Source organism: Chiloscyllium punctatum, chromosome 44 (genome assembly GCF_047496795.1).
Source record: "Chiloscyllium punctatum isolate Juve2018m chromosome 44, sChiPun1.3, whole genome shotgun sequence".
Classification (NCBI taxonomy): Eukaryota; Metazoa; Chordata; class Chondrichthyes; order Orectolobiformes; family Hemiscylliidae; genus Chiloscyllium; species Chiloscyllium punctatum.
Window position 1 is genome coordinate 24,941,353 of NC_092782.1, and position 267,585 is coordinate 25,208,937.

Consider the following 267,585-nt stretch of genomic DNA (forward strand, 5'->3'; position numbering starts at 1 on the left):
GACACAGAGGGGGAGACACAGAGGGGGAGACACAGAGGGGGAGACACAGAGGGGGAGACACAGAGGGGGAGACACAGAGGGGGAGACACAGAGGGGGAGACACAGATTGGGGGAAGATGAGAGGCTGAAACACAGGGGGAGAAAAAGAGTGTGAGAAACAGAGGGGCTGAAGCAGAGGGGCTCAAACAGAGGGCGAGAAGCAGAGGGGCTGAAACAGAGGGGGAGAAACAGAGGAGCTGAAACGGAGGGGCTGAAACAGAGGGGGAGAAACTGAAGGGCTAAAACAAAAGGGCTGAAACAAAAGGGCTGAAACAGAGGGGGAGAAACAGAGGGGGAGAAACAAAAGGGCTGAAACAGGGGGGCTGAAACAGGGGGGCTGAAACAGGGGGGCTGAAACAGGGGGGCTGAAACAGGGGGGCTGAAACAGAGGGCGAGAAACAGAGGGCGAGAAACAGAGGGCGAGAAACAGAGGGCGAGAAACAGAGGGGCTGTAACAGAGGCGCTTAAACAGAGCTACTGAAACAGAGGGCAAGAAACAGAGGGGGAGACACAGAGGTGGGGAAACTGAGGTGCTGAAACAGTGGCGGAATCCGAAGGGCTGAAACAGAGGGGGAGAAACAGAGGATTTGAAACAGAGGGGCTGAAGCATAGGGCGAGAAAAAGAGTGTGAGGAACAGAGGGCTGAAGCAGAGGGCGAGAAACAAAGGGGCTGAAACAGAAGGCGAGAAACAGAGGGGAGAAACAGAGGGGGAGTGACAGAGGGGGAGAAATAGAGGGGCTGAAACAGAGGGGCTGAAACAGAGGGCGAGAAGCAGAGGGCGAGAAGCAGAGGGCGAGAAGCAGAGGGGCTGAAACAGAGGGGCTGAAACAGAGGGGGAGAAACAGAGGGGGAGAAACAGAGGGGGAGAAACAGAGGGGGAGAAACAGAGGGCGAGAAGCAGAGGGCGAGAAGCAGAGGGCGAGAAGCAGAGGGGGAGAAACAGAGGGGGAGAAACAGAGGGGGAGAAACAGAGGGGGAGAAACAGAGGGGGAGAAACAGAGGGGGAGAAACAGAGGGGGAGAAACAGAGGGGGAGAAACAGAGGGGGAGAAACAGAGGGGCTAGAACAGAGGGGCTAGAACAGAGGGGCTAGAACAGAGGGCTGAAACAGAGGAGCTGAAACAGAGGGGCTGAAACAGAGGGGCTGAAACAGTGGGGCTGAAACAGTGGGGCTGAAACAGTGGGGCTGAAACAGTGGGGCTGAAACAGTGAGGCTGAAACAGTGGGGCTGAAACAGTGGGGCTGAAACACAGGGCCAGAAACAGAGAGAGAGAAACAGAGGAGAGAAACAGAGGAGAGAAACAGAGGGAGAGAAACAGAGGGCGAGAAACAGAGGGGCTGAAACAGAGAGGCAGAAACAGAGAGGCTGAAACAGAGGGCGAGAAACAGAGGCGCTGACACACAGGGGCTGACACACAGGGGCTGACACACAGGGGCTGACACACAGGGGCTGACACACAGGGGCTGAAACCGAGAGGCTGAAACAGAAGGGAAGAAACAGAGGAGCTGAAACAGAGGGGGAGAAACAGACGGAGTGAAACAGACGGAGTGAAACAGACGGAGTGAAACAGACGGAGTGAAACAGACGGAGTGAAACAGACGGAGTGAAACAGACGGAGTGAAACAGACGGAGTGAAACAGACGGAGTGAAACAGAGGGGCTGAAACAGAGGAGCTGAAACAGAGGGGCTGAAACTGCGGGGCTGAAACTGCGGGGCTGAAACTGAGGGGGAGAAACCGAGGGAGAGAAACCGAGGGGGAGTAACCGAGGGGGAGAAACCGAGGGGGAGAAACAGAGGAGGAGACACAGAGGGGGAGACACGGAGGGGGAGACACGGAGGGGGAGACACGGAGGGGGAGACACGGAGGGGGAGACACAGAGGTGGGGAAACTGAGGTGCTGAAACAGGGGCTGAAACCGAAGGGCTGAAACAGAGGGGGAGAAACAGAGTATGAGAAACAGAGGGGCTGATTCAAAGGGGCAGAAACAGAGGGCGAGAAACAGAGGGGCTAAAACAGAAGGCGAGAAACAGAGCCGCAGAAACAGAGGGCAAGAAACAGAGAGGGAGAAACAGGTGCTGAAACAGAGGGGATCAAACAGAGGGTGTCAAACAGAGGGCGAGAAGCAGAGGGGCTGAAACAAAGGGGCTGAAAAAGAGGGGTAGAAACTGAGGGGCTGACACAGAGGGGATGACAGAGAGGGGATGACAGAGAGGGGCAGAAACGGTGGGTGCGAAACAGAGGGACTGACACAGAGGACGAGAAACAGAGGGACTGAAACAAAGGGGCTGAAACAGATGGGGAGACACAGAGAGGGACATACTGAGGGGATGAAACACAAGGGTGAAACAGAGGGGCAGACACAGAGGGCGAGAAACAGAGGGCGAGAAACAGAGGGCGAGAAACAGAGGGCGAGAAACAGAGGGCGAGAAACAGAGGGCGAGAAACAGAGGGCGAGAAACAGAGGGGCTGAAACTGAGGGGCTGAAGCACAGAGCCAGAAACAGAGGGTGAGAAACAGAGGGTGAGAAACAGAGGAGCTGAAACAGAGGGGGAGAAACAGTGGGGCTGAAACAGAGGGAGTGAAACAGACGGAGTGAAACAGACGGAGTGAAACAGACGGAGTGAAACAGACGGAGTGAAACAGACGGAGTGAAACTGAGGGGCTGAAACCGAGGGGGAGAAACCGAGGGGGAGAAACCGAGGGGGAGAAACCGAGGGGGAGAAACCGAGGGGGAGAAACCGAGGGGGAGAAACAGAGGGGGAGAAACAGAGGGGCTGAAACAGAGGGGCTGAAACAGAGGGGCTGAAACAGAGGGTGAGAAACAGAGGGGCTGACACAGATGGGGAGAAACTGAGGGGCTGACACAGAGGGGCTGAAACAGAGGGGGAGACACAGAGGGGGTAAACTGAGGGGCTGAAACAGAGGGGCTGAAACAGAGAACTGACACAGAGGGCCGGAAACAGATGGCAAGAAACAGAGGGGCTGAAAGAGAGGGTGAGCAACAGAGGGACTGAAACAGAGGGGCTGAAAGAGAGGGGTAGAAACTGAGGGGCTAACACAGAGGGGCTGAAATAAAGGGGCTGAAACGGTGGTTAAGAAACAGAGGTGCTCACACAGCGGGCGAGAAACAGAGGGACTGAAACAGAGGGGGAGAAACAGAGGGTCTGAAATGGATGGGCAGAAACAGAGGGGCTGAAACAGAGGGGGAGAAACAGAGGGGGAGAAACAGAGGGGCTGAAACAGAGGGGCTGAAACAGAGGGGGAGAAACAGAGGGGGAGAAACAGAGGGGGAGAAACAGAGGGTCTGAAATGGAGGGGCTGAAACAGAGGGCGAGAAGCAGAGGGGCTGAAAGAGAGGGGGAGAAACAGAGGGGGAGAAACAGAGGGGAAGAAACAGAGGGGGAGAAACAGAGGGCGAGAAACAGCGTTGTAGAAACAAAGGGGGAGAAACAGAGGGGGAGAAACAGAGGGGGAGAAACAGAGGGGGAGAAACAGAGGGGGAGAAACAGAGGGGGAGAAACAGAGGGGGAGAAACAGCGGTGGAGAAACAAAGGGGGAGAAACAGAGGGGCTTAAACATAGGGGCTGAAACAGAGGGGTTGAAACAGAGGGGCTGAAACAGCAGGGGAGACACAGAGGGGGAGACACAGAGGGGGAGACACAGAGGGGGAGACACAGAGGGGGAGACACAGAGGGGGAGACACAGAGGGGGAGACACAGAGGGGGGGAAGATGAGGGGCTGAAACACAGGGGGAGAAAAAGAGTGTGAGAAACAGAGGGGCTGAAGCAGAGGGGCTCAAACAGAGGGCGAGAAGCAGAGGGGCTGAAACAGAGGGGGAGAAACAGAGGAGCTGAAACGGAGGGGCTGAAACAGAGGGGGAGAAACTGAAGGGCTGAAACAAAAGGGCTGAAACAAAAGGGCTGAAACAAAAGGGCTGAAACAGAGGGCGAGAAACAGAGGGGCTGAAATAGAGGGCAAGAAACAGAGGGGGAGAAACAGAGGGGGAGAAACAGAGGGGGAGAAACAGACGGGGAGAAACAGACGGGGAGAAACAGACGGGGAGAAACAGACGGGGAGAAACAGACGGGGAGAAACAGACGGGGAGAAACAGAGGGGGAGAAACAAAAGGGGAGAAACAGGGGGGCTGAAACAGGAGGGCTGCAATAGGGGGGCTGAAACAGGGGGGCTGAAACAGAGGGCGAGAAACAGAGGGCGAGAAACAGAGGGCGAGAAACAGAGGGCGAGAAACAGAGGGGCTGTAACAGAGGCGCTTAAACAGAGCTACTGAAACAGAAGGCAAGAAACAGAGGGGGAGACACAGAGGTGGGGAAACTGAGGTGCTGAAACAGTGGCGGAATCCGAAGGGCTGAAACAGAGGGGGAGAAACAGAGCATTTGAAACAGAGGGGCTGAAGCATAGGGCGAGAAAAAGAGTGTGAGGAACAGAGGGCTGAAGCAGAGGGCGAGAAACAAAGGGGCTGAAACAGAAGGCGAGAAACAGAGGGGAGAAACAGAGGGGGAGAGACAGAGGGGGAGAAATAGAGGGGCTGAAACAGAGGGGCTGAAACAGAGGGCGAGAAGCAGAGGGCGAGAAGCAGAGGGTGAGAAGCAGAGGGGCTCAAACAGAGGGCAAGAAGCAGAGGGGCTCAAACAGAGGGCTGAAACAGAGGGGCTGAAACAGAGGGAGAGAAACAGAGGGGGAGAAACAGAGGGGGAGAAACAGAGGGGGAGAAACAGAGGGGGAGAAACAGAGGGGGAGAAACAGAGGAGCTGAAACAGAGGGGCTAGAACAGAGGGGCTAGAACAGAGGGGCTAGAACAGAGGGGCTAGAACAGAGGGGCTAGAACAGAGGGGCTAGAACAGAGGGCTGAAACAGAGGGGCTGAAACAGAGGGGCTGAAACAGAGGGGCTGAAACAGAGGGGCTGAAACAGAGGGGCTGAAACAGAGGGGCTGAAACAGTGGGGCTGAAACAGTGGGGCTGAAACAGTGAGGCTGAAACAGTGGGGCTGAAACACAGGGCCAGAAACAGAGGGAGAGAAACAGAGGGCCAGAAACAGAGGGCCAGAAACAGAGGGCCAGAAACAGAGGGCCAGAAAGAAAGAGCGAGAAACAGAGGGCGAGAAACAGAGGGCGAGAAACAGAGGGCGAGAAACAGAGGGCGAGAAACAGAGGGGCTGAAACAGAGGGGCTGAAGGACAGAGGCAGAAACAGAGGGTGAGAAACAGAGGAGCTGAAACAGAGGGGGAGAAACAGACGGAGTGAAACAGACGGAGTGAAACAGACGGAGTGAAACAGACGGAGTGAAACAGACGGAGTGAAACAGAGGGGCTGAAACAGAGGAGCTGAAACAGAGGAGCTGAAACAGAGGGGCTGAAACTGCGGGGCTGAAACTGCGGGGCTGAAACTGAGGGGCTGAAACTGAGGGGGAGAAACCGAGGTGGAGAAACCGAGGGGGAGAAACCGAGGGGGAGAAACCGAGGGGGAGAAACAGAGGGGGAGAAACCGAGGGGGAGAAACCGAGGGGGAGACACAGAGGGGGAGACACAGAGGGGGAGACACAGAGGGGGAGACACAGAGGGGGAGACACAGAGGTGGGGAAACTGAGGTGCTGAAACAGGGGCTGAAACCGAAGGGCTGAAACAGAGGGGGAGAAACAGAGTATGAGAAACAGAGGGGCTGATTCAAAGGGGCAGAAACAGAGGGCGAGAAACAGAGGGGCTAAAACAGAAGGCGAGAAACACAGCCGCAGAAACAGAGGGCAAGAAACAGAGAGGGAGAAACAGGTGCTGAAACAGAGGGGATCAAACAGAGGGTGTCAAACAGAGGGCGAGAAGCAGAGGGGCTGAAACAAAGGGGCTGAAAAAGAGGGGTAGAAACTGAGGGGCTGACACAGAGGGGATGACAGAGAGGGGATGACAGAGAGGGACAGAAACGGTGGGCGCGAAACAGAGGGACTGACACAGAGGACGAGAAACAGAGGGACTGAAACAAAGGGGCTGAAACAGATGGGGAGACACAGAGAGGGACATACTGAGGGGATGAAACACAAGAGTGAAACAGAGGGGCAGACACAGAGGGCGAGAAACAGAGGGCGAGAAACAGAGGGCGAGAAACAGAGGGCGAGAAACAGAGGGCGAGAAACAGAGGGGCTGAAACTGAGGGGCTGAAGCACAGAGCCAGAAACAGAGGGTGAGAAACAGAGGGTGAGAAACAGAGGAGCTGAAACAGAGGGGGAGAAACAGTGGGGCTGAAACAGAGGGAGTGAAACAGACGGAGTGAAACAGACGGAGTGAAACAGACGGAGTGAAACAGACGGAGTGAAACAGACGGAGTGAAACAGACGGAGTGAAACTGAGGGGCTGAAACTGAGGGGCTGAAACCGAGGGGAAGAAACCGAGGGGAAGAAACCGAGGGGGAGAAACAGAGGGGGAGAAACAGAGGGGGAGAAACAGAGGGGCTGAAACAGAGGGGCTGAAACAGAGGGTGAGAAACAGAGGGGCTGACACAGATGGGGAGAAACTGAGGGGCTGACACAGAGGGGCTGAAACAGAGGGGGAGACACAGAGGGGGGTAAACTGAGGGGCTGAAACAGAGCTGCTGAAACAGAGAACTGACACAGAGGGCCGGAAACAGATGGTGAGAAACAGAGGGGCTGAAACAGAGAACTGACACAGAGGGCCGGAAACAGATGGCGAGAAACAGAGGGGCTGAAAGAGAGGGTGAGCAACAGAGGGACTGAAACAGAGGGGCTGAAAGAGAGGGGTAGAAACTGAGGGGCTAACACAGAGGGGCTGAAATAAAGGGGCTGAAACGGTGGTTAAGAAACAGAGGTGCTCACACAGCGGGCGAGAAACAGAGGGACTGAAACAGAGGGGGAGAAACAGAGGGTCTGAAATGGATGGGCAGAAACAGAGGGGCTGAAACAGAGGGGGAGAAACAGAGGGGGAGAAACAGAGGGGCTGAAACAGAGGGGGAGAAACAGAGGGGGAGAAACAGAGGGTCTGAAATGGAGGGGCTGAAACAGAGGGCGAGAAGCAGAGGGGCTGAAAGAGAGGGGGAGAAACAGAGGGGGAGAAACAGAGGGGAAGAAACAGAGGGGAAGAAACAGAGGGGGAGAAACAGAGGGGGAGAAACAGAGGGGGAGAAACAGAGGGGGAGAAACAGAGGGGGAGAAACAGCGTTGGAGAAACAAAGGGGGAGAAACAGAGGGGAAGAAACAGAGGGGCTGAAACAGAGGGGGAGAAACAGAGGGGGAGAAACCGAGGGGGAGAAACCGAGGGGGAGAAACAGAGGGGGAGAAACAGAGGGGCTGAAACAGAGGGGCTGAAACAGAGGGTGAGAAACAGAGGGTGAGAAACAGAGGGGCTGACACAGATGGGGAGAAACTGAGGGGCTGACACAGAGGGGCTGAAACAGAGGGGGAGACACAGAGGGGGGTAAACTGAGGGGCTGAAACAGAGCTGCTGAAACAGAGAACTGACACAGAGGGCCGGAAACAGATGGTGAGAAACAGAGGGGCTGATACAGAGAACTGACACAGAGGGCCGGAAACAGATGGCGAGAAACAGAGGGGCTGAAAGAGAGGGTGAGCAACAGAGGGACTGAAACAGAGGGGCTGAAAGAGAGGGGTAGAAACTGAGGGGCTAACACAGAGGGGCTGAAACAGAGGGGCTGAAACAGAGGGGCTGAAACAGAGGGGCTGAAACAGAGGGGCTGAAACAGAGGGGCTGAAACAGAGGGGCTGAAACAGAGGGGCTGAAACAGAGGGGCTGAAACAGTGGGGCTGAAACAGTGGGGCTGAAACAGTGGGGCTGAAACAGTGGGGCTGAAACAGTGAGGCTGAAACAGTGAGGCTGAAACAGTGGGGCTGAAACAGTGGGGCTGAAACAGTGGGGCTGAAACAGTGAGGCTGAAACAGTGAGGCTGAAACAGTGGGGCTGAAACAGTGGGGCTGAAACACAGGGCCAGAAACAGAGGGCGAGAAACAGAGGGCGAGAAACAGAGGGCGAGAAACAGAGGGCGAGAAACAGAGGGCCAGAAACAGAGGGCCAGAAACAGAGGGCCAGAAACAGAGGGCGAGAAACAGAGGGCGAGAAACAGAGGGCGAGAAACAGAGGGCGAGAAACAGAGGGGCTGAAACAGAGGGGCTGAAGGACAGAGGCAGAAACAGAGGGTGAGAAACAGAGGAGCTGAAACAGAGGGGGAGAAACAGACGGAGTGAAACAGACGGAGTGAAACAGACGGAGTGAAACAGAGGGGCTGAAACAGAGGGGCTGAAACTGCGGGGCTGAAACTGAGGGGCTGAAACTGAGGGGGAGAAACCGAGGGGGAGAAACCGAGGGGGAGAAACCGAGGGGGAGAAACCGAGGAGGAGACACAGAGGGGGAGACACAGAGGGGGAGACACAGAGGGGGAGACACAGAGGGGGAGACACAGAGGGGGAGACACAGAGGAGGAGACACAGAAGGGGAGACACAGAGGGGGAGACACAGAGGTGGGGAAACTGAGGTGCTGAAACACGGGCTGAAACCGAAGGGCTGAAACAGAGGGGGAGAAACAGAGTATGAGAAACAGAGGGGCTGATTCAAAGGGGCAGAAACAGAGGGCGAGAAACAGAGGGGCTAAAACAGAAGGCGAGAAACACAGCCGCAGAAACAGAGGGCAAGAAACAGAGAGGGAGAAACAGGTGCTGAAACAGAGGGGATCAAACAGAGGGTGTCAAACAGAGGGCGAGAAGCAGAGGGGCTGAAACAAAGGGGCTGAAAAAGAGGGGTAGAAACTGAGGGGCTGACACAGAGGGGATGACAGAGAGGGGATGACAGAGAGGGACAGAAACGGTGGGCGCGAAACAGAGGGACTGACACAGAGGACGAGAAACAGAGGGACTGAAACAAAGGGGCTGAAACAGATGGGGAGACACAGAGAGGGACATACTGAGGGGATGAAACACAAGGGTGAAACAGAGGGGCAGACACAGAGGGCGAGAAACAGAGGGCGAGAAACAGAGGGCGAGAAACAGAGGGGCTGAAACTGAGGGGCTGAAGCACAGAGCCAGAAACAGAGGGTGAGAAACAGAGGGTGAGAAACAGAGGAGCTGAAACAGAGGGGGAGAAACAGTGGGGCTGAAACAGAGGGAGTGAAACAGACGGAGTGAAACAGACGGAGTGAAACTGAGGGGCTGAAACCGAGGGGAAGAAACCGAGGGGAAGAAACCGAGGGGAAGAAACCGAGGGGGAGAAACAGAGGGGGAGAAACAGAGGGGAAGAAACAGAGGGGGAGAAACAGAGGGGGAGAAACAGAGGTGGAGAAACAGAGGGGCTGAAACAGAGGGTGAGAAACAGAGGGGCTGACACAGATGGGGAGAAACTGAGGGGCTGACACAGAGGGGCTGAAACAGAGGGGGAGACACAGAGGGGGGTAAACTGAGGGGCTGAAACAGAGGGGCTGAAACAGAGAACTGACACAGAGGGCCGGAAACAGATGGCGAGAAACAGAGGGGCTGAAACAGAGAACTGACACAGAGGGCCGGAAACAGATGGCGAGAAACAGAGGGGCTGAAAGAGAGGGTGAGCAACAGAGGGACTGAAACAGAGGGGCTGAAAGAGAGGGGTAGAAACTGAGGGGCTAACACAGAGGGGCTGAAATAAAGGGGCTGAAACGGTGGTTAAGAAACAGAGGTGCTCAAACAGCGGGCGAGAAACAGAGGGTCTGAAATGGATGGGCAGAAACAGAGGGGCTGAAGCAGAGGGGGAGAAACAGAGGGGGAGAAACAGAGGGGCTGAAACAGAGGGGGAGAAACAGAGGGGGAGAAACAGAGGGGGAGAAACAGAGGGGGAGAAACAGAGGGGGAGAAACAGAGGGGGAGAAACAGAGGGGGAGAAACAGAGGGGGAGAAACAGAGGGGGAGAAACAGCGGTGGAGAAACAGCGGTGGAGAAACAGCGGTGGAGAAACAAAGGGGCTTAAACATAGGGGCTGAAACAGAGGGGGAGAAACAGAGGGGAGAAACAGAGGGGCTGAAACAGAGGGGCTGAAACAGCAGGGGAGACACAGAGGGGGAGACACAGAGGGGGAGACACAGAGGGGGAGACACAGAGGGGGAGACACAGAGGGGGAGACACAGAGGGGGAGACACAGAGGGGGAGACACAGAGGGGGAGACACAGAGGGGGGGAAGATGAGGGGCTGAAACACAGGGGGAGAAAAAGAGTGTGAGAAACAGAGGGGCTGAAGCAGAGGGGGAGAAACAGACGGAGTGAAACAGACGGAGTGAAACAGACGGAGTGAAACAGACGGAGTGAAACAGACGGAGTGAAACAGAGGGGCTGAAACAGAGGAGCTGAAACAGAGGGGCTGAAACTGCGGGGCTGAAACTGCGGGGCTGAAACTGAGGGGCTGAAACTGAGGGGGAGAAACCGAGGGGGAGAAACCGAGGGGGAGACACAGAGGGGGAGACACAGAGGGGGAGACACAGAGGGGGAGACACAGAGGGGGAGACACAGAGGGGGAGACACAGAGGGGGAGACACAGAGGGGGGGAAGATGAGGGGCTGAAACACAGGGGGAGAAAAAGAGTGTGAGAAACAGAGGGGCTGAAGCAGAGGGGCTCAAACAGAGGGCGAGAAGCAGAGGGGCTGAAACAGAGGGGGAGAAACAGGAGCTGAAACGGAGGGGCTGAAACAGAGGGGGAGAAACTGAAGGGCTGAAACAAAAGGGCTGAAACAAAAGGGCTGAAACAAAAGGGCTGAAACAAAAGGGCTGAAACAAAAGGGCGAGAAACAGAGGGCGAGAAACAGAGGGGCTGAAATAGAGGGCAAGAAACAGAGGGGGAGAAACAGAGGGGGAGAAACAGAGGGGGAGAAACAGAGGGGGAGAAACAGAGGGGGAGAAACAGAGGGGGAGAAACAAAAGGGGAGAAACAAAAGGGGAGAAACAAAAGGGGAGAAACAGGGGGGCTGCAATAGGGGGGCTGCAATAGGGGGGCTGCAATAGGGGGGCTGAAACAGGGGGGCTGAAACAGAGGGCGAGAAACAGAGGGCGAGAAACAGAGGGCGAGAAACAGAGGGGCTGTAACAGAGGCGCTTAAACAGAGCTACTGAAACAGAAGGCAAGAAACAGAGGGGGAGACACAGAGGTGGGGAAACTGAGGTGCTGAAACAGTGGCGGAATCCGAAGGGCTGAAACAGAGGGGGAGAAACAGAGGATTTGAAACAGAGGGGCTGAAGCATAGGGCGAGAAAAAGAGTGTGAGGAACAGAGGGCTGAAGCAGAGGGCGAGAAACAAAGGGGCAGAAACAGAAGGCGAGAAACAGAGGGGAGAAACAGAGGGGGAGAGACAGAGGGGGAGAAATAGAGGGGCTGAAACAGAGGGGCTGAAACAGAGGGCGAGAAGCAGAGGGCGAGAAGCAGAGGGTGAGAAGCAGAGGGGCTCAAACAGAGGGCAAGAAGCAGAGGGGCTCAAACAGAGGGCTGAAACAGAGGGGCTGAAACAGAGGGAGAGAAGCAGAGGGGGAGAAACAGAGGGGGAGAAACAGAGGGGGAGAAACAGAGGAGCTGAAACAGAGGGGCTAGAACAGAGGGGCTAGAACAGAGGGGCTAGAACAGAGGGGCTAGAACAGAGGGGCTAGAACAGAGGGCTGAAACAGAGGGGCTGAAACAGAGGGGCTGAAACAGAGGGGCTGAAACAGAGGGGCTGAAACAGAGGGGCTGAAACAGTGGGGCTGAAACAGTGAGGCTGAAACAGTGGGGCTGAAACAGTGGGGCTGAAACACAGGGCCAGAAACAGAGGGAGAGGAACAGAGGGCGAGAAACAGAGGGGCTGAAACAGAGAGGCTGAAACAGAGGGCGAGAAACAGAGGCGCTGAAACACAGGGGCTGACACACAGGGGCTGACACACAGGGGCTGACACACAGGGGCTGACACACAGGGGCTGACACACAGGGGCTGACACACAGGGGCTGAAACCGAGAGGCTGAAACAGAAGGGAAGAAACAGAGGAGCTGAAGCAGAGGGCGAGAAACGGAGTGGCTGATCAGAGGGGGAGAAACAGAGTGCAAGAAACAGAGGGCAAGAAACAGCAGGGGAGACACAGAGGGGGAGACACAGAGGGGGAGACACAGAGGGGGAGACACAGAGGGGGAGACACAGAGGGGGAGACACAGAGGGGCTGAAACAGAGGGGGAGAAACAGAGGGGCTGAAACAGAGGGGGAGAAACAGAGGGGGAGAAACAGAGGGGGAGAAACAGAGGGGGAGAAACAGAGGGGGAGAAACAGAGGGTCTGAAATGGATGGGCTGAAACAGAGGCACAGAAACAGAGGGGCTATAACAGAGGGGCTGAAACAGAAGGCGAGAAATAGAGGGGGAGAAACAGAAGGGCTGAAACAGAGGGGGAGACACAGAGGGGGAGACACAGAGGGGGAGACACAGAGGGGGAGACACAGAGGGGGAGACACAGAGGGGGAGACACAGAGGGGGAGAAACAGAGGGGGAGACACAGAGGGGGAGACACAGAGGTGGGGAAACTGAGGTGCTGAAACAGGGGCTGAAACCGAAGGGCTGAAACAGAGGGGGAGAAACAGAGTATGAGAAACAGAGGGGCTGATTCAAAGGGGCTGAAACAGAGGGCGAGAAACAGAGGGGCTAAAACAGAAGGCGAGAAACAGAGCCGCAGAAACAGAGGGCAAGAAACAGAGAGGGAGAAACAGGTGCTGAAAGAGAGGGGATCAAACAGAGGGTGTCAAACAGAGGGCGAGAAGCAGAGGGGCTGAAACAGAGGGGCTGAAAAAGAGGGGTAGAAACTGAGGGGCTGACACAGAGGGGATGACAGAGAGGGGATGACAGAGAGGGGCAGAAACGGTGGGTGCGAAACAGAGGGACTGACACAGAGGACGAGAAACAGAGGGACTGAAACAAAGGGGCTGAAACAGAGGGGCTGAAACTGATGGGGAGACACAGAGAGGGACATACTGAGGGGATGAAACACAGGAGTGAAACAGAGGGGCAGACACAGAGGGCGAGAAACAGAGGGCGAGAAACAGAGGGCGAGAAACAGAGGGCGAGAAACAGAGGGCGAGAAACAGAGGGCGAGAAACAGAGGGGCTGAAACAGAGGGGCTGAAACAGAGGGGCTGAAACAGAGGGGCTGAAACAGAGGGTGAGAAACAGAGGGCGAGAAACAGAGGGGGAGAAACAGTGGGGCTGAAACAGACGGAGTGAAACAGACGGAGTGAAACAGAGGAGCTGAAACAGAGGGGCTGAAACTGAGGGGCTGAAACTGAGGGGCTGAAGCACAGAGCCAGAAACAGAGGATGAGAAACAGAGGGCAAGAAACAGAGGAGCTGAAACAGAGGGGGAGAAACAGTGGGGCTGAAACAGAGGGGGAGAAACAGACAGAGTGAAACAGACGGAGTGAAACAGACGGAGTGAAACAGAGGGGCTGAAACTGATGGGGAGACACAGAGAGGGACATACTGAGGGGATGAAACACACGGGTGAAACAGAGGGGCAGACACAGAGGGCCAGAAACAGAGGGCGAGAAACAGAGGGCCAGAAACAGAGGGCCAGAAACAGAGGGCCAGAAACAGAGGGCCAGAAACAGAGGGCCAGAAACAGAGGGCCAGAAACAGAGGGCGAGAAACAGAGGGCGAGAAACAGAGGGCGAGAAACAGAGGGGCTGAAACAGAGGGGCTGAAGGACAGAGGCAGAAACAGAGGGTGAGAAACAGAGGGCGAGAAACAGAGGAGCTGAAACAGAGGGGGAGAAACAGACGGAGTGAAACAGACGGAGTGAAACAGACGGAGTGAAACAGACGGAGTGAAACAGAGGGGCTGAAACAGAGGGGCTGAAACAGAGGGGCTGAAACAGAGGGGCTGAATCAGAGGGGCTGAAACAGAGGGGCTGAAACTGAGGGGCTGAAACTGAGGGGCTGAAACTGAGGGGGAGAAACCGAGGGGGAGAAACCGAGGGGGAGAAACCGAGGGGGAGAAACCGAGGGGGAGACACAGAGGGGGAGACACAGAGGGGGAGACACAGAGGGGGAGACACAGAGGTGGGGAAACTGAGGTGCTGAAACAGGGGCTGAAACCGAAGGGCTGAAACAGAGGGGGAGAAACAGAGTATGAGAAACAGAGGGGCTGATTCAAAGGGGCAGAAACAGAGGGCGAGAAACAGAGGGGCTAAAACAGAAGGCGAGAAACACAGCCGCAGAAACAGAGGGCAAGAAACAGAGAGGGAGAAACAGGTGCTGAAACAGAGGGGATCAAACAGAGGGTGTCAAACAGAGGGCGAGAAGCAGAGGGGCTGAAACAGAGGGGCTGAAAAAGAGGGGTAGAAACTGAGGGGCTGACACAGAGGGGATGACAGAGAGGGGATGACAGAGAGGGGCAGAAATGGTGGGTGCGAAACAGAGGGACTGACACAGAGGACGAGAAACAGAGGGACTGAAACAAAGGGGCTGAAACAGATGGGGAGACACAGAGAGGGACATACTGAGGGGATGAAACACAGGGGTGAAACAGAGGGCCAGACACAGAGGGCGAGAAACAGAGGGCGAGAAACAGAGGGCGAGAAACAGAAGGGCTGAAGCACAGAGCCAGAAACAGAGGGTGAGAAACAGAGGGTGAGAAACAGAGGAGCTGAAACAGAGGGGGAGAAACAGTGGGGCTGAAACAGAGGGAGTGAAACAGACGGAGTGAAACAGACGGAGTGAAACAGAGGAGCTGAAACTGAGGGGCTGAAACTGAGGGGCTGAAACTGAGGGGCTGAAACTGAGGGGCTGAAACTGAGGGGCTGAAACCGAGGGGGAGAAACCGAGGGGGAGAAACCGAGGGGGAGAAACAGAGGGGGAGAAACAGAGGGGCTGAAACAGAGGGGCTGAAACAGAGGGTGAGAAACAGAGGGGCTGACACAGATGGGGAGAAACTGAGGGGCTGACACAGATGGGGAGAAACTGAGGGGGAGACACAGAGGGGCTGAAACAGAGGGGGAGACACAGAGGGGGGTAAACTGAGGGGCTGAAACAGAGGGGCTGAAACAGAGAACTGACACAGAAGGCCGGAAACAGATGGCGAGAAACAGAAGGGCTGAAACAGAGGGTGAGCAACAGAGGGACTGAAACAGAGGGGCTGAAAGAGAGGGGTAGAAACTGAGGGGCTAACACAGAGGGGCTGAAATAAAGGGGCTGAAACGGTGGTTGAGAAACAGAGGTGCTCACACAGCGGGCGAGAAACAGAGGGACTGAAACAGAGGGGGAGAAACAGAGGGTCTGAAATGGATGGGCAGAAACAGAGGGGCTGAAACAGAGGGGGAGAAACAGAGGGGGAGAAACAGAGGGGGAGAAACAGAGGGGGAGAAACAGAGGGGCTGAAACAGAGGGGCTGAAACAGAGGGGGAGAAACAGAGGGGGAGAAACAGAGGGGGAGAAACAGAGGGTCTGAAATGGAGGGGCTGAAACAGAGGGCGAGAAGCAGAGGGGCTGAAAGAGAGGGGGAGAAACAGAGGGGGAGAAACAGAGGGGAAGAAACAGAGGGGAAGAAACAGAGGGGGAGAAACAGAGGGGGAGAAACAGAGGGGGAGAAACAGAGGGGGAGAAACAGAGGGGGAGAAACAGAGGGGGAGAAACAGCATTGGAGAAACAAGGGGGGAGAAACAGAGGGGAAGAAACAGAGGGGCTGAAACAGAGGGGGAGAAACAGAGGGGGAGAAACAGAGGGGGAGAAACAGAGGGGGAGAAACAGAGGGGGAGAAACAGAGGGGGAGAAACAGAGGGGGAGAAACAGAGGGGGAGAAACAGAGGGGGAGAAACAGCGGTGGAGAAACAAAGGGGGAGAAACAGAGGGGCTTAAACATAGGGGCTGAAACAGAGGGGGAGACACAGAGGGGGGGAAGATGAGGGGCTGACACACAGGGGGAGAAAAAGAGTGTGAGAAACAGAGGGGCTGAAGCAGAGGGGCTCAAACAGAGGGCGAGAAGCAGAGGGGCTGAAACAGAGGGGGAGAAACAGAGGAGCTGAAACGGAGGGGCTGAAATAGAGGGGGAGAAACTGAAGGGCTGAAACAAAAGGGCTGAAACAAAAGGGCTGAAACAGAGGGCGAGAAATAGAGGGCGAGAAATAGAGGGCAAGAAACAGAGGGGGAGAAACAGAGGGGGAGAAACAGAGGGGGAGAAACAGAGGGGGAGAAACAAAAGGGGAGAAACAGGGGGGCTGCAATAGGGGGGCTGAAACAGGGGGGCTGAAACAGGGGGGCTGAAACAGGGGGGCTGAAACAGGGGGCGAGAAACAGAGAGCGAGAAACAGAGGGCGAGAAACAGAGGGGCTGTAACAGAGGCGCTTAAACAGAGCTACTGAAACAGAAGGCAAGAAACAGAGGGGGAGACACAGAGGTGGGGAAACTGAGGTGCTGAAACAGTGGCGGAATCCGAAGGGCTGAAACAGAGGGGGAGAAACAGAGCATTTGAAACAGAGGGGCTGAAGCATAGGGCGAGAAAAAGAGTGTGAGGAACAGAGGGCTGAAGCAGAGGGCGAGAAACAAAGGGGCTGAAACAGAAGGCGAGAAACAGAGGGGAGAAACAGAGGGGGAGAGACAGAGGGGGAGAAATAGAGGGGCTGAAACAGAGGGGCTGAAACAGAGGGCGAGAAGCAGAGGGCGAGAAGCAGAGGGTGAGAAGCAGAGGGGCTCAAACAGAGGGCAAGAAGCAGAGAGGCTCAAACAGAGGGCTGAAACAGAGGGGCTGAAACAGAGGGGGAGAAACAGAGGGGGAGAAACAGAGGGGGAGAAACAGAGGGGGAGAAACAGAGGGGGAGAAACAGAGGGGGAGAAACAGAGGGGGTGAAACAGAGGAGCTGAAACAGAGGGGCTAGAACAGAGGGGCTAGAACAGAGGGGCTAGAACAGAGGGGCTAGAACAGAGGGCTGAAACAGAGGAGCTGAAACAGAGGGGCTGAAACAGAGGGGCTGAAACAGAGGGGCTGAAACAGTGGGGCTGAAACAGTGAGGCTGAAACAGTGGGGCTGAAACACAGGGCCAGAAACAGAGGGAGAGAAACAGAGGGCGAGAAACAGAGGGGCTGAAACAGAGAGGCTGAAACAGAGGGCGAGAAACAGAGGCGCTGAAACACAGGGGCTGAAACACAGGGGCTGACACACAGGGGCTGACACACAGGGGCTGACACACAGGGGCTGACACACAGGGGCTGACACACAGGGGCTGAAACCGAGAGGCTGAAACAGAAGGGAAGAAACAGAGGAGCTGAAGCAGAGGGCGAGAAACGGAGTGGCTGAAACAGAGGGGGAGAAACAGAGTGCAAGAAACAGAGGGCAAGAAACAGCAGGGGAGACACAGAGGGGGAGACACAGAGGGGGAGACACAGAGGGGGAGAAACAGAGGGTCTGAAATGGATGGGCAGAAACAGAGGGGCTGAAACAGAGGGGGAGAAACAGAGGTGGAGAAACAGAGGGTCTGAAATGGATGGGCAGAAACAGAGGGGGAGAAACAGAGGGGGAGAAACAGAGGGGGAGAAACAGAGGGGGAGAAACAGAGGGTCTGAAATGGATGGGCTGAAACAGAGGCACAGAAACAGAGGGGCTATAACAGAGGGGCTGAATCAGAAGGCGAGAAATAGAGGGGGAGAAACAGAAGGGCTGAAACAGAGGGGGAGACACAGAGGGGGAGACACAGAGGGGGAGACACAGAGGGGGAGACACAGAGGGGGAGACACAGAGGGGGAGACACAGAGGGGGAGACACAGAGGGGGAGACACAGAGGGGGAGACACAGAGGGGGAGACACAGAGGTGGGGAAACTGAGGTGCTGAAACAGGGGCTGAAACCGAAGGGCTGAAACAGAGGGGGAGAAACAGAGTATGAGAAACAGAGGGGCTGATTCAAAGGGGCAGAAACAGAGGGCGAGAAACAGAGGGGCTAAAACAGAAGGCGAGAAACAGAGCCGCAGAAACAGAGGGCAAGAAACAGAGAGGGAGAAACAGGTGCTGAAACAGAGGGGATCAAACAGAGGGTGTCAAACAGAGGGCGAGAAGCAGAGGGGCTGAAACAGAGGGGCTGAAAAAGAGGGGTAGAAACTGAGGGGCTGACACAGAGGGGATGACAGAGAGGGGATGACAGAGAGGGGATGACAGAGAGGGGCAGAAACGGTGGGTGCGAAACAGAGGGACTGACACAGAGGACGAGAAACAGAGGGACTGAAACAAAGGGGCTGAAACAGAGGGGCTGAAACTGATGGGGAGACACAGAGAGGGACATACTGAGGGGATGAAACACAAGGGTGAAACAGAGGGGCAGACACAGAGGGCGAGAAACAGAGGGCGAGAAACAGAGGGCGAGAAACAGAGGGCGAGAAACAGAGGGCGAGAAACAGAGGGGCTGAAACAGAGGGGCTGAAACAGAGGGGCTGAAACAGAGGGGCTGAAACAGAGGGGCTGAAACAGAGGGGCTGAAACAGAGGGGCTGAAGCACAGAGCCAGAAACAGAGGGTGAGAAACAGAGGGTGAGAAACAGAGGAGCTGAAACAGAGGGGGAGAAACAGTGGGGCTGAAACAGACGCAGTGAAACAGACGGAGTGAAACAGAGGAGCTGAAACAGAGGAGCTGAAACAGAGGAGCTGAAACTGAGGGGCTCAAACAGAGGGGGAGAAGATGACGGGCTGAAACACAGGGGGAGAAAAAGAGTGTGAGAAACAGAGGGGCTGAAGCAGAGGGGCTCAAACAGAAGGGCTCAAACAGAGGGCGAGAGGCAGTGGGGCTGAAACAGAGGGGGAGAAACTGAAGGGCTGAAACAAAAGGGCTGAAACAGAGGGCGAGAAACAGAGGGGCTGACACACAGGGGCTGACACACAGGGGCTGACACACAGGGGCTGACACACAGGGGCTGACACACAGGGGCTGACACACAGGGGCTGACACACAGGGGCTGAAACAGAAGGGAAGAAACAGAGGAGCTGAAACAGAGGGCGAGATAAAGTGTGAGAAACAGAGGAGCTGAAGCAAAGGGTGAGAAACGGAGGGTCTGAAACAGAGGGGGAGAAACAGAGGGCAAGAAACAGAGGGAAAGAAACAGCAGGGTAGACACAGAGGGGGAGACACAGAGGGGGAGAAAAAGAGTGTGAGAAACAGAGGGGCTGAAGCAGAGGGGCTCAAACAGAAGGGCTGAAACAGAGGGGGAGAAACAGAGGGGGAGAAACAGAGGAGCTGAAACGGAGGGGCTGAAACAGAGGGGGAGAAACTGAAGGGCTGAAACAAAAGGGCTGAAACAGAGGGCGAGAAACAGAGGGGCTGAAATAGAGGGCAAGAAACAGAGGGGGAGAAACAGAGGGGGAGAAACAGAGGGGGAGAAACAGAGGGGGAGAAACAGAGGGGGAGAAACAGAGGGGGAGAAACAGAGGGGGAGAAACAGAGGGGGAGAAACAGAGGGGGAGAAACAAAAGGGGAGAAACAAAAGGGGAGAAACAGGGGGGCTGAAACAGGGGGGCTGAAACAGGGGGGCTGAAACAGGGGGGGCTGAAACAGGGGGGCTGAAACAGGGGGGGAGAAACAGAGGGCGAGAAACAGAGGTGCTGAAACAGAGGGGCTGAAAAAGAGGGGTAGAAACTTAGGGGCTGACACAGAGGGGATGACAGAGAGGGGCAGAAACGGAGGGTGCGAAACAGATGGACTGACACAGAGGACGAGAAACAGAGGGACTGAAACAAAGGGGCTGAAACAGATGGGGAGACACAGAGAGGGACATACTGAGGGGATGAAACACAGGGGTGAAACAGAGGGGCAGACACAGAGGGCCAGAAACAGAGGGCCAGAAACAGAGAGGCTGAAACAGAGAGGCTGAAACAGAGGAAGAGAAACACAGGGCCAGAAACAGAGAGGCTGAAACAGAGGGCCAGAAACAGAGGGCCAGAAACAGAGAGGCTGAAACAAAGAGGCTGAAACAGAGAGGCTGAAACAGAGAGGCTGAAACAGAGGGCGAGAAACAGAGGGGCTGAAACACAGGGGCTGAAACACGGGGGCTGAAACACGGGGGCTGAAACACGGGGGCTGAAACACGGGGGCTGAAACACGGGGGCTGAAACGGAGGGGCTGAAACGGAGGGGCTGAAACGGAAGGGGAGAAACAGAGGAACTGAAACAGAGGACGAGATAAAGTGTGAGAAACAGGGGCTGAAGCAAAGGGCGAGAAACAGAGAGAGAGAAACAGAGGGGCTAAAACAGAGGGGCTAAAACAGAGGGCGAGAAACAGCGGAGGAGACACAGAGGGGGAGACACAGAGGGTCTGAAATGGATGGGCTGAAACAGAGGTGCTAAAACAGAGGGGCTGAAACAGAAGGCGAGAATCAGAGGGGGAGAAACAGAGGAGCTGAAAGAGAGGGGCTGAAGCATAGGGCAAGAAAAAGGGTATGAGAAACAGAGGGGCCGATTCAAAGGGGCAGAAACAGAGGGCGAGAAACAGAGGGCGAGAAACAGAGGGCGAGAAACAGAGGGCAAGAAACAGAGGGTCAGAAACAGAGGGGCTGAAACAGAGGGGCTGAAACAGAGGGGCTGAAGCACAGAGCCAGAAACAGAGGATGAGAAACAGAGGGCGAGAAACAGAGGAGCTGAAACAGAGGGGGAGAAACAGTAGGGCTGAAACAGAGGGAGTGAAACAGACGGAGTGAAACAGAGGGGCTGAAACTGAGGGGCTGAAACTGAGGGGCTGAAACCGAGGGGGAGAAACCGAGGGGGAGAAACCGAGGGGGAGAAACCGAGGGGGAGAAACCGAGGGGGAGAAACAGAGAGGGAGAAACTGAGGGGCTGACACAGAGGGGCTGACACAGAGGGGCTGACACAGAGGGGCTGACACAGAGGGGCAGACACAGAGGGGCAGACACAGAGGGGGAGACACAGAGGGGGAGACACAGAGGGGGGTAAACTGAGGGGCTGAAACAGAGAACTGACACAGAGGGCCGGAAACAGATGGCAAGAAACAGAGGGGCTGAAACAGAGAACTGACACAGAGGGCCGGAAACAGATGGGGAGAAACAGAAGGGCTGAAACAGAGGGTGAGCAACAGAGGGACTGAAACAGAGGGGCTGAAAGAGAGGGGTAGAAACTGAGGGGCTAACACAGAGGGGCTGAAATAAAGGGGCTGAAACGGAGGTTGAGGAACAGAGGTGCTCACACAGCGGGCGAGAAACAGAGGGACTGAAACAGAGGGGGAGAAACAGAGGGGGAGAAACAGAGGGGGAGAAACAGAGGGGCTGAAACAGAGGGGGAGAAACAGAGGGTCTGAAATGGAGGGGCTGAAACAGAGGGCGAGAAGCAGAGGGGCTGAAAGAGAGGGGGAGAAACAGAGGGGGAGAAACAGAGGGGCTGAAAGAGAGGGGCTGAAATAGAGAGGGAGAAACAGAGGGGGAGAAACAGTGGGTCTGAAACAGCGGTGGAGAAACAGAGGGGGAGAAACAGAGGGTCAGAAATGGATGGGCTGAAACAGAGGCGCTGAAACAGAGGGGCTGAAACAGAAGGCGAGAAATAGAGGGGGAGAAACAGAAGGGCTGAAAAAGAGGGGGAGACACAGAGGGGGAGACACAGAGGGGGAGACACAGAGGGGGAGACACAGAGGGGGAGACACAGAGGGGGAGACACAGAGGGGGAGACACAGAGGGGGAGACACAGAGGTGGGGAAACTGAGGTGCTGATACACGGGCTGAAACAGAAGGGCTGAAACAGAGGGGGAGAAACAGAGTATGAGACACAGAGGGGCTGATTCAAAGGGGCAGAAACAGAGGGCGAGAAACAGAGGGGCTAAAACAGAAGGCGAGAAACAGAGCCACAGAAACAGAGGGCAAGAAACAGAGAGGGAGAAACAGGTGCTGAAACAGAGGGGATCAAACAGAGGGTGTCAAACAGAGGGCGAGAAACAGAGGGGCTGAAACAGAGGGGCTGAAGCACAGAGCCAGAAACAGAGGATGAGAAACAGAGGGCGAGAAACAGAGGAGCTGAAACAGAGGGGGAGAAACAGTGGGGCTGAAACAGAGGGAGTGAAACAGACGGAGTGAAACAGACGGAGTGAAACAGACGGAGTGAAACAGACGGAGTGAAACAGACGGAGTGAAACAGAGGAGCTGAAACTGAGGGGCTGAAACCGAGGGGGAGAAACCGAGGGGGAGAAACCGAGGGGGAGAAACCGAGGGGGAGAAACCGAGGGGGAGAAACCGAGGGGCTGAAACAGAGGGGCTGAAACAGAGGGGCTGAAACAGAGGGGGAGAAACAGAGGGGGAGAAACTGAGGGGCTGACACAGAGGGGCTGACACAGAGGGGCTGACACAGAGGGGCTGACACAGAGGGGGGTAAACTGAGGGGCTGAAACAGAGGGGCTGAAACAGAGAACTGACACAGAGGGCCGGAAACAGATGGCGAGAAACAGAAGGGCTGAAACAGAGGGTGAGCAACAGAGGGACTGAAACAGAGGGGCTGAAAGAGAGGGGGAGAAACAGAGGGGGAGAAACAGAGGGGGAGAAACAGAGGGGGAGAAACAGAGGGGCTGAAATGGAGGGGCTGAAACAGAGGGCAAGATGCAGAGGGGCTGAAAGAGAGGGGGAGAAACAGAGGGGGAGAAACAGAGGGGGAGAAACAGCGGGGGAGAAATAGAGGGTCTGAAATGGATGGGCAGAAACAGAGGGGCTGAAACAGAGGAACTGAAACAGAGGGGGAGAAACAGAGGGGGAGAAACAGAGGGGGAGAAACAGAGGGTCTGAAATGGAGGGGCTGAAACAGAGGGCGAGAAGCAGAGGGGCTGAAAGAGAGGGGGAGAAACAGAGGGGGAGAAACAGAGGGGGAGAAACAGAGGGGCTGAAAGAGAGGGGCTGAAATAGAGAGGGAGAAACAGAGGGGGAGAAACAGTGGGTCTGAAACAGCGGTGGAGAAACAAAGGGGGAGAAACAGAGGGGGAGAAACAGAGGGTCAGAAATGGATGGGCTGAAACAGAGGCGCTGAAACAGAGGGGCTGAAACAGAAGGCGAGAAATAGAGGGGGAGAAACAGAAGGGCTGAAAAAGAGGGGGAGACACAGAGGGGGAGACACAGAGGGGGAGACACAGAGGGGGAGACACAGAGGGGGAGACACAGAGGGGGAGACACAGAGGTGGGGAAACTGAGGTGCTGAAACAGAGGGCCAGAAACAGAGGGCGACAAACAGAGGGGCTGAAACAGCGGAGCTGAAACAGAGGGGGAGAAACAGTGGGGCTGAAACAGAGGGAGTGAAACAGACGGAGTGAAACAGAGGGGCTGACACTGAGGAGCTGAAAGCGAGGGGGAGAAACCGAGGGGGAGAAACCGAGGGGGAGAAACAGATGGGGAGAAACAGATGGGGAGAAACAGAGGGGGAGAAACCGAGGGGCTGAAACAGAGGGTGAGAAACAGAGGGTGAGAAACAGAGGGTGAGAAACAGAGGGTGAGAAACAGAGGGTGAGAAACAGAGGGTGAGAAACAGAGGGGCTGACACAGAGGGCGAGAAACAGAGGGGCTGAAACAGAGGGGGAGAAACAGAGGGGCTGAAACAGAGGGGGAGAAACTGAGGGGCTGACACAGAGGGGCTGACACAGAGGGGGACACACAGAGGGGTGTAAGCTGAGTGGCTGAAACAGAGGGGCTGAAACAGAGAACTGACACAGAGGGCCGGAAACAGATGGCGAGAAACAGAAGGTCTGAAACAGAGGGTGAGCAACAGAGGGACTGAAACAGAGGGGCTGAAAGAGAGGGGTAGAAACTGAGGGGCTAACACAGAGGTGCTGAAATAAAGGGGCTGAAACGGAGGTTGAGAAACAGAGTTGCTCACACAGCGGGCGAGAAACAGAGGGACTGAAACAGAGGAGCTGAAACAGAGGGGGAGAAACAGAGGGGGAGAAACAGAGGGGGAGAAACAGAGGGGGAGAAACAGAGGGGCCGAAACAGAGGGGCCGAAACAGAGGGGGAGAAACAAAAGGGGAGAAATAAAAAGGGGAGAAACAAAAGGGGAGAAACAAAAGGGGAGAAACAAAAGGGGAGAAAGAGAGGGTCTGAAATGGAGGGGCTGAAAGAGAGGGGGAGAAACAGAGGGGGAGAAACAGAGGGGCTGAAAGAGAGGGGCTGAAAGAGAGGGGCTGAAAGAGAGGGGCTGAAAGAGAGGGGCTGAAAGAGAGGGGCTGAAAGAGAGGGGCTGAAAGAGAGAGGGAGAAACAGAGGGGGAGAAACAGAGGGGGAGAAACAGTGGGTCTGAAACAGCGGTGGAGAAACAAAGGAGGAGAAACAGAGGGGCTGAAACAGAGGGGGAGAAACAGAGGGTGTGAAACAGAGGGTGTGATACAGAGGGTGTGAAACAGAGGGTGTGAAACAGAGGGCGAGAAACAGGGTCTGAAACAGAAGGGCTGAAACAGAGTGCGAGGAATAAAGGCGCTAAAACAGAGGGGGAGAAACAGAGGGGGAGAAACAGAGGGGGAGAAACAGAGGGGGAAAAACAGAGGGGGAAAAACAGAGGGGGAAAAACAGAGGGGGAAAAACAGAGGGGGAAAAACAGGGGCTGAAACAGAGGAGCTGAAACAGAGGAGAAGAAACAGAGGTCGAAAAGCAGTGGGCGAGAAGCAGAGGGGCTGAAACAGAGGGCAAGAAGCAGAGGGGCTGAAACAGAGGGGCTGAAACAGAGGTCGAGAAGCAGAGGGCGAGAAGCAGAGGGGCTGAAAGAGAGAGGGAGAAACAGAGGGGGAGAAACAGAGGGGGAGAAACAGCAGTGGAGAAACAAAGGGGGAGAAACAGAGGGGCTGAAACAGAGGGGCTGAAACAGAGGGGGAGAAACAGAGGGGGAGAAACAGAGGGGGAGAAACAGAGGGGGAGAAACAGAGGGGCTGAAACAGAGTGCGAGGAAGAAAGGGGCTAAACAGAGGGGGAGAAACAGAGGGGGAAAAACAGAGGGGGAGAAACAGACGGGGAGAAACAGAGGGGGAGAAACAGAGGGGGAGAAACAGAGGGGGAGAAACAGAGGGGGAGAAACAGAGGGACTGACACAGAGGACGAGAAACAGAGGGGCAGAAACGGAGGGTGTGAAACAGAGGGACTGACACATAGGGGCTGAAATAGAGGGGTAGAATCAGCGGGGCTGAAACAGAGGGGCTGAAACAGAGGAGCTGAAACAGAGGAGAAGAAACAGAGGAGAAGAAACAGAGGTCGAAAAGCAGAGGGCGAGAAGCAGAGGGGCTGAAACAGAGGGCAAGAAGCAGAGGGGCTGAAACAGAGGGAGAGAAACAGAGGGGAGAAACAGAGGGGAGAAACAGAGGGGCTGAAACAGAGGGGCTGAAACAAAGGTCGAGAAGCAGAGGGCGAGAAGCAGAGGGGCTGAAACAGAGGGCGAGAAGCAGAGGGCGAGAAGCAGAGGGGCTCAAACAGAGGGCAAGAAGCAGAGGGGCTGAAACAGAGGGCTGAAACAGAGGGGCTGAAACAGAGGGGGAGAAACAGAGGGGGAGAAACAGAGGGGCTGAAACAGAGGGGCTGAAACAGAGGGGCTGAAACAGAGGGGCTGAAACAGAGGGGCTGAAACAGAGGGGCTAGAACAGAGGGGATAGAACAGAGGGGATAGAACAGAGGGGATAGAACAGAGGGGCTAGAACAGAGGGCTGAAACAGAGGGGGAGAAACAGAGGGGGAGAAACAGAGGGAAAGAAACAGCAGGGGAGACACAGAGGGGGAGACACAGAGGGGGAGACACAGAGGGGGAGACACAGAGGGGGAGACACAGAGGGGGAGACACAGAGGGGGAGAAACAGAGGGGCTGAAGCAGAGGGGCTGAAGCAGAGGGGCTCAAACAGATGGGCTCAAACAGAGGGCGAGAAGCAGAGGGGCTGAAACAGAGGGGGAGAAACAGAGGAGCTGAAACGGAGGGGCTGAAACAGAGAGGGAGAAACTGAAGGGCTGAAACAAAAGGGCTGAAACAGAGGGCGAGAAACAGAGGGGCTGAAATAGAGGGGGAGAAACAGAGGGGGAGAAACAGAGGGGGAGAAACAGAGGGGGAGAAACAGAGGGGGAGAAACAGAGGGGGAGAAACAGAGGGGGAGAAACAGAGGGGGAGAAACAGAGGGGGAGAAACAGAGGGGCTGAAACAGAGGGGCTGAAACAGAGGGGCTGAAACAGAGGAGCTGAAACAGAGGGGCTAGAACAGAGGGGCTAGAACAGAGGGGCTAGAACAGAGGGCTGAAACAGAGGAGCTGAAACAGAGGGGCTGAAACAGTGGGGCTGAAACAGTGGGGCTGAAACAGTGAGGCTGAAACAGTGGGGCTGAAACACAGGGCCAGAAACAGAGGGAGAGAAACAGAGGAGAGAAACATAGGGAGAGAAACAGAGGGCGAGAAACAGAGGGGCTGAAACAGAGAGGCAGAAACAGAGAGGCTGAAACAGAGGGCGAGAAACAGAGGCGCTGAAACAGAGGCGCTGAAACACAGGGGCTGACACACAGGGGCTGACACACAGGGGCTGACACACAGGGGCTGACACACAGGGGCTGACACACAGGGGCTGACACACAGGGGCTGAAACCGAGAGGCTGAAACAGAAGGGAAGAAACAGAGGAGCTGAAACAGAGGGCGAGATAAAGTGTGAGAAACAGAGGGGCTGAAGCAAAGGACGAGAAACGGAGTGGCTGAAACAGAGGGGGAGAAACAGAGTGCAAGAAACAGAGGGCAAGAAACAGCAGGGGAGACACAGAGGGGGAGACACAGAGGGGGAGACACAGAGGGGGAGACACAGAGGGGGAGAAACAGAGGGGCTGAAGCAGGGGGGCTCAAACAGATGGGCTCAAACAGAGGGCGAGAAGCAGAGGGGCAGAAACAGAGGGGGAGAAACCGAGGAGCTGAAACGGAGGGGCTGAAACAGAGAGGGAGAAACTGAAGGGCTGAAACAAAAGGGCTGAAACAGAGGGCGAGAAACAGAGGGGCTGAAATAGAGGGCAAGAAACAGAGGGGGAGAAACAGAGGGGGAGAAACAGAGGGGGAGAAACAGAGGGGGAGAAACAGAGGGGGGCTGAAACAGGGGTGGCTGAAACAGGGGGGCTGAAACAGAGGGGGAGAAACCGAGGGCGAGAAACAGAGGGGCTGAAACAGAGGGGCTGAAACAGAGGGGTAGAAACTGAGGGGCTGACACAGAGGGGATGACAGAGAGGGGCAGAAACGGAGGGTGCGAAACAGATGGACTGACACAGAGGACGAGAAACAGAGGGACTGAAACAAAGGGGCTGAAACAGATGGGGAGACACAGAGAGGGACATACTGAGGGGATGAAACACAGGGGTGAAACAGAGGGGCAGACACAGAGGGCCAGAAACAGAGGGCCAGAAACAGAGAGGCTGAAACAGAGAGGCTGAAACAGAGAGGCTGAAACAGAGAGGCTGAAACAGAGAGGCTGAAACAGAGAGGCTGAAACAGAGGGAGAGAAACACAGGGCCAGAAACAGAGAGGCTGAAACAGAGAGGCTGAAACAGAGAGGCTGAAACAGAGAGGCTGAAACAGAGAGGCAGAAACAGAGGGCGAGAAACAGAGAGGCTGAAACAAAGAGGCTGAAACAAAGAGGCTGAAACAAAGAGGCTGAAACAGAGAGGCTGAAACAGAGAGGCAGAAACATTGGGCGCGAAACAGAGGGCGAGAAACAGAGGGCGAGAAACAGAGGGGCTGAAACAGAGGGGCTGAAACAGAGGGGCTGAAACAGAGGGGCTGAAACAGAGGGGCTGAAACAGAGGGGCTGAAACGGAGGGGCTGAAACGGAGGGGCTGAAACGGAGGGGGAGAAACAGAGGAACTGAAACAGAGGGTGAGATAAAGTGTGAGAAACAGGGGCTGAAGCAAAGGGCGAGAAACAGAGGGGCTGAAACAGAGGGGGAGAAACAGAGGGCGAGAAACAGAGGGCAAGAAACAGAGGGCAAGAAACAGAGGGCAAGAAACAGCAGGGGAGACACAGAGGGGGAGACACAGAGGGGGAGACACAGAGGGGGAGACACAGAGGGGGAGACACAGAGGGGGAGACACAGAGGGGGAGAAGATGAGGGGCTGAAACACAGGGGCTGAAACTGAGGGGGAGAAACAGAGGAGCTGAAACAGAGGGCGAGATAAAGTGTGAGAAACAGAGGGGCTGAAGCAAAGGGGGAGAAACAGAGAGAGAGAAACAGAGGGGCTAAAACAGAGGGGCTAAAACAGAGGGCGAGACACAGAGGGGGAGACACAGAGGGTCTGAAATGGATGGGCTGAAACAGAGGTGCTAAAACAGAGGGGCTGAAACAGAAGGCGAGAATCAGAGGGGGAGAAACAGAGGAGCTGAAGCATAGGGCGAGAAAAAGGGTATGAGAAACAGAGGGGCTGATTCAAAGGGGCAGAAACAGAGGGCGGGAAACAGAGGGGCTGAAACAAAGGGTGAGAAACAGAGGGGCTAAAACAGAAGGTGAGAAACAGAGCCGCAGAAACAGAGGGCAAGAAACAGAGAGGGAGAAACACGTGCTGAAACAGAGGGGATCAAACAGAGGGTGTCAAACAGAGGGCGAGAAGCAGAGGGGCTGAAACAGAGGGGCTGAAAAAGATGGGTAGAAACTGAGGGGCTGACACAGAGGAGATGACAGAGAGGGGCAGAAACGGAGGGTGCGAAACAGAGGGACTGACACAGAGGATGAGAAACAGAGGGACTGAAACAAAGGGGCTGAAACAGATGGGGAAACACAGAGAGGGACATACTGAGGGGATGAAATACAGGGGTGAAACAGAGGGGCTAAAACAGAGGAGCTGAAACAGATGTTGAGAAACAGAGGGGCTGGAACAGAGGGGCTGAAACAGATGGGGAGACACAGAGAGGAGCATACTGAGGGGCTGAAACACAGGGGTGAAACAGAGGGGTAGACACAGAGGGCCAGAAACAGAGGGCGAGAAACAGAGAGTGAGAAACAGGGAGCGAGAAACAGAGAGCGAGAAACAGAGAGCGAGAAACAGAGAGCGAGAAACAGAGAGCGAGAAACAGAGAGCGAGAAACAGAGAGCGAGAAACAGAGGGGCTGAAACAGAGGGGCTGAAACAGAGGGGGAGGAACAGAGGGGGAGGAACAGAGGGGGAGGAACAGAGGGGGAGGAACAGAGGAACTGAAACAGAGGGGGAGGAACAGAGGGCCTGAAGCAGAGTGCGAGAAACAGAGTGCGAGAAACAGAGTGCGAGAAACAGAGGGCCAGAAACAGAGGGCCAGAAACAGAGGGCCAGAAACAGAGGGCCAGAAACAGAGAGGCTGAAACAGAGAGGCTGAAACAGAGGGTCTGAAACAGAGGGTCTGAAACAGAGGGTCTGAAACAGAGGGTCTGAAACAGAGGGGGAGACACAGAGGGGGAGACACAGAGGGGGAGACACAGAGGGGGAGACACAGAGGGGGTGACACAGAGGGGGTGACACAGAGGGGGTGACACAGAGGGGGTGACACAGAGGGGCTGAAACAGAGGGGTAGAAACTGAGGGGCTAACACAGTGGGGCTGAAATAAAGGGTGAGAAACAGAGGGGCTCACACAGAGGGCGAGAAACAGAGGGACTGAAACAGAGGAGCTGAAACAGAGGGCAAGAAACCGAGGTGGAGAAACAGTGGGGCTGAAACAGAGGGGCTGAAACAGAAGGCAAGAAACAGAGGGGGAGAAACAAAAGGACTGAAACAGAGTACGAGGAACAAAGGGGCTGAAACAGAGGGGGAGAAACAGATGTGGAGAAACGGAGGGGGAAAAACAGAGGGTCTGAAAGAGAGGGCATGAAACAGAGGTGCGAGAAACAGAGGGGCTAAAACAGAGGGTGAGACACAGAGGGGGGAAACTGAGGGGCTGAAATACAGGGGCTGAAACCGAGGGGCTGAAACAGAGGGGGCGACACAGATGGGGAGAAACTGAAGGGCTGAAGCAAAGGGACTGAAACCCAGGGGGAGAAACATAGGGCGAGAAACAGAGGGGCTGAAACACATGGGCTGAAAGAGGGGATGAAACAGAGGGGGAGAAACAGAGCGGGAGAAACAGAGGGGGAGAAACAGAGGGGGAGAAACAGAGGGGGAGAAACAGAGGGGGAGAAACAGAGGGGGAGAAACAGATGGGCTGAATCAGAGGGCGAAACAACAGAAGGGCTGAAACAGATGGGGAGACACAGAGGGACAGAAACAGAGGGGCTGAAACACAGTGGCTGAAACAGAGGGGCTCAAACAGAGGGGCTGAAACAAAGGGGGAAAAACAGAGGGAGAGAAACAGAGGTGCTGAAACAGATGGGCTGAAACAGAAGGGCTGAAACAGAAGGGCTGAAACAGAAGGGCTGAAACAGAAGGGCTGAAACAGAAGGGCTGAAACAGAGGGAGAAAAACAGAGTGGCTGAAGCAGAGGGTCTCAAACAGAGTGCGAGAAACAGAGTGCGAGAAACAGAGTGCGAGAAACAGAGGGAGAAAAACAGAGGGAGAGAAACAGAGGGAGAGAAACAGAGGGAGAGAAACAGAGGGAGAGAAACAGGGAGAGAAACCGAGGGAGAGAAACCGAGGGAGAGAAACCGAGGGGCTGGAACAGAGGGACTGGAACAGCGGGACTGGAACAGAGGGGCTCAAACAGAGGGCGAGAAGCAGAGGGGCTGAAACAGAGGGGGAGAAACAGAGGAGCTGAAACGGAGGGGCTGAAACAGAGAGGGAGAAACTGAAGGGCTGAAACAAAAGGGCTGAAACAGAGGGCGAGAAACAGAGGGGCTGAAATAGAGGGCGAGAAACAGAGGGGGAGAAACAGAGGGGGAGAAACAGAGGGGGAGAAACAGAGGGGGAGAAACAGAGGGGGAGAAACAGAGGGGGAGAAACAGAGGGGCTGAAACAGAGGGGCTGAAACAGAGGGGCTGAAACAGAGGGGCTGAAACAGAGGGGCTGAAACAGAGGAGCTGAAACAGAGGAGCTGAAACAGAGGGGCTAGAACAGAGGGGCTAGAACAGAGGGGCTAGAACAGAGGGCTGAAACAGAGGAGCTGAAACAGAGGGGCTGAAACAGAGGGGCTGAAACAGTGGGGCTGAAACAGTGGGGCTGAAACAGTGAGGCTGAAACAGTGGGGCTGAAACACAGGGCCAGAAACAGAGGGAGAGAAACAGAGGAGAGAAACATAGGGAGAGAAACAGAGGGCGAGAAACAGAGGGGCTGAAACAGAGAGGCAGAAACAGAGAGGCTGAAACAGAGGGCGAGAAACAGAGGCGCTGAAACAGAGGCGCTGAAACACAGGGGCTGACACACAGGGGCTGACACACAGGGGCTGACACACAGGGGCTGACACACAGGGGCTGACACACAGGGGCTGAAACCGAGAGGCTGAAACAGAAGGGAAGAAACAGAGGAGCTGAAACAGAGGGCGAGATAAAGTGTGAGAAACAGAGGGGCTGAAGCAAAGGACGAGAAACGGAGTGGCTGAAACAGAGGGGGAGAAACAGAGTGCAAGAAACAGAGGGCAAGAAACAGCAGGGGAGACACAGAGGGGGAGACACAGAGGGGGAGACACAGAGGGGGAGACACAGAGGGGGAGAAACAGAGGGGCTGAAGCAGGGGGGCTCAAACAGATGGGCTCAAACAGAGGGCGAGAAGCAGAGGGGCAGAAACAGAGGGGGAGAAACCGAGGAGCTGAAACGGAGGGGCTGAAACAGAGAGGGAGAAACTGAAGGGCTGAAACAAAAGGGCTGAAACAGAGGGCGAGAAACAGAGGGGCTGAAATAGAGGGGGAGAAACAGAGGGGGAGAAACAGAGGGGGAGAAACAGAGGGGGAGAAACAGAGGGGGGCTGAAACAGGGGTGGCTGAAACAGGGGGGCTGAAACAGAGGGGGAGAAACCGAGGGCGAGAAACAGAGGGGCTGAAACAGAGGGGCTGAAACAGAGGGGTAGAAACTGAGGGGCTGACACAGAGGGGATGACAGAGAGGGGCAGAAACGGAGGGTGCGAAACAGATGGACTGACACAGAGGACGAGAAACAGAGGGACTGAAACAAAGGGGCTGAAACAGATGGGGAGACACAGAGAGGGACATACTGAGGGGATGAAACACAGGGGTGAAACAGAGGGGCAGACACAGAGGGCCAGAAACAGAGGGCCAGAAACAGAGAGGCTGAAACAGAGAGGCTGAAACAGAGAGGCTGAAACAGAGAGGCTGAAACAGAGGGAGAGAAACACAGGGCCAGAAACAGAGAGGCTGAAACAGAGAGGCTGAAACAGAGAGGCTGAAACAGAGAGGCAGAAACAGAGGGCGAGAAACAGAGAGGCTGAAACAGAGAGGCTGAAACAAAGAGGCTGAAACAAAGAGGCTGAAACAAAGAGGCTGAAACAGAGAGGCTGAAACAGAGAGGCAGAAACATTGGGCGCGAAACAGAGGGCGAGAAACAGAGGGCGAGAAACAGAGGGGCTGAAACACAGGGGCTGAAACAGAGGGGCTGAAACGGAGGGGCTGAAACGGAGGGGCTGAAACGGAGGGGCTGAAACGGAGGGGGAGAAACAGAGGAACTGAAACAGAGGGTGAGATAAAGTGTGAGAAACAGGGGCTGAAGCAAAGGGCGAGAAACAGAGGGGCTGAAACAGAGGGGGAGAAACAGAGGGCGAGAAACAGAGGGCAAGAAACAGAGGGCAAGAAACAGAGGGCAAGAAACAGAGGGCAAGAAACAGCAGGGGAGACACAGAGGGGGAGACACAGAGGGGGAGACACAGAGGGGGAGACACAGAGGGGGAGAAGATGAGGGGCTGAAACACAGGGGCTGAAACTGAGGGGGAGAAACAGAGGAGCTGAAACAGAGGGCGAGATAAAGTGTGAGAAACAGAGGGGCTGAAGCAAAGGGGGAGAAACAGAGAGAGAGAAACAGAGGGGCTAAAACAGAGGGGCTAAAACAGAGGGCGAGACACAGAGGGGGAGACACAGAGGGTCTGAAATGGATGGGCTGAAACAGAGGTGCTAAAACAGAGGGGCTGAAACAGAAGGCGAGAATCAGAGGGGGAGAAACAGAGGAGCTGAAGCATAGGGCGAGAAAAAGGGTATGAGAAACAGAGGGGCTGATTCAAAGGGGCAGAAACAGAGGGCGGGAAACAGAGGGGCTGAAACAAAGGGTGAGAAACAGAGGGGCTAAAACAGAAGGTGAGAAACAGAGCCGCAGAAACAGAGGGCAAGAAACAGAGAGGGAGAAACACGTGCTGAAACAGAGGGGATCAAACAGAGGGTGTCAAACAGAGGGCGAGAAGCAGAGGGGCTGAAACAGAGGGGCTGAAAAAGATGGGTAGAAACTGAGGGGCTGACACAGAGGAGATGACAGAGAGGGGCAGAAACGGAGGGTGCGAAACAGAGGGACTGACACAGAGGATGAGAAACAGAGGGACTGAAACAAAGGGGCTGAAACAGATGGGGAAACACAGAGAGGGACATACTGAGGGGATGAAATACAGGGGTGAAACAGAGGGGCTAAAACAGAGGAGCTGAAACAGATGTTGAGAAACAGAGGGGCTGGAACAGAGGGGCTGAAACAGATGGGGAGACACAGAGAGGAGCATACTGAGGGGCTGAAACACAGGGGTGAAACAGAGGGGTAGACACAGAGGGCCAGAAACAGAGGGCGAGAAACAGAGAGTGAGAAACAGGGAGCGAGAAACAGAGAGCGAGAAACAGAGAGCGAGAAACAGAGAGCGAGAAACAGAGAGCGAGAAACAGAGGGGCTGAAACAGAGGGGCTGAAACAGAGGGGCTGAAACAGAGGGGCTGAAACAGAGGGGCTGAAACAGAGGGGCTGAAACAGAGGGGGAGGAACAGAGGGGGAGGAACAGAGGAACTGAAACAGAGGGGGAGGAACAGAGGGCCTGAAGCAGAGTGCGAGAAACAGAGTGCGAGAAACAGAGGGCGAGAAACAGAGGGCCAGAAACAGAGGGCCAGAAACAGAGGGCCAGAAACAGAGGGCCAGAAACAGAGAGGCTGAAACAGAGAGGCTGAAACAGAGGGTCTGAAACAGAGGGTCTGAAACAGAGGGTCTGAAACAGAGGGTCTGAAACAGAGGGGGAGACACAGAGGGGGAGACACAGAGGGGGAGACACAGAGGGGGTGACACAGAGGGGGTGACACAGAGGGGGTGACACAGAGGGGCTGAAACAGAGGGGTAGAAACTGAGGGGCTAACACAGTGGGGCTGAAATAAAGGGTGAGAAACAGAGGGGCTCACACAGAGGGCGAGAAACAGAGGGACTGAAACAGAGGAGCTGAAACAGAGGGCAAGAAACCGAGGTGGAGAAACAGTGGGGCTGAAACAGAGGGGCTGAAACAGAAGGCAAGAAACAGAGGGGGAGAAACAAAAGGACTGAAACAGAGTACGAGGAACAAAGGGGCTGAAACAGAGGGGGAGAAACAGATGTGGAGAAACGGAGGGGGAAAAACAGAGGGTCTGAAAGAGAGGGCATGAAACAGAGGTGCGAGAAACAGAGGGGCTAAAACAGAGGGTGAGACACAGAGGGGGGAAACTGAGGGGCTGAAATACAGGGGCTGAAACCGAGGGGCTGAAACAGAGGGGGCGACACAGATGGGGAGAAACTGAAGGGCTGAAGCAAAGGGACTGAAACCCAGGGGGAGAAACATAGGGCGAGAAACAGAGGGGCTGAAACACATGGGCTGAAAGAGGGGATGAAACAGAGGGGGAGAAACAGAGCGGGAGAAACAGAGGGGGAGAAACAGAGGGGGAGAAACAGAGGGGGAGAAACAGAGGGGGAGAAACAGATGGGCTGAATCAGAGGGCGAAACAACAGAAGGGCTGAAACAGATGGGGAGACACAGAGGGACAGAAACAGAGGGGCTGAAACACAGTGGCTGAAACAGAGGGGCTCAAACAGAGGGGCTGAAACAAAGGGGGAAAAACAGAGGGAGAGAAACAGAGGTGCTGAAACAGATGGGCTGAAACAGAAGGGCTGAAACAGAAGGGCTGAAACAGAAGGGCTGAAACAGAAGGGCTGAAACAGAGGGAGAAAAACAGAGTGGCTGAAGCAGAGGGTCTCAAACAGAGTGCGAGAAACAGAGTGCGAGAAACAGAGTGCGAGAAACAGAGTGCGAGAAACAGAGGGAGAGAAACAGAGGGAGAGAAACAGAGGGAGAGAAACAGAGGGAGAGAAACAGAGGGAGAGAAACAGGGAGAGAAACCGAGGGAGAGAAACCGAGGGAGAGAAACCGAGGGGCTGGAACAGAGGGACTGGAACAGCGGGACTGGAACAGAGGGGCTCAAACAGAGGGCGAGAAGCAGAGGGGCTGAAACAGAGGGGGAGAAACTGAGGGGCTGAAACAGGGGGGGAGAAACTGAGGGGCTGAAACAAAGGGGGATAAACAGAGGGAGAGAAACAGAGGAGCTGAAACAGGGGCTGAAGCAGAGGGTCTCAAACAGAGGGGCTGAAGCAGAGAGGCTGAAACAGAGATGGAGAAACAGAGTGCGAGAAACAGTGCGAGAAACAGAGTGCGAGAAACAGAGTGCGAGAAACAGAGTGCGAGAAAAACAGAGGGAGAAAAACAGAGGGAGAAAAACAGGGAGAGAAACCGAGGGGCTGAAACCGAGGGGCTGAAACAGAGTGCGAGCAACAGAGGGCCAGAAACAGAGGGCGAGAAACTGAAGGGCTGAAACAGATGGGCTGAAACAGAGGGGTAGAAACTGAGGAGCTGACACAGAGGGGCTGAAACAAAGGGGCAGAAATGGAGGGTGAGAAACAGAGGGACTGACACAGAGGGCGAGAAACAGAGGGACTGAAACAAAGGGGCTGAAACAGAGGGAGAGACACAGAGAGAGGCAAACTGAGGGGCTGAAACAGAGAGCGAGAAACAGAGGGGCTGAAACAGTGGGGCTGAAATAGTGGGGCTGAAACACAGGGCCAGAAACAGAGGAGCTGAAACAGAGGGGGAGAAACAAAGGGGGAGAAACAGCGGGTCTGAAATGGAGGGGCTGAAACAGAGGGTGAGAAACTTAGGGGCTGAAACAGATGGGGAGAAACAGAGGGCCTGAAACAGAGGGGGAGGCACAGATGTGGGGGGTGGGGGAGAACTGAGCAGCAAACGACGCGATTTGTGGTTTGGAAACCATCAGGGTCACACATGTATCACATAAAGTGATAATGTTCTCATTTGCCAACAGCTGCCTGGATTCATCAAACCAAAGCTGAGCTAGGATCATGAGACTGTAATGTATTTTTTAAATTGTTCATCTGTGGACAAGATCCCCACTTTTCACTGCGATTGTTATATCTGTAAGAGGTAAAAACATTGCATCACTGCAAACACTTGGCTAATTGATGTAAAAGGATTTTAACCCCAGTTTAATAATGTTCCAAGGTCAAGGTTTCTGGAATACACAGGCAGGAGGCTGGAAGAACACAGCAAACCAGGCAGCATCAGGAGATGGAGAAGTCAACGTTTCGGGTGTAACTTGTAATCTCTGTCTGCCTTAGAGCAACTTTAAGTCAACCCTAATCGCTGGGGGGCGTGGAGGGGTATGCACGATTCTCACTGCCCAGCCCTTACCGCGCGGGGGCGTGCTAGCTACGCAGCCCCACCCGCCCGGCGGCGCGTACGCATGCTCCATCCACTCGGCGCGGGATCGTGGGGGACGCGCACGCAGGTTCCACCCTCATGGCGCGAGGTTGAGGGTGGGTGTGTGCGAGTACGCAGGCTCCAGGAAGCAACGGTTGGAGCGGGGTTGAGCGCGTGAAGGCGGCTGACCCCCGGGGAGTATCGGCCCGCTCTCTCGCTTTGAGGGGAGGGTGGGGGAGCGCAGTCGGGTTTCCGATCCCGGCCGGGGAAGGGTATCGCCGTTAGGGGTGAGTGTGAGAGCAGAGCCGGGGTGAGCCTCAGCCTGTGGTGAGGTGATGGGCCCCGGGGGCCTCAACTGATGCAGTCTGACGTTTGACAGCTTCTGGGTGGGTGACAAAGTGACTTTCTGTGGTGGACCACAGGTACCATCAGAGGAGGTGCTCGGCCTGTGAGCCCTCATTATGGGTTTAAATCCCTGGAATAGCACCTTTAAGCCACCCTGTGAATATACACAGTGAGAGGAAAGTTATGGTTGTAATTGATGTAAACCGAGCAGGAGGTCCTAACCACTCCAGGGGTAGTGAATGCCAGTCTGTGCTTGATGACATTGTCATCAGCAGCTCCATTCCCCTGCATGTTTATTACTCTTATCATTCCCCACCATGTCATCCCAACTTTACGGGCATTTAAATAGTCATTGGATAGGCATATGGGTGAGAATAGAATAGTGTAAGTTAGCTGGGCTTCAGATTGGTTCGCACAGATCGGCGCAACATCGAGGGCCGAAGGGCCTGTACTGCGCTGTAATGTTCTATGAAACACCAGGAGGAAGGACTGGAGGTCACAGTCAAAAACGGTGGTGCTGGAAAGGCACAGCAGCTCATGACCTCTGATGCTCTGACTGTTGGGACAGGCTCGTCAGGATTTGTTGGAATAGGTGTTACCTCTCTGCCGAAATTCTGCTCAAAGCAAGCACAGAAGGCATTGAGACGACCTGGGAGGGATATGTCATCTTCTGATATCTTGCACTGTCTCTTTTTAGAACCTGTGATGTCATTCAGTCCTTGCTGTAGTCACCGGGTGTCTGTCTGGGTCTCTAGTTTGGATCAGTATTGGTCCTTGGCTGTCTTAATGGCTCTGAGAAGGTCATTTATAACTAAGTAGCAGCAACACAAAATGCAACTACAGCATTTCCTTTGTGGAAGGCATAGAATCCATGTGGATAGAGTCGAAGAACTGCAAAGACAAAACACCCGGATGGAAGTTATGTGCAGGCCTCCTGAGCAATAGTCAGGATGTGAGACAGAAAATAAATCAGGAGATAGAAAAGTTATGTAAGAAAGGCATTGTTACAATAATCATGGGGGACTTCAATATGCAGGTGAACTGAGAATATCATTTTGTTAATGGATCCCAAGAAAAGGAATTTGTGGTTTTCAGTGAAATGTTTTTTTAAGGAATAGGTTAAGGTAGAGCCCACTAGAGAACAGGCAGTTCACGATTTGGTGATGTGTAATGAAGCAGACTTGATTAGGCAGCGAAGGTGAAGGAACCTGCAGGGGTCAGTAACCGTAGTGATAGAATTCACCCTGCAGTTTGGGAAGCAGAAGTTGAATCAGATGTAGCATTATAACGATTGAGTAAAAATAACTACAAAGGTATGAGGGAGAAGCTGGCCAGATTTGATTGGAAGGGGAGCAATGGGAGGAGTTTATGTGCTAAATTTGGAGGCAGAGCAGAAATTCATCCCGAGGAAGGAGAACGAGGCAACCATGGCTGACGAGGGAAATCATAAAGTAAAAGAAAAAGCATAGAATGTTGTGAAGATTAGTGAGAAGCCAGAGGGTTAGGAAACCTTTAAAAAACAGCAGTAGACAAATAAAAAGCAGGAAGGGTAAGGCGAAGATGAAATAAGAGGATAACTAGCTAGTAAGAAGATTGCAGTAGATATTCTTAGGTATATAAAAGATTAAAAAGAGGCACAAGTGGACACTGGTAGAGAGGTAATAATGAGCAACATGTTACATCAGTCTTCATGGTGGAAGACACCAGCAGCATACCAGAACGTGAAGAGAGTCAGGGGGCAGAGGTGAGTGGAGTGGCTATCGTGAAGGAGAAGCTGCTGGGAAAGTTTAAAAAGTCTGAAGGTGTATATTGTAGAGGCGTTGATAATCTTTCAGGGATCACTGGAGTCAAGGAGGATCCCAGAGGGCAGGAAAATAGCTAATGTTAACACCCCCTTTTAAGAAGGGACAGATACAGTAGACAGGAAATTATAGGCCGATGAGCCTGACCTCAATTGTTGGTAAGATTTTAGAGTCCATTGTTGAGGGATGAGATTGTAGAGTATTTGGATGTACATGGTAAAATGGGACAAGCTTTGTTAAGGAGAGGTCATTCCTGAGAAATCTGTTAGAATTCTTTGAGGAGGTAACTAGCAAATTACACAAAGAAGATAAAGTGGATGTGATCTGTTTGGATTTCCTAAAGGCCTTTGAGAAGGTACCGCACAGGAAGCTGCAAAATAGGGCAAGAGTACATGGTACTAGGGGCAAGGTATTAGCATGGATAGAAGAGTCGCTGACTGGCAGAGATTGGGAACAACGGGATCTTTTTTAGGGTGGCTGTCGGTAACCAGTAGCATTTGCAGGACTCAGTGTTCGGACCACAACTATTCGTGTTATATATTAAAGATCTAGATAAAGGAACTGAGCGGATTATTGCGAAGTTTGTAGATGACACAAAGATAGGTGGAAGGATGGGTGATGAGGAAGTGGAGAGGCTGCAGAATAACCTGAACAGGCTAGGACGGTGGGCAAAGAAGTCAAACTTTGGTCAGAAGAATGGAGAGGGAGACTATTTTCTAAATAGGCAAAGGCTTCGGAAATCTAAAATACAAAGGGACTTAGGATTCCTAGTTCGGGATTCTCTTCAGGTTAACTTGCCGGTTCAGTTGGCGGTTAGGAAGGAAAATGCAATGTTAGCATTCATTTCAAGAAGGCTAGTATACAAGAGTAGAGAGGTATTACTGAAGTTGTATAAGGCATGGTCAGACCATATTTGGAATATTCTAAGCAGTTTTGAGCTCCATACCTAAGGAAGGATGTGCTGGCCTTTGAGGGAATCCAGCGGATGTTTACAAAAATAATCCTGGGGCTAAAAAGCTTCTCAAATGAGAGGCACTTGAGGAAAATAGGTCTGTACTCAGAGTTTGGAACGATGAGGGGGGCTGTCATTAACACTTACAGAAGAATGAGAGGTCTGCACAGATTGGACGTAAAGAAGATTATTTCATTAGTAGGTGAAACTAGGACCTGAGGACTCAGCTTCAGTGTGAAGGGATGACCCTGTAGAACTGAGATGAGGAGGAATTTCTTCAGCTAGAAGGTGGTGAATCTATGGAACTCATTACCATATAAAACTGTGGACACCAAGTTATGGGGTGTAGTTAGGAAAAAGATTCTTACTTAGTAAGGGGATCAAGACTACGGGGAGAAGCAGGAGAATGGGATTGAGAACCATGACCAAATGGTAGAACAGACTCAATGGGACTAATGGCTTAAATCTGCTCCATTTTTATGGTAGAGCAAACTCACAATGGACCACTGAATGGTGACTATTTCAGAAGTTATGCCATTTTTTTTTAAAGGCTCCATGTCTGTCTATAGGCCGTCTACCAATCTGTATACTTCCTTATGACTACTGTATGACAGCTTAGCTCGAAGAGAAAGTGAGGACTGCAGATGCTGGAGATCAGAGCTGAAAAATGTGTTGCTGGAAAAGCACAGCAGGTCAGGCAGCATCCAAAGAGCAGGAGAATCGCAGTGGAGGAGATGCGGTGGAGAGCATCCACTTCCCGCTCCTCTGCCCTTGAACCCCGCCCCTCCAATCGCCACCAGGACAGAACCCTGTGTGGAATGCTCTGCCCTAGGGGGCTGTGGAGGCCCAGTCTCTGGATTCATTTAAGGAAGAGTTGGATAGAGCACTCAAGGATAGTGGAATCAAGGGTTATGGAGATAAGGCAGGAACAGGATACTGATTAAGGATGATCAGCCATGGTCATATTGAATGGTGGCGTAGGCTCGAAGGGCAGAATGGCCTACTCCTGCACCTATTGTCTATTGTCTATAACCCCACTGGTCCTCACCTACCACCCCACCAACCTCCAGATACATCGTATCATCCTTCGTCATTTCCCCCACCTCCAAACAGATCCCACCACCAAGGATATATTTCTCTCCCCTCCCCTATCAGCGTTCCGGAAAGACCACTCCCTCCGCTACTCCCTCATCAGGTCCACACCCTCCACTCCCGGCACCTTGCCCTGCAACCACAAGAAATGCAAAACTTGCGCCCACAGCTCCTGCCTCACTTCCCTCCAAGGTCCTAAGGGATCCTTCCATATCTGTCATAAATTCACCTGCACCTCCACACGCATCATTTACTGCGTCCGCAGCACCCGATGTGGCCTCCTCAAATTGGGGAGACAGGACGCCTACTTGCAGAACGTTTCAGAGAACACCTCTGGGACACCCGCACCAACCAACCCAACCGCCCCGTGACTGAACACTTTAACTCCCCCTCCCACTCCGCCAAGGACATGCAGGTCCTTGGCCACCTCCATCGCCAGACCATGGCAACACGACGCCTGGAGGAAGAGCGCCTCATCTTCCGCCTAGGAACCCTCCAATCACAAGGGATGAATGCAGATTTCTCCAGCTTCCTCATTTCCCCTCCCCCCCCCCCCCCCCCCCCTTATCTCAGTCCCAACCCTTGGACTCAGCACCGCCTTCTTGACCTGCAATCTTCTTCCTGACCTCTCCGCCCCCACCCCCTCTCCGGCCTATCACCCTCACCTTAACCTCCTTCCACCTATCGCATTCCCATTGCCCCTCCCTCAAGTCCCTCCTCCCTACCTTTTATCTTAGCCTGCTTGGCACACCTTCCTCATTCCTGAAGAAGGGCTTATGCCCGAAACGTCGATTCTCCTGCCCCTTGGATGCTGCCTGACCTGCTGTGCTTTTCCAGCAACACATTTTTCAGCTTAGCTCTAAGACCATCTTATTTCACATCCTTCCTACAAACTTTAGCATAAGTTGAACATTGATGTGGCAATCAACCCTAACTTCAACCCATTTTGTGCTTTCTGTTTCCAATGGCTATTCAATTCCAGAAGTCATTATTTTTTTCTGTGGACAAACTTCCAGTCCTTTCTTCGTGTCCTCTGCGAGCATGATCAAAGTTCAAAGCTTAGCTTATAAAAGTATTGTGGCAAAAAGACTACATGCTAGAATTTTGCTATATAGGATAAAAATATTGTATTGAATTGTATCACAATATAAATTTTTACCTGTAAAGTTACCCAAGATATTGTTTTTACCCTGTATGGTTGATCTGAAAACTGTGGTCCAAGGAAGAATTGGCTAGTTTTTGGTGAAGCTTTGGATTTCGTAATTTTTTAAGGGACCAGAGTTTTCTATAAAGAGTGTTACAGGCTGGTTTACAGGTTGTTCTGCTAAAACGCGGCAGCTGTCTTCCTCTGCACCTCATGGCGGCACGGTGGCACAGCGGTTAGCACTGCTGCCTCACCGTGCCAGAGACCCGGGTTCAATTCCTGGCTCAGGCGACACTCTGTGTGGAGTTTGCACATTCTCCCCGTGTCTGCGTGGGTTTCCTCCGGGTGCTCCGGTTTCCTCTCACAATCCAAAAATGTGCAGGTTAGGTGAATTGGCCAGGCTAAATTGTACATAGTGTTAGTTGAAGGAGTAAATGTAGGGGAATGGGTCTGGGTGGGCTGCGCTTCGATGGGTCGGTGTGGACTTGTTGGGCTGAAGGGCCTGTTTCCACACTGTAAGTAATCTAAAACAAAAATCACACGATGGAAAATGGCTATAGAAAATCGCACTGTAAAAGATCGTTAATACAAAATCACTACATCTGTTCAGTAGAAAGTTCAAGTGTCCAAACAACATCCACAATTTGTGAATCGTGTTATTGCTAGTTCTGCGTTATCGTAGAACAACCTGTGTTTCGAATGTTTATTTTAGAATGTTCTGGATTGACTCAGCTACTGGGTGCACTTTGTCCCAGCTGTCAAAATGTGAGCGGTGTTTTCAGCACAGGTTATTGGTTATGGGTTGACTTCAAGTCTCCTTCGTGATATGGAAGGCCTTGATAAAAAGGATATTTTTCAGCTTTGTAGTTAAGTTCCTCAACTAAGGAGAGAAAAGCCTAAGGAAGATCTGTGTAATTGTAATAGCTTTGAGTTACCACGATGTGGCAGAGTTGTGCACAGTATTCAGTGCCCTCTTCACTAGACTTTTAGCATTTTAATATCTGCATTTTATTAGTGATGGCATTGTCATTTAAAGAATCAGAATGTTGTAGATTCACAATTCACTCTGGAGCTTCAAGCATGTCATTTATGTTTCTAGTTTAGCTTAATACTGCTAGGGTATTCCATTGTCAAAGGAGCTATCTTTCAGATGGGATAAGCTGAGCTCCTCCTAGCCTATTCAGCTAAACACAAAAGATCAAAAGGAATTATTTAAAGATGCAAGTTCGTTCTATTGTAGGGAGGATATGGGCTGGGGTGGGATAAGTGTGATCCTTGTGCACAAATTGTTGCACTTTACAGTCTTATACAGTGACTACATTTCAAAAAAATTGTTGTTTGGCTGAAAGGTGCTTTAAAATATCCTAAGGGTTTGAAAGACAAATTTAATGAGCAGACAACAGATTACTTTCTCAGCTATAAAATGGTATGTGGTGCATGAAAGGAGGATGTCTGTATTCCTATCATTGAAGGAAACTGAAATGCCCTCAGAGATGTTTTCAATTTATAACATTTTTAAACTGAGCAATGTCAGTGCAGCAGAACTGAATTTCTTTCAGGGATATAGCATGGAAACAGATTTTTCGGTCCACAAATCCATACCGACTATAATTCCAGATTAAACTAATCCTACCTGCTCCATTCTGTTTAACTGCCTTTGGTCAAAGATAGAGAATCTTACAACAATTAATATTAAAGCATCAAAGTTAATATATCACAGCATAGTTTTAATTAAGTCGGGCAGAGTTGAAAACAGTGAGGAAATGCTAAATTTTATTTTGCTTCCATTATAAATGTAAAAATGAAATGCAGTGATCCAAAGTGGTGATAATTGATAACTTTAAAGGAAAACTTTTCAACTTGAAATATGAATATTAATAGCTGATCAAAACCAGGCGAGTACTGTTAACAGATCATACATTCGTTACTTGAGGGCATTTATCTATGAAGGCAGTTCGATTTCTTTCAGTGAAGACATCCTTTGTTCCTGTACAACACACCACTTTGCAATGGAAAAAGAAGTTTGCTGCCTCCCATCAAAGATTCAAAAATGAGTAACATCCTGGAGATTACCATTGACCATAATCTCTACTGGACTTGCCATATAAATACAGTGGTACAAAAGCAAGTCAGAGGCTAGGAATACATTCACCTTCTGATTCCACAAAGCCAGTCCACAAAGCACAAGTCAGGAGTGTGATGAAATATTCCCCATTTGCCTAAATGACTGAAACTTGAACAATACTCAAGAAGCTTAACATCCAGGACAAAACTGCCCACTTAATTGGCATCACAAGCATCCACTCCATCACCACCGACACTCAGTAACAGCAGTGTGTGCTTTCAGCAAGCTGCACTATAGAAATTCATCAAAGATCCATAGAGAGCTCCAGTAAACACATAAATCCATAAACCCACTTCCATCTAGAAGGACAGGGCAGGAAGTACATGGGAACACCACCACCTGCAATTTCCTGTTCAAGTCACCATCCTTACTTGGAAATATATTGATGTTCCTTCAGTGTCATTGGCTCAAAATATTGGAATTCCCTCCATAACAGCATTGGACTGCAGCAGTTCAAGAAGCAGCTCACCACCCTTATCAAGGGCAACTAGAGATTGGCATTAAATGCTGGCCTTGCTCTCAGCATGCACATTGCAGAGTGAATAAAGAAAAGTCAACTTCATATTGATTTTGATCATTTTGAAATATTTTGTGTGCTACTGCAATATTTCTGCTTTTATGTTTAGGTGTGTAGTAAGGCTCCTTCAGCTAGAAACCTTTGCTATCATGGATGAACGAACGCGCAGTTGTTTATTACAAAATCGCTCTGCACTTGAGCAAGATATCAAGACCTCATATATTATGGATCACCTCATAAGTGAAGAGGTTCTGAGTCTTGAGGATGAACAGAAAGTTAAAGCTCAGGTAACCAACTATAGGAAAGTATGGCAAATTTGTTTATTGGCACATCTAGGATTTATTTACACTTTTTTTACTAATGCTCATTTGTAATCACCGTCAAATTGGTTTTCTCATTGCTTTCTTCCTTTTTTAGCACAAAAACAGACTCCTGTTATCATTAACAAGTCAACATAATAAAGTTGTTTTATCTTCTCGATACTGCTGAATATTAGCACACTATGTCTTAATAGGAATGATATTTGGCTATGATACAACAGTTCTGTTGATCATGAACTGTTTGAACTCTCAGATTAGCTTACAAAATGTTCATTATGTTCAGTTCAGAATTAATTTTCATACATTTAATAGAAAGAAAATGCTCAAGATCTCTTCAAGCATTGAATTTACCTACATTTGTCAGAGGCTGATAGTACTAGTAATTGGCAGCCACCTGCCATTTTGAGCACGTGCTTCTTTCTCCTTCAGTGTATCATGGTGTAAAGTGTATTATGCATTGTAGCAACTCTCTAAGAACAAAACCTCGCACACCTGTCACCCTGACTTCAATGGACAAAAAAAAACTGGTGCATGATAAACAAAAACAGAAATTGCTGGAAAAGCTTGGCAGGTTTGGCGGCATCTGTGGTGAATTATTAGAGTTAACATTTGGATCGAGTGACCCTTCCTCAGGTTTTTATGGTGCATGATAAACACTAACTTTTCAAGGACAATTAGCAAAGCACAATAAAGTAAAGGTCAAATTGCACAAATGAATAAATACGCTCCTTAATACGTGCCAACTGGGACATAAATCATTGTTCATTCATTCATAGCTGGTCTACTTCTTGAAACCCCTTACTATACAGCTTTGTTGAGAATATCATTGTTCTTAAATTGCATATGCCAATCAGGAATCAGCAATTAATGCCCCTTGTCTTGCTAACAGTGCTGACATCCTAAGATGAGCTTTAAAATATGCTTTTTGTTGAACAAGTATTTTGCTGGAAAATGAATCCTCAGTTATGATATTTTTCTGCCTTTTTTCAGTTTACACAGAAAGAACGAGCTGCTTTACTTATAAACTTAATCCTTCAAAAGGATAATTGTGCTGTCATATCTTTCTACAATGCGTTGGTGAATGAAGGGTACAAAGAACTTGCTGCGCTTCTTCAAGATGGCCTTCCATTTGTCTCTAATTCTCCAAATAAAACATCTATAGATGGCCCAACTGCTTATGGTGAGTATATTTAGTACAGAATGATATATTGTTCTGGTTGTCTTATTTACTTAAATTGCTTATATTTCCTTTTATTGTGCTTTATATACATCTAATAATTGTGTGTGCTTAAGTAAGCTAGTAATTTACCTGCGATCTGTATACCACTCTAAAGTTGTTTTATTACTTTTCTGGTGTGATTATGGCGTAGATTTCTTGGAGGGCTTGTAACATTAAATACTGAAGAGCCAACCTCACTGATCTCATATTTATGGGTGTTCTTATTTTGCCAATGGCTTCAACCGTTAAATGGAATTGAAGGCATTATGGAACAGTTGACATGGAAGCGATATTTCCTTGGATTTACATTTACACTACTGGAGTCACTGTGGGTTGAATTGCACAGAATTTCTTTTTTACTTTCAACTTACATACACAGTAAAGATAACTCCCTGCTGGGCAGCTAAGTGAGGTATCTTCTGGAGAAGAGAAAAATAGTTTGATATTGCACATAAAGGCTTATTTGGTTAGGTTATCCAAAAATAGCACTGTTGTTGAAAATTTAATTGAGACCTTGGCGCCTCTTATCTATGTTGCAGGTAGGAGCAGGAATATGAGAAATTGTCGTGCTGTGATTTTTGAGTCAGTGGCAAGAGAGGAGAATGAAACAAATAAAAGGGTGGAGAAATTGCTTGTAAAAACAAAGGAGGTAGAAAGGTGAAATCAAACCTGTCTAAATGTCAAAATCGTTATCTTTTTATGTAGAGGCAAATGGTTTTGGTCAGGTGACAAGGTATATTGTTCTAAAAGGGGAAAAAGAAACTAGCATTATGGGATAAAACCACTTTAACAGCTTATAACCTGAAAGTACAAAAAAATTTTGCAAGTGGTACAAGGTAATTAATTTGACTCATTGAGTTGTGATACCCCAACAGGACAGATTTGAGTGCATTTACCCTCCAGAGCTCTCAGCTACCTTGGTGAGGTGTTCATATAGGAACTGATTCCTTCATGAGAATTGAATTAAGTAGTAATGCAGGTCATGAAAGTTGAAAATATAAATGATGAGTTATTTTGAGCTTTTTATGAGCTATTCTTTTGCATGTGAATTTTCTGTTGAATTATCTTGAGAGTCTTGTTCTGATTGCAGTGTCACTGAATCTCATAATGGTGTAATCTTGATATATGTATAACATGAGAAACGGATAGTAATATGACCAGTAGAAATATGAATACTGAATAAAGGAACTGTCCTCCCTTAACACTTAGAATCACTTTATAGAAGATAGCCCACAGAGTCTGCACCAGTTCTTTCATAGAGCAAACCCACTCTGTTGCTCCTTGCCCATATCACAGAATATTTTAGTTCTTCAAATATTTAACCAATTTCTATTTTAACTCTATAATTAAACTGTTTCAGATCCTAACTACTCACTTAAAAATGTTGTTCCTTATGCCTTTAATTTCTTTGCCTATTGCCATAAATCTGCAACCCCTGATTTCAGTCCTTTTGTGTTCTTTATGATTTTAAACACCTTATTAAAATTCTCCTCTACTCTTAAAAACAAATAGAAGTGTTCTTGTGATGCAATAGTACTGAGCTGACTCCGAACCAGGAGGCCTGGGTTCAAGTCCCACCTGCTCCAGAGGCATAACATCTCAGAACAGGTTGCTTAGAAAATATTAAGAAAATAAATATGGAAGCAGTGGGCTTAGAACAAATATTTGTTGATAGGCGATCCCCAGGAAAGGAGGCAGAAGTCAAAAAGGGAGGACTCTGAGATGCATTGTGCACAGGTGAGTGGAAATTCAAAGTTCAGATCAAGAGCTGGAAAGAGCACCAATGTAGCCATTGATGTACTGAAAGAAAAAGAAGTCCAGTAGGGGCATTGTGCAGAACTGAAGCAGGGAAAGTAACAATCATCACATAAACAACAATATAATGGCAAAAGTTTGCAGAAGAAGAGACACTCTGAGTACGCTTGACTAATTAAGCTACATACATATCAAAGTGGGAACCTTGATCAAGCCAGGCTAAATGGCTTTTAGCTAGATATGCTTCCCTTTTAATAGGAAATAATAACGAGACCAGTCTAAACTATGTGGAAAAAGTCCTGAGGTAAGCTCGTTCAGCTCACATGCCCAGTATCATTGTCCTACAAAATAGTTTTTTCTTTTAAAATCCTCTTAGATTCCCAAAATGCAAATTAAATTTGTAACATTCCCGGATCTGGAGCTCCAGGGAACAACACACAAACATTCAAGCCATGACAAGGAAGTGTGCACTCAGATCAGACCACAAAGAGTTAACCTTTTCACCAACTTCCATTCTCTTTTTCTCTCTCCCTTTCTTTCTTTCTTTCTTTCTGTCTTTCTGTCTTTCTGAATCTGTCTCTCTCACTCACTCACTCCTTTGAACACTTTGGTTAGTGAATATAATTTACAGAAGAATGGTCTCGGTCTCGCTGTCGCACACACACACACACACACACACACACACACACACACACACACACACACACACCTTCCAACTTTCTTACTATGTCAGTTTCAGCCTTTGTGTTTTCCTAACTTGTAAAGGTAATGGGGCATTCACATTCCAGAACAGTTAAGATGAGGGAACTGAGCTTTATAAATTCAAATCTACTCAGTGTGGTACACATGAAAATGTATCAGGATTGCTCTATTATTTGCATATTTCGCTCAGCTTATTAAATTACAAGTTATTTTGCTATTGAATATGAGTTTTGTTAAAACTCTTTAATATAAACCAGAAATTCAGTTATCTAACACCCAACTGTGAAATATGTGCTGCTTCCAACCCCCAGGGTGAGAAGGAAGTACTGCCATACATTCCACAAGTGAGCAAATGTTATCACCTTATTTACACCAATCCAGTGACACTAAAAACAGATGTCCTTAATTCTTCTGAGCAAACGGCCCCTTCCCACACAACCCCCACCCCCTCCCCCTGCCCCCCACCCCTGCCCCTCTGTGGTCAAACGCTTTCCTGCATCTGCTGTAGCAGATGTGTAAGGCTACCAGCTTTTTCAATCCCATCAGGTCCAGAGGACTTCTGAGCCTTTAGCCTCATTTGTTTCCTTAACACATTTCTCTAGTGATAGTTACTGTATTTATTTCCTCGTGTCTTTTTGATTATTTAGTAATTTGGAGCCTGTGCCTCAGTGGTTTTGGCTGTAATGTTTAGAATCCCCTTTGTAATGGCTACTTTTTAAGATGCTTCTAAATTTTTATCTCCTTCACAAAGATTTTGCTACCTTTTTGAATATATTTTTCTGTGCCTTAAAATACACATGTTTACTACCTTTATCATGTAAATTTGAGATTTCTGGCTCATAGGAAATGTAAGCTAATCTTAGGATTTGAAATTGTTCAGGTGAAGAAATGGCTGTACATTAACTGAAAATTGTAAATCATAAGCTAATAAACAAATGGTTACTTTTGAATCTTATTTGAAAGCAGTTAAAATGAATTTTTTTTTTGCAAGTTGTCATTGTACTATTCTGGCAGGTCAGGATGACAAATGCTACAGTGTCTGTGTGCTGTAATTCTGTTTTTTGCATCAATTTGGTATAATTTACCTCTTACATCGATTAACTAAAGGAATAAAAATGTCAGACGGACAAAGGTTCATAATCTAACTGGTGCTGAAGTTACATTCTTTTGCTGCCCTATAATGGTTATTTTGCGTATACTTTTGCTTCTTTTGCTTCTTTAATAGGATTTTTTTTTTGCCTTCCTGCATCTATAATGTCTTTGTTGCCATGTAGGATGCAGGCAGTTGTCTGTCAGGAGGAGGAAGAAAGAGAGAGACTACGTCTCAGCTTGACTAATTACAGATTAGCATTGTTGGAGATGTAGGTGAAATCTAACAAAAGGGAATGAATTGCCTTTTTTTAAAGTTGGAATCTTACCCTAAAATCTGGAATTTATTAGTCTTTATTGTAAAAAGAGCTTAGAACAGTACAGCACAGATTCCGACCCTTCAGCCCACCATGTCTGTGCTGATCATGATACCATTCTAAACTAATTTGTAAAGCTGGATAATTATGCAGTTGAGTACTTTGGAATTCTCAAAAAGTGGGAAGTGTACTTTGCAGCAGGTTCTGATCTGACACTGAAAATGGCAGAATCGTCAAAGCTCATCACTAATGTTGTATATGTAGTATTTCAGTGGTAAGCGCCTCTTCAACATGTTGATCTGAATGACGAATGTTTGAACTGGCCTAGTACAAATGGGTATGACTCCTTTCCACAGCTTCATTCAAAAATGAACATGTAGCTAAACCAATTAATTGCCTACATGTGATGCAGGGCTCTTAAGCCAGTCACTTTGTTGATTTGTGTCCATAAAATTTATCAGATTTTAATAGCCAGATGAAAAAAACCTTTCACCTATTTGGCTTGGCATTCAAGATCAGCAACACACAACATCACACAGTGATCCTACAATAGATTTATTTTTGAAGTCACAATCATTCCTGCAGCTTCTCTTCATGGCCCAGAGTTTGTGATGAAAATAATAAGGTGTCTGTTATTGCTGACTGTTATAATGAAGGGAATTGACAGCAATTTCAGAAGTACTTACCTGCACAGTTAAATGCAGAAATCAGAAATCGTCAGAGCTTGCAATTCCATAGTGTGCATTGTTGCAGTCCTCACATATAGGGACTCAGCATTGAAATGATTGCAAAGGCAGGGCCCTGTTGTACTACTTCAGAGTGGAATTACTGGATAAGTTCAGTCTAGTACATTCAGGAGTAACTGAGTTTTAATATGAGTAGCATAATTATTAATTGTTCTGCTTTCCACAATCTAGCGTGCACCAAACGTTTCCAATGCGACTCCTTACTGATCTGCACTTCTTTTTCATCAGTCAATGATTCGAATTTCAAATTTTAATCATACTACACAAAGCCTAATTTCTTATCTATCATCTTCACGTCAGCTGAGTGAACATTTGCAACTTTCCTGGTCGGTCAGCATCAGGAGTTTCATGATCACTTTGACTTTCTTCACTTCCAGAAGCAGCGCACTCGCCCCACTGCGCTAGACACTTTGAGGGACTTATCTATCAGATGACCTGTAGTATTGAGTCAATACCATATTACAATAAGAAAAAAAGAGAGCTGCAGTAGAAAAAGGAATGAAAATGATAAAACAAGCCCACAACAACATTGAAGGCAAATGTTTCCACACTGTGCTCAGTGCACACCAACAAATCAATGTAGTCATCATCATCATCTTTTGTATGACCTATCTCTGTCCAAGTACAAGTTGGACAGTCCATGTCACTCTGTTGTTAGATTGATTGTCAGAAATCCTGCAGCAAATTTTCAGAAGCCACATTTGTTCAATGTGGTGAACAGTCTGACCCAGTGACCATAGCCACATGCTTCACTGCTCTTTAGTGGAAGAAATGTGATGTTCTTGGATGGAGAGTGAGGATCCTATAGTGAAGGAGGTTTTTTTGTTGAAGGAGGTCAAACTACAGTCTGTCTACCTACCCAATGTCTATTGGTATCAATCCAAAAGTTGCTACATTCATCCTTTGTCCCTCAAACATGTGTGCAACTCAACTTCTATCTGTATTCATTTATATTCACTTTGTCTCAATGATTGGCCGTTAACTGTGTAACAAATCTGTATCTGCAGGAATTTCAACTCTGTAGTTTAGTATGCATTTCTGTGGAAAGTTTATTAAACTTTCTGATGATGGATTATCAAGATGAGATGTTAACTCTCTTTCTGTCTCCACAGATGCTAGCAGACCTGAGTTTTTAAAACCTGAGCAATTTCTGGTTATACAGCAAAATTTTAGTTTGGCTCCTTGAATGAAACTCATTTATTATGAAGGAAAGGCATAGCTAGCTGATTCCTTAATGAATCATGCAATATACTGATTAATCAATTTTTGATCCTAACACCAAATGACCACATAATCATGCCATTAAATTCAGATGCTTGGGCACAATAAAGGAAAAGAACAGCAGAAGATGAAAATTGAACTGGAAGCCAATATATGTTTTGATGTTCCATCATGTAATTGGTACTTAATTTTGCTGTACCAGTAACCTGTATAACAAGAATCTCCATTTTCTTGTTTTTTTTTCCAGTTCAAACTATACTTTGTGAAGGTGGTGTACCACAACGCCCTGTTGTGTTTGTTGATCGTCCAGAACTTGTGCTAACTATCCGAAATGTACTCTACAAACTGGAAAACTATCCTGGGTGGATTACTATATACGGGATGGCAGGTTGTGGAAAGTCAGTATTAGCAGCTGAATCCCTAAGGAATCACAAAGTTATAACCAGTAAGTTTTCTTGTTGAGAAATGTAACTTTTTATTCTTTTCTTCTTTCTTTGTTCAAAACAAAATCTTGGATTTAGAATATTGCATTCAATTCTGGTTTCCCCGAGGTAGGAAAGATATTGTTAAACTTGAAAGGGTGCAGAAAAGATTTACAAGGATATTGCTAGGATTGGATGGTTTGAACTGTAGGGAAATAGGTTGAGGCTGTCCTCCCTGGAGCTTCAGAGGCTGAGGGGTGACCTTATAGAGGTTTATAAAATCATGAGGGGCATGGATATGGTAAATAGACAAGATCTTTTTTTCAGAGTAGGAGAGTCCAAAACCAGAGGGCATAGGTTTAAGGTGAGAGGGAGAAGATTTAAAAGGACCTAAGAGACAATGTTTTTTACAGAAATGATTGTGCTTTTATGGAATGAACTGCCAAAGAAAGTGGTAGAGGCTAGTACAATTTCAACTGTTGAAAGGCATCTGAATGGATGTGTGACTGGGAAGGTTTTAGAGCCAAATGCTGGCAAATGGAACTAGATTAATTTAGGATATCTGGTCTGTATGGACAAGTTGGACCGAAGGTTTCCATGCTGTACAACTCTATGACTTTGTAATACTTTTCATGATCGGGGGTATCCCAAAGCACTTCATGGCTGGCGATTTACAGATGCCTCCCATTTAAATTGTGTTTGAGTAATACTTTTTCATTTAAGCATGGTTTGTAAATTGAATTACTTAACCCAATTGCATTGCTAGTCTTGACCTCTGTTTTCACTTTAGTTTTGTACCTGTTATCCACTGAGTTATGTCATAACTGCACCGGCTGTTTGTTTGTCTTTTAAAATGCTCCTGCCTGACTTGGTGGCTCTTCTCACTCCTCACTCCCTCCTACTTGCTTCCCTCTCCTGAACATGCCGCCGGACTCACCACCTCCATCCCTTCATTAAATCATCTGAGTCAGTATCCCAGATACAACACGGATGCCTAACAAAAGCGTTTTCAGAAACAAGAGAGCTGAACTTGGAAACTGAAAGCTAGACTGAGCTGGATTCTTTACTGCCTAACTGAATACTGCCTGCAAAACGCTGTTCAAAATGAACTGTCATAAAATCCACATAACTGACATGCATGAAGTGAGTCCAAGCAATTAGCTGAAGTCCTGAGATTTCCAATAAGTGCCTTTTAAAATAAAAGTTCCATTATTTAAATGTTGACTCATTTAAAAAAAAGAGTCCATGTATCTCCACAACTTAAAATAAATTCATTTCCACTGTCCTTCAAAACTCAAATCCTCCAAAAAATGAAAATATGAAGTCTTCTGAACACCAGATAATCTGATTTTATGATGTTGATTGAGAATTACATATTCACCAGGACATTGGAAATAATTTCAAAATTGGATTTTAAGCCTACCTGAGAGGGTTGACAGCATCTCATTTTAATGCCTCTTCCAACAGTGTGGTATTTTCTCAAGTGAAAAAGTGTTGCAATATAACTCTAACTTGGAGGCACAAATGCTACTAACTAACCATAGCTAACACCTAGTCCACCTGACTTGAGGTATTTCCTCGGTTAAAGTTGTGGGCAACGTGTCTGAATGTGGTTCTGAGCCTCTCCCAACTTTTATGCTTGAACACATAGGGACTATTAGACCAATGATATCTATCCTACTGGCCAAGTACATTCATTTATTATTGATACTTGCACATGCTCAATATATCAGTGCCTTGGTATTTACATTGTAACTTCTTATTAATACTCTGATGAATATACTGGTATTTGTGCATTGGCACCACAATGCAAATGCATTTCATGTATGTCAGTTGACTTCAAGTTGCAGTGTTTAATTTATCCCCCAAATTACTTATACCACAACTACCACAGTAGTGATTCATTTGTAGCCACCAAATGTAAACTCTTAATTTATTTGTCTCAAAGTAGGTTTCAGCTACATTCTGCAAGAGCAGATTCTGGAATTACACCCTATTGCATAAAGAGTTTACACACCCACCTTTAAACCTCACTGAAATCCTTATGTCAAAACACATTGAGTGGCCGTGCCACAGAATTATATACATACTTCTCATGCAACACTGCAGCATTTTAAATTAATTTGAGTTGATTATTTTGATGCTAAAGATAATTAGCAGCACAGTTTTGGACAGCAATTAGAAAGCATTCCCTGTCGGACTGCTTAATTAGGAATGCATTGTTGCATAAGGCAAATGACTACTGTTTTCTGTGTTGGGGTTGCTCAGTTCATCTCTTTTGGTCATGCCAGGAAGATAAGTGAACCACTTCTTATAAAGTTGGAACATTTTTCAAGTGTATTTCATAGCATAGAAAGGGAATTATGAACACTAAATATGAACTCTTGTCATTTAATTAGTCAAAAGGGATTTTATTTACTAAATATTCAATGAATTTATACTGCAGACAGAACTTTATTCTTAATGCCAGGTGTTCAGGGAGCTGCCATGTCCCTTTTATGCTGTGCCTTCCTAGTGTGGCAAGTTCCTTTTAAGAATCAAAGGTAAATCATAAGATTGCAATTTAGTGGCAAAGGTTAGCTAATATTCACTGTCTCCTGATGTCAGTGCTGCAAAAGAGGTTCATAGGGTCTCTTATTTCACACATGTATTGAATAAGGCATGGAAGAAATATTCAGAGTGGGGTGGGATCAGGTAGATTGCTGCAGTGCAATCACATACTCTGTTCCAGGGATTTTTTTTTTTCTCCCTCTCTCCCTCTCTCCCTCTCTCCGCAAAGAGGCCTGTGCTTTGAGATCCCCAAGGTGGAAGAAGAGGGAAGACATGAAATCCGTAAAGCTGAATATTAATGATGTGAAAAGGATGTAGCAGCATCACAGGCAGGAGTATTTAGGAATTTGTAGGAGAAAGATGCTTATCCATAACACTTTCACGCATGTTTCCATGTTCGATTTTATACTTGCTGACAGACTGTGCATACCCACCCAGGTTACACGTCTGATATTTGCAGGTATCAGGTACTGGAAGAAACAAGGCCACAGAACATTCACAATCACCGTTTTCATTGATTGTATATTCATGTAAATATTACAGGTTAACAGTATACAATTCAAAGGTCCTGGTACGTATCTTTTTTAAAAAAAGCACACTGAGGTTCATTGCTGTGGTTATTCCAATGACTTTTTTTATTTGGCCTCATGTAGAACTTAAAAGAACTATAATAGGCCTGAGTCTGTTTTGTGGGTAGTTCATTTTTACAGCAGGGGTTCCAGGACAGAAGGACTGTTTCTTTTTGATGGACCAGTGAATGACTGCATCTCTGGTTTTAACACCTCAGCAGCCTGGCTGTCCAGACTTACTTCCACTTGTGCAGACATTTCAGGGAATTAACCAGGAAACTCTCTCCTGGGCTATTTTCACAAGGGAGAATGGGCTTATCATAGCACTGTCCGAATATTTTGTTGAAAATTTGACAGGACATAAGTGACCTTTGTTGTAGAAGATACAAAAAAATACTGCAGATGCTGGAATTCAAAATAAACAGGCAGGAGGCTGGAAAAACACAGGAAGCCAGGCAGCATCAGGAGGTGGAAAAGTTGAAGTTTCAAGTGTAACATAAATATTTTGGAAGTTTGGGAGCTGTAAGGAGGGAGAAAGTAGCAGAGCAGTTGTTGCATTTGTTTTGCTAATGACTCTGAGTGAGGTTGTGATAAGCTTTATTGTATTGCTGATGCCACCTTAACTGAAAAATGATGCTGATTCAGGATAGTAGCGGCCTTTCTAGTTGTATTACGGCAAAACTGTTTGAAGAAAGAACGAAGATACTTAGTGCAGCTTATGGGCTGCAGCGCGGCCATGCGTTAAGTAGCATTTATTAAATAGATGAGCACAGTATTGTTATTGTTAACTTTCAGGTATAAAGTTTCAATTGATATGAATTTCTGCAGCATTGTTAGACTATTTCTTTCAAAATTCAGTAATTTGATTCAATCTTTCGGAACTGTAATTTGGCAGCATGTTTCCCTGGAGGAGTACACTGGGTAGCAGTTGGAAAGCAAGACCGTGCAGGTATCCTTGTTAAACTGCAGAATCTCTGCAGTCGACTTAACCAGGAGTCCAATACTTACCCAAGTCCACCTCTTAATATTGAGGAAGCTAGAGACCGACTCCGGTTCTTAATGGCACGCAAATACCCCAGGTAGGTGATATAAAAATCGATTGTGAAGATAGAAGTTAAAATCTCCTTTGTAATGTATTCTAAATAAGCTTGTCTAGTCACTATTATAAAGTTAAGTTCAGATAACTAAAGGGAACAGGTTATCCCAAAGTTGCTTAAAATATTAATACAGCAAATCATTCCCTTTTAATTTGTATTTATTTATTTCAGATTGTCTGAAGATTTGAATTATGAGCATGACATTTGTTATTATTTTGGTTCTTTGTATCAAATAACTGGATAATATAGCAGTTAAATGCTTCAGATGAACTTTGAAATGCTTGTATTTCAACTATACATAGCTTTCAAAGAATAAAGGATTAATTTAAATGCATTGTGTCTGACTACCATGTTGGCTAAATGCATTTTTCAGAAAAAAATGTGTAATCAGTAGGAAAACAATAAAGGCCAGAGTGAAAGGATCCAGAAATCTGCATTTGTTAACTTTTTTTTTACACTGTAGTTAAGAATTGTCACATCTTCAAGCTGTTAATTAGGTATAAAGCGCACTGCACACCCTGAAGTTCTTTTTCAATTTAATGTAGATCCCTTTTGGTTCTGGATGACGTTTGGGACAGCTGGGTGCTAAAGTGTTTTGATGTTCAGTGTCGTGTTCTAATCACCAGCAGAGACAAGAGCATCGCTGATGTAGTTACAGGTAACGAGGTTTTTTGCCTTAAAATAATTGTTTTTCACATACTTTTCATTTTTGGCTTTTCCAAAGTCTTTTACATTTTAAGAAATCAAGTTGTTTATGCGTTTGGTTTATGTATGTGCTTAAGCTATTTAAGTTGCTGTACTATAAAATCAAAAGATATAGGAGCCAAATTAGGCCATTCAGCCTATTGAATCTGCTCCACCATTTGATCTGAGCTGCTATTTTTCTCAACCCCATTCTCCTGCTTTCTTTCTGTAATCATTACTAATTAAGAACATATCTGTGTCTGTTTTAAAGACACTCAATGACTTGGCCTCCACGGCCTTCTGTGCAATGAGTTCCATAGATTCACCACCTTCTGGATGAAGAAATTCCTCCTCATCTCAGTGCTAAAAGATTGTCCTTTCAACTCTGAAGCTATGCCTTTAGGTCCTAGTCTCTCCCACCAGTAGAAGCACCTTCTTCATGTCCATTCTAACCAGGACTGTCAGTATTTTGTATGTCTCAGAGACCAAATCTCCCCTTCCTCCTTCTAAACTCATTTGAGTACAGACCCGGAGTCCTCAACCACTCCTCATATGACAAGCTGTTCATCTCCAGGATCATTCTTGTAAATCTCCTCTGCATCCCTCCAAAGCTAACACTACCTACCCTAGATACAGGTCCCAAACGTGCTCACACTATTCTAAATGCAGTCTGACTAGAGCCTTATGCAGCCTCACCAATATTTCTCCCCTGTTGTATTCTAGCCCTTTTGAAAGGAATAGTTACATTGCATTTTTCTTCCTAACTGCCAACTGAACCTGAATTTAACTTTAATCCTGAACTGACATTCCCAAGCACAGTCCCTTTGGGCTTCAGATTTCTAAAGCCTTCTCCCATTTAGAAAATAGTCTCCCCCTCTACTCTTCCTACCAAACCACACAGCTTCCCATATCATTCCATCTGCTCACTGTCCTAGCCTGTCCAGGTCATTCTGCAGTACTCAACACTATCTGTCCCTCCAACTGTTTTTGTGTCATCTGCAAACTTAGCAACAATGCCATTCCTTTGTCTAGAATGTTAATGTATACCGTGAATAATTGTGGTCCTAAAACTGACCCTGCCAAAATCCACAAGTCATTCTATTTGCCTTCCTATAAAATACCCCTTTATTCTCACTCTCTGCTTCTGCCAGGCAGCCATTCCATGCCAGTACCTTGCCCCTAACACCATGGATTCTGGAAATCCAAATAGATCACGTCCATTGGCACTCCTTTGTCTAACTTGCTCATTACCTCCTCAAAGAATTATAATAGAAATGGCAGACACGACCTCCCCTTGACCAATCCGTGCTGACTCAGTCCTATTTCACCATGCATTTCCAACTACTCCACCCTTAATTATAGTCTTTAAAATCTCACCAATGACTAAGGTCAGGCTAACTAGCCTATAGTTTCCTGTTTTCTGCCTCCCTCTTTCTCCCAAATTAATCTTTAAGCCACATGTTTACCTCTTTACCTGCGATAGAGTCAACATTTAAAGGTTCATCGTTCTGAAGAGTATGTGTCCAACAGATGAATGAGTCCTGTAGGTTAGACCAATTTCTAATGATCCTACATTGAGAATTGTCTCAATGTCAGGGAGTAAGGCATAACCATAATCAGATATGTATGGCAGTGTTGCTGATACTTGTTTCTTCTCGAACGTACTGTCAGAGTGTTGGAAATGTTATTTCTTGCCATGCTTGTTTTGTTTGCCAGCAGACAACTCTTTGCATTTTCTATCAAAATAGAATCAAATTTTACTCACAGGAGGCAGATAAATGGTTGATGATGAGGTGATTAAGCTAGCCAGGCATTTGAGAGTTTGTGTACTCCAGTATGTTCATTTCTTAAATCATGCTTTGGTAGACAAGGCCATTTTCTATGATGTGGAACTTGACAATTTGTTGAATGACTGTGACTGATTCTTGAGGATGCCTTGTAGCAAATATTTCCATATTGAGGAGATGAATACGAATTAACTGCCAAAGTTCTTGCTTCAGACAGGATTGAGTGTGGCTTGCAGTTAAACATGGATTCTGGATTCATGCTTGGTCATAGATCCTGTGGGATAGCCATAAACATTGGGAAGTATTTTGTGCTATACATCTCTATGATTCTATGAATATGACTATTTGAAAAATTACTTTGAATCATACAAAACCAGGACACTTCTCTAAAAGGCAAAGACTCTAGTTACATTGTTGCCCACTGTGGTTAACAAATGTGACAGGGGTCAGAAACGAGCTAAAGGAAAAGATGTGCACAAATGCAAGGAAATGTAGAAATTCAGCAACCTGTGAGAACTTTATATAAAAACAGCAAAAGTCAAATGTGGTACAAAGGGAATTTGGGGAAAAGAAGACTTTCAGATGATGTCAAAGTTAACATTGTTGCTATAGGAGGAGAAAGAAATTAGAAAGTAGAATGTGGATTCATTAAAGTGAGGTGTGGCAAGATCCTAATTGATTAAAAATAGCAGACGTGTTAAATGCCTACTTTGTCCTCTTACACTATAAAATGGATACAAAGTTCCATTAGTACATGAAGTACACTAAAAGTAAGTCAAAGGGTTTAATTTAATGAGTTTAATGTGAGTTTTTAAAATGGTAATGGAGCAAATAATGACAACTAAGATGGGCAAGAAAATCAGGATTTATTATTTTCACCCTAGGCTATGAGAGAAATAGGTGAGGAAATTGCAGGTGCATTAGTCGTAAATTTCCAAAGCTCTCAAAAATCAGCAATTTTGTGTTTGAATTGGAAGATTGTAAATGAATGTGTATAATTTAAGAGATGGAGGGTGAAAGCAGGTACTACGCCTCTTCTGATTCTTCTGCAAATGGTAGTAAACTGTATCACTGTAATCTGTTATCAGAGACAGAGTGGCTTGGACAATTATCAGCTATCAAAGTGAGTCAGCATTAATTTGTGAAAGATATATTGTGACTGATGAATTCAGATGAATATTTTGAAACTATTAGTATGGTGGAACAGGAAAATTGTCTACTGAACTTTAAAAATGTATTTCCGAGGAGATGATGAACAAAAATGAAATCATATATTTTGCCATTAACTTTGTCACATGGTTGGGAGGCAGTGGTTACAGCATGGTTCACCGGTAAGATTTTGGGGAATTGTGATCATCCACTTTAGTTATGGGGAATTGGAATATTTTCTTAACGATAGGAAATGTGGAAAATTTGATGAAGTTTGGTGTCTATGTATACAAATCACTAGACATTAATGTATCCTGACAGAATGTAATCAAAAAGACCAATGGCCCAGAATTTGTGTAGTTGGTCAGTGAACAGTAACTGTTAGTTAGACTTGCCCTGATTTGTTTAATTTTTGACATTTTGCATTATAAATTGCTGCATGTGAGATGGTTAGCCTGTGTCTTGTGAAAAAGATAGTTTAGCTTTTTCTTATTTTTAAAGGCAAGTGTAAGGCCTTATATTCCCGATTAATTCGATTGGTCAAACTACCAGGCTTGATTTTTTTTTACACACAGTAGTTAAGATATAAACAAAAGAAGGAAAACTTAACTGTATTAGAAAACTTAACAAAATAATCAAATATTTAACTATTAAGCAGCAACTGTTTCAATATAGTAGTATCTCAAATGCACCCTTGGCAAAGGCTAGTATATTGAAGTCTGAGAGATATAGATTTTTAGTCAATAGTGGAATCAAGGGTTATTGGAAAAACAATGAATGAATATGAAAAGGTGCTGTGAACTAATAATAAAAAAAATTAGAGTTGAAAGTTTCATTGAAGACCTTGTAGATGTCATGTGAGTCAAATGGTCCTTCGTGTTGAGATTATTGTGATTCTACAACGACACCATAGAGTTCTGGTTAATGACCATATGGATACAGTAGTGTGTGTCTGAACATTTGTTACCAAATTCAGAGGATGCAATTAAAAAATGTATGGAAAATTATAGTTCTTATAATGGAGGGATTGAATGAGGTTTTCAGTGATACTGGAAATGATGAATCACTTTATTAGTTTTTAAGTAATATTGCTTTATTAAATTTATTGGTTTAAGAAGTACAAGCCACAGAAAAATGTTCATTTAATCTTTTTACTATTTTGCAGGTAATAACTTTTCTGTTTCTGTGCAAAGCGGTCTGACGAATGACAAGGGACTAGAAGTACTAGCACGTTTTGTGAACTTAGAGGTATCCTCTCTGCCAGAAGAAGCACATAGCATTGTACAGGAATGCAAGGGTAAGTCTCTTAATGGACTGTTGACATTTGTAGAGTATCCCAGATTACTTTACAGATAAGAAACAAGCAACAAACAGAAATTAACATGAGTGATTGAAACTATGGTCAAAAAGAAAGATTTTGCCTGAGACTTAAGTCAACATGTGTAGACATGTGAGGGGACACCTCCAGGGCAGGTAGGTCATGAGACAAAAAAGCTGCAGATGCTGGAATCCAAAGTAAACAAACAGGAGGCTGAAGGAAAACAGCAAGCCAGGCAGCATCAGGGGGTGGAGAAGTCAACGTTTCTGGTATTAACTATTCTTGAGGACTAGATATGAGGGTAGGGGGCGCTACAGATAAAGAGAGACATGGGTCACGAACCTTCTGGCCTTGAGACAGGGATGTGAGCACTGAAACATAAGACTGTTAACGTGGAACTTTTACATCATGTGGCCAAACTGAAACAGTTAATGCAGCTGTGCTGGATTCCATTATTTATTCAGCTGTAGTATTTACTCTTGCCACTGAATGGCAGCAGATTAAATCTGAATTTCACCATTGAAATACAGTAAACTATATTAATATAGCTGAAGTTAAGTCTAGCTATTGTACTTGAGATGTGGTAGTATTGCAATATGTTTACTTTCTGCATAGTAGTTACATATCTGGAATTTGGTACAATATATGGGGCAATTTGTAAGCTGTTCTGTGAGTTCTTCAAAGGTTTTGTTGATTTAAATCATTCATGAGGTGATGTGTCTTTGAAATATGTGTTTCCCTACGCAGGTTTAGATGTATGCAAATAACAGTCACAGTTTCTTTATAATCTGAGCTCATGATTTTTCCAATGCAAGTCCAATAGATTGGCTCTGATATACTTTGAACTGCATCGTTCGAACTCTAATGTCATTACATGTTTGGGGATTTTTATTTAAAAGTAAATTATTTCCACGCATCCCTGCATTTATCATTTGTTGCACCTTAGATGTCACACTTGTGACGATACTATGGCTTTAAAAGATGTATTTTGTCCTGGTTTCTTCTGTGAAAGGTTGAGGCAGAGGTGGTGAATGGTCTATTTGAAGCCAATAAAGCTTGTGAGTCCTTGGGTTTTTTTAAAATTGGAACAATAAAGGCATCATGAATGGGTAGAGTCAGGGTTTTAGTTTAGCTTTCACTAGTTATTGCGGTTTTGAAGTTTAGTTATGGAAACCTGTTATCCTTTACTCTGTTACAGCTTAAAGCTTGGGTTCGCTTTCAACTACCAAAGTTACATGTTGGACAATCTACTACAATTTGTTTTGCCTTTACCACGGGTGTGTTTATGGGATGTTACTGTATTCGATCAGTTGCTGTTTTGTAGCTAAATAATCTAGTATTCTATTAAGTTTTCCAACAGAGTTAGAGTTAAGCCAATTCTTCTTTCTTTTGTTTGTATTTTAACTATAGAGTAAGAATAAAGTGTGTTTTGCTTGAAGCTGCATAGTATAACCAATCAGGTTACATCTGGAACACAGCACATTGCATTTGCCTTTAAATAAGAATATTTGAAGAGGGTTTGATCTGGTTCATAACATACTCTCTAATACCATTTTATATCCATGCTTGAAAAAAAATAGCAGTAGTAATTTGCATTATTTAGAAAAATCTCCCCAGAACTGTATATAATGATCAGAAAGTAAGTTGTGATGAGGATACAAAGAGTGCACCAGGACCTTGAGGGGTTAAATGAATGGGCCAGAATTCAGCAATTGGAGTACACTGTGTGAAAGTGAAAGGGTGCTTAATTTGGGAGGGAGAATAGAAAGGCAGAATATTATTTAAATGGAAGTACTGCTCAGTGCAGTGCTAGAGTGATCTGGAGACCCTTGTACATCAATCACTGATAGCAGGCAAAATGGGAGGAATATAAAAATAGATCATGGATGGTGAGGAATTTCTTCTTTCAGGGGGCAGGCTGATCATGCAATTTTAAAAAAAAAATTGGGAGTCTGACAGATTTTAATCGACAAGGGAATGGAAAGGTATTGTGAGTAAACGTGAAAGTGGAGTTAAGGCTACAGCCAGATTGTTGGTGTATTGAATAGCAGAGTAAGCTCAATGACTCAAATAATCTCTTCCTGCTGTTATTATGATCTTCTTACCAGAGCCACAAGGCTGTTCATTTACCTTTGAAATTAGGATTCAGCCTGAAAAATTAATTTTTGAATGAGCTCACACTAGGCTTACATAACATTAGTTACATTGATCTTTTTTCTCTGTAAGGTGACAGAAACCTTGTTGGTGATATTTAGATAAAGAAACAAACTAACTCTAAGGCAGCAGCTTCCTAATCGACTTCATTATGAACTTCAGAGTTATCAACTTTAAAGAGATGTAATCCTTTTGTCAGTGGCTGACTAATAAAACATTATTATGATCGGTCCTCAGCTGAGGTTGCCCAATTCCGTATGATTCAGGTAAGATGTCTCCAAATGGTTAAACTGCTCACTAAGGAGGGATTTGTCTCATAGAATCCCTTTAGTGTGGAAACAGGCCATTTGGTCCATCGAATCCACACCGACTCTCCAACGAGCATCTCACCCAGACTCACCACCTACCCTATCCCTGTAACCCTATATTTCTCATTCATCTAACCTACACATCCCTGGACACTATGGGCAATTTTGCGTGGTCACTCAACCTAACCTGCGCGTCGTTGGACTGTGGGAGGAAACTGGAACACCTGGAGGAAACCCCCACAGATACAAGTAGAATGTGCAAACTCCAAGCAGACAATTGCCTGGAATTGAACCTGGGCCCTTGGTGCTGTGAGGCAGCAGTGCCAACCGCTGTGCCAGATTAACTTGCTCTCCTTCCTACCTTGCTCCCTTAACTCAATCCTTCTCATGGTCAGTTAAAACAAAGTTAGTTTTAAAAAACTTCCTTTATGAATACCATTTATTAATCCAATTTTAGTAATGTTTTAAATAGAGCCAAATTAACCAGGTTCCCTTAACTTCAAGAAAAGAGTTCATTTATTAGTTACCAAACATGAGAAAAGGTAATAAGACACAGACACACACACACACACACACACACACACACACACACACACACATTTTAGAAGTGTGTATTGATATATAGGTATCAGTTAAAAACACATTAAAATCAGTCTTTGGGATCTGTGAGGGTGGAATATAGTGTTTGCTAAGTTAGATGATATTGATTTATAGTGATTTCAAGACTCCAGCTTCTCTTAACTTACAGGATTTTGACTTGTTCCTTTCTTGATATTGACTTCACTGGCTGGCCTGGCTTCTACCAATCAGAGTGAGAGAGTATTTCTTTCACCTGCAGAGGTGTCTAATGTCTATCCTCAAACTGAGATCCTTGCAGCACAATAGCCAACTAGCACACACAGACTAAGGATTGCAATTGGCTTTTAACTTCATCTTTTTATAAATTCCTGTGAAGATAAAAGATGAGCTTGTATTTTGTTTGAGCTGTACTTCACAGGAGATGGATAGTCAGTCCCTTGTTGTCTTTTCCTTGCAAGTGTCTCTGAAGTTTCTCTTTTGTTCTACAGATGTGTTTTAAAAAAATATTTACTCCATAGGTTGTAGGCTCCTCTGCCTCGGCCAGCATTTACTGCCTATCCTTAGTTGCCCAGAGAGTGGTAGGAGTCACCACATTGCTCTGGGTCTGGAGTCACATGTAGGCCAGACCAGATAAGGATGGCAGATTTTCTTCCCTAAAGGACATTAGTGAACCAGATGGGTTTTTCAGACAATTGACAGTGGCTAAATGGTCATCATGAGACCCTTAATTCCAGATTCTTTATTAAATTCAAATTCGACCATCTGCCATGGTGGAATTTGAACCTGGGTCCCCCAGAACATTAGCTGAGTTTCTGAATGAGTAGTCTAGCAATAAAACCACTGGGTCTTTGCCTCACCTATAATAGGTCCCATAGATTATACAGGGCTTTGCGAGACCAACACTGAATTTGCTTCCACAATCATCATTTTGTTGTATATCTTCATTTTTTTTTTAGAAAGTGCTGTAATTAAAAATTCACTATGTCTGTAAGTAATCTGGAATGATGATCCTTTGTAATGATAATATCACAAAATGCTTCTGCACCTGTGAGACAGCAATTTGTACCTTCTTACAGAGACTAACACTAATTAAATTTTCTGGTTCTTTGAAGGTATAGTTCTCACATTTTGCATGGTTAAATTTAAGTTTCCATACTCTCTAATGAAAGGCAGATGAACATTAAACATGCATGCAAGGTCTAGGCAGCAGGCCATGTGGGATTTTCACTGCCTACCCTCATGGTTACGTTTATGTGTGGGAATCCTTGGACAAAGAACATGTATCCACTGGCATGATTCAGACCCTTCACATTTGGTGGGTACTGCAGGGGCTGGAGTGAACCAACATCTTTCACAATGCTGTTTGAATTTACCTTGTTAAGTTTCCTTTGAAATTTAGGTTTTCTTTTGCAGTTCCCTTTAAGGGCTCCCAATCCCAAATTTCACTATTTGGTTTATTAAAGTAGTAGAAAGGAGAATTGGGGGATGTGTTACTATAGTGTTAGTGTCGCTGGGCTAATTTTGGGGGAAATCACATGCTAATATTTGAGTGAGGATATTGTGGCACAGTGATAGTGTCCCTGCCTCTTGTGCAAGTCCCACCTGCTTTGAAAGTATGTCATAGCATTCTGAATGATTATATTAAAAATAACTTCAGAAAGGAAGAATGGTGATAGCTTTCAACCTTAATCACAAACCAACAGTTGTTGGTCCTGCAAAACGTGTCAGTGCTATGCTGTTACATACCTGTAAATCCAGTCTGAAAAGTCTGAATCCCAGAAGAAGACATGGACTTGCTGTGTGGTAGGCTGAGAGGTTTTTTTTATGGCTAGAGCAGACGTGATCTGTCAGGTGTTTTTTTTTGTAATGCTTGTTGAAAATAAGCTTTCTATGATTTAATTCTACTATGGGTAAGGCCAGTTGATCCATGGATATCATGCATATATATGTAAAGTGTGTGATGAAAATAATTGTTAGCAAGGTTTTCTTTTAATGTGTCTAATAGTGTGCTTGCTTTTGCTGGCTGACCATCATTTAGTTTCCATCCTTAATTGTCTTTGAGAAGATGATGGCATACTGTCTTTTTGAATCACTATATCCTTTGAAATGTAGAGATATTCTCAGTATTGTTAGGAAGTGAGTTCCAGGACTTTGGCCGAGTGACAGTGAAGGATCAGTGATCTAGAATGATGCATGTCCTGGAGGAGAAATTCTGGTTGGTGCTGTTCCCAATCATCTGTTGCCCTTGTCCTGCTACGTTGTCGAGGTTAAGAATTTGAAAAATGCAGTGGAAGCAGCCCTGATGAGTTGCTGCCATTGTGTGTCAGTGTGTGAGTCGATGTGGAAGTGATAGTTTGACTGCCAAACACGTGAATCTGCTGTATTGTGGATGGTGTTGAGTTCTTTAGGTATTGTTGGATTTGTACATATATAGACAAATGAAGAGTATTTCATCAACTCGTGACTTGTGCTTTGTAGATGATGAGCAAGCTTTGGTCACAGAATTCTTTATCTCTGTTCTGCTCTTGTAGCCATGCTATTTACGTAGCTAGCCCATTTTTTAGTTTCTGGTTTATGGTAACTCCTGGGTCTTGACGGTTGGGGATTAACTAATGCTAATGTTAATGATTACCATGGGCTTTTGGAATTGCAAATTGAACCGCATTTCTTAAACATTATGACCATAAGGTTCTCGTGTATGACTCTTGGCCTGCATTGAGAGATGTTTAGTGTTTTTAGATTAGATTACATTACATTACAGTGTGGAAACAGGCCCTTCAGCCCAACAAGTCCACACCGACCCGCCGAAGTGCAACCCACCCATGCATTTACCCCTTGCCTAACGCTATGGGCAATTTAGCATGGCCAATTCACCTAACCTGCACACCTTTGGACTGTGGGAGGAAACCGGCGTACCCGGAGGAAACCCACGCAGACACGGGGAGAATGTGCAAACTCCACATAGTCAGTCGCCTGAGGCGGGAATTGAACCCGGGTCTCTAGCACTGTGAGGCAGCAGTGCTAACCACTGTACCACCATGCCGCCCAATTGGTTCATGTCATGAGGTTGAATATCATGAATATAAGGTTATCCACTTTGGTGGGAAGAATGTGATAGCAGAGTATTCTTTTTAAATGGAGAGAGACTACAGAATGCAGCATTACAGAGTGATTTGTGACTCCTTATATATGAATCATAAATAGTTAGTACAGCAGATCATCAGGAAAACAAGTGGAATGTTAGCCTTTATTGCAAGGGGAATGGCATACTGAAGTAGGGTAGTCTTGTCTAATCATGCTATTGTTGAGACCACATGTAAAGTACTGTGTACAGCGTTGATGGCCTTTCTTAAGGAAAGATGTACTTGAATTGGATGCAGTCCAGCAAAGATTCATAAGGCTGATTCTTGGGATAATAGGATTGTCTTATGAGGAAACATGAGCAGATTTGACTCTTGCTGATTTTGATGAGTACTCGAAATGTTAACTAAGTTTCTTTCTTTGCAAATGCTGCCTGACCCGTTGAGTTTTTCCAGCTTTTTAAATAGAATTTTGGATCTATACTGATTGGAGTTCAGAAGGATAAGAACTGTTTTTATTGAAACATTAGTTTCCAAGTGGATTTGATTGGGCAGATGTAGACAGGATGTTTTTCATCAAAGAACCCAGAACAAGGAGTTTCCTATTTAAGAGAGAATTGTACATGAAGAAGATTTTTTTTCTTGGAAGGTCATTAGTTTTTGGAATTCTGTCACACAGTGAACAGTGGAAGTTGGGTTATTGAATATATTCAAAGCTTAGGTCGGGAGATTTCTGATTTACATAGAAAACTAAGGTTTCAGGATCAGACAGAAGAGCACAGTTAAGACTACAATCAGATCAGCTATGATCTTCATGAATGATAGAGCAAGCTCAATTAGCTGAAAGGTTTACTCTTGTTTTTATTTCCTATGACCTTGAATCATATGTTCACTGTGTCTTCTTTTCCATCTGCTCCGCTATAATCTGCCAACCCAGAGTCACTACGTCTGTGCTGTTCTGCAACAAGCCCTTCTGTTATTCACTTCTATCACTCACTTCTGCTTTTCGAAAATTTCACCTTTTGCAAATGGACTTGCCTAAAGTAAGATACTTTTTTGTGAGTCATGATGCAAGTTCATTCATCATCTGAATAAATCTTAATTTATTTTGCAGTTCGTTTCAACATTTTCACCATCTTCTCCTGCTTCCACTTTTACAGGACTCTGAAACACCAGCGTATTAAACTTCAAACAATAAAAGTATTAAAGTGAAGGTGCCCATTTTTCTGTTAGTCAGATAAGTTTAGAGTTTTTTTGGTAGTTCCACTACTAAGAACACTTGAGCAGAAAAGAATTACAATTTTGCTGCTTGTTCATAACTTTGCTTCCTTTAAAAGGGACTCTTGTTCTGCACAAATTATATGTTGCAGAGAAGATGGTGTGAGCTTTATATATTATTCATTTCAAACATTGGATTGTTGTCAGTTCCAGTAAATTCCATGCTCCTTGATGTGGCTCGTTTTGAAGTTTGGAAAATTCTGGTTCTGAAAATTACTTATGTGACCTAATTAAATGGCAGGAGTAGTTTTTGTACTTTGTTTTACTGAAATGCTTAAAAATGAATTAAGCTATTTTGCAAGTTTAGAAAATTATCCAGCCATCCTTAAAGAGGGGCTTATAGCTGTCTTGCATTTTTTATAAAAATCAAACTATTCCAAAAAAAACTGGCTTTACTTTCCTTCCTTTTCCAATTTTCTCTTACCCACTTCCATATTCCTGAAGACATTGCAGTTTTTTTGGGGGTTCGGGTTCTGGGGTTATCCAGCAGAGAAATTCAAAGTGACACTTGAATATGGTAGCCACCCAGTACAAATATGAGCAATGAGTGCTGATCAGACTGAGAGATAGGGCAAAGCTAAAGTTGTTGGTTACAAATTCATGAAGGTTTTCAGTGAACAAGCAGGTGCATTGATGATGCTAGATGCTTTGTGTGCATTTGAAGTGGGCAACATAGATATATCTGTTCCTTTTTATACAGTTTCATCTAATGTTATTCTTCCCTCGTCCCAAGTGTGTACTGCAGAATGGTGATTTTTTTTAAAAAATCCACTTGTAGGATATAGGCATTGCTGGCTGGTCAGAATTTATAGCCCATCCTTAGTTGTCTTTGAGAAATTAATGGTGGTGAGCTGCCTTCTTGAATTGTGCAGTCCAGGTGCTGTTGATTGACCTACAATGCCCTTATGGAAGGAATTCAAGGATTTTGATCCAGCAACAGTGAAGGAACACGATATATTTCCAAGTCAACACGGTGAGTGCCTTGGAGGGGAACTTCCAGGTGATGGTGTTCCTATATATTTACTGCCCTTGTTCTTCTAGATGAAAGTGGCCTTGGATTTGGTAGGTGCTGTCTAAGGATCTTTTGAATTTCTTCAGGCATCTGCTGCTACTGAGTGTCAGTGATGGAGAGAGTGAATATTTGTAGTTCTGGTGTTAATCAAGCAAGCTGCTTTGCCTTGAATGGTGTCAAGCTTCTTGAATGTTGTTGAAGCTGCACCCATCCAGGCAAATGTGGAGTATTCCATCATGCTGCTGACTTGTATCTTGTAAATGGTGGCCAGGCTTTGGGGAGTCAGGAAGTGGATTACTCACTGCAGTATTCCTAGCTTCTAAACTGTTGTGTAATCACTGTGTTTATGTGGTGTGACCAATTGAGAGTTAATAGTGAGGATTCAGTGATGGTGACACCATTAAATGTCAATGGGTGGTGGTTAGATTGTCTCTTATTGGAGATGTCATTGCCTGGCATTTTTGTGTCAGTAATATTACTTGCCGCTAGTCTGCCCAAACCTGGATGTTGTCAAGATCTTGTTACATTTTAACATGGACTGCTGACCATTGTGAGATCATTGGTTAACATCCCACTTCTGACCAAATGATGGAGGGAAGGTCATTAATGAAACAGCAAAGATGGTTTGACCTTGGACACTGCCATGAGGAACTCCTGTAGAGATGTCCCGGAGCTAAGATGGCTGACTTCCAACAACCACAACCATTTTGCTACGTGCCAGGTATGACTCCAACCAGCATATAATTTGCCCTGATTTCCATTGATTCCTGTTTTGCTAGAACTCCTAGATGCCACACTTGGTTGAATTCAGCCTTGATGTCAAGAGCTGTCACTCTCACCTCACCTCTGGAATTTAGTTCTTTTCTCAATGTTTGAATCATGGCTGTAATGAAGTCAGGAGCTGAGGAGCTACAACTGTGCGTCACTGAGCAGGTGCTACTTGATAGCACTGTTGATGACATCTTCATCATTTTACTGATAATAGAGAGTAGGTTGATGGGATAGTAATTAGCCAGTTAGATTTCTCCTGCTTTTTGTGTACAGGACATACGTGGGCAATTATCTACATTGTTGGTTAGATGCCAGTGTTGTAATTTTATAGGAATAGCTTGGTTAGGGGAGTGGCAAGTTCTGTACCACAAGTCATCATACAATTGCTGGAATGTTGTCATGGCCCATAGTCATTGCAGTGTCGAGTGCCTCAAACTGTTTCTTGATACCACATGGAGTGAATTGAATTGGCTGAAGACTGGTACCTGTGATGCTGGAACCACTGGATGAAACTGAGATAGATTATCCCCTCGGCACCTCTGGCTGAAGATTGCTGCAAATGCTTCAACCCTATCATTTGCACTGATATGCTGGGCTCTTCCATCATTGAGGATGGGGCTATTTGTGGAGTCACCTCCTCCAGTGAGTTGTTAAATTGTCCACCAACATTCACAACTGGATGTGGCAGGATTCTAGAGCTTAGATCTGATTGTTTGTAGGGTTGCTTAGTTCTGTTTATCGCTTGTAACTTATACTGTTTGGCATGCGAATTGTCCTGTTTGGTTGCTTCACCAGGTTCGCACCTAATTTTTTAAGTGTCATTCCTGATGAAGAGCTTATGCTCAAAACATCGATTCTCCTGCTCTTCAGGTACTGCCGGACTGCCTATGCTTTTCCACGTCACACTTCTTGACTGTCATCTCCACCATTTGCAGTCCTCTCTTTCTCTTACCTAATTTTTAGGTATGCCTGGTGTTGCTCCTGCAATGCTCTCTTCCACTCTCCATTGAACCAGGGTTGAACTGCTGGCTTGATGGTTATGATTGAGTGGGGGATTGTGAGGCCATGGGGTTACAGACTGTGCTAGAGTACATTCTTGAGCTGATGCTGTTTTTGTGAGTTGATGATGCCATTGATTCTTTGAACTTTAGATGAATGTAGTTGAGGAAGGAGGTGGAGGGATCCAAATATCTGAATATAAAGGTGGTCTGTATTCACTCGGGCTAATTAATTCACCCACACCATAAGTCTTAGAAATTTCTTCTAATTGGCCTGTAGGTTCATCTGATAAAGATCAGACCTCACCTTGCTTAAACAAAAAGTGAAAGAAAGTGTGTATAAAGTTTCTCATAGTTCTTTCAGACATGGTTTTGATAATATTATAATGTATTAATTGCCAATATTAAATAACATTAGGAAAAAATCCCTGGCCATGAATTTATGAAGTAAAATGATGTGGTATTTTGTAATAAATTATCTCAACAAAACAAAATGTATTTTATTTTGCAGGTTCTCCTCTTGTTGTCTCCCTCATTGGTGCACTGTTGCGAGAATTTCCAAAGCGCTGGAAATATTATCTCAGCCAGCTACAAAATAAACAGTTCAAAAGAATTCGCAAATCTTCCTCCTATGATTATGAAGCACTTGATGAGGCCATGGCAGGCAGCATTGAGGTGTTGGACGATTATAAAGAATACTACAAGGATCTCTCTATACTTAGAAAAGACGTGAAAGTCCCATCTAAGGTAAAGTTATGGAAACGGGTATCATCAGTTGAATACTACTGATCTGGATTGACTTAAAGCCTACTGACTTATGCGTATGTTTTTATAAATTATTGCAAATGGTTTGATGACTGAGAAGTTAGAAACAAAGACAGAAATTGCTGGAAATTCTCAGCAGGTCTGGCAGCATCTATGGAGAGAAAGCAGAGTTAATGCTTTGGGTTGTGACCCTTCCTCAGAACGAATGGTAGTGAGAAAATGTTTTTTTATGTGGAAGATAGGGGGCAAAGAGTAAAGAGTAGGTCGAGATGGAACCCAAAGAGAGAAGGACAGTTGAACAGACAAATGAGTGAATTCGGAGAATGAAAACCAATAATGGGGTCTATTCGTGACGAACAATAGATAGTGTGTAATAGCAGACCATGAGATAACAAGGCCTAGTGTGTGTGGAGTTGGAATAAGGACATGGGAGAAATTGCCTTAAGTCCTAAAATTGTTGAACATGATATTGAATGCAGAAGGCTATGGAGTTCCAAAGCGGAAAATGAGATGCTATTCTTCAAGCTTTTGTTGAGCTTTGCTGGAGCACTACAGCAAGCATGAAACAGAGATATTGGCCAGGGAACAGGGTGGTGTGTTGCAGTGTCAGGCAACTGGAAGTTTGGGGTCTTTTTGCTGACAGAACGTAGGTGTTCTGCAAAGCTGTCACCCAGTCTTATACTTCATTTCCCCAATATAGAGGAAACCACATTGTGAGCTGCGAATGCAATAGATTAGATTGGGTGAAGTGCAGGTAAAGTGCTACTTCACCTGGAAGGTGTGTTTGGGCCCTTGGATACTGAGGAGGGAGGAAGTAAGTGGGCAGTTACAGTTCCCTTGCAGTTGCAAGGGAAGGTGCCATGGAGCTGTTGTGCGATGGGGGGGGTTGTTGGGAGTGAAGGAGGAGTGGACCAAGATATCCCAGAGGGAACAGTCCTTGCGGAAGGCTGACAAGAGAGGGGAGAGGAGGGGAGGATGTGTCTGGTGATGGCATCCCACTGGAGGAGGCAGAAATGGCAGCTAATGATTCTCTGGATGTTGATGCTGGTTGGACAGGAGATAAGGACAAGGGGGACCCTATTGCTGTTGCAAGAGGGAAGAAAGGGGGGTGAGGGCTGAAGTGCAGGGGATGGGTTGGATATGGTTGAGAACCCTGTCTACAATGGTGCTGAGGAATCCTCGGTTGAGGAAGAAGGTGGATATTGCAGAGGCCCCCTTGTCAGAGTTGGCATGGTAAAGAGGAGGCGACTCGAATCCGTGAACTGCAAGTTCTGAAACTGGCATAAAGCGTCAGAGAAATTGCAGATATAAGCAGGAAGGACTGGACAAAGGGAGAAAAAGCCTGAGTCAAGGTAGGAAGACATGGGTTCTTTGGAGCATGAGCAGGCAAAAACACTGGGTGTACCCAGGTAGTCCTATTTGTGGATTTTGGGAAGCAGCTAGAAGCAAGCTGTACATCCTCCTGGATCATAAACCCACTATGAAGCATCAGACTACCATGTCAACAACAGACACTAGCCTCATTTCAACTGGTGATCTCCCCTCCACTGCCTCTAAGCTCATCATCTCCCAACCATGCACAGCAGGATTTAATCACTTCCCCTTGACATGTAGTGGCAATAACATCATCAAATCTGGCACATCAAAATCCTGCAGATTCCCATTCATCAGAAATTTAATTGGACCAACTACGCAAATATTGTGGCGGGCAAAAGCAAGTCAGAGTTTGGAACTTTGGCTACAAGTCACTAACCACCTGGCTCCCCAAACCTTTCTACCACCTGGAAGCCGTGTCCATGTCAATGATGGAATTTTTTTCCATTTGCTTGGGTCGGTGTAGTTCCAACAACATTTGAAGTTTATCAAGCATAGAGCAACCTACTTGACTTGCATCCCCTTAAACATGTTCTCATTCGACCAGTAGGCAGCGACAGCAGTAAACATGCACTATGATAGCTTGTCAGACAATATTTTAACAGAAGCTCCCAAAACTGTGACCTCTGCCACCCAGAAGTAGCAGGAGAACAGATGCATGGGTAATCTACCTTGTGCAAATCTCCCTCCAGGTCTTTCAACATCCTGAATTAGAAATGCATTACCACTTCTTTATCATCTGTGGATTAAAACTCTGTAACTGTCTACCCAACTGCACTGAGAGAATACATTCACCGCCAGCAGTTCATGAAAGCGGCGCACACCCTTATCAGAAGCAATTTAGGATGAGAACTAAATACCAGCCATGCCAACATCCAGTAAAGGGAAAAAAAAATACGATTACCGTTCATAAGAATTTACTTCTGCACACTAAGCTGCTTATTTGTTAGGGATATTTGAAATTAGAATAAAACTATTGATCTCCCTTGATGCTCATTTACACACAACAGCGTTAGGCTATTGAGCATGCAGCTGTGAGGGGAGATTTCACGCAGTATGTTGTGGGATGAGCAGAAATATCTGTAGAATAGTACCTATTAATATTTATAGAAATATATCACTTTTCTATGCCAAATAATTTTGAAATTTTGTCTTAATGAGCAGTGGGTCTTTGATTGCATCAATGATTTTGACAGTTGTTTGGAAAGTAGTGAATTACAGATGCATCAAAGGAAAGTGTTTTTTAAAAAACATTAGTAAATTATTCAAATAGAAAGTAAGCTGAGCTGAGTTTCCATTTAACCTTGATGGTTTCTATTTTTAAAAAGTCATCATCCTTTCACATAAAGTGAAATGCTAAACATGCTGGAAATTTGAAATAAATTCTCAAATTCCAGAAAAATTCTGGAAACGCTACAGATCTGGCACCATCTGTGAAGAGTTCTTCAGATCGATGAAGCTTATTCAGAACCATTTAATCGAAGGGTTATTGATCTGGAATGTTAATTCTGTTTGACTGTCTGCAGATGCTGCCAAAGTGGCTGAGTGTTTTACCAGTATGTTGTCTGGCAGAACAGCTCTTAGTTAACTATCACTATAGATACAGTGGTCAGCTCATTTGGCTGCACAGCTGGATTGTGATGCAGAGTGACCCCAAAAGAGTAGGTTCAATTCCCACGCTGGCTGAGGTCACAATGAAATTCTCACCTTGTCAACTTCAGCCCTCTCCTGAGAGCTGGTGACTTTCCGGTTAAACATCCCCACCACCTGTTTTCTCTCTCTCTCTCCTCCCCCACCCATCCCTTCTCTATATATAGATAGATATATCTGTGATGAGAGAGCAGCCCTATGGTCCTCTTGGCAGCTTTACTTCACAAAGCTTTACATAATTTATTATACTGAATCAATGAAAATGTTATCTACTAAGGCAGAGTTGCACTGGCTAACATAACTACTATCTAGGTATTGCACTTTGTGTAACTAAAGGGGTCTGGCAAAGCTAAGTGATATGCCCATGCTTTATAAATCAGCATTATACAACACAAAATATATATTATTGTCTTTCAAAAATTCCGTTTCCAGTAGAAATGTAATGACAGTATATCAAATGATTCTTCCACTGGAAATGTGAAGATATTGACATCTCCCTATTGTATGTGCAATACCAGCATGGTATATGAACTCGCAGTTGCTAAGTAAACTGAAAACTGGGGCCATTTTACGTTTCCTATTAAAGAATATATCGATTTTGACTCTAAATATAACCTTAAATATCCTTTATCTATTTCTGCAAGCTTAATTGAACAAAATAACAATGCTAATCTTGCTTGTAGTAACATCAACATGTGTTTGTCCCCCTGCCAAAAGGTGGTTTGGACATTTTGTTATTATCAATTGAAGATATCAACTTTGAACCAAAAGGTTTTTCTAAATTACAAACCAAATAAGTGGCCAGTAATCATTCAAATTCAGTAAAATATATCTTTCACTGTGGTCCTTAACCATTAAAGGTATGGTTTACTTTATTTCTATGCATCAACCTTAAATTTAATCTTGCAGAACTTTCTTTATTAACTACCATTCATCATTGCAGTTGTTGGTCTCAAGAACCACCTAAGACCACTGGTGGCTATCAATCTAATTTTGTTGCCTCAGAGCACACTCTCCAATGTCATTAAGGGCTTGCAGAAAAATTGAAGGCCTTGGTGATTCAGTGTTCGTGCCAGCTTTTTAAAAGGTCACAAAAAAGAACAGAGCATGAGAAATAAGAGCAGAAATAGGCCATTCAGCCTCTCAGGCCTGCCCACCAGTCTGACATTGTCATTGATTTGACCTAAGCCTAAACTCTGTCATGTCAGTCTCTCGTTGTCTTCAATCCCTCAATATTTAAAACTTCTTTTTATCTCCTCCTTAAATAATTTAATGTTCTAGGCTTCACAACTCTCTGATGTAAAGAATACCAGACATTCACAATCCCCTGGGAGAAAAAATGTCATTTGCATTTCTTATTTAAATGAGTGTCACCTAATTCTCTTATTATGTCCTTTAGTTTGAGATTCCCCACTAGTGAAAACACCAATCCAGCCAAACCCTTTAAATCTTGTATGTTTCGATAAGAACACCCCTCATTTTTCTAAACTCTAATGTACAAAGGACTAACCTGTTCAGCTGTGCTTGATAAGTCAACCCCTTCATCCCAGGAATCAGTCCTGTGAGTCTCTTGAACTGTCTCCAACGTCAGTGTGTCCTTACTTAAATTTAGCAACAAAACCTGTACATAGTTCTGCAGGCACAATTGTATAGGTGTAACCTGACTTCCCTATTTTTAAACACCAAACTCCTAGCAATAAAGGCCAATATTCCATTTGCTTTCTTAATTGCTTGCTCCCTTGCATGTTAACTTTTTATGTTTCATGCAAAGAACACCCATATCCTCTCTGCTGCATTTTGATGTTGTTTTGCATTTAAGTAACGGTCTGCCTTTTGCTTCTACCAGCAGAATAGATGCTGACTCACTTTCCTCCATTAAACTCCATTAGCCAAGTCTTTGCCTACCTCAACCTTTCTATACCCACTTGTAGATTCCGTTGGTCCTCATCACAACAAGCCCTCCCACCTATATTTGTATCATCAATAAAGCTGGATAAATAACACTCTGTCCCCTCCTTCACACCATTAACATAGATAGTAAATAATTGAGGCCCAGAACCAATTCTTGTGGCACTCTGCTAGTTACATATTTTCAATCTGAAAAAGACACATTAATCCTGACTGGCAGTCTCTTGTAATCATCATTCGATTCGAATGCATTATCCCCAATAGCGCAAGCTCCTATTTTATGCAACGCTATTTTGTGTGGCAACTCATCAAATGCATTCTAGAAATTCAAATACACCAGATCTACTAGATCACCTCGATCAACTCTGCTTGTTGGATGCTCAAAGGAATCTAGCAAGTTTGTCAAATGTGATTTCTCAGAAGAATTAGACATTATCTATATTCTCCTTGTCTTTTGATATACTTCGGCTAATGTAAGTTTACAGTACACTTACAGTCATAGAGATGTACAGCATGGAAACCAACCCTTCGGTCCAACCCGTCCATGCCGACCAGTTATCCCAACCCAATTTAGTCCCACCTGCCAGCACCCGGCCCAAACCCTTCCTATTCATATACCCATCCAAATGCCTCTTAAATGGTGCAATTTTACCAACCTCCGCCTCTTTCTCTGGCAGCTCATTCCATACACATACCACCCTCTGTGTGAAAAAGTTGCCCCTTAGGTCTCATTTGTATCTTTCCCCCCTCACCCTAAACCTATGTCCTCTAGTTCTGGACCCCCTGACACCAGGGAAAAGACTTTGCTTATTTACCCTATCCATGCCCCTCATAATTTTGTAAACCTCTGTAAGGTCACCCCTCAGCCTCCACTCAGCCCCAGCCTGTTCAGCCTCTCCCTATAGATCAAATCCTCCAACCCTGGCAACATCCTTGTAAATCCTTTCGGAACCCTTTCAAGTTTCACAACATCTTTCCGATAGGAAGGAGACCAGAATTGCACACAATATTCCAACAGTGGCCTAACCAATGTCCTGTACAGCTGCAACATGACTTCCAAATTCCTGTACACAATACTCTGACCAATAAAAGAAAGCACCTCCTTCACTATCCTATCTACCTGCAACTCCACTTTCAAGGAGCTATGAACCTGCACTCCAAGATCTCTTTGTTCAGCAACACTCCCTAGGACCTTACCATTAAGTGCATCAGTCCTGCTAAGATTTACTTTCCCAAAATGCAGCACCTTGTATTTATCTGAATTAAACTCCATCTGCCACTTCTCAGCCCATTGGCCCATCTGGTCAAGATCCTGTTGTAATCTGAGGTAACCCTCTTCGTTCTCCACTACACCTCCAATTTTGGTGTCATCTGCAAACTTACTAACTATGCCTTTTATGCCCACATCCAAATCATTTATGTAAATGACAAAAAGTAGAGGACCCAGCAGCAATCCTTGTGGCACTCCTCTGGTCACAGGCCTCCAGTCTGAAAAACAACCCTCCACCACCACCTTCTGTCTCTTACATTTGAGCCAGTTCTGTATCCATATGGCTAGTTCTTTCTGTATTCCGAGAGATCTAACCTTGCTAATCAGTCTCCCATGGGGAACCTTGTCGAATGCCTTACTGAAGTCCATATAGATCACATCTACTGCTCTGCCCTCATCAGTCCTCTTTGTTACTTCCTCAAAAAACGTCTTTCATCTTTTTGGCTGTTTTACAAGGGCTGATACTCTTTTGTTGTTGGACTCCCTTGGATTCAGCCTATCTTTTGCTCCACATCTCAATGACTAAGCATCCCTGAAGGCTTCCTGAAGCAAAAATAGCAGACCTCTAAACCTTTTATAATTTGCTGGCGAGGCAATAGTAAAATGGTATTCCAGATACTCACGTAATGCTATGGAAACCTAGGCTGGAATCCCAACAAAATCTGGTATTAAAGTCTAATGAAGACCATGAAAACCATTATCAGTTGTTATAAAACACGTTTGGTCAGTTACATTTTTGAGGAAAAAAAATTACCATTCTTTCTTGATTTGGCCTGCATGTGACCACAGACCCACAGTAAAGTAGTTGACTCTTATCTGCTCTCTGAAATGGCATAGCAAGCTGTTCTATTGTATCAAACTGTTAAAAATTCTCAAAAAAAGCAACATAGTAGACTGTTGGCAGAAACCTGTGCACTGAAAAGGGCAATGGCAAATTCAGCCCTGTTGGCTTTGCAGGTGTTCCTTAATAGTATCTGATAGCTTAGTGTTATAGGTTTGGCTCGAACATGGACATAAGAGCTAAACTAGTAGATGAAGTGAGTTTCATTATCTTTGACATCTTGGCTGCATTAAACTGTACCAGGCATTAGGGAGCACTAGCAAAGCATGAGTCATTGATGAATCAATTGATTGGAGTCATACCTATCATAAATGATGGTTGTACTTGTTTAGATTAGATTAGATTACTTAGTGTGGAAACAGGCCCTTCGGCCCAACAAGTCCACACCGACCCGCTGAAGCGCACCCACCCATACCCCTTCCCCTGCATCGAACACTACAGGCAATTTTAGCGTGGCCAATTCACCTGACCTGCACATTTTTGGACTGTGGGAGGAAACCAGAGCACCCGGAGGAAACCCACGCAGACACAGGGAGAATGTACAAACTCCACACAGTTAGTCGCCTGAGGCGGGAAATGAACCCGGGTCTCTGGCGCTGTGAGGCAGCAGTGCTAACCACTGTGCCACCGTGCCGCCCACATTAGATTACTTACAGTGTGGAAACAGGCCCTTCGGCCCAACAAGTCCACACCGCCCCGCCGAAGCGTAACCCACCCATACCCCTACCCCTACATCTATATCTACCCCTTGCCTAACACTACGGGCAATTTAGCATGGCCAATTCACCTGACCTGCACATCTTTGGACTGTCGGAGGAAACCGGAGCACCCAGAGGAAACCCACGCAGACACTGGGAGAACGTGCAAACTCCACACAGTCAGTCGCCTGAGGCGGGAATAGAACTTGTTGGAGGTCAGGTAGGAGAAAGTGAGGACTGCAGATGCTATAGATCAGAATTGAAGAGTGTAGTGCTGGAAAAGCACAGCTGGTCAGGCAGCATCCGAGGAACAGGAGAATCAACATTTCGAGCATGAGGGGCTCATTGCTGATGAAGGGCTTATGGCCAAAACATTAAATCTCCTGCTCCTCAGATGCTGTCTGACTGGCTGTACTTTTCCAGCACCACACTCTTCGTCTCTTGTTGGAGGTCAGTCATTTAAGTTCCAGAACATCACTGCAGGGTAGCGTTCTAGGTCCAGTTATCTTCAGTTGATTCATCAGTGACCATTCCTCCATCCAGAGGTCAGAAGGGGCTGATGTTCGCCAATTGTTACACAATATTCAGCACCATTTATGACTCCTTACATGCACAGGCTGCAAGATCTGGACAGTATTCAGGCTTAGACTGACAAATGGCAATAAACATTCATGCCACACAAGAGCTTGCAATAACCATCTCCAACAAGGGAGAATCTAACCATCACCCCTTGACATTCGATGGTAATTTCATTGATGAATCCCGCCATGGGAATTGGTATTAATCAAAAAGTGAACTGAACTATCCATCCAAATAGTGTGGCTACAAAAGAAGGTCAGAGACTCAATTCTGCAGCAAGTAACTCACCACCAGACCACCGAAAGTCTATACACCATTTATAAGGCACAAGTCAGAAGTGTGAAAGAATACACTTCACTTAGCTGGATTGTTGCAGTTCTAACTTGCAAAAAAACCTGAGACTATCAAAGCAGCCTGATTAATTAGTACCACGTCCACAGACAATTACCCAATCCACCCCTAACGCACAGTGGCAGCAGTGTATACCATTTACAAAATGCACTGTAGAACTTCAACGCTCCTTTCCCAGCATGTTCCAAGTTAAGAACTACCATCTAAAAGGCAAAGAGCAGTAGGTACGTGGTGACTATCATGACTTGGTAATCCATCACCTTTCTTTTATCGATGCTGTGTCAAAATTCCCCAAATGCCCTCCCTAACAACATTATGGACGTACTTACAGCAAATGGACTATAGTTGATCAAGAAGGCAGCTCAGCACCTCCTTCTCAAGGGAAGTTGGAGATGGCTAGAAATACTGTCAGAGCCAGCGAACTGTCATTCTTGAGAATGAGTTTAAAAAAAATTGGAATAAAGATCAATTTATCAATATTGAAAACAGCCATTCTTTGAACCTGAATTAGCTTTGCCATTACTAATGGATTGATGAACTCTTTAGCACTTTAGATAACCTTGGACCTTGACCGTGCTCTCTCATTGACCCTGTAAAACAAAAATCCAGATATCTCCAATCCTTCAAACTCAAGCCCACAAAGATTGTTAAATATGAAGGCAACAAATCCCATTCACCCATCACTTTTGAACTCCCCAACCTACAATAGTTTCCAGTTAAGCAACTTCTTGATTTTAAAATTGTCATTTTTTTTCAAATATCTCTCTAGCCTCATCTCTTTGTACTTCTGTATTCTACTTCAGCATTCAGGGGTATCTGCTCTCCTCCAATTTAAGAAGGGTTAATCCTGAAATGTCAACTTCTGCACCTCCTGATGCTGCCTGGCTTGCTGTGTTCTTCCAGCCTCATGCTGGTCCAGTTTGGATTCCAGCATCTGCAGTTTTTGTTGTCCCTCCTCCAATTCTGAGTGTTTAACTTTCCTGGTTTTAATACCTTTGTTATCCGCAGCTGTACCTTCAAATGCCAAGGCCCTGTGCTCTTGAATTCCCTTCCTAAACCCCTCTACTTCTCTCTCTTTTGAGGCATTTAGCTTGGTCACCTGCCCCATTATTTTCTTGAGTAGTTTGGTTTTATATTTTGTTTGATAATTCCCCTATGACTTGGCTTACAATGTTTTGCTATGTTAAAGGCAAGTAAAAATACAAGTTTTTATTGTTTCTGTGGTAATTCCATATGCAATACTACTGTGAATATTTTTGTTGGAACAGGTTCTGAGTATTCTGTGGGCATTAGAAACAGAAGAAGTGGAAGACATCCTACAAGTATTTGTCAACAAATCTTTACTATTCTGTGACCGCAATGGGAAATCTTTTCATTATTACCTACATGATTTACAGTTGGATTTCCTGACTGAACAATATCGCAATCAGCTTCCGGTAGATTTGTTTTGTTTTCACATGATTCTTCCTCTTGCTCATGTTCTTGCAGCTTCATTTTGTATTTCTGGCTTCTTTGTGGAAGTATAATTTTGGAACTTGGATATTTTCTGGTAAATGTATATTCAGTAATATCAGAGTCACACAAGATAATATAACCTGCTTTGAATATTGTGTATACAATTTTACTTGGTGTTGTGAGTTTCCAATTTCCTTTTTGATCAATTGGGGCACAGTGGGGATGAAATATAATGTCTGGCTGAAATGGGTGGACAGGTTGTGCTTCCCACGAGAGCTAACCCAGAGCTTTATTACTTTCAGTCTCACTTCACTGTTGCCTCACTTGCAGCTCATTGATTGCAAGAAGATCCTGGAGACTATCGTGAGTGAGTATGGGTGGTGCCATAGAACTGGTTTTATGTTCTCCAGTTCCTGCTCCATCTGGATCCACAAAATGAAAAAAAAAATTCTGGAACCTGTTAAGTAGTGCTGGTTAAATTCTTTCAGTATCTGAAAGAAATGGGTGGAGCATGTGTGGTGCATGCTCCATCTACTTCTACCTTAAAATTGTAATTGTGGCACACAGCTGCTGTAGGACACCTATTTGTAAATTTAACGGAGACCTCTGAAAAATAGGTGGCTATGATGCTGGTGTATTTGCAGACTTTATTGCATTTTATTACAATCTTTTGAAATTGTTCATGGAGTTAGCTTCAGTTCATATTTGCTTTTCTCCCAGGACTTGCATGCAAAAATGGTTCAGCAATATCACAAGATATATAAAGGGCAATTTCCATCACCTTCTGATGAAGATTGTATGTATTGGTACAGTTTTCTACCAAACCATATGGCTAAAGCGAATATGGACAAGGTTCGTGCAGACTCAATTACCTTGACTTTTTTTAAAATCAGCAACTTTTGTTCCATTTTGAGACTTGTGTAAGTAACAATTTTTAGTCATTAGAAAATTGTTATACAATCCACCATAATTTGATATGACTAGTATAGGAAACTATCAGCCGACTAGTTGCTCCATGTATTATGGAGGTCTTCCTGTGAATTGAATTAGTATTCTTAGTGTAAAATGGTTTATGTAATTTAAAAAAAACATTATTACCTTGTATCCCATTTCATTTTTCCATACTTGTTCCAATGTTTATCTGTTTCTTCAGAGGTATTCTATATATTACCTCCAAACAACACATCGCAGTTTTGCAGAATCCTTTATGCAGTTGCATATCCCAAGGAATTGTATCAAACAATATTCAGCCTCTTGAGCCTGCTACACCATTCAATAGGATCTTGGCTGACCCAGCAATCCTCACGTCCACTTTCTTGTGTTTTGCCTGGAACTCTTGTTTCCCCTACTGATTAAAAATCTATCTATCTTGACCTTAAATTCAAGCAAGAACTCTTCCTCACAGCTCCCTGTGGCAAGGAGTTCTAAAGATTTGCAACTCTCTGAGAATAGAAATTCCTCCTCATCTCAGTCTTAACTTGATCTCCTTTAATCTGAGACTACATCCTGTCGGGGAAATATCCACTCAACATTTACCTTGTCAAGCCCTTTACGAATCCTGTAGTTTCAATGGCACCAGCTCTCACTCTTCTAAATTCCAACGATTAGTGTCCCAACTTGTTTACCTTTTGTTCATAAGACAATCCCTCCATAACTGTGATCGTTCTAGTGAACTTTCTTTGAACAGTCTCCAATGAACATACCTTTTCTCACATAAGGGGACCAAAACTGCTCACAATTCTCCACATGTGGACTCACCAGCACCTTGTACAGCTGCAGTAAGAGTTCCCGAGCCTTCCCGGAATACATGATGTGGAGGTGCCTCGGTTATACTGGGGTGGACAAAGTTAAAAATCACATAACACAAGGTTATAGTCCAACAGGTTTATTTGCAGGTACCTTGAGTGCCGCTCCTCCTTCAGGTAACTAGAACCAGTCTGACTCAAGATTGGGATACAGACAGACTCTGACCTCACCTTTAATGCTTTGTCTGAGCTGTGATGTCATTTTTCTAATATAAAACCTCTATCTTGAGAATGTGACTTAAAAGAAGTTCTGGGATTTACATCTTAATGAACCAAAACCTGTAACCCATTCTAAAAGATGGAAGACTTAACAGCAGTATAGGTTTGTTCAATATATTGTTTTAATTGCATGACCCTGTGATCTTTTGCAATAAATTCTGTGTCTTATGATCCTGCCCCATTAGTTACTTGATGAAGGAGTAGTACTCTGCAAGCTAGTACTTCCAAATAAACCTGTTGGACTATAACCTGATGTGTGATTTTTAACTTTCTGGAATACTGCATAGAGTTTTCATTTCTTTACTTGAGGAAGGATGTAATTGCATTGGAGGCAGTTCAAGAAGTTTTACTAGATTAATTCCAGAGATGTAAGGCTTGATATATGAAGAGCGATTGACCATTTTACACTGATACTTTCTAAAGTTTTACAGTATAGATGAGAGGAGATCTCAATTAAATATATCAGATACTAAAGGGATTGACAAAGTAAACATGGAGTGGATGTTTTCCCTAATGGGGACATCTTGAATGAGAGGTCATAATTTTAGGATGGTAGATTTAAAATTCAGTTGAGGAGAAATTACTTCTCTGAATGTTGTGATCTATGGAATTCATTATCGCAGAGGACGTTCAATGTTGTGATATTGTAGGCATTTAAGGAGGAGATGGAAGATTTTTAATTAGTGATAAGTTAAAGAATTATGGGAAGTGGTCAGGAAAGTTGAGGCTGAAATGAGGTCAGCCATGATCGCGTTAAATGGTGAAGCAGGTTCGACAGGCTGAATTTCCTACACCTGCTCCTAGTTATGTTCTTGTGAAAGAAAAGTTTTTAGCTAATTTGCTTTGTCGTTGTCCATTTACAAGCTGGCACCCATTTTATTGAAACGGGACGTTGGAATACTGTTCAAGTACTTTTTAGATTTATGATGTAACTCTAATTATTAGCAAAATTGTGCATATCTTGGTATGTATCTATAATTGGAACAAAGGTTGTAGGTACTGAAGTGTTGTTATTTGCCTTGAAAACACTTATTGACAGCTGGAATCTAAATCTTTCAATTGTCTTGGGCAGTGACTGCATTTTCCTGTAGTGAAACAATCAGAATGTAAAGTTTGTAAAGTGATTCTTACATATACCTAGCAACTCAACTCGAAAAGAATAAAATACTTTTCAAAATTAAGAGGTTACTTTTAGATATAGTAAAGTTCTCTGTGATTGGCATTTTAAAGTCAGTTTCCTAATGGGAAAATCTTTCTGTATGCTTCTAATGGAGATGGTAATGAATATCGCATCAAAGGATAAATTTTGCATGAAACTTTTGTTAGAAATTGAATTGGTTACTTAAGTAAGCTGGTGTATTAAAATGTTCTCATTTTATAGATTAATGAATTTGGTGTTTCAGTGTTAGGACCTCAGTAATATGATTTTTTCACTAGGAAATGTTTTTAATGTGAACGTTTCAACTTTCCTTATAACTATTCAAATGTAATGAATGCAGGTGAACCTTTCTAATTTCTCCATAATGCACTGTAGTAATGATAAATAAATCAATTAAAATATCATGCTAATAGTTATTGAAATAGAGCAAGGTGAATAACTTTATTCAGCAGACATATACTCACAAGTCAATCTAGTTAACTAGAATGTTAAAATCATGCATTTTCATTAGGGTAACTTTACATAGTCACTAATTGTATATAATGTAATCCACATATTTGATTGAGGCTTTGTCCTTTTATTCCCTTCCCCAAGTTTCATTCTTCTGCAAAAATAGTTATCAAACTTCATCCTTCAACTGATGTTTTGTGTGCAGTGGACCATGTTATATTTTGACAAAAGTCTGTAGTATTCTGAGATTGTCTGACTGCAGGTCATATATATGCTGGGTCAACTTGTCAATAAATTGGTTCTAACTCCCAAAAGGTGGAATGCAGTATGCAAGGTACTTCATTTAACTTCCCAGCATCAATTAAACTCTTGCAGTTTGGTTGAGCAATTTTAAATGCAATCAGCAGTTTAACCACCAGTTACATGATCTTTTTCGTCATTCTGAACGTTTTCACTTGCAACTTGTACTTAATAGGTTAACTTCTTGGGAACTAAAGATGTTTTTGGTTTCTAAAGCCGGAGTTCTATTTTTTACTTTACTATTTTATCAAAGATAAGCATGCTGAATTTTATACATGTTTTTCACAGGAACTCTATTCACTCATGTTTTCAGTGGATTGGATAAAGGCCAAAACTGAACTGATGGGCCCAGCCCAGTTGATAAATGACTTTGTGGAATATAGGCATATACTCGATAAAGAGGTATGTTTCACAGTGACTTAAAATGTTAAATGCATATGTGAGCATTTGTTAACTGCTTATCAGCAGAAAAACTGGTAAAACTGTTGGCTCAAGACCTGCCAAAATAAAATTCTGTAGAAACTGGAGGCTCTCCTTACAAAAGTGCCTGGAGACTGTCACTCAGTTACTACTTGGTGAAACAAGGATACAGAGCCCTTTGGTAGCTAGGAGTAACTAAGGACTATTTGTTAAAGGAGTGTAATTCTGTGGAGATAGTTGACTGGTGGTTAGTATACAAATAGGAACATACTTTATGGGAATATAGTTTAACTTCATACAGAAAGGAAATAGTGTTTAGCTGATATCTTTTTTAGCCATTGTTTACAATAAAAGTTTGAAACATGGAATGTTGCATTATTCTTTCAACTTACCAAACGGAAGTTCGGAATTTTAATTTTCAAACTTTTATGCCTCACACAGCATTTCCAACATTACAGTTGTGACAACATTTCAAAAGTCTGATTGTGAACGACTTTGAAAAGTTTTGAGGGCAGAGACGATAATAAGCAAGTACAGGTTCTTTCTTAATAAAATCACTTTAAAGGTTATAGAGAAAAAAATTAAATTGGATTATACCTGTGGGAAACCTAGCAACAGCACAGACATCATGTTCCTTTTTGGATCAACGTTACCACGAGAGAGACTCTGATTAGTATTTTAAGGAATTTCATAGGTACATGAGGTACATCTGCAAACTTGTAGATAATAAAACATTTTCTAATATTCAAAAGAAAAGAGTGAGAGTAAATGAAGAAAGTTATAACAGTACCTAGTAGACTTTTTAGAGACTTGGTTTTGATTTGCAGATGTTTGTACTATTCCTATAACTTGTCATTTTTATTATAACAAAAAGTGGTGAGGCAACGTGTGTTGACAAGGGGACAAATTCAAGGAAGACAGCTTAGAATTAAGGCAGATGTGGACGAATTGGGCTACAAATTTGAGACAGATCAACTTCAATGTGAATATGAACCTAGAATTATGCATATGAGACATGCAGCAAGTTGTTCATTGCCAGTGATGGAAAATAAGCTTAACATGATAAATGACTTCACTAAAAGACACCAGTTAATTTAATTATGCACCCTGTAATTCCTACTTGCAGTCCCAACTATTATTCAATATTTGTTTCAATTGCTTTGACATGCTAAGTGTCATGAATTCAGCTGATGTTACTACTAAACAACATGGGTTGAGTCCTGTGACGGCTGAGCTTCTCATGTAGGTTCGTCCTTCTCTACCGCCTCCCCTCACCTAAGGCATGGTGACCCTCGAGTTAAACCACCACCAGTCATGGATGTCTAATGACCGCACAATCCTTTGGGACTGTGGCAACTTAACTATTGAACAAATCAGATCCCATACTGAAATCTGGCTTGATAGATCAGATTTTTAAAAAAATCAATATGGCAGCCTTTCACTGAAACATAAATATATAATGCTGTAAATTTGTTTTTAACAATACATCGAGTTTATTACACAACAGAAATAACAATAAAATTGAACAAACTAAACTGTTTACATATAGTAAAATTTGAACAATTTCAAAACACATGGCAAAATAAGATCCTATCTATTCCGGGAGTCATCACTTTACAATACTCAAAGTCCTTTCTTTCTCATGTGTAGGTTGAACTGTTTATTTCAATTCTCCATCTTGAGAGCTTGATAGCCTTTCCTTCGATTATTTCTCACAACCAAATTTAACATTGATTTTAAATAATCAAATGCTAGGTTTCTAATTAAACATTTACGGTCTGGAATTTTCAAATTAAAATACTGAAGTAACCCATTTCCTAACTGTTCTGAACTAATCCCCTTATCCAGGAGAAGCTGTTCGTACATCTGTCTCTGTGAGCTATCCAAATTAATTTCAAATTCGGTTTTGAAATTTTGCTACAGAAAGGTTAATTGTTAAATTCTTTCATATACACAGAAACCCTGCATGCCACCAATTCAAAATTCAAACTCCAAAGTTTATGAATATATATAGATCACAGAATTAATATCACATGAGAAAGATGTGCAGGTCAGGTGAATTGGTCATGCTAAATTGCCCGTAGTGTTAGGTAAAGGGGTAAATGTAGGGTAATGGGTGGGTTGCGCTTCGGCGGGTCGGTGTGGACTTGTTGGGCTGAAGGGCCTGTTTCCACACTGTAAGTAATCTTAAAAAAAAAAGGACAGTCAGTTCATTTAAAGACCCTTTTCTTGAAATATCTGTAATTGCATGGTTATAAATTGACTTAGATTGTTGTCGAAAGCCGTTTCAAAATATTGTGTGCTTGGTGGTTGGCAGTGTTAATTCAGTAGCAATGGGGAAAACTCTGGAATTGTATTCACAACCATTTGTTACGAAAAAAATGGCAGAAAGTTGTTTCAGCATTTTTAAAAACTGACGAGTGGTGATATAGTGATGTGCAGTGTATTGTAGAAAATATAGGAAATGTACAAACCAGCATTCATGATTGTCAGTGATGACACAGTAGTTCTAAACAGTCGAGTTCAGCCTGAGATAATCTTCAGGGAGAAGGATGGGCATTGGTGATCAACAAAGAGTTTGTGGAGGAGACTGAAGACAGTGACAGGAGTTGGAGGGTTACTGTGATTATGATTGAACAGCTAAGAATGGAACCAGATGCAGGTAGTGCCATCCAGCTGGATGGTCAGGGACATATATTGCTGGACAATGATGTGATCCACCATGCCAGAGCCTGCAGATGGATCAGAGAAAGATGTGATGCATGGTTTACCATGGTTACAATCAAATTCGATATTATTTGAGAATTGATGAGGGCTAAATGTTGTAGCTGGGACAAAATTCTGACTGGAGGAATTCAAACATTGAGTTGTTGGGAATTGAGCATTTCATTGAGTCCCTAAGATGTCAGTTGTTTCGCATCTTCCCTTTCATCACAGAAAATACAGAAGCAAAGTGCGCAGCAACAGATTCAGTGAAAGCTTTGTAGTTTCAGAACTGGGAACTCATGCCACTCAATTCCAGCCTGATGAAACTAATTAACGAAAGCACACGCAGCCACAGTGAAGCCCATTCCCACAGGCAATGTTCAGTTTTTGTTAGCTTTGGTTCTTCATGTCTCTAGGTTGCTGCTGTTTTTTGAGCCTGGAAGAACTATTGTCAGCGTTGCTCTTAAATTGACAGACTTGAACAGTAGTACTCAGCTGCATTGCTGTCTTTAGAAAAAGGCACAGCAAGTCCAATTGAGTGTTGTGCTTCCAGTTAGGGTGGCTGCCCAGCTTGGGGATGTCATTGTTCAATCTGGATTTTCAGTGACCAGAGCACAATGTACTGAGGTTCAAGTTGCACAGAATCTGGCAAGCATACCTCCTTAAAGCTTCTACAAGATCATTATTAACTGATTATTACTCGTACTGATATTTTCAGGATCTTTTAACTTCACAAGATGGATGTTCTATTTGCCTACCTAACTATCCCATTATATGTGAAGCTTTTTTAAGTTCTGTATATGAATGTGAGTTATTAAGTATCCATAGCTTTAAATGGAGTCTTTAGTCCCAGGTTTGGTTGCTACGTTTATGATAAGTAGAATTTACACATGTTGAATATTTTGCATTTTTTGTCAATGTGAATTCTTGAAAATTGAAGCACATGCATTGTAAAATCATTCCCCGTTTTGATTGCAGGCTGTTGATAGCAAAAGTGCATTGATATGTTAGACTCCAGTGTGTTTGCATAAAGAATAGTAGGCATTAGGTGTTCACTAAGTCAAAACGCCTTGTAAAGTTTCTGTTGAATTAGATGAGCATCCTCCTATCATTCTAGTTTTTAAACTGCAACCCCTGGCAGTTATGTTCAAGACAGGGATGGCACAGTAGCTCAGGGGTTAGCACTGTTGTGTAGAGTTTGCTCATTCTCCCGTGTCTGCATGGGTTTCTGCTGGGCGCTCTGGTTTCTTTCCATAGGCCATGGTAAATTGCCTCGTAGTGTCCAGGGATATGTAGGCTAGGTGGATTAGCCATGATAAATACATGTCTGGGTGGGATGCTCTTTGCAGATCGCTGTAGACTCGATTGGCTGAATGGCTTCTTTCTGTATATGAGGGATTCTAACATCTTATCAAGACACTAAATTGATACTAAACTGGATAACAGAAGAAAAATTCTGTTTGTGTCATGTTTAGCGCTTCATTTAAATAACATATTGACTGGAAACCTGAACCTTTATTCTATGGTCTTTTTACTTGTGGTTGCTGTCCTAGAGTATCTTTCTGCGCTACTACAAATTTGCATGAGTGATGGCAAAATGAATGAGCATCGTCAGAGCAACAATTAATAATTGTCAGTTATTAATACCATTCATGTGGAGAGGGCAGAGGGTTTGTTATTTAGGGCAGAGGGTTTGTTATGTGCATTCATAATGAGCTGTGTTTCCCTCCTTTGTGGAGAGAGAGATGAAAGAAAGTAGTTGGACCTGGAAGTAGTGGATCTTTGTTAAATGGAGGCCAGTTGTATATATGGTGGTCAGATGATGCAGATTTGCAGTAGATGGTGAATTGGAAGGTTACTTTCTGTTCTCTCGTTAACCCTTCCTTTTTCAAGAGTGACTCATCTCTTGATCCCAGAGCCCTTTCTGGTTTCTTTTGAAGGAAATGAATACTGAATGGAGCTATATTTGTGCTTGAAGAGGAAACAAACCCTACTATCAGGGCATGTACAGGATTCTGCAAGTTATTACTGAAGATAATGGAAATGATTCTGCTGTTGTGTAAGGTGAGAGGTTACGAGCTACGCCCTGGGAATATTAGGACAGGGGCCGTGGATATTTGGAAACATTTGAATGAGAGATTTAAGGGAAAATATGTCAGTCAGTTTTATTGTAAAATGGCTGGTATGACTTTCAGTTTAATAAATGTCTGCAATAATTCAAAACTCGTTAGCGACAAAGGGATACTAATTACAACAGTTGCCTGAAGTTTCAAATTGTGGTTAACTTTTAAGTTGCTTCAGGATAATACGATGCATTCGAATTTCCATTGTTCACATATGAAGGGTAAGCCTCTGGTCCCAACAGGAATGAAGTTGTATAATGTATTGATAACAAATATGGAATTATTGTCATAATCTCCTTTTCTAATTAGATTTGTCAGACTTATCTATGATTTCCCATTTGGTTGACATACTTGTATCAATTGTACAGTAACTAGAGAGAAGAGTTGACAAATTTCTTATCAGTGAACCGAACCCCTCAAGGCTATGTTGTAATGAAATGTGCCCTTGTACAGTGATAAAGTTAAATGTATATATATATCAAAACATAGTGCAGTAATTATCTGAATATTCAATAAGAAATGAGAAAGCAATGTTAGGCTGCTAAGTATTTCATCTTGTGAATAATGGTTCTGAATATGTTAAACTGCAATAAGTACAAGAAGGCTTACGATCCACATTCACTCTATCCATCACTACATCGTGGCAGACTTGTGTATCATCTACAAGGTGGAAAGGCAGCAACTCAAGAAAGCTCCTTTGACAGTCCCCTCCAAGCCCACTAGCTTACTCAGCTGAAAGGACAGCAAAATAATCAAGGTCTTGAGGTATGAAAATAGGCTGATACGCTGACATCTTTTTCACTGGAATGTAGGAGGTTGAGGGGTAACTTTATTGAGGTTTATAAAATCATGAGGGTTTTTCCTGAGGGTTGGGGGAGTTCAAAACTAGGGGCATATTTTTAAGGTGAGAGGAGAAAGATTTAAAAACCGTGAGGTGCAACTTTTTTTTACACAGAGTGGTTCATGTGTGGAATGAACTGCCAGAGAAAGTGGTGGATCCAAGTAGAATTACAATGTTTAAAAGGTATTTGGATAAGTTCATGAATAAGAAAGCATTGGAGGCGTATCAGCCAAATGCACACAGCAGGACTAGTTCAATTTGGGAACATAGTTGGCTTGGGCTGGATGGACCGAACAGTCTGTTTCTGTGCTGTATGACTACGACCTGCAAATATCCCCTCCATGCTACACACCTGATCCAGATACACATCATTCCCTCATTGGCGCAAAACCCTTGGAACTACATGCCTAATTACACTGTGGATGTAAAATACCTTGCTTAGAAATTGAATAGTGTATTCTACAGATTTAAGTTAATTATTAGTTTGTATTTTCCAAGGTATCTGTAGTTGCCTTTTGTACACGAGTGCATCCTTATGTTTACAAGTTACTTTCACTTGTATAAGAAATAGTTGTACATACAGTAGTATGATCTTCCATTGTTTGAGATGATAGTCAAATATCTTTCGCTACAACACTAATATACAATTATTCTCATAAGGAAGATAGAATAACACAACATGAATAGATATCAATATTAGATAAATAAACCAGATATAGGCAATCAATATTTTGAATTTACTCGTTAGTTGTCTTGCCAGTGACAAAGTATGAAAAGACATCTGTATTCCATTTACCTCTATGTAATATGATTGAGTGTAGATACTCTGTCACTCATGACAAAAGGCAAGGTGATATGCTGCAAAGAATCAAGGTTACCAAGGGAGCATCATAGCCTGATCCCAACATTGACTGGATCTCAGGCAGAGAAAATAACTAATTATGAAAATAATTCTCTCTATATTTGACTGCTGCTGAGAAATATGGGTATCTTTGTTCTTAGGCTGATCCTCTTTACTTTGGGATAACATCGATAGAATCAGGTAGAAACAATAGCTGTGTGATCCTAGCACTATTAGAATTAGAACTGGAATTAGAATTAGATTTTATTGTCACATGTACTCAAGTACAGAGATATAGGAGTACAGTGAAAAGTGTACAATGTCGCAATTCCTGGTGCCATCTTAGGTACGAGGTACCTGTATAAAACGTATTAGGTACAAAATACCTTGGTAAAAAATCTTGGGTACAAAGTAAAATAGTTAAACATACCACCACAGGTCTGACAGTATCACTTAAGCTCCATTTAACCTTAAGGTAGGGATGTTTCTTTCATTGGCGATGTTTTCCTGTTAATTTTTAAATTATTTAAAAAGTCTTAAATTTCTCTCCACATTCTTTACTTGAAACATTATACATTTTAAACACTAACAGTCACCAGTTTTTCCAGTTGTAGTAATATCATCAAAAACTGACAGGTTTTCAAACACAGTTTACTTCTTCCTGATCATAGACAATAAAAATGCTAAATTCCTTCACAAAACCAAAATTGTTGCATAATCTCAACAGGTCTGGTGGCATCTGTGGAGAGAAATAAGAGTGAACATTTCAGATCCAGTGATCCTCCTTCAGCATTGAAGAATTTATTAAGTTTTGGGATGCAGTAAATTATTCCATAGTAAAGATTTGCCCTAAGGGATATCGAGGTTTTTATATCAGGAAGTCAATGTTGATCCTTCAGGTAGAATCAAACACAGCCAGCTTCATGCATTTCTGTGTAACTTGAGAAGAGAAAAGTAAACATAGAGAAATTTGCAAAAATAGAATGATTGAACAGGGAATAGTCTTTCAATTGCATGAATCTCCTGTGTTTTTAAAGTTAACTATCAGGCTGTACAAGGCGACAGTATTGGATAGACCATATTCTAGTATACATATGTGACTGAAGGTGTGCAAACCAAGAAGGAGAAAGGGAATAGTGTTTAAAAAACTTGTGATTGTAAATAAGAGATTCCTGCAAACAATTGAGAATGAAAATTCAAAATGTGGTGGTGAATGCTGACAGTTTCATGGTTTCTATTGCAAAATTCAAACCAATAAGGTTACCATATTTGATTGATATGTAGTTATTTTCTGTTCAATTTGAGATTTAAAGTTTACAATGTAAGTACATTTTAACATCACCTTTTCAGAAAAAATTTTTTTAAAATATAAATTTAAGAAAGGTAATAATTGATATCCTGCTTCTTTTACAGAACAGTACAGTACGGGAAAATTTTCAAGAATTCTTGTCTTTGAAAGGCCATCTTCTTGTGCAGAAACCCTTTCCAGATATTGTGCAATTGGGCCTTTGTCAACCTGATTCCTCTGAAGTGTACCGGCAGGCAAAACTGCAGGCTGTGGAACGAGCCAAAAAAGGGGCTGTATACCTGGATTGGATGTTAGTATCCAAAGGTGGTATAATGGAAACTGAAGCTTAATTGAGCAAATATAATCACTGATATCCCTAATTTTGTCTTCATCCCAGCTATACAAATAATTATTTCTGTACCACCAAATATTATTAGTTTATTCCCTATATTCTTACAGAGATTGAAGTTAATTGCATTGAGAACTTAATTTCCATGTTTTCTAATCTTCTTTGACCTATACACTGGAAGCTTCAATTCTGTCCTGGTTTATTTATCTAATATTGATATCTATTCATGTTGTGTTATTCTATCTTCCTTATGAGAATAATTGTATATTAGTGTTGTAGCGAAAGATATTTGCATCACTTATTTTCCACTTTGAACAGAACATCAGATAGTCTTATCTATGTTCATTGCAAAACATGTCAGCATGTAAAGTACATGCAGTTCCCTGACCCATCCCACAGCATCTCCACACAAGAGATGGAGGTAATGTTTTATTCTACAGATTGAAACATTGATGTCCTATTTACTGCTGTTATTCTTTGTATTCTATTTATTTTAGTTGTTGCAATTATGAGCCTTATAACATTATGTTTTGTGGCTATCTTTAAATTAAGGTAAATCAATTTAATTCAAATAAATTAATTTATTTTAAGATAATTAAAGTTAAGGCAAGATCTGAATTTTATAAAGCAGAGCTACTTGGCCCTTACAACTACTTTTTCTCAACTCTGGAAGGAAGCTTTCCACAATAAATTACATCATTTGAACCAAAGTGATGTTGGGATAAGTGGTTTGAAACCACAAGATTTTTGTTTCCTTTGATTGAATGGAAACAATGTGCTCTTCAGAGCATAGCAAGTTGTTGCTAGTTGAAATAGGGGCCATTTAAGAACAGATTAGATGGGTGATTGAGGAAAAGGGTTTGGGAAAAGAATAGGCATATGAAATTTTATTGAATATGTGGAAGTTAAACACCAACACAAATTGGGTGAGGGAAATGGCCTGATTTCTGAGTTGCAATTTTTATGTCTATATATGTATGAATGTTTATAACATGATTGTGATTGTTAATCCACAAGTGTGACCATGAACTCCTTGGTGCTTGTCACTTTAATTCTGTGCTGTATTCTTATTCTGAAATCCTCAAATTTCTACATGGTTCCACTGAAGCTTTCCCAACTTAAGGAACAGTATCTTTTTAGCTGAAACCTATACAGCTTCCTGGAATTGTTACCGACTTTATTAATTTTACTGCAAAGTTACTGCAACTCTAACTTTCACTTCCACTGAAGTGTTGAGATTACCTCAATCTCCTTTTAGTTTCTTCCTGATATCATCCACCAGCAATTATAATTCTTCAGCTTTCTTAAAATCATACTTTAGCTTCACCATTTTTCTCCTTTCTCTTATTGAATTTTGTTCATGTGATTTCTCTGTGCTATTGATTTTAAATCCCATCTACAAGTTCTAACACTCCTTGTTTCTTAGATCCATGTGTGTACACCCCTCATTGCTAGTTAAGTCCTGTGCTCACCATTTGTGATGCTCTTGGAAATCCTTCCATCCTGCTTGCCGAAGCTGTCTGTCGGAACGACCGCTATTTTTTCCACTGGATCCTCAAACTGTAGTGTGTCCTAAATCTGATTTTGTGCTCTTCCCAATGCATATTTCTTCTCCATAATACTTTTCTCCAAATCGATCATGGATTTTCCCTGTCTAATTTCTTTGACTTCTCATCTCAAAGTCTGCTTTTCCAACTTTTCAGCTTTGAAGCAGAATTAGTTAGCTGATTAGAGATGGTATGATTGTGCATAACGTCACCAGAAAGTCTGTTGCAATTAAGTTTGGGGCAGAAAGGGTCAAATGCAGGGATCCTGTCCATCAGCAGCAGCATGTCAGTTTGGCTCATCAGCGAGCCACGTGACACCTTGGATCCTGAGCCCATCACAATTTCATGGTGATGCAGCAGTTAGTTTGGGAGCTGCGCACCTTTCCTGCCCCTCCCTACGGCAGCTCAGCAATCTCTCAGCAGAATCAGGCCTCCACTTCGGGATTAGCAGGCCCATGCTGAAAGATGTCCCACTGCCCTTGCCTTTGAATGCAATTCCTCCCCCTTTACCAAATATCCTCTGTTTCACATCCTCACTCATCTTTGGTCTGGGGTTCCTCTTTAAACATGGGCTATTGGTGGTTACGCTACCAGCGATTGGCAGCGCACTCAACATTACTGCTGACACCAAGGAGCTGATGACATTTGACCAGTCAGCTCTCGGTGAGTGAGATTTGTACCCCCAGAATTCCAGTCTCAGGAAATACTCAGGAAATGAGTATGAGGAGTGGCACTTAATTTCATTACCCCTGTAGAAACGTTTGAGGTTCTTAACACTTCTTGACCTGGTATCCAAGAATCATGTCAAGCAATTTGGCCCTGACCTCCCCACCCTATCACATCCACCTGGTGTGTCTCAACCTTTCTTTTGTGATCAGATCTTTGAAGGTTTGTCTCCAAAATAAGGTGTTCGGAGTTATTTATTTGATATTTATTTCATTGTTTTGATTGATGATGAATTTGCTTTCCCCACTTATAACTCCTGTAGACCCATTTTCCGTTTCTTGTTCCATTCCTGTCCACTTGTGCCTTTCACCATCACCCCTTGTATCAGTTAATCTCTCCACTTTGTCACAGAAATTATTTTTCTTTTTTATTCCTCTTCCTTTTCCTTTGTACTTGCCCAGAATCCTGTTATAATTTGAGATTCTAAAAAAAACTCCTGTTTTACCACAGCTGAAGTTCCCAACAGATGTGACACAAGAGATAGTAACCAGCTGTTCAACTTGATTTATAAATATGGTTTAGCGAGCAAAAGGAGTCAGCTGTTGTTTTTGCTACATATGAAAGTAGAAACCTTAGGGTGTTCAACTTGCTGACAAGGGTCGCATTAGGATGTAAATCCCTTTCAGTTGTTTTAGAGATTATTCTGCTCCTTAAACTGCAGCACCCTAATATTGTACAGCTAAAGAATGTAGTGGTAGGAAACCACTTACTGATCAAATAAGGGTGTTTTTTTTGGAGCTTCATGACTCCTGAAGCTATGTACATCATAGCTTACCTTAAAGGTTCATTCACATATTCTGAAACTCTGTCTCTACATCTCCCATGTGTTTAGTTTTTAATTTTATTAATGTTGTTAGCTGAAACATTTAAGTAAAAATATTCCCCTTTAACTCAACGTACTTCTCTCACCACCTTCTCCCAAAGTTCCTTGTTTACAGATTCAAGCGCTCGAGAGATCTCACTGTTTGGCCATTCAAAATAATGTAGCTGGAACTGTACTTTAGCAGATGAAAGTAGTGACCGCATGGTGGCGCAGTGATTAGCACTGCTACCTTATGGTGCCAGGGACCCGGGTTCAATTCCACCCTCGGGTGATTGTCTGTGTGGTGTTTACACATTCTCCTCATGTCTGGGTGGGTTTCCTCTGGATGCTCTGGTTTCCTCCTACAGTTCAAAGATGTACAGGCTAGGTCGATTGGCCTTTGGAATTGCAGAATTACAGGGATAGGGTAGGGGTATAGGTCTGGGTGGGATGCTCTTCGGAGGATTGGTGTGGACTCAATGGGCCAAATGGCCCGTTTCCACACCACAGGGAATCTATGATCCTGTGAAAGGAAAACAATAGGATTAATAGCCCAAAGACCACAGTGCCAAAAGTATTGGTGGCTAGCAGGATTTTCATATTAGGATAAAGACAGCTGGATGCTCATTTGGAGGGTACCACTTACACATAACTGGCTTTCTCTTTCACGATGCCCTGTATTGAAATGAGTATCTGATGGTGCAAATCTACTGAATGGTAAAGTTGCATCATCAAAGAGAAGCTGAAGAATATTACCATTCCCTACAATAGCAGGACAATGGCAACTTGAGATTCTTCTGCCATGTTTTCAAGATTAGGATGAACAGAGGCATCAGGAAGGCAACAGATTCATTCCTTGAAAAACATGCAAAGACCATGAGGGATCAACAAAAAGCTGTTCAGAGATTTCTGGCTGTGCAGGAAGATTTGCAGTCAGGATGTCAAAACTTCATCTGAAGGTCCTGCAAATCTGCTGGACCGAAGGATGAGATGAGAGAAACTTCAACATTAACTGCTGTGACTTTATTGTATGTTTGCGAAGCTGGGAAAAATGAGTTCTCTGACCTCTCATTTTAAAGGGCAACTATTGTTCTTGTGCTTTAGCAATGGTGAAGAATTTTCCTATCTATGCAGAGTTTCATGTTCTTGAGTTGTAAAAGGTTATCTCATCTTAGATGGCCACATGCAGTGCTTCCTCAGTAACACTGTTGGGCACATAAACTATGAGTAGGTGTAGTATTCTCCACACTCACATCTGGATGTGTATCACAAGAATCTTGATGGACCCTGAGGAGTTGAAGTCCACACGACTTTCTTTCTGGAAAGGTGAAATGGACCTAACTGTAACATGTTATTAAATTCACTCACTGAATATTGTGTCTCCTAGTCAGAATCTCTGAGTAAGAAGCTCATTCTCTTCAAACATAACTGAAGAAGGATCATAAAGCTGATTAAACTCTTGAAAAACTGAGAAAGCTGTTTACAAAATGTCATCCAATCTTCTTGCCATGACACTTAAGCAGGCAGAGACAACTGTGGATGTCTTCACAAGCTGTTGTTAAAAATCCCACATGTTGTGAAACTTGAAACAATCAGAAAAAGATATTGCCAGCATTGGAGAGCTTGTGCTATAGGGAGTAGCTGAATACGCTGTTTTCCCTGGAGCATCGGGGGCTGAAGGATGATCTTTACAGATGTCTATAAAGTGGCATGATGGCTCAGTGGTCAGCACTGCTGCCTTTATAGCATCAGGGACCTGGTTCAATTCCACCCTTGGGTGACTGTGTGGAGTTTGCAAGTTGTCACTGTGTCTGTGTGGGTTTTTGCCGGGTACTCCGGTTTCCTCCCACAATCCAAAGATGTGCAGGTTAGGTGGGTTTTCCATGCTAAATTGCCCATAGTCCCCAAGGATGTGCAGGTTAGCCATGGGAAAATGGAGGGTTAGAGGGATAGGCTAGAGGGTTGGGTCAGTGTCAACTCGATGGGCTAAATGGCTTGTTTCTACACTGTACATACTCTGTGATTGTATAAACACATTTTCAGGCAATTCATCACCACTTGCAGAACTCATAAACGAAACTAAGACTCAGTCTCCACTTCTGAATGTACTCACCACAGAAATACAAATCAAACCTAAGACTTTCCACTTTAGATCTTAGGTTTCCAAATAATAATATCATGACTCTTCTTCACAGAGCAGATTAATCTGTCCCAAACAACTGCTGGATATTCTCTTATTAACATAAGTAAGATGAGTACCTTAGGTTTTGTCTATATTCATACTGGCCAAAATAGCAGCTGACCCTTTTCCTTATTACACTATATCTATAAATTATATCTTAATTAATTTTTTTGTGGGATTGGGCATCGTTGGCTGGCCAGCATTTATTGCCCATCCCTAGAACTTGCAGTTGTAATCAATGTTTGAAATATTATCTCTCTCTTCTCCCCCCCGCTCTCTCTCTCTCTCTCTCTCTCTCTCTCTCTCTGTCTCTCTCTGTTTGTGGCTCGCTCGCTCTCTTTCCTTCTCCAGTGGTGCCGATGACATGCTGAGTATTTCCATCATTCATGGTATTGTGTTTTTATTTTGGAATTCTCCCTCAACTATTGTTCTTTGCCATCCTATCTTCCTTTGAATGCCTTTTCACTATTTTTTAATCTGAGAATTTGGTAAATCTAACCAAATGAGTCATTCAGAACTTTTTACTGTTCAGAAATAGTTAGAACAACATGTTTTAAGTCAGTTCTTGCTGACTTAATGCTGTTAAATAACAGGAACAAGAAGACCTTGCAGAACTTGTCTCGCCTTGTTGTTCGACCTCATAGTGATGCTGTTTTTCACGCCTGTTTTTCTCATGATGGGTTGAAGATAGCATCTTGTGGAGCAGATAAAACTTTGCAGGTAAATAACAATCAACAAAATTGCATTATCTATTTTTGCGTTATTCTTGTTCTATCCTGGGAAGTGTAAGAAACAGAATACTAATACTCCATTCTTCAATAACCCAATTTTACTAAACATCATGCTATATGCAGAGGAACCTCGATTATCCAGCATTCAATTATCCGAATTTCGGATTATCCAGCAAGATCACAACGTTCAAATGCTTGGCTAAACTGCGTTATTCGGCATTCAATTATCCGAACAAAATACTCCCCGCCCGTGTCGTTCAGATAATCGAGGTTCCTCTGTATTATTTAGTTCTGAGGAAGCGTCACTGGTCCTCAAACATTAACATTGCTTTCTGTGCCAGACCAGCTGAGTTTTTCAAACATTTTCTGTTTTTGCATATTATTTTGTGTAGTTTTGATCGATACTACCTCTTGCAAGTTAGTATTGGATGAAACTGCATGTGTGACCTACACCATGCCTTAACGTTCTTTTGAAAGGGTAGTAAAGTTTTGTAATTTTTTTACTTGAAGGATTTCTTTATTCAAAGTTACAACATTAAGAACAGACTCAGCTGGAAACCTTTTGAGTTCCATGTTTCTTTAACATTCGACTGCACTGGTAACACTAGCGATAAGGAGCTCTCTAAACGTTGCTATGAAGCAAGGTGGTGTCATGACCTTGAAATGGCCTGAAAGCCAATCTGGATTTGTTAATCCAGGGGAAACAGCTTGACATGTGCACATTCCTGCCTAAATCTCCTTAGAAAGGCAGTAATTTCTCACTATTTGGATTTTTCCTCCTCCATATCCGGAATGAAGATTAGAAGCTAAGCTGAAAAAATTGCCAGCTTTCTTTTTGTGTTAAACAGTTCAACCTGACTAATCCACTTGAGAGAAAATTGGGAGTCAACTATAATGGTGAGCGAGTCGAATCACATGCAGGCCACGTTCATGGCGCTAAAGAATTTATGATACAATAGAATAAATCAAGCTATTTACTTATGATACAATTTTGAACATTTGAAAAATAGAAAAAAATACTATCTCATCTTTCCCAACACCATCATGCTACAGAACCCCGACACCAGAGAGATTTTACTTCTCTGTCACTTCCATAGCTTTGACTTGGTTTGATGTTGCAGCTGTACAGGACTTTGGTAAGGCCACATTTGGAGTACTGTGTGCAGTTCTGGTCGCCTCACTTTAGGAAAGATGTGGAAGCTTTGGAGAGGGTGCAGAGAAGATTTACCAGGATGTTGCCTGGAATGGAGAGTAGGTCGTATGAGGATAGGTTGAGAGTTCTCGGCCTTTTCTCGTTGGAACGGCGAAGGATGAGGGGTGACTTGATAGAGGTTTATAAGATGATCAGAGGAATAGATAGAGTAGACAGTCAGAAACTTTTTCCCCGGGTACAACAGAGTGTTACAAGGGGACATAAATTTAAGGTGAAGGGTGGAAGGTATAGGGGAGATGTCAGGGGTGGGTTCTTTACCCAGAGAGTGGTGGGGGCATGGAATGCGCTGCCCGTGGGAGTGGTAGAGTCAGATTCATTGGCGACCTTTAAGCGGCATTTGGATAGGTACATGGATGGGTGCTTAATCTAGGATAGAAGTTCGGCACAACATCGTGGGCCGAAGGGCCTGTTCTGTGCTGTATTGTTCTATGTTCTATGTTCTATGACTTCATTGTTTGTTTTAATTCTCAGCTTTAAAGTTCGATGGCCTTTTTTCCATTAGTCATACAACTGAGCTTAAATTTTCTTAGCTTTTAAAAATCTCTTCATGGTTCTACTCAAATACTTCTGGTCAGGATCTTGCAGCTAAATTCCTTGCACTGAGGTAACCTCTTTCCTAATTTGATTGAAATGACTCCTTTCTCTAGGATAAACTGTTTCATGCATCCAACTTTAAGCTGAAAAAAAGAAACCTTACTGAGCTATAGGTTTTTACCCTAAAAAATGAAAAAAAAGTCCTTATTCTCCTTAACTAAAAACACGCTAATGCTGCTCAATGTTTACTCCGCTGTCATGAAACTTCTCTAATACACACAAATTCCAATATCCCACAGAGGCTCCCTCTTTTTCATCCTGGTTTAAAAATAAAATCATGCCTCCTGAAATACTGACAAGCTAATCATTAAATCCCCACAGACCAAAACCCAAATGATACTAGTTAAAAATGCAAACTCTAAAGAAAATGATATTAATTTATACATTACATATCCTACATCACACTTTGACTGCATGATAATGTTCCCTTTCTACAACGCACTGTTAATAGCTTGCCCCATGTGGATTCATATTGTCTGATTAGGTTCAAGGAAAGTGTTGAAGAAAATTCGAGTCAATGAAATTTAAAATAAATAATTCTGCAAAGTGCCCAAAAATTACATATTGTGTTTCAAAATTCTCTCTTCAAATTATGAAATAGGTTTTTAAAAGTGAAACTGGTGAGAAACTTTTGGAAATCCTTGGACATGATGATGAAGTTCTTTGTTGTGCATTTTCTCCAGACGACAAATTTATAGCCACGTGCTCCTCAGATACAAAAGTTAAGGTATGAAATCAGCAGCAGAAGTCAGTGATTTGTTTTCTAAGTCATGTTTTCATGTTTACAAGCAATTTGTAATGTGTTCTTTGGAAGTATCTTACTTAATAATCTTCCATTAATGGGACAGTCTTCTCCACCTAATAGCTAATGTAAGTTCTTTTGCCTTAGGTTTGGAATTTATTAACTGGGGAGTTGTATCATACATACCATGAACACAGTGAACAAATCAACTATTGTTGTTTTTCACGTTCACCAAATAGGATTCTTTTGGCAACCTGCTCCAATGACACCTATTTGAAAGTGAGTAAGTTGTGCTTTGAGTTTGGTTTGTTTTACATGAAGGTTTCTATTTGTTGTAAATGTTAAATCAGATCTTGTGACTTTGCTTATAGAAAGTGCAATGATGTACTGTTTTGTAATTATATGTGCTTAAAGTGAATGCATAACAGATTACTGTGTTGCTATAGTGTAGAATGATAGAACCCTTTTGTCTGTAACACTTATTTCCTCTTCATAGTGAGGAAATGCTTTCCATAAGTAACCAAGTTTCTTTTTGACATTAAACTTGTGCCTTATTCACTGACATATATTTGATAACTTTTCCCTAATATGCAAGTTTCAAAAGACTCGACTAATCCTAGCCTATTGATAGCAGGGCATGCCTTGATGAGTGGTTTTACTATCATTTATGATAGCATGTACTTATTTGATCTACCAATGGATTTGCAGAATATATTGACCTTCCATCATAGGTCTCTGGTTAGTTAACTGTTTTGTCACCTTTAATCGTAACTATTCCATTAAAATTTCAGAATTGTATGTTTAAAATGCATCGTTTCTGTTACTGCATTAGTTTCTCATTGAACTAGCATCACCAGATATATACTGCTTCATTCTTTGTGATCTGATGCATGTCGATGCGTAATGCATTTGGACATTGCAAGTTATTTTTGGTGGTGAGATGGCTGGATTCTTACCATCATGCAATTCACTTGTAGTCTTTCATAGAGTCTACAGGAAATGTAAGGCAAATTTAGTTTCTAGCAATATTGCATGCATTTTTTTACATTTAAGTTTTCATCTTTGATGCGAGAATTTATTTTACTAGTTACTAAGCATGTTCCAGCTGTCTGTAGATTTAGTCTTGTGAATTTTTAAAGCACGTTTATTACACTTTGTTCATAGTTGTTATTTTAGTGAGACCAATATATTGTGTAGTAGATTTCATGAAATTCAGCTTGAGTTTTCCCCATTTTCGCTATTGGGTTTTTCAGAGGAAAAAAAGAGAATAGATAATGAAATTATTTTAATGTGGTACCACAATACAAATCTATATTTTATTAACTTTTAATCTATTCATGTTACTTCTCTTCTGTATTTCACAGACATGGGACTTGAAAGGGACAAACTGTAGGAACACTTTGTTTGGCCACACAGATTATGTTAACCATTGCAGATTTTCACCTGATGATCAATATCTCGCAAGTTGCTCCAATGATGGGACAGTGAAGGCATGTACCATTTTAGGTGCTTTAACAATTAAAGCTGAATTTTAGACTGTGTATTGGAGAGGTGTTACACGCTTTCATTTAAAGCCTTTGAAATAACTGCATGTAGTGTTCCACTTAAAATGCAAGTGAACCACATAAAATGTTTGTGCTTTCATATTTATTCCATAGGTGTTGTGGATATGCTGATTTCTGATTTGAAATATGGTTATGCTTTGCTATCATTACAATGGAGAAAAAAATGAGCACCATTATTATTAAACAGCATCTTTCCTCAGTATTTATAAGGTTGGATTACAAAATTCCAGGGGTTACAGTGGAGGTGATAACCTAAAAATAACAACTGCTAAAGATTGCACCTTAAAAGCTCTTTGTGTTTCCTTCACCAACTCCTTCATGTCTAAATACAACACCCAGGATTAACTAAACTGTGTGCATTCTAGGCATTAAATTTAATATATAATTCTCCCACCATTCGTTGGTGCTGCTGTATTTCAGATCTCGACTTCCGAGGTAGTTTCACTAGGTGGTGCCATAGCAAAGGTTTATTTAAGTATTTTTTCCCCTTATATGCGTCAGTTTCCTGTTATTACATTTAAATTCAAAGTTTTATTTTAAAACTGTGTTCTGCACCACCCATTTCTGATACCTTGTGCCCTTTGCTTGACCTCATGTCATCTGCTTTCACTTCTTTTTGGTTTTTGTTGCTCCACTTCCCACTTTAGACAGTGCTTTTGCAGCTTACATGTACATTATTTATTCTGTCAAAGGATATGGATGTTGCCGGCCAGACCAGCATTTGTTGCTTATTCCTAATTGCCCTTGAGCAGGTGGTAGAAAGCAGCCTTCTTTAGCCACTGCATTCCTTCAGTGTTTCTACAATTGAAATTCCAGGATTATGACCCAGTGACAGTAAAGGAATAATGATATATTTTCAAGTCAGCATGGTGTGAGACGTGGAGGGGAACTTACAAATAGGAACATAGGAATAGGAGTAAGCCATTCAGCCCCTCAAGCCTGTTCCACCATTCAGTGAGATCATGATTGAGCTGTAGCCTTTTGACCTATATCCCTTAATACCTTTACTTAACAAAAAATAATCTATCTACAGTTATTTAAAGTTAACAACTTGATCCTGCATCTGCTGCCATTTATGGAAGAGTTCCAAGCATCTACCCCTTTGTGTGTAGAAGTGCTTCCTAACATATATACTGAATGGTCAGGCCCTAATTCTCGCATTATGCCACCTAGTTCTAGGACCTCAAACCAGTGGAAATACTTTAAATACCCTGTCTTTCTATTTTAATAGCTTGAAGACTTCCATCAGATCACCTTTTAACCTTCTAAATTCTAGAGATAAGCAGGTATAATCTGTGTAATTTCGCCTCATGATTTAACCTTGAAGTTCAGATATCTGTTGGCCTTGTATTTTCAGGTTAAGGGTTTGAAAGATTCTGTTGAAGAAAGCTTTAGTGAGTTGTTGCAGTGCATCTCGTAAGCTGTACCACTGCTGTCCCACTGTCAGTCTCCCACTTCTAAACATAGAAGGTAGTTGATGTGGTGCCAGTCAAATGGGCTACTCTGTTCTGGATGATGACCAACTTGAGTGTTGTTGGAGCTACACTTGTCCTGACAAGTGGACCAGACTCATTGCTCATAACATATTAGCTGGCTTATTTGGCAGTTTCTTCAGACTGAGCTGCAAATCCTTCCAACTCCCTGCTTTCCGAGCTTTTCTATGCCAGTTTTCTGTCACTGATACAGGAAACCAATGATGGAGCATTTCCCAGAGGAGGGGAGGAAGATATTATTGGAAGAAACCTTTGCTTTGTTGGTGGAAACTTCAGGGGATGGGCAGCCTGCAGATTCTCAGGGAAGTAACTCCACACACAGGTTCGGTGAGGAAAGCAATAGGAACCAGTGAAGCTTGAAAAAGAATAATGTGAGCATGGTGATATGGAATAAAGCGCTGTAAGTGTACAAATCACAGGATAAACGATTGGGATTTTGGGAGGGTACTGAAGACAGGCAACGAACAGATGGACCAGAAGTGGTTGTGTTTGTAGTGTACCACTGGACAATGACTGCAGAGGAAGCAGTTTTTTTTTTTGAGAGAAGAAATGGGAGTACGTGGAATTTACAAGGATGAACAGAAATAAGACAGAAGCCAAGGATAGAAATAATTCACTAAAGAAAACCATTAATACAGATAGTATGTTGGCTATACCTCATAGGCAAGGATGATTGTATTTTGTAAATCTGATGATGGCTTATGAAGTTGAATTGGCAACCTCAGACCTAATGACTTGAAGGGCATTTGTTGCCATTTCTAGTTGTGTTATAGTTCATGTCCTGGCATGATCCTATCACTGCTCCTGCTTTTCTTCTTCTTCTTTTTGCCAAGATTGGGTTTCAAAATGCTGGGATCCTTCTGATAGACTGCCTCTTACTGTTAGCAAGCAAAGTCAGGTTATAGTCCAATCGATATATTTGAAATCACAAGCTTTCAGAGCACTGCTCCTTCATCAGGTGAAGTGAAGAAAAGTATACAGATACAGAATTTTTAAACAGAGCAATCAATGGGTAGGGATATCAAGATATCATACAAATGGTTTAAGTGGATAATCGAATGAGTCTTTGCAGGTGTCAACAGCTGTGAAGAGGATGATCTGTAATCAAATTAATTGAGGCAGAGAGTTAATTGCAAAAAATTTAAAACTAAGTTGGTGTTGGAGACAAACCAAACAGCTGGAATAACGTACCTAACCAAAGCAACAAAAAATCAAAAACTGTACAAGCTAATTAAGGTAGAGCATTCATAACAGGCTACCAAGGTGATGCTGTTAAAACAGAACGCTAAGGAAGTTTGACAAATACAGGACAGTATAGTGGGGTTACATGTAGCACGGCATGAACCTAAGGTCACAGTTGAGGCCATCTCAGGGTACGGATCCTGGTTATCAGTTTCTGCTCAGCGATTCTACGTTGTTGTGTACCTCGAAGGCTGCCTTGGAGCATGCTTACCCAAAGATTGGAAACTGAATGTCCTTGACTGCTGAAGCGTTCCCCTGACTGGGAGGGATTGTTGCATGGTGTCCATTCATCTGTTGCCATAACATCTGTATGGTCTCACCAACATACCATGCCTGGGGGCATATTTGCCTGCAGCATATGAGGCAGACAACATTGGTTGAGTCACATGAGTACCTGAGTACATTGGCAAGATTTACTATTCAGATGTTGGCACTTTGCTCACACTGTCTGACGCTTTCGATCACCTGCAGAGACTTCTTATTCAAGACTCCACTGACACTATCTTTTGATCTCTCTGTATGTAAATTCTGACGAAGGGGCAGCTCTCTGAAAGCTTCTGATTTCAAATATACCTGTTGGACTGTTACCTGGTGTCGTGTGACTTCTGACTTTCTCTACCCAGTCCAACACTGGCACCTCCATCTCATGGTAACAAGCAGTTTCACAATCGTAGTAAGGCTTCTTCAAATGTAGATTATCCAAGTCTGTCAGTTTCGGTCGTTAAAAAGTCTTTAGAAGTTGGTTTGTTCACAGCTGCTATTGCAACACTGCCTTATGTTTTTGCAGCTATGGGATACCTCCTCTGCTAATCAGTGGAAGAGCTTTGATGTACGTGAGCAGTTCCAGAAACCAGATGCTGCTGACTATGATGATGAAGAGGTTGAGATGCTGTTAAAGTGCTGCACATGGTCATCTGATGGCACTCAAATCATGGCAGCTGCAAAAAATGTTATCTTTGTAAGTATTTTCTGAATGTTTGATTTGATAAAATAGTGAGTGATCAGAATTGAAGTGCTTCATGAGTAAATTTTGAATTTACTGCTTGAATAATCAGTTAAACAGTGAAAAATATTCTTGTAAATTTAAACCAATGGGATGGGTGAATTTGCAACGGATATCTCAAGATATCGGCCACAAATTTCAATGGATTAGGTTTTGAGACCTTGTGGTGGTTGGTGCATTGGTGCTCAATAAGTTATGAAGGGAAGTGGAATCCTTTCTCTTTCTCAGTTTTCACTTTAGGCTCCAAAGTATTCCTGTTTTGTTGTTTTTTTTTTAATTTCCCCATTCCCTCTGCTATTATTCTGCTTCGTAATTATAAGTTCATAAGATATAGGGGAAGATGCTCTCTTCCTGAAAATAGCTGTATTTGATTTAATTTGTCATATACTTGCACTTTTAATTTGGTTTCTATGCTGCTCTGCGCTCTGTTTTTTGCTTCAACTATACGGTTCAGAAATGAAAAAGTCAACAGAATTCATCGATTTTGTTTTAATCAACCTGTTCAGACATGACACAACTGTAGAGCAGATGAGATTTGAACCCAAGTAGGACTCCAAGAGATAGGAACGCTGTCACTGCCCCAGAAGAGCCCTTTGTTTGGAATTAGCATTGCACAGATGATCCTGTGATTTACGCCATGGCACAGTTGTCCAGTTGTACGTGAAGTCAATAAGTGACCCCCCTGACACTCCTTGAAACAGGTCAATAAAAATATCGGGCTCTGCCCTATTGTGCCCAACCAAGTCTAGGTTGTAGATACATGGTCCCGTGATAATTTGGCAGGAGAAATCCTCTTTTTTTTTTTTGCCCCTTTCCCTAAAACATAGGAGAAGAAATGTGCCATTCAGCCCATTAAATCAATAAGGTCATGGCTGATCTGATGATCTCAACTCCACTCTCCTGCTTTTTCTCATAACCATTGGTTTCCTTACTGATTAAAAACCTGTCTATCTCAGCTTTGAATACACTTAATGACCCAGCCACAACAGCCTCTGCAGTAAAGAATCACTCCCCTCTGGTGCTAGACTGTTCTGAAAGGGAAAACAACCTTTCTTCTTGAAATCTCATGTCGCCAAAGAACCTTGCATGCTTCAGTAAGGTCACCCCTCATTTTTCTGAACTCCAGTGAACATAGGCCCAACCTACACAACCTCCCCTCAAAAGAAAATCTCTTTATGTCCTGGATAAGCCTGATGTGGAGGTACCGGTGTTGGACTGGGGTGGATAAAGCCAAAGATACATGGCACCAGTTGTAATCCAACAAGTTTATTTGAAATCACAAGCTTTTGGGGCACTGCTCCTTTGTCAGGTGAGGTCAGGTAAACCTAATAAACTTATCCCCTCCATACCACACTGCTGTAATATGTAAAAACTTCACCATGATGTGACAAGGTTAGGGTACGTAGTTATCCCTTTAAATCTAGTCATGACACATAATATGCCCAATTTACTTCTATTGAGTCCAAAATAACTTCTGAGAAATGGATGCAATGCAACGAAAAAGTAATACTATTCCTTTTGCTTTTTTTTCTTGAATACCACTGCATTCAATCTTCAACTTTAGTTGGGCTTGCACCTGACTGCATCTGAATAGGGGGCAGAACGTAAATGAACGTCAAAGTCAGAATGCCTTTGCACTCAAATTTCCTCCTAAAGTAGCCTTTGAAAATCCTGGCGCCACTTCTTTTGGAGTTTAGGTGACATCAGGCTTGTGTTATCAAGATGACTTTTATTTTTGGATTTCTTGAATAAAAAATGACTCTTTCTGCTTCAGGATGTTACGCTTGATAATGCTTATCTTCATTACTGCACCACTTTTGCCTCTTTTGCAATTTAGCTTTGGAGACGACCATGGAATGTAGACATAAATTCCCTTCTCAGCAGCTGACACCATTCACTTAGATCTCCTGAGACACTATTTCCCTATATCAGAGAACAGTCTTCTAATCAGAATGGAGAGTTACAGAGCACGCTGCACACATTATAAACTCCAGTGCTTTAGAGAAGGATAAGTGTGAATTCTGAGGGGATAATGATCAAGCAACCTGCTGTGTCAAGATGGTTCCAAGCTGCTTGAGTTTTTTTTTCCCATGTTGCATCCATTCTAATGAAGGTGGTGAACAAAATACATTCATTGTAAAAGAAAGGCTAGTTGATAAACAAAAACATTAACGTGAAAACTAAAAATGGATTCCTAATGCAGTGGAGCTGCTACATAGATGTGGCCAGTGATTGCTCTTGGCCAAGACAGGAAAGGGCTGGGTTAGGGGCTGCCGGGAGTGGGGGGTGAAGGTGAGGCTGCCGGTCACAGGGGCCCAAACCTTAGGGAAAGACAGGAATAAGACAAGTCCAGTTCATGCTGATCTCACTACATGGCCTCTTCTGGAACCAGGAGGCTATGCTACCAGATACTGCAAACCTGTGAGTGTGACAGTGGATCCGAGAAGGGCAACACAATGGCTGGAGAGAAAAGTCTCCATTTTTTTTTGGAGGAGCAAGTCTTCAGACCCACACAGTCTTCTGCTGTAATCTGACAGCCTTAGCCTCCCTGAGTGCGTTCTTACTTCAGGCTAGCCTCAAGCAGTACCGTCGTGGACACCACCTTGTTTGTCACTCCACAAATGCACAGGTTGCCTCTTCATGCGTGTGCACTTTTGGTGCCACCTGCAAGTGGCATGAACAGCCAACTGAAAAATGAAAAAGACGATGAATTAGGTGGAGGGTGGGAATATAAAAACTAAATGTTTTGCTAAAAAATACAGGTAGTTGAGAAAAGAAAAATGAAATGTTGCAAGAAGGGAAGTGGGGGTGAAGCAATTAAGTGAAGCAGTCAAGTTTTGTTATAGAGATTATGTAAGGAATAACATTCCTCAGTTAGGCTGCTGACAGCTGCCCACACTTTTCATGAGCTGTTGAACAGCAACTGCGAGGTATTCAAGATCCGTTTTAACATAGCACCCTCATCCAAAGGGGATCTGTAGTGTTTTCTTTAACCAGACAAACTGCAGACTCCTTACTGAGGGCCAAAAGAAAAATGAAGTACAAACTTAAATATTCAGTTCTATGTAAAATGTACACAAATCAAAATAGAAAGAGAAAGAAAGATTGGGTTAAGATAGATTAATGACAGAAAGGGAAAATGTAACAAAAAGCTTGCAACAAGGGAAATTATTTGGCCATTATAATATTTATCACACTGTGAAGAATGCATTTACAACTGAATGTGCCAGGCCTTCACACACTCATGATTAGTTATAAATTCTGGCCCTTAAGTCGTCTTGTTCCAAAGTTTGTGGAGAAGCAAGAAAATTTGAACAGAAACTGTCAATTTCTACATTTCATTGTGCCCTCACAGTATCCTTGGCATTAATAGGGGAATAAGGTACAAGAGTAGAAAGATTATGATGAACAATATGCAGCACTGATGATGCCTCAGCTGGAATATTGTGTACAGTTCTTGGAGGCAGGGTGGGTGTGGGGGGGGGTGATGGGGGGAGAGCAGTGGTGGCGGTGCCACACAATACAAAGGATGTGAATGCATTGGAGAGCATGCAGGAGATATTTAAAAGAATGGTACCACAGATGAGACTCTTCAGTTATAAAGAAATGTTGGAAAATTTGGGACTGTTTTATCTTGGGAAGGAGAATGCTTAGATAACTTTTGTTAGAAATTTTCAAAATTGTGAGGGGGTCTGGTCAGAGTGGATAGGAAGAAACTGTTCCCACTTCTAAACGAATTGAGAACGAGAGGCCTCAATTGTAAAATATTTTACAATGGAAGCAAGTAGGAAGTGAGAAAAGTCTTTTTCGGGCTCTGCAGTGCATTGTTTGGAAATGTTGTAGAGGCAGGTTCGACTGAGGCTTTCAGGAAGATGATTATTTAAATAGAAGCAATGTGCAAAGTCACAGGGAAGGGGCAGGATATTGGTACCAAGTTAAAAAGCTCAGACAGCCTGTGCAGACACAATGGACAGAATGGCCACCTGCATCATAACAATTTTGTGATTCTGTGACACCAGCGCTTGCTGTTTGATTTGCTCCAGAGTAACAATGAGCAATGATATCCCACTGTTCCAACTGCAGGATACGAATCAGTGTGTCTTTAATGTATGTTTGTGTTTGAGCGATGATGAGGGAGTGCTGGTGTTGGATGAGGTGGACAGAGTTAAAAATCACATAACATCAGGTTGTAGGCAGTGCTTCCATTCCTGATGAAGGGCTTTTGCCTGAAACGTAGATTTTTCTGCTCCTCGGATGCTGCCTGACCTGCTGTGCTTTTCCAGCACCACTCTGATCTAAACTCTGGTTTCCAGCATCTGCAGTCCTCACTTTTGCCTAGTGCTTCCAAATAAACTACAACCTGGTGTTTAAGAGAGAGAGAAATGCAAAGAAGTATCAATGTACTTACAGTAAGAAAATATTAAACCTTTGTCGATGATACATACACTCAAGTGAACAATTTATAGAAATAGGATCTGAGAAACATACTGGTTTTGAACATTCAAACTATTTCTAGGGGAAATAATCACCCAACGTGGCTCGTGATTGGACAGATAAATGTTTGTAATTAGAATATTTGCTTTGTGCTTATTTTTATCTAATGTGTTGTGATAATGTGATAGTCGTTAGTTTGCATCCAGAGAGGGGGCTAGTATTACTAAAATAATAATTTTAAAAAACAGGTAAATGTAAAAATATCCCTTAATTTTATATTTTCTCCATATCCTAATTTTGACACGTTTGTTCCTCTTGCTGTCTTGTATGAGCCACGTCACTTCAAATAGGTTATGAGGGAAGCCATCACTGTAAGTGCTCTTACTACAGACACAGCAAACTAAATCCAATTTATCCCATTGCTACATTTCATGAATTGCAGGAACAATGCCTAAGGGCTAAACTAGGCGAAAGTGAGGACTGCAGATGTTGGAGATAAAGGGCTAAACTACCCAGTCAAATTCATCTACATACAGTGGCAATCACTCAGTTGGTTATACTGTTATCACTGTTGTAAATAGATACTCTAGAATTAGCTATACAGCCAACTAATTATAGAATATTGAGTTGAGAGTATGGTGCTGGAAAAACACAGCAGGTCAGGCAGCATCCGAGAAGCAGGAAAATTGGTGTTTCGGGCAAAAGCCCGCCCATCAGGAATTCCTGCTGTGCTTTTCCAGCACCACGCTCTCGACTCTAATCTCCAGCATCCGCAGTCCTCACTTTTGCCTAATTATAGAATGTGAGTGTGTGTTGCTGGAAAAGCACAGCAGGTCAGGCAACATCCTGCTCCTCTGATACTGCCTGACTTGCTGTACTTTACCAGCAACACATTCCCAACTCTGATCTGCAGACCCCACTGTCTCCTAATTGTAGAATGTGCCTACCTCAAAGCTACCAGTATTTAACTGGAATTCACAACAAATAAAACTGCCTATTCTAGCACCTGACTAATGCTCTTGGATTGTTGTGTTCATTAAATAGTGATTCCCAATTTTTGAATTGGCCCATTTCTCCAAAAGTATGCTTTGAATAAATTTTGTCTATTTTAGTTGTCATTTCCTATAGGAAGTGAATAAATTGAAGTCTTATTGATTAGTAGCATTAACCAATTTTATAAAATTGTGTAGCTAAGTATAGGCAAATAATTACAAAGTTTAGTCACAACTCTATATTTTTTAAAAAGTATAGTTAATTTTTGTTTATGAATACCACATTGCACAACAGCTTATTACTTCTCCATTTGTAAAATATATGCAACATTCTGACACTGAATTTTACTGCAACCAGCAGTTGATCAATGGCCAGTCTTGAATTTGGGACTCCCATTTACAATTTAAATGTGCACTTTTCTAATGCGCCAAACTTGTAATGATAACTTAAAACCTAAATTGAATGGCACAAATGCTTGACTCTTCTGTATTTGTGATTTTTAAAAAAAAAATTGTACTTTATCTTTCTTTCTTCATTGGTTCATCTGCTGTGGGGAAAAAAAATTAACAAAACGCTTGCTGGCATGCATCCACAAGTGTTATTTTTAAAATGCTTGCTGTGAATGTATAGCTGAGATTGGTAATGTCATATAATGGGTCATGAATTTAAAACCTCACACAAGAAGCAGTGCCGCTTCACCGAGCTTCCTGCACACATTGTATACGTCTGATTTGAAATTGGTATTGAATGAGATTTGGTCCAGTCCCAAAAATATTTTTTGGAAGTATACTGCTTTGTCACACCACTTTTTTGGCTGCATATACATGTATACATGTGCTGAAATAATTTTGATGCTGAGCTTTTTGTGTGTGGTGTCCTTGCAGTTTCTAATTGTTGATACAATTTTCACAACATCAAAAAAAACTACTGTTTCCCAACTTGCTCGGTTGTTTTATCTTTCAGGTTTTTGATGTATTGACTGGTGACATTATAATTGAACTAATAACAAATAGCTCATACACGATTCAGTCTTGTGATGTTTCTCTTACCAGTCCATTACTGGCAGTGGCCTTGTCACACAACTCTGTCGAGGTAAGAGGGTAGAACCAGTTGTTCTGTGGAATCTGCTTTTAAATATTGTCTTAATGTGAAGGACCACTCCAACGACCTTAATCCTAAAAAAAGGGAATGTTTGCAGAATATCTTTGTAAGGTAACTGAAAATTGGTTCAGGATTTAAGGACATCTCTAAGGATAAACACATACATTGAGCAATGGTGTGGTTTAAAGAGGGGTTTCCTGAGGATAAAGCTAAAGTCTTAGGCACCCCATAATAAAATCAGGGATTCACTCGAGAATAATTCCATGACTGTCTCGGAACTGAAAATAAGAAAAGCCATTGGGCACACCAGTTACTTTTTCTAAGAATCATCCTCACCCATTCATCTTCTGTGAGCACCCTGAGCACATTGTCTATAAATTTCTCAAGAAAGGGAGACATCAGGTAGTCACATTGTCTGCTTCAGTAGTTTTGGCTGGGAACGTTCACACTTATTACCTTTTGAGTGTATTATAGACCCCCTAATATTCAGAGGGAAATTGAGAAACAAACTTGAATTGAATGTGATTTTTAACTCTGTCCACCTCAGTCCAACACCAACACTCTCTCATCATCTCTCAAACACAAACATGCACTAGAGAATAATAGGGACATTATGGTAGGGAATTTTAACTTTCCAAACATAGACTGGGACTGCCATAGTGTTAAGGGTTTAGGTGGAGAGGAATTTGTTAAGTGTGTACAAGAAAATTTTCTGATTCAGTATGTGGATGTACCTACTAGAGAAGGTGCAAAACTTGACCTACTCTTGGGAAATAAGGCAGGGCAGGTGACTGAGATGTGAATGGGGGAGCACTTTGGGGCCAGCGACCATAATTCTATTAGATTTAAAATAGTGATGGAAAAGGATAGACCAGATCTAAAAGTTGAAGTTCTAAATTGGAGAAAGGTCAATTTTGACAGTATTAGGCAAGAACTTTCGAAAGCTGATTGGGGGCAGATGTTTGTAGGTAAAGGGACGGCTAGAAAATGAGAAGCCTTCAGAAATGAGATAACAAGAATTCAGAGAAAGTATATTCCTGTTAGGGTGAAAGGAAAGATTGGTAGGTATAGGGAACGCTGGGTGATTAAAGAAATTGAGGGTTTAGTTAAGAAAAAGAAGGAAGCATATGTAAGGTATAGACAGGATCCTTAGAAGAGTATAAAGGCAGTAGGATTATGCTTAAGAGGGAAACCAGGAGATAGCTTTGGCAAATAGAATTAAGGAGAATCCAAAGAGTGTTTCCAAATACGTTAAGGACAAAAGTGTAACTAGGGAGAGATAGGGCCCCTCAAAGATCAGCAAGGTGGCCTTTGTGGAGCTGCAGAAAATGGGGGAGATACTAAATAAGTATTTTGCATCAATATTTACTGTGGAAAAGGATATGGAAGATAAAGACTGTCGGGAAATAGATGGCGACATCTTGCAAAATGTCCATATTAGAGGAGGAAGCGCTGGGTGTCTTGAAACGGGAAAAGCTGGATAAATCCCCAGGACCTGCTTAGGTGTACCCTAGAACTTTGTGGGAAGCTAGAGAAGTGATTGCTGGGCTTCTTGCTGAGATATTTGTATTATCGATAGTCACAGGTGAGGTGCTGGAAGACTGGAGATTGGCTGACGTGGTGCCACTGATCAAGAAAGGTGGTAAGGACAAGCCAGGGAACTATAGACCAGTGAGCCTGACCTCAGGTGAGGGACAGGATGCACATGTATTTGGAAAGGCAAGGACTGATTCCGGATAGTCAACATGGCTATGTGGGTGGGAAATCATGTCTCTCAAACTTGATTGAGTTTTTTGAGGAAGTAACAAAGAGGATTGATGAGGGCAGAGTGGTGGTTGTGATCTGTATGGACTTCAGTAAGGCGTTCAATGAGGTTCCCCATGGGAGACTGGTGAGCAAGGATAGATGTCTCGGAATACAGAGAGAACTAGCCATTTAGATACAGAACTGGCTCAAAGATAGAAGACAGAGGGTGGTGGAGGGTTGTGTTTCAGACTGGAGGCCTGTGACCTGTGGAGTGCCACAAAGATTGGTGCTGGGTCCTCTACTTTTTGTAATTAACATAAATGATTTGGATGCGAGCATAAGAGGTACTGTTAGTAAGTTTGCAGATGACAGCAAAATTGGAGGTGTTGTGGACAGTGAAGAGGGGTACCTCAGATTACAACAGGATCTTGACCAGATGGGTGAATGGGCAGAGAAGTGGCAGATGGAGTTTAATTAGATAAATGTGAAGTGCTGCATTTTAGCAGGACTTATACACTTAATGGTAAGGTCCTAGGGAGTGTTGCTGAACAAAGAGATCTTGGAGTGCAGGTTCATAGCTCCTTGAAAGTGGAGTTGTAGGTAGATAGGATAGTGAAGAAGGTGTTTGGTATGCTTTCCTGTATTGGTCAGAGTATTGAGTACAGGAGTTGGGAGGTCATGTTGCAGCTGTACAGGACATTGGTTAGGCCACTGTTGGAATATTGCGTGCAATTCTGGTCTCCTTCTTATCGGAAAGATGTTGTGAAACTTGAAAGGGTTCAGAAAAGATTTACAAGGATGTTGCTAGGGTTGTAGGATTTGAGCTATAGGGAGAGGCTGAACAGGCTGGGGCTGTTTTCCCTGGAGCATCAGAGGCTGAGGGGTGACCTTATAGAGGTTTGCAAAATTATGAGGGGCATGGATAGGATAAATAGACAAAGTCTTTTCCCTGGTGTCAGGGAGTCCAGAACTAGAGGGCATAGTTTTAAGATGAGAGGGGAAACATATAAAAAGAGACCTAAGCGGCAACCTTTTCACACAGAGGGTGGTACGTGTATGGACTGAGCTGCCAGAGGAAGTGGTGGAGGCTGGTACAATTGCAACATTGTAAAAGGCATTTGGATGGGTATATGAATAGGAAGGGTTTGGAGGGATATGGGCCGGGTGCTGGCAGCTGGGACTAGATTGGGTTGGGATATCTGGTCAGCATGGACGAGTTGGACCGAAGGGTCTGTTTCCATGCTGTACATCTCTATGACTATATAACTGAGTTAGAATATTCTTTCCAATGCTTCTAATTTCTAATTCAGTCATTTTATTTTTAAACTTGCATCCCCTGATATTTGAACATGTTCAATTTCCTTAATGTTTCATTATAACCTAAATTCCCTGAATTAACTTTGATGTTACCTTGTACTTTGACTCCTTATTCAAATTACTAATTACTAGAACTGTCAAAATGATGTCTTTAAGTCCAAGTATGCAATATTAACGACATTTCACAATTCACAAGCTTTGACATATACAGGGAGATGCGGGGTAGTTTGGAGAAGACCTGGCAAGGCTGAAAGTGCAGAGATTCTGCTGAATTTAAAAATAATACCTCATAATTTTGGATAAATCAGAAAGTCCTGGAAAAACCTAACATTTCTTGCAGTATTTGTGGATTGAGCAATAGTTCACCATTCAGATTGGTGACCTGTCATCATAACACCTGAAACATGAATTATGTTTTTCTGTCCACATTCATTCTTGCTGTGGCTCATCATTTTCTGTTTCTGTTTCAAATTTCCACTGTGTTTTACTTTTGTATTAATCCCCTAATAATGCTTTTCTTCTGGTTCCCAGCAGTGCGCTAAATTAACTTTGCTTTTAGATTAATTGTAACATTTATAGCTCTAAGTATGCAAAATAGCATTTGAAGCCCACCTTTATAATCAGAAATGTTTCCTACTAATTTAGAGAGAAGAATTTAGAGTGGCATGATGGCTCAGTGCTTAGCACTGCTGCCTCACAGCACCAGGCACCCAGGTTCAATTCCACCCTCAAGCGACTGTGTAGAGTTTGCACGTTCTCCCGTGTCTGTGTGGGTTTCCACCAGTTTCCTCCCATGGACCAAAGATGTACAGGTTAGGTGGATTGGCCATGCTAAATTGCCCATAATGTCCAGGGATGTGTCAGTTAGGTCAATTAGCCATGGGAAATGCAGAGTTACAGGGATAAGGTAGAGGGGGTGAGTCTGGGTGGGATGCTGTTCTGATGGTCGGTGTGGACTTGATAGGCCGAATAGCCTGCTTCCTCTCTGTAGGGATTCTATGTGTCAAAATCACAGTCAATAATTTGCTCTTTCATCTGTTAGTGTCATGGAAATGATGAAGTAGCATTCAACTGTATTTCTGTTCAATTTCCTCTAGCTATGGAACTTGGATTTGCGTAAGAGAGTAGCTGACTGCAGTGGGCATTTGAGCTGGGTTCATTGTGTCCAATTTTCATCAGATGGCTCAACTTTGCTTTCATCTTCAGATGACCAAACTGTGAGAGTATGTAACATTTTTCTTATTTAATTCAGTAAAGGAATGAGTGCTGTGATAAGCAAGTATGTTTGCAGAGTTGCTTCGAATGGTATTACTACTTATGCAAGCATTCATTGTACAGCACTGGAAGTGATCCATTTAAATGGTTCCAGAGTTTTAGAAGTGCCAAATGCTACCTTCTCTCCATTCTATCAACCACTTTGCTATCTATCTGGTGCAATTTTATATATCAGCACTGTCTCCAGGCTGTTAGATTAATTAGCATTTCACCATTTATAAATATCAAATGTCCAAATTAAGTACAGGAGTAGGCATTTCAACTCTGAGTGTACTCCGCTTACCTGTAATAGCATGGCTAATTTGATTGTGGCCTCAATTCTACTTTCCCCTAATATCTTCTGACTCCCTGGTTAGCCAAAAAATCTATCTTCCTCTGCCTCCCTGGAGAAGAGTTCCTTAGACCCTCCATCTCCATCTTAAATGGGAAACTTCTTTCTTATAAGTTGTGTTGCTTTGTTTTAGTCTCTCCTACAAGGAGTAACGTCCTTTCAGCACACACCCTGTAAAGTCCCTTCACGATCTTACATGTTTCAGTAAGATGACCTCTCATTCTTCTAAACTCCAGTGTACAAAAACAACCATCCAACTATTTTTAGACGATGAACCTTTTGTCCCACAACTCAGTCAAGTGAACTGTCTCTGAGCTGTCACCAATGCAATTAAGTTCATTCTGGAAGAGGAGACTAAAACTGTAAATAGCATTCTAGATATCCTGTCACTAGTTCCTATAGAACTTTTTGTTATTCACTCATGGAACATGGGCATTCCTGGCTGGCAGCAGTTATTGCCTGTCCCTAGTTACCCCTGAGAAGGTGTTGGTGAGCTGCTTTCTTGAACCGTTGCAGATAGTGCTGTAGAATGACCCATAACGCCCTTAAAGAGGAAAGTTCAGGAATTTGACCCAGTGACAGTGAAGGATATATTTCTAAGTCAGGATGGTAAGTAGCTTGGAGGGGAACTTGGCGGTGTTCCCATATATTTGCTGCCCTTGTCCTTCCAGATGGAGTGACCATGGGTTTGGAAAATGCTGTCTAAGGATCGTTGAAGTTCTGTAGTGCATTTTGTGGATAGTACACACTGCTGCTACTGAGAACCGATAGTGGCGGGAGTGAATGCTTGAAAATGTGGTGCCAATCAAGCGGGCTGCTTTGTCCTGGTGTCAAGCTGTTTGAGTGTTGTTGGAGCTGTACCCATCCATCAAGTGGGGAGTACTCCATCATACTCTTGATTTTCCAGCCTGCCCCTGAGACAGTTGCCTAGCAGAATGAATCCCCATAGAGATCCATGCCCAGTACAGCTCCTGGGGCAGTGGGATAGGCTGAATAGCTTTGTTGAACAATTCCAATAAACTGCAGGCCATACGTCTTCCATGTTGCACAAACCTCGGTTTGTCTGAAATTAGCGCCCTATCCTGTGCAGCATCAGATCTTGCTGGCCAACTATCCCTGACTTAGCTGACTGACATAGGCTTATAGCCCCACATTTCTTCAAATATAAGGTTCTTAACTTTATATTTAAACACTTCCATGGCTACAAATACATTGTTTGAAAATTGTGCTCAGTTTCAAAAGGATGATTACAATAGTGAGATGGATAGAAATTTATTTTCCATTGCAAATGTGATAGAAAACTAACAACTGGTTTGAACTTAAATTGCATTTAGTTTTAGAAAGTAGCCATATGATGGTAGCAAGCAATGTGCTCGAGGAGAGATCTTGCCGATGTTGGGAATAACTTTTATTTGTTCATGATTTGGAGATGCCAGTGTTGGACTGGGGTGTACAAAGTTAAAAATCACACAACACCCGGTTATAGTCCAACAGGTTTAATTGGAAGCACACTAGCTTTCGGAGCGACGCTCCTTCATCAGGTGGTAGACTACCACCTGATGAAGGAGTGTCACTCGAAAGCAAGTGTGCTTCCAATTAAACCTGTTGGACTATAACCTGGTGTTATGTGATTTTTAACTTTTTATTTGTTCAGTTGCACAAGAGCTCAATGTCCTCATGTTTCCCCATTTTAACCACAACAATGCAACATAATGACAGGAAACTTGTTGGAGGAGTTCTAAAACTATTGTACTCCTTCCCTTTTTGAAATGGATGCAGTGCAATTGTTTTGTAACGAGAATAAATGCTGCTGTTCTCAAATACTTTTATGCCGTGAGGGAACCTAATTTATACCGTTACCTTCATTTCTTCAAGGCCGAAAATATTAAACAGAGCCTGGAACCTATCTGGGGAATCACTTGTTATAAAAGCTAGTCCTGCCTGAACTAAATATAAATGCCTATCCAAAAAAGTTATTGTTGTATGTGAGTTATTTATTGTGTTCTGTTAACATTTCAAACCTTACCTAGTTGGCAGGTGGTCGAAGGAGTCTCTTGTAAGAAAATAAACTTTAGCATATAAACTGCCTTGTATCTTTGTAAGTGAATGAAGTATGTTGCAGTACACCCATATCTGTCTTCAGTCCCTTTCCATGCTCAGTTCTACACTAGTTGCTGATTAATGGTAGACTCTTCACTAACCTGCAAGACTGATAGTGATTTGTTTTCATATGACGTTCTGTCACTTGTACACTGATGCACATGCATCACTTTCAGTCTGTTACACACTAGTAATTTCCACCTAATAACATAAACCTTTCTATCTGTTTCAAGGTGGTACATGATCTCTTGCGTAGTCACAAAAGTTGCAAAGTTGTTTTCTTTTCCTTTCTTCTGACGTTTTGATGAATTTCATAGAAATTATAAGCCAGAAAAGGTAGTGCTGAACCTTGCAATATTACTTTAATATCTTTGACACTTTTTCATGAAACCTAATGTCATTTTGTTTTAGCAATTTTCCAGTATTTGGAAAGGAGGTTATAGCTGTAAACTACATAAGAAGGACCTTGCTTTGACATCTTTCATTTCATTTTGTTTTGACAGCTATGGAATACCAATAATGTGCATAGTGCCTCTGCTGTGTCCTTGTTTCGAGATATGGATGCGGTCTTCCACGAGGATGAAGTCTTTGTTTTAGTATCTGATAAGAAAAAATGTTTACAGGTAAGCAACCTTCTTTTTACTGGACATGATAGTTCCTGCCATTTCTCATTTAATCTGAGAAGAACAAAACACTAATTTGTCTTTCGAGGTCACGGGTATGTGAGGATGCTTGCCACTGGCCCTAAAACAAAGCTACCCTATTGGTTTCAGGGGAACAATAGTTTCATTGTCATCAGTACAACAACATTCTGGAGAAGTGGCTTCATAAGTATCTGCGTCCTAACTGACTGTGAGTCAAGCACGTCAAGTCGAAATATTTGCAAGCACCTTCAGCTAAAAGTGCTGAGTGCATCCTCCTCCTGAGGTATCCAGTACCAATCTTAAGCCAATTCGATTCACCCTGATAATATCATGGCAGTGGTACTGAAGACTGGTGCTCCAGAATTCATGCATTCAGTCAAGCTGTTTCAATACAGCTACAATACTGGCTGTCAGCTGACAATGTGGAAAATTTCCCAGGTATGTCTATCCATGAACAGTAAGCCAAATTTGTTCAAGCTAGTTTCCGTCCTCTCAAGACTACTTTTGATCAAGAGCAAAGTCAGTCTTGTTAGCAGCATTTGTGCAAAATATCCTGCTCACTGATACCAGTTGGTAGTGTTCTGCCAGGGCCACCTGCTCTTTACTACATTAGGGCCTTGACACACATGTGGACAAAAGAGCTGAACTCATGTGGTGAGGATGACTCCCCTTGACATCAAGGAAATATTCCCCTTTAGTGAAAATAAAGGATCACTGGCTAAGTCAACATCTGAGAGAATCAGGGAAAGCTCTCCACCAGTTGGCGTCAATCCTATCACAATGGAAGATGATTGTGATTGTTTTAGACCAATCATCTCCATCTGTGTACGTCTCTGCAGAATTCCTCATGGTGCTGTCCTAGGCCCAACCCCCTTAGGCTGTTTCATTGATGACCTTTCCCCTCTCAGAATTTCAATAATTGAGGATGTTCAGTGCCATTTGTAAATTCTCAGATCCTGAAGCAGTCCTTGTCCATATGTAGCATGACCTAGACAAGTTGAGATGACAAGTGATAGACAGACAGCACTTCATAGAATGCAAGTGCGAGACAATGACCATTTCCAATCTAATCATCTCCTTTTGTACTCAATGGTGTTATCATTGGTGAGATCTGCGCTATTAGCATTTTAGGGTTATCATCAGCCAGAAACCAAACTGGATCAGTGCTATGAATCCTGTGGCTACAAGAGGAGGTGACAGGCTAGGAATTCTACAAAGCGCAATTCACCTCCTGTCTTACCTTTGCTTGTATACTGTCGATAAGGCAAAAGTCAGAGATTGTGGTAGAATACTCTCTATTAGCCTGCATGAATGCAACTCCAACGGCATTCAACAAGCTTGTCATTATTCAAGGCAGCACTACTTCCTTGATTGGCATCACATCGACTACTTAAACATTAACTCCCTCCACCCAGCTCACAGAGGCAGCGATATGTGCCATCTACAACATGTACTGCAATACCGCTCCATGCTCTTCAACCTGCAATCGCCAACACAGGGTAATTGATCCTTTACAGTGCCACCTCCTGCAAGATCTTCTCCAACCACACACCATCTTGGCTTGGAACTATATTGCTATTCCACCTCTGTTGCTGGGTCCATCAGGCCACAAGGTATATGAGCAGACTTGGGCTATTCAGGCCAACGAGTCTGTTCTGCCATTCAATCATAGCTGAAGTGTTTCTCAACTCCATTCTCTTGCATTTTTCCTGTAAACCTTGATCTCCTTACTAATCAAGAATCTATCTATTTCTGGCTTAAATACACTCAGTGACTTGGCATCCACCACCTTCTATAGCAATTAGTTCCATAGATTCACCACCTTCTGCATGAAGAAATTGCACCTCATCTCAGTTCTGAAGGGTCACTCCTTAATTGTGTCTGTGAACTTGGGTTCTAGTCTTTCTTACTAATAGAGTCACAGAGATATACAGCATGGAAACAGACCCTTCGGTCCAACCTGTCTATGCCGACCAGATATCCCAACCCAATCTCGTCCCACCTGCCAGCACCCGGCCCTTATCCCTCCAAACCCCTCCTATTCATATATCCATCCAAATGCCTCTTAAATGTTGCTATTGTACCAGCCTTCACCACTTCCTCTGGCAGCTCATTCCATATACGCACCACCCTCTATGTGAAAAAGTTGCTCCTTGGGTCTCTTTTATATCTTTCCCCTCTCACCTGACACCTATGCCCTCTAGTTCTGGACTCCCCGACCCCAAGGGTAAGACTTTGTCTATTTATCCTATCCATGCCCCTCATAATTTTATAAACCTCGATAAGGTCACCCCTCAGCCTCTGATGCTCCAGGGAAAACAGCCCCAGCCTGTTCAGCCTCTCCCTATAGCTCAAATCCTCCAACCCTGGCAAAATCCTTGTAAATCTTTTCTGAATCCTTTCAAGTTTCACAACATCTTTCCGATAGGAAGGAGACCAGAATTGCACACAGTATTCCAACGGTTGCCTAACCAATGTCCAGTACAGCCGCAACATGACCTCCCAACTCCTGTACTCAATACTCTAACCATAAAGGAAAGCATACCAAACACCTTCTTCACTATCCTATCTACCTGCGACTTCACATCCAAGGAGTTATGAACCTGCACTCCAAGGTCTCTTTGTTCAGCAACACTCCCAGGACCTTACCATTAAGCATATAAGTCCAGCTAAGATTTGCTTTCCCAAAATGCAGCCACTCGCATTTGTCTGAATTAAACTCCATCTGCCACTTCTCGGCCCATTGGCCCATCTGGTCCAGATCCTGTTGTAATCTGAGGTAACGCTCTTCGCTGTCCACTACACCTCCAATTTTGCTGTCATCTGCAAACTTACTAACTGTACCTCTTATGCTCGCATCCAAATCATTTATGTAAATGACAAAAAGAGGATCCAGCACTGATCCTTGTGGCACTCCACTGGTCACAGGCCTCCAGTCTGAAAAACTACCCTCCACCACCACCCCCTGTCTTCTACCTTTTAGCCAGTTCTGTATCTAAATGGCTAGTTCTCCCTGTATTCCGTGAGATCTAATCTTGCTAATCAATCTCCCATGGGGAACCTTGTCGAACACCTTACTGAAATCCATATAGATCACATCTACCGCTCTGCCCTCATCAATCCTCTTTGTTGCTTCCTCAAAGAACTCAATCAAGTTTGAGAGACATGATTTCCCACGCACAAAGCCATGTTGACTATCTCTAATCAGTCCTTCCCTTTCCAAATACTGTACATCCTGTCCCTCAGGATTCCCTCCAACAACTTGCCCATCATCGATGTCAGGCTCACTGGTCTATAGTTCCCTGGCTTGTCCTTACCACCCTTCTTAAATAGTGGCACCACGTTAGCCAACCTCCAATCTTTCAGCACCTCACCTGTGACTATCGATGATACAAATATCTCAGCAAGAGGCCCCGCAATCACTTCATTAGCTACCCACAGAGTTCTAGGATACACCTGATCAGGTCCTGGGGATGTATCCACCTTTATGCAATTCAAGGCATCCAGCACTTCCTCTTCTGCAATTTGGGCATTTTGTTCAGGTATCACCATCTATTTTCCTACAGTCTATATCTTCCATATCCTTTTCCACAGTAAATACTGATGCAAAATACTCGTTTAGAATCTCCCCCATTTTCTGCAGCTCTGTACAAAGGCCACCTTGCTGATCTTTGAGGGACCCTATTATCTCCCTAGTTACACTTTTGTCCTTAATGTATTTGTAAAAACTCTTTGGATTCTCCTTAATTCTATTTGCCAAAGCTATCTCATGTCCCCTTTTTTCTCTCATGATTTCCCTCTTAAGTATACTCCTACTGCCTTTATACTCTTCTAAGGATTCACTCGATCTATCCTGTCTATACCTTTCAAATGCTTCCTTCTTTTTCTTAACCAAACCCTCAATTTCTTTAGTCATCCAGCATTCCCTATACCTACCAGCCTTCCCTTTCACTCTGACAGGAATATACTTTCTCTGAATTCTTGTTATCTTATTTCTGAAGGCTTTCCATTTTCCAGCTGTCCCTTTACCTGTGAACATCTGCCCCCCAATCAGCTTTCGAACGTTCTTGCCTATTACTGTCAAAATTGACCTTTCTCCAATTTAGAACTTCAGCTCGTAGATCTGTTCTATCCTTTTCCATCACTATTTTAAATCTAATAGAGTAATGGTTGCTGGCCCCAAAGTGCTCTCCCACTCGCACCTCAGTCACCTGCCCTGCCTTATTTCCCAAGATTAGGTTAAGTTTTGCATCTTGTCTAGTAGGCATATCCACATACTGAATCAGAAAATTTTCTTGTACACACTTTACAAATTCCTCTCCATCTAAACCCTTAACACTATGGTAGTCCCAGTCTATGTTTGGAAAGTTAAAATTCCCTACCATAGTCACCCTATTATTCTTACAGATAGCTGAGATCTCCTTACAAATTTGTCTCTCAATTTCCCTCTGACTATTAGGAGGTCTATAATACAATTCCAATAAGGTGATCATCCCTTTCTTATTTCTCAGTTCCATCCAAATAACTTCACTAGATGTATTTCCAGGAATATCCTCCCTCAGCACAGCTGTAATGCTATCACTTATCAAAAAGGCCACTCCCCCTCATCTCTTGCCTCCCTTTCTATCCTTCCTGTAGCATTTGTATCCTGGAACTTTAAGCTGCCAGTCCTGCCCATCGCTGAGCCATGTTTCTGTAATTGCTATGATATCCCAGTCCCATGTTCCTAACCATACCTTGAGTTCATCTGCCTTCCCTGTTAGGCCTCCTTGCATTGAAATAAATGCAGTCTAATTTATTAGTCCTACTTAGTCCCTGCCTGCCCTGACTGTTTGACTCGCTTCTGTTCTCAACTGTATCAGTCTCAGATTGACCTCTTTCCTCACTATTTCCCTGGGTTTCCCATCTCCCACCTTATTAGTTTAAATCCTCCCGAGCAGCTCCAGCAAGTTTCCCTACCAGTATATTAGTCCCCTTCCAATTTAGGTGCAATCTGTCCTTCTTGTACAGGTCACTTCTACCCCAAAAGAGATTCCAATGATCCAAAAAGTGAATCCTCCTTCCATACACCAGCTCCTCAGCCATGCATTCATCTGCTTTATCCTCCTATTCCTGCCCTCACTAGCTCGTAGCACCAGGAGTAATCCAGATATTACTACTCTCTCGAGGACCTCCTTTTTAAATTCCTGCCTAACTCTCTGTAATCTCCCTTCAGACTCTCAACCTTTTCCCTTCCTATGTCCAATGTGGACAATGACCTCTTGCTGGCCCGTGAGAACATTCTGCACCCTCTCTGAGACATCCTTGATCCTGGCACCAGGGAAGCAACACACCAATCTGATTTTTCGCTGCTGGCCACAGAAAAATCTGTCTATACTTCGGACTAGAGAATCCCCTAACACAATTGATCTTTTGGAACCTGACGTACCCCTCATTGCATTAGAGCCGGTCTCAATACCAGAAACTTGGCTGTTCATACTGCGTTCCCCTAAGAATCCACCCCCCCCCACAGTTTCCAAAGCAGTATAGTTGTTTGAAATGGGTATAGCCACAACAGACTCCTGCACTAGCTGCCCACCTCTCTTACCTTTCCTGGAGTTAACCTATCTATGTGACTTTCCCCCATTCCTATAACTGCCATTCATCACATACTGTTGTTGTTGCAAATTCCTCATTACTTCTAACTGTCTCTCCAACCAATCCATTCAATCTGATAAGATTCGCAACCAACAGCATTTATTGCAGATATAATCCACTGTAATCCTTAAACTCTCTTTAAACTCCCACATCTGACAAGAAGCACATTTCACTATACTAAAGGTCATTTGTGCTTCTTCACAATCTACAGACACAGAAAATAACACCGTCTTATTCCTCTACAAACACTGCCCCAGGTTAAATTAATAGTTATCGCTTATATTTTAAGTTTAATCAAGAGACATATCTCCAAAAATATATAATCAAGAAAGAACCCACTTTACTCACTACTACAGACTTTCTGTAGGTCACACTTAAAGCAACAATACACTTATCTGCTTCTGTGCTGTGAACTTCACCCAACAGTTTCTCTATGATCAATTGTGAATTTCACTGTTTGTTAATTTTCTGAGACGCACTCCAATGTCCAGCGATTCATGAATTCAAACAGCAAAAACAGTGTCAGTTTCTTTCTTTGTCTCTCTGGAAACATCTTTTCCAAATCTACTTTATCCAGGCCTCTCAGTATTCTGTAAGTTTCAAACAGATCCCTCTCTCTTCTTTCTAAGCTCTGTTGAGAACAGATCCAGAGTGCTCCTCATATGATGAGCCCTTCATCCCAGGGATCACTCTTGTAAACCTTCTCTGGAGCACCCCCCAATATATATCTCATGTAAATGTTGATCCTAATTCTTCACACATAACAAATCAACGTTTATTAGTCACACCCCACTCCAGGTTTCCAGTCTGCCAGTCGTTCTGTTCCGCTCACTGTCTTCCAGTCTGCTGGCTGTTGTGTTCCACTCCAGGTTTTCAGAATTACTGTAAATCATTTTTTTTCTTTATTCGTGCAGTGATCAGTTAGGCTTCTGCTAATGATACATTATGATTTTTGGCGTGCATGAATTTCAGCTTGTGAAAAGTAGTATCCATGTAATAGTTGACTCCATAAATTTGACCTTAAAAAATTCGTCAAAAAATCTATTACTCGAGTATATACAGTAGACAGGTTAAGTGAGTAGGCAAAACTCTGACAAATGTGATGTAATATGGAAAAATTAGGATTATGTACTTCGTCAGGAAGAATAAAGAAGCAAAATATTAGAGATATAAAGTCATTGAGATATGCAGCAACAAAAAGGGTAATAAAGAGATGATGAATGCAACAAATTTTTAAAAAATCAGGACTGTAAGAGACAAGCCAAGGAACAGACAAAAAAATTGAAGGCACAACGTAGAGAAAATCTGAAAACACAAATAATTGCTGGAAGGAAAGTCTAGCTTCTTCCCAATGATGAAAGCATCTCCTCCCAGCACACTCTGCTGAACAAAGGGGGTCCATTCCCAAGTTTCATACTATTCCTAATCATATCACTCCTTGGAACATACTTCAAATATATTTAATATAAAATTGGGGCTAACGGAAGAGAAACTTTGAATTATAATTGGGCATTGGTGACAGAATTGGGCATGATGCATATCTTAATATGAACCAATTTTTGAACTTATGGAACCAGTTACAATATGATATTGTATGGTAAATTAACCTAGATATAGAATATGATGCACTATGTCCTCTTTTTCTACCCTAACGATTTGTCATTTCCTTTCCTTTCCACCACCACCACCATCTGTTGTTTCTATCTCACAAAAAAAGTGATCTGCACCACCATCTTTTACTTCAGTAGTTTAATTGTCTAGATTTTAATAGGACCAGTAAACACCTGTCTATGGAATCTGTTTCATATTGGTAAAGTCTGGCTAAGAGTAGGCACTTTGATAAGCCCACTGAAGCCTTACCTCTCTTAGGGATTGTTTGTCATCTTCATTTTGCTTTTTCAGAGGGAAAACTGATTTTAGTATTAATTTTTTTTGTATTTGCAACAGCTAATAAACGGGAAAACTGGTGATGTAATGTGTCAGAGTGAGGTCCAGAATTCGCGTATTCATTGTTGCTGCCTTAATCATCAGGTTAATTTAGCTGCAATCGGATGTGGAGATGGAATCTTAAAGGTACTAATGTTTAATTTGATGTTGAAGGCTTTTCCAGGTCTGTTGGAAAATATGACTTATGTATTTATAACATTGTGTCTGTTTTCTTGCTTACAAATAAACGTTGGCTGACCTTGATGGTCCTGCATGAAGCTATTAAGTCTGAGCCAATGGGTTGGCTTGGGTGACATTCAACATCACAATAGGAACCAGTTATAAGTTGAGTATCCACTCAAGGTGGGTTCATAGCTCCACAAGGCGTTCAACCTCTATTCCAGATTTCTGTCTGCAGGAATGTGCTGTTAATTCATTTCACAATATTGTTACAAGCTCATAATTTGTCAATAAGCTATTAACTTCACTTTGTGGTAATGTATTTTTCCTCTTGCTAAGAATACTGCTGCACATTTTGGTATTTTACATTTACTTTGTTTTCTTGATGCACCTCTTACTTCCTCTGTGTCTTCTCCTTCTACATGCTTTTCCCAGTCAACAGGGGAGGCAGACAATCTGCTCCTGTAGTTTTGCCAGCTGCTGGGATGTGTTAAAAAGTAGCCCTGGTTGACTTTGTCCTTCTCTAATGGGAAATGTATTGACCTACCATTCCTCTCCCTCCATGGTGTGCTGTGAATCACAGAAGCAGGTGTGTAAGCCCATATCCAAATTCTGTGTGTCCAGTTTGCTTGCTTGTGTTTAGTGCCAAATAGTCATTAGCAGTCTTGTATAATTAGTAAGAATCGTATAGCTTGCTTGATCATCTGATATTTTGTTAACTCTTGTGTTTGTGGCTGATTCAATTTTACTTTGTTTAAAATTGATGCAAATCTTCCAGGATATTGTGGTCTTAATATTTCTGCCTGAAGCTGTTTTTTTAAAACATCTATCAGCATTATGTCTGTAAGGTTCCATATTGAGTTTTCACAGAAATTTTAATCTAGCTCATTTATTGAGTTTGAAAAAATGTCTTGCCAACTAAGGATATATTTAGTAAGACTTGATATGCAGTTTTTAAAATTATACCAAATTTAGGTTGTCACTGCATCTTGTGAATTGATTTATTTAGCTTACAAACAAATTTGGAAGTAAACATATGTCTAATAGTAGTTATCTTAATTTAAGTCCTTCATGTCAAATCCAATTCTTGGTCATATTATATCTTGCATCTAAGCTAAATTTAGCATTATGTGGATTGCAGTCCTTTGCATTGTTGATCATGTGCTCTGTTTCAACCTGTTGGTCCTGTTTGGTAATTATTCATATTTAAGCAGCTTTTGTATTGGATAGAGCGATGTAGATTTGATCATTTCTACTTGACTATAATTGGCATTGTGTTGAAAGGCTGCTTACTGCTTTTGTGTTAGAGTTGCAGGGAAACTCCCAAGAATGTTCGTTCATAGTTGAGTGCCTGAGCTTTTGCATCAACCAAGTAGAGCCAGTGTAGCTTTGTTAAAACTAAGTCATGTCTGACTGTTACGGACCAGGCCAGACCTCTCAAAACATTTTAAGAAGGTAGCCCAGACCCTAACTTCTGCTAGTGGTTTTAAGCAGGTATAACATGGATATTCCAGGAGAGATGCCACTTAGTTTTAAACATAACAGAATCTATTTACAAGATTACAAAATGAATCACAAACAAAAGAGAACAGAATACTGAATAATTTAACCTATCTGAAAACCCAATAGATCATACCAATTTAATGCTGCCGTTCCAAGTACTTGTAACAATCCTCCTAAACACCTCTTCACACAAAATGTAAAATCAAACACAGGGTCTTACAGGGGAGATGTAAAAGAGGGAGTACCAGCCTGGACCTGCTTCTTTGGGTCCAGAATTTTTTTCACACTGTTAAAAACCAAACCAAACCAAACTAAACCAGAGAAAAGCTGAGCTTGGAGAACTGACCATTCCCCTTTCATTCTACAATTTTTTTAAAATTTGAAAGCCTTTTGCCTGAGGCAGTATCTGTTGGCTATAATCAAGCTGGCTATAAAACCCTTCAACCCCAGACTTTTCTGAGTCTGTGTCTTTTACGACCTCTCTAGAAAGAAAGAGTCAAGACAGCATAACCTTGTTAAAGGAGCAGCATCATCGCACTGACAAGGGGAATTTTTTGAGGCTACTAATCAATTGGAAAATGAATATTTATGGCTACGACATGTATGGACTATGAAGTGTCCAATTTGATTCCACAAAATTATTGGTAATGTATGGTACTATAGGTTGCCTTGACTTGAGTCAGAAATTGTTTGGCAAGTAGGAGACCAAGCATGGGGATGGCAAATACATATTTGGATTAGCAGAATGTGGCAAGTGTTATTCCCGGTGATCTGTTCTGGATCTGCAAATTCATGTTGTTGTTATCAATTATGCTGAAGGGATATTAGGTTCGATATCCAAGGTTGTAGATGACATTAACAGTTTGGAGTAAGTCCAGTTCAAAGTAAGAATCTGAAAAGATACACACACAACTTAAGTGAAACAATGGTAGATGCAATTAATAAAAGTGAAGTATCCTCTTTTGGATAAAGAAAAATGTTTTCTAATTGGTGAGAAGCTGAAAATTATAGAAGAGCAAAGAGCTTGGGAGTCCACTTGTTAAATCTTGTTACATTTGGCCAGGGCATTTCACATTTGTATTACCAAACAAAAGTTGACACTGAAGCACATAAGGATAGTAAGGTAGATAAGGTTTTAAGAAGCATCTCAAAGAAAGATAGAGAAGTTCAGAGAGAGAATTATATAAGTCCTAGGCAACTGAAGCATGACCACTTGTAGCGGATCAGTGAAAGGCAAGAGTAGAGATAAGACCAAACTTGGAGCTGTGCAGCCCTCTTTGAGAATTGTACTGTTGAAGAGATTACAGATTGCTTCCGGATGAAGCTAGGTGAGGATTTAAAAATTAAGGTGTTGCCAGATTGGGTTGACTGAGCTTGTATTTGCTGGAGTTTAGAAAGATAAGAGGTGATTTCATTGGAACGTATCAAATTCTGATAAGGTTGAACAGATTGGATAGACCGATAACATTTCCCCTGACAGGGTCGCAGAACAAGGGGTTGCAGCCTCCAGATATCCAGTAGGCCATTTCAAACTGAGCTAAATAGAAATTTCTTCATTTAAGTTGGTGAACCAGTGGAATTCTCTATTACAAAAGGCAGTGGAAGCTAAATCACTGAAAATATTTAAGAAATAAATAGATACATTTCTAGGGGTTAAAGGCGTCAAAGGTTATGGGCAGAGTATGGAAGTTTGACATTGAGATAGAGGAACATCCATGTTTATAATGTTGAGTGGGTTCAATGGACCAAATAACCACCTTCTGTTTTGAGTTTGCATAGGGTGGAACACTGATCAGGAGGGTGCTGGGACAGCTGAATCTCAAGGTAACAAAAGTATGGATAAAGCTTTCAGCACAGATAAGTTGAGTCATGATGAAGAGATGGGGAATGTTCTGGAAGTGGAAGCAGTCTTGGTGATTTAATTCATTTAAAATGATTAAGCAGGTTTGAAAATTAAATAAAATGCTCAGTAGAATGTTGGCCTTTTACTTAAAGGAGTTAGGTGACAAAGGGAAGGAAGTTATCCTTTGGATGAATCAAGGCACAATTTAATTCATTCTCCTTTGGGCATGACTGTTCAAGGGTAAATCCACGTTTGTCATATGGAAATCTTTTAAATGCCAGTTGATTAGAGTTCAGGATCAATATGTTCCTGTGAAAGTGAAGGTTGAAGATGGCAAGATTTGAGAACCTTAGATGACCAGAGAAATTTTGAGCTTAATCATAAAGTAGAAGGACAGGCAGGAGGCTAGAAGAACAAGCAAGCCAGGGAGCATCAGGAGGTGGAGAAGTTGACGTTTTGAGTATAACCCTTTTTCAGGACTAGGGGTGGATGTGAGGGAGCTGCAGATATAGGGGTGGCAGGGGCAGGGTGGTGAAGTTGGGGATAGGTGAAGATAGTTAGATGGTATGACCTGGTTAGTCAATGGGAGGAATGATTCCAGTTGGTGACAGGGAGCAGTGGAAGGGATGGAGAGGGGCTGGGAAGGGTGTAGGGGGATGAGAAAGAAGGTTATTTGAAATTGGAGAACTCAATATTGTGTCCTCCAGCTTGTAAGCTGCTTAGGCAGAAGTTGAGGTGTTGTTCCTCCAATTTGCAGTGTGGTTCGTTATGGCAATGGAGGAGGCTGAGGATGATCATGTCGGAAAGGGAGTCTCCAGATGGACGTTTACTACAAACCCATAGACTCCCTTAATTACCTGGACTACACCTCCTCCAACCCAGTGTCCTGCAACAACTCCATCCCATTCTCCCAATTCCTCCGCCTCTGCCACACTGCTCCCAATGACCAGCCAGGTCATACCCTCTATCTGTCTTCCCTTATCCCCACTTCACCTCGCCACCCTCTTTATCTGAAGTCCCCTCCAAACCCACCCCCAAACCTGAAGAAGGGTTACACCTGAAACTTCGAGTTCTCCACCTCCTGATGCTGCCTGGCTTGCTGTGTTCTTCCAGCCTCCTGCCTGTCTACTTTGGATTCCAGCAACTGCAGTTCTTGTAAAAGGAAGCATACATAAGGCTTAGGAAACTGAAGACAGAACCCACGATAAATAAAGCAGGAAAGAACTTAAACTTAGGAGGGCTAAAGGAGGCCATGAAATGTCCTTGGCCAACAAGATTGGCCAATCCCAAAACTTTTCATACATATATATTTGGACCAAGAAGGCATCGAGGGAAAAGGTAGGACCACTCAAGGACTAAGGATGATATTTATGCTTGGAGCTGGAGGACGCCCTTAACAAATATTTTGCTTTGGTATTCACAAAGGAGAACGGCATGGGTGCTGGTGAATCTAGACAGGGGTATGTTGATATTCTGGTGCATGTTGATTTAAAATTTAAGGTTGGGTGTTTTGAAAAGTATTGAAGTAAACAAGTCCCCAGGACTTGATGAGATCTATCCCAGAATACTGAGGGAGGTGAAGGAGGAAATTACTAGGGCCTTGTACAAAATCTTTGTATCCTGTTTAGTCACAGACCAGATCCTAGAGAACTGTAGACTGTTGTTCCTTTGTTTAAGAAGGGCAACAAGAATAATCCAAGAAATTACAGGCTGGTGAGTTTTACATCAGGGGTATGGAAATTATTAGGGAAGACTCTTAGGGACAGGATCTATTCACATTTGGAAACATATGGACTTGTTAGCAATAGGAAGCATGGCTTTGTGCAGGAGAAATTATTGATTGAGTTTTTTGAGGAAGTGACAAAGGTAATACTGAAGGCACTGTGGTGGATGTTGTCTATATAGACTTTAGCAAGGTCTTTGACAAGGTCCCTTATGGCAGGCTGATACTGAAAGTGAGGGAACATGGGATCTACAGTGAGCTGGTAAGATAGATACAGAACTGGCAGTGTCATAGATGACCAAGGGTAGCAGTGGAGGGGTGTTTTTCTGACTAGAGATCTGTGACCAGTGGTGTTCCCCAGGGATCAGTGCAGGAACCCCTGTTATTCATAATATGTATATTTTATATATATGTATTTATATATATAAATGATTTAGAGGAGAATGTAAGTGTTCTGATTAGTTTGCAGACAACGAAAAGGGGAGGTACAGGTAGTGACAAGGATTGCTAGAGGATACAGAAGGATATAGATAGGCTGGAGACTTGGGCAGATGAAATTTAATCCAGACAAATGTGAGATGACGCATTTTGGAAGGACTATCACAGGTGGGAAGTATCCAGTAAATGGCAGAGCCCTCAGAAGCATGAACATACAGAAGGATCTAGGTGTACAGGACTACACTTCCCTGTAAGTGGCAATACGAGTGAATAAGGTAGTCAAGAAGGCATATGGCAAGCTTGGCTGCTTTGGTCCGTGCATTGATTTTAAAAATTGACAAATCCTATTGCAACTGTATAGAACTTTTATTAAGGAATATTGTGTGCAATTCTGGTTGTCACACTACCAGAAGGATGTGGAGGCTTTGGATAGGATTCTGAAAATGTTTACCAGGATGTTGCCTGGTTTGGAAGGTATTAAAGAAATTGGATAAACTTGGTTTGTTTTTATTTGAACGTCAGAGGCTGAGGAGCAACCTGATGGAGGTTTACAAAATCATGAGAAGCATGGACAGAATTGAAAGTCAGAATTTTTCATGGTATAAATGTCACTCATAGGGGACATAGGTTGAAGGTAAAAGGGAGTAAGTTTAAAGGAGGCTTTTTATTCGGAGTGTGGTAAGTGCCTGGATTGCACTGCCAGAGGAGGTAGTAAAAACGTATACGGTAGTAACGCTTAAGCGGCGTCTTGACAGATACACGAATAAGCAGGGAATAGAGGGAATGGACTGTGAGGAAGCAAAAGGTTTCTAATTTAGAAAGGAGTCATGTATCTGTGCAGGCTTGGTGATCCAAAGCCTGATCCTTTGCTCTGCTGTTCTTTGTTCTTTATTAGGTGATGTTGTCCCTAGTATAATTACTCTGGGTAAAAGCAAATTACTGCGGATGCTGGAATCTGAAACCAAAAAAGAGAAAATGCTGGAAAATCTCAGCAAGTTTGGCAGCATCTGTAAGGAGAGAAAAGAGCTGACGTTTCGAGTCTAACTGACACTTTGTCAAAGCTGGTCCATTTGACAAACGGCCAGTTAGACTCGAAATGTCAGCTCTTGTCTCTCCTTACAGATGCTGCCAGACTTGCTGAGATTTTCCAGCATTGTCTCTTTTTTGGCTTGCGATAATTACTCTGGGTTTGTGTTGGCGCATAAGGTATTTGATCTTGTAGAATTAGAGACACTCATCAATACTTTCAATAGTTATCAACCCTCTATTAAATCTAAATCCAGAAGACACAGGAAAGCATTAATTTCCTCAACACCACAATATTTAAATTGGCACAAGGCAACGTGCATAAGTTAGGAACAAAATGTTTTTTCTGAAATAACTGATAGACAGTTCAGCACACAAACAGCCATCACACCAAACACACCTTCAGCTCATTTTTTTCTCTCACATATATATAGAGCTAGAATATTTTAACCAGGCAGTTATGACCCTTTTTAGCTGCATTTTCAGACCTTAATCTCAGATTTCAGTTTAATAATTAAAACTTTAATAATTACAATGGCATCAACTCCATTTTTCCTCTCATATATCCTGAATGTATACAACTTTAAACTAGAGATTGCTTGAATGATTTCAAGCCTTCCTAGCTCCTTAATTGCTGAGTGATCCTTTATAACAAGTTTGAAATTGTGATCTCTTCACAGGTGCCCTCCCCTCAGCCCTTTACTGCACTCCTGCACTACCCATCCCCACCCCCCGCACGTGCATCCGGGACCTGACCAACAGGCTGCTGCTTTGATAAAAAGGGTGTTCACACTCCCTAGCTTCTCCGAAACATCAACAAATTCCCGACTAGTCCCTGTTTTCAGCCACCTGCTCTGGCCTTGTCTTCCAGACCCTGACCTTCTCTCCCAATGACTTTCTCGCTACCAATGCTTACTTACCCTGCTCAATGCTCCCCCAGTCACATGTTGTTTCTCTCCCACATTTGTTACTGCTAGGTTTACCACAATAATTCCACAAAGTAAAAAGAATGTATATGTGTTATAGACTAAATCTAATGAAAGTCATGATCTGAATGGATCCCCTCTAACTTCCCATTTAATGTTGATCTCACTCCTTGTGCACCTTCTCTGCATCTGTAACACTGTGTTCTATTACACTTAATGCACTTTGTATGGTATGATCTACCTGTACTGCAAGCAAATCACTGTACCTAGATACTTGTGACAATAATAAATCAAACCAAATAATAAATCCAATCAAAATCCACCTTTTTTTTAATCTATTTGTGAACTCATTGTAACTTGCATTTTGAGCGTTTTCCTTCATTAAAGTTGCAGTTCTCTCTGTTGAGAAACCCCAACACCATGAATTCTCCATTATCTGTTGAAGAGTGTCAGCGTATTTGTCTGATTAGATTAGATTAGATTACTTACAGTGTGGAAACAGGCCCTTCGGCCCAATAAGTCCACACCGCCCCGCCGAAGCGCAACCCACCCTACATTTACCCCTTACCTAACACTACAGGCAATTTAGCATGGCCAATTCACCTGAACTGCACATCTTTGGACTGTGGGAGGAAGCCGGAGCACCTGGAGGAAACCCACGCAGACACTGGGAGAACGTGCAAACTCCACACAGTCAGTCGCCTGAGGCGGGAAATGAACCCGGGTCTCTGGCGCTGTGAGGCAGCAGTGCTAATTACTGTGCCACCGTGCTGCCCACGTCTGAAGTGTATTCATGGCTTCAAAGTCTATATGAAGTTATAATGCTACATTTATAGAGCTTGTTGAAAATGAAGCTACTATTTTAAAAAGTACCATGTTTCCAGTATTGTATTATTTTGTTTCCATCATTTGTTTCAAATGAATGATATATTATCCTGAACAGTGCTGAACTGTTGAGTTGTTGAGCAAAAATCATTTTAAAACTCTTCATTAATAAATTTAATAAGTATATGAAAAATATTGTTGATTTAATGAAATTTTCATTATTAAATTTTTATATTGATGGGAAAATGGTGAGTGAGTGTGCATAGATTGGAGTGTTTTCAGGATGTACAACTTGCTGCAAAGAGCAGAAACATCTCAGCTAGTAGAAAGGCATCAGAAACATGGCAAAATAAATTACTACCACATAAAAAAGCTTGTTTTTGCTTTTCAAAATTAATATCTAGTATAAAACTAGTCTGATCAAAATAGCACTGATATTGAGTAAAAATCTGAATGCAACAATTTCCAATAGCTAAGCTGTGTGTGTATGTTTGTATACACATTTAATGCTTAATATTGAATTTTATGTTAACGGTTTTACTTTTTTTTTATACATTGTAATTGTAGGGAGGCATGAAGTCGGCCAAGTTCATCCTGCAGAGCATTGGGTGGAAGAGACAGCGCTTCCAGCAGAGCCTGTTGGTAGCAGTAGGGCTAGAAAATGGCACACTAAAGGTGCAAGACTAATTTAAGCATATATTACACCTAGTCTAAAGCTACCCCATCCATACCGAGTTTGAGTGTTGCTGAGAATGACACCTCAATGATTTGGGATAAATACATATTATTTTAAATTCTTGCATCTAAATGAAGCTACTGTGTAGAATTTATACTGTTTACTGGGCTTACTCCTAATGTGAATAAGGATGGGTATTTTTTAACAAATAATGAATAACAAACTGGTAAATTTGACATACAAATTCCCACCTATATGTTTCTGAAATGTTTGTATAAAATTTGGGTGTTTTCAGGTAATTGAAGTTGGAAACATGCAGTAATGAAGACTGTTCTACAGCATGCATTGTTTTGCTTTGGAGTGCTGAAAACTACAAATGAGTGCCAGATGCTTCCCTTTGAAGGAAGTTCTTGTTGAATTTGTAGATGTGTTTTTGGGCAAATGTTGATTTTGTTTAGTTCTTATATAACACACTAAGATTCAACATGAGTATATGAAAGCATCTGTCATTTGTTCTTGGCTTCAGTTACCAGAACAGGTGATCATCTGTAAAAGATTTACTCCAAAAACATTAGTGGTAAATAGAATAATGAAAACTGATATGAGTATTTAGGTAGTTAGTAGTATTGAGGTATGGTTTCTAGTAATTAGATGCATGGAAAATAAATCTTATATTAACAATGCAAATTTTGAGCTTTCAGAATTCAAAAACTAGCCATAACATCAGCAAAGCTTTTTGTATTGTAACTGGCATTAGTGTTTAATGAATTTATTGGCAAGGAAATCAATTTATTTTGTTATTCATTTGTTTACAATGGATGTTTGTGCTAACACCAACATCTTGCAAACGGAAAAACATAAAGTGCACTTTATTGCTTAATGTGATTTGATGAGATCCAATTTTCCTTCAAATTAAAGACAGTCCTAGAATGCCTCATTTTCTAAGGTATCTTTGTTGCTTTGTAACTATATCCTTCTTCACAAGGATTTTATTTTACTTTCTGCCAAACTGCCTGAAAATAATTAATGTAACTTTGCAAATTATGAAGTCAGATAATGACTACTTTGTATTGTATAAAGATAAATTTAAAGATAGACATTGCATGTCATGTTTGGTCTCATCTTCAATGATCAATGTATTTTTTTTCTGCATCTTTTCAGATAATTCTGTCAGACTAATGTAAAGATACCTTGTCAGATTTGACTAGTCTTTGAACTTTGACTGCATGCAATGGTAAAAGAAATGTTACTGGTTAACATTTTCTGTACATGATTCATTTCAGTGCTCTAACAGCATTTTGTTTTTAGCTGTAAGCAGGGTTACAATCAGTTTCTCATTCTTTTATTACTTTGATATGTGTACATCTTTAACAGCAGCAAGTTCAATTTGCATAAAGTTGTAATGTAGGAAGTCATCTGGTGTAACCTATAGAGGATTAAAGGAACAGGCATCAACCTTTAAGTAGAAGAAATTAGATTAGAAGTCATACTCCAACTATACAAAGCCCTGGTTATAGCACATCTGTAGTAGTGTATTCTGAGTTCTATAAATTAAGAAGACAATATTAGCTTGAGCAGAGTGCAGAGTTGCTGTATCAGAATAATACTGGGGTTTCACGAGTTAAATTGTAAGGAACGATTAGGGCAGTAATAGATTGGGTTGGATTTCTCCTGCTTACTGTACTGGACGTAGCTGGGCAATTTATTCACATTGTTGAGTACAGGTACACGATCCTTTATCTGAAAAGCTCCAAATCCAAAGTTTTTTTTTTCCATAACTAGGTAGTTTGGCAAGCAAATCGTTAACCCAACTCCGCACCCACTCGACCCAGGTCACTCAGATGTGACTTGGGGGCATGGCCCTGCACTGGCAGGCATCAATTCTGTCTCAGGGCTTGTAGTACTCACGCGTGCGTCTGCTGTTCACTAAGGTTTTTTAAAAAATTTCACTGTTAAACTATCGCTTGTTCCAAAATCCAATAAAATCCAAATTCCGTTAACTAGTTAGTCTCAAGGGTTTCGGATATAGGATTGTGTACCTGTAGATACCATTGTTCTAGCTGTACTGGAACAGCTTGGCTACGGGCGCAGAAAGTTCTGGAGAACAATTCTTTGGTACTGTTGCAATGCTGTCAGGGCCTGTAGTTTTTGCTGTATCAAGTGCCTCAAACTGTTTCTTGATATCATTTAGAGTTGACCAAATTGGCTGAAAACTGGCATCTATGATACTGGGGTCCTATGGAGGAGGCAGAGATGGATCATCCACTAGACACTTCTGACTGAAGATTGTTGCAAATGCTTCAACCTTATCTTTTGCGTTGATGTGCTGGGCTCCCCCATCATTGAGGATAGTTATATTTGTGGAGCTGCCTCCTCCAGTGAGTTGTTGAACTGTCCACCACCAATTGTAACTGGATGTGGCAGGACCGCAGAGCTTAGATCTGATCCATGTGATGTACCTCTAATGATCTATTGATGCTTATGTTGTAGTTTGATTTTGTAGCTTCACCAGATTGACTTCTCATTTTTTGCACATGTTTCTGATTCTGGCAAGCCCTCCTGCACTCTTCATTAAATCAAGATTGTTCCCCTGGCTTGATGGTAATGGTAGAGTGGGGAATATACTGGGTCATGAGGTTATAGCTTGTGTAGAGAGTGCAGTTCTGCTGCTACTGATGGCCTATTGTACTTTGTGGAAGCTCAGTCTAGATCTGTTTGAAGTTGTTCCATTTAACACTGTGTTAGTACCACACACGCATGGAAAGTATTTCCGAAAGGACTGTCCAGTGATCGGTCATACCGATACTGTCATGGATATAGATGTGCAACAGACAGATTGGTGAAGATGAAGTCAAGTATGTTTTTCCCCCTTGTTGTTCCCTCACCTGCCCCAAACCCAGTCTAGCAGCAATGTCCATTAAGACTTGACCAGCTCAATCAGTAGTGGTGCTACTGAGAACTTCTTGGTGATGGACAGTGAAATCGCCCCAGAGTACATTCTGTGCCTCAGCCATCCTCAACATGAGGGGTAAGGAGTCATCACCTGAGTAGAAGGCTGGGTGGGGGTGTAATCAACAGCAGCTTTCCTTGCCATGCTTGACTTGATAATCATGAGACTTCTTGGGGAATAGAGTCGATGTTGAGGTCTCCCAGGCCAGCTCCCTCCTGACTGTATAAAACTGTGCCACTGATGGGTCTGTACTGCCCTTGGGACAGTACATATCCAGGGTTGAAGATGGTGTTGGCTGAGACATTGTGTGTACATTACTGAGGTCATTTAAGAATCAGTAACATTGCTATGGGTCTGGAGTCACATGTAGGTCAGACTAGATAACGATGGCAGTTTTCCTTCCCTGAAGGATGTTAGTGAACATCAATCATCAATGGTTTCATGGTCATCACTGGATTTTTAATTCCATATTTCCTTTGAAATCATATCCCAGCATCTGCCATGGAGTAATGAGGGCTTTGATGATTCTAAATAATGATGACTTTAATTAAAAAATAGCAGGATTATGGACTCAATGTTTGAAACGAGCCTGATGAAATGAGAAACATGCTGGTGCCACAGACTGGTTGAGCATTGTGAGGATTTTATTGCTGGACAGGGATGATTCAATGTCTGGAAAGGAATTATTCTCACAAACTAGTTTTCATTGGCAAATAATTTATCTCTGATAACATAATGACTTTTTAAATAGTATGTTTTGAAACTGTTCTGAGTTTATAATAGTAACATGTATAAGTTTTATCTGTTTAAGAAATAACTCACAAATGAAGTTTGAAGGGATTTGGGCAATACATAGCAATTTAGAACAAGAGAAATTGAGGATTTGGGTTGTAATAAAATGAATAAAGATTCCCCAAATGGTAGGAGACAAGGGTTTTGAATTTTGACTTTTTGTTTTGGACATTGAGTTCATAGAACTGTGTTCACATGCTGCTGCGTAGAATGCAAGAATTTTAGCAGATCATCCAACCAGCCAAGGAGTAGATTAACTGAAGTTTGTGACAGGAATTGTAACCAGAAAAGATGTGGAAACCAAAGGAAAGGGGAGTTGAGGAGCAAGTTACTGCAGATACTGGAATCTGAACTGAAAACAAATAATGCTGGAAAGCACAGTGGGTCAGGCAGCATCCATGTAGAGAATGCTAACATTTCAAGTCTAGATGACTCTTCATAAGGCTGATGAAGTCTGCTCTGATGAAGAGTCATCTAGACTCAATCTGTCTCTCTCTGTATGGATACCGGCTGGCCCATTGTGATTTGCAGCATTTTTTTTGTTTTCAGTTCAGGAATGGGGACTTTGCCTGGAATTAGTCATATCAATCTGAGTGATATTGTGGCTACAGGAAATGGCAAGGTATTGTTGACATTAGCAAGAGAATGATTAGTAAAATTGTTCATACTATAGTTACACTAGCTGTAATATTTCAAAATGGTATCAACTGAAAACTGTGGATTGAAATGTAAATTGCAATCTCCAACGTAAAAGCTAGTAACTATGAAAAATGAGTACCTTTTTTCATATTTTTTAAACTTTGTTTTTATCAAAGCTCCTTAAATACAGTCAGAGCAGACAATTGGAAAATTAAAATAGAAAGCAATCAGGCTCTCAGCAACGCTTAGCCTTTCTTAATTGTAATAAGCAAAGTTTACTTATGAATTAATTTTTGATTTGTATAAACATAGTTTTTACCATGCATCATTTAACTAACACTGCTGCAAAACTTCATTGTTAACCACTACTTTTAAGCACTTTTATTCCATTCCTCTCTTCTCGTGTCTCTTTCTTCTGTTGTGATAATTGGTTATTTTTTTCTTCTAAGGTTCTGGAACTTCCTAGTGGTAAACTTCACAAAACATTAACCGGTCACATGGCATGTGTCCAACAATGTCAGTTTACATCTGAAGGTATGATGCTGATTTCCTGTTCTGATGACTCCACAATAAGGGTAAGAAATGCTTTATTCTAAAAAATTTAAATATAAATTATTCTGTAAACATAATCCTATTTTGACACTTCTGTCTCATTTGAACCTTTTGGAATCACTTTAAGTAAAAAACAAAATTATGTTTACCCTTATGTTATAACCACCTTACTTTTACTGTGGAAACCTTAATGTTGTTATGCTCAACATTTTTGAAAGGTAAGCTGAGATCTGTTGTCAGCATGCTCTTCTTCACACATACTCAGAATAGATTTTTGGGAACTGTAACAGAGTTAAAAACTTGGAACTTTTTCAGCAGACTATTCAACGCTGTGGTGGGGAATTCATAAGATGAGTTAGACAAGCTAAATAATCTTCCTCATCTGTGCTTTGGGAAAATATTGAACAAGAATTTTGGTTTTAATTAACACAATGCATGCAAAAGTCATCCCAGTTGATTGTGAGGAGCTCTTTACAGTTGTCAATTGACAAAACCCTCTGGAGGCCTGCTGTCAGAAATCTTTGGAGAACAAGAACTAAACACGTATCAGACAAATGTCTGTATAGATTCCCTGCGTTATGTGGAAAGTTAAGGATGATATAAACTTTGGTTCCGTATTTTAAAGTACTGTATAGATAATATCAGTAGATCTTCTGTGTCTTTCCCACAGGAAGAATTGACATTATTTTCCTGAGTGCTTTAGAGACTCTAAGTTAGACAGATGATAACGTTGAATTTTAAGTTCCATTGAGAATTAGAAGTGGGGAGATTCAGATATGGTATTGTATATCACCATGGTGATGTCCAAATAGAGCAAGTGTTATATTTATAGAAAAATTAATATGGATCAAGCACTTGACTGAGAAGTAATGCATTTGTTTTTAGGAACGTAGAAAATTAACAGAGCGAGAGGCGATCATTTGAATTATTGCACCTGTACCAGCCCAAAAATAGCAATCCAACGTAATCCCACTTTCTAGCTTTTGGTCCATAACCCTGTAGGTTATGCCATTTCAATTACATATCCAAGAATTTTTAAAAAATGAGATGAGAATTTCTGCCTGCACTGATGTTTCAAGCAGTGTTCCTGGTCTCACTACCCTCTGAGTAGAGACATTTCCCCTCAACTCAAAGACTTTTCCACTTAAAGTCTATATTCTGTTATTATTGACATCTCCACTAAAGGTAAAGGTCCTTTTGGTCCAATCTACCTAGATCCCTCAGAATTTTATACACATCAGTTAAACCCCACCTAATCTTCCTTGGTTCCACAGGAAACAACCCTGACCTAACAAGTCATGCCTCCTGGCTAAAGTTCTCCAATTCTGCCAACTTCCTCTTATGTCTTCTCTGTGTTCTGTCTCATATTCCAGCTGCTCCATAATGGGTATTTTATGCAATTCTATCTTAATGTTCATGCTGTTATATTCTCTACCTTAGCTAATAAAGGATGATTTCTTAATGCATTATCTACCTGTGTTGCATGTGGTACCCTTCTGTACCTCTACACTTCTTACTATTATAATACTGTACTTTTCCAGTCCAGAAATCTATTGTCCAAAAGCACTGATTGTTCAGTGTTTTTTGAGTAGATCCAAGCAAATGATTACATTATTTTGGTTCTGTACGTTTGAAGCAGAAACTTGGAAAGTATGAGATTTGCATCAGTGAAAGTTTATTTGAAAACTCTGTTTATATTAAGTTATCTGTTTTATGCTTCGGATAACTCTTTATATCTGCAGTATTTTCAGTTTACACAATTGTGATTAAACATTTTAACTTTGTTCAAAATCCAGAAATTAATTTGTCCCAAGCATTCTAATTGGAGAGGTTACAGTGCACTTAATGCAAAGATGTGGAAAAATATATTTCACAATCAGGTTGATCCAGTGGTCAAATGTAAACAACGGAAAGTTTGCCTCCTGAATGCCAGGTTATGCACTTAAATTTTGGTTATATGGTAGTCACATCAACTTCCCTTAACTGTGTGATGAGTTGACAAATTGAGCATCTGAATACCATGTTGCTTGTCAGTGTGCAGAAATTTGAAGCTTCAATTGTGTTCTGACTGGAAGGATATGTGATAAGAAAGACAGCAGCCAAATGGAAAGATTGCTTTTCACATGTAAAAAAAATCAATACAAAATTGAGTTCATGGCCCATCCATAAAATATAATTCATTGTCTTCTTGAACAGTAGAAAATGGTCCCACATAAGGACTTGATTTAGCTCTTTGTTAAGAGCAGGTTTCTAACTGTATGTTAGAAGTTCCATGGCCAGAAATATTGGAAAATCACACATCAACTTTCAATTTTTGCAGCATATAAATATTTAATAAGACAGAATTGTTGATGCCAGCTCCATAAAATATCCATATATTCGATCATTGAAACCATTTGAGTGCGTAAACATTTCTATTTTAGATTCTTGCAATTCAGAAAATGGGGCATTTCTTTCATAGTGCTGAACTCAAGATCTCCAATACTGATCAACTTGGTGAACATAAAAACAGATATTTGGGTTCTTAATGATGCCACCCTGGTATGTTAAGGATTCACCCTTCCCTAAGTTCAGAAAATGATGCATCTTCAGTAAAATGTCTGCAAAAGGTCAGCTGCCTCTCCACTTTTGTAAGATACATTATTCATCATATATATATATTGAAGAAAATATTGATTGTAGCTAGGATGCAATATTTACATGTAATTATCCAGGGAAAGAACAAATTATCAGTGCATGATTTTATCAAACTGATATAGTTGTGTAGGTCATGTAATTCTTACCTATTCTACTAAAGCACAGTGGTTGCAAGTTGGACAAAGGGCCATAGGCAGGAAGCACGTTGGCATGTAGTGTTTTGTTTTATGGCATATCAGAGTATAATGAATAATATAGACAGCCTGTTGGAGCCCTAAAAAGATCTTGAATTTTCCAACTTTCCTTCGAGAGAGAAACCTAATCAAAGATTTGATGAAAGTCACATATTTCTAAAGGGAATGCGAGGTGTTGCATTTATTTCTCTGTACGAGCACTGTTTTGAAACATTGAATATATACAGGCTTGCTGTAACTCAATAGAATGTTCAGTATTCAATTCAAATTCTCTTACACTGTATATCAGCCCAGAGCCTTGAACCATTATACGTCAACTAGATTCAGATCATTGAAAACCCACATTTGGGCATTTCTCTTTAAGAGTCATACAGATGTACAGATGGAAACAGACTCTTTGGCCCAACTCATCCGTCCCAACCAAATATCCTAAGTTAATCTAGTCCCATTTGCCAGCACTTGGCCCATTTCTGTCTAAACCCTTCCTATTCATATACCCAAACATATACCTTTTAAATGCTGTAATTGTACTCACCTCTACCATTTCCACTGGCAGCTCATTCCATACACGTACCACCCTTTGCATGAAAAAGTTGCCCTTTAGGTCCCTCTTATTCCTTTCCCCTCTTAATTTAAACCTGTGCCCTCTAGTTCTGGACTCCCCGATCCCCTACCCCAGGGAAAAGACTTTGTCTATTTATCCTGTCCATGCCCCTCATGATTTTATAAACATCTATAAGGTCACCCGTCAGCTCTGAGAAAACAGCCCCAGCCTATTCAGTCTCTCCCTGTAACTCAAATTCTCTAACCCTGGCAACATCCTTGTAAATCTTTTCTGAACCCTTCCAAATTTCACAACATCCTTCTGATAGGAAGGAGACCAGAATAGCACATAATATTTCAAAAGTGGCCTAACCAAAGTCCAGTACAGCCGCAACATAACCTCCCAGCTCCTATACTCAATGCTCTGACCAATAAAGGAAAGCATACCAAATGCCGCCTTCATTATCCTATCTCTCTGTGACTCTATCTTCAAGGAACTATGAACCTGCACTGCAAGGTCTCTTTATTCAGAAACATTCCCCAGGACTTTACCATTAAGTGTATAAGTCCTGCTGTGATTTGCTTTTACAAAATGCAGCACCTCATATATACCTAAATTAAACTCCATCTGCCACTCCTCAGCCCATTCGCCTATCTGATCAAGATCCCATTGTATCCGAAGGTAACCTTCGCTGTCCACTACACCTCTAATTTTGGTGTCAACTGCAAAGTTACTAACATTCCCCCCTATGTCCACAAAAAGTGTATGCTAGAAGACAATTTTTTGGGGTGGGGAAAGTTCCCACAAGCAAAGGTAGGCAATATCTTCATCCCAGGAAGGAAGATTGTGCCATCCTCCTCCACTTCAAAAGATAAAATTTATCAGTTGTTCAAGAATTCAACAGTTGCTCTTAAATTATGCTAATCAAGGACTTACAGCTGTGTGTTGTGACTTTATCTCTAATGCTCATTCTTTTAAGTGCAACACCATCTAACATTGTGGGCTTGGTGTAAGCATGCTTGTAAACATATGTGATTTCCTTTCTAAAATTGAATCCCTATTTACAACATAATTACTGGTTGACAAGTTAAAAATTCTATTCTGATTCCATGCTTCAAGTTTCAGAACAGCAAATTAAGAATATTACATAGTGTTTTTCCCAATAAAAATTGTATTCAGAAGTTGCTGCTAACTGTTACTACTTTTTGTATGGTCACAGTTTCTTTCATTTACAAGTTTAATTTAAAACTGTTAAATTACTGTTTTAATCTGATTTAGTGTTGAATTTTTTCCCCCAATGTGTATAAAATGATTGATTACTTTCTGGCTGTAACTTTGATCTCTTGACTTGTTTGATGTGTTTGAATTATTTGAGATATCCAGCAAACATTTGAATTCTTGGTTTACTTTTCTTCTGTCTAGTCTTTCAAATAAGACTGCATGAGATCTTTTACCTTGAGAACTTTAACCTGAGACCACTAACCTGAGACCACAATTGTTTAATTAATGCTTTGTATCCTGGACATCATTAGTGAATATTGCAGATGGTCTCAAATTCTTGGTAAATGGATGTTCCTTAAATTTGATCTCTCATTGAGAGAAAGCAAGGAGAGACTCTTCCAATTCTGCTGTTACAAAACTCTTTTTCTACTGCTCTGCCAAAGCATGTTCCTGATATACTGTTTGTGTATTCCTATATTTGGCTTTATTGTTTTTCCAAGCTGGATAAGTTGTAGATGGCTACCTATTATCTCCGATACAGCGTGTCTCACTGGGTTAGTGTGCTGGAAATAGAGTTGTCAGAAAAGTTTGTACTTTTTTTTTAAAGTACAAAATATTCCCCAAATTACCTGTCATTTAGAACCAGGTTGACAGAAATCACAACTAGGTTTCTGTACTTGTAATAAATGGTTATTTTGTTAAGTAATTAGACTCGTGCTACAGGTAAGGAGTGATGTAAAGAGTGTTAAACCATTATTTTATAATCTGTTAATTAAAGCTGTAATCCTCTTAAAAACTACTCCTTATAGACACAGATGGGAAAGAAAATCATGGGTGTTACGAATGGAGGGAAAGGCTGGGAAGGCAGTTAAGTGATTCCTGTTCACAAAGTTGCTGAGGTCATTCTTATCATTCTTGTGTTGCAATGTGAGTTTTAATACCCTTTAATAAAGATGTCATTTTTGGCTCATATTTGTTCTGGTATATTGATGGTTATCCTAAGGTGGCTGAATCTATGGTCAGCTGATTCCTGTGGCCATCTTAAGTCATTCTTTTTCCCTTTTTGTTTTGAAAGCCATTTTAGTCAATAAAGGTCCCAAGTATTGAATTCAGATGATTGAAGCAGAAAATTGACGGTCCCTATTTTACCAATATCATAGTAATATATGCTGAGTCATAGAGATGTACAGCACGGGAAACAGACCCATGCTGACCAGATATCCAAAAATAATCTAGTCCCATTTTCCAGCATTTAGCCCTTATCCAAATGCTTCCTATTCATATATCCATCCAGCTGCTTTTAAATGTTGTTATTGTACAGCCTCCACCATTATCTCTGGCAGTTCATTCTATATATACATGCACCATCATCTGCATTACAACATTGCTACTTAGGTCCCATTTAAATCTTTTCCTTCTCACTTAAACCTGTGCCCTCTAGTTTTGGATCCCCCTACCCTGAAAGACCTTGACTATTTACCATATCCATGCCGTATGATTTTATAAACCTCTATGGGGTCACCCCTCAGCCTCCAACACTCCAGGGACAATAACCCCAGCCTATTAAGCCTCTCCCTATAATTCAAACCCTCCAATCCTGGCAATATCCTGATGAGTCTTTTTTGAACACTTTCAGGTTTAACAACAGCCTTCCCATAGCAAGGAGACTAGAATTAAACAGTATTCAAAAAGTGGCCTAACCAATGTCCTGTCCAGCTTTAATATGACCTCCCAACTCCTATACTTAATGCACTGACCAATAAAGGCAAGTATACCAAACACCACCTTCATTATCCAATCTACCTGTGACTCCACTTTCAAGGAACTGTGAGCCTGTATTCCAAAGTCTGTTTGTTTGGCAACACTTCCCAGGAACATTACCATTAGATGTATAAGTATAAGGTGCACAGTAAAAACAATTAGCTTTTAAAGTTAGCTGGGGGAATATTTGGCAGTCAGTGAAGTCCAGGGATGCAATATAGATGTATAATATTTAGATGTCAGGAATCAGTGTTACCAAAGAATGTATCCAGTCAAAGAGTCAATAAGATAGAAAGTTAGATATTCTAGAGTTTTGTTCAATTTTGCGAGCAAGCACTGAGATTTTGAGGGGCCTTTGTTATGGAGTGCATATCCACAAATGGTAAGGAGAAATTCCATCCATCGTTCTCTAGTAACATTACTTCATCTGTCTACTGACATTTTCTTCCTGATTTTCTTTTGCCCCCTCAGTGGTATGACTGTTATCCGAAAATCAGTATTATGTTTTCCAGATTTTAGTCAGCAGGTGTTTTGGTACGATCCCCAGCAAGACACAAACTTTTAAAAAGATTTTGGTCTCCTTGATCAACTTGAATCACACAGAATTTCAGAATTCTGCCACAACAAACTAACATCAATAATAACAATCTGTGAAAAAGATAACTCTTAATGTCTTAATGCAGTCAATAACTCTGCTTGGCATATATAATTTTTTGCATAATTTCTTGAGAATTGCAGTCTTGTCAGCACAATCTAAAGTCACTCCCAGTTTGCACAATGGGCTTGCTTCTCCCATTTTACTAAGTCATAATGCCCATTAATAGGTGAGTCTGATCCCTTGGTCCCCTGTGAACTCCTGAACTGGCTTTCAGTTATAAGGTCTCTAATGACACTTTCTCTTAAGTTTGCCAGAGCCAGTCTTCCAGCATTGTTAAATGAGTGGTAGAAAGCTCTTTTGTTTTTCATTACCTCAGTCTCCATAAAAAATTGGGACAATTGTCAAAAGCACAAAAATGAAAATATATAAGTTAATGGAAGGAAATTCAAACCTTCAAAAACATTCTTCAATGAACTTTAAAATATTTTGGTATTCCTAAAAAAATTATAACGCTGAAATTAATGGCTGACTACATGAACAAACTCTAGAAAACAAACAAACACAAAAGATACAGCATTTATTGCCCATCCTGGTTTCCCTTGTGAAGGTGGTGGTGAGCTGCCTTCCTGTATCTGTTTGGTATAGGTCCACCCACAATGCTGTTCGGGAGGGAGTCCAGGATTTTGACCCAGCAACTCTAAAGAAATGGAGCTAGATTTCAATATCAGGATAATGAATGGCTCACTTGTAGGTAGTAGTTCTCCTGTATCTGCTGCTCTTGTCCTGCGAGATGGTAGTGGTACTGGGTTTGGAGGTGATGTTTAAGGAGCCTTGGAAAATTTCTGCAGTGCATCTTATAATTTGTACTCACTGCTGCCATTGACTCTTAGTGGCAGAGGAAGTAGATGTTTGTGTATGTGATGCCAATCAGATGGGCCATTTTGTCCTGGATCGTATTAAATCTCCTGAGTGTTGTTGGAGCTACACCCAACCAGGCAAATGGGATATATTCCATCAAAGCCCCAACTTGTGCATTGTAGATGGTGAACAGGCTTTGGGGAGTCAAGAGATGAACTACTCACTGCAAGAATTACTAGCCTCTGACCTGCTGTTGTCGCCACTGTATTTATATAGTGAGTCCAGATCAGTTCCTTGTAAGTGGTAACCCCCAGGATGTTGACCATAAGAGTTTCAGCAGTGGTGTTGCCATTAAATGTGAAACTCCTATGATAGACCCAACCAAGCAAATGGGGTTCCCAAAACTATGCAGTAATAAAAAGGTTTAATGCAGTAGTCTAAGATTTTGTACAAAATCAACCATACTTTCTAATTTTTATATTTTATATCTGATTCGTTTAGTTCAGATTCATTCCAGAATCCAGCTGTTGTTTACAGCTAAAAATATTCTGAAGGGCACGTTTGACCTACATTTCCTTTATAATGGTGTTAATGTGAATACAGAGCTGAATAAATTGGCACTGGACTTTCGATCTGCTTTTGTGCAATCACATTTCTTTATCGATATGTAACATCAGAAATTCCCCCTAGCTTGTGTACACTATGACTAATGTAGGCAGCCTCCATGTTTGGACAAATTAAATGGACCATTGACACCCTCAGCAGTTTATTGCGAATATAAATTTGACTGATATGCCTACATACCAAATCTGCATCACAGCAATGTTAAAAGAATACTGATTTTTGAGTAAAGTGCCATATCCCTTTAGGCAGTCTATTTAATTTTTGTTTTAATGCATCCAAATTAGCAATTATGTTCGATTGTAAATTTATGTTAATACTCCAGTTTCACTGTTAAAAAATTATTGCTTTAATCCTTTTGAACAAAACTGTATCTGATATCAGACATGATTCCATAAGCGTCCACTTATCTACCACTAATGCTCAGTAGCAACCATGTGTACTATCTGCAAGTTGCACTGTGGAAATTTGCCAAAGACCCTTAGGCAACACCTTCCAAATCTATAACCACTTTTATCTAGAAGGACGAGGGCAGTAGATACATGGGCACACCACTACCAGCAATTTCCCATCCAGGTCACTCACCATCCTGACTGCTTTCATTGTCACTGGGTCAAAATTCCCAAATTCCCCATCGACAGCAGATGCACTTCAGCGGTTCAATAAAGCAGCCCACCCCCTCCTTCTCAAGGGCAACAAGGGACAGGCAATAAATGCTGGTGCAGCTTGCAACAGCCATGTCCCACAAGTGAGAGACTAAAAAAAACCAAGAACAATTTGAAGACATGTCAAAGCACTGAAGAATAAATTATGCAGACTAGTGCTATATGTCTTAATCATTCAGATTTTTTTCTTTATTGTTTGATTAATTGTTTTTGAATGCAAATAATAATTTAAAACAGGAACCTTTATCTTGGATAATTCAGTGTAAGTTCCTAGTCAGCAATGAAAATAACGACCCTTGCTGCTGACCTTGAAAAAAGCTGTTCACAAACATCCAGCAATCTTTGTGACACCAATGTTTCCTCTCCCCACACCTGTATGGGTCTGACGCCAAGCCAAGGATAAATCCATGTTCCCAGCAACAGTAATGTTATCAAACAAAGTAGCCACTTGAATCAGATTGAAATATTCTGTCAAACAGCAAATGTAGACTTTCTTAATTTTAAAACAAAATGCCTTAAAGAAAATTACTCTCTCCCATTGTGGTAGTTTTAACAATAATTGTTGATTTTACTTGCTGTTATGAACACATCTTTTCAAGGAGCTTTACAATGATTAGCTTTCTAATCAAGTTCAGTACATTTCTAGTTGAATTCTGGGTGAATTCAAAGCTCAACCCAGGAGAAGTGTAGCATCACTGACCGTTTCCACTTTTGGCTGCATCTATGTAAACTCTGGAACTTCCTTACAGTTTTAGTGTAATGACAGTGAGTGCTGATGATTTCACAGTAATTACCATTACAAAATCATGACCATTACCAATTCAGTAAATGCTGATAGTTACATTGCTACACTTAATAGAAGTGGTCAGAAATATCAAAAGTTTGTTTTTTCTCATGAGTAAAATCAATCTGGATCTACTGAGGTACAAATGGAGGAGGAAGAAGCAAATTACATTAATGTAACATCTTTTTGTGTTCTCATCAAACTCTAAGAAATCTACCAACTAAAGTTGATGCTAAGATCACGGATTATCTGTGTATAGCAGTGTTTGTGCATTGGTGCCCTGAAGTGAGATCTCAGTTTCAAATGGGATTCACAGGTACAGAATTTCCTAACAGTAGATTTTGTTATTATTGGCTGTGGAGGGAAAAGTTAGCAAGATTTATTCTCTACACCGTGAACAGCATTAGATGAGAAACAGAGAGAATACAGTTGGAAAAGATTATCAGGATGCACCCAAAAGTAATGATGACTAACTTTAGTTACTCAACAACCATTTGAAAGTGGTCATGAATGTAAAAATTAATTTGGGAAAAAGTCCAAATGTAATCAACTATGAAGACTGTCTATTTCCCACTTGAGTGGAGAACATTGGAAGCCTTGAAATGAAATTATGCTGAAAAGTTTCATGTCTAATATCTATGTTTTAAATGTAGGTATGGAATTGGCGCACAGAAGAGTGCAAAGTCCTCACAGGGCACACTGAACAAGTGAAAAGCTTCAAGCTGTTGAAAGAGCCACAACTTCTGTCCTGGTCCTTTGATGGGACTGTGAAGGTAAGGAATGATTAGTAAAAAAAAAAAGTAATTTTGATTGGACTTCAAATGTATAAAGCCAACATCTGTTGTGTTTTTTTTCATAGAACTGTAAAGGGTGTAGGGAGAAGTAATTTGGTTTTCTATCTGTGGTACTTATTTTGATTTGTTTATGTATAAAATTGACAAAGTCATCTGGGGAATTTTATTCTTTCTAGTTTGTCACCAAGTATGAATATTTCATTACGAGATGCACCTTATCAATGTTCTTTGCACTTGTTATAAACATGTACTGCTCAGAAGACAATCAGTGTTTGCACCAATGTCATTTTTTTTCACATTTCCATAACTTGCATCCTTGAGGCGTATTTAAGCATATGCCAATTGGACTAGAATATTAAATGTTGTGTGGTGACCCAAATGCACTGACTGCTGCCCATTTCATGTAGCACCAGTAGAGAATGCAGTGAAAGAGAGGAAAGACTATAATCCTCTTATATTGAGCTCATATCAAAACTTTCAGATTTCAAAGGGTAGGTTGCCCTAATCATTTGAATTTGAAACATGGTCGAGAATTAAAATATCAACCACTTTGAGTAGGAAGGGTTTAGAGGGTTATGGGCCAAGTGCTGGCAAATGGGACTAGATTAGGTTAGGATATCTAGCCAGCATGGACGAGTTGACCCAAAGAGTCTGTTTTTGTGCTGTACATCTTTATGACTCTAAGTTCCTCGATAGCAAATAGTGGATTAGTGGTGCTGGAAGAGCACAGCAGTTCAGGCAGCATCCAACGAGCAGCGAAATTGACGTTTTGGGCAAAAGCCCTTCATCAGGAATAAAGGCAGTGAGCCTGAAGCATGGAGAGATAAGCTAGAGGAAGTTCCTCTATAGCGTCCATGCAGCTCAAGTAAAAGAATTGTGAAGTGTAAATGTTTCTCTTGATGAAATTAAGGAAATGCTGTAAAACTGAGTTCTGTTGTTATTTGGGGAGGTCATGAATTGGGAACCATTATTTCATTTCAAATCGAGCAGCCTGGATTTTACAAATCTTAACACTAAATGTTTTGTATGTGACCATGCTTTTGGAGCATATGGAATGCCCTATTGTAGATGTTTAACATTCATTGATACAGTTTTTAGGTATGTCTCATAATTTCTTTCATGAGGAATAAAGTTGGCAACCTGCTAGTCCTTGAGAGCCTTTCTCAAATGTAGCAAACTTATTAATTTCAGTTCCCATTTATTTTGAGTAATGAATGTATATTGTTTGGAGCATTACTCCCAGTTTAAAAGCATCTAGCAATGTGTGACCATATCCTTTTCAGCTTACATGTTATCCAGATCCTCTCAGAAATGCCTCCTGGAGCCATTTTCCACTTCTAGTTTCTCATTGAAGTTATTACTTAATTATTCTGTTTCTTTGACACCAACCTGATCATCTTTAGTGGGCCAGTGATTTTTTTTTTGACAGGTTTTGTTTATGGATATATATTCAAAACTTATTTTTTTAGTTTTCTGCCATTTTTTTCACGTTTTAGTTTGCTTTTATCACTCACTTGATTCTCTTAAATGCCAATGTCTTTGTATGTTATGTACACTGCCTTTTTTTTACCAGTAATATTGCTTTGACACCTCGATGATTTGCATTGTTAATCTGGTAAAATGGATTTTGCTTGTCGCCCCAGTAATATTCTTGAATTGCTTCCTGTGTTTATACCGTAGATATCCTAACCATTAACATATTCCAGTTAATAAACATCTATTAATATTTTGGGTCACTCTTTTTCACATTCCTTCATGGTAATGAAGGTCCATTCTGGTAATATGATCTCTTAATCAAAACTACCCTGCTGTCTTGTGTACCACAATAGGATCACTGCTATAGATTGGCTGTTCAAACTGAAAAAAGAAGCAGTTTTACTGTTTTTGAAACATTGCCCTTCTTTTTGCTCTGCTTTTTTCCTACATCTGTTTAAGAAATTTAAAAGCACTCAATAATTCATAATGAATAATATCTTTTCCTCATGGCCTCATTCTTCAGAAAAACACTCCTTGCCTAACCTCTTGCCTCGGCTGTATATAACAGTATCCATTTAGTTTACTCTGTGGAGGTGATATGCACTGTTATCCATATTTTATGTCCTTATTTGTTTTATGGTACCTGCAGACAGTATTTCACAATTGAGAATCTTGGATTAACCTGAATTTTGTTTTATTAAACCACACTTAGATTTAGGATTCTACTTTGTATACTCCAAACACTGGTATAAAATCATGACGATTACTCATTCATGATAATTTTGTGTAGTGCATTTCATGCAGTTGATTGCATTTAGAAGCAATTTTGTCCTGTTGGTAAAGTCCGGTACTGATTGCTGAACAGTTTCTGAAGGCATTAGAGGTTTCTTTTTATTTATTTCTGCATTATTTCTTCTGATCCCCTTCTGTATCTCTGGTTAAGGAAAAAAGATAGATCAGTTTGCTGTGGTCCTTCATTATGGTGCTGTGAGAATCTACATGAAAGAAATCAAGCATTTCTTCAATATTTTCCTTTGGTTGAACTCTACTTGTTGTCAGCCTGAAACAACACAACTAAGATTGGGAATTCCACATTTGGCAAACACTGAATGTAACTTACAGAAGCAAAATAGGTCATTTCTAGCAAAATGTCATGACTACTTAAAATTGCTTCATTTATTAGCAATATCTTTATATCTGTGTTTCTAGATGATTTGAGGCATTGGTTAATGAACTGGAAACTAAATTACCCAGGTCATTTTGGCCCATCTTGTGGTAGCATTCAAAACCTGAGTAAAGGTTGTTTAATGTGTAGGCTGGAGGAACAAGAGGAAGAGAGAAATAAAAGTACTTGTACAAAAGTTATAGTTTAATCTGTTTGTGAATTTCTCGTGTTTGTATTAATATAAGGGTCTGCCTCTTTAATTTTTCAAAATTCGTTCATGGTGAGTGGGCATTGCCAGCTGGGCCAACATTTACTATCCATCCCTGGTTACTCTTCAGAAGGTGATGGTGAACTAATGCCAAAAATATTCTCATTGTTAATTATTGCCTCTGTTTGTTTCATGATAGACAAGGGACTCTATACTAGATCATACAAAGCATACATAATGAGAAGAACTAACTGACAAAAGTATTCTCATTTTTAATTATTGCCTCTGCTTGTTTCATGATAGAGGCAAGGGACTCTATCCTACATCATACAAAGAATAATGAGAAGAACTAACTGACAACACCACTCTAATGTTCTAGACAAGATTTTATTCAGAACCTGCACAGTATGAAACACTAATAGGCTATTAAAAACTTCAGCTTTTTTGATTAATATAATTATTTTTAAAGTAATTAAACCATAATTACGAGCTACTTTGTAAATATGAGATTAAATAAGTTTATGCACTGTTAAAATAAAGTAGCCGGTAAGCAAAATTTATTCAGCACCTAATAAAACATAGCTCAAAAAACATCCAATATTGAAGGTTGTCAGTAAATCTTGAGGCTTTTATAGACAATTATTGATATTATGTGAAATAAATACTCCATGTATGCTAAAGTATTCATTTGAAAAATGCATTGCTTAACTTCAGTAAATTGACATTTAAAACGTCTAACAAATTCAGAGCTGTTCAGAACTTCAGTTGGGTCATTATGATTTCCATATTTTGGAGTAGGCATGAAATTACATTTGCGAACTGAGCTACTTAAAAGCAGTGAATATGATCAAAGAAGGCCAGAGTTAAATGTGAAGATTCACGTATGCCTGTGTTCCTGTGTCCGACATTAGAACCATTGAAAATTTGATTGGCACCCACTAAGTTTAAAGAACATGTCATCTACAGATTGACCTGGATTTTGTGGTCGTTGGCGAATAACTATTCTAGATATTTGTTACACATACAAAATTTCCATGGATTTTGCCACTGCACCTTGCTATAAATAGAAAGCCACAAAGACACAACACTATCATCAGGGAATCTGGAACCATTGTAAACTGTTGATACATCAGATTGAAGAAATCTCACGGAGATATGCAGAGTTCAAAGTAGGAGGCACAACGTACAATATTTAATTCAATGTTGAGTCAGGGACAGAAAGTGAAATCAAGAGGGAAGAATAAGATAGATGAAAATGTAACATGTAAGCATTTAAAGATAATTTAAATCTGAAGCAGTAAGACTCTACACTTGTACATTTTCTGAGTTGAAGAGTTTGACAGTAATGAAAATTTAAACCACTTTTTAAAATTCACATGCATTTGACTCGATAACCTCTAACTTTCCTGCTGAGTTTATTGGATATCTATTATGTAATTGCTGTAACTTCATTCTCTTCCTTGCATGTGAGCACTGAATATCTCCAAGCAACATTCTAGTGTAGCATGGCTTGTGGGAGAGCAGGGCAATATGGACAGAAGCTTCCTAAGTTCTGCCTTTAATTGAGCATTTGTGCACTTCAGATGTTGCTGATTTGTCCTTCTCTTAAGAAAGATGACTCTTGATATGCTATTCATTTTTTATACTGCAAATGCAGGACAGTGTGGATTTTATTTTGGAAAAAATAGAACAAACTGAGTTTTTAAGGTTTGCTCTTATTTAACTTTATTTTGGAATACACTACTATGGCCAAAGATAGAGGTATATTTGCTTGATACAGTGACACTAAGAACTGAATAGTAAAGGTAAAGTCGTCATAGCTTTCCTAGACCAGAGGCTGCTCTCTCAGATTGGTGGTGGTTCAATCTGAGAGTCACCATGCTTTGAGAGGGGAGAAGTTGATAAGGAGAGTCCTTCGTGCCAGTGCAGAAATTGAACCCACACTGTTGGCGACAGTGTGTCACAATGCACACATCCAGCCAACTGAACTAATGAACAACCTCCAACCCCCAACCTTAAAAGTTATATGAAGTTTCAGATTCTCAGTAAGATTTATTTATGACCTGTATCAACTAACCTTCTTTACAAAGATGCTTGAAATAAAGTAACTAATCATATGTTGCTTGTGACCTTTTCACAAGTTAACAAAATCGCAAAATGTTTGTGTATAGAATTGCAAAAACTGTTTATAAACTGTTTATAAATATTATAAACTATTTATATGGAGATGCTGATTTGGGATATGTGAAACATTATTGTTGAGTCACATTGACTTGTAACAGTTTGTTAAGCATTGTTGAGCAGTGCTGAGTCCGACAGAAATCTAGTTTGGGATATCTAACTTAGATGGGAATGTTTATGATGATTCCTATGCAATTCTAAATGACAGTTTGGTTAGTGCAGATCTGGTACAGAATGCTTTCTAATTTTTATTGCAAGATAAAATCTTGTTATAAATCTTACACTTTTTTTCGAAGTTACTGCAACACTAAATTACTTTTAACATTTAGGTATGGGATTACAACTCCGGTAAATTGCTGAAGAACTATAGCTGTCATATGGGAGCAGCAGTTCTGTCATGTGATGCATCACCCAATGGCAGTAGAATTGCTTCTGCTTCTGCTGATAAAAGTGCAAAGGTTAGTGCTTATTCCTATTCTCAAGTCCTAGCTGAAAAGTACCTTTTTAAATGTTATCTAATTTCTGTATGTGAAATTGCTTGTTTGAGACTGGTGCTCCATTGCAAACCATAGCACAGAGATGTAACCCTAATAATTTGAGACTAATGCAGACTGCACTTGACTTAATTCTGTGTGAGATTCCATCTGTGTCATGTACTTGGGTAAAGACCTTTCTCCATAGATATTAAATCTGATAAATTATTGTGGGGTTTGTGTTGATACTTACAGTAATGTTGTGACGTGCAGAAAGAGTCAGGCGCTAGCAATGGAAAAATCATACTGCGCTGAAGACTGAAGTTTTATTGGGATTAAGATCCACTGTATTTGACTATACCATATCTAAGCTGAGACTGACAGATTCTGACAATTAATTTTAAAATTGAAATGATGCTTATTCCATTGTTTGATAAATGCAGAATATATAGAATTCATGGAATTCTTTATATTTCCATAGAAGCCCTACAGTGTAGAAAGAGGCCATTCAGCCCATTGTGTCTGTAACAACCCTCAGAAGAGCATCTCACTACGTCCAACCGTCCCGCCCCGCAACCCCCCCCCCCAACCCGACCATTGTCATGGCTAACTCACCTTGCCTGCACACTATGGGGCAATTTAGTATGGCCAGTCCACCTAACCTGCATATCTTTAGATAATGTGAGATTATCTAAAGCCAATGTTTTCATAAAGGGCAGGAGCAGAAATAACTGTTCAGCAGAGCATCAGCAGGTATCCCACTAAATCTAACTCTGATCATTGAGTGTAGGAAACCTTTCAGGTATTGCCTCAGAACCAATATTGACAATTTAAAGTCAATTTTTTGTTCACCAAATGCAATCAGTAGAAATATACCATGTTCATAAGATAATTTTGAATATTTCCATTACTTCAGACCAGTTGTGTGCAAACTACAACCTGTGGCCCACAGACGATTGAGCATTTCATACAGGCTGATACTGCACATCCTGCATTTCCCAGTCCACTGCTTTAACCTCACCCTGTGCACTCTAAACACAATTAAGACAGGGTCCCCCTTGTCCTCACCTACCACCCAACTAGTCTGCACATCCAACGCATCATCCTTAAACACTGTCGCCAACTCCAACTAGATCCCACCATCAAGAACATCTTCCCTTCCCCACCCTTCTCTACCTTCTGCAACAGGAAAAGATGCAAAACCAGCCAGTACACCATCCCCCTCACCTCCATCCAGGGCCCCAAACAGTCCTTTCAGATGAAAGAGGTTCACCTGCCTCTCCTCCAGCCTAGTTTACTGCATCAGGTTCTCCCAAGGCAGTCTTCTTTACAGTGGGGAGACCAGATGTAAACTAAGGGAATGTTTTGCCAAGCATCTCTGCTGAGCCTGCAGGGGCCGACCTGACCTCCCAGTTGCACCCATTTTAATTCCCATTCCCACTCCATTTCAGACATGACCATCTTTGGCCTCCTCCATTGCCACAATGAATCAAACTGAAAATTGGAGGAACAACACCTCATCTTCTGCCTGGGCAGCCTACAGCCTGGAGGACTCAACATTGAGTTCTCCAATTTCAAATAACCTCCCTTCCATCACTCAACTCCGTTCTCAGCCCTTCCCCCTCCCTTCCATTCCTCTCATTGACCCTTCCTTCTAGCCACCAATCAAATTCATTCCTCCCATCGACCAACCAGGTCATATCCTCTAACTGTGTTGACCTATCTCCCCCCCCCCCACCTCACCACCCTGTCCCCTCCACCCCCTTTATCTACAGCTCCCTTTACACGCATACCCAGTCCAGAAGGAGGGTTGCACCCAAACCGTTGACTTCTCCACCTCTGGATGCTGCCTGGCTTGTGTTTTTTCCAGCCTCATGCTTATCTGCCATTTCCTAACATTGATTCCTGATTGGTGGTGCCCAGTCCCACAATTTGCATCATGTCAAATCAGGGGCTAAAATCAGAACTGCTGCCTGTGGAAGCAGCACAGAGGTGATGTTGGACCCAGAGATGGGGTGTCCTGTTCCTGGACTGACACAAGGCTCATTTCCAGTGCCACATTGGTACCACAGGAAGTAATTGGAGGTCATCACAAATGCTGTAGTTGTTGGCTAAACTGTGAATACAAGGTATCATTGCTGGCTCTGCATTGTTTGCGTATGAATATTGACCTAAAATGAAAAGATCCTCAGTGAGTTCCCAGAAAATTGTTGCTTCCATTTCTGTCCTCATTTATTACCTGCCAGATCTGCTTACCCTTTCTCTGTTCCCCCTTGCCAGAGGCTGCCCTCTGCCAAATGAACATGCAACAGGTCACAGCACAACTCTGTAAATGTGCACAGCAACTCAGCTCAAATGTCACAGCCCCTCACTGCTCCCCTCAACCTGACAGAGGAGGCCAGATACCAAACAATCCCAAAGCTGCTCCCAATTTTAATAATACATTAAATATAAATAAAAGACTTCAAAAGTGATGACTATCTTTATTGGTTTTACAATTGTATGAAATTTTCCAAAATATGTTGTTGAGCCCATGTAAGGTTGTGCTTTGGTTTATCGGTGCAAAGTGTTTGGGCATCCCTGGTTCAGACCTTCTGAATTGTGAGTTGGTGGAGTATTCAAGACGTTTCCTGCAATAACTGAAGCATGACATTATCTTGAGACTTGTTGATCCAGTTTGGATTTGCCCATGCCATTTGATAGGTTTAAGGTTTTATCATTGTAATATTAAAGAAGTAAAATTTCCAGGACCTCTAGATAGTTGATCTACATACAAAGTTCAAAGAATTACATTAATGGACATGGGAATCTTTCTTTGCCTGTACATCTCAAATTACATTCTGCAGTTTAAATTGCTGGGCAGTTTTTAAAATCATAAATCATAGATCGAGGAATTATTTGACCAAATTATGTAGACAATAAACATATTATCTGTCTTACTGTCAGCAGTCAATCATGTTCCATCACCAGATAACAATTGTCCTGGTTGACGAACAACAAAATTCTGTATTACTTGTTGGTAGTAAAACCTAGAATCAGTGGGCATCGGGAGATACCCTCCAACACTGGTTGGAGTCATAACTGGTACATAGAAAGATGGCTGTGGTGGTTGGAGGTCAGTCATCTCAGCTCTAGAACATCTCTGCAGGGGTTCCTCAGGCTCAATTGGCTTCAGCTGCTTCATCAATTACCTTCCCTCCATTATAAGGTCAGAACTGGGGATGTTCACTGATGATTGCACAATGTTCAGCACCATTCACAACAACTCAGATACTGAAGCAGTACATGTTCAAATACAAAAGATCTGGACAAAATAATAAACAAAAGATCTGTGGATGCTGTAAATTAGCATCATCTGTGCAGAGAAATCAGAGTTAACGTTTTGGGTCCAGTGACCTTGCTCAGAACTGTACAATATCCAGGCTTGGCTTGACAGGTGGCAAGTAACATTCATGCCACACAAATACCAGGCTGTGACCAAGACCAAACAAAGACAATCTAACCACCACCCCTTGACATTCAATGGTATTACTGTCACTGAATCACGAGGACAGCAGATACATGGGAACACCACCATCTTCAAGTTCCCCTCCAAGCCACTCACCACACTGACTTGGAAACATATCATTATTCCTTCACTGTCATTGAGTCAGAATCCTGGAATTCCCTCCCTAAAGCTTTAGCATCTCTTTCTATCCATATCTACATGATTAATTTATCAGAGCATACTTAAGGATTGACATTCTTCAGTTGCTTGAGATTTTCAAGGATGCACAGTTATTGGCAAGGAAGAGTAATTCATTGGTGTCCATTAACGGTCAGCTCTGGTATTAAGGGTCAAAATGTTTGGTGCTGGAAAAGCACGGCAGGTCAGGTGGCATCCGAGGAGCAGGAGAGTCAACGTTTCAGGCATAAGCTCTTCATCAAAACCCCTCCTGATGAGGGGCGTATGTCAGAAACATTGACTCTCCTGCTCCTTGGATGCTGTCTGACCTGCTGTGCTTTTCCAGCACCACACTTTTTGATTCTGATCTCCAGTATCTGCAGTCCTCATTTTCTTCTAGCTCTGACATTGTCAACTGAAGTATACTTGTGTAAGTGTAATTGACCGTCATTTTTAATCCAGTCACATACCAATAATGTCTTTGGCTATTTTGGGTGGGAAAGTGTTTAGTCTAACCTTGCTGCCTGCAGAGTGAACACTTGCTTAGTAAAGCTTCTGCTGTTTAACACTTCTGTTCCTGGTACTACTTACAACTTAAAAAGGACATGAGCAAGTTTTGTTTTACACAAAGAGTGGTTCATATGTGGAATGAACTGCTAGAGGAAGTGATGATACAGGTACAGTTACAACATTTAAAAGAAATTTCGATAAATACATGAATAGGAAATATTTAGAGGGATACACGTAAACATGTGACTAAGGGATTGGTGTGGGAAAGAGGGATTCCACTTCATGGGGCATTGGCATCAGTTTTGGAACGGGGGGACGGTCTCCACCTGAACCGATCAGGTACCAATGTTCTAGTGAAGAGGATAAATAGGGTGGTCAGTAGGACTTTAAACTTCTGAGTTGGGGGGAAGGGAAAGTGAAAGCGACAGGGAGTATGGTGTTAAATGGAAAGACAAGCAGCAGGATAGCATGTGTCCAGGTGGATTTAAAATTGAGGCAGACTGGGAATGCAGAAAAAAGCAAGGATAGCTTAGGACATCATATGACTTCCAATTTCTCTAATGATAAGAAAGTTAGCATGAAGGCACTTTACCTGAATGCTCGTAGCATTCTAGCATTCATAACAAAGCAGATGAACTAATGGCACAGATCATAGTGAATGATTATGATGTGGTAGGCATCACAGAGACTTGGTTACAGGGGGGTCAGGACTGGCAGTTAAACCTCCAAGGATTTTCAACTTATCGAAAAGACGGAGGTTGGCAGAGGGGGTGGGGTTGCCTTGTTAGTTAAGAACAAAATTAAATCTATGGCACTGAATGACATAGCGTCAGATGATGTGGAGTCTGTGTGGGTGGAATTGAGGAACCATAAAGGCAAAAAAGCCATAATTGGAGTTGTGTACAGACCTCCTAACAGTGGTCAGGACCAGGGACGCAACATGCACCGGGAAATAGAGAAGGCATGTCAGAAAGGCAAGGCCACAGTGATCATGGGAGACTTCAATATGCAGGTGGACTGGGTAAATAATGTTGCCAGTGGATCCAAAGAAAGGGAATTCATGGAATGCTTACAGGATGGCTTTTTGGAACAGCTTATCATGGAGCCCACAAGGGAGCAGGCTATTCTGGACCTAGTGCTTTGCAATAAACCAGACTTTATAAAAGATCTTAAAGTAAGGGAACCCTTAGGAAGCAGCGATCATAATATGGTAGAGTTCAGTCTGGAGTTTGAAAGAGAGAAGGCAAAATCGGATGTAATGGGTTGCAGTTAAGTAAAGGTAATTATGAGGGCATGAGAGAGGAACTGACAAAAATAGACTGGAAGCAGAGGCTAGCGGGGAAGACAGTAGAGCAAAAATGGCAGGAGTTTGTGGGTATAATTGAGGACACTGTACAGAGGTTCATCCCCAAGAAAAGAAAGATTATCCAGGGAGGGATTAGACAGCCATGGCTGACAAAGGAAGTCAGGAAATGTATTAAAGAAAAAGAGAGACCCTATAAAGTGGCCTTGAGCAGTGGGAAATCAGAAGATTGGGAAGGCTACAAAAACAAACGAGGATAACAAAGAGAGTAATAAGAAAGGAGAGGATCAAATATGAAGGTAGGCTAGCCAGTAATATTAGAAATGGTAGTAAAGGTTTCTTTCAATACATAAGAAACGAACGACAGGCAAAACTAGACATTGGGCCACTTCAAACTGATGCTGGAAGCCTAGTGATGGGAGATAAGGAAATAGCAGGAGAACTTAACAAGTACTTTGCGTCAGTTTTCACAGTGGAAGACATGAGTAATATCCCAACAATTAAAGGGAGTCAGGGGGCTGAGTTGAGCATCATTGCCATTACAAAAGAGATCGTGCTAGAAACGCTAAAAAGTCTTAAAATTGATAAATCTCCTGGCCCCGATGGGATACATAAGACCATAAGACATAGGAGTGGAAGTAAGGCCATTCGGCCCATCGAGTCCACTCCGCCATTCAATCATGGCTGATGGGCACTTCAACTCCACTTACCCGCATTCTCCCCGTAGCCCTTAATTCCTCGAGACAACAAGAATCTATCAATCTCTGCCTTGAAGACATTTAGCGTCCCGGCCTCCACTGCACTCTGCGGCAATGAATTCCACAGGCCCACCACTCTCTGGCTGAAGAAATGTCTCCGCATTTCTGTTCTGAATTGACCCCCTCTAATTCTAAGGCTGTGTCCATGGGTCCTAGTCTTCTCACCTAACGGAAACAATTTCCTAGCATCCACCCTTTCCAAGCCATGTATTATCTTGTAAGTCTCTATTATGTCTCCCCTTAATCTTCTAAACTCCAATGAATACAATCCCAATGAATACATCCTAGAGTTCTGAGAGAGGTGGCCGAGGAAATAGCGGAGGCATTGGTTGAGATCTTCCAAGAGTCACTGGAGTCAGGGAAAGTCCCAGATGATTGGAAGATCGCTGTTGTAACCGCCTTGTTCAAGAAAGGATCAAGACAAAAGATGGAAAATTATAGGCCAATTAGCCTCACCTCGGTTATTGGTAAAATTCTAGAATCCATCATTAAGGATGAGGTTTCTAAATTCTTAGAAGAGCAGAGTCTGATTAGGACAAGTCAACATGGATTTAGTAAGGGGAGGTCATACCTGACAAACCTGTTGGTATTCTTTGAAGAGGTGACAAGTAGGTTAGACCAGGGAAATCCAGGTCTTGCACTGTGGTCTACCTAGACTTCCAAAAGGCCTTTGATAAGGTGCCACACGGGAGGCTGCTGGGTAAGGTGAGGCCCATGGTGTTCGAGGTGAGCTACTGGGATGGATTGAGGATTGGCTGTCTGACAGAAGGCAGAGAGTTGGGATAAAAGGTTCTTTTTCAGAATGGCAGCCAGTGACGAGCGGTGTCCCGCAGGGTTCAGTGTTAGGGCCACAGCTGTTCGCATTATATATTAATGATCTGGATGAAGGGACTGGGGGCATTCTAGTGAAGTTTGCAGATGATACGAAGTTAGGTGGACAGGCAGGTAGTACTGAGGAAGTGGGGAGGCTACAGAAGGGTCTAGACAGTTTGGGAGAGTGGTCCAGGAAATGGCTGATGGAATTCAACATGAACAAATGCGAGGTCTTGCACTTTGGCAAAAAGAATAAAAGCACAGACTACTTTATTAACGGTGAGAAAATTCGTAAAGCCAAAGTACAAAGGGATCTAGGAGTGCTAGTCGAGGATTCTCTAAAGGTCAACATGCAGGTTGAGTCTGTGATTAAGAAAGCAAATGCAATGTTGTCACTTATCTCAAGAGGGTTGGAATATAAAAGCATCGTTGTGCTACTGAGACTTTATAAAGCTCTGGTTAGGCCCCATTTGGAGTACTGTCTCCAGTTTTGGTCCCCACACCTCAGGAAGGACATACGGCACTGGAACTTGTCCAGCGGAGATTCACACGGATGATCCCTGGAATGGTTGGTCTAACATATGAGGAACGGCTGAGGATCCTGGGATTGTATTCATTGGAGTTTAGAAGATTAAGGGGAGACATAATAGACCCGTACAAGATAATACATGGCTTGGAAAGGGCGGACGCTAGGAAATTGTTTCCGTTAGGTGAGGAGACTAGGACCCGTGGACACAGCCTTAGAATTAGAGGGGGTCAATTCAGAACAGAAATGCGGAGACATTTCTTCAGCCAGAGAGTGGTGGGCCTGTGGAATTCATTGCCGCAGAGTGCAGTGGAGGCCGGGATGCTAAATGTCTTCAAAGCAGAGATTGATAGATTCTTGTTGTCTCGAGGAATTAAGGGCTACGGGGAGAATGCGGGTAAGTGGAGTTGAAGTGCCCATCATCCATGATTGAATGGCGGAGTGGACTCAATGGGCCGAATGGCCTTACTTCCACTCCTATGTCTTATGGTCTTATGGATATGGGTCAAACACAAGCAGATGGGACCAATTTGAAATGGTAACATGGCCGTCATGGACTAGTTGGACCGAAGTGTCTGTTTCCATGCTGTATGACTCTATCGATGTCAAAGCCAATCGCTTCGTTTGGGAACATGGTCAGTAAGGACTAGTTGGCCCGAAGGGTAGGTTTCCATGTTATATGACAATAGACAATAGGTACAGGAGTAGGCCATTTGACCCTTCAAGCAAGCACCACCATCCATTATGATCATGGCTGATCATCCACAATCCGTATCCTGTTCCTGCCTTAATCCTCATTACCCTTGATTCCACTATCTTTAAGAGCTCTATCCATCTCTTTCTCGAAAGTATCTAGAGACTTGGCCTCTACTGCCTTCTGGGGCAGAGCATTCCATACACCCACCACTCTCTGGGTGAAGAAGTTTCTCCTCAACTCTGTTCTAAGTGGCCTACCTCTTCTTTTTAAACAATGTCCTCTGGTTCTGGACTCACCCATCAGCGGAAACATGCTTCCCGCCTCCAGACAGTTCAATCCTTTAATAATCTTATACATCTCAATCAGATTCCCTCTCATCCTTCTAAACTCAAGTGTATACAAGTCCAGTCGCTCCAATCTTTCAACATATGATAGTCCCGCCATTCCGGGAATTGACCTCGTGAACCTACGCTGCATTCCTTCAATAGCCAGAATGTCCTTCCTCAAATTTGCAGACCAAAACTTCACACATTACTCCAGGTGCGGTCTCACCAGAGCCCGATGACTCTGATTCTGTTAACGCTCAAAGCCAATCCCAGGGATTCCAGCCCAGGCTATTAATTCTTCTGCAGTTGTCAGAAATATCTTATTGCCAGCAATCTTTGAAATGGCTGCAGCTGTTCTTTCTTGTCACTGTATCACAGCTGATTACCAAAACCCCAGTCGACTAAATAATTTGTATACACTTGTAGTAGAGCCAGCAAAACAATATTCTTCTGGCATATGAATAATAATCCATGCTACCAATATGTAGCTTTTTGAAACTACCAATACAGTAAATCCTCTTAGACAAATTCACGACTTGTGACTTTGCGATATCTGCATCAGAAAATACATAGCAAGCTGCTTTCAAACGATCTCCGCACTCGTCAATGTCATCATTCACAAGAGTTCTCAACAACAGAACCCTCGCGGATATAGAGGAATAATATGTACCATTTTAACAGACTGTTATTAATTTGGATAGAAAAATGTTTATTACATTTGGATTCAAATTTGTTAGTTCTAAAATGGTTACTGCAAGTAAGTTGATGTTTCTCTGTTTCGCAAAATACCAAATTCTTGTTTGTGCCATTGACAAGCCTGTGGTTGGATCACAGCAGCAAATGTTTGCTCATCATTAGGAGCCTTATTTCATAGCAATCTAATCAACTCTGTCAGTGACTTGCATAGCTCAGCATTTCTCTGGAGTGGAGAAAACACGTTGCAGAACCAGGCGTTTATATTTTCACCATGAAAAATTTGCGGTTGGAAGCTACAGATATCATTTTTATTTGTGGTGGTGATGAGCCTGCTTGCAAGCTACTCCAGTAGACAATTTCCATGTGTTGCCTGCCAAGACTTTTGATATTTTTCCTCTGTTATCATTCATGTAAGGAATAAACTGGTAGAGAAATCAAAGGTGTCTTATAACTCCTAATGCAGTAAAGAACCTACAGGTTTCATATGTTGTGTAGATGTAAACTATTCAACTGAAATTGTTTCATATTGTAGCAGTCTATAGTCTCAGTTAAGTGCTCAAGTCTATTATTCATCTCTAAATTATTTCAAAATGACTGGTTACTTAAAGGCAATATTCTTAGACAAAATTAAACCTTAATGGCTTCTTTTAAAAAGCTTCCAATTTAATCAATTGTATTAGTAACAGAGAACTTTAACTTTAGTACCTGCATCAGTGACAATAAAAGGATATTGTATTATAAAAAGAACACGTGTTCTGTTTTTAACATCTTCCTTGAGGTCTTGTAAATCTTGGAGTGAAGCAGAATTTATTAAATCTAAATTGGGAGTTAGAAAAAATAAGAAAGGTTTAGAAGGATGTGGGCCAAGTGCTGACATGTAGAACTAGATTAGTATAAGATATCTGGTCAGCATGGACAAGTTGGACCAAAGGGTCTATTTCCGTGCTGTACATCTCTATGGGTCTGTGACTTCAACCTTATTCATACCATGGTGCCAATAGGATATTAATTATGTATTCCACATTTTTGGATTCTGTTCAATTCATTACCAGCTCCTAAGTCAGAAATTCTTGATTGGAGAACTGGCTTTTGCTCAGGATAGAAAATGCCATGAATCATAAATCCATTAGGGACAAAGGGTAATTAGGGAGAGAATAGGGCCCCTCCAAGATCAGCAAGGTGGCCTTTGTGTGGAGTCACAGAAAATGGGGGAGATACTAAATGAGTATTTTGCATCAGTATTTACTGTGGAAAAGGATATGGAAGATATAGAAAGTAGCGAAATAGATGGTGACATCTTGCAAAATGTCTGTATTACAGAGGAGGAAGTGCTGGATGTCTTGAAACACATAAAAATGGATAAATCCCCAGGACCTGATCAGGTGTACCTTAGAACTCTGTGGGAAGCTAGAAAAGTGATTGCTGGGCCTCTTGCTGAGATATTTGTATCATCGATAGTCACAGGTGAGGTGCCGGAAGATTGGAGGTTGGCTAACGTGATGCCACTTGTTTAAGAAGGTGTTAAGGACAAGTCAGGAAACTATAGACCAGTGAGCCTGTCGTCGGTGGTGGGCAAGTTGTTGGAGGGAATCCTGAGGGACAGGATGTACATGTATTTGGAAAGGCAAGGATTGTTTATGGATAGTCAACATGGTTTTGTGCGTGGGGAATCATCTCTCACAAACTTGATTGAGTTTTTTGAGGAAGTAACAAGGAGGATTGATGAGGGCAGAGCGGTAGATGTGATCTATGTGGACTTCAGTAAGGCATTCAAAAAGGTTCCCCATGGGAGATTGGTGAGCAAGGTTAGATCTCACGGAATACAGGGAGAACTAGACATTTAGATACAGAACTGGCTCAAAGGTAGAAGACAGGGGGTGATGGTGGAGGGTTGTTTTTCAATCTGGAGGCCTGTGACCAGCGGAGTGCCACAAAGATCGGTGCTAGGTCCTTTTAACATCTTCCTCGAGGTCTTGTTAATTTTTGGAGTGAAGCAGAATCTATTAAATCTAAATTGGTAGTTAGAAAAAATAGGAAAGGGTCCTTTTTGTCATTTACATAAATGATTTGGATGCGAGCATAAAAGGTACAGTTAGTAAGTTTGCAGATGACGCCAAAATTGGAGGTGTAGTGGACAGTGAAGAAGGTTACCTCAGACAACAACAGGATCTTGACCAGATGGACCAATGGGCTGAGAAGTGGCAGATGGAGTTTAATTTAGATAAATGCGAGGTGCTGCATTTTGGGAAAGCAAATCTTAGCAGGACTTATACACTTAATGGTAAGGTCCTAGGGAGTGCTGCTGAACAAAGAGATCTTGGAGTGCGGTTCATAGATCCTTGAAAGTGGAGTCGCAGGTAGATAGGATAGTGAAGAAGGCGTTTGGTATGCTTTCCTTTATTGGTCAGAGTATTGAGTACAGGAGTTGGGAGGTCATGTTGCGGCTGTACAGGACATTAGTTAGGCCACTGTTGGAATGTTGCGTGCAATTCTGGTCTCCTTCCTGTCGAAAAGATTTTGTGAAATTTGAAAGGGTTCAAAAAAGATTGACAAGGATGTTGCCAGGGTTGGAGGATCTGAGCTATAGGGAGAGGCTGAACAGGCTGGGGCTGTTTTCCCTGGAGCATTGGAGGCTGAGGGGTGACCTTATCGAGGTTTATAAAATCATGAGGGGCATGGATAGGGTAAATATGCAAAGTCTTTTCCCTGGAGTCGGGGAGTTCAGAACTAGAGAGCATAGGTTTAAGATGAGAGGGGAAAGATATAAAAGAGACCTACGGGGCAACTTTTTCACACAGAGGGTAGTACATGTATGGAATGAGCTGCCAGAGGAAGTGGTGGAGGCTGGTACAGTAGCAACATTTAAGACGCATTTGGATGGGTATATGAATAGGAAGGGTTTGGAGGAATATGGGCCGGGTGCTGGCAGGTGGGACTATTTGGGTTGGGATATCTGGTCGGCGTGGACGGGTTGGACTGAAGGGTTTGTTTCCATGTTGTACATCTCTATGCCTCTGTTTGATTAAAAGTAATTTATTTGTCATAGCCATCGCATAGCAGAAAGATATTTAGGTGACTTCTTCCAAGTTTGATTTTCTATCACTGGAAGTTCCGATTCTGTCTATTTTCATTCATGTATTAATGCCTTAGGGCTATAGATTCCATTGTCTGGTGACAAAAACAGATTATTCTCCTCTACTAACAGATCCAAGCCTATTTGTTTCACAAGGCATTTTGCATACCCCATGGATCACTGTGTAAACCCAAATGTTGAAAGACTTGGCACATAGATTTTGTTCTGTTAATCCAGAATGAAAAATAGAAAATGTTCAATTATCCAGTCCAACCAATATCTGTTTTAGGACGATGTCAGAAAGTGAGTTGAAAGAATGTGAAACTGTCTTTAAAAGTTCATGCCATACCATAATTTGGACCAGTCTGCTGGGGGCAATTGCTTTTTCTTTCATCAGATTCATGTTTGTGTCATTGATATGAAATGGGTACCATCGTCAACAATCAGTGCAGTTTGATCATAATGTTGTTGCTGTGTGAAAGCTAGGATAATTACAATATCTTTAAGGATCATCTTGATTTGTTAAGTAGAAGCACATACCTATCGTATGCCTTCTCACCCAAATTTATACAACCCTTCAATAAACATAATTGCAAATATCAGGACAGCCTCTGCATTGCCTCATATTTATCTTCAGGACGGAAAGCAAATGTAGAGAAGGCAGCTTGGATCTCTTTGCTTTACAATGATGTTTGTATAAAGAAATCTCCTAATTGTAATCAACATTTGATTCTGTACATTGGTTGCAGTTGTGTCCAGTGCAATATGGAGCAGGTTGTCTTTGCAATTGAAGAGGGGGTTGGATATCCACAGTAGTTAAAAGAATTGTACAAATGTATTGTTTATTTAAAGTTATATGACTTTATCTTATGCTGAAATGGTGCAAATTGCATTTGCAAAGCCAAATAAATCTAGACACTACATAAAATTAAATTTGAATTTGTTATTAGAGACTTATAGAAGCAAATTAATTGTGAGCATCTTACATTATATTAATGGCTCATTAGTACTGATGTGCTCTGTCATCTATATAAGGAGTATACTGTTAAAGAATGAAAGGAAAGGCAGAATGGATGAAAAAACTAAATTAAATAAAAACAGAATTCATGTTATTATTCCTGAGAGAAGTGACATTAATTCTAATGATTATCTGTCATGCACAGGAAGATTTTGATTGACAGTTTTAAATTGTTAAAACTAATGAATTCGTACTCAAAAGTCTAAATTTATATTTTCTCTTCTGTGAGATCTGTCATTTATGACATTAGTTGTAATGGTTATAATTAGCCAAGTGTTTTCTTCATACCTTCTGATTGATGTGTCACAAAATTATCATGGGAAGAAGTGATGTTGGAAAACAACAAGGTTTTTTTGCAAAATGTCACATCAATAAAGAATATTACAGGTACACATCCTCTGCAACATCACTTGAAAATCTGTGAGTAGTACTGTTACAAGGCTCAGCTGTAACAAAGATATATGTTGCAGTTACAAAAGTTTTGTTCTATGCAGAGTTATTATGTCCCTTCAGAACCTGAATATAGTTCACAAACTTCAAGTATTTATTAGTTCAAAAACACCAGAGTTATCAATGGAATGTAATGGGGCTATTTGCATACTTATGCAGAATTTCTGAAAGCAGATGTTTTAAAACCTATCAGGACTCTTATTAATATGAAATATGTTGAGTATTGGTTTTGCTTTTGTTAACGTAACATTGTTTAATTCTTTCTAATGTTTTATAATTATAGTTTTATTGAAAAATGTATTTTTAAAATTACAGCAAATACAAAACAATACAATTCAAAGCAATACACAGAGCACCCAAAAAAATTTTAAAAGCCCATACTGCCCTCATGTACAAAGGTATCAATATATTTTAAAGAACTCCAATTAACTGTTTAACTAAATAAAAACTAGCAACAAATAAATAGTAATAATACACCTCAGCAAAACATTAACTCTCAAATATCGAGAGCATTAATTTTCTCACATTCTTATGTTTGCAGTTCCCCCTTCTGGATATTGGACTCTTAAAGCACAGTCGTTACAGTTATATAAAACCCCTTGTTAGTGTGGCAGACAAATCTGTGTCCAGGTAGTCCAAAAAGGGCCACCATGTCTTATAGAAATTCTCAGTTTTGTAGTGTAGCATATTTGTAAGAAAATTCAAGGGGGTATGCTCCATAACAATCTTCCGCCAACCCACCAAGCCCAGGGGATTTTCGGACACCCAACCTAACAAGATATTCTTTCTTGCGCAGAAAGTGAGGATGTTGAAAAGTTTTTTCTTATGCGCATCTACAGGGAATACACTTAGCAGGCCAAGAAGAAAATAAATCGGGTGTTTCTCCACCCTTACACCCACACCCTGCAAAGTCGATCAAGCTTATCTGAGGGGCCGCCCCCCCCAATTGATGATGTAACATGCTGACAGAAAGTGTCCTCTTCGCACAGATCACACTCCTCTCTGTGTTGGATTTGTAGGGATCAGTCAAAAGTGTAGTTTTTTTTTAATAAAATCCCTAACTTGAAAAAAAAGGTCCCTGCTAGGATAGCTCATATTTACGCATTAACTGATCAAAAGACATCGTTGTGTCTCCCTCAAATAAATCGCCCATGCAATAAACATCCCTAGCTGCTCAATGTTTGAATCCTGAATCTTTCATCCCTGGTTGAAAACTCAGTATATCCACTACAGGTGGAAGAAAAGATGTTTTGCCAATATTGCCTTCCCTCTGCTGAGTTGCCTTCCATGCTTTAACAGTATTGATAACTATTGGGTTATGGCAATATTCCTTAACTGTCCTCATTTTGTTCAAAAACAGGAAACTAGTCGGGGGGGATTTTGCCTGAGAGGTTTCGATATCTAACCATATTGAAAAAGGGTCCCCACAAACCCAGTCACTCATGTAAGATAAAAGTGAGCTTTTATGATGGTTTTTAATGTCCAGGAGATCCACTACCCAAAATCTGTTAGGCAATTGCAGTTTAGCTGATTTAATACGATGCCAAATAAAAGAGCTAAATATGCTGAGACACGCAGCGAGGGAGGGAGCATGGACACCCACAGCGTGGGAGAGACACGCAAACACATAGCGTGGGAGGGCCACACTGCGAAGGAGGGACAAGCACACAAACTGCGAGGGGGAGGGCATGTGCACACGAATTGAGAGGGGGCGCACACACGCAAAGCGAGGGAGGGACACGCACATACACACAGTGAGGGGGATATATGCAGACACACGGTGAGGGAGGGACACACTCAGCGAGGGATAGGGACACACACGCAAAGCGAAGGACGGACACGCAAACACACACACAGTGAGGGTGATACACGCAGACACACAGCGAGGGAGGGACATTACACACACTGCGAGGGATGGGGACACACACACACACACACACACACATAAACTCAGAGCAAGTGAGAGACACGCACACACAGTGAGGAAGGGACAAAGACACACATTTACGGTGAGGGGAATACATGCAGACACACAGCGAGGGAGGGACACACACATACACTGCAAGGGAGAGACACGCACACACCGTGAACGAGGGACAAGCACACATATGTCGAGGGGGAGGGCATGTGCACAGAAATTGAGAGGGGGCACACACACACAGCGAGAGAGGACACACTCAGACACAGCAAGGGTGGGATACACACACACAGCAAGCTGGTCACACACACACACACAAGAGATGGACACACGCAAAGCGAGGGAGTGAAACGCAAACATATATACACACAAAAACGCAGAGCAAGGGAGAGACAAGCACACTCGCACACATGCACACAAGGGACGGATACACACACGCAAAGCGAGGGAGGGACATGCACAGATTCACACACACACACACACATAAACACAGAGCAAGGGACAGACGCGTGCACACACAGTGAGGGAGGGACACACACACTGAGAGGGACAGGGACACACACGCAAACATACACACGCACAAACACAGCGCAAGGGAGAGACGCACAAACACAGTGAGGAAGGGACAAACGCACACACTTACGGTGAGGGGAATACACGCAGACACACAGTGAGGGAGGGACACGCCCTTACACTGCAAGGGAGGGACACGCCCATACACTGCAAGGGAGGGACTCGCACACACCGCGAAGGAAGGACAAGCACACACATGTCAAGGGGGAGGGCATGTGTAATGGCAGCACCATTTGGGCGGCACGGTGGCACAGTGGTTAGCACTGCTGCCTAACAGCGACAGAGACCAGTGTTCAATACCCGCCTCAGGTGACACTCTGTGTGGAGTTTGCACATTCTCCCGGTGTCTGCGTGGGTTTCCTCCGGGTGCTCCGGTTTCCTCCCACAATCCAAAAATGTGCAGGTTAGGTGAATTGGCCATGCTAAATTGCCCGTCGTGTTAGGTGATGGGGTAAATGTAGGGGAATGGGTCTGGGTGGCTTGCGCTTCAGCGGGTCGGTGTGGACTTATTGGGCCGAAGGGCCTGTTTCCACACTGTAAGTAATCTAATCTAATCTAAACTAATGGGGCTGGAATTGCATTATAACCAATACACAGTTTAAAACTTCATGCTTTAGAAACAATGTTCTCAGTTCATCAATTGTGTTAAAGTGAATTTACACTTACGAAATGTGCGTTATAGCAGAATGACCTGTACAGATAACAGTTTTAGTTACTTAAGTATCAGTAGTTTAATTTTCTTTTATCTATAACATAAGTTTGCTTGTGTTTTTAGATTTTGAGCCTGAACAGCACCATTCCTCTTCACAGTCTGACTGGTCATAATGCCTGTGTCCGGAGCTGCAAGTTCACATGGGATAATGATTGTTTGGCTACAGGAGATGACAATGGTGAAATCAGGGTATCTATCATTTGTAATCAAATCTTGAAAATGTAAAAATTATATTTCATTTTGGTACTTTGGTAAATTAATCTCCGATGTTCTTGGCCTTCATTGCGAAGTGGCAAGGAAACTACATGAGAGAAGAAAAAGATGATACAGTCTGGACACCCCATCCTCCCGCAATACTCAGTCTGGTCACCCCACCCTCCCGGGACGCTCGCAGTCTGGTCACCCCGCTCTCCCGGACACTCCTAGTCTGAACACCCTGCCCTCCCGGAGATGCCTGGTCTGGTCACCCCGCCCTCCCGAGATACTCGGTCTGCTTACCCCACCCTCCCAAGATACTCAGTCTGGTTACCCCACCCTCCCGGAGACTCCCAGTCTGGTCACCCCGCTCTCCCAGAGATGCCCGATCTGGTCCCCCCTGCCTTCCCAGAGATGCCCGATCTGGTCACCCTGCCCTTCTGGAGACTTCCAGTCTGGTCACCCCGCCCTCTTGGAGAGACACCGTCATTGTCCATGGAGCCAACCATTCTGGGCTGAACTTTACCCACATGTATTATGATAAGACAAAAGAAGCTTCAGATTCAATACAATATAGTTGGAAGTCTATCTTTTTACTTTAAATTCATAAAATATTTGAGACTAATTACCTTTGTGAGCTGTGCGAAATTTCTTCTTTTCTTTAACTCCAAAATATAAGTTACTTACAATGACATATCCATGAATTGATTAGGCTTTTCTCTGAGTTCATTGGCAGGAAAGATATACATGTATATAGCTATGTATTTATACCCCTTTGGTGTTCAAATGTGCAATGTTAAAATCCATATATAGCATGCTTACCAATTGCATGTTCATAACCACTAGGGATATTTTCTTGTTAAGGACTGAGGGTTGACCTGGACTGAGCAGCTGAGTACGCTAGTGTATTGCTTACCTCACCCTGGAACCCAGGTTCAGGTGTAAAACAATGAATATCTTTTTGTCTTTCTTTGAATAGATCTGGAGGGTGCACGATGGTTCTTTGCTTCATATTTGTTCAGAAGAATCGGAGATCAAAGATTCCAAACATGGGGGTTGGGTTACAGATCTTCACTTCTCCCCTGACAGTAAGACATTGGTCTCAATTGGAGGTTACATAAAGGTAATAGCAAAAAAGGAGCAGCTTTTGAAATATAATACCAAAGTAATATTTTAACAATTTTGCAATGCAGTTTTTGAAGTTTTTTTCTTGTTTACTTATTGTACTTTAAACTGGAAGTTTGAGGGTTTGAACAAGCCTACTCCTGCTCCTTTTCTTTTGTAAGCCAAGTAAACGTTACTTCATTTTAACAAAGGTGCTACTACTGCCTTGAAGCAGATATTTTATTGCTATTACATAGTCAAATTTTAGCAATGACATGGAGGTGACGGTGTTGGACTGGGGTGGACAAGGTCAGAAGTCACACAACCCCAGGTTATAGTCCAACAGATTTATTTGAAATCACAAGTGAGCTTCACCTGATGAAGGAGCAGCACTCAGAAAACTTGTGATTTCACATAATCCTGTTGGACTAGAACCAGGTGTCATGTGACTTCTAAAATTTTAGCAAGTGTGGGGTTTTGATATCTGGTATCATAGGTATAAAACTGCCTTCGGTTATTTACAATTGTTATTCATGATGCAATGCTGCTCATCAAAATTTTTTGAAACTTTTCTTTATAAAAGAGATGCAGCTTGTTAATGATACCTCTGCAGTACAGTGGGAACTTAATGGATGAGTTAATGCCCACCAGCAAACCTAATAATAAAATCCTTGCTCTGCGCTACTTAGTGGTCATCAGCAGAGGTCAAATCATGATCATTTTCTCGCTAATTAAGAGACTTAGAAAAAAGTGGAAGCACGATTAGGCCATATGACACTGAGTCTGCTCCATCATTCGTAATGACCATGACTGACCATCCGATTCAGTAGCCTATTCTCACATTTCCCTCATATCCTTTGTTCCCTTTAGGCCAGATATCATATTCAACTTCTTGAAATCATAAAATGATATGGCCGCAATTGCTTTCTATCGTAGCAAATTCCATAGGCCCATCTCTCTGGGTGAAGGATTTTCTCCTCATATTAGTCATAATTGGTTCACCCTGTATCTTTAGACTGTGATCCCTAGTTCTATTTCCCCAGCCAACAGGAAGATCTTCCTCTATTTACCCTGTCCATTAGTGTTCAAGTTTTATATAAAACTCTACCCCCCCCCCATCTCTCCTCTCCCCCCTCCCCCTCAACCCTTAAACAAATATAACCCCAATTAATCCCACCTCTCCTCAGAATCTTTCTGGTGAATCTTCGCTGCACTCCCTCTATGGCCTGACCATCCTTCCTCAGATAGTGGCACCAGAACTGTACAAAATATTTAGTCTCACTGAGGCCTTGTACACTTGCAGCAAAACACCCCTGCTGTGATACCGAATCTAAATTTACCATTTGCCTTCACCTGTGGTGATTGGAGTATGAGGACACAGGTCTTGTTGCACATTCCTCTCTCTCAGTTTATGGCTATTCAACTAATAATCTGCCGTCCTGTTTTTGCTCTCAAAGTGGTTAATCTCACATTTATCCACATTATAATTCATCTACCATGCATTTGCCCGCCCACTCACTCAGCTCACCCTCCCACCCAGCTTTGTTATCTGCAAATTTAAAGATATATTTAGTTCCCGCATCCAAATCATTGATAAGTATCGTGAAAAGCTAGGGTCCTAGCATTGATCCTTGTTGGACCTGACTAGTTACTGCCTGCCATTTGGAAAAGTGCCATTTTATTCCTACTCTTTGCTTCCTGTCTGCCAAACAGTTCTCTATCCGTGTTAGTATGGTACTCCCAAACCCATGTGCTTTAGTTTTACATGCTAATCTCTTCTGTGGGATTTGGTCGAAAGCCTTCTGAAAGTCCAAATAAACCACATCAACTGGCCCCCACTCATCAACTCCTCAAAGGATTCCAGTAGATTTGTCAAGCATTATTTCCCTTTCGTAAATCCATGCTAATTCTGAGCCAAATGCTCAGCTATTAAATCTTTTGTAATGGGCTCTTGCATTTTGCGCACTATAAACATCAAGCTAACTGGTCTATAATTTCTGGTTTTCTCTGTGCCCCCCCCCCCCCCCTTAAATAAAGTGGTTGCATTAGCTACTCTCCAATCTGTAGGAACTGTTCCAGAATCTATAGAATCTTGAAAGATAACCACCAATGCCTCCACTATTTCTAGTGCTACTTCCTTAGGTGCTCTTGGAACTTCATTTCATGATTCCTGGAATTAATGATTTCTTTGTTTCTTCTTGGAAAAAAACCAACGTTTAGTTCCCATCCATAATTTTTCATGAATAACTTAATGATTCACATGAATGCAATGTCCTGAAAAGCCCTGATGAATCATGTGTACAATCTCACGGTCAAAAGTGAACAGTAACAATTCCAAGTGCTGTCTCTTTAAGAGAGTATCAGAAAAGAAATCAGCTTCTCTTTAGATTTGTTTTTCTTGGTAAGCATATGTAATGTTACACTAATTCATGAGATGGTAAATGCACTGAACAGGTCTCAGGAAAGTTATAAGAAGCAGGAAGTAGAAAGCAATTTAAAGTTTGAGATGACACCAAGTTGCATCTCTGGAAGAAGTCATTTGAAACATAAGGTTTCTGTGCACTTTGCTTTGTGGGTAGATATCTCTGACATACAATATGGTGCCTTCAACAAAGTTATCCGTTTTGTAACAGAGTGATTGATTGACTGAACTGATTTGTTCCACAATGATTTATAACCTGAATCCAGAAACACTGCACAATATTATATGCATTATAACTATCAGGGAAAAATACCTTGTTTAAATGGAGGCAATCACATTAATGATACTAAAATTACTATTGTTCTTTTTTCAGAAATAACATAGCACTGGATTTGATGCCAGTCCCATTCTCAAAACCCTGTCATGTAGCTGATTCTAGACTGCCAGGGACTCAACGTAATGGATTTCTTACAGTCCCACTCCTGTTCACTGCATCTTTTGGCACTGCTATGATACGAGTAGCTGATGGCCGATCACATTGGCTGACAACTCTGAGTGGGACTTCTCCAAGTAAGAGGAGGAAATCCCATCTCCAGTCATTGAACTCTTCTTAAGCATTAAATGGCTAAGAACAGTGGTGCATTTTCCACCAACTGTTCAGTTAGTGAAAAGTGTACCTGCCATCCTAAACTCCTGGTCCAGTTGACCTCAGTAACCCATGTACAAGGAGCAACCTGACATTGGTTCTTGTTCCTGACGACTATCATGGAAGGACATATAATTGGGGGTCAGGCAAGCAACAATAGAATGGAATTTGTCTGTTGCTCCACCTTTGATAGTATTGCCAGATACTACATACTGCTGAGATTCCCATCTGATTCATCATGCATCAAAGGATTGCATGCCACAAAGGTGTGATGTAGAACATAGGCAAACAAGGATTCATTTGTCTGGTTTAGGACAAAAGTCCATACCAAGAGAATCAATAATTAGTGACTTCCATGAGAATTAAATATGGTTATTTTACATGACAGTAGTTCACTTGTGCTAAATTGGAATGGTCACATTCCTAGTCCAGCATGATGGCATTGTTCAGCAGAATTCCATTCTCCAGGATGTGTTTATTTGAAAATAGTTGTCAATTTAACTGGTAAAAACAAAATTTCAGCACAATCTCCTTGGGCAGGGAAACCCAATAAGTCATTTGTTATATTAGCAGAAGCAAAGGTCAATCTTGTATGTATTCTTGCATCCAAGGATTATTCATTAATGTCTGTGTAAGTTAATTTGAAAGTAAGGTAATTTTTCTTCCCTTATTGAAAGTTCCAAATCCTCATGGAGAGCTTCATAACAATAATTCATCTTTTGTCACTTAGAAAACGGTTTGTGAGAATATTTCAGTTCCACAATGAAAATGCTTTGGGCCATTCTGTTTATAATTACCAAAAGGTACCATTTTGTAACAGAGTGACTGACACGACTGATTTGTTCCACAATGATTTATAACCTGGATTCAGAAACGCTGCACAATATTACGTGCATTATAACCTAAAGATACCTAATTGTTCTTTGTGTAAATGGGGACAATCATATTAATGATACTAAAATTACTGTTATGCTTTTTCAGAAATATGGGTCTTCCAAGTCATAAAACTGATGATATTCAACTGAATTTTGAAAGTTTCAAATGTCATTGATCAAATGCTTGTATCTTAATGTCATAGATGATGTTTGTTCTATGTGCGCGAGTGCTCCCAAGAGTTAGTGCAACCTTTAAATTCAGGAATACTTCACCAAGGTAGCAACTATAAAATTATAATTCATATTCTTACAGCACATGTATACTGACATTTTAATCCATCGCTTGAATGATCTATCACTCAGCTAGGCAGTGAAAATACCATTCTAGTTACAACTGATTGCTTTACGTTGGCTCAGAACGTTGCAGCATGCGAAAAGAAAGCCCTTGTAGACTTGTAGCTGTCTTTCTCATAGCACAAGTGCCTCTAAGATTGTAGTATCATACCTTGAGATCTGTAAAAGAGTCACAAACAAAATTGATAATTAATCGTAATATAAAGATAAAATGCTGGTAATACTCAGCTGACCAGACAGCATCTGCCGAGAGAAAAACGGAATTAACATTTCAGGTAAACAATCTTTCATCAGAACTTATCTAAAGATTAGAAAACAAAAGTCTATCATGCTTTGAAAAATTGGAGAGACAAAATGGCTGGCAGTGCAGGGCCAAATGGAATGGTCATGGGACAAGTAAAGAAACAAAAGCTGTGTGGAGGGGGCAGTGTGAGTGGCAAGCCAGCTGCTGTCTGACTGCAAAAGTAAAGGGAAGAAAACATATGCAAGATGATATTTAGTTTTGTTTCCAAATATTACATTTTATAACAACTTTAACAATGCACAAGGTAATGATTGGGTGTTGTGTCGGCAAGGATGCAGAGGAGGAAACCATAAAGAGAGGTTTTGCGTACTTAACAAGGCAAAAAGGTTTGGGGAAGGAATTATGACACCTGTAACAATGTCTGCTCAAGTTCAGGCATTTATGGCTAAAGGAGTAAAGTATGAAAATAGGGAAGTTTTGCAGCAATTGTACAATGCTTTAGTGAGACCACACCTGGTGTAACGTGTACAATTTTGCTCTCCTTACTTAAGGAGGGAGGTGCATTGAAGGCAATTCAAGGGAGCTTAACTAGATTGATTCCAGGGATGAGGTGTTTATCTTATTATGAGAGAAGTGCAGTTCCACGCTCTGGAATTTAGAAGAATGAGAGGCGATCTAATTGCGTACATAAGATGCTAAAGTGGATTTCCATTGTAGGTAAAGCAAGGATGTTTCCTCATGTGGGGCAATCTAGAATGAGAAGTCATGCTTTTAGGGTAAGGAGTAGCAGATTTAAAACTCTGGAGTGCAGTGGACGCTGGGATATTGAGTAAATTTAAGGATTAAGGCAAATTTTTAGTTAGTAATGTGTTGAAGGGTGATGAGGAGGGGGCAGGTAGGAAGGTAGACTTGAAGCCGCGATGGGATCAGCCATGATCAAATTAAATGGTGAAATAAGCTTGAGGGGCTGAAATGCCTACTTTTGCTCCTAGTTTTTATGTTTTTTATATCTGCCACATCAATTTAACTATCCATCCACCAGATATGGCTCAGTGGTTAGCATGCTGCCTCACAGCAACAGGGTCCCAGGTTTAATTCCTACCTTGGGCTACTGTCTGTGTGGAGTTTGCACATTCTATACATGCCTGCATGGGTTTCCTCCGGGTGCTCCGGTTTCCTCCCACAGTCCAGAGATGTGCATGGCGATGAATTGGCCATGCTAAAATTGTCCATAATGTTAGGTGTCAGAGGGAAATGGGTCTGGGTGGGTTACTCTTCGGAGGGTCATTGTAGATTTGTTGGGCCAAAAGGCCTGTTTCCACACTGTAGGGAATCTAATCTGTCTGGACAACATCAACTGCATCATGCCTCATTCTTCTCTGACAAAGCTACCCATTATTCCAGAATCATCGTGAAGATTCAAAATATCCCCTGGCTTTCTTTTTTGCACTATCAATAGCTGCTTCTACTTTTGCTTCCAACAATAAATGTAAGAGCTGCTGTACTACTTAGCCATTACAGTTGAGATTATTCTTGCAGTAGCTTCAGCTGTGTTCTTCCCTTCCCTTTTCTCATCAAGTCAAACTACACTTAAAGACACCTTTCCTTAGCTCTGTCTAGTTTCCTTCCCATCTCTCCTCTCTAACCCAATACTTATTACCTTGATACCATTCCCACTAGATACCTAGTCACCTAAAATGACCCCATGTTATCATCACTCTCTGTCCACACCACCCTCAGAGATGTCATCAGAAATCCCCATGTCCCTGAAAACCAGTGTGTAACCTCCAGCATTCCTTTCCTCTCAAGTTGTCCTCATCTAGATTTGTGGTCTTTCTTTCTCCTCACTTCTGTTTCCTTCAAACTAGCTTTCTGACCTGCAGTTGAATTTAAATAACTATTATAATAACTAAAGTAATCATTTCCCCAAAGTTCTCAGAGATGTAAGAAATTCTCCTTCTCAAATACTTACCATCCTTTATCCAGTGAAGTGGACTTGGTTTTATCTTTCTCATCTGATCCCAACAATAGCATCTGAAGTACTGGCTTTTCTATCCAACCCCACTCTGTTCCATCTGGAATCCCCAAAGATCTCTCTTTTGACTCCCACCTTTTTTCACCTATATGATTTTGCATCGCAATTTTATCTGCAAACCGAGAATCAGATTTCACACGTAAGCTCACAACACCCAATTTTACCCGTGCACCACCAGTCTGAACCTTATTGTCTCTGAATTATTGTCAGACTGCTTGTCCAACATTCCATGTTGAATGAGACACATTATCCCCCATTAAAAAGTAAAAAGGTTGAATCCATTGCATTTGCCTCAGTACAATGCCTGAGTCCCGCCTCAGGCGACTGACTGTGTGGAGTTTGCACATTCTCCCAGTGTCTGCGTGGGTTTCCTCCGGGTGCTCCGGTTTCCTCCCACAGTCCAAAAAATGTGCAGGTTAGGTGAATTGGCTATGCTAAATTGCCCATAGTGTTAGGTGCAAAAGTAAATGTAGGGGAATGGGTCTGGGTGGGTGCGCTTCGGCGGGTCGGTGTGGACTTGTTGGGCCGAAGGGCCTGTTTCCACGCTGTAAGTAATCTAATCTAATCTACAAAATGTTCTCATTTCAAAGATCAAAACACCTATCAGGAAACCTCTCTCATCCATCTGCTGCTGAAATCCCATCCATATCTGACATCAAGTACCTGCATCTTTCTCTAATACTAACCACTTTGCCACACAGTTCATTATTCTTTTGCTTTTGGCTTCTTTAATTTATCCTCACCTTTTGTCTGAATGGTGGCAAACTAATTTTTAATCTTGTACGCCCTACCAGCTGACATTTCTTCCTTAACTTTGTTGCCTCACCGCATCCTTCAAAGCCCTCCTCTTTGACTACACTTCTGGACACCTTCGCCCATATGTCTGCCTTTAGTCACCTTTCTTAAGCCTCTGCGAGGCACTTCAGGAATTTTTCTTTTTACTGTGTTCAGTGGCACCAAACATTTGATTTCCTTATGCCTGGAAGAAACTGTAATCCAACTGTACTACATTGTTTGCATCCTTTATTTTCCAGGAAGAATTGAGTTTTATGTCAGTTGAGAAAAAAGCCTGAATCACAACATGCTATTGTAAAACATGGCCCTTTAGTATAACTAATTCTGTTTGTAGATGGGATATTGTTAATAGACTATTCTTGTCCATTAATCACCTAATTAGTTTTAGAATAAATGCTTCACATTGAGGCAGCCGTCTTTGTAATGGTCTCAAGCACTCCTGTAGAGTTCATGCTATTTATGCACATTACTTATGTCCTGTTACGATTTTAATTAAGCCTTTGCTGGAGTCATGCCTAAGAATTATCCTAATAGTGTTATCATGCTAATAGTGTGGTCTGGACAAATACTGCGTAGTTACTGTTACTATGGTAACTCTGTGAAAACTCTGATGAGCAGAAAATATTTGCATATCGGTTTTATCAAGGGATCAGCAGACTGCTTGCATTTTGTCGATATTCTGGGTGTAGGCATTGAGATTGAATCCTTAGGTACATATCCACATATTGTTGCAATTATTTTTGGGAAAAAAATGAAACAGTCATACTTGTTGAATATAGATTTCACACCAGTCACATTCCTAACTATTCAAGAGATCGTATTTCATCACTTGTGGGAATCCACTAAAATCTGCTCCCTATGCTCAATCACATTTGAGTACTTGCAATTTCCAGTTTCTCTTCAGTTGTGAGCAGGAATCTAAGCTGATTAGTATCTTAATCAGTCAAGGAACTTGCTGACCAATTCTGTTCTCCTTGTAGCTAACACAGAAGCAGGAATTGGCCATGCAGCCCAAGAGCTTGTCCATTATTCAGTTAGATCATCATCTATACCTCACGTCACTACTCTAATTCATGTGATATCCTTACTCAATAAAAATCTTTTCATTTCAGTGTTTAAAAAATGTAATTGCTCCACCATCTCAGCATCTTGGAGTACAATTCCAATTTTCCTTTTGTATGGGAAAGTCTTCCTGATTTCATTCCTGAATAATTGTGCCCCTCATTCTGAATTTCTCCACCAGGGCAAAGGATCTCTGTGATGAATCCCTTCTATCAATTGACACATGTAAGGGATTTGAAAAATGAAAATCTTAAGAATGGATTCTTAATCCTTTCCATTCTTAATCTAGCCAAAGACACAGGGGGTTTGCACATTAATTGTTAAGTTTCATAGTCACTGCTTAGAGGCAACAGCTTACAGGCAATGATGGGAGAGAATTACTGACTGTGTTCAAGCTTGAGTTTCTTGGCTGCAGAGAGATATAGAGACAAACCTCGCCTACATCAATCTGGAATACCTTCTGCTATATCATTCACAAACACAGCCCATGACCCAATCAGAGTTATCAACAACTCGATGACCTTTAGCACACTGGCACTGACAGTCTCTGACACAGTCCTCGCCTTGGGGGAAAGTAAAACCCTATTATACTAAAACCATAATAGCAAAGCAACGGTTAAACTCAGACAGAAAAAAGTTAATATATTGTCCCGAATGTTGGTCTGTGGCCAAAGTAGCTTTTGGCGCTGCAGTGTTTTCCTGAATCAGAATGATTTCAGCTGAATTATTCTTAACTGATGACATCAGTGATAGGTTGTGGGTTCACCTGCCAGAGCCCTTCTACTTTCAGTGAGAAGGTCTTTCAGTGTGGTTTCAGCCTTGATTCTGAGAGCGTTTTGGAAAAGAGAAACAATGGGAGTAAAGGCTGTTGCTGTAGGAAAGTTACCTCTAACTGTGTTGAAAACCAATAACTTTTGTTACACCCATGTGAATTGGGTCATGTGACCCCTGACATCTTCATAACAGCATACATATTATATCCCACAATTTGTGCTTCAGTAAACTCCGGAAACAAAAGCATATGACTGTTGAGATTCTAAGACCAAGATAATTCTGGTATTAGCTTTCTTGTAAAAGTAAGAAAGCACTTTCTGGGAGTGAAGATGTCATTTCTGAAATATTAATTCAAAATATTATTGAGCGGACATAAATCTATATATTTGATTTGTTGGAAACAGCACTTTGCAGTAGGAAATATGTTGCGTTTGCAAAGGAACGACTTGCTCATCTCAAGTCAGGGTCTGTAATACTTCAAGAGGTCACAATTACATGTTTTCATTCTCGGGCATTGCATTTGTTTTGTGAACGCAAACAAATGGTTTTAAATGCTTGAAAGAATAACTTGTAATTTGGAATGACAGTATCCACACAACATTTTCTTTAATGTATTGACTGTTAATTCTTCTCATTCACAAAGTTTATTCCTATTCTCAGCAGTAGAATATTTTAATGTACCTTTTTTAGATTAAGTCTTCATTTTAAGTTTATATCTTTGTAACTTTGTGTTTTAAGTTCTTTCTAGTTGATGGTACACCAGAGAAGGCTCTGGCTGTCATGGACAAGCTACATGCATTTATTGTTCATACTGTGCTCAGCATAATTTATTTGTACATTTGTCGAATCAAAATGGACATTATTAATTTTTCTCAACTTAGAGCTTTATTAAGTTTCCTATAAAGCAGAGACAGTTTTAGATACTGCATTGATTTGTGCTTTGAGGTGTTAGGATTTGCATTATCCAAGGTATCCAGATCCTTATGGTTCAAGCTTGCCTCATCAAATATCAGCAGTGCAAAGAAAGCCAGTACAAATGCAGCATCATCAGTTATCCTGATGCAACTTCCCACACCCCTAGTCTATTCAAGAATCATTCATCTTCATAAATAAGGTTTTTTGACCTTTTGAGAACTGTCAGGTGCAGATGTGAAAATGACGCCGTGAGAAAAGAAACACATGCAGTTTTCTGGGACTGAATCAATCCTCAAGGCACAGGGCTGGATCAGGAATGGTTTCAGTCAGTGTAAGCAAATGGTAGTTCAACGAGCAGGTGCATAATAATGAAAGGTGGTTTGGCACTGGGGAACTTGACAATTAATGCTGAACATAAATTATTTAGAAATGGGACAAAAATAAACAGATTAGGTCATAAAACAGTATAAGACAGTAATCTGAAAGAAGAAGGTCACTAAACACAGAGGGAACTAAGCAGATGCGAGTTAATTTAACTGACCAGTCACTGATGTAATTTAATATGGACAATGAAATTGAACAGAGGAAATACCAATGGAAAAATGAAATGAATGGTATTAGTGTACAGGATTCAGTTTAGGAGAGGGTTCTGCCAGTATCAATTGTGAACATGTTGAAATCACTAGTTTGCTACAGTTGTATCAAAGCTCTGAAAGGCAACGTTATTTCTTTATTAGAGACAGTTGAAGTTTTGAGGAGTATTTGAGTATTGTGCTTCAAAGCAAAATACATAAACACCGGTTTGGACATAAAAACCTTATCCATGCATTTTAATGAAGATCTGTAAGGTGTAACTAACCCTTTATCCAAATCTGGAAGCTGAAAATACAGGTTCAGTTTTTGTAGATAGAAATAGGTGGAAGATCAGCAATATCTGAAACAAGAACAATCCCACAAGTACTTTCAAAGAGAGAGCTGGGACTGAGCTAAAGATGTAGAATTTGCTTTGACTGTTTAGTCTGTGCTGATTTATTGTCACTCATAAAAGCAGCCAGATGATTGAAAGACTGCCTTTCATGACGGACTTATTGTTACATCCTTGAATTCTGCTATCATATTTAAATATTGGATCAGATTTGCATGCTCCTGGATATGAACATGGTAATACAGGAGTGACTGTTAATGCTGTACTCAAGAGGATAGTTAAGGCAGATGTAAGCTCATCACAATTGGTCTTAAGCCAGCTTTATTTTCATTCTTTGCCTGGCAGTCCTCTCCAGCAATTCTGTATTAACTCAATTCGCAAAAGGTGATAAATTTTCCACTTACCAGTACTAAAGCTTTACGACTGCATGAATGTAGCATTGGCTTCATCTTTCCTTTCCAATTGGTATGTCCCTGCCATATGAGACTGTATATTAAGAGTAGAAATTGGCCATGGAAATTCAAAACCTGTTCAAGTCTCTCTCTATCCCTAGATGCATGTTAAAAAGGGGTTAAATGCTCTAACCAGCACTTAACCATTCCTGTACTCCAATTCTTGTCAGACCTAGTAGGGATAGAAATGAGTACCTTACAAATACACTGTGCAGTTTATTTGTTTTCCTGTTAGTTAAACACAGGTGTTGTGGTGTATAACTGGACTATTGCCTGCCAGTCCTAAAATATGCTAGTCATTTAGATTAGCAAGTGGGGTTAGGGTGCATGATCAGCTTAAATAGTGATGTAGCTGCGTTTTGGAAATTATAATCTGCTAACTAATTTAATTGCTTTATTTTAGGGAAGCTAATCCAACTGTGACTGCAGGTAGAATTTAAATTCAGTTAATAAATCTGGAAAGTAAAGGCTAAAGATCAGGAAATTACCATTGGTTTCTGTAAGTACCAATCTGGTTAATGAATGAAGGAAGTCTGCCATCCTTACCCATTCAGGCCTACATATGGCTACAGATCGACAGCAATGCACTTGACTCTTAGGATTATTCAAAACAAATGTCTAGTAACTGTGCAAGTAGTTTTAATAACTTTTCTGTGAAGTTTACAGTGTTTTGACTTTACTGATATTAACCATATGTCCAATACTAAATTCTCATCTTAGTAGCAAAGAAACACAACTGAAATAATTTTCAAGAAATATGTTACCTGCATTCATGACTTCCCCTTCAAACAGAGTAATCCTGTCTCTCTTTAACATATCTGAAAATGTGTTGCTGGAAAAGCGCAGCAGGTCAGGCAGAATCCAAGGAGCAGGAGAATCGATGTTTCGGACATGAGCCCTTCTTCAGGAATTTCTCCTGCTCCTTGGATGCTGCCTGACCTGCTGCGCTTTTCCAGCAACACATTTTCAGCTCTGATCTCCAGCATCTGCAGTCCTCACTTTCTCTTTTACATATGGTGGTTTGAAATTGTTAGTATTGAGAAGGAGGCTGCTGCTTTCATTATGTTTTAAAATGAAATGCAGGAAACTGTCAGATTATAGAATGAAAAAGGTTTATAAGGTTCTGAGTACTAACAGAATTGTTTGACCAGAAGTGTTTGGTTAGAACCACAAAGGGCTTATTCAAAGCTTAGAAATTCTAAGCTCAATTGTGTGAATACTCAAGGAAGAAGCTATCAAAACCTCCAGACGAGTGATGCAATTGAAAGCAACAGTTAAGTCAAACATGCAGATATGGTAGAGAAAGAAATTATTTCTAGTGTTTGAGTACTATAAAGATAGGTTGTTGGGATAGATGGAGGATTGTATTTTTACTGTTTGAAAACTTTTCAAATTGTAATATCTGTGATTGGTTTATTCAATTTTATTTTTTCTTTTGCAAAGTAAATTCCAGTTTTATTGTTAAAACTAGATCTACAGCATTGTGTGCTTGTTTAAACCTTGTTTAATTAAAAGAAAGCAAAATATGATCTGTCAAGGTGGATTTAATTCTGGTGCAGGAATAATATCAGCTGACACCTTAACAGAAGTCACAGCTAATTGTGTTTCCTGCCAGCCAGACTACTGCGACCACTAGGACTCATAACAGCACACAAACCAACAGCCAATAACTCACCAGAACGAAGGACCCGATACCCAGCATGAGCAAAACCAATGTAGTGTACAAAATCCCATGCAAAAACTGCACAAAGCACTACATAGGACAAACAGGAAGACAGCTCACAATCCGCATCCATGAACACCAACTAGCCACGAAACGACACGACCAGCTATCCTTAGCAGCCACACATGCAGATGGCAAGCAACATGAATTCGACTGGGACAACACTACTATTATAGGACAAGCCAAACAGAGAACAGCCAGGGAATTCCTAGAGGTATTCACTCATCCACAGATTCAAATCAATAAGCACATCGACCTGGACCCAATATACCGACCACTGCAGCGGACAGCTGGAACTGACAACCGGAAGCGGCAGATTCAAACCTCTACAAATACTGGAGGAAAGATCACAGAAGCGCTTCACAGGAGGCTCTCAAGCACTGAGGATGTCACCTAGACAGGGGACGAAATGTCTGCAATACAAATTCCCAGTTCGGCGAACAGAACCACAACAATGAGCACCCGAGCTACAAATCTTCTATCAAACTTTAATTGTGTTTCCATTGCACAAAGCTAAAAGATTTTTGCTTCCTTTTTTTACTGCATTTTATTCTCCATTTCAGGCTTAAATTTAGCATTCGGAGTATTCATTATAATAGCAGCCACTACTTTGTTTCCTTACACAGTAGCTGTTGAAGATATGCAACCTTAAGCTGGAGATTCCACATTCTTTTGCAAGAAATTCATTCCCTCAAAGATTTCAAGTTTTTGGGGGGCTCTGAGTTAGCTGAATATTTCTTAATCTAATTCTGTTTTTAAAAAACATTCTCTCTCCTTTTGCAGCTTCCCCCTCTCTCAGCCTTGAAGCTTTGCTCTGCCCAATTCTCGCAGACTCCCCTTCCTCGACCCTTACAGTCTCCCCCTTCCTCTGGCCTTTGCAGCGCCCCCCCCCCCCCCCCCCCACCCATTGTAATCTCACCTCACCTTTCCTTTCAATTCCATGATAAACTCTGACCCAGCTTGTAGTCTGTTTCTTTCCCCTACACCCTAGTAAACAGATCCCGCCCAGGCAAGCAGACAGATGACAAACCTTGCCTTGGCATCCTGGTTAAGTACTTCCCTGATATCTCCCTGTCTTTCATTTCTTTGCTACCATACTTATTACTTTTGCAATCACTGACCTGTTTCTCTCACATGTTTAATCCCGGTAGGGTCATACCAAAGCGCTCAGCAACTGCTCAGGGATTTTGGTTATTCTACCTAAGATGGTATTCCCAAATAATTGCTACCCTTGTCCTTCTAGCAGTAGAAGTCATAGATTTGAGGTACCTGGTGATAAAATGTACACATGCTGCAGCAGTGCAATAGTTAGACATTGTGCACTGTTGCCACTGTGCACTAGTAATGGTAGTGAATGTTTTAGGTAATGGGTGGGCGGCAATCAAGCAGGCTGCTTTGATAAGAGGCATGTTCTGGGGAGTCGGGAGGAGAATTACTTGATGCAGAATTCCCAGCCGCAACCTTCCATTGTAATTGCATTGTTTAGATGGCTTGGCCAGTTCCATTTTTGATCAGTGCTAATGACCCAAAGTGTTAATAGTGAGATATTCAGTAATGACAGGTCACTGAATGAGGTTTTAATAATGCAATCAAAGTTATGTGGCCACAAATTGATGTGCCCTTCCTCATCAACTTGCTGTGTTCTTAAACTTAAGTAGAGATTAATTTCCTAATTGTCACAAAGACGTAAATATTTGAGTGTGTATTATGTAAAACAACTTGTGCAGGTAAGCATACATAAAAGTTTGCCCTACATACCAGTGTGTTGTTAGTTCAAATTTAATCTAAACATAAGATGAGGAAGGTCACCTTCTGCTGGCAACTGTTCACATTGCCAAGGGAAATAATTAAATGAAATATTCTTTCAAGCTTCATTTGCTTACTAGTGAAATTTGCAAGCTGTCCATTTGAATTATCTCTTTTCCTTCCATGCTCAACTATATAGTGTTTGTATTACTGAGTAACCTATTACTGTGCAAATGTTTTATGTTTGATTGTAATAGACATTGTGATATGCATCACATTATGGCTTCAAACAAGTTTAATTGTTGGTAGTGCACAGGATCAGGCAATTGCTTTTCATCTTTTGAACCATAATTCACATTGAGTTTTGGACTTAAGAGTTTGCCAACAGGCCCAACCTGTTGTTTTAAATCGCGTTGCCATTATAGTGACAGTTATAAAGGGGTCCAGAGTGGGAGAAAATATTGCACGCTGTGTTATATTTTCGATGAGATAGGCAGAATGCCAGCAGAGAGGTGGTGGCCTTTGTAGTAAAAGATGACGAAAGGCACTAATGAGAAAGAACCTTAAAAGGTCATGAATTAGAATCTGTATGAGTGGAAACTAGGAATAGCAAGAGTCAGGAAATGCTGTTAGCAGTAGATAATATATCCCCAATAGTTATAACATTGGGCAGAGCATGAAACAATAAGTTATTGGAACCAGAGTAATGTAATAATTATTGGAGATTTTAATCTTTCAAAGAGACTGGGATTAGTCAATTAGCAAAAGAGCTCTATAAATTAACAGTTTCTTGAAGTAATATGCTGTGTATCAAATTAGAGAATAAACCTATCTCAATGTAGTATTGTGTAATGAATCCGGATTAATTGGTAATGTCGTAGTAAGAGCTCCACTGGGAAATAATGATCATAACAGAATTGAAATTCATGTAAGTTTAAAAGTGACATACTCCAACATAAACTGGGATTTTAAGCTTAATACAATGGTATGAGCAAAGGAGTGACTAAGGTTAATTGGGTAAAGAAGTATGGATGAGAATTAACAGGAAAACTAGGTGCAGAAGTAGACCATTGGTTGCTCCACCATTGAGTAAGATTATTGCTAATTTGTTTGAGTTTTGAATTTAACACTCACATTTAATCCCAATAACATGCAATTCCATTGCCCTCAAGAATGTAGCTATCCTTGCCTTAAAATTCTTCAATGACTGCACTTCATCCACTTTCTGAAGCAGCGAGTAACAAAGTTGCATCATCTGCATAGAGAAAATATTTCTCCCCATCACAGCTCTAAAAGGCTGACCCTTAAATTTAGCCAGAGTATCCTTGTTGTAGATGTAGGCGAAAGTGAGGACTGCAGATGCTGGAGATTGGAGTCAAGATTAGAGTGGTGCTGGAAAAGCACAGCAGGTCAGGCAGTATCTGAGGAGCAGGAAAATCGACATATCGGGCAAAAGCCCGGGCTTTTGCCCAAAACGTCAATTTTCCTGCTGCTCGGATGCTGCCTGACCTGCTATGCTTTTCCAGCACCACTCTAATCTTGACTCTTGTTCGTGATGTGCCCACTGAAAAACAAAAACTCAGCTACAAAGGCCCATCTCTGACTCACTCAAAATTAGGGTTAGAATTACATGTAATATCAATAAAAGAGGTTTTTAGTGTTACAAAAAACTGTAAAAAGCCTGAGGTTTTGGAGTATTTTATAAACCAGCAAAGGGCAATCATAAAAGTTGATAAAAACGGAAAAAGTGGAATGAGAGAAGAATCATTGAATCATACGGTACAGAAGAAGTCCTTTGGAACATTGAGTCTGTTACCACCAAAAATATACAACTTTCTGCACTAGTCCCACTTGCCTGCACTTGGCCATATCCTTGAATGTTATGACCCTTTAAGTGCTCATCCAAGTAATTTTAAAGGTTGTGAAATTTCCTGCCTTAAATGTCATCCAAGAGAATGCATTCCAGACCCTCACTACCATCTGGGTGGAAAAGTATGTCCACAAAAGCCCTCTAAGCCTCCTGCCTTTCACTTTCGCACCTTAAATTCTGAATATCAGATTTACTTTTGATATTTTCTGGGGTCAACAATGTGAATGATCTCCATAAATTTAAAAAATTTAATCTCTCATCTCTTTTAATGCTTCACTGCATTGTCAGAACTGGCCTTTGTTGTTAATCTAGCCATCACCTATTTTAATTATGCGAAGCATGTAACACAGGCTATCACACACACTATAATACTTTTACTCATGCAAGTGTATCCACTGGAACAGCATACAAGGTGCACAATAAATTGTCACGCCTTGGCATTGTCCAAGTTGTATCATAAAGAATCAAAATAGTACCAGATCAACAGCTTTTACAGTGTCAATAATACAAGTCATTTAAAAGCAGCAAAATAAAACCAGAAAATAATAGAAATGTTCATCAATGTGGTCGCGTCTATGGAAGGAGCAACATGGGGTGAAATAGTCCCCTCACGTGTGGCAGGGGTAATAGCAAGAAAGTACAGAAAGAATTAGAAATGAGAATCTCAAAATTGAGAAAACATTTTATAATATTCTCCCTCAAGCCATTAATGGTGAATTCAGAATCTCCCCATTTGGAGGCAACTACCTCATTTCCATGTATATGCATCTCATTAAAGCCACAAATTCCCTTATTTAAACACAAATTTCAAGATTCCTGTCATTCCCTGAGAAGAGAGACAATGCAAATTCCTGATGTAAGTCAGAGAGGGTATCTGCAATTTCAGTTCAGCACATGCTTGGACCAGTCATCATCCAACTGCTTCTTTACAACAACATCTCTGTATCCTCCATGGTCGCCATCTTTCTTGGACCAACTCTCACACCTCTTAAGCCCTTAAACATTGTACTTTAGAGCTCAGTGATATATGGTTTTGCTGAGTTGCTTTGTCCATAGGAACATATGTTTCTCTTAGTGTTCACTCACTTTGCATTTAATTGGAAACTGCCAACTTTTGTTTACTTTGCATTGCTTTCTTAGCGTGCATTCACTGACTTCAGCACTGACTTGTGCCATTTGTGCTCTTACAGCTTCTGTGTAACTTACATTGCTTTTTAGCACAGTGATGTGGAGGAGCTGGTGTTGCACCAGGGTGGACAAAGTTTAAAAAAAATCACGTAACACCAGATTATAGTCCAACAGATTTATTTGTAAACAGAGCTTTCAGATCACTGCTCCTTCATCAGGTAGATGTGGAATGAAATGATAAGACAGAATTTATCGCAAAAGATTACAGTGTCATGCAACTGATAAACATACATCAGATAAACCTGTTGGACTATAACTTGGTGTTGTTTGATTTTTTAATTTTTAGCACAGTGTAAGAGGCAGGTAGCTTACCACAATGGGGAGCACTCAATACTCAAGAAAGTGGGCATATCGTTGCATGGCACTGTGCTACATTAGCAGCTTCCCACAAACACACTATATGTGTTCCAACAAATAGCCCACCTGTGAAAGTCAGAGTAGGGCAGCTTCTAATAGGGTAAAGGGGGGAGAAGGGTCTGTCAGGAAATGCCAGAACAGTCAGTCAAGAGTCTTCTCTTATTCCATTCCAGAAGAAATTCCTATGTCTTGTGGATTGGCCAAGATCAGATAGATACTTGGGTCATACAAGAAGCTGGGGATCCATGTCTTTGCAGCCCAGGGATTGGGCCATAATCAGTTAACTTCAACCAGTCCAGGAATTATAGGTAGGTTAGTCAGGCTGATTTGGAGACATCAATGTTTGGGGCGTGGGACAAACCTTTCTTCTAGGAAACAAAGGGAAGGGTTGTATATGATGGACTGATGGACGGAAGAGTAGTTTGTGATGCACAAGCAGGGAAGGTGGTGAGTGAGTAGAAGCACAAAGGGCGGAAAAATTTGGGAGGATAAGCTGAGGGAAAGCTGTTGAATGAATATGACGCATGCAATAGTGAGAGTCTTAGTCCATGACCTTCAATGAGATTTGTGGAGTGGTAATGTTAGAGTGATGCTCTGAGTGTGAAGTAGTGAAGAAAAGATGGTGGCACTTACTGTTGAGAAGTGCAGAAGATCATTGGCCTTCTTCCTGCACTGCTGGGCATCCCTTTTCACCCAATATTCACCCAGGTTGCAATTTGGGTGCAGATCTGTACTGGTCTGGAGACATGGTCCCTGTGGCAATCTGCAGGTAAAAGGACTGCCCTCCTCTGCATCACTTCATCCACCATATCCAGTTCCCTGTTCAGGAAGCACAGAATGAGCTCTCCTTTCCTCTGGACCATGTCTTCCATGGTAATGCTCAAGTATGAGGACCAGTTCCAGTTTGGCAGCATCTAAAGTGGTGTGCAAATGGGCTTTAGGTACAGAGCCAGTGGTGTGAATGCTGCAAGCTCCCAGTAGTGGTAAGCACTTCCATTTCTCCAGACCCATGATTCCGCAAGGAAGGCACTCAAAAACTCTGATATGTAATTATGTGAGGTAAATTAGCTGTAAACACAAAACCAGATTGTAACAGCTTTTACTTGTATGTATATTTTTTAAAATTAGTCAAAGTAAGCTATTTCCTTGGAAGTAGAGGCAGGTGGAATTATGGGAAATGTGGTTGACCCACACAGGAAAGCACAGGTTCTCTGACTGAATGCTTGCACATACAAATTTATCAACTTAAACTTTTTTCTTGAACAGAATTATATTTGGAAGCATAATTCAGTTAAAATTGTAAATAAAATTACTCTAATAGCCTGACCTGAATTCATATGACAAAGTCACATTAAAAAGGCCAATAGAAGTTGTCTTGATAACTACAAAAAAGTAACAGATTTAAAGACTGGTTACAATTGGATGTGGTTCTCTAAAATATTAAAACAATTGCTGTATTGTCTATCGAACTGCACAAACAGCAATTGTATTAGTATTTTAGGGAATCATCCAATATAAGAATGTAAACAAAACACAAAAGATTCATAAACATAATTCTCTACATTATGAAGTTCAATCTATTTGCTTTTTGAACCTAAACTAAAACAAATTCAAATGCTGGAAATTTGAGACAAAAGCAGAAATTGCTGAAGAAACTCAGCAGATCTGGCAGGATCTGTGGAGAGAAAACAGAGTTAACATTTTGTGTCCAAACAAACTTCTTCAGAACTGATTGTAGCTAGGAAAAGGAATATATGCTAAAGGTTTATGGTGGGGGGAGGGTGAAAAGGTGTAAGCAATAGGTGGAGACAACCCAAGGGAGAGGAAAATGGTTCAATAGACAAAGGGATGGATAATGGTAAGTCAGGGAGAAAGAAGAGCTGGTAATGGGAACTGTAAGTAGGTGAGAATGGGTTGCCTCTGCTGAAAGCAGTCCACATGATGACAGGACTTGGAATATTGAGGTGGGTAAGGAACATGGAAGAAGGTGATCAGGCCCTAAACTTATTGAATTTAATATTGAGTCCTGAAGTGTGCAGAGTCTCCAAGTGGAAAATGAGCTGCTGTTTTCCCATTTTGCACTGAGACTTGCAGCAAGCCCAAGACAGAATTGTTGGCTGGAGAGCACAGTGATGTGTTGAAGTGGCAGGCAACCAGGAGTTCAGGGTTATTTTTACAGTCACCTTCACCTACTCATAATCTCCATTAACAGCGTTTCTTTCTGTCTCCATGTATTGCTTATTCTCTCTTTCATCACCACACGTCACCCACACAAACCACCTACACATACCACCCACTCTCGTTCAGTGTATATATACCATTTCTTCCTGGCTGCAATCAGTTCTGAAGAAGGATTACTGGACTGGAAACATTAAGTCTCCTTTCCACAGACGATGCCAAAACTGCTGTTTCTCCGCCAATTTCTGTTTCTGCTTATTGAACTTAAATTGGCATAACAAGCTGCACCTATACTTCTCATACTATAAGCATCATTTCCTATCACTGGATTCCTGTTTACATACATTGTGTCCAGCATAATCCAGTCCGGAATGTGGACTGGTAATGCCCTAATTTATATAGTCTATGTTGGAACAGATTTCTTCAATTTTTCCTCTAAGTTAATGCAGAGGACCAATACGTAGCATTGAGTGAGGTGCACTGTATGCTGAAAAGAGAGCATTCCATTTTTTCACTGTCATTCTTCAACTTAATGAGCACATTTTTTTTTAAATTGCAAAAACAAGTGATGTCTAATTAGCGATTTATATTTAGTAGTGCACTGGGACACATAGAAACTGGTTCTCAGTTACAAGTGAATATTGAATTTGAAATTTAATTGGGCATACAGTAATGTTTTAAAGGTGCAATGCTTCAGTCTACAAATGTGAATACGTCTTTTGAAAAGAATACTCATCATGGTCCCTTAATTCATTGACACCTTGCTTCTCCGATCTTTAGATATCTGTCTTTGTGTTGTACATTAAAATTGTCATGATATAGTAAGAATTGAAATGAAGCAAAAATTGCTCTTCACCATTGCATTACCAATGACTGCTTTTAGTACATCAAGCCATTAAATGTTGATCTGAAGGAAAGCGCATATTTTGAGAGAGTTATTTGATAGTACATAACTTGCGTAATGCTGGTAAAGAATTTTCTTTTGAAGCTTTTATCTTGCACTCATCAGGCCAATTTGCAAGAAATACCCATAAAAGAAAGAAGCACCATTTATATGTATGAAATGAGAACCTTTATTGCCTGGCAAGTGGTCTCTGATTAGGAGATACATTGCAATGAAGAATGCAGTGATTGACAGTTAACTGCCAGACTTTGCTTAGACTTCAATGAAAGGAATTTCAACACTAATTGGTTAGGGTGTTGCCCTGAGGAATGAAGAATGGCTGTCACCTATTTTGTTGAGTTGAAATAGACATTGTAGCATGTTATTTCTGTCTGCAAAGATCAGACCCCTATTTCTTAATATATGTAGCTTCCAGTGCATGTAGTGTACGCTTCCAGTATGCCACACTGCAAGGCTGGCTGACAGTTGTAAATTGGTTGTCAGTGTGATTCTCAGGCACACAGGATTATGGGCAAAAGTTATCAAATTACAGAATCACATCTAATGTTGGACACTAAGTTGTGAGTTTTGCAAGTGTGATCTGGTTGGGTTCACCCAGTACCTAGCTAGTTGCAAGCTACCAAAGGAACATTCTGTTTGATATGATCTGTCAATATTTGGCACATACCGCCAACATATCTAGCAGCACACCAGCACTGAAATTCACATGTCCCTTTAGTCATTTGTGTGATACAACATATTTTTGGCCTGGTGACAGGTATTGCTGAAAACCACTTGTGTTCCTACTATATAGATGGAGCAAAAACAGCTTACTTCACCTGTTGCTGAAACTTTTGAATACTTTGCTTTTCCAAGGTAATCTAAGGGTACTGTTACACTGAATAAATGTTGATTTTCCATTTTGTTGGCATTCTTGTGAATTATCCTGTTGAGTGCAAGACAAAAGCTTTGATGAAATGTGTTTGCTCTCAACTATGGGATAAAGATTGTTTTGTTGTGCTCTGTAGTAATCTACATGGATAGCAAAGCTCAACAATACAACTGGAAGCTCATATTCATACAACTGTATTATAATATAGAACCTTGTGCTGCTTTCTGATATCTTGCTTGTGAAGTTCTTCCTTTGTTGCGATCCCAGACCATTGGTGTCAGCTGCAGGTCATTTAACAACTAGGATGCAATTCTGCTGGACGCAAAGTATGTGCCGTATTCCTCAGTGGTTTCTTTAAATTTCTTTAAATCATTTCACTGATCGTACTTCCAACTATCTCCTGATTTGTTTCTGAAATGTCAGTTGCATCCTTTTATGAGGGGTTGGCTGTCTTAGCTTACCAGCTTTATAGAACATTATAGAACATTACCAAGATAATGTAGCATCATGTGCAATTTATGTACTGAACATAAAAAAGAACCACAGATGCTGGAAATCACAAACAAAAACAGAAGTTGTTAGGTAAACTCAGCAGGTCTGGCAGCATCTGTCGAGAGAAAGCAGAGTTAATGTTTCAGGTCCAGTGATTATTTCAGAACAGAATGGCGTTAAGGTAACAGACCAGACCATATAAGTATCAAGTGGAGTAGAACAACAGTGCTTCTCAGTAGTTGCACTGATTATGGTACCTGGCATGGTATTTTTAGGTATCTTTAGACCTCCTGCGTGGTCCACACCACCATTCGATCTTTCAATCACATCATACTTTGCTAAGTTGAATTTCATTTACCACTTTAAAGTTTGATCAAGGACTATTGGCAAAGACGATGACAAAATTTGTAGTTCCTTTTCCGATGGTCCTCATATCGTGGGCTTTCTAACTGAGGTGCAAGTGGTACTGAATAAAACAATCTAAATCAAGCTTTCAGTGCACTTGAAAGCTGAAATGTTAAGCAAAGGACCCCTCTGCTTCAGTGACTTAAAGGATGAATTTGACTTTTTTTTTTAAAGAGTATGGGACTCTTGTTTATCTTGGTTAGCAGTCATCCTTTAACCAATTCCAACATTGAGAGGGTAATTGACAATTCACTGCATTGCTGTTTGTGTTTTCTTGCCATGTGAAAATAACTGCTATGATTGCTTTCATATACAACTGCATTTCTATATACATTATAAGTGAAGTGTTTTTAGATACTTTTTAAGTAATGATACACAACGTGATTGAAAGTCTTTGAAACCATCATTGAAACATACAGAATCTTTGAGCATGCATTTACAGGGTTAACTTCATAACAAGTAGCTGTTTAATATAAAACAGAGAACTGTGGATGCTGGAGATCTGAAACTTACAAAAGTAATTGCTGGTTAAACTCAGCAAGCCTGGAAGCATCTGTGGGGAGAAAGCAGAGTTAATGTCTTGAGTCTAGTGACTCTTAATACACAAGTCCTTTACTGCAGGCCTCAATGGGAACATTGAAACAAATAGTGATTGGAAACAGTGATTTTGCTAACTTTTCTGAGAAGATTCATATACGCTTTCTAATTTTTTTCATCCAGGTTACCAGCTACATTCCCTCATGTTCCTTAAAGTCTTTACATATTCGTCGTATTGCTAGGCTGCACTGAAACAATTGAAAGGCAAGAGGACAATGCTTAAGTTTCATTTTGGGAGCACTGTTTGTACATCCTCCTGATTTTAAAAAAGCATGGAAGCAGATCATTCTCTGCAGTGCAAAATGGCACTAAGGACTAAAGTGAAGGGGAAAAAGTAATAAGATCAAAGCAAAGCTTATGAACCACATAGAATAGGTAATAATACAGACTTTTGTTTTACATGTCATAATTGCCAAAATAACTTTTTTGGTAAGATTTTATTGCTATAATCAAGTTTAGCAAGATTTCCTATATTTGTAAAGAAGCAAATAAATTTATTTTGAAATAAAAGGTGGTGCATAATCAATAAACAAATTAAATAAAACAGAATATATTTATATCATGCCCAGTCACATCATGCATGCCAGGATAGTCTTACAAATTTGATTTAGAAATGTGGATTGAATAATGTAATCTCTTCTCATGAGGTGAAAATACCTTAATCCATTTCAGTTTATGCCTGATCTATGATATCTACTACTTATAAAGCTGGTCCTCAAAAATTGGAATGCTTTCAGAACTTATTTATATATTCCTATTGATTAGGAAGCTTTTTTTGTTTAATAAGATCACATTTTTACCAATGTATGTACAACAGAACTATTGTTAATGTATGTTTCACATCACAATAAGTAGCATTCCAATGCAAGTTCTTTACTTTGGAAACAGTTTTGTTAGTCAGAAGGTTGTTCTATTTTTAAAGAAAATCCTAGAAAAAATGGGGCAGGGGAAGATGCACTCTCTTTGCAAATATGGGGAAAGCTCATGTGTTTACATGTAATTATATTATTACAGATTTGCTGCATAGTTAATATTTATTTTACATGTAAATTCACTGACCAAAATGATTTATTTTTAATCTTTTTGCTTATTATCATGGGGGAAAGCTATTGTTACCTTTCTGGTTTGACTTGCCCATGTCCAGCACATGTTTGTTTAATATTGGATGGCATCAAAATTGCAGTTCTTAATTTTTAAAATTTGAAATATTACAGAAGTACAAATTCACCTAATGAAAATTTTATTCATCATTTAATATGAAAAAGGGTGCTTCCTAATTTTAAAACATCTTATTAGAGATTTCCTCTATTTCAAACAGTGGAATACTCAACTGTCAATTTCACAACACAACAAAGTAAGCTTTACTAAACCATGACACTATCTAGACAGTCTGCTTAAAAAATAAGTTGAACTGGCATATTTAACTGTCCCCCCCCCCCCCCCACCCACCCAAAACCCCCCGTGATGTCAGCAGCATATCGGCCAATTCTAAGATATGATAGTTGTGTAATCTTCCATGCTTTTAGAGAGATGCCTAAATCAATTTTTGCCTTGTACTTTGGTAGCTGTGAAAGTTGTTGTTATTGACTTCATCTTTCCTTGGATCTACATTGTCAGGCCTGTCACTTTAAGGGATTGCTGCCTGTGAAATTGTCTGACTTGGCCAACAGCTGTAAACAGCTCCAGAGATGAATGCAGCTGAACATCTGGTTCAAGGATCATCATCATATTATTTTGTGATAGTTTTTAGTCTAATGTATGTTCATATACCATTGTCAAAAGGAGAAAGCATTTGACTGTTGACTTTGGCCTGTTGATTAAGAAATATTACTTCTGTACATTGCACCCACAGATGGTGAAAAGATGATTTTCAGAAATGTAACAACCACATTGATAGTGGACTATTTGTACTTGGGGCAATTTTCACATTACCTGGTAGATACCAGTGTTGTAGCTGTACTGGAACAGTTTGGCGAGTTGGGGTGGAGTGAAGGGGGCAGCTAATTCTGGAGCACAGGTTTTCAGTACTATTGCCAGAATGTTACTGGGTGTACAGCCTTTGCAATATTTGATACTTCAGCCATTTCTTCATATCAGGCTGAAGACCCTGGTGTAGACAGTTGGGAATCCTTGAATTAAACCTAAAAAATTACTTGAAAGTCATCATTTTTGAATTAATCAATCAGGATCTGAGTGTAGTCAATCTGTTGGATGTTGACTGTTTGGAAGACATTAAGATGCAGTGTAACATCACTAGCTATACAGCAAAAACAGGCAACAGTGACAAGTATTGAATATTGGTCTAGATCAGGCAGGAGTTTGTGTAAACAGGTATTTCATCCTTTCTTTCACTCTTTCTGTTCTCTTCTCATTGTCCAGACCTTCTCAATTTCACAAACCCCTTTGGGATTGTTTGACGCGATTTTTCTGTCAGTTAATCCTTTGTCACCACCTATTGTTCTGAATTTAACCAATGTATTTAATTGTACCGTTTCAGGGATTAAAGCCTCTTTGTCCTATGCTGATTTACTGAATTTCAAAATACCCTGTTGTGTCTTTGCTTAAACTTTGGGTTGATACGAATCTACCTTCCAGTAGCCCATGAGCTTTAACATGCTTTCTGGCTATATTTGGTTAGTCTTACCTCCTAGTTTGAGAGGAATTAAGAGAACCATCTTTCTCAAACTAGTGCTAACCTCCCCATAACAATCCCATCTCTGGTACACTAACACTATACACAGGTTTCATTTATTCTATTGTCATTAATTTATGTTTTAGACCGTTAATTAGACCCATTAAAAAGCATTGAAATCAACATTCTTTGCAGCTGTTCTTATTTCTTATCATGATGTTTAAATATGCTAATACACGTCAGAGTCATGACTAGTCTGTTCTGTACACTAATGAGATCTCCAACAATGACTCTTTATTCAAACTAGCTCACCTTATCAAATAACGATGATTCTCACCCCTGGTTTCTATGACAGCAAAGCTTGTAGTAAAATTGAATTTAAATTGGTAACCTAGACCTAACCTATTTGTAGCTAGTTTCATATGTATACATATAATAGGTGCATTGCTAATGACTAACATACTGCAATCCAGATAATAAATGCCGACTTGATATTGAAAAAAATCCAGAATACGAAGCCAAGCTTGAAAGAAAATAGAGATATTTGCAGATCTTTTCCACAAGAAAAACTATGGATAGCAGAAAATGTTGATGGATAGATGTTCATGGTGGGGAGCTCCTTAGGAAGCTGACTATCCATGTGCCATTGAGAAAAAGCAATAAATAAAAAAATTGTAGCAACAAAAGAGACAGGTTAGAATTAATAGGTTAGATTGACAAAAGATATTTCTCAAGGGAGGGAGCAAGGACTGAAATTGACATCATCTGCATTATTATTAACTCATCTATTTAAAACCAGGGAGAGCCTGGGGCTTTTTTTCTCTAGAGCATCGGAGGTTGAGAGATGATCTTATAGAGGTTTATAAAATCATGAGGGACATGGATAGGGTGAATTGCCAAAGTCTTTATCCCAGGGTAGGAGAGTCCAAAACTAGAGGGCATAGGTTTAAGGTGCGAGGGGAAAGATTTAAAAGGGACCGAAGGGACAGTTTTTTCATGCAGAGGGCGGTGCGAGTATGGAATGAGTTGCTAGAGGAAGTGGTGGAGGCTGGTACAATTGCAACATTTGAAAGACATCTGGAGGGGTACATGAATAGGAAGGGTTTCGAGGGATATGGACCAAATGCTGTCAAATGGGACTAGAGTAAATTAGGATATCTGTTCAGCATGGATGAGTAGGACTGAAGGGTCTGTTTCCATGCTGTACATCTCTGATTCTAATCTAAGTCTTGAAAATGGAAGCTAGATATTATATAACGTACTTGATGCATTTTCTTATTATTTCCAATATTTTGTTTATTTATTATGTGGGATGTGGGCATCGCTGACTAGGCCATCATTAATTGCCTGTCCCTTATCTGCCGTAAACAAGTGGATGGCAAGTTGCCTTCTTGAATGGCTGTAGTCCTTGGACTGTAAGTACATGAACAGTGCTTTTAGGAAGTGAGTTCCAGGGTTCTGACCCAGCAACTGTAAAGGAACAGCAACATAATTCCAAGTCAGGGTGCTATTTTGCTTGGAAGGGTACTTGCAGTGGTGGTGTTCCCAAATATTGCTGACCTTGTGGTAGAGGTTGCAGGTTTAGAAGATGCTGTCAAAGAAAATCTATTCTCTAGTTAAGCAAGATGAAAACTGAGAGTGCAGTGTTTTAATAAGGTTCTGATAAAATATTTATAGTCTGACTGAAATATGTAAAGAAAATATGAAGCCTTCTAGGTGACCTGATTGACTTAATAAAGGAAATTGTGACTCCAAGGAACATGTTGTAAAATTTATTCTTGATATGGGGTATTTGTTATTTGTATCTTAAAAAAACATACGTTATATAAGAGCTGAAGATGAAGCTCTTTGGAATGTTAAGGTTTCATTTGTTCCAAAGGAACATTTGGGATAATCAGCATGATTTCCTTAATCAGAGAATTAAACCCACTGATGAGAGGACAGGATGTATATAGGAATTCAAGTGTGAATGAATCACAATTAATTGTTGCTACTGGTCAGGTTTGTCTTGCATGTTTTTCTGCGTTAGACATCAAAAACCAAAATATCAACAAGGTTCAGAAATACAAATGGGGAAGAACTAAAAGGAGCAATTCTTTGTGTGCTAAAGAATGTGAAGAATTAAATATTGTTTGTAAAACCACGCATATTGCAAAATTTCCACAACATAAGATAAATGTAAATACTGAGAAATGAAACATCAAAATCAAAGAATTGTTAATTAGATAGCTCTTGTAAAGATCCTGTCTCTTCAGTTACTGCATTTTTCTTATTCATTTTTTTTATGGTACGTGGACAGTCAGCTTCCTAAGGAGCTCCCCACCATGAACGTCTATCAATGAACGTCTTCATTGCTTGTGAAGATCCCAACGTGCAGCTTGTTATAAAAGGATTTGAATGACGTAGCAAGAAAGAATAAATATCAGAAACCTCTGGATAAACTCAGCAGGTCAGGGAGCATCTGTGGAGAGAGAAACAAAGTTATAATTTTCTTGTCTTCAAATCTTCTCCAGAGAGCTGGAAATGTGATTGGATTTATACTGTTGAAGGGAACGAAAGGAATATCAGCGCCATAAATAGAAATTGCAGAAAATGTCACTGAATCTGAAGTGGCAACTCTGGTTTCTCTCCACAGCTGCTGCCAGACCTGCTGAATTTCTCCAGCAATTTCTGTTGTGTGTTTCTGATTTCCAGCATCTTTGGGTTTTGGGGTTAGAGAGTGAGAGAGGTCAGATATTATCAGTGTCATAGAACAAAAGGCAAAGGGATTGGTAATGACTGTAGAGATGAAGCGTTGGCTCAGAACTAATATTAATGGCTGCAAGATAGAAAGAGAAAGCAAGAAAGAATTGTCAGAGCAATTGTAAAAGCAGCACTTAATTCCCAAAAGTACGCAAAAATGCTTGGACTTTGGGATGTACGTTTGCTCGATGAGGTGGAAGGTTTGTTTTCAGACATTTTGTCACCATACTAGGTAACATTAGTGAGCCTCCAGATGAAGCACTGGTGGCATAGTCCACTTTCTATTTGTGTTTAGGTTTCCTTGGGTTGGTGATGTCATTTTCTGTGGCGATGTCATTTCCTGTTCATTTTTCTCAGGGGTGGTAAATGGGATCCAAGTCAATGTGTTTGTTGATAGAATTCCAGTTGGAATGCCATGCTTCTAGGAATTCTCATGCATGTCTCTGTTTGGCTTGTTCTAGAATGGATGTGTTGGCCCAGTGGTGTCCTTCCTCATATGTATGTTAGAGTGGGTGACTAGTTGACATTCAGGCTAGTTTTCTGCCTGTTTGTCCAATGTAGTGTTTGTTACAGTTCTTGCAAAGTATTTTGTAAAGGACATTAGTTTTGCTTGTCTGAATCGGATCGTTCAAGCTCATTAGCTGCTGTTTTAGAGTGTTGGTGAGTTTGTGGGCTACCATGATGCCAAGAGGTCTGAGTAGTCTGGCAGTCATTTCTGAAATGTCTTTGATGTAGGGGAGAGTCGCTCGGGTTTCTGGAAGTGTTTTGTCTGCGTGTTGGGGTTTGTTGCTGAGAAATCAGTGGATTGTGTTCATTGGGTACCCGTTCTTTTTGAATACGCTGTGTACGTGATTTTCCTCTGCTCTGCGTAGTTCCTCTGTGCTGCAGTGTGTGATGCCTTGTTAAAGTAATGTTCTAATGCAGTTTCATTTGTGGGTGTTGGGATGATTGCTTCTATAGTCCAGTATATGGTCAGTGTGTGTTGTTTTTCTGTAGACACTGGTTCGAAGTTCCCCATTGGCTGTTCGCTCTACTGTGACATCTATGAATAGCAGTTTGTTGTTTTCCTCCTTTTTAGTGAATCTTATGCCAGTAAGGGTATTAATGATGGTCTTGAAAGTTTCCTCTAATTTGTTTTATTTAGTGGTGACAAAGGTGTCATCCATGGAGTGGAACCAAAGTTTTTGGTTTGGATGGTTGGCAGAGCTGTTTGTTCAAAATCCTGTATTACTGCCTCTACTAAGAACCCTGATATTGGCATTCCCAGAATGTTCCATTAGTTTGTCTGTAGGTTTTGTTGTTGAAGGTGAAGTGGTAAGGCATAGGTCCACTAGCTTGATGACATTGTCCTTGCTGATGAAGTTGGTGATTTTTGTATGTGTCTTTGGTTCTTCTAATAATGCATTCAGTGTTTCCTTGGCCAGGTTGATGTTGATGGATGTGAACAGGGCTGTTATGTCAAATTTCATCCTCTTCTATCTTGGTGTTTTCAGGAATTCTTGGGTGGAGCAGATGGAGTGGCGTGAGTTTTCTACTAAGTGCTTTAGTCTTTAGTGTAGCTCCTTGGTCAATCTGTAAGTTGGTGTTCCAGGTAGCGAGACTACTGATCTGAGGGGGGCTCCTGGTTTGTGAATTTTCGGTAATCCGTAGAAATGTGGTGTGTTGGATCCATCTGATTTCATTTTTTGGAAGTCGGTCTTATTTATTTCTCCAGACTTTTGAAGGTTTTTGAGTAGGATTGTGATTTTGTTCTCTAGTTGTGGGATCGGGTCTATTGCCACTTGTTGACAAGGAAGACAACTCATACCATATACTGAACTGCAGAAGCAATCATCCCAACACCCACAAATGAAGCTGCATTAGAACATTATTTCAACAAGCCATTACACACTGCAGCACAGAGGAACTACGCAGAGCAGAGGAAAATAACCTATACAGTGTATTCAAAATGAACGGGTACCCAATGAACACAGTCCACTAACAAGCAGGCAAAACACTTCCAGAAACCCTAGCCACTCTCCCTTACATCAAAGACATCTCAAAAATGACTGCCAGACTACTCAGACCTCTTGGCATCATGGTAGCCCACAAACCCACCAACAGTCTAATGAACCTGAAAGACCCTGTAGGGAGAGGCTGAACAGGCTGGGGCTGTTTTCCCTGGAGCGTCAGAGGCTGAGGGGTGACCGTATAGAGGTTTACAAAATTGAGGGGCATGGATAGGGTAAATAGGCAAAGTCTTTTCCCTGGGGTCGGGGAGTCCAGAGCTAGAGGGCATAGGTTTAGGGTGAGAGGGGAAAGATATAAAAGAGACATAAGGGGCAACTTTTTCACGCAGTGGGTGGTACATGTATGGAGTGAGCTGCCAGAGGGAGTGGTGAAGGCTGGTACACTTGCAACATTTAAGAGGCATTTGGATGGGTTTATGAATAGGAAGGGTTTGGAGGATATGGGCTGGGTGCTGGCAGGTGGGACTAGATTGGGTTGGGATATCTGGTAGGCATGGACGGGTCTGTTTCCATGCTGTACATCTCTATGATTCTATAATGTCATTTAGAAAATTCCTTGCAAGAACTGTAACAAACACTACATTGGACAAACAGGCAGAAACCTAGCCACCAGGACACATGAACATCAACTTGACACCAAAAGACATGAACCACTCCCACTAATATCCTTACATACAGATGAGGAAGGACACACCACTTTTACTGGGACAACACATCCATCCTCGGACAAGCCAAACAGAGACATGCACGAGAATTCCTCGAAGCATGGCATTCCAACCAGAACTCTATCAACAAACACATTTGACATGGATCCCATTTACCACCCCCTGAGAAAATGAACAGGAAATTATGTCACCACAGCAAATAACATCAACCCAAGGAAACCTAAACACATAAATAGAAAGCCGGCCATGCCACCAGTGCTTCTTCCAGAGGCTCACTGAAGATGTTACCTAGCATGGTGACAAAATATCTGGCTACAAATCTTCTCAAAACTCACTAATGGCTGGAATTGCTCAATCCCATCAAGAAATCCTGGAATACAATACAATATACTTTTAAAATGATTTGTTTTATTCAGTGTCCATGATTCTGAGCAATAGTAACTCATTTTATAATATGGGCAAAGACTTTAATTTTTTGTTGTTACAATTACTCTATTAGATAAGGTGCCCTGTGCCACCTCACCTGATGAATCAACAAAGATTAAACTGACGCACCATGCAGAATATTGTGGTAAATTGAGATTGAACAGAAGTCCAATAAAAGGATATTCCTTTTAGGGAAGCTACCACACTAATGTACTGAGTTGTATATTAATAAACCATGAAGTTCTATGAGCAAACTTGGAATGGTCTCTGAATGACTGATCAATAATTTCTTACTATTTACCCAGTGTTTCATTTTTAATGTTCTCTTCATAACTTGGTTGTTTTTGCTGATATGATCTTTTATCAATGAAATGAAATCAGATTAGACAGCGAAGTAAACGCTTGATAATCTTTCACGTAGAAGAAAGTGATTACGTTTCAATATTTAATGCGTTGGGGTTGATGGCAGCAATTTCTTAATTACCTGAGTTGAACATTAATTATGAGTAGGATTCAGTAATTCCTAAGGTTTTTCCAGATTTTGGAATCATGCCACGAAGCTGTTTCATTGGGAGAATGAACTTTCTCCCAATATTTCTCCTTTTATGTGGTCAGAATAAGTTAACATGCCTTGGTATGAGCAAACCTAATGATGGATAACTTGCTAGAGGGTCTGCCATTAGCAAACAAATCTTTAAGATCCACAGCATGTTAGTTCCACACTGCAGGCTGCTTTTTTTTTCACAAACCTCACTCGATTGAATGTGAAATTCCTCTCCACCTGTGTGACAGCCTTAATACATCAGTTTAGAGTTCAGTATCTGACAGCCATCATTATGGAAAATTCCATGGCAGAGATATCCCTAGGAGTGAGTTCCTAGAAATAATGACTGTTTTTCCGAGTTTGCATGGATTTTGTTTGGGTATGAGTTCGACGAACTACTTATGCAGTTCTAACATATTTAGCCGATTCCTTCTAAAAGAATGACTTTATTGCCTTGAAATGATCTTTTAAATTGAAGGAATCTGTCCTTATCGAAAGTCAATGTTGATGCAAATCAGTAAGGTCTGACTAACTGACTATGGTATTAGCTCTCTGCATCCTCGTTTCACCAAAGTATATATTTTGAAAAATGTTTCATGGAAATGAAATGTATTAAAGCTGTCATACTGCAGATTGACAGTGTTAGATATGTATAATTAATCAGATTTGTTACAACAGCAGTGAATGTAATCCAAAGTAGTGTTAGCCATATATATATTGCTGTGTTTCTCCTGTGCATGTTAAACCCATGCAGTTTGTTTGCTGCTTAATACAATGAGAGTCAGAGCAGCAAAAGTTCTTTAAGCCAAATATATTAAAATGCAAATATCTGGACAAGGAACTAACTTATTTCTTCCACTTGGACAAATAATACTTAATTCTTCATTGTTACTTTGATCATGTGTTAATTATGGTTAATACAATGAAACAAGCCTCCATATTTATTATTTTGCTAGTATTTATTATAGTTTACAAAATTGTGCATTAGTCCATTTTGCTGACACCTTAAAAAAGAAATTGGTTGTAAAATTCTTGGTATTTGTAACTTTTGCTGAGCATTTACAGAAGTGTCCAACTTGACTTTTTTTTTTATGGACCCAGCTTTTGGATCAATGTAGCACTGTTTGTTTCCCAGACTCCATAACAAGTATCCCCTGGTGAGGTTTCAAATGACTAGCTGAAAAACTATAGTTCTGTTTTGTGTACATCAAAATTATGCCTCCCTGAGGTTCGCTATTTAGAGTCATAGAGTCATACAGCATGAACATAGACCCGTTGGTCCAATTGTCCATGTTGACCAAACATCCCAATCTGACCTAGTCTGCTTTCCTAGCATTTGACCCATATCTGTCTACACCCTTCCTATTCACACATCCATCCAGATGCCTTTTAAATGATGTAATTGTACCAACCTCCACCACTTCCTCTGGCAGCTCATTCCATACATGCACCACCCTCTGCTTTAAAATGTTACCCCTCGGGGCCCTTTTAAATCTATCCCCTGTCACTTTAAACCTATGCCCTCTGGTTTTTGACTCTCCTACCCTGAGAAAAAAGACCTTGGCTGTTCACCCTTGTCCATGCCCCTCATGATTTTATAAACCTCAATAAGGTCACCCTCAGTCTCCAATGCTCCAGGGAAAAAGCCCCAGCCTATTCAGCTTCTCCCCGTAGCTCAACCCCTCCAATCCCAACAACATCCTTGTAAATCTTTTTTGAACCTTTTTAACTTTAGCAACATATTCGCTATAACAGGGAGACCAGAATTGAACACAGTCTTCAAAAAATGGCCTTATCAATGTCCTATATGGTTGTAACATGACACTCAACTCCTATATTCAATGCACTGACCAGTGAAAGCAAGTGTATCAAACATGGCCTTCACCACCCTGCGACTCCACTTTTAAGGAACTGTGCACCTACACCCCCAGATCCCTTTGTTCGGCAACACTCCTCAGGGCTGTACCTTTAATCGTATAAATCCTGCCCTGCTTTGCCTTACCAAAAAGAAACATCACATTTTCTAAATTAAACTCCATCAGCCACTCCTTGGCCCATTGGCTCATCTGATCAAGGTTCTGTTGTATGCTGACATAGCCTTTAGTATCCACTGCACCACCAATTTTGGTGTAATCTACAAACTTACTAACCATATCTCATTTATTCGCTTCCAAATCATTTATTACCAATGGTGAAAAGCAGTGGACCCGCCACCGATCCTTGCAGCACACTGCTGGTCACAGGCCAAAGTCCAAAAAGCAACACCCCACCACCAACCTATGTCTCATACCTTCAAGCCGATTTTGTATCCAATTGGCTAGGTCCCCCAGGTCCCATGTAAGCTAGCCTTGCTAACCAGTCTACTATGCAGAACCTCATCAAACACCTTGCTGAAGTCCACATTGACAACGTTCACTGCTCTGCCTTTGTCAATCATCTTTGTCAGTTCAAAAAATGCAATCAAGTTAGTGAGACACTATTTCCGACGCCATGTTAACTACCCCTAAGCAGTCTTTGCCTTTCCAAATGCATGTAAATCTTGTCCCTCAATATCCCATTCAATAACTTGCCCACCACTGACATCAGGCTCACTGATCTATGATCCCCTGGATTTTCCTTCCCACCATTCTTAAATAAAGACATCACGTTAGCCAACCTCTCGTCTTTCGCACCTCACCCGTGATCATTGATGATACAAATGTCTTAACCAGGGCCCAGCAATCTCTTCCCTAGCTTCCCACAAAGTTTTGAGATACACATGATCTGGTCATAGAGATTTATCCACCTTTATACCTTAGTAATAACTTTTTTAGTATTCAGTTTTGGGATGTGAGCATTTGCTGGCCGGGCCAGCATTTATTGCCCATCCCTAGTTGCCCTTGAGAAGGTGGTAGTGAGCTGTCATCTTAAATCGCTGCAGTCCACCTGCTGTAGGCTGACCCACAATGCGCTTAAGGAAGGAGTTCACATGTCTCAAGTTGAGTAATGTTTAGAGACATAAAGCAGTTAGTCTAATATGGAACATTGGGCTGAAACTTACTTCTCATATTGCTCATTCCAGTTTGTGACCTAAAACAAATTCCCATTGTTCAATAGAAGCATGTTTCCTCAAGCTGGCACCCAAACACCAGAATTACAAAGAATGATTCAAATACCAATTGGTACCGTAAGACAGATGACTGGAATGTGTTGGGATTGTAGCTTAATATCAGACCCTTGCATGAAACTTCACAGTCTGGTCCAGGCATAATGTACAGTAACATCTTAAAAGAAACCAGGCCTGATATGTCACCGCCTGCCATTATGTCCTGCTAACATCTTGATGCCCAGAAATATCAACAAGCCTTTGTTGAAATAGCAGTTGAAATCCGATTTGGCGGAAACATAAATGACACGTAAGCAGGAACCAGATAGGCTTATATCAATATCCAGTAGAATTGTATATAGAAAATCAGAGAATAAGTTCATTTTCTTCGATTTCTATTATTGCTTGGTATACTTAATACTTTTTCCTTCTGTCTCCACAGACAAGAATATGATCTAGGCTAACATTTAATTGCAAAGGCTGTTATGTTAAAGGTACACTTTTAGGATAAGATGAATTGCCCTCAGGGGAACCTACAAGAATTCAAGGCACAGTCCTGTCAGTGCCCTCACCAATATTGATACCATTAAAACAAACTCATCAATATCACTGTTGTTTGTGAAACCTTGCTGTGGGCCATTGGCCTGCTGAGTTTCCTACAGGGTGAGAACATTTCGAAAATGCTTTGTTATATTTTAGAGAAGTTTTGGGAAATCCTTATAGTGTAGTATTGTACACAAAACGCACCGGCAATCTAGTATTTTCTTATACAAGTTCAACATCATCTTTTTGCTGTTATGCTGTGTACGCCTATCAATAAAGCCTTTAATACTGTATACAAAAACAGAAATTGCTGCAAAAGCTCAGTAGGTCTGGCAGCATCTATGAAGAGACATCAAACTTAATGTTTCTAAGGAAGGGTCACTGTACCAGAAGCATTAACTTTGATTTCTCTTTTCCAGCAACTCCTGTTTTTGTTTCTGATTACACCATCTGCAGTTCTTTCAGTTTTTATTTAATACTGTATACTTTGTTAACTGCTCTCTTTACTTATCCTGCACCTTTAATTATCTGTGCACATGTACGCCCAGGTCCCCCTTTTCCAGCATCCCTTCAAAAATACCCCTTTTGTGATATTAAATGTCCATATTCTTTCTACCAAAATACATCGCCCCACTTCTCATTGAACTTCATCTGCCTCCAATCCAACCGTTCCACCAATTTTTCTTTTCAAATGTTCTCCTGAGATTTCGATGTTTCAAATTTCTTATTGTCTGCAAACTTTTAAATTGTCCCCTGCACACCAAGATCTAGTCATTATGATATATCAGGAAAAGCAAGGATGCCAATGCCAACCCCTGGAAACTCCAGAAAAAACCTTCCACCAGCCTGAATTCTTCTTTCCATATAACTTAGATTCCTGAAACCTGGCTTCATCATTGCCAACCCATGTCACATGCTTGCAAGCACAGTAATATTATTGCTGAAATATTGCAGTCCATTCATTCAAGTGATAGATCAGTATTGGATGAGTGTCAACATTATCTCCTCTGATTTCTATTTTAGTATTTACCCTGGTCAACCAGCATTGCACAAGGCTACCATCTTACTCATTTAAAAAAAATGGTTTTCCAGGACCTGTTACAGCAGATTGGAAAATAAACATGAAAAGAAAATTATATTCTCCTACAGATGTTAAATGCAATGAAAATGTTGGAGAAAAAATGTATTAGTAAATCAGCTTGGTCATCCTGAGGCTTTTTTGTATCTTTATATTCATAGCCTGTATTTTACTGTAATATGCCAATATTATCCCTTTCTAAACATTAGACAAAATAATCTCCTAAAAAATCTGGCATGCTTCCCAGATATTCTACACATTTGTCCATGTGCTGCATTATTCAAAATGGATTATTGCATGTGTGAACTGTCATGAGAAATAGAACCATTATTTAAGTATTTGAGAGTTCGGAGTGAAGGCTTCCAGATTTTAAAATGATTTATCACAAGGACGACTAACATGTTGAACATAAATTGTGAAGTTTTACATTTCATTTTGAAATGTGTGTAAATGCTTCACTATAATAACACATTTATGCTTGAGAAAGCAGGTAGGTATGCTTACAATGCAAACTCTAACAAGGTGCAAGATATTGATGATCAACATTTGGTTCAGGAATGTTATCATTTTGCACAATCCACTTAAAGAGGCAAATGATTTCAAAATACCTGCATTCTTTTTAATCAAATTGGGCATGTATGTAATAGTAAAATAGATTATTTTAAATGTTACCATAAGCTAAATTATTTTTAATTACACTTAAAGCATTTTTTCAGCATTAAGTTGAGATTTGCATGTTATTAAATGTAAAAACAGCATAATCCTACTAGACCATAGACTGCTCGAGCGTTTAGACTGAGGGCCAACACGCCTTGGGCGAGGTTGCAACAGAGAGTCCTTCTTGGTAACCTCAGCCAGTGCAGGAATTGAACCAACGCCATTGGTGTAACTCTGCATCACAAGTCATCCAGCCAACTGAGCTAATCAATCCCCTTGGTAAGTTACTAGAATATTGAGTAAACAGCCAATTCAGCCAAGTGAAACTTGCTATCAGTTGAAACCAAGTTTCATCAGCAAAGTTTCATTTGGTGCTCACCACTGGCATTCCAGAGACACTGAATGAAGAATTCACAATCTACCATTTTGTGCAAAGTTTATTTTCTCCCTATCAAGTTAGTTTGAAATTTTACTCAAGCATTTGAGTAAGTGAGACTATTCTTTGGATCTTGGTCTTTTACCTTAGTTTCTCAATGACACAATAGAAGCAATAAATTCAAAAAAGAACGGAGATTTTATTCCATGTGCCACCAATTAATGATAACAGTTGTTCACAGAAGTGATCACAACTAAAACAATTTTTTTTCTTTTACAGTGGTGGGATATGAAAACTGGAGAATCTCTACAGACATTCTACACTAATGGGACAAACCTGAAGTCCATATATGTTTCATCTGACTTCAAGACCTATGTAACTATTGATAGTATTGGAATACTCTACATCTTGAAAATGATAAACTGAAACTCCTTATTCTGGGGTAAAAAAAAAGCTTTTGTATTGCCACTAGGAGGGATTGTATTTAATGCACTTAAAATACTGTCTTTGAATTTGTGGACAAAGCAGGATATGGAATGAGAGCCGTTGCATTTTCTGATTTTTCATGCACAACATTATGCTACTGAGCCATTGGATGTTTTGAAGAACTAAGCTTAATGGGAAAGTGCCAAGAGGTTACAACAAGCCAGAACAGTGTGTAATGCTTTTTTCTATTATTCACAAACTCTGGGTTCTGTGATTGCACTGCTGATGTTTTATTGCTTTGAGACTGTGTGGCAGTGCGGATTTGAAGATTTGGAGCGCAATAAGCAGTTTACAAAGGTTTAGACTACATGATCAGTTTGCATTATGTGCTTGGTGCTGTTCAATCAACAATTGCCTTCTTCTCTGTGACCTTTTGTTCAGAAAAGGTGTTGTATTAAATATCTGAAACTTTTCATAAGTCTTCAACAAAAATGTTCAGATCATGTTATAATTCAGACTTGAAAAGAGGTCTACATTGAATGAAATCAGTGTTTAATTTACAAAATGTTGTGCATATTTATAATAGATCTGTTTCAGTTGTTTCTACTGATTTTTATTTTCATACTTGAAACAATTAAAATTTTCACAATTCTTAAGTTATGGATTCTGCCTTTGTGTGTGAATTATGTATTAAACAGTCTTTTTTGAATTGTGATGTTTCTTTGGAATAATGCTACATGCCAGATAGTGTCTTGCCATGCAGCTGCTTTCAGAATCATGGTGACAAGATGTGACTTGCCACTTCTGTTGTTCCCTTAATGTGGGTGAAAGAAACAGCTCTGAATGACCAGATTCTGAACCATGTACTTAGTTCAAAAAGCAATCATTTATCCAGTCACATCATAATACATAATAGTCATTAGGTCCAACTAGTTCATGTTGACCAAGTTTCCCAAACTAAACTAGTACCATTTGCCTGTGTTTGGCCTATCTCCTTCTAAAGCTTTCCAATTCATGTACTTGTACAAATGTCTTTTAAATATTGTAACCGTAGCTGCAACTAAGATTAATTTTGTTTTCTACTCAGCAGAAGAGTTTCACAGAAGTATTGCAAGCGAAATTGTTTTGATTTTTCAGTTATTCTTGCTAACCTTCAATGGAACACTCATTATTTGCTCACGTGGACGAGGTGATAGTTTTGTGAAAAGTGCAGAGAAGCCAAGAAATAATTGCAATAAGGCACAGTCCCCATTTTTAAACTATGGATTATGCCCTTACATTTGTTTATTATTTAAAACCTAAGAAAATATGACAAGCAAAGAAGTATGATTCATTTTAGCAAAGAGGTTTCTCTGCACTCTAGGCTGAGAAGCAAAACATGCAAAAACTGAAAGTGTTGCAGCCCTGCCACTTACAAGAGGTTACAATTACAGCCTGATAGGTTTCCAAAGAAAATTTCAATACAAACAATGTGAACATGGAATTTATAAGGGCCGTGCTTTTGATTAGTACATTCCAACCACATTCAATTGATTTATTGCTGTTTTAGGAATAAATAGTCCTAGACATCTGATACACAGAAAAAAGACCCTTTGGCCCATCAGATTCATGCTGACCAGAAGCAACCACCTAACTATTCTAATCCCATTTTCTAGTACTTGGCCTATAGTCTTGTGTGCTTTAGTGTTGCAAGTGCAGACTTAATACTACTTCAATGTTATGAGGATGAGAGATTCCTGAGACAGTTAACTTCGGATAAGTGTGTGCTTGGTGGGTAATGTAGTCCATTGACCATACAGGTAGTTGCATTTCTGTGCAACAGTGTTATAGAAAATCGCACAATAAAAATAATGAGGCCTCTGGGAATAACAGGTGGGTTAGGGGTGAACAGCCAAAAAGTTCAATAAAAATCAAATCAAAAATAATATTTTATCGCAAACAATAACACAGTCGAAGTAAATATTTATATCATAAATTTACTATATTTCATTAAAATATAACATTTTAACACAAAACTAACTGACCAAACCATTGTCTTTTCAAGATGCTCTTCACCAGAAAGACTGCCCAAGTGATGCCGACACGGAAGTCCAGTCCTCCCCAAGATTCTCCCACAGTTTGAAATAAAGTTCCTCCTAAATGTAGATTACAATTCCCAATTTTGAAATACATTTCAAGGCTTGCAGAGCTGATTGCATTCCTGTTTTAGCTGAGCACAGTGTGCACTTTGCAGACAGATGATCCTGAGGCTGAGGTTTGCTGTTCAGGTAGTGCTAGGGATGGAAACAGGCCCCTTGGCCCAACAAGTCCATATCAACCCTCCAAAGAGCGTCCCACCTAAACTCATTCTCCATTACTGTACATTTATCCCTGACTAATGTGCCTAATCTATACATCCCTGAGCACTATGGGCAATTTAGCATGGCTAAGTTTTGAATTGTGGGAGGAAACCCACGCAGACACGGAGAAAATGTGCAAACTCTACGCAGTTGCTAAAGGCTGCAATTGAACCCAGGTCCCTGGTACTGTGAGGCATCAATGCTAAGCACTGAGCTACTGTGCTGCTCCAAAATGGTGGAAGAAAAAAACATAGAAAAAAAGTTCAAGCTCCAACTGAACCATCCTATTCTGCTGCCACTAATATCTTAGGCAGTCTGTTTAATTTTAGTTGCATTTTGGCAAAATCTTTACAGTGCACATAGGGAAGGAGTGGGTAAAGAGAGATCTACACTGGTACTTTGATTAATTGTCCAGGAAATAAAGTAACTGTTAGAATAGTCTGAGACAGCATATTTTTGGCAGTTGTTTGGAAAGTGGCCATTATTTCGCTCCATTTATCATGCAATTTTTGGAGTTTCCAGTTTGAAATGCTGAAGTTGCAATGTGGATCAACTTTCATATCATTGAAAAATTAACCTCTTAAATTGCATGGTATTGTGAGACAAACTTCCATGTGAAAACACATAATATAGTGATGTGCAGAAACATGATCCAGTTTGGACTAGATTGTCTTTTGCAAAAGAGGCTGTGGAATTTGTTGGACTGATTAAGATCCCTAGAGGAAGATATTCAACTAGCAGTTGGGTTTGATGTGGTGCAGTAGAGCACCAGGAATGTCGAACCCGTTTTCCTAAGTCTTAGGAGTGTCTACAAGACCACCTGAGTACTGTTTAAATTTACCAGTGTTGATTTAAATGATTAGCAAATTTAATCTTCAACTCCATTAAGTCAACTTTGAAACCACTTTTAAGTCAATCTAGAGAATTGAAGGCTCCAATTTCTTGAGCTGCGTCACTGCAAAGGAATACCAATAAAATACGCATTTTTTGCTAGAATTTTGTATCGAATTAATCAATCACATCACTGTTACATTTCAATACATTATGATGATGCTATTTTCTCACTATTTAAGGCTTGCCTTCAGTTAAGCTAGCATTTCTTCATTTGTTCATTAAGCTAGAGATCTTGCTTCCATTTTCAGAGCTTATCAATCTAAGTTACTGGAACTTCCTCTTAATACGCAGCATAAACTCAAAACTCATCATTCTATCACTATGAAGAGAAGCTAAAGGTTTGTCTGTAAGCTATTTACAAAAATTGTTCATTTGTATGAGTCAGTCTTATTGATATTCACAGTCATTAATGTTAACCCACTAAACTGACACTTTAATGCATCAATGTGGATATTGTAGGTAAATGCTTAAAGAGATTAAAAAGTTGTCCCCTTGTACTTTGTACCCATTTGATCAAACTTAACCACCTTGAAGACACTGGAGGCCTGTGTGATTAAGTAGAGCTTTGGTCAGAGTATTGAGTACAGGAGTTGGGAGGTCACATTGTGGCTATCCAGGACATTGGTTACGCCACTGTTGGAATATTGCATGCAATTCTGGTTTCCTTCCTATTGGAAAGATGTTGTTAAACTTGAAAGGGTTCAGAAAATATTTACAAGGATGTTGCTAGGGTTGGAGGATCTGAGCTATAGGGAGAGGCTGAACAGGCTAGGGCTGTTTTCCCTGGAGCATCAGAGGCTGAGGGGTGACCTTATAGAGGTTTACAAAATTATGAGGGGTATGGATAGGATAAATAGGCAAAGTCTTTTCTCTGGGGTCAGGGAGTCCAGAACTAGAGGGCATAGGTTTAGGGTGAGAGGAGAAAGATATAAAAGAGACCTAAGGGGCAACCTTTTCACACAGAGGGTGATGGAGGCTGGTATAATTGCAACATTTAAGAGGCATTTGGTTGGGTATATGAATAGGAAATATTTGGAGGGATATGGGCCGGGTGCTGGCAGGTGGGACTAGATTGGGTTGGGATATCTGGTCAGCATGGACACGGTCTGAAGGGTCTGTTTCCATGCTGTACATCTCTATGACTCTAACTTTATTTTGTGGGAATATTTCAAGCAGCAAAAATGGGTAAAAGTTTCTTCGCTCTCCATACCTTAACACGTGGTGTTAGTAAATATGCAAATTAAAATAGTGTTCATCGATGTTTCAGAGAAGCTATTCAGCACATAATTTTTTGTATGACGCTTACATTCTAGAAATATCCAAGGAGTCTAATTTTCATACTCTGTTCTCCTAATGCTGCAAAGGTTTCCTTTGTGATGTTATTACACAATATGCTAGTGCAAATTCACAGGATACTATACTGCAGGTTTCTAAAAATCAGCAAGTTGATATTATGCCCGTGTTGTGTGCCTATGAAGGAGACAGACATTTTTTGCTGTTAATAAAACAGCGTAGGAAGTAGGCAATTTACCTTGATTTGAAATTTGAGAGGTCCTTTCAGAAATTTAATAACTGCAAGGAAGAAGCTGTTCTTGAACCTGTTGATATGCGTGTTTAAGCTTTTGTATCTTCTGCCTGATGGAAGAGGTCAGAAGAAATTATAACCGAGGTAAGAGGGCTCTTTGATGTTGGCTGCCTTTTCAAGGCAGTGAGATGTGTAGATGGAGTCAATGGATGGACGGTTGACTAGGCTGTGTTCACAACTCTCTGCAGTTTCTTACAGTCTTGATGGGGATATAAAACATTCCCCATTGGTTTAGCCCACCAAATTATTTTGTATGGATAAGAGAAACACTATTTTAATTTGCATATAACATAAACCAGCTTCTAGAAAAAAAGTCATAATTCACAAAAGCAGACCAGAGTAGGCCATTGGGCCTACTCTGAGAAGAAAGAGTCCTTCCAATAAATTGACCTATGGGAAAGAAGTAGAGCCGTTTATTTTGCCTGCAGACTGTATGTTCACTATAAGGGCTGTTCCAAAATAAGGGTCAGAAACCTCCTACTGCAAAGGAATAAAGCAACTGAATTTCAGCCTCCATTATTTTTTGTGAACCAAGAGAGAATCCTTATGCCTGCAATGATTCTGACTACAATCTTGGGAGCTGATTGTAACACCCCAGGTGGAATCTTACAGGGATCTGAGTAGCAGGCCTAATGAGATTTGTGGCAGAATCAAATGAAGTCCAGCGAGGCCCATCTCGATGTCAGGAGCATCTATTTCATGTTTGAGAAGGATTTTGGGATTTGCTATTTAAGGAGGATTATAAACGTTTTGTTAAACACTTTGCTACCAGCCCAACATGCCTCAGTTTTCTACATGCCAAACAGGCTGGACATTGAGAAACTGCAACATGGACATCAAAGCAGATATTTGGTGAATTTGGCTTGCTGCTTGCTCCAAAGGAGTTCTGTTTTACAGGCAACCAAACTGCATCTCAGGGCACAATCCACTGGCTAGAGCCATACATGGCCCTCATCCTTGGGGAAGGGGCACCTCGAGAGTGTGCCAGGATTTCCTGTCTATAGTCCTGTTAAGCCAACCCTCAGGCTATTGGACCCGCTTCTCTATGGTAACTGCTAACCTACCCATGGAGGCGCTATGGTGCTGCAGTCTCTAGGCAATAAGGGCCACTGTCATCAGTCTTGTCTGCTACTCCTGGTTCTCCCTGTGCACATGGATGAAGTCCCGGATTGCTCACACTCCAGGGTGCTACGCTGTCTGGGGCTGAGCAGGTACCTGGGTTCTGACAGTCCTCCAAAGGTCAGTGCCCTCCCATTGTTCCTCCCTGAGCTCAGCCACAGAGCTGTTGCAGAGAGCTGCTCAGCAGGTTGTGGTCTGACACTTTCAAAGCTTTCTGTTCCCACAGGGGTGTCAGTATGGGAACTGGTTGGGGTTGCAGCAGGTAGCTTTGTGGATGTTTCCTCTGAGGCCTTGGCATTCTCATCCCAGAGGTCAGGGAGGTGACTTTGGTGGCAGGTTGTCATTTCTCTACATGGGTAATGACAGGCCAGGGTGGTATCTGAACCACATGAAACAGCGGGTATAGTAGCCAGTGATTGGAAGCTGTATGCAATGAATGGCACTGACCACCGTGCAGTGGAATGAAGAGTGTTACGTACTTAGTTGGCAGGTCATGAATGTTCAGCATTTCCAGGGAGTGGCCCCAATGGCCCTGTTATGAGCTGTCTTCTCTTGTAATGACAGGCAGGGAGGAGTTGAGTGAGATAGAAATAGGTGGTATGGTTGGTGTTGGTACAAGTGGGCAAAAGTGGGTGAGGTGTACCAAGTGCTCAGGATTGTAGAAGGTAGTGCAGAGTTAGTGGCATGAGGGAGGTGGGGTTTGTTGGTGGTGGTAGAGGCCAGATTGAGTGAATCAACAATGAGAATGGCTGAGCATGTGTCTTGATGGGTGCAGCAGCAGAGAGATGGATTAAGTATGAGACTGTGGAAACTACATCACTTAGCCTTGGGTAGCAAGAAAATCATTAATTGTCTTACGGCAATAGCTATTTCTCAAGACTGTGAAGACTGCACTGAACTGGGTGGTCAACTCGGACCAGGCTGCCAGGATCTGGCAATGTAGCCTCCTCTGTCACTCATCTAGGAAGAGGACCCCTCTTTTTTATATAATGAATATTTTTAAAAATGAAAAACATAGCTAACATACAAGCATCTTTAGGCGGTCCATTTTTCAGATCCCTTTCAGAGTTCTCCATCTCTATCACCAATACCATCTACCCATTCTCTGACACCTTTTGGAAGTAGGGCAGCTTACAATGATCTTGCACATCCAGGGTTCAGGGGCCTTTCAAAGATGGCAGGGCCAGCAAGGGATACTGGTCTCTTCATGGATATCCATTGAGTGGCAAGTTATTCTGCAAAGCATGATGGGGCCCAAATCAGACTTGACAGATGTCAAGTAGTCAGTTAATGAGGCAGGTTTGGTAAGATACAGTGAGACTTCATGGCAGAATTCCTCCAAAATACTTAACACAACCCAGACTTAACAGAAAACACACAAGATTTGGGTGTTGACTTTTTAGCCACGTTTGGCAATCTGATTACATACTACATCTTTTGTAATTATCTTTTCTTGCATTTGTGTGTCTTGTGTTTCAGGTGTTGAGAAAATGAACATTTATTCCTTATTTTTGTTTAAACCGATCAGAAAGTCTGTCTTGTTTCTGGTCATGCAAGTCACAGCATTCAAAGGGTTGAAACACTTCTACTTGGAAGCTCATTTTATTGCAGTTAGTAAAGCGGTGGAATAAAGGAGAACCATCCCAGCAACTTTCCCATCTGCTACGGTGGTCAGAAAAATGGACCACTTGAAGATGTTTGTATGTTAGCTTTGTTTTTCATTTTTAAAAAAGTATTCACTATATAAAAAATTGAAAGATACACATTGCTAACTTACAATACTTCCACTTTCATTTGTTTTTATCTATCAGTGTTTTTTTTAATACATAGTGTAATTGTAATACAGTGTTTATTAAGTTGAGGCAAATGAAATGTTTACCTATACTTAAACTGGTGTGCAACAAAACTGCACTTCATTCAGGCCAACCTATTCCTGAAATAGTAATATGTAATTACAAGCTACATTTGTCCAAATCAGTTTCACGGTGATTGGTTTTACTGTGTGGAACTGAAGTGTTTAATGTAGTGAGTGCAGCTGCAGAAGCAGTGAGTAATGAGACATTTAGAGGTACTATTTTCAATCATGGTGCCATTTGAACAGGATTCACACCTCTGTCATCAGATGAAGGGTACAAAACAACCACACAATGCAACCATGAGATAATCAAATAACCCAATGACTGAAGAAGCTTTTTTCCTCAGGAATCCTGAAATCGCTAATTCAAATTGAAAATGGTTCTTGAAATAGGTTGATTCAAGCTCTTGACCTTTCTCAGAAATGTCCACAAATTGCATCATCATTGTATATATTGGTCCCATACTTTCCCCATAACACAGAACAACGCAGACCAGACTTTCTTTTTATCTAAGTATGCTTTAAATCCACAAAAGACCTATTTGGAGAACACTGCAGACGTCCATCAGTTAATATTGAAGGCTGACCATAAGAATTTTCATTATAAATTCTATTACATGCAACTTGGCTCTGAGCAATAGATTAAAATACTTTGTTGGATTTTAAGCAGCTTTCATTAATTCCGTCCTTACATCCTGAAGCAGATTATTTCATAAATGAGTGCGCAGGGAGTATGAGCATTCCATTCCTCATTCTTAATTCAGCATTAATATGCCTGTATATAACCTTTGTGATTATATATTGTGGAAGTTGATGGCATTTTAATGAAGGCTCAAAAGTGAGTTCCCTCAACAGAGACCTGGTTCTTTCGTGTTGAAAAAATCCTATGACTTTTATGCTGTTTTCAGTACTTGTAGAGTTAATTAAAAACAAATTAGTCTGTATATTTAAGTAATCCCATCTTCCTTTACTTCATTATTACTGCATAATTGCAGCAGCGAATAAGTTACATGTCTCTGTTATACAAGCAGGAATCTCGATTTACTTTCTATTAAGGCCTAGTAGGTGAATGCATTATTAAGTCACACTGAACAAATATCCCAGTTTTGATTGCAGCTATTTGCCAAATCAGCTTGGAGTCCTCTAATTAGCTTCAGAACACTGGGCTAGAGATAGTCAGGGTATCCAGTGTTACCTGCTGCATACTGTATGGGCAGGGATGTCGCATCAAGACCAAGAATCTGATGACATTCACCAACCTCCCTTTTCATCTCCAAAATCTTTCATGTGTTATTGCTCTGTCCTTGGGCCTCTACTGTTTGTAATTTTTATTAATGACTTGGATGAAGGGATTGAAGGATGGGTCAGCAAGTTTGCAGATGACACAAAGGTTGGAGGTGTTGTTGACAGTATAGAGGGCTATTGTAGGCTGCAGCGGAACATTGACAGGATGCAGAGATGGGCTGAGAGGTGGCAGATGGAGTTCAACCTGGATAAATGTGAGGTGATGCATTTTGGAAGGTCGAATTTGAAAGCTGAGTACAGGATTAAGGATAGGATTCCTGGCAGTGTGGAGGAACAGAGGGATCTTGGTGTGAAGGTACATAGATCCCTTAAAATGGCCACCCAAGTGGACAGGGTTGTTAAGAATGTATATGGTGTTTTGGCTTTCATTAACAGGGGGATTGAGTTTAAGAGTTTAGATTAGATTACTTATAGTGTGGAAACAGGCCCTTCAGCCCAACAAGTCCACACCGCCCCACCAACGTGCAACCCACCCATACCCCTACATTTACCCCTTACCTAACACTACGGGCAATTTAGCACAGCCAATTTACCTGACCTGCACATCTTTGGACTGTGGGAGGAAACCGGAGCACCCGGAGGAAACCCACGCAGACACGGGGAGAACGTGCAAACTCCACACAGTCAGTCGCCTGAGGCGGGAATTGAACCCGGGTCTCTGGCGCTGTGAGGCAGCAGTGCTAACCACTATGCCTGTATATAATCTTGTTATATACAGGTGAGATCTTGTTGCAGCTCTATAAAACTTTGGTTAGACCGCACTTAGAATACTGCATCCAGTTCTGGTTGCCCTATTATAGGAAAGATGTGGATGCTTTGGAGAGGGTCCAGAGGAGGTTTACCAGGATGCTGCCTGGACTGGAGGGCTTATCTTACAAAGAGAGGTTGACTGAGTTTGGACTTTTTTCATTGTAGAAAAGGAGGATGAGAGGCATAGATAGAGTCGATAGCCAGAGACTATTTCCCAGGGCAGAAATGACTAACACAAGGGGTCATAGTTTTAAGCTGGTTGGAGGAAAGTATAGAGGGGATGTCAGAGGCAGGTTCTTTACACAGAGAGTTTTGAGACCATGGAATGCATTGCCAGCAGCAGGTGTGGAAGCAAGGTCATTGGGGACATTTAAGAGACTACTGGATTTGCATATGGTCACAGAGATTTGAGGATGCATACATGAGGATCAGTGGTAAGCACAACATTGTGGGCAGAAGGGCCTGTTCTGTGCTGTACTGTTCTATGTTCTATTGCCTGTCAGATCTATGGCCTTGTTGTCCTCAATTCTATGTTCACTTCTCCAGGGCTGTTCACTACGTGGGGCTGTGTTTGCCTAGTTCTACTCTTAGTTATCCAGTTGTAGCAAGAATGTTAATCTGTATTGACCTCTGTTTCCATGTAAATGCTGAACAGGTCCTCAGCTGCCTTCAATTTCTCACTTACACAACAGCAACATTATTGCCAAGTGTACATTCATAGCAGCTCCACCTCACCACCTTCTCTGTTGACCAGCAGTTGTCACTTATTTGTCACACATATGCCTGACATACCAAATAGATAGCCAAAAATTCCATCCACACTGACCCTGGTACAATCTCCATTCCTTCGCTGTCAACTCCATGCTTCTCACTGACAACAAGATATTTCACAAGCTGAAACTGAACTTAGCCCTTCACTAATACTGCCGGCAGCTACCTCCATAATATCACTGGCCTCAGATCACCTGCTTTCCCCATGCTTTATTTACTAACATATGTCTTTATTATTGCATGGGATAGGGCATCGCTGATAAGTCCAGCATTTGTTACCCATTCTGAATTGTCCCTAAACCAAATGGCTTGTTAGACTATTTTAGCGGATAATAAAGAGTTAACCATGTCAGTATGAATCTGGAATCACATAGGCCAGTCCAGGTAAGGATAACAAATTTCCTTCCAAAAGTGCATTAATGGAGCAAAGGAGCTTTTATGAAAATTGGTGTTTTTGTGGTTGCCATTCTTGAAACTGTCTTTTCAATGCCAGATTTATTGATCAATTTTAAATTCCATGAGCAGACATGGTGGGATTTGAACCAAAGTCCCTATGGCTTAGCCAAGGCCTCTGGGTTAAATATTGCCATCTTCCATATCAAATGTTCCCCAGTATGAGTTTAAATAAACATAAGTTTATCCAAAACCATCCAAAACCCGTAGCCTAACTCACACTAGGTCCTATTCACCCATTGACCTTTTGCTTGATGACTCACCTTCAATTCAGGTGCAGAAACATTTTGATTCTTAAGATCCTGACTGTTTTTGCACAGGTTGCAGTCTCGCATAATGTTTACAAAGCATATCTTTCTTAAGGAAAGAACAGTTCCAAATTACACTGACAGACAGTCATGGAACATTACTTAAAGTTCTACACACTTTTCTTTAGGTGGAATCATGAATAGCAGAAATCTCATTCTGGACTGGGTGTCCCGTGATACCCTTATCGAATTACAATTGTTCAAACAAAGCATGCAGTTCTATTTTACATCTCAAGTGATAGATGAGACAAAGATAAAAGCTATAAACATTTTGTTGCCAATGGCAAGAAGGAGCACTGCAGAAAAAACATACAGTACTTTCATGGACAATCAAGAAGATTCAAAAATATCTTGTTACTCTCAAAAAGAATGTCAGTGATAGAGTGACAGTAAATCATAGAGAGTGAGTATTAGTGAGGGAGTGACAGTGAATCATAAGAAGTGAGTGGGTGTCAGTGAGGAAGTGACTGTCAGCAAGAGGGTTATTACTTATTGAAATTAACTTTGGGAATAACATTTATTAGCAACTAATCACCAGTTCATTTAGCTCTTGTTTTCTTCTTCAGATTAAGAATGATTTTGCATGTTTTTTTATGTGCGCATAGGGAGTAAACTATTTCTTCTACAAGAATATTTAATTGGTTGTTTTGGCAATTCTTTCAACAAATAATTTGGATACATTTTCTGCAGTTTGCTTTGCACTGGCAAAAATGGATCCTCTACATATTAATGTGGGTGTCATTAACAAGGCTTTGGAATATGCATTACGGAACATCTGGTCCCAATTGAATATGTTCTTCAGAGCTGGAGCTCTGTTAGAAAGAAAGCCTTTCTCAGCAATTTGTGTCAATGCAAAATGTCAGTCTATTGCATAGAGACAGGACCACATTTGAATGTCCTTATTATTATTCTTTCTTTCCTGTTAGCTATGATACTTGAGATTTCTCTTGGGCTCATTGTCACATTTCTATTTATACAAAGGTCTGATTGATTTCACTTAATGTATAGTTGTTCTGAAATAAAATCCTTACTTTAGTTCAGACTTGAGCATCTGACAGATTGGCCAAATGGTGAATAGACTGTTCCCAAAAAACTGTCAAGTAGAAGTTCCTCTCTGTTCTTGAAATATGTTTTCGCTCTCCATGAGCTCATGCTTTGTGATGTGCTGTTTTCTTTCATTGGATTTGTAAGTATCTGAATGCATCACAATAGATGTTCAATTGAAAAGTCAATCAGAGCATAGCAGCAATTGTTATGTTGACCTGCTGAGTATTCATAGCTTTTTCCTCAACATTCTGTTCTTTCACTCCACCTGATCTTGTTACCACGAAGGTTACTGCTACTAAAAGTGAATATTTACAACAAACATTCTTGTACGTTCCTCACATTTATCCAATATTTTTGACCATACCCTGTCCAATAGTCAGATGTTTCAGCATCTTTCTGGCCAACCTATAATTGTAGTGACACAACATTTTGTCTTCTGTCAGATGACCTAATTTGAATGGGCTCCCTCAGGGAATTCCTGAATGCTGTTATATTATATCTCTAGACCACCCCCTCACTCAGGACGAACGATCAGTCCTCAGCACAAGACTCACCTTCATCCCCTCCACCCACGCATCACTGAAACAATCAGGACTCCCGCCCACCTTCCGAGGACCCCTTCACCCACCTCCCACACACTGCATCCACCTGGACACCCCGTGCTGGCCTATTACCTGCTCTCGACCTCTTCATCTCCAACTGCCGCCGGGACATTAACCACCTCAACCTCTCTACCCCTCTCCCCCACTCCAACCTCTCACCCTCACAATGTGCAGCCCTCCAATCCCTCTGCTCCAATCCCAACCTCACCATCAAGCCAACAGATAAAGTGGCGCAGTGGTAATCTGGCGCACTGACGTCTACACCGCTGGAGCCAAACGCCAACTCGAGGACACCTCTTCCTACCACCCCCACGACCATGACCCCACCCCCCATCACCAAACCATCATCTCCCAGACCGTACAGAACCTCATCACCTCAGGAGATCTCCCACCCACAGCTTCCAACCTCATAGTCCGGGAACCCCGCACTGCCCGGTTCTACCTCCTTCCCAAGATCCACAAGCCTGACCACCCTGGCTGACCCATTGTCTCAGCATGCTCCTGCTCCACTGAACTCATTTCTACCTACCTTGACACTGTCCTATTCCCCCCTAGTCCAGGAACTCCCCACATACGTTCGAGACACCACCCACACCCTCCACCTCCTCCAAGACATCCGTTTCCCCGGCCCCCAACGCCTCATCTTCACCATGGATATCCAATCCCTCTACACCTCCATCTGCCATGACCAGGACCTCGAAGCCCTCCTTTTCTTCCTGTCCTGACGTCCCCAACAGTACCCTTCCACTGATACTCTCATTCGTTTGGCCGAACTGGTCCTCACCCTTAACAATTTCTCCTTCGAATCCTCCCACTTCCTCCAGACCAAAGGGGTAGCCATGGGCACACATATGGGGCCCAACTATGCTTGTCTCTGTGTTGGCTACGTAGAACAGTTGATCTTCCATAATTACACCGGCACCACTCCCCACCTCTTCCTCTGCTACATTGATGACTGCATTGGCGCCACCTCGTGCTCCCACGAGGAGGTTGAGCAATTCATCAACTTCACCAACACATTCCACCCTGACCTTAAATTTACCTGGACTATCTCTGACACCTCCCTCCCCTTCCTGGACCTCTCCATCTCCATTAGTGATGACCGACATTTTTTACAAACCCACCGACTCCCACAGCTACCTGGATTACACCTCTTCCCACCCTACCTCCTGCAAAAATGCCATCCCGTATTCCCAATTCCTCCTCCTCCACCCTATCTGCTCCCAGGAGGACCAGTTCCACCATAGAACACACCAGATGGCCTCCTTCTTTAGAGACCGCAATTTCCCTTTCCACGTGGATAAAAATGCCCTCCAACGCATCTCATCTACATCCCGCACCTCTGCCCTCAGACCCCACCCCTCCAACCGTAACAATGACAGAACGCCCCTGGTGCTCACCTTCCACCCTACCAACCTTTGCATAAACCAAATCATCAGCCGACATTTCCGCCACCTCCAAACAGACCCCACCATCAGGGATATATTTCCCTCCCCACCCCTTTCCGCCTTCAGCAAAGACCGTTCCCTCTGTGACTACCTGCCTCCCTACAACCCACCCTCCCACCCTGGCACCTTCCCCTGCCACCGCAGGAACTGTAAAACCTGCACCCACACCTCCTCCCTCACCTCCATCAAAGGCCCCAAAGGAGCCTTCCAAATCCATTAAAGTTTTACCTGCACATCCACCAATATTGTATCTGTTGCTCCCGATGCGGTCTCCTCTACATTGGGGAGACTGGAGGCCTCCTAGCAGAGTGCTTTAGGGGACATCTCTGGGCTACCCGCACCAATCAATCACACCACCCTGTGGCCCACATTTCAACTCCCCCTCCCACTCTGCCGAGGATATGGAGGTCTTGGGCCTCCTTCATTGCCGCTCCCTCACCACCAGACGCCTGAAGGAAGAACACCTCATCTTCCGCCTCGGAACACTTCAACCCCAGGGAATCAATGCGGACTTCAACAGTTTCCTCACTTCCCCTTCCCCCACCTCACCCCAGTTGCAAACTTCCAGCTTAGCATTGTCCCCATGACTTATCCTACCTGTCTATCTTCTTTTCCACCTATCCACTCACCCTCCCCCCGACCTATCACCTTCATCCCCTCCCCCACTCACCTATTGTATTCTATGCTACTTTCTCCCCACCCCCACCCTCCTCTCACTTATCTCTCCACCCTTCAGGCTCTCTGCCTGTATTCCTGATGAAGGGCTTTTGCCCGAAACGTCGATTTTACTGCTCCTCGGATACTGCCTGAATTGCTGTGCTTTTCCAGTACCACTAATCCAGAATCTGGTTTTCAGCATCTGCAGTCATTGTTTTTACCCTGTTATATTATACAGTAGACCTCAAATGTGCATTTGAACTACTTATTTAAACTGAGCCCCACTGATTTCATTTGATGTTGAAGCAGGATCCATCCATGTATTTCTAACAATACTGATGTTGAACTGCCATCAATACCCCTCTGTGGATTTAATGTATGAACAGGGTAATGTGGATATCTCCAAGTTACAGCCCATTATTTAGTCAAAGGCTTTGCTTGTGCTCACTCCAAGAGCCATCAACCATTGAAATTCAGTTACTATGGGAATAAATCCTTTGTTTTCACTCACACATCTTTGTTTGAAATTCTATAAAATGTTGCATTTCATTCCATCACATGTAGCTGAGTTTTAATTATGATTTGAGTTCTTTTTATTATTAATTCTTGGGTTGTGGGCGTCATTAGCTAAGGCAGCATTTATTGCACATTCATCATCACTCTGGAGAATGTGGTGGTGAGCTGCCTCCTTGAATTGTTGAAGTCTTAGAGGTGTGGGAATAAGTCAGAATGGTGTATGACTTGGAGGGAAATTTACATGTGATGGTCTTCCATGCACCTGCTGTTTTATCCTTTTGGTGGTAGTGATCGTGGGTTTGGAAGATGCTATCAAAAGAGCTTTGCTGAGTTACTGTGGCCACAATGCAACAGTGAAAAGAATAAATTAATTAGATTCCCTACAATGTGGATGTTTAAGCTTGTGAATGGGGTACCAATCAAGTGGTTGCATTGATCCAGAGGATGTGAAATTTCTCAAGAGTTGATGGAGCTGCACTCATCCAGGTGAGTGGAGTATTCCATCACATTCCTGAATTGTGATTGTAGGTGATGGACAGATACAGGGGAGAAAAGAGCTGAGTAACTCATTGCAAACTTCCTAGCCACTGACCATGCTATTGCAGCCACAGTATTTAAATGGCTAGTCCAATTTAGTTTCTGGTCAATGGTAACCATCAGGATGTTGACAGTGAGGGGTTCAGTGATGTAAAATGCCCTTGAATATCAAGGGACAATAGTTAAATTCTCTCTTGATGGAAACAATCATTGACTAGTATTTAAGTGGCATGACTGTTATTTGTCGTTTGTTAGACCAATACAGGATGTTAGCCAACTTTTGTTCCACCAGGTTATTGGTGATGATCTGAGAAATTACTTTTGTTGAACCGATCTGAGCTTGACAAATAATAATCACATTTGACATTACACCTCACTGGGGTAGTGCACTGAGATGATTCGGAGTTATCTCAAAAGTTAAAGATTTTCAAGAAGTACACATAGCTCCCTAATTTACCTAACCTTCAGACCCAGGTTGATGAAATGCATGGAGCAGCTTTTGTAATTAATAAGAATTACTGTTTATAATAAATAATTAGACTCTATCTACAGGTAAACTATTATGAACCATAACTCTACTAGTTAAAACGTTGACCCTTTTATAAACAAGCCCTCTATATCGACATAGCATTTTAAACACACTGTTTTCATATATGTACAGACAGACACATCAAAGCACAGGTGTTATATGCATGGGGAAAGACTGGGAAAGCAGTTCAGTGGTCTTTCTCCATGGGGTTTGCTGAGGTGACCCTTTTGCTTATTAGAATGCTACTTCTCGATCTTTCTTCTCCAGATACTTTCCCTTGTTTTTAGAAAGCACAGGGTGACTGGTTCACACTTTAAAGGACTTTGACATATCAACCAAATGTCACCATTTACAGAATGTGGAAAGGATAACATGGCTACCTTCAGGCTTGAGATGATTGTTAGTATAGATCAATACAGTTCCATCTCTTCCAGAGATCTGATAGTTTCTGCCAAAACATTCAGTCCTCCAAGCTACATGGAAATCAATCACATTATTGTTGTCAGTGATAATTGGTCATGAGTCCACAGACCAATCAGCTACTCGCTGCCAGCTAAAGCTCATTCAAACACACCCTTTGGCACCATCTCATCTACAAACTAGTCTTCCATTCTGTTTGAACAAGCAGCTGTGTAAACAGTCCTTCCAATGAGTGTCAGGTAACTGGGTTTTAAAAAGTGCAGCTATCCCTCAATAATCCTTCATTTTTCTGTTCCTGTTTCAGTCCATAATGAAAATACAGATAAATAAAAGATATATTTTACATTGTGATGTGTTGTTAAAAAATTAAGTTGTATTACTAGATTTTTGAACTAAATTTGTATTTGTTTTAAAATCATATTTCAGCTTCAAATTTCATCCTAGGTGAATGTCCCAGTCTTTGTTTTGCTCTATGTTCAAATTTTAGAAAGCCAATTAATTTTTTTCTTTCATTTCCTGATTGCCTGTTGGTGGGAATTAGTTAATCTGATTAATTGCTTGGACAACTTAATGACATAACTTCAGCTCCACTCTCGGGATCCCTGTAAAAGAGAACTACATTCCATGATGAGCAGAGGTAGAGTTCTTGCAACTGAACTCTCTGGATCTCTTAGAACAGCTTTCCTCAATTAGTGAGTGCCCTTGCTTTGTCCTGACCATAAAACTCAGGATATTAATTGTCAAAAGAACCCTACTTTTTCTGACATCACAGAGTGTGTGTCCATTGCACTGAAAGTTCAATATTCATTGAGCTTCTTGGCAAGAAGTTCTGAACTACAAAATCAAAATTGCTGAAAATTATATTTCAAACTCAATCTTTTTTCAGTTCTTTATTCACATAGAAATTGGAATCATGCCGCCTAGGTATCACAATGCTAATCTTTGGACAATAGTTCGCAGAAATAAAAGACAAAAATCAAAAGTTAATGATAGATTTATAATGAACACAATCTTCCACTTGACCACTACAGAAAATAAAATATCCTGAATAGCAACCAAATTACTTTAGCTATAACAAAATAACAGTCATCGATTTAATAAATATACATTTGATTAAAGCTGTCAGTATTTTGATTATTTTTATCGAAAATAATTTACACTGAGGTTGCGATGGTTCTCACTCCTCAAACCAGCTGTGTTCACATTCAGTGACACAATATTCCTGATACAAGCCCAATTACAGCAGGAATTCCAGCCCTAGAGCCATTAACCCAGAAACATGCTTGGAAAAGCTGTGATGATGCTGCTCCTTTAACAAGGTTATACTGAATTGGCTTTTTTTTTTCAGAGAGGTCATAAAAGCAGTGATTTCAGAAAGTCTGGTTTGGACGGATTTTAGGGCCAATTTAATTCTAGCTAACAGATACTGGCTTTGGAAAAAAGGCTTTCAAGTTTTTAAAAGAAACACTTGTACAATGAAAGGGGAGTGGCCTGTTCTCCCAGCTCATTTTTTCTTTGGTTTGGTTTAGTTTTGTTTTTTAGCAGTCTGGCTGTTCACTAAAAGCAGGTTAGAGACAAAAAATACTGCAGATGCTGGAATCCAAAGTAGACAGGCAGGAGGTCTGAAGAACACAGCAAGCCAGGCAGCATCAGGAGGTGGAGAAGTCGACATTTCGGGTCTAACCCTTCTTCAGTGGGTGTCAAGGGAGCTGATGATAAAAGAGGTGGCATGGGCAGGGTGGTGAATGGGGATAGGTGAAAACAGGTAGAGGGTATGACCTGGTTAGTCAATGGGAGGAATGAATCCGGTTGGTGGCAGGGAGCAGTGGAAGGGAGGGGGAGGAGCTGGAAAAGGAGTTAGGGGATAGAAAGGGAGATTATTTGAAATTAGAGAACTCAATATTGAGTCCTTTGGGCTGTTGGCTGCTCAGACAGAAGATGATTTGTTGTTCTTCCAATTTGAGGTTTGGTTCGTTTTGGCAATGGAGGAGATGAACATCTCTACATTGGGGAGACCAAACGTAAACCTAGGGAACGGTTCACGGAGCACATCGCAGCCGGGCATGTAGGGGCTGACCTGTCCTCTCAGTCACAACCAATTTTAATGCCCCCTCCCATTCCCTTTCTGACATGACCATCCTTGGCCTCCTCCATTGCCACAACAATCCAAACCGCAAATTGGAGGAACAACACCTCATCTAGCACCAGGGCAGCCTAGAGCCCAAAGGAGTCAACACTGAGTTCTCCAATTTCAAAGAACCTCCCTTCCCATCCCTCAAAACCCTTCCCAGCTCCTCCCCCTCCCATTCCTCCCTGCCACCAATCAAATTCATTCCTCTCATTGACCAACCAAGTCATACCTTCTGCCTGTCTTCACCACCCTGCCCCTGCCACCCCCTTTATCTGCAGCTCCCTCCACCCCCACCCCTGGTCCTGAAGCAAGATTACACCCGAATTGTCAACTTCTCCACCTCCTGATGCTGCCTGCCTCACTGTGTTGTTCCAGCCTCCTGCTTGTTCATTGAGAGCAAGTAGTCAGTCAGTTTGAGACTGCTGGTCCAAGAAACAGCTACATGGAAGAGGGTGTTCCTTGCTGCCATCTTTCTCTCTCGTGTAAGACCCTGTGTTTGATTTTCCCTTTTGTGCCAAGAGGTATTTATGGGGATTGTTTCAGGAATTTGGAACAGCATCATTAAATTGGTATAATCTGTTGGGTTTGCAGATAGGTTAAGTTATTCAGCATTCTGTTCTCTTTTGTGTGTTTAATTCGGTAATCGTATAAATAAATTCTGTTTTGTTTAAAACCAAGTGGTTTGACCAGCAGCATCACCCCTGGAATATCCACTCTCCACCTGCTTAAAACAACAAACAAAGTTAGGGTCTGGAATACACTCTTGAAATGTTTTGAGGTGGTGTGGCCTGGTCCATAATAAGTGTCTGTCAAGGATAGAAATGCATCCTGAGAAGATATGGTACACTGTATCAGGAAAGAGACAGCCAGCTCATTTTCAAATCTTGCGTTTGGTGGGATCTTTCAAGAAGTACCTCTTCCCCATTCAGCCTAAGGCCATTTGGTCAAAAATTGAGAACAGGAGGTGGTGTTTTCCTCATTAACCTGAGACTCGTATGTGTGCTCACTCACAAATTAGATGGGCACATTTATCTTTACCAAGATTCTCCTCATATATCTTGGAAATAATCAGGAAATGTGTCAGACAGCGTTGGAAGCCCATTTCTGCTCATATCTGTCCGGAAATAGATGAGTTAGGGATAGAAAGCCAAGACTGTAACTGCATAAATTATGGTTTGTTAGATTAATTCAGGCCTTTCCAAAAGGGGTGTGGGGGTTTGAGGGGGAAACCACAAATGGAATTATGAGCTGAAATTTTGGGGAACAAGCTTTAAAATAGTACTGGCTGCTGTGGAGACCTGACTGTGTTATAAAAGCTGTACAGCTGCCCTTCTCCTTCAAAAAATGTGCTGAGGGGGTCACAACAACTTTCAAGCCTCAGATTGGAACACACAGGGCAAACTTGGAAATCACTTTATGCTGTTCTAGTATTTAAGCACGAGGACTCAATATTTACTCAGGCATTTAACTAGTTTATAAATTCCCTCAGTGGATAAGCTTGACCTTTATTGAAAATGTTGGTCGACATTATTTGAAAATATTGCCTTTACTATTCTGAACTGATCAGCAGTTTGATATCTTAAGCAGATATATTCTACATACACTGGAATCATGTTTAAATGCACACAAAGAGAAATTCATCAGGCAAGACATTTTATGGAGGATTATACATCACTGCAGCATATTTCTCTGCAATCACATGATACCATGTTCAATTGCAGTTGCTGAAACAATCAAACTGACAATGAAACCAGAGTCAATAAACTAGATGTCAAAACCTAAATGTAATCTGGTAGTCAAGTATGTGCAGTTACCCATGTAACAATTGCAAGAAAAGGCTGTAGAAATAATTTCACAGGTTTTTCTTTGCATCTGACCCAGAGCTAAAATGTAAAGTTTAATTGCTTTTTTTTTCAAGCATGTAGATTAACTTCCAGTTGTTTTCCCTGTTTTGTTTTCTTCTGAAGTGGTACTGTTCACTTCATCTGGATATGATGATAAGGCAGCTGCTGTGATCAGCAACTCAATTGTGCTCTAGCTCACCAAGTTGGTTCTGTTACATACTGCACTATTGTGCGTGTGGGCATTGTTAGTCCATCAAGTTTAAAAATACGTTATCTTAAGTAATGGAAAAAGCCTAGAACTAATTGAAAAGGACTGCCATGAATTTGTCATTCTCCATCTGGTAAACGCCCAATCACTAATTGGAAACAGCGCATGTTACTAATGAAAACTATTTAGCAGCCACTGGACACCTCATGACTACCAAATTATATGGAACCAGGAGCCTGTTTTTTGCTTTTCTCTTAATGCAGGTACAATGGCCAGCTTGCCAGCCTTCCCTTACTGCTCCAGCACTGTTTACCTGGTGTTTAGAAGTAACTTTTTAATATGGTGCAGCATAAGACCATTGGGATATGAGAAATAGAACCAGGAGTACGCACTGCGGCTCTTCGAGCCAGCTCCATCGTTCAATCATTCATCATTCATTCTTCCATGTACTGCATTACCTGCCAATGGTGTCTGGTGAATGGATTTGCAGAATGATACTTGGCCTGGTTGGCTATGTTATGAATGCACCTTCCACGACCAATAATTTCCATAATGTTATTTGTCCCCAGATCTTCTGACCCAGAGACAGGGAAGCTCCTCATGAAACAACAAGACCTCCTGAGATTCAAGAGATTTCTATCTAATTGATAACCGAGCCAACATTCCTCACTTCCACCTTTCTGCTCTTTCCATGAATCCCTTGATTCCCTTACTGATCAAGAATCTATCACAGTCTTAATATACACAAGGTGTGGCAAGGTGTTCCAGAGACTCAAAACCATCTGTGAGAAGAAGAAATTCCTCCTCATTTCAGTCTTAAGTTGGCACCGCTTTATTCTGAGACTATGCTCTTTGGTCTTATACTCTCCCATGAGGGGCAACATCCTCTTAGTGAAACATTCTTCCAAGTGAATCTTCTCTGAACTGTCTCCAATGAAAAGATATCTTTTCTTAAATAAAGGAACCAAAAATGTTCACATTTATCCAGATGTAGTAAAATTAGCACCTTGTCCAGTTGTGGTAAGACTTCCCAACCCCCTTAAATAAGGCCCAACATTCCATTAGCCTTCCTGATTACCTGCAGCACCTGTGTGTTGGCTCTCTGTGCTTCATATACCCACACATCCCTATGTGTTACAGCTTTCTGCAATTTTTTCCTCCATTTTAATAATATTCTGTTCTTTCATTCTCCTTTCCAAAAAGAATAACTCCACATTTTCCCACATTATATTCCATTTGCCAACTTTTTGCCCAATTACTTAACCTATCAATATCTCTCTATAATCTGTTTGTAGCCTTCTCGCATCTATTTTTGAGTCGTCTGCAAATTTACTTTGTTCCTCCAGTATATTAGAAACAGTTTTGGTCCATGCTCTGATCCTTGTGGAACCCCATTGGTCACGGGTCACCAACCTGTGAAAGAACCATTTATCATCACAATGAGCCAATCCTCTCTTCATTCCAATATACTACCTCCAACATTAGGGGCTCTTACCTTGTGACCTAACCTTTTGTGAGCATTTTTGTTCAAAGATCCAAACATAAGTAGCAGTCCATTCAGCAAAAGTAAGATGCTCAGGAAAGATCCACTTTTACATATAGTCAGAAATTACAGCTGGTGATAGCAGAGATTCTTTCCATCATATATGACTGACCATGTACCGCATTACCTGCCAATGGTGTCTGGTGAATGGATTTGCAGAATGATACTTGGCCTGGTTGGCTATGTTATGAATGCACCTTCCACGACCAATAATTTCCATAATGTTATTTGTCCCCAGATCTTCTGACCCAGAGACAGGGAAGCTCCTCATGAAACAACAAGACCTCCTGAGATTCAAGAGATTTCTATCTAATTGATTCAATCCAAATGTTTTGAAATGTGCCTGATTACACTGCAATTTCTAATTCAAATTACTTTTTCAACAATATATGTATTTTAGAATGTAGTTATCATCCCTTTTAAATCTATTGAGGGTTTTTTAAAATGTCTCACAGATATTGAGTTGAGCAGTGCAGATAATGAAACATCCCTGCACACTTGGATCATAAGAATAATTGATTCTATCTTGACAGAGAAGCCCATAAATGTACCTTCTTCACTCTCATATTGAAGAAAATTTGGCAGTTCATCCTGCTGACTGGACATTTTTTTTAAAAAGACAATTTTGTATGTTTATTAAATTTTAAAAAGAAATGCATCAGAACATTGCACAACAGTGTCAATTCACATACAGTCAGATGCTCAGTTTGATTTGTGCTTGAGCAGGAGAGATTCAATAACAGTCATGAGCATCAGCATCAGCAAGAGCCTGTTGTTCCTTTTACGTATAATGGCACATTATTTTTACTGATCTCTATTCCTAGGTAACAAAATAGTTTGAATTAACAATACATAGTATTTTGCTTGACTAAACTCTGTTTATTTGTTTACCCTGTCTAAGCCCACATTTAAAACGCCTGAATGGTAATTTGATTTGCAAGTGCGTCATAGCACTGAAAGCACCACACATGTCTCTTCTTTAATAGCTACTTAGGGGACAGTATTCTGTGTTCTAATAATGCATTACTTGGGGGAATATATAATCTAACTTTCTTGTCAAGGTAATATCCTTTTTTTAACCGTGCATCTGCAATGTAATTATTTATGATCTCAAAATGTTCTGTAATTTTGCAAAATAATGTCTTGTTTTACTCTGTGCAACTTAGCTGGTCAGTTTTGTAAGACTTGCCATTTGGGATACATAGGAGAACTTGGCAGATGTCCAACTAATTTCAATATATAACACAGTTGGGAATTACTCATTACAATTGAAGAAGCTAATCTGTTGTTTAAGGTAATGGTTCTGAAGGGCCAGTGTTGTAGGTTTTATTAGGGGCCACCTAACCAGGGACTCGTGCTTGAGATCCCAGTCAGGTCTGATATGTCACCCCTACCTCCTGATAGCCTTACTTATTATATCTAACTACCAAATGTAATTCATAATTATTGCTATTGCACATTAAACAACATCTTGCTGTTAAGTCAAATGCCTCTTCTTGTTAAGATTCACTGGTGGTTATTCCTCTACCACTATTAACCAAGTAAGCCCTCCAACCCAGCAGGGAAGGGCAAATTGATGGAAGGTTTCTAACCAAACCAATAGTAGTTAGTTTTGCAGCACACGCATCATGACCCATTGGTGATAGGAATAGAGGTACTAGTATTGAATCCTAATTTTCATTACAATAGCCACCTTTTGTAATAAACACAACTCAAATATAATACAAGGTTAAACCAAAACAAGAAGATAACATCAGCCATGCTGCATCAGAGCAATGTTGTCTTTGGCACTGGAGTGCCGCTATAGAGTCATAGAGTCATAGAAATGTACAGCATGGAAACAGGCCCTTTGGTTCAACCTGTCCATGCCGACCTGATATCCCAACCAAATCTAGTCCCACCTGCAAGCACCTGGCCCATATCCCTCCAAACCCTTCCTATTCATATACCCATCTTAATGACTTATAAATGTTGCAATTGTACTAGCCTCCAACACTTCCTCTGGCAGCTCATTCCCCTCTTTTGTATCTTTCCCCTCTCACCCTAAATCTATGTTCTCTTGTTCTGTACTTCCCCACCCCTCATAATTTTGTAGACCTCTGTAAGGTCACCTCTCAGCCTCCGACGCTCCAGGGAAAACAGCCCCAGCCTGTTCAGCCTCTCCCTATAGCTCAGATCCTCCAACCCTGGCAACATCCTTGTAAATCTTTTCTGAACCCTTTCAAGTTTCACAACATCTTTCCGATAGGAAGGAGACCAGAATTGCATGCAATATTCCAACAGTAGTCTAACCAATGCCCTGTACACCCACAACATGACTTCCAAGTTCCTGTATTCAATACTCTGACCGATAAAGGAAACACCTTCTTCACTATCCTATCTACCTGCAACTCCACTTTCAAGGAGCTATGAACCTGCACTCCAAGTCTCTTTGTTCAGCAACACTCCTTAGGACCTTACCATTGTGGGCGGCACGGTGGCACAGTGGTTAGCACTGCTGCCTCACAGCGCCAGAGACCCGGGTTCAATTCCCGCCTCAGGCGACTGACTGTGTGGAGTTTGCACATTCTCCCCGTGTCTGCGTGGGTTTCCTCCGGGTGCTCCGGTTTCCTCCCACAGTCCAAAGATGTGCAGGTCAGGTGAATTGGCCATGCTAAATTGCCCGTAGTGTTAGGTAAGGGGTAGATGTAGATGTGGGGGTATGCGTGGGTTACGCTTCGGCGGGGCGGTGTGGACTTGTTGGGCCGAAGGGCCTGTTTCCACACTGTAAGTAATCTAATCTAATCTAATTAAGTGCATGAGTCCTGCTAAGATTTGCTTTCCCAAAATGCAGTACCTCGCATTTATGTGAATTAAAGTGCATCTGCTACTTCTCAGCCCATTGGCCCATCTGATCAAGATCTTTTTGTAATCTGAGGTAACCTTCTTCACTGTCCACTACACCTCCAATTTTGGTGTCATCTGCAAACTTACTAACTGTACCTCTTTTGCTCACATCCAAATCATTTATACAAATGACGAAAAGTAGTGGACCCAGCACTGACCCTTGTGGCACTCCACTGGTCAGAGGTCTCCAGTCTTAGACGTAACCCTCCACCACCACCCTCTGTCTTCTACCTTTTAGCCAATTCTGTATCCAAATGGCTAGTTCTCCCTGTATTGCATGAGATCTAACTTTGCTAACCAGTCTCTCATGGGGAACCTTGTCAAATGCCTTACTGAAGTCCACATAGATCACATCTACTGCTCTGCCCTCATCAATCCTCTTTGTTACTTCTTTAAAAAACTCAATCAAGTTTGTGAGACATGATTTCCCACACACAAAGCCATGTTGACTATCCCTAATCAGTCCTTGCCTTTCCAACTACATGTACATCCTGTCCCTCAGGATTCCCTCCAACAACTTGCCCACCACTGAGGTCAGGCTCACCAGTCTATAGTTCCCTGGCTTGTCTTTATCACCTTTCTTAAACAGTGGCACCACATTTGCCAACCTCAGTCTTCCGGCACCTCACCTGTGACTATCGACGATAAAATATCTCAGCAAGAGGCCCAGCAATCACTTCTCTAGCCTCCCATAGAGTTCTAGGGTACACCTGATCAGGTCCTGGGGATTTATCCACCCTTACCCGTTTCAAGGCATCCAGGACTTCCTGCCCTGTAATCTGGACATTTTGCAATGTGTCACCATCTATATCCCTACATTCTATATCTTCCATGTCCTTTGCCGCAATAAATACTGATGCAAAATATTCGTTTAGTAATTCCCCCATTTTCTGCGGCTCCACATAGAGGAGGAGATACTTTGAGGGCCCCTATTCTCTCCCTAGTTACCTTTTTGTCCTTAATGTATTTGTAAAAACCCTTTGGATTCTCCTTAATTCTATTTGCCAAAGCTATCTCATGACCCCGTTCTGCCCTCCTGATTTCCCTCTTAAGTATACTCCTACTGCCTTTATACTCTTCTAAGGATTCACTCAATCTATCCTGTCTTTACCTGACATATGCTTCCTTCTTTTTCTTAACCAAACCCTCAATTTCTTTAGTCATCCAGCATTCCCTATATCTACCAGTCTTTCCTTTCACCCTGACAGGAATATACTTTCTCTGGATTCTTGTTATCTCATTTCTGAAGGCTTCACATTTTCCAGCTGTCCCTTTATCTGCGAACATTTGCCCCCAATCAGCTTTTGAAAGTTCTTGCCTATTATCATCAAAATTGACTCTTCTCCAATTTAGAACTTCAACTTTTAGATCTGGTCTATCGTTTTCCATCACTATTTAAAATTTAATAAAATTATGGTCGCTGGCCCCAAAGTGCCCCCCACTGACACATCAGTCACCTGCCCTGCCTTATTTCCCAAGAGTAGGTCAAGATTTGCACCTTCTCTAGTAGGTACATCCACACACTGAATCAGAAAATTTTCTTGTACACACTTAACAAATTCCTCTCCTTCTAAACCCTTAACACTATGGCAGTCTCAGTCTATGCTTGGAAAGTTAAAATCACCTACCATAACCACCCTATTATTCTTACAGATAGCTGAAATCTCCTTACAAATTTGTTTCTCAATTCCTTGCTGACTTTTAGGGGGTCTATAATACTATCTCAATCAGGTTATCATCCCTTTCTTATTTCTCAGTTCCACCCAAAGAATTTCCCTTGATATGTTCCTAGGAATATCATCCCTAAATACAGCTATAATGCTATCCCTTATCAAAAATGCCACTCCCTCTCCTCTCTTGCCTCCCTTTCTGTCCTTCTTGTGGCATTTGTATCCTGGAACATTTAAGTTGCCAGTCCTGTCCATCCCTGAGCCATGTTTCTGTAATTGCTATGATATCCCAGTCCCATGTTCCTAACCATGCCCTGAGTTCATCTGCCTTCCCTGTTAGGCCCCTTGCATTGAAATAAATGCAGTTTAATTTATTAGTCCTAACTTGTCCCTGCCTGCCCTAACTGTTTGACTCGCTTCTGTTCTGAACTATACCAGTCTCAGATTGATCTCTTTCCTCACCATCTCCCTGGGTCCCACCCCCACCTTACTAGTCTAAATCCTTCCCAGCAGCTAAAGCGAATTTCCCTGCCAGTATATTAGTCCCCTTCCAATTTAGGTGCAATCTGTCCTTCTTGTACAGGTCACTTCTACCCCAAAAGAGAATCCAATGATCCAAAAATGTGAATCCTTCTCCCATACACCAGCTCCTCAACCATGCGTTCATCTGCTCTATCCTCCTATTCCTGCCCTCACTAACTGTAGCACCATGAGTAATCCAGATATTATTATTCTCGAGGACCTCCTTTTTAAATTCCTGCCTAACTGTCTGTAATCTCCCTTCAGAATCTCAACCTTTTCCCTTCCTATGTCATAGGTTCCAATGTGGACAATGACCTCTTGCTGGCCCCTCTCCCCCGTGAGAACATTCTGCACCCTCTCTGAGACATCCTTGATCCTGGCACCAGGGAAGCAACACACCATTCTGCTTTTTCGCTGCTGGCCACAGAAATGTCTGTCTGTACCTTGGACTAGAGAGAGTCCCCTAACACAATTGATCTCTTGGAACCCAATATACCCCTCAGTGCATTAGAGCCAGTCTCAAAACCAGAAACTTGGCTGTTTGTGCTACGTTCCCCTGTGAATCCATCACCCCCATACATTTTCCAAAACAGCATAATTGTTTGAAATGGGGATAGCCACAGAAGACTCCTGCAGTAGCTGCTTACCTCTCTTACCTTTCCTGAAGTTAACCAATCTATGTGGCTGTATCCACAACTTTTCCCCCTTCCGATAACTGCCATCCATCACATACCATTGCTGTTGCAAATTCCTCATTGCCTCTAACTGTCTCTCCAACTGATCCTTTCGATTTGACAGGATTTGCAAACAACAGCATTTATTGCAGATATAATCCTTAGTAACCCATAAACTCTCCTTAAACTTCCACATCTGACAAGAAGCATATATCTCTCTTCTAAAGGCCATTTTTGCCACTTCACAATCTACAGACCCAGAAAATAACATGGTCTTATTCCTCGAAAAAAACACTGCTCCTACTTAAATTAATAATTATGGCTTATATTTTAAATTTAATCAAGAGACATATCTCAAAAAACATATAAGCAAGAAAGAACCCAATCTATTCACTACTGCAGACTTTCTGTAGGCCACATTTAAAACTATTCACTTATCTGTTTCTGTGCTGTGACTTTGCCCAAATAGTTTCTCCAAGATCAGTTGTGAATTTCACTGTTTGTTAATTTTCCCAGACACACTCCAATGTCCAGTGGTTCATGAATTCAAACAGCAAAGACTGTAGCTGGAGTTTGGCAAAACAGGGAGATAGGTGAAAGAGGGAGGAGATGTTCAGTATCTGCTTTTCTCTCAGTGATGAGTATTTCTGCTCTTTAATATAAAACTAAAGGGATTTGGGACATAAGGGGAAAGAGGGATGACTGGGACAAGGATGTGGGGGTTGGATACTCAGGGATCAGAAACTGTGGGAAAAAACAGGGACATCACAGGAAAAGCTATAAGTTCATTAGTTTGTAAGTCACTACTAACTTGAATACCTATTATAAGTTTCTTTCAGATTAAAGTTAAGTTAGAGAAATATTTTACAAACTAAAAACTAAAGACCAGTAGATAGTTTAAAAACAAATTAAAAATGAATTAAATCATTTGGAGCTGCAGGGCCAGGCAATGTGTTATACATGCATGATAGAGCTGGTGGACCTCACTGTGATTTCTAGTGACCATATCTGTAGCAAGTGCTGGAACTCCAGGAACTCCAGCTCAGAACTGATGAGAACTCATCAGAACTCATTCTGATCAATGATAAACCCCAGGGTATTGACATTGGGGGAAATTCAGTGATGGTAATACCATTGAATGGCAAGGGACATTGGTAATATTGTTTCTTATTGGTGATGTTTTTGGCATTTATGTGGTGTGACTGTCACTTTCCATTTCTCAGCCCAAGCCTGGATATTGTCCAGATCTTTTTGCATTTGGATACACATTGCTTCAATGTCTGATGAGCAGCAAATGGTGCTGAACATTGTGCACTCATTAGCAAGCATCCTCATTTCTGACCTTATGATGGAGGGAAAGTCATTGATGAAGCAGTTGAAGATGGTTATGCCTAGGACACCACCCTGAGATGTCCCGGAACTGAGATGACTGAACTCCAACAACAATGGCCATCTTCCTATGTGTCAGGTGTGACTCTAATCATTGTAGAGTTTGCTCCTAGATTCCCATTAATTCCAGTTTTGCCAGGGATCCTTGATGCCACACTCAGCCTTGATGGCTGTCACTCCCATCTCTTTTGTCTATATTTGAAACAAGGCTGTAATGAGGTCAGGAGCTGAGTGGCCCTAGTAGAACTCAAACTGGGCATCACTGAGCAAGAAGGGAGGCAGAAGACAGAAAACGATAGGCCATTTAGCCTGACCTAGGTTGTTAGTAAGATTTTAGAGTGCATTATTAAGGATGAGATTGCGGAGCACTTGGAAATGCATGGTAACACAGGGCTAAAGCAGCATGGCTTCATCAAGGGAAGGTTATGCCTGACAAATCTGTTAGAATTCTTCGAGGAAGTACTGAGCACGTTAGACAGAGGAAAGCCAGTGGAGGTGATCTATTTCTATTTCTAGAAGACCATTGACAAGGTGCAGAACTGGAGGCTGCTAAATAAGATAAGAGCGCCCGGTGTTAGGGCAAGGTATTGACATGGACAGAGTATTGGCTGACTGGCACAAGGCTCAGGGTGGGGATAAAGGGTCTTTTTCAGAATGGCAGCCATTGGCTAGTGGAGTTCCGCAGGGGTCTGTGTTGGGACCACAACTATTCCTGTTATACATTAACATTCTGGACGAATGAACTGAGAGCATTGTTGCTAAGTTTGCAAATGCCATAAAGATAGCTGGAAGGACAGGTAGTGCGAAGGAAGCGGTGAGGCTGCAGAATGGCATGGACAAACTAGGAAAATGGGCAAAGAAGGGGCAGGTAGAAGACCAAATGGGAAAGTGTGAGGTCATGTGCTTAGCTTGGGAAAATAGAGGCATAGCCTATTTTCTAACTGAGGAATGGCTTCAGACATCTGAAGTACAAAGAGACTTGGGGATCCTAGTTCAGGATTCTTTTAAAGTTAATAGGCAGATTCAGTTGGCAGTTAGAAAGGCAAATGTGATGCTCGCACTCATTTTGAGAGAGCTAGAATACACAAGCAGAGATGTATTGCTGAGGCTGAAGCTGTGTAAGGCTCTGGTGAGACTGAGTTTAGAATACTGAGAGTAGATTTGGGCCCTGTATCTAAGGAAGAAAGGGCTGGCATTTGGAGGGGGGTCCACAAGAATGATCCCAAGGATGAAGGACTCTAGGTCTATTTGATTGAGTTTAGAAAGATGAGGGGTGATCTCATTGAAACTTACAGAATACTGAGGCACCTGGATATAGTGGATGTGGAGAAAATGTTTCCCTGAGTAAGAGAGGCTAGAACCCAAAGGCAAAGACTCAGATTGAAGGGAGGAAGCCTTAGAACTGAGATGAGAAAGCATTTCATCAGACAGTGGTGACTCTGTGGAATACATTGACATAGAAGGCTGTGGAGGTCAAGTCACTGAGGGTCTTTAAGACAGAGCTAGAAAGCTTGTTGAGACGTAAGGGGATCAAAGGTGAGCTGAATGGCCTAATCCTACTTCTTTATCTTGTGGTCTTTTGGTCTAGCAAGCAGAATTGAGCTCGGATGAGGATGGTATTAAACTGAAGGATGAAATTCACTGAATAATCTAACTCTGAAATTAAATGCTCCATAAGTAGGTGCTGTCTTTGTCCACAGTACTTAACTTGCTGACACTGGGAAGATGCACTTTATCACAAAGCTGTCCATCAGAAAACCTGACATTGCCATCGATTCTCTGCCTGATTGTAGTGTCAGCCTTCAGTAAGTTTCTTAATCTAGCTCACAGAATAAAGATCGTCAACACTTTTAGAAACATCTTTTGAACTAGTGGTTGACATATTGATTTGCAATTGCTTTCAAAACGTGATCCCTTCAAAGCAGAATTAGCTGAGTGAGAAGAGAATTTATGCAGGTCCATTTATATTGCCTCCAGCCCAAGCACTTCATGATTAAATACAATTAATGTTTGTATGTTTGTCAGTGAATACATGGCAAGATCCCACAAACAACCTACAACTGAAGGGCACATGAATCTGTTTCTGTAGTTTTCTGTCAGGGAGAGTTGTTGACCTGGACATAGGAAGATTCCCTGCTCTTCTCTGATAGGATCATTAATCCTCATATCCACTGAATTAAGGCAAACATGATCCTTGAACTTGAAGGTCTCAACCACAAGTTAACACCTCTGGCAATGTGGCATTCTCTCAATCTTCAATGAAGCATTAACATAGATTAAGTAGTTAAATATGTGTTATAGTAACACTTTTCAGCTCAAAGATTTTTTTTAAGTTATTATTTTATAAAACTAACATTAGCCTCTAGCTGGTACTAAGGAAAATAAATCTGCATTCGTTGAGAAGCATTTACTAAGGAATCAGACTAAGTAAGTCAGGCACTCAGAGAGTAGATGTGTCTGATTTTGATGTATTCACAAATTTTACAAGAATGGACATTGTGACAGCACAGCTATCCACATAACAGTTCAAAAATAATTGTGTGAAGCCCATCAAGATGATTTGGTGATATGCATGATAGAAATTGAAGTATTAGATTACAAAACTCCATCATCCCCTCTCATACCGTGTTCAGATATATAATTGTCATTAAGGTTTCATATTAGATTACCACTAAGTCTGATGGGTCTCTCATTGACTTGATTTCATGCGAATTCCATTTTCTCTCACATTTCCAAAAGAGACTGTTACAAAAGCAAAGACATTGACAAAATCAATGGCTGTAAAAGTTGAAATTTCTTAACTGCTACACAATACCTTGATCTATCTGTCACAAAACAACTGCTAGTTTCTACATGGTTTCACTGTCAATAATTTGAGCATTTTTCTTTATTGCCCTATGGCATCATAATCCAAAAGCACAATGTCAGCTTTTGTTTGAATACTGATTATACCGAGCTCGGCCTTGCCACCAACTGTCTCACTCCAGTCCTGCCCCAGTCTCTGATTTTGCACATTGTTTGTGCAGCTCTGATTTAATTGTTCCACTATTGTTGGCCGTAAATTGCCAAAGTCCCATTCCTTCTCAGTTCCTTCTCAATATCAGGGTGAAATGGTGACTCAGTGGTTAGCACTGCTGCCTCACAGCACCAGGGACCCAGGTTTGATTCCTGCCTCGGGTGACTGTCTGTGTGGAGTTTACAAGTTCTCCATATATCTGCATGGGTTTCCTTCGGGTGCTCCAGTTTCCTCCCACAATCCAAAGATGTGCAGGTCAGGTGAACTGGCCGTGCTAAATTGCCCATAATATTCAATCAGAGGGTTACTCTTTGGAGGGTCGGTGTGGACTTGTTGGGCCTAAGGGCCTGTTTCCACACTGTAGGGAATCGAATCCAATTTCTTTGTTCCTCTAGCTCATTCTCTCTCAAAGACGTTCCTTAAACTCAATCTCTTTGTCTGAGCCGTGGCCCATTGTTTTCTATTGTGGTTTGTTGGTCAACTTTTGCTTGATGCCAAAATTTGCTTGATAACAATCCTGTGAAGCGCTGTGGATTATTTTAGTGCATCAAAGATACAATAAAAGCACCAGCTTGTTTTTGAAGTATTTACCTCTTGATAAATGGGCAACCCAATCAATACTACCAGTGCATCCGACAGTCAGGAAAAGTGACTTAATGTATGTTCACACTATACTTCTGTCCATAACAGAAGTAATGTTTTTCTTGTTTCTTATTTGCTTTCTCTTAGAAATAGATGGCAGTGCTCTCCCGCCCTCCTTCCAAAATTGCTGTTTGCTAAGTCCAATTTCAACATGACCCACATAAAACCTTTCGGGTTAATACAAATTAGAGTTGATTAATTTATTCAAACTTAGGTGAGTGGATGGATATAGTGACCCATGCTTACACACACAAGCATACAAGGAAAACAGAAAAGGAAGAAGTTAGAAATTACAACTAGTTAAAATTAAAGCGGCACGGTGGCACAGTGGTTAGCACTGCTGCCTCACAGCGCCAGAGACCCGGGTTCAATTCCTGCCTCAGGCGACTGACTGTGTGGAGTTTGCACGTTCTCCCCGTGTCTGTGTGGGTTTCCTCCAGGTGCTCCGGTTTCCTCCCACAGTCCAAAGATGTGCAGGTCAGGTGGATTGGCCATGCTAAATTGCCCATAGTGTTAGGTAAGGGGTAGATGTAGGGGTATGGGTGGGTTGCGCTTCGGCGGGGCGGTGTGGACTTGTTGGGCCGAAGGGCCTGTTTCCACACCGTAAGTAATCTAATCTAATCTAATCTAAAGGTGTTGTCATTAATTCATGTGAATAAGAGTCCAGTATGTCAATGCTCAGTGGATAGTCTTTCAGCTGGCTGTGTATAGTTGTCCCTTTGACTGGAACTCGGATGCAGTTGAAAGTGCAGCAACTATAAAGCAACTATAGGAACTGATTCCTTCACAAGCAAACTAAAGGATTCTATCCAGAAAACCAGAGTGGAGGCATCTGTTAGCTAAGCCTGGAGTTGCTTTGCTATTTTCTCTTCTGATATTACAAGCTGACTTAGGAGACAAGTCAAGAATTGTATAATTAAAGGTGATTCAAACAAACAAACAGCCTCAGTCATGTGACTGGGGTGTTTTATGGAAGCAACTTAGTTAATGAGACTGCTTTGAAGACCCCTTACTAAAACACATTGTGTGCTATGTACGATCACTGAGAAATTGTTAACATCATTTCCAGCATAATGAGTTTCAAAATGTTTCTGTCAAATCATTTCAGCAGGGAGCGATGGGCGTTGTTTTATGGGCATTGTGGTTGTACAATGCAATGAACATTACCTTCCAAGAAGACAATGTAACCTTTTGTTCCCTGCTTAGTGATAGTTGTAACTTGCCAGAAATTAGGGCCTACAGGCATGGGTCAGTGGGATCCATGTTACCAGTCTAGCAAGTGCCCATTTTTAAACATGTTTTGAGAACACTTCTTTCATGCCTTTTTGGCACCAGATACAAAACATGCAATATATACATAAAGTATTTTTCTTAAAAAATTTTACAGCGTAAGGAGTTTATTTTCGACAGGTTCATTTCAAGTGTAGTCAGTGCTGAGCAATGTCCCAGCAATTCTAAACTTTCAAATGAAAACATCAAATCTTTTATCATTTTAATTTGCAACTTGGTTTCCAAAGGGAAAAGTACTGAGTCCAAATTTTGCTTAAAACCTTTTTGAATCCTTGTCAATATTTCCTTCGATGATAATCTCACTTTTACAATGATTTTAATTCCACATGCAAAAGACAATTGACAATGAAATCACTCCACAGAGTTAAGTGCGATTGAATAAATGAGATCTTATTTTTCTTACTGAGAAAGCAGAAATATTGTAAACGATCAATTATGAAGCATACCCCCTTTTCCATCAGGTCATAATTACATTTCACATAGAAACATTTAACTGTATGACTTTGTTGTCACATATAAGCCAAGCAATTCAGATACATGTCCTAAATAGATATTTAGCTTAAAAGAAAGTGTGCTGATGGCATCATCACACTAGGATTTGAAGTTTCATAACACCAGAGAGGGGCACTGGCTTAGCCAAAATGCTGCCAGAGCCCTGATTCTGGAAATCCTACACCCCTCCAAACATGGCACCCAATAGTTTAACTATGAGAGGAAATGGGTACAAGTTGTACATTGTTTAGTATATGCAGCTGCCACAAACTGATTCAATTTTCAATAGTATGATGCCCAGAATATGACTTGTACACTTTCCACCTCCCATGAGATTGCCGAAAGCTGCTATAATTATCTGGACAAGTGGTGTAAGCTTTTCGATAGGTCAAGGTTTACCATCGACAGAGATCAACCTCCTTTTGGGAAAGGTCAAGTGCCCTCTGAAATTGTTAAAAACTGTGGATGAAAGTGCATGAAATTCATCCGAACGTCAATCTGTCAAAGCATTTACATCTCTTGGTTTTCAGACTTTTGAAAGAAAACAAGTCTGCATTTTTAAAAATAAAAATTTCAACCTGTTAACAGTCAGTGAGGTTTATCAGATATACGTTGCATGTCTGTGTTATGGACCAGACCAATCCCTCTCAAAAGATGATCTAGACCCTAATGTTTTCTTATTTTAAAGATAAATGTACAATTTAATTGGTCAAACTACCAGATGTGAAGCAAAACACACTTTATTCATAAACTACGGTTAAACTACAACAATAAAAAAGCAAATAATTGGTTTAGCTTAATCCTATCAAAATGCTTAACCAAATAATTGCTAATTAACTGTTCCAATACAGTAACATCCCATAATCACCCCCTTGACAAAGGCAAATTCAGCAAAAACAGATTGCCTCACATGCAACTCCAGCAGCAGGAAGCTAACCTCCAGCTTTTTAGCTGTAACCGAGAGAGGTCAAAAAAAAAGCTTCCACATTTTCAAGATCCCAACTGCTACTGAGAAACTTAAAAAGCTAAAACCCTGCTGTGTGAGTTTGACCTACCCATTCAGGCTGCTTCTATTGTTCCAACTTTAAAAAAAACAAGGCCTCACAAACTCTTTACTCTAGTGGCTCTGCATAGACTCTCAAACCTCTCTTCAAAAAAACCAAGACAAAATATACCTCTCAAAGCCATAGTATCGTCATAACTGATTTCACAACCTATTATCATCACTCTGGGTGCCAGTCAGCTTGCAGTTTGACTGACAGCTCCAATGACTGTAAAGTCTTTGATGAAAGTTTATGAATATAAATGGTGGTTTTCATAAGGGATTAAGTTGCTACAGGAATTGAATAGGTATTTGTTTATCAGAGTTGAAAAGTGTGGTGCTGCAAAAGCGCAGCAGGCCAGGCAGCATCTGAGGAGCAGGAGAATCGACATTTCGGGCATAAGCCCTTCTTCAGGAATGAGGCTGGTGTGCCAAGCAGGCTGAGATAAAAGGTAGGGGGGAGGGAATTTGGGGGAGGGGCGCTGGGAATACGATAGGTGGAAGGAGATGAGGGTGAGGGTGATAGGCCGGAGAGGGGGTGGGGCAGAGAGGCCGGGAAGAAGATTGCAGGTCAAGAGGGCGGTACTGAATCCGGGGGCTGGGACTGAGATAAGGGGGGGAGGGGAAATGAGGAAGCTGGAGAAATCTACATTCATCCCGTGTGGTTGGAGGGTTTTATCTTTTATCTCAGCCCACTTGGCACACCAGCCTCATTCCTGAAGAAGGGCTTATGCCCGAAGCGTCGATTCTCCTGCTCTTCAGATGCTGCCTGACCTGCTGCGCTTTTCCAGCACCACACTTTTCAACTCTGGTCTCAGCATCTGCAGTCCTCACTTTCTCCTATTTGTTTATCAGAGTCTATCTTTTAACCATAGTGAAATTGTCAATTTGCACCCAATTGTCAATTGGGAAGATTATTTCATCTCAGCATCGGTTCTGAGGTCTGCCCAAGACTGAACGCGGAGAATTGCTCTGGAGGGAAAAGGCAGGGAGGTGACAAACGGCATAATGGAGGCATATAAATACCTCCCTTTGTCACTGGATCCTCGACTTCCTGACTGGGAGACCTCAGTCAGTCCGGATTGGGAACACCATCACACTGAGCATGGGTGGGGGGGCCAGGTCTGTGTGCTCAGTCCTCTGCTGTTCACTCTGCTGACACATGGCTGTGCAGCAATGCATTGCTCAAATCACATCATCAGGTTCATTGATACTACAACTGTAGTGGGTCTCATTAGCAGGAGCGGCAAGTCAGCATACAGAGAGGAGGTGCAGCAGCCAACAACCTGCCTCTGAATGTGTACAAGACGAAAGAGATGGTTGTTGACTTCAGGAGGGGACGGAGCAACCACTCTCCGCTGGACATCAACGGCTTCCCTGTGGACATCGTGAAGATCACCAAAATGTCTTGCGTCCATCTGGTGGAGAATCTTACCTGGACCCTCAACACCAGCTCAATATGGCCAAGAAAGCCCAGCAGCATCTCTACGTTGTGCGTAGGTTAAGGGAAGCCCACTTCCCACTCCCCCTCCCTCACCACATTCTACAGAGGATTCATTGCTCACTGCCTGGTTCGGGAATTGCACCATCTTGGAGCGTAAGACCTTACACCGTTAAACCAGATAATGAGGACAGTGTGAAGATCATCTCGTTTTTACTGCATCAATTGTATATGGTAGAAATGACAAATAAAAACTACTCTCCGCTCTACTTTATATATTGGTGTGAAGTGAAACTAAATTGACATGGGGCTATAAAAGGTTGTGGTGTTGGGTTTAGGGGCAGAGTTTGGCATGATGAGTATTAGGAGCTATGGATGAAGGGTGGAGGAATGGAGTCCTATGATGGGGCACAGATGGAGCCTGGGGATTGTTCGGCCGTGACGCAGTGTGAGCTAGATGGCAACAATTCTTTCTCTGCTTGTTGTTACAGCCAGGACAAAGTGTTGGAATGTCAAGGCCAGTGGTTTAAATAGCTGGTCTCCATGTCCAGCAACTCCTGTAACTAGCTTCACACTGATTGCCTCCACACTGGGGCGATATGGTGGTTTAGTGGTTAGCACTGCTGCCTCACAGCACCAGGCACCTAGGTTTGACTCCACCCTCAAGCAGCTGTCTGTGTGGAGTTTGCATATTCTCCCCATGTCTGGGTGGGTTTCCTCCTGATGATCCAGTTTTATCCCACAGTCCATAAATGTGCAGGTTAGGTGGATTGGCCATGCTAAATTGTCCATAGTGTGTAGGAAAGTGATATTAGGCAATAGACAATAGGTGCAGGAGTAGGCCATTCTGCCCTTCAAGCCATTCATTATGATCATGGCTGATCATCCTCAATCAGTATCCTGTTCCTGCCTTATCCCCGTGACCCTTGATTCCACTATCCTTAAGAGCTCTATCCAACTCTTTCTTTAAAGGTATCCGGAGACTTGGCCTTCACAGCCTTCTGGGGCAGAGCATTCCACACACCCACCACTCTCTGGGTGAAGACGTTTCTCCTCATCTCTGTTCTAAATGGCCTATCCCTTATTTTTAAACTGTGTCCTCTGGTTCAGGACTCACCCATCAGCTGAACCATGCTTCCTGCCTCCAGACTGTCCAATCCTTTAATAATCTTATACGTCTCAATCAGATCCCCTCTCAACCGTCTAAGCTCAAGGGTATACAAGCCCAGTTGCTCCAATCTTTCAGCGTAAGATAGTCCCGCCATTCCGGGATTTGACCTCGTGAACCTACGCTGCACTCCCTCAATAGCTAGAATGTCTTTCCTCAAATTTGAAGACCAAAACTGCGCATAATATTCCAGGTGCGGTCTCACCAGGGCCCTGTACAGCTGCAAAAGAACCTCTTTGCTTCTATACTCAATTCCTCTTGTTATGAAGGCCAGCATGCTATTAGCTTTCTTCACTACCTGCTGTACCTGCATGCTTGTTTTCATTGACTGGTGTACAAGAACACCCAGATCTCTTTGTACTGCCCCTTTACCTAACTTGACTCCATTTAGGTAGTAATCTGCCTTCCTGTTCTTGCCACCAAAGTGCATAACCACACATTTATCTACATTAAACTGCATCTGCCATGCATCTGTCCACTCACCTAACCTATCCAGGTTACCCTGTATTCTCCTAACATCTTCCTCACATTTCACCCGCCACCCAGCTTTGTGTCATCAGCAAATTTGCTAATATTACTTTTAATACCTTCATCTATATCATTAATGTACATTTTAAAAAGCTGCGGTCCCAGCACTGATCCCTGCGGTACCCCACTGGTCACCACTTGCCATTCCGAAAGGGAACCGTTTATCACTACTCTTTGTTTCCTCTCAGCCAACCAATTTTCAATCCAAGTCAGTACTTTGCCCCCAATACCATGCGCCCTAACTTTGCTCATTAACCTCCTATGTGGGACTTTATCAAAGGCTTTCTGAAAGTCCAGGTACACTACATCCACTGGATCTCCCTTGTCCATCTTCAGAGTTACATCCTCAAAAAATTCCAGAAGATTAGTCAAGCATGATTTCCCCTTTATAAATCCATGCTGACTCTGACCTATCCTGTTACTGCTATCCAGATGTGTTGTAATTTCATTCTTTATAATTGACTCCAGCATCTTTCCCACCACTGAGGTTAGACTAACTGGACTATAATTCCCTGCTTTCTCTCTCTCTCCTTTCTTAAAAAGTGGGACAACATTAGCCACCCTCCAATCCACAGGAACTGATCCTGAATCTGTAGAACATTGGAAAATGATCACCAATGCATCTGCGCTTTCAGTACCCTGGGATGTAGACCATCAGGTCCCGGGGACTTATTAGCCTTCAGACCTAACAGTCTCTCCAACACCATTTCCTGGCAAATATAAATTCCCTTCAGTTCTAGTCCTTCAGTCACTATTACCTCAGGGAGATTGCTTGTGTCTTCCCCAGTGAACACAGATCTGAAGTACCAATTCAAATTTGCCATTTCTTTGTTCTCCGTAATATATTCACCCGTTTCTGTCTTCAAGGGCCCAATTTTAGTCTTAACCATTTTTTTTCCTTTCACATACCTAAAAAAGCTTTTACTATCCTCCTTTATATTTTTGGCCAGTTTACCTTCGTACCTCATTTTTTCTCTGCATATTTCCTTCTTAGTAATCCTCTGTTGTTCTTTAAAAGCTTCCCAATCCTCCGTTTTCCCACTCATCTTTGCTATTATCTACTTTTCTCTTTTGACTTTATATGTTTCTTAACTTCCCTCGTCAGCCACGGCCACCCCTACCTCCTCTTAGGATCTTTCTTCCTTTTTGGAATGAACTGATCCTGCATCTTCTAGATTATACCCAGAAATACCTGCCATTGTTCCTCCACTGCCATCCCTGCTAGGGTATTGCACCACTGAAATTTGGCCAGCTCCTCCCTCATAGCTCCATAGTTCCCTTTATTCAACTGAAATATTATCACTTCCGATTGTACCGTCTCCCTTTCAAATTGCAGATTGAAGATTATTGTATTATGGTCACTACCTCCTAATGGCTCCTTAACTTCGAGGTCCCTGACCAATTCTGGTTTGTTGCACAATACCAGATCCAGAATTGCCTTTTCCCTGGTAGGTTCCAGCACCAGCTATTCTAAAAATCCATCTCGGAGGCACTCCACAAACTCCCTTTCTTGAGGTCCAATACCATCCTGATTCTCCCAGTCTACCTGCATGTCGAAATCCCCCATAACAACTGTAGTAACATCTTTGCGACAGGCCAATTTCAGCTCCTTATTCAACTTACACCCTACATCCAGACTACTGTTTGGGGGCCTGTAGATAACTCCCATGAGGGTCTTTCTACCCTTAGAATTTCTCAGCTCTATCCATACTGACTCTACATCTCCTGATTCTAGGTCCTCCCGCGCAAGGGACTGAATCTCATTCCTTACCAACAGGGCCACCCCATTCCCTCTGCCCAGCTAGGTGCAGGCTAGGTGGGTTAGCCAGGCAAAATACAGGGTTATAGGGATAGGGTGGGCTGTGGGTTTGGGTGTGATGCTCCTCAGAGGATGCATATACAATAAATGGGCCGAATGGCCTTCTTCGCTACTGTAGGGATTCTATGATTCTGGTGGTGGCACACTTATTCCAGAAAACAACCTGAACATCTGTAGCATTTCCTATGAGTCTGGAACATACAAATACTGAAAATCTAATTTAGATGTTTGTTCTCAAATGAGAAAATTATATTTGCTCCAGAAAAAACAAGAACTGCACTCACTGATTAAAAACATACATGAATGTAAGAAATAGGGTCAGGAGGAAGCCCTTTCATCCCTTGAGTCTGCTCTGTCATTCAATGTGATCATCGCTGAGCTGATTTTGCCCTTAACTTTCTGTTTTCCTCCAATACTCTTACATCCTTGTTGATAAAAAATCTAACTTGCTCTTGAATGACAGCCTCCACTGTTCCCCATGGAAGGGAATTCCAAAGGCTCTCAGGGAAGAAATCTCTCCTGCACAATTATCAAAAATCCAATTTTATATTATGCCTGCTAACTGTGTAATTTTATCTCTCAAACATTATCGTTAAATGCAACATTATCCAAAATGCAAGCTAACATTCCCTTATGGAATTATAAATAAACCAGATCGATTACAGTTTGGTTTTTGAGTATGTCTTCCCCAGGCTTGTCTGAAACTGATATGAGGGACTGGCCTTGACTGAGTGTGCTGGGACCCGCTGACAGAACACTGTCTCCTTTGACTTGCCTAAGGACTGCTGCTGATAGTTATGACAAACATCCTGGCTTTGTCCCTGCGCTAAATGGCAGGGCGAGACAGAAGGAATGTGAGCCTGATAGCTTTGACTAAAAAGACAAAGTGTTAAAGGACAAGGCAGGGATGTTGTCAACATCCAGGTAGGCTCTAGGTGAGTGAGCACTAAGTGAGTGAGTGAGCAGCCCTGTAATGCAGCCTGGCCCAGAGCTGGGTGAGCTGGTTCCCTGGTCCTGACAGCAAAGTCACCTTTGCAGCAGCCTTTTAGTTCAATCAAGCAGTCATTCCTGAAGCTTATGCTCGAAACGTCGACTCTCCTGCTCTTCGGATGCTGTCTGAGCGGCTGTACTTTTCCAGTACCACACTCTTCAACAGCAGTCTTTCAATGCCAGTCTACCCCAAAGTGAAGCTTTAAGATGCAGAAGCATTCTGTAAGTGGATCGGAAAGCTGCTGTGAGAGTGGGAGGTGTTGAATGCCAGTATCCGTAGATGTGGGGACATGAGGTTGTTGCCATAGAGTGTTGCCATGGAGTGTTGAGACATTGTTGCTGGGATGGTCCCAGAGAAGCAAGCAGTGAGATGGAGTCCCCAAGTACCTGCTCTGACTTCCATGTTGGGTATTCTTACCATCTCATTTCCTCACAATGAGGTAGAATAGGGAATTGCAGATTAATGAGGCGAGGTTTGTAATTAATGGGACTGACAACTCCATTAAGAGGCATCTCCTGACTTACTAGGGAGAATCTCATCTTGACCTTTGTACTTCAAGGTTTCCTGCCTGTGCTCAAAATAGAAAGAGAAGAGGTGCCACATCACGGGGGAAACTGCAGCTATAAAAGCAATTCCTGAACAAAACCCCCAGACATTCTAACAGCAATTCCAACTTCAATGAGAAAAAATAAATTTACATTAAATGATGGCAAGATTAATGACTCCTGAAACAAAACATTTTAATTCATCATACAATGGGAGCATAATACCTTATCAAGAAATGAAAACATTTTGCAAACTGATTAAAGCAACTGAAATGTAGAGCACATCTCTCTGAACCTGCTGATCCCTCTGTGAACTTTAACCTCAATGCTGGACAAATATTTCCACCTCCATCTGAAGCTACACGAACAAGACTGCTGTGGTAGACTCACTAGCTTGGCCTGTTCACACCCCAAAGAACTTATCTCTTCCTATTTTTTGTCTCATACCTTTTCCAGCTCCTTCCAAGCAAGATACATTTCCGACTTAAAACAGTTTCCTGACTTTAACTGTCTTCTTTTCACAGGGAGAGGAGGCATCCAGTCACTCAACAACCATTATCTTTCCTTGGGGATCATCTCAGAACTTGCTGTTTCTTTCCTGAAGCAGAATCCCTAACAGACCCCATCCACTTCCTCCAAGACTCCAAGAAGGAAGAGAGTTGACTGTATTCATGAGCAGGATCCCTCCGTCGATCTGTATTCTGGGCCCACGATTGTCATGAGGGCAGTCGCTGCCGCCACGTCATTTCATGAAGTGACCATCACATTTGCTGCTCTGTCAAGGGACATTTATAATGAAAGTCTATTAACCCATGAAGTTGTTCGGAATAGCACAGACTTTTTTAAATAGGTGTTTTTATTGAAACTAAGAAAATTTTTAAGATTTTTTACAAAATTACAAACAAATATAAGCACCAATATAACATTAAATAAATAAGAGGGCGGCACGGTGGCACAGTGGTTAGCACTACTGCCTCACAGCGCCAGAGACCTGGGTTCAATTCCCGACTCAGGCGACTGACTGTGTGGAGTTTGCACATTCTCCCAGTGTCTGCGTGGGTTTCCTCCAGGTGCTCCGGTTTCCTCCCACAGTCCAAAGATGTGCACATCAGGTGAATTGGCCATGCTAAATTGCCTGTAGTGTTAGGTAAAGGGGTAAATGTATGGGAATGGGTGGGTTACGCTTCGGCGGGTCGGTGTGGACTTGTTGGGCCGAAGGGCCTGTTTCCACACTGTAAGTAATCTAATCTAAAGAGATGAAAAATAACCAAAGAAAGGGGATTAAAAAGCCCAACTAACTACTAATCTACCCTACAAACAACCAAAACATAAAATAGGATATCATACAATACTAGCAGTAAACAACAAAATAAATGACTAGATACATGCTCAAAATAGGTTTACATCAAGAGATAATAAAACCCGTATTTATACAGGATTCCTCCTCCCAGGGGTCCCCAAACCAACCAGAAACATTACCACAGCTGAACAAAATCCCTGGACAGTATGGCCGAAATATCTGTCGATATAGTTCAAAAAGGGCTGCTATGTTTTATAAAATAATTCCGTTTTTTGGTGCACCATATTTGTGAGGAAGTCAAGGGGGATATATTTCATGACTATCCTGTGCCAGTTCAAAACTCCTGGGGGGCCTTCAGCTACCCAACTCACTAAAATATTTTTCCTTGCACAAAAGGAGAGAATGGCAAATAAGTTCCTCCCTTATACATCCAGGGAGGGAAAATCTGAAGAGCCCAAACATTGGATCCAATCTAATTTCCGTACCCAAGATCTCTGATAAGGCATTCGCTATTTTATCCCAATACCTGCGGATCTTATGGCACGTCCATAGACAATGCGCGAGAGTGCCAATTTCTATTTTACATTTAGGACACATTGGGGATACTCCTGCCTTGAATTTTGAGAGTTGTTCAGGTTCTATATGAGCCTTGTAAAGTACAGTGGTGCCTCGGAATTCAACTTTAATTCGTTCCAGGAGGCTGTTTGGATTGCGAAAAGTTTGGATTTCGAAACGATTTTCCCCATAAGAAATAATGGAAAGTGAATTAATCTGTTTCTGGACCCAAACAAGAACATTTTCAAGACACTTTTAACTGCAAATTCACATGGTTAAGTTAAAATAAGATGAGTAAATGACCTAAATATCAAGTAATAATAAAAGCAAGAAATAAATGTACTAACATGAAAATAACTTCATTTACCTTAGTGAGGAGTGCGAGTGGTGAATGCACTTATTTGCTTCACTGCTCTTCTTGGGTGCCATGGTGAATGCACAAGGATGATAATTAAAATAAACAGCACAAATCAAGGTGAAAACACGAGGTAAACTAGTGATGGACACACGAGAGATGCTTTCACGACTACTTCCCAGGACGAACTGAACAAACAATGTGCGGCCTGAATGATACGTGGTGTTCGGATTCTGAAAATGTGTTCGGATTTTAGGGCACAATACCGAAAGAGGTCCCTGTTACGCAATCCAAACTTCTGGTGCAACTGCTCAAAGGACATCATAACCTCCCCATCGAACAAGTCTCCCAAGCAGGAGATACCTCTAGACTTCCAAGTTTTAAATGTAGCATCTGTCAGCCCTGGCTGAAATCCCAATGCTACCTCTATAGGGGTATAGGGAGAGGTTTTTTGCAGGTTACCCTCATCTTGTTGCATTATCCTCCAGGCTTTAGTTGTATTTAATACAATAGGGTTTTTACAATAGTCCATAATAGCTCTCATCTTGTCCATAAATAAAAGGTTGATGAGGGGACACTTTGCTTGGGAGGTCTCAATATCTAACAGATTGACTGTGGGTCACAAGAGACCCAATCAGCTACACAGGGTTAGAAATCTCTTCAGAAATGTGGGAGGACATCTGGGAAAATGCCAGAAAGATCTCTGTCTGTAATAGAACTCAGGCTATTCAATTAAAGATACAGTGGTGACCCCGGAATCTGAACACCCTATTGTTCGAACAAATTGGAATCCGAACAATTATTTCGAGAAAATTGTGCCCTAAAATACCTCCCCGACACCAAATCTTTCCAGTGTATAAAAAAGATATTGCCATTTTCAGAATCCATTTTCAGAATCCGAACATCAATTGATACCTCCTAAAATCTGGAAGTCCAGCTCTCCCATTGCCTGTGGAAGCTGCAGCTTTTCCAATTTGATAAGGGGCCGTCTATGATTCCAAATAAAGGAGCCGAGCCAGCTGTAGAGCTTACATATCGCCTGTCTTGGCAACATCAAGGGGAGCATTCTCATAGGATATAGAAGACAAGGTAGAATATCCATCTTAACTAAGGCTACTCTGCCTAACCAGGATATTGGGAGATTGCTCCAGCACTGAAGGTCCTGCCTTATTTTCTCTAATAAGTGTACGCAATTGGTTTTATACAGCTGACCCAATACTGGAGTGATAAAAATACCTAAGTATAGAAAACCTTCTGGTGACCATCGCAAGGGAGAGCAAAATCCGTCTGGTAAATTAGATACGCTGGCAAGATCTCCCAATGGCATGGCCTCTGATTTCATAAAATTGATTTTATAACCTGGGAACATATCAAAAAGATTGACCACTTGAATTAGTGGGGCATGGATAGCAAAGGATCACTTAAGAAGAGGGGGACATCATCTGCATAGACAGTGATTTTGTGCTTGCCCGATCCAACCCTCGGAGTCGTTATGTTAGGGTCAATTCATATAGCATCTGCTAGTGGTTCAGTCACTAGAGTGAATAATAATGGTGAAAGAGGACATCCCTGGCGACAGCCCCTGCCAACTCTAAAGCTATCTGAACCTAAATCATCGGTGATCACTGCTGCTTTGGGGTCATTATATAATACTGAAACCCATTTAGTAAATACCTCCCTGACACCAAATCTTTCCAGTGTATAAAAAAGATATTGCCATTCTACCTAATCAAATGCCTTCTCTGCATCCAAGGAGATAACTAAACCCAGTATTGATCCCTATTGACAGGCTTGTATCATATTTAAGGCCCTTCTAATATTATTAGTTGATCTGCAACCCTTTATAAATCCCATCTGGTCCTCTTTTATGATGCATGGTAAGACCCTCTCCAGTCTTAATGCTTACATTTTGGAAAGAATTTTGAAATCCACATTTAACAAGGATATGGGTCTATATGATGAGCAATCTTCTAGGGCCTTTCCCTTTTTAAGAATGAGAGAGATATTTGCTTCTCTCAACGAAGGCAGGAGGCAGCCCTGACTATGTGAATAATTATACATATTTATGAGTGGCCCGGCCAGTTCCCCTATAAATTGTTTATAGAACTCGACCTGGAATCCGTCTGGCCCAGGCGTTTTGCCACTCTGAAGCTGCCTAACCGTGTCCAGTACTTCCTGGATTGTCGGGGGGCATTCAAGATTGACACCTGCTCCGAGGTTAAGCCCGGAAAGGCCAAATTTTTAAAGAAGGATTCCATCTTCCCAGTTCTATCCTCACAGTCCTGTGATTTATACAGTTCAAAATAGAACTTTCTAAAGGCTGTATTGATCGTTTTATGATCACAAGTCAAGGTACCAGCACTTTCTCTAATGGATGTAATGGCTTGGGGAGCCTTTTTCTTTCTGGCAAGGCATGCTAGATACCTGCCCGGCTTGTCGCCATATTCAAATAGTCTCTGCTTTGTGACTAATATATCCCTGTTTGCTGTTTGGGTAAGTGCGGTATTCAAGGCTGCCCTAAGGGCTGTGATCCTTTATAGCTTAGTAATAAAGGGCCTATCAACGTACACTGTCTCAGCTGCCTTCAAGCGAGCCTTGAGCAGGCACTGTTACTCTCCCTTTTGTCTTTTCCAGGTCACAGAATATGAGATGACCAAACCTTGCGCATATGCCTTAATGGTCTCCCACATCATCGACAGGTTACTGGCCATACCTGAATTAATTTCCCAGAAGATTTTGAATTCCTGCAAAAAGTACTTTATAAATTTGCTATCCTTCAATAAGAAGGGATCCATACACCAATGTCGGGGGCCTATCCCATCGTCCCTAGTCTTAACCTCTGTATATATTACGGCATGATCAGAAATAGCCACATTACCTATTTTGCAAGACAATATGGAATTCAAAATGGTAGAGGGAGCAAAGAACTATCAATTCTGGTATGGCACTTGTGTGGGTTAGAGTAGAAAGTAAAGTCTCTCCCCTGGGGTGAAGGCACCTCCACACATCTACTAGTCCACGCTCCTTATCCAGATCCGCCAGTTGTCTAGATCTCAGAGATAGACCCATAGTGCTCCTAGGTATCTTACCCATCTCTGAGTCCATAATACAGTTAAAATCTCCTCCTATAATTGTATGGTGGACCCCAAAAGCCAACAACTTAGAGAACGCTTCTGTTATATTTTTAAAAATGTGTGCTGGGGGGCAATAAAGATTTGAAATTCCATATTCTTCTCCATATATTAGGGCTTTGATCAATATATACCTTCCAGACTCATCTTTCATCTGGCTTAACATTTGGAAAGGAAGATTCTTCCGAATAAGAATGGCTACTCCCCTACTTCTTGAACTGAAAGATGAAAAGAAAGCCTGATCAAATCCACCCTGTTGTAGCTTTAAGTGTTCTTTATCAAGTAGATGTGTCTCCTGTAAGAGAGCTATATCAACGCTTTCTTTTTTGAGACTTGACAATATCTTTTTCCTTTTGATTGGTGAATTGCTCCCCTTAACATTCCAGGTGCACCACCTAAGCGAATGGCTAGCCACAATCATCCAGGCAAGGCCCGAGAACCCCCCCCCCCCCCCAGGAGGAAGAGCCACACCCAAAACACCTTGAATAAAGACCATAGAAAATGCAAAAAAAATTTAAAACAATTACACCAACACAATTAAAAACTACTCCTAAATAAGAAAAAACAACACAAAACATATTTGAAAGGAGACTTTTCCCCTTGCTCCCAGGGGGCATAACCCCACCACAACCTCTCCTAACTAGGGCCCCGCCCTCGGCCTAAGTATTATAGAATGGAGTGAACAAATTCAAGTGTTTTATAAAACCAGAATTAAAAGCGAGTGAGCCAACCCCCTCCCAACACCAACACCTGGCTGCATTTAGCAAACACAATACAAAATAGAAACATATGAAGTTACAAAATTACAATCCCAGCAAGTATTAGGCAATTAAGTAAGAAAGAGGAAAACCCCGCTCTAGAAAAAAAAGGCAAAACAGAACAAACCCCTCCCCACACCAAAAAACAAGCAAGCCACACAAACTAAAAAAAACCAAAAGAAGACTAAAGAACAAGCGCACCTTCCTCCACCCCCACCTAAAACCCCAGGGTAAGATGAAAGGAAGGGAGATGACTGTTGTGAGCTGCGGGGGTGGGGGGTTTGCTCTTAGTCATTTTAAAAAACACCAAACTGTCGAAGTTTGATGTAAAGTGACTGAGTACGCTGGGCAAAAACTATCCTAAATGATTTAAAGGGTGAGGTGAAGTTGGGTGTCCTACTTTGCTTGAGTCTTAGGCAGAGCACTACAGATTCAGATTTACTGGGTCGCTGCCACCTTGAATCCCCCAAGCACAGACATTTTTAAAGGGAAACAAGATATACACGTGAAGCAGACAATA

General features: G+C 42.0%; 1 protein-coding gene across 6 annotated transcripts; it reads left to right on the top strand.

Moving 5' to 3' along the window:
• Positions 1–36,611: 36,611 nt before the first annotated feature.
• apaf1 (apoptotic peptidase activating factor 1) lies at positions 36,612–218,646 on the top strand. 6 transcript variants are annotated; one of them, XM_072562470.1, is made up of 28 exons: positions 36,612–36,704; positions 44,637–44,814; positions 45,838–46,027; positions 52,144–52,341; positions 56,333–56,516; positions 57,080–57,192; positions 61,320–61,451; positions 72,164–72,399; positions 82,357–82,524; positions 83,264–83,395; positions 86,765–86,878; positions 94,821–95,005; positions 100,895–101,021; positions 103,441–103,566; positions 103,729–103,860; positions 104,946–105,071; positions 108,669–108,839; positions 115,275–115,403; positions 119,573–119,698; positions 122,685–122,804; positions 130,410–130,535; positions 139,420–139,527; positions 144,359–144,484; positions 154,998–155,117; positions 160,498–160,626; positions 177,742–177,867; positions 178,853–178,996; positions 217,844–218,646. In XM_072562470.1, exons 2-28 carry the CDS (start codon positions 44,677–44,679, stop codon positions 217,988–217,990), a joined length of 3,873 nt encoding a protein of 1,290 aa, XP_072418571.1. In that variant the 5' UTR covers positions 36,612–36,704; positions 44,637–44,676; the 3' UTR covers positions 217,991–218,646. The 6 variants fall into 6 exon arrangements, 4 of the variants coding, with proteins under 4 accessions (XP_072418571.1, XP_072418573.1, XP_072418570.1 ...); XM_072562469.1 differs by having other exon boundaries at positions 36,656–36,837; XM_072562472.1 differs by lacking the exon at positions 139,420–139,527.
• Positions 218,647–267,585: the final 48,939 nt, after the last annotated feature.

Excerpts from the sequence above, each read along its gene's own strand:
- apaf1 (XM_072562470.1), top strand. The coding sequence starts at position 44,677 with ATGGATGAACGAACGCGCAGTTGTTTATTACAAAATCGCTCTGCACTT. Across the intron at positions 61,452-72,163 it reads CATTGTACAGGAATGCAAGG|GTTCTCCTCTTGTTGTCTCC; the intron begins GTAAGTCTCTTA and ends TTTATTTTGCAG. Across the intron at positions 86,879-94,820 it reads GGCATATACTCGATAAAGAG|AACAGTACAGTACGGGAAAA; the intron begins GTATGTTTCACA and ends CTTCTTTTACAG.